The sequence below is a fragment of the Caretta caretta genome, chromosome 1 (genome assembly GCF_965140235.1).
Source record: "Caretta caretta isolate rCarCar2 chromosome 1, rCarCar1.hap1, whole genome shotgun sequence".
NCBI lineage: Eukaryota > Metazoa > Chordata > Testudines > Cheloniidae > Caretta > Caretta caretta.
In genome coordinates this window covers 25,258,609-25,546,966 of record NC_134206.1, presented here as the reverse complement: position 1 = coordinate 25,546,966, position 288,358 = coordinate 25,258,609, and the positions used below count along the sequence as shown (strand labels likewise).

General features: G+C 43.1%; 4 protein-coding genes across 8 annotated transcripts; 2 read left to right on the top strand and 2 right to left on the bottom strand.

Annotated features, from left to right (window-relative positions):
• Positions 1-75,132: 75,132 nt before the first annotated feature.
• CHORDC1 (cysteine and histidine rich domain containing 1) lies at positions 75,133-101,211 on the top strand. The gene is made up of 11 exons (XM_048842043.2): positions 75,133-75,341; positions 82,030-82,079; positions 85,243-85,299; positions 86,594-86,754; positions 88,651-88,751; positions 90,074-90,132; positions 91,674-91,744; positions 92,195-92,300; positions 95,027-95,146; positions 95,824-95,886; positions 96,666-101,211. The coding sequence occupies exons 1-11, from the start codon at positions 75,278-75,280 to the stop codon at positions 96,816-96,818; spliced, it is 1,005 nt and encodes a 334-aa protein (XP_048698000.1). The 5' UTR covers positions 75,133-75,277; the 3' UTR covers positions 96,819-101,211.
• Positions 101,212-113,794: 12,583 nt separating this feature from the next.
• Positions 113,795-163,989, bottom strand: NAALAD2 (N-acetylated alpha-linked acidic dipeptidase 2). 3 transcript variants are annotated; one of them, XR_007355455.2, is made up of 20 exons: positions 163,757-163,989; positions 161,634-161,745; positions 158,060-158,246; positions 155,236-155,337; positions 154,220-154,345; positions 152,793-152,979; positions 152,032-152,125; positions 151,402-151,500; positions 145,364-145,449; positions 144,429-144,548; positions 143,856-143,938; positions 140,859-140,922; positions 137,910-137,977; positions 130,237-130,328; positions 127,746-127,836; positions 125,051-125,315; positions 118,708-118,789; positions 117,419-117,511; positions 115,211-115,923; positions 113,795-114,226 (listed from the first exon to the last, which is right to left on the bottom strand). XR_007355455.2 is itself a non-coding variant. In XM_048842017.2 (19 exons), the coding sequence occupies exons 1-19, from the start codon at positions 163,836-163,838 to the stop codon at positions 115,734-115,736; spliced, it is 2,223 nt and encodes a 740-aa protein (XP_048697974.2). In that variant the 5' UTR covers positions 163,839-163,989; the 3' UTR covers positions 113,795-115,733. The 3 variants fall into 3 exon arrangements, 2 of the variants coding, with proteins under 2 accessions (XP_048697974.2, XP_048697988.2); XM_048842017.2 differs by having other exon boundaries at positions 113,795-115,923; XM_048842031.2 differs by lacking the exon at positions 151,402-151,500 and having other exon boundaries at positions 113,795-115,923.
• Positions 163,990-166,819: 2,830 nt separating this feature from the next.
• Positions 166,820-226,676, bottom strand: LOC125632972 (glutamate carboxypeptidase 2-like). Of its 3 annotated transcripts, none has more exons than XM_048841989.2 (19): positions 226,573-226,676; positions 223,504-223,612; positions 219,320-219,506; positions 217,684-217,785; positions 205,237-205,362; positions 203,000-203,186; positions 201,751-201,844; positions 198,533-198,631; positions 197,211-197,296; positions 195,720-195,839; positions 193,725-193,807; positions 191,383-191,446; positions 190,733-190,800; positions 184,539-184,630; positions 182,846-182,936; positions 182,005-182,269; positions 180,422-180,503; positions 178,544-178,636; positions 166,820-171,463 (listed from the first exon to the last, which is right to left on the bottom strand). In XM_048841989.2, the coding sequence occupies exons 2-19, from the start codon at positions 223,542-223,544 to the stop codon at positions 171,274-171,276; spliced, it is 2,070 nt and encodes a 689-aa protein (XP_048697946.2). In that variant the 5' UTR covers positions 223,545-223,612; positions 226,573-226,676; the 3' UTR covers positions 166,820-171,273. The 3 variants fall into 3 exon arrangements, 2 of the variants coding, with proteins under 2 accessions (XP_048697946.2, XP_048697955.2); XM_048841998.2 differs by lacking the exon at positions 226,573-226,676 and adding an exon at positions 225,632-226,110; XR_007355454.2 differs by lacking the exon at positions 226,573-226,676 and adding an exon at positions 225,632-226,110 and having other exon boundaries at positions 171,445-171,463; positions 182,159-182,269.
• A 53,982-nt stretch (positions 226,677-280,658) lies between these two features.
• On the top strand, positions 280,659-282,483 carry LOC142070692 (uncharacterized). The gene is made up of 2 exons (XM_075124645.1): positions 280,659-281,553; positions 281,942-282,483. Exons 1-2 carry the CDS (start codon positions 280,974-280,976, stop codon positions 282,481-282,483), a joined length of 1,122 nt encoding a protein of 373 aa, XP_074980746.1. The 5' UTR covers positions 280,659-280,973.
• The last annotated feature ends 5,875 nt before the right edge of the window (positions 282,484-288,358 follow it).

Genomic DNA, 288,358 nt, shown 5'->3' with positions numbered 1-288,358 from the left:
GCATAGCCCCTTTGGAAGATGTCTCAAAAAGAGATACCCCTGCCCTTAGAAACAGTTATGCGATGCTGCTAGGAATACTGAAATAAATTAGAGCTTCCAATGCACTAATCCATGCTGGAGTAGTATTTCAATACATGTAAAATATGGATTTATTTAAACATTATGCTATTCAAAATGTGCATCATTTCCCCTTAATGCTACAAGGTGCTCTTCAGAGAGGTTATCATTTTGGATAGAATTAATAACACTGGTTTCATTAAAAACAACGAGGAGTCTTTGTGGCACCTTAGAGACTAACAAATTTATTTGGGCTTAAGCTTTCAAGGGCTAGAACCCACTTCATCAGATGCATGGAGTGGAAAATACAGGAGAAGGTATAAATACATGAAGAGATGGGAGTTGCCTTACCAAGTGTGAGGTCAGTCTAACGAGACAATTCAATTGACAGCAGGATACCAAGGGAGGAAAAATAACTTTTGAAGTGGTAATGAGAGTGGCCCATTTCAGACAGTTGACAAGAAGGTGTGAGTAACAGTAGGGGGAAATTAGCATGGGGGAAATTAGGTTTAGGTTTTGTAATGACCCAACCACTCCCAGTCTTTATTCAGGCCTAATCTGATGGTGTGCAGTTTGCAAATTAATTCCAGTTCTGCAGTTTCACAAGAGGTCCACTTCCTAGACACTACAGTGCTAATAAGCAATGGTCACATAAACACCATCCTATACCGGAAACCTACTGACCGCTATTCCTACCTACATGCCTTCAGCTTTCATCCAGACCACATCACACGATCCATTGTCTACAGCCAAGCTCTAAGATAGAACCGCATTGTCTCCGATCCCTCAGACAGAGACAAACAACTACAGGATCTCTATCAAGCATTCTTAAAACTGTATTTTCCACTCCATGCATCTGATGAAGTGGGTTCTAGCCCATGAAAGCTTATGCTGAAATAAATTTGTTAGTCTCTAAGGTGCCACAAAGACTCCTCGTTGTTTTTGCTGGTACAGACTAACATGGCTACCACTCTGAAACTGGTTTCATTGTCCACCTATTTTTCAAAAGTTGTTTCACCCCTAAAGGCCTGATCTTGCAACCAGTATTTCAATGAGCAATACCACTGGCTCCACTGGGGCTACTTTGTGAGTAAGGGAGGCAGGAACTGGCCCTAAATCTGCATTGTCATTGCCTCCACTGAGTGCAATGAGAGGGAACTGTTGTACATCCATGACTGGTCTAGCTAGCGTAGGAGAAGTGAAGATGTACCATCACTGAAGAGAAGGTTAGAAACAGTAGCATTCTCCCAATATGGTGCAATCACTCTTTGTTTTAATTGAAACCGGGGTATTAAGACATTATCTATTACTGACTGCAGACTGATTTGTCTTGACAAAGGTGTTGAGTAAAGGCTGAGGTTAGCACACAAGTAGGATATGCTCAGGTCAACATTAACTGCAACCCATTGCAGGGTAGCCTATATGATGGGAGACAAAAATAACTATTTTGATTCAAAACTAGCCCCCTGCCCTACAGGTGCAATGGTCCCCACCAGAAGAAAAAAGGCCCAAATCCTCAGTAGTATTTAGGCACCTAACTCTCATTGATTTGAATTAGAATTAGGCAACAAAATATCTTTGGGGGTTTGGGTCCAAGTTCCTGTGAGCAGGTAGGCAAGAATCCAGGAGGGCTGCTCCAAGCAGGTACATCCAGGGCCTGGCGTGGACATCATGTGCACAGGCACGCCCTGTATGGCAGCATACTGTGAGCATATGGGATGGGACATGAGAGGGGTGGAGCCACCAAGTGATAAGCTGCTGTGCTGATCTTTATCCTTCCCTACAGGAAGAGCCACGTAAATGCCTATGGAAGCTACTTCAGCCTTGAGGTTTCAGCAGCTTCTGCCAAATGGCTCCACAGTTCGGTGGCATGCACATCTGTCTGGCAGCCAGCGTGGTGACCCAAACTTTGCCCTGAAGTGCCTGCAGTTCATTCACAGACAAAGCTCCTGCTTACCTCAATGGGAATTTTGTCTACTGAGGGACTGCAGGGCTGAGACCTAATTCAGTGGGTTTACCCTACCAGGGGTTTTAACTTTTCTTATGTATTTCTTTCCATTTTTAAATTACCCCAATACACCTACTTCTTACATTGTCTGCTTCCAGATCTCACACCTGCTCCACGTGCTGTGGCAGGAGATGAGTGGGTGTGGCTGGCAGGGAGATGTGGAGAACAGAGTAAAGTCTCAAGGACTAACTGTAAATGTGTGAAGAACTCTGACTTCCACATTGCTGTATGACTGATTATTATTTAGCATCTGCTGTTGTAAGCCAGTAAATATTAACCAGTCTTACTGATCATCTGTATTTTTCAAAAGAACGCTGACTTTCCTGTAGGCAAGTTCTTTGAACATCACAAATGGATGACTTTCTATGGTCTTTTGTAGCGGACAATTAACTTTTTTTTTTAAAGAAAGAACGAAAGAATCAGACTTGCTTTGTAATTCATGCACTGTGATTTTATTAAAAAAATTGTATAGTCCTCTAGGTCATGTAGTGTAGAACTGAACAAAACAGAAGTGTGACAATGTTCATTTAGTTTTGTGATTTTATTTGTACCAGTTTGTTATTTTTACACAGCCTGCTCCAGTGTAAATAATGTTGAACAAGAACTACAATTATTTTGTGTTTTTTCAAGACGGAAGCTCATTTACTCATAAATGACTAGTTAATTTCTCATTTATTTTACTGCCATGTTGAGTGTTCAATCTGAGATGCCTGAGATACTGACTTCCTTTGTAAAGCACTTTGAGATCTGCTGCTGAAAAGCAGTACCTAATAGCTAGGTATTACTTATTTTTATTAAATGGGCTTGATTTTCAGAAAGTGTGGAGCATCCATGTTCTGAAAATCAAGCCCATTTAAGGCAACTCAGCTTGAGTATCCAAAATCACTAGATGTGTTTGCAATTCTTGATCCTAACACTTGGACAACAGTTGCATAGTTCTTGCAACTTATTGTCACATATGATGCATCAGCATGACAGGCACAAGTAGATTGGCAGATACAAGGCAAAAGCCAACTTTTTAAACCAGTGCCAGAAGTATTAGTTCATAATTACAGTGGACATCATTGAAAAGTGAAACTTTGCCAACAAATACTACATAGTTACCACATTCTAAATATAACTGTGGAATCTTAGATAACTAGCAATTTCTGGTGAATGCTGATCACCACATGCTCCGCCAGCTAAAAGGGTCATTGCCCAGAAGAGGTAGGACCACTATTGAAAATGTTCTCACATGGTGGAGAGATCTGATCAGCTTTTAGCAGAAGCTCCAGAATTTCATTGCCGGAATCAACTGAAAGATTGAGCTTCAGATTCAAAGTATCCGCAGGTCTAAATGTTTGCAGCTCCATTAAAGTCATGGAGATGCACCAGATTACCCAAAAAGGGAATTTGGCTCTCAGTTCCTACAGCTATGGATGAGACACCTTAGTTAAAAATCGCTTACATTCCAGACACATCTCTGGCATTGATGTCAGTAGGTGATGCTGCTATGATGTATGTTTTGCATACACCAGGCCATGATGAAATTTCCAGTAATAATACCCCACAAATTGGACATCAGAATAAACTCTGGGCTACATCAGAACCTCTGATCTCTGGAGCTAAACGATTCGCTGATCAGCAGCACTGCCCCAAGAAGTTCCATCGGTGTGTGGAAGAGGCTGTCTTGTTTCAAGAGTGTGCTTTTCAGAAACCATGGAAACACTGAGAGGAAACGGCCTGTGAAGAAAGCACTAAATCAGCAAAAATTCGGAAGAGGAGAAGGGAGTTACCCAGGGAAACCTTTTGGCCCAGCTGTTGATGGATTAAACATGGATATTTCCATAGGTTATGCAATGCAATGTCTGTGCTTAAGCCATGAAAATTTAGCAATAGAGGTGGTGAACTTGGTAATGCTATGTAAAGCACTCGAGGCCCCAACAGTGTCTTAAACAAAATTACTAAACTGAAGGATACCCACTTAGTGCATTATATTGACTGACTGATCTGCATAAAAAGTTACAGAACTCTTAAGGGAAAAGACTAGTTGTAAGAAATCTAAAAGGATTAAGTGAATGGTGAAGGAACAAATGTGACATAAAATACAATAAAACTTGGTACCTTTCAATAAAAATATCTATTTAAAAGGTCTTTGTGACTATCTGTGTTTCTGTTACAAGGTCTGTGTGGTCCTTAAATAAGATGGAAGTTTTGATGGAGCATTTTGCTTTGTTTTCAAGGACTATACGTCTTTTAAATAAAAATAATTTGTGAGATCTCAGCTATTGTGTATGTAAGAAAAGAGACCTATTTGCAGCAAAAAGCTGAAATGCATATAGTAGATTCCAGGGGAAAATAAAATCCCCATGTGTTAAAAATAAAGCAAAAAGCTCCTATAGTTTGTATAAAACATGAATGTGTGAGCCGTGCTTGAGAACAATAGTGCTATCTCAACCTCTTTGAACTATATTGGTTTAACCACAACCTATTGAAAAAGTGGGGTTGTGTGGAACTATTGTCTTCAGAAATAATCAAACGCCCAGGTTTCCTTAATAGGGTTAAAGATATTATGCCCTGTTGGGAATTGGAAAAATTATCAGTCATTAGGTTTGCTGGGCATTCACACACAGAAGTGGGGTAGGCAAGCCCTGATGAATATTAAATTAAATTAAACCTTAGGCATTGTAGAACGCTGTTGATCAGTTTAAGTAAAACCTCAGGAGTCTGTAGACGCTGTGGGTTAGTCTTTATATCATATTCTTATTTTATAACTATGATGGAGGTTTGTGAACCCTTGCACCATTTCAGTTTTGGGTTAGACCAATGTTTATTTTTGAAAAGATGTTATTTTAAAACTTTTAATGACTTTGCGTTGTGATAAGGCATAATCAAATATTTAAAAGCTGGGGGTATTTGTGGGGTGTTTATTATGGTTGTGCAACATCCATTTTTATTTAAAAACAAACTAGAACTTTAAGCACAAAAGAAACATTATTAAAATGAAAAAAATTAAGACATACATTTGACGTCTGCAAGGTCCTCAGTCAGGAGAGGGTACAGCAACACTAAGGATAGTTTCTTAGGGTGATTTACTATATAGTATTGTAAGAAGGCTCTGTAGTGCTCTATTTTTAATTGAAGCGGAAAAAATGTATTTTAACTAAAAATTAGCCAAAAGCAGCCCTGTTGTGTAGACAATTTAATTCTCACCCACAGATCACAAAAGAGAATGTTTGGGGCGGGGTTCATATTTCCATACATGTCTATAAAGAACTGTTGTGATCAAATCAATGTGCTAACTACAGACATGGAAGTTTGTTTTGTTTTGTTTTTTTGAAAAAAAGAGGTAGTTTGGTATCAAAAACCTGAGCATTTTTGGAGACTGTCTGTTTAGAAGAGAAACCATTTTGAACAGAATGGCCGCTACTGGACTCCAAGCCAAGGCATGTTGCTTGTTTTATAACTCTAAAAATATATATTATATATTCTTACTCTTTGTACACGTTGTCCTTCCTAATAATTATACATGTGTTTATTGCAGTGTGATCTGTTTAGTATGGAAACAGCAACTTCAAGCTGTATTTCACCAGGACAGGTAAAACCCCATTTTAACTATAGTTGTGTTTAACACTGGGTTGTTTTTTTTTCAAAACCTCCTATTAAACAGGTTGTATGGGGGTTTTGTGCATTTGTGGACTAATACTAACTAAAATGTTGCTTGTTCTTTAGGCAAAAGGCCCAAATACATGTAAGGGGAAACAGAATAACCATGTGCCTTCCTGTTACGGAAGGAAAATTTTGGAAACTTGTTTTTAAATGTGTTTTTTAAATGGAGTGGGTTCAGTTTTTTTAAAGTTAGTTTTGATACTTAAATTGTTGTTTGTGATTTAGGGGCATATGCCATGTCTATTTTTTTTCTATGGGAAAATGTATGTGAATTTAGGAAAGGAGGGTACAATGTAAGGCTTTCAAAAGTATTTTGTTGCAAACTGTTTGGTTTTAGTGCTTAAAATTCTGGGGTTTTTACTCTGTGCAAAATGTGCTCTGTGTGTGTGTGTTTAAATGGTTTTTTTAAATTGGTTTTAAAGTTTAAATTGGTTGTGATTTAGAGGCACATGCAAGAGCTGAGCATGTGGGGGGGGTTAAAGTATTTTGTTTTGGGGTGCATGGGGGAAATGTGGTTGTATTAAAAATGCATGTCCATGTTTTGGAGAAACACTAAAGGCAGAAAAAAAACAAAACCTATGGGAGTAGTGTTGTGTGAGGGTGTTTGTTTTACAACCTGAAATGGCTTTTATAAGGCAATGACTTTTATATGACTTTTAAATAGAAGAAAAACACCTTAATTAGTATTTTATTTTTAAATTTTACAAGACTGCTTCATGTGTGTTGTAATAAGTCCTCCCCCCCTCCGCTACCCCCTACAAAACAGTCAGAACAAGAGAGACCTTTCAAACGTGGTGTAAACAAGCTCAAAAGAAAAAGAAAGACAGCTGAAAAGGAAAAATCTCGAGTGTCAACAGATGACAGACGGTTGAACCGTAGTAAATATATTTTGCCCATTTGATTGTTTAAATGGTTTTTAAGCAAGTACATACATATGAATGGGTTTTGGTGAGAAAAAGAGATTATAGAGTTAAGGTTTTGTGTGTGTGTGTGTGTGTGAATTTGGTAAAATGTTTATTTGATGCTGAATTGGAACATCTCTGTTTTCCTAATCAGGCCTGTGCAACTCTCCTGATGATGCCATAGTCAAAGCTACAGAGACACTGCCAACGGAACCAACAAAGAATCTGCTCTGAAACCTTTGACAACAATCCTAACATAAAATAGCAGAAGAGCACAGACAAAGCATCAGGAAAGTCCAAAGCTCAGATACATCAAGGCAAAAGACAAAAGAAAAGACTCTGGTGAAAAGCAACAATGCAAATGCACCTCCAGTTCCTCAGAGGTCGACATTACACCAAGCCCTGAGAAATCTGCCAGTGAAAACACAAAGATTTACAAACCTGAAGCATGTGCTTTAGAGATTGTGAATAAAAAACCCAGGACTGAAAGCTCATGCGATCCAGGGGTATCTCTTGTGAAGTATCTGAAAATTGTTATGAACTATTCTCTTACCTCAGGAAGCTAAGCACAGTGCTTCAGTATTCTAAAATGAATTGGGAAACACGTGACACTTTATTCAGAAAACTAATGGCCAGTGTATCCTCAGGGGTTCTAAAAGAAAAGATGACTACAAACTACATCAAAAATGCAAAAGCTCTTGTGCATGACTTTGAAAGATACTTCAGTTTTCCAGACTGTGGTTCTGGTTTTCAGCAGGCATGACTAGAGGTGGAAAGGGGCCTGGGTAAAAGAACCATTCTTAAAGGTACACATCAGCTGAGGGGTAAACAAACTGGGGGTCAGTGTTTGTATCTACAGGGTTTGGGGAACAACCAGACAGTTGCCAAAAAGTTAAGGGCCAGGGTCATTGTAAAATATTTTTAAAAATCTAAAGAGGTGATAAAGAGGAAAAACAAAAACAAAGAGATGCCCCCTAGTGGAGGCTCTCAAATTGTCATGTCTGAGAATGAGGGGGATGCATCTGGCCGTGGGCTGTGAGGGGGCAGTGGTAACTCTCACAGAGTCTGATTTAGAAGATTCCCCAGAAGGCTCTGTGTAGAAGTTCCCATCTACTCCTGACGATCCTTACAGTGGCCCCTTGGAGGCTGACTCTCAGATAGTGTCTGATATAGGGCTGTCAAGCGATGAAAAAAAAAATTAATTGAGATTAATTGCACTGTTAAACAATAGTAGAATACCATTTATTTAAATATTTCAAATGTTTTCTATATTTTGAAATATATTGATTTCAATTACAAGACAGAATACAAAATGTACAGTGCTCACTTTGTATTTATTTTTATTACAAATATGTGTACTGTAAAAAACTAAAGAAATCGTATTTTTCAATTCATCTAATACAAGTACTGTAGTGCAATCTCTTTATCATGAAAGTTGAACTTACAAATGGACAATTATATTTAAAAAAAACCTGCATTCAAGAATAAAACAATGTAAAACTTTAGAGCCTACAAGTCCACTCAGTCCTACTTCTGCTTCAGCCAATCGCTTAGACAAACAAGTTTGTTTACATTTGCAGGAGATAATGCTGCCTGCTTCTTGTTCACAATGTCACCTGAAAGTGAGAACAGGCATTCACATGGCACTGTTGACCCAGTGTCACAAGATATTTACATGCCAGATGCGATAAAGATTCATATGTCCCTTCATGCTTCATCCACCATTCCAGAGGACATGTGTCCATGCTGATGACTGGTTCTGCTCAATAACAATCCAAAGCAGTGTGGACTGATGCATGTTCATTTCCATAATCTGAGTCAGATGCCACCAGCAGCAGGTTGATTTTCTTTTTTGGTGGTTCGGCTTCTGTAGTTTCTGCATCAGAGTGTTGCTCTTTTAAGACTTCTGAAAGCATGCTCCACACCTCGTCCCTCTCAGATTTTGGAAAGCACTTCAGATTCTTAAGCCTTGGGTCGAGTGCTATAGCTAGCTTTAGAAATCTCACATTGGTACCTTCTTTGCGTTTTGTCAAATCTGCAGTGAAAGTATTCTTAAAATGAACGTGTGCTAAGTCATCATCTGAGACTGCTATAACATGAAATATATGGCAGAATGCGGGTAAAACAGAGCTGGAGACATACAGTTCTCCCCCAAGGAGTTCAGTCACAAATTTAATTAACACATTTTTTTAACAAGCGTCATCAGCATGGAAGCATGTCCTCTGGAATGGTGGCTGAAGCATGAAGGGGCATACAAATGCTTAGCTATCTGGCACATAAATACCTTGCAATGCCAGCTACAAAAATCCCATGTGAACGCCTGTTCTCACTTTCTGGTGACATTGTAAATAAGAAGTGGGCAGCATTATCTCTCGTAAATGTAAACAAACTTTTTTGTCTGAGCAATTGGCTGAATAAGAAGTAAGACTGAGTGGACTGGTAGGCTCTAAAGTTTTACATTGTTTTGTCTTTGAGTGCAGTTATGTAACAAAAATCTATATTTGTAAGTTACACTGTCACAATAAAGAGATTGCACTGCAGTACTTGTATGAGGTGAATTGAAAAATACTATTTCTTTTGTTTATTTTTTTACAGTGAAAATATTTGTAATAAAAATAATAATATAAAGTGAGCACTGCACACTTTGTATTCGGTGTTGTAACTGAAATCAATATATTTGAAAATGTAGAAGAACATCCAAAAATATTTAATAAATATCCATTGGTATTCTATTGTTTAACAGTGCGACTAAAACTGTGATTAATCATGATTAATCATTTGAGTTAGTTAACTGTGATTAATTGACAGTCCTAGTCTGATGTAGAAGACACACCTGATGGTTCTGTAGAGGAGCCCCCAAACATCCAGGAAATGCAGATGCAGACCCCCAAACAGATGTGCATATGGAGCAAGTGAGAAGCTGGCAATGGGAATTACCTGGATTTAGGGCTACGGTGTATTATGAGGAATTTTGTTTTCTCAATCTTGAATGAATACATTCAAACCGACAGGTTGTGGAAGCCATACACAGGGGAATACAGCTAGTTCTTGATTATGTTAATAGTAGGTTAGCCTAAGATAATTTTGTTCAGTTTCCATTAGAGAGCCGTAATTTAAACAATTCTTTGTTTTCAATCAGTAGAACTAGGGATGACCTGTCTGCTGAAGATTTCTTAAATGAGCCTGCTAAACAGCTACAGAGTAATAGAGAATATAGAGTAATGTTGATGGGATATTAGGCCTCGTTTTGACAGCTGTAAAAAACAAGAGTAGGGGTAGCTGTATAGTTTTAAATCCTATCCTCAATTGTCTAATCATTGATAAAAAGAGACAGTGTTTACTGACCTACTAAACTGGTACCAATCTGTGTTTTGCGGGAGGCTTCTTGGCCACCATGTCCGACAGTAAACCTACAGCTGCAGAACTGTTAGATGGGGTGAGTTAGCTGCTTGAGAAATTGGAATGGTCAGATGAAAACAAGATTATGCTTAATGACCGTAGCAGTGTGTGAACAGCATTTACAAGTCAACATACAGGTGGTACTTTATGCAGAGACGGGGTTTAAAAAAAAATACAGGGGATCCTTTGTATTGTATCCTATGACTTATTTCAGCCTGCCTCAAAATGAGCATTAGTATGGGGTTCTAGAGATGAAAACATTATTTGGTGTGAGAAATTATTGTGAGATTTGTCACACACTGTACAGTCACCTTCAATCTTGCAGGTATCAGTTCTGCCTCTGCTTGAGCGTGCAGACAGTATGGGCATTCAGCTGAGATGCCCTAGCAGTAGACTGTATTGCAGGTCCACAGGGTGATTAGACAGACACATAGACTTGGCATCAAAAAACCAAGTCAAATGTCTGCGCAAAACCTAATGTACAAGTGTCATTCTTGTGTGGATGAGGGCCAAAAATGCAAAGGGAGGTGCTGTAAGCAATGTCAGGGTGTCATCTCTGGTGATGTAGACAGTCACCTGTGTTTTATGGACAACATTAGAAAGACTGAATCATCAGAAAAATATACTTTTTTATGATTTTGAATTGATGCAGAGACACGATTGCATGTGCCTAATTACAATTTTTCTATGACCTTAAAGCCAGAAAAATCCTGTGAATTTAAGGGTGATGAGTGTCTTTCTACCTTTGTAAAGACCTTTACTGGCAAAAAGTTCCAGGACTACACATTCATAATGCACAATTCCAAAGTTTATGAGGTATATTTCATTGTTAGACAATTAGAGAAGGAAAAGACATGGATAAAACTGATAATTCAGGGTAGTAAACTAATGTATGTGAAAGTTAAGGCCTTGGACATTCGTTTTGCATAGTCTTTAAACTTCTTGCCTATGAAGCTTAGCAAGCTCCCACAGGCAATGGGGTTTGAAGGTTGTAAAGGGTATTTCCAACTTTTTTTTAACACTTTAAAAAGCCAAATTATGTGGGGCCTATGCATGGGTAGAGCATTATGGCATTGACAGCCTGAAGCCTGGGAAGAAAGCAGAATGTTGAGACTGGTATTGGGGCAACCAATATAAGCCATTTGAATTGCAGAAAAAGCTTGCCTACTGTTGTCAGCAGGATGTCAAAATTCGAGAAGGCCTGTATTCTGTAAAGAGAAAAAATCATAGAATCATAGAATATTAGGGTTGGAAGAGACCTCAGGAGGTCATCTAGTCCAACCCCCTGCTCAAAGCAGGACCAACACCAACCAAATTATCCCAGACAAGGCTTTGTCAAGCCGGGCCATAGAAACCTCTAAGGATGGAGATTCCATCATGTTTAAAAGGCCCCAGGATAAATTACAAATTGCTATGCTTGCTTGGCAAATGTATTCCAGAAAGGCACAATTCTTTCCAGAGGCTTTTGAGGACATTACCAAAAGAACTTATGGGTACCTGGTGGTGGGTTTAAATGCTTCCACACCAGAGGTATATAGAATAAGAACCAGGCCTTTCCCTCCAGACTGGCCAGTGGTTTATTCTTTGAAAAGAACAATAGCTGGGTATAAAAAGAGATGAATTATCGGCAGACCCTTTTTTAAAATGGAAGCGACTGACCAAAACAATCTCCAGCTGTGTGAAAAGAAACCTGGCCCTTTCAGAATTACATAGCAAATCACCCCAGCAGCAAAGAAAAACTATACTGTGTTCAGTGTCTGATGATTTAGTAGTGGCCATCTCAGAAATAGCACTCAGTACCTTAAAATGAAATGTATCTTTGACACAGAATCAAGTGCGTGTGCTGAAAAAGAGATGCAAATGTATAAAAACTCTGTGTAATGAAAGGGTCTCAGTTAAAAGAAAGAAGCAGCTGGTAAAGCAGTCCAGGGGGTTTATCAGGTCTCTGTTAAGTTTTGCTATCCCTCTGATAAAGGGGCTTTACTCTATACCACTGTGCTTCAAAGATACCTGATGTACATGAGGCACAGCAATGCAGATAAAGGGAAAATAAGTCTGTTTCTACCAGAACAGGAATGAAGTGTGACTGCCAAACTCCCAGGAACACCAAAGAATTCTGATTTTGTTGCTCAGGAGGTTTTGGATAACGTGAATAGCCATTATAAGAAAAATGCAGTGGTATTGCTAAATAAGTTGGTCCAGAATAAAAACTTTTCTTCATGGAAGAACGAAGTGGCTTTATGTACAAAGGCTCGGTTGTCAGTGATTCTAGGGCTGTCACCCACACACATTCCATTCTTGACAGATGCACACCTAAAGGTTGGGACGTGTTAATGAATGCCATGGCAGAGCTGAATGTACCATCTTCTGTCATGGGCAACACAGCCAACAGAGATCTTTTGGGATGCCTGAAGGCCTCAACCACAGACACCAGGGCTGATCATGAAACATCAGTACTACGCCCTTTTTTTTTTTGCCTCCTGAAAAGTGTGTTGTCCAGGAGCGTCTTTGTAAAACAGGCTGATGAAAAACTGTGTGGCAAGGGTTTGTTGCTGCAATTGAGCACCATCTCTATAAAGGCCCTGTAAGGATAACAGTTGTTGCTTTGGCCAATGTAACAGCCAACTGACTGAAAATAGAGGCCATGGGGTAATTCATCAGGCTCACCTTGGCTCCCCTTGAGTGCGGGTCTGTCTTCTTTTAAAATTTTGCAACAAAGTAACATCTTGTTTAAATCATAGAATCATAGAATATCAGGGTTGGAAGGGACCTCAGGAGGTCATCTAGTCCAACCCCCTGCTCAAAAGCAGGACCAAACCCCAATTAAATCATCCCAGCCAGGGTTTTGTCAAGCCTGACCTTAAAAACTTCTAAGGAAGGAGATTCCACCACCTCCCTAGGCAACGCATTCCAGTGTTTCACCACCCTCCTAGTGAAAAAGTTTTTCCTAATATCCAACCTAAACCTCCCCCACTGCAACTTGAGACCATTACTCCTTGTCTTGTCCTCTTCCACCACTGAGAATAGTCTAGAACCATCCTCTCTGGAACCACCTCTCAGGTAGTTGAAAGCAGCTATCAAATCCCCCCTCATTCTTCTCTTCTGCAGACTAAACAATCCCAGTTCCCTCAGCCTCTCCTCATAAGTCATGTGTTCCAGACCCCTAATCATTTTTGTTGCCCTTCGCTGGACTCTTTCCAATTTATCCACATCCTTCTTGTAGTGTGGGGCCCAAAACTGGACACAGTACTCCAGATGAGGCCTCACCAATGTCGAATAGAGGGGGACGATCACATCCCTCGATCTGCTCGCTATGCCCCTACTTATACATCCCAAAATACCATTGGCCTTCTTGGCAACAAGGGCACACTGCTGACTCATATCCAGCTTCTCATCCACTGTCACCCCTAGGTCCTTTTCCGCAGACCTGCTGCCTAGCCATTCGGTCCCTAGTCTGTAGCTGTGCATTGGGTTCTTCTGTCCTAAGTGCAGGACCCTGCACTTATCCTTATTGAACCTCATCAGATTTCTTTTGGCCCAATCCTCCAATTTGCCTAGGTCCCTCTGTATCCTATCCCTGCCCTCCAGCGTATCTACCACTCCTCCCAGTTTAGTATCATCCGCAAATTTGCTGAGAGTGCAATCCACTCCATCCTCCAGATCATTTATGAAGATATTGAACAAAACCGGCCCCAGGACCGACCCCTGGGGCACTCCACTTGACACCAGCTGCCAACTAGACATGGAGCCATTGATCACTACCCGTTGAGCCCGACAATCTAGCCAACTTTCTAACCACCTCATAGTGCATTCATCCAGCCCATACTTCTTTAAGTTGCTGACAAGAATACTGTGGGAGACCGTGTCAAAAGCTTTGCTAAAGTCAAGAAACAATACATCCACTGCTTTCCCTTCATCCACAGAACCAGTAATCTCATCATAGAAGGCGATTAGATTAGTCAGGCATGACCTTCCCTTGGTGAATCCATGCTGACTGTTCCTGATCACTTTCCTCTCATGTAAGTGCTTCAGGATTGATTCTTTGAGGACCTGCTCCATGATTTTTCCGGGGACTGAAGTGAGGCTGACTGGCCTGTAGTTCCCAGGATCCTCCTTCTTCCCTTTTTTAAAGATTGGCACTACATTAGCCTTTTTCCAGTCATCCGGGACTTCCCCCGTTCACCACGAGTTTTCAAAGATAATGACCAATGGCTCTGCAATCACAGCCACCAGTTCCTTTAGCACTCTTGGATGCAACTCGTCCGGCCCCACGGACTTGTGCACGTCCAGCTTTTCTAAATAGTCCCTAACCACCTCTTTCTCCACAGAGGGCTGGCCATCTATTCCCCATGTTGTGATGCCCAGCGCAACCATATAACCTAAGCCAGTGATGGGCAATCTGCAGCATGCGCCCCACCAGGGTAATCTGATTGTGGGCTGCGAGTCATTTTGCTGATGTTGACCGTCTGCAGGCATGGCCCCCTGCAGCTCCCAGTGGCCGGGGTTTGCCATCCCCAGCCAATGGGAGTTTTGGGAAGCATGGGGGCCGTGCCTACGGATGGTCAACGTCAACAAAATGTCTCACGGCCCACAATCAGATTACCCTGATGGGCCGCGTGCAGCTGTGGGCCCACCACTGATCTATGCCATTCCCTGCTATATAAAAATCAAGGGAGGCAGCCTCCGTAATGGCCGATAGAGGCAACGCCTCAATGTAGAAGCTTTTCTCAGTGCTGAACTACATAGGGGCTCTTTGGAAAATGTCTACTTTGGATTTGGTGCACTCTTCAGACCCGCAGTGAACAAAAGCCATGCTGATTAAAATCTCTCTCTTTTAACAGGTGGAGAGCACCTCTTCTTTTTCCCAGACTTCCTTTTAGTCTTTTCCTTGTGGCTGACCCTGCATACCAAAGCCCTTCTTGTAAAAAGGTTTTGAGGGACCCATGTGTTGAAGGTATGATGCATTTCTCTTTCTTAGGTCTGCTTACATCAGTCCTGACCCATCCTGCATAGCTGTATTACCCACCTTCTCCAGAACAGCTTGGGAGACAGGGCCTACAATGTCTCTTGCTATGTTTTGAGTGGCTGTTTTTATGTGGGGTTTATTAATCTCTAGCTCCCTCTTCAAAGTGGTATGACTTTTCAAAAAAGACTATGGAATGTTCTACCTATCCCACTGCTGGAAAAGGCTGCAGTCACTCCCTGGGAAGAGGAAGGGAGTGTTTGGAGGCTGCAGAGACAAGTTACTCAAGTTACTCCCTGGAAGGAAGGAGGGAAGAGACTGGCAAACTCACTGAGGGTCCGCAGATTATGTCTAAGGGGCCTGCAATAGCTTGTTGTTACCATAGAACAGTGATTTTCAACCTGTGGTTAGGTGTATTGTAAAATTCGAGCTAGTGTTTTGGGGGAAAACCCCAGAGTTGGCATTGCTGGGCAAAGTGAGATAAAAGCCGCCGACATTCATTTTTTCTCTCTTTGCAGGAGTAATTGTTTTCTTTCACGTCCTAAGTGGAGTACTTTGCATTGGTCCTTACTGAATTACATCTTATTTACTTCAGACCATTTCTCCAGTTTGTCCAGATCATTTTGATTTTTAATCCTATCTTCCAAAGCACATGCAATCCCTTCCAGCTTGGTATCATCTGCAGACTTTATCCGTGTACTCTCTATGCCAACTGTTTTAGGTCTATTGATTTCAATCGAGAACTGTTTTTTCATCAACTAATGATCTAGCCCGTCTTTTACAGCATTTCTAATTTTGGTTATTTTGATAGTCCCCATTAGGATTTTTGACTGTCCAATTACTTTTATCACTGCCCATGAAAAAAAACCTGCTAACTATACCAAATTAATTATCCAGAGGACAAATAATAAGTCCATTGATACCCTGAAAAATATTAGATTTGAGAGATACTCTTAGTCTTCAGCTATGACATGTGAGCCACTGCATGTCTCAGGCTATCTAACAACTCTGGCCCTCTTTGATTTTTCTAAGGTCTTATCACCAACATATTTAATTGCCAGACTCACTGCCTGAACAGAGGAACTCAGATGGATGCTTTAGAAAGAGCTCGAGATAACTGGGTGGGACTTCCCATGTTAAAGTAAAATATAACTAAAGAGATGGCAATACAGATAGTTTAAAAATTCTTCAGAGCTCTTGGCAAGCTAAAAAAAATCTCTTTCATCTACATTAAAATACCCTGTGAAAAGAGACTGACAGGAGGTCATGCTTGTAACATAATCTACAGTCTGTCTAAAGCTCTCTGGAAAAAAATATTTTAAAGATAGTTTGATTGGATATTTCAAGAAATGTCAGCAAGTTAATCTAAGCAAATGGTCTTGTATTCTCTGTCCAGAATTATGGAATTGTTATTCATGCAACATTATGTGACTCCATTCTTCTTTTGCTCCTGCTTTTGTTTACATATCATTATAATTCCTCCTTAGAAATTGAAAAAAGCTTATTCCAACTGTGAAGGCTGTGCTCCATTGGGATACATGTTAGTTTTTCTTGATCTGTCAGTGAGTTTATGGTTCAGTCCCTCTTCTTATGCATTTGCTTCACTTCAACATATTGAATGTTTGTGAAAACACATTGTACATATTTTTACATGTATGGGAAGCTTTCAACTCCCCATTCTTTGTGTTTGTTAGACATTCTGAAAACTGCCTCTGCCACATAAAAATAAATAAATAAAGAGATCAACAGCTACCCTGTGGCTCCCTGTGTACTTAAGATACCTGACTGGAATTTAAGCACATCTGGTTGGATTGAGAAATTAACCAGAGTCAGGACCGGCCTACAACATTTTGGTACCTGAGGCGGGGAGCTCAAATGATGCCCCCATGTCTCCTTGCTTGGGCCAAAACTTTGAAAGGTCTCAATTCTGCCTTCTTCCTGTTCTACTCATCTCATGGTACTGCTCTGCTACCTACCCCAATAAAGGAGAACTAACAACTTAAAATGTCTTGTTCAAAAATTTTAAGAGTAACACTTAACTTTAAAACTCCTGAACAGCAAATGTAACTTTTGTTGTCTGCATAGTAAACACTGGCATTTTTATCTGTTTGAATAATCAAAGTGGTGCTTTCCGTGTCTTCTTGGTTGCAAAGATTTGAACTGCTTCCTGCTGAAGGTCCACAGTCTGAGCCAGCTCATGCTTTATTGAGGTGGTTGCAAGGCCGACCAGCCTCTCCTGTGTCATTGTGGAGCGTAGATGTGTTTTTATTAACTTCAGCTTGAAGAAGCTGCGTTCTCCACTGGCAAATGTTACAGGAAGTGTTAGAAGTATACGCAGAGCAACAAAAGCATTTGGAAAGAGGGTGGTCATCTTATTAGTGCACATATATTCCAGAACAGCTGTTGGAGTTGATCCTGCTGAAATGTATCTTGAAAGGGCTTTCAGTTAATCACCTAAATATTGCGCATGTCATCATGTGTCAACACTGTCTCTAGTGCCCTGCATTGCTGGTACAGGTCTTCTTCAGGTATAGTGAGAAGTTTTGGAATATCATACAACATCCCAAATATACTCCTGTGTTCCTTGAGCTGCATGAAACATTCTTCAACTGACTGTATTGCACAATCTGGTTAAAGAATTCAACTTTGAATTGTTGTTTGGGGTCTCTTATGGGATTATCCCGTGCCTCGTAATCAAAAAGTCTTCTTCTTTGGTGACTCTTGTATTCTTGAATGGGTGGGAAAATAGCTTCAGTGTGAAGTTCCTCTGCCAACTTCTGTGCACTCTTCAGAACGTTTTGAAATCCCTCATCTGATCGGTAAGACTGTAGGTATGACTTTGCTTTGTCCAGTTGTTCCATTGCTCCAGATGTATCAAGGTTAACACCTTGGAGTCTCTTGCTTACAACATTTATTTCAAACAGTATGTCATGCCACAATACTAAGCCACACAGAAATTTGAAGTTATGTATGTTTCTGGTGATTCCATTTCCCTCTGCCACTGTTCTCCCAAGAACAGTTCCTGTCATAGCATTATCCTCCATAATGGCAACTATGGCATCATCTATCTTCCCAATTTGGTGTTTGATAGGCTTTATCGCCTCCACTCGACTTTCCCATCATGTGGCACTCAGTGGTTTCAGTGTCAGAGAGGATGCTCCCAGATGTTTCAAAATTTGCCATTGATGAGTTGATGCAGAGAAAAATACATAGATGCTTTGAATTACATTAAAAAATTCAGCATCCTCACTAGAAGCTGATGTTGAATCACTGACCACCAAGTTCAATGAATGAGAACTGCATGGGACAAAAATAGCTCAGGGGTTTAACTCTCAGATCTGTGACTCTACTCCTCTGTTCTTTCCTCTCATGTTGGCTACCATTATCGTAGCCCTGACCTCTCATGTCAGCTATCGCAATTCCCGTATCTTCCAGCTTTTTAAGAAGCACATTTGTCATACCAGCTCCTGTAGTATCATCAATGTCAATCAATTCTAGAAAATGCTCTTTGACAGTCACCATTGCAGGGACATTTTCACTAGGGTTCTGTTGTTATTACAAAACGCACTGTTAAAGTCATTTGTTCCGTATGGCTGGTGTCAGGTGTGCAGTCCAGAATAACAGAGTAATATCTTGCTGACTTCAGATCTGCCGCAATCTTCTCTTTGACTTTTGTTGCCAGTAACTGCATGATCTCATTTTGAATTGTTTTTCCAAGGTAGGGGTGTGCGTACATTTTTTGGCTGGTGACTCTTCTTAGATGATCCTGGAGTACAGCATCAAACTCAGCTACCAGCTCCACAATTTTAAGGAAGTTTCCGTTGTTTGGCACATACAGCTGATCTGAAATGCCATGCAGTGATAGGTTTCGGATAGCAAGCATTTTCACAATGGCAATGAGCCTTTTCAGAGCATTTTGCGAGTAAAGAGACTCTGATGCAATCTTCTCTTGATGCTGATCATCTATGGTGGCCTTTAACCTGAGTCTCATCTCAAGCTCTTTCCACCTATGGAATGCTCTCTGGTGATTTGCTGCCTTCTCATGGCATGCCAGATTTCTAGCCAGATTTTTCCAGTCCTTTGTTCCTGTAGAACCCAATGTGGCTGGAACATTAGACTGGAAGAGTTTGCAACAAAAACAGTATGCAGCATTCTGGGTTTTTGAGTACATAAGCCATGGCCTCTCCACTTTGTCATCATTGGGGATTTCATGCTAGTAATGTGTCGGATGGACACTTCTATTTTCATTGTTTTGGGGACATGATGTTTTTCACTTGCTGTGGCCCATGCAGTACAAGGAAGTCCCTCAGGCTACTGCTCAAGTGGGTCCACAGTCCTGGATCATCCAGACTTAAGGAACTAAACTCAGCAGCAGCTGTTTCTTGCGCCTCCACCACACTCTTCTCTGATCTACACTTTTCTTCAGGAATGTGCCTGGTTACATCCATTTGAGATGGAGATATGGATGCTGCAGTAGCTGCCAGGTCACCTGCACTCTGACTAACTGGAAGATCAGGCATCTCCTCACCACTCACATGCTCACTGGGGCCGGGCGGCTCACCATGAACATTTGTGTCTACGTATCTCAGGAGAGCTCCTTCCTGCTTAGATAGAAAAGCTTCCTTTGCTTGCTTTCTTTTTCTGAATGCTGCCCCAGAGGGGCATTTTCTTCTTTCACTCATGACTGCTGTTCTGTGCCAGCTATAATGGCTCTCAACACTCAATTGAAGGGGACAAATAGGCAAGCTGGTAGCAGGGCCTGAGTGAGGGAAGATATCAGCGTCTTAAGGGCCTAACTGGCTCCTACTACTTCAGTTGACTGCCTGTTCTCCTCATTTGGGTTCAGGGAAGCAGCAGGAAACAGGAAACTCCCTGAGAAGCTGGTGTTAATCAGTCCAGGCTCCTGGGGGTGCTAGAGAGGTACCTAAGGGGCTCCTCCTCCTCTCTCTCCCTGCAGCTCCTGCTGCTTTCTGTTATTCCCTCTCACCTTTTCTCCTGCCTGCCTGTTATGTCTCTTGTGCCCTCCTTCCTCCAGCACAGCTGTCCGCCATCTCTGTGCATCTAGAGCAGAGAAAATACATATGCATCAGCAGCAGACACAATTTTCTACACTCTAGGTCCTAGTGGCAGTCCTCCCCCGCATTCCCCCCCCCCCCCCCGCCACCCCCAGTCTGGCACCTGAGGCAACCGCCTCAGTTCACCTCATGATAAGGCCAACCCTGACCAGAGTGCATTGAAGATCGATGTGCAACTCAAAATATAGCTCCTCCACTCAGCTTCCTACTGAGAATGGAAAAATAGTGTGGACACCCTTGCCCTGTGAAGCTAACATGCTGCATAGGACGGCTAACATTCTGCTCTTTGAGATCTGGAAGTACTCTAGTCTGTCTACTAACTGAACAGAACATTGTTTACTTAATATAATTTCAAGCTTACCCTGGATATATCAACATCCTTTTTTTGTTTCACTTCATAATGGAGTAAAGTTAAATTAAACTTCCCTAGTAAAGCAACATTTTGAATTACCTCACATGGGTCTGTTCCTGTAATATCCAGTGCTATGATGGTCTCAGATTTCACATGCCATATAGTCCTGCTAAAGAGTATCTGCATCAGTAAGTGCCTTGTGACACAAGTAACTGTCCCAAATTCAGGCCCTATAGATTTTAAGATTGCCATAGAACCCTATAAATTCTAAGTTTAAATGTTATAGAACCCTATCTGTGTCATCTGTATTAAGTTCTAAAGGACTTTTCCATAAGGGACACCATACTGCTATCCTTCGGATGAGCCAAAACATTGACTCCAATTGACTTTCAATGGGATTAGGCACCTAACCTGCTTAAGCAAATCTGTAAATCCCACTAGATGCCTATATGCATGTTTAGGCACCTAAATCCCTTTGTAAATCTGGCCCTTAGGCCCTGAACTTGTGATCAGTGATCATAATACTTTTCATAACAGTAATGTTATTGCATTACACTTCTGTAGGGAAAAACTCATGTATTATTGTTTTTTGTTCTAAAAGGATCTACACATTTAAGAATGTGATAGAGACTATGGAGAAGATCCTCAGCTGGTGTAGACTGGCATAGCTCCACTAATGTCAATAGAGTTTTGTCCCTTTGCACTAGCTGAGGATCTCCCTCACACACATGATCATGGCTCCATAGTTAAAGTTGTGACAGGCAGGGGCACATTAGGGCTTTGTGGGGCCCTGGGCCAGAGCAAGTGGGGGCCCCTCCCCAACCCCTTCCACTTGCAGTCTCCTGCTCCCCCTGCGCTCCAGCCAGGAAGCGGGGTCATGATGCGGGGGCTTGTCCGGCTCCGCCCCCCGGTGCTCCTGCCGGGCGGGCGGGTGGAACAAGCACCCGCACTCTAACCCCGCTTGCTGGCTGGAGCACTAAGCGGGCGGAGCAGGGCAAGCCCCCGTGCACTGACCCCTCTCCCTGGCAGGAGCACCAGGGAGAGGCAGAGTGGGGCATGGGAGTGCCCATTTTTTCAGGGGCCCCCAATTAGCCGGAGCTCCTGGGCATGGGTCCCATTGGCCCAGTAGCTAATCTGCCACTGGCAACAGTAGTATGTTATAAGGCTTACCTGTAGCCTCCCTATGCCATTGGCTTGGTCTGTGAATTGCCCGACTGGCTTATTTGAATTATGCCTCTTTATTCCATGCAGAACATAGGGTCTTCACTACTGCCTTCCATCTCTGGTGATCTCTTGCTGTAGTATTAGCTTCTTCCCATATCATTTTGATGACTTTCCGGTCTGCTTCCATTGTACATTTCCAGGTTGTCCCTGGTCCACCTACTCCCCTCTTGCCCTGAATATTCCAGTCCAGTGCATTTTATGTTGCTTGGTTCTTTCCTCCATGTGGGTCCTAGACATCTCCATTTTTGTTCCATAATATCCTGTCCTATCAGTTTCTGTGTCATCTACCTCCAGAGCTCTTCATGTGTGATTTTTTTTCTAGCCACCTGATATTAAAGATTTGTCTAAAGCAGCTATTTTATAAAAATGTGGAGTTTAGATAGTAGGGTCTTTAGAAGTCTCAGAGATTAGATTGCCAAAGCTAGTCCTCAGTCCTGCAATAAGATCTGCATAGGCAGCCCTTGATGCCTGGGGAGAGTCCTGTTGACATGAGTGGGCCCCAAATATAAGGGTGGACCTGTGCAGATCCTGTTGCAGGACCGTGGCCTTTCTCTGTAGGCAAAGGAGAGCAAATCTGCACCATCTGAAGAAAACTGGTCAAACCAATTTCAGATACAAGTCATTTTAAAAACCCACCAAACTATTTTGATTTGAAGCATTGGCAGCTGTATAACATTTCTGTAGTTATTGCCTGCTTAAAAATGACTTCACTATAATTTTAGATATAAAATATCATCGGGGTGGTGGTGGAGACATCTACAACACCACATTTTGTCTAATGTAGTCAAACAGCCCAATATGACCCTAGCAGGGCTAAATACAGTGGCATTCTGATGGTCTCTTGAGTGTCATAGGTGACTTTATATTGCCCTACTAAAAATATAGTTGGAATTGGTATGTAGCATTGGTCCCCACAGTCAGAGAAAGATATAGGCAACTAAAATGAAAGGATTAATACGAATAGAGAAGCTAGGAGCTTAATGTATACAGTCAGAAAAAATGAGCTTGAGGCAAGATGATAAAACAGTTTAAATAACTTGGAGGAAATAATACCACGGAAGGAAGGAAATTATCCACATTATGTAACAGTGCTAAAGTAGGAAGTATTTATTATGGCTTAAAGATAAAAGCATGCAAACCATTCAGTCAAGGCATTATGAATATTCTTATGAGAACAACTAGACATTGGACTCGCCTCGGGTATAGCTGGGGTTCCATCAGTGGTGACATTGAGGACTAGATCAATCATTAAGAGGAAAAGAAATGCCCTGTACAAAAATACCCACAGATGATCCAAGAGGTCTTTTTTGACCTCAACATCTATGATGAGTAGCCATCTCTGAATACAGACACTTCATTAGTGATAATGACTCTTTATAAGCTACAACCCATCATGATAATATCGAAGCTGCTATTGTGACTAAAAGTCATGCTAAGCATTGTCTTTGCTGTGCCCTTCTATATACCTGCTGCGAGAGGATGCAACCGTGTTGTATCAGCTGTGTTACAGCAAAGCTTCCTTTTCCGTAGATTTATAAACAATTTTCTGCATTACATAAACAATATAGCCACATAAAGGATAAACTCTGCTTCCGTAGTCAAGCCTCCCCTACAGCAGTGTTCTGTGAATCACAGTCTGTCGATTGGTGGGCTAACACAAATAGGCACAATTCCTGGCACAAATGACAAAAGGCATATCAAAATACCTAACAAAAGATGCTATGGGAGTCCTTTTTTTAGTATAAGCAACTCTTTCCAAAAGCTCAGTTCCATGATTCTTTGTTTCTAATGTCAATAATTTTCAACAAAAAAGATAAGGGGTTGCCAAGTTTCTGTGGTATATAGGTAAGATTGGGTCTAAAATGGGTGATGTCCCTTAAACTGAAGTACACATGAAAGGTATGTTCTTGGAAGAGGCAATGACATTATAAGTGGTAGGCAGTCATTTTCTCAAGCTCTTATAGTCAATAGTTGTGTGTAGTGTTATTGTAGCTGTGTTGGTCCCAGGATATTAGACAGACAAGGTGGCTGAGGTAATATCTTTTATTGGACCAGCTTCTGTTGCTGAAAGAGACAAGCTTTTGAGCTTCCACAGAGCTCTTCTTCAGGCCTGGGAAATGTACACAGAGTGTCATAGCTGAATATAAGGTAAAACAGAGTGTTTAGCATAAGCAGTTCACTTGGAATCGTCCCTTGAAATATGAGTTAAGTAGCCAGTTAACACCCCTCCAGGCATAGGGAGGAAAGGAAGGGGGAACGCAGCTGAGGAGTGGTGTGTTGTTAGTGGGTTTATAGACTATTGTAATAAGCCATAAATTCAGTGTGTCTATTCAGTCTATGATTTTTAGTGTCTAGCAAAGTTATGAATTTAAGCTCCAGGCTCATCCTTTGAAAGTGTTGTGCAAGTATTCTTTGAGGATGAGGACCGAAAGGTCAGATATAAAGTTATTGCTTTGTGAAAAGTGTTCACCCATGAGTCATATGGTGTTTTTGTCTTTTATCATTTTCCTGTGTGAGTTCATTTGAGAGCACAGTGATTTTCTAGTTTCACCCACAATAGTTGCTACTGGGCATTTAGTGCACTGGATGAGGTACACCACGTGCTGTGACTGGCATGGATACCGAAAGGTGTGTTGTGGGGGCTGTTGATCATTGTAGCAGTGGAGAGATGTCTGCAGGTTTAGCATCTGTTGTTTCTTGCAGTTGTCTGATGCCGCTTTGAGTTGGTGGGTCCTGGTCTGTGGGAAGCTTGCTTCTGATGATGAGCTTGGAGAGGCTGGGGGTTGTTTGAAGGCCAGAAGTAGGGGTTTAGAAAAGATTTATTTCAGGATAGGGTCCCCATGGAGTATGGGTTGGAGTTGTTTGATAATATTTCCAGTGTGGGGCAGCAGGTGATAAGTAGGGGTGAAACAGGTTCTCTCAGGGTATTTGGGTAGCCCAATCCATTATATGATCTACTTCTCTAGTGGAATGTCCTTGTTTGTGAAGGTGATTTTGAGTGCGTTAACATGTATATCCCAGACTTTCTCCTCGGAGCACATTCTGTGGTATTTGAGTGCCTGGCTGTCTATAACAGATTTCTTGCTGTGTTTGGGGTGGTTACTGGATCTATGAAGGGAGATGTGGTGATCCATTGGCAGGTTCTTGCATATAGTTGTCTGTAGGGTTCCATTATGCCCTCAATATGCTAACCCCTTCATGGTCCACCTAAGAAGAATTTCTGGACAATCCACTATGAAACCAATGATGTACCAATGGTATTTTCATCTGCTGGACAGATGACTTAAACTCCCTCATAGATTTCCACCACAACTTCAACAACCACCACCTGTCCATTACACTCTCTCTGGAACACACCCACACCAGCATCAACTTCCTGGGCACCACGACCAGCTTCAGTAATGTGATTACTCTTTATCTGACCTATCAGTCCTCATCCTCACAGGAAACCTGCACAACGCTTTCAAAAGATGAGCTTGGGAGCTTAAATTCATAACTTCTCTAGACACTAAAAATCATGGACTGAAGAGAGACACTGGATTTATGACTTATTACAACAAGCTATAAACTACCAACAACTCCCCCCCTCAGGTGCTTTTCTCCACCCACCTTCCTTTCTTCTCTTAGGGCTTGTCTACACTTTTGGCTAAATCGGCACTGCTGCAATTGATGCAGAGGTGTTGATTTAGCAGGTCTGTTGAAGACAAGCTAAGTCGATGGCAGAGTGCTCTCCTGTCGACGTCTGTACTCCGCCTCCCTGAGAGGCAGAAGGTAAGTCAGCAGGAGAGTATCTCCAGTTGACATAGCACACTGTAGACACCGCTGTAAGTCAACCTAAGTTATGTCGACGTCGGTTATGTAACTGAACTAGCGTAACATAGGTCAACTTAGAGTGTTAGCGTAGACCAGCCCTAAAACTGGAGGGTGTTAACTGGCCTCATCACCTTGAATGGTCCCTTGAATAACTACTTACACTAAGCAATCTGCTCCACCTTGTATTTTGCTGTGACACTCTAGCTTGGTCTACACTACAAACTTATGTCAGATAACTATGTTGCTCAGGGGTGTGAAAATCCAAACCCCTGAGCAACACAGTTATACCAATCTAACCCCGAAAATGCTATGTTGATGGGAGGGCTTCTCCCTTCAACACAGCTACCGCCTCTCGGGGAGGTGGAGTACCTATGCCAACTGGAGACGCTCTCCCTTCAGCGTACGTAACGGCTTCGATAAGTGCTACACTGGCACAGTCTCTGCAGTGTTTTAAGTATAGACAAGCCCTCTGTGTTTCTTGTCTCTTTCACCAACAGAAGTTGGTCCAATAAAAGATGTTACCTTACCCGCCTTGTCTCTGTCAATAGTGTCAGGGGAGGTCTACACTTAAAATGCTGCTTCCGCGCAGCTGCAACCGTGCAGATGCACTGCTGTAGTGCTTAAGTGAAGACACTCCTGCGCCGACTAGATTGCTTTTCCTGTTGGTGTAGTTAAGCCACCTCCACGAGCGGCGGTCGCTCTGTCGACGGGAGAAACTCTCCTGCCAACATAGCACTGTTTACACCATGGGTAAGGTTGGTACAACTTCACTGCTCAGGGGTGTGGACTTTTCACGCCCCCTGAGAGACACAGTTATACCGATATAAGTCTGTTGTGTAGACAAGGCATCCGTGTTGGTTGTGGAGTCTTAAAGGGCAGTAAAAGTGAGGTTAACGAGCAATCGTCACTTCCAAGGAGAGTGTCATTAACATAACCATGAGAATAGGAAAGTCTCTCTGCTCTTACTGATCAGAATGTTTTTCAAATGCAGAATTATAAACTCAAATTATGAGACCGTTGTAAGGAAGCTACCCACCTCATCACCAGAAAATAGCCTGAAGTGTCTAGATAAGCATTTTAATCAATGCCACGATTTTACATTTGAATGCTGCAGAACTGACAGTTACATACAGGATCAAACAGCAGCTTCCAGAAAAGACAATAGCAGAAATCTGCCATCGGGTGTGGAGACTAGCACTGGGGCACTGTCTCACACAGAAAAATTTTAAAAATATAAAATTAAGCTACATTTCTCCCAATCCGATGTGCTAATCTCATTTTTTAATCTAATGTATCAGCTTTCCTAGATAAAAGATCTGTTCCAGGGCAGCTGCTCTTCTATGCATGTCGCTTCAGAGATCTTCAAAGCAGCGGGACCTCACTGAACGGTCTATCAGCCACCAGAGCCATTGTTCCAAATTAGCACCTGATCCTATGAGGTGCTGAGCTACTCCTGAAGGGTACTGGGCACCCTGACTGCAGTGGTAGAAGACCATTATTCAGGACTAGACGCTTACTGAACACATATAGAATTAGGGTAAATTATAGTGTCACACTTCAAAATTAACATGGAGTTGCCAGGGGCCATCTTATCACTTTTCCTCCAGCTGGTAGACTGGGAGAGTTGGCCATTTTCCAGGCTGCTCTCAGTGCTTTTCTGCAGATCAATAAACAAGACACAGGCGAATAGTGCAAAACATTAAGGCAATATTCCAGTTCAAGCAACTACAAACCTTAACCTTTTCAGTGCACCCAGTTTCCCCAAGACTGCTGGTTAAACCAACAGACTACCTCCTCCTTGTTGTGGATGAAGATCAAACCTCAATGCTAATTATTGCTAGCTGTCTGGCTTTTTCGCACCATGAATTGTGAAGTTTTGCTGTTTTACCTGCAGGACCTGGCAGAAGTCAATGGACTCTCCTTGAGATGTTTGTGAGCTTTCCTTTTCAGGAGACCCTAGAGAATGATGATGAGCAGCTATTCTTCTTACCTGAGGACCTTTACCTGTGAAATCCTACAGGGCTAAATCCTGTCACTCCTCTTGTTCAACAGCTATATGAGGTTTCTACGGTAGATAGGATGCTATGAGTTACAATATGCAACAGATATCCTCACTTATCATAGATAGTGCAGGTTCACCCTCAACTAAAGTCCTCTCTCTTCCACTTCTGAAGGAGGTGCACAGCATTGCTCTCTGTTCCTGGACTCCCAGATAGCAGTGGTGTCAAAAAGGGGTTGTTTGGGGGGTTTTCCAGGTGCCCTAGAGACACTTATACGAGGACCCAGCCACACTGATCCAAGCTTTTTTCACCATCAGTCTGAAAATGTTACTTGCAAAGTTTCCATGGCTGCCATTGATTGGTTCCCCACTCACCACGGGTACTCCTCTGTGGCACGTGAAGGCTGTGGAGATGGAAAACTGCCATCTTACAGTAGAAGATGCCACACAATAGAGCTATTGCCCATCCCCTATTCTCCTCCTTAGCTGACCACAAGTATAGCTTGCATATTTGGTCATAAAAAGCTGAGGGATACTACTACATAACTTCTTTCCCCTCTGCCTCCTCCTCCATCCACCTTTCCCTCTGTGTCATGCATTGAAGGGGAACATGTATCCTATGTAAAATATAGATTAAAAAATAGCTGTTGGGTCATCTAGTTCATCCCTTGGGCATTGTATGATTGTGTCCTATGGCATATTTGCTAGTGCTGTATCCCTTCCAGCTTTGACTGTGATGGGGCTTCCCTTACTTTCCTCATAAGATATAGCTTCTTGTACCTTCAACAATAATTTACTCATCAGTACTCCCATAACGTAAGCATTAGCCTCCCAAGTGCTTATTCTTACTCTCCTGTTGGTCTTGCCTTAACCAAGGTTATAAGCTGCTTGCAGCAAGAGATTTAGGCCAAGATTCTCAAAAGTTACTAGGCTCATTTCAGATATCCCAATTTTTGGGTGCCCAATTTGAGACGTCTTAAAGGGGCCTGGCTCATTTTTTTAAGAGAATGGGCAGCCCGCACTTCCTGAAAACCAGACCCCTTTTAAGGCATCTCAAGGTGGGGGCCATGGAGCTAATTCAACAAATCACTTAAGCATGCGCTCAGCTTTAAGCATCTGAATAGTTCCACTTAGGTTAATGGAACTATACTTAAAGTTAAGCATGTGCTTAAGGGATTTGCTGAATCAAGACCCAAAATCACAGGGCATTTTTTTGAAAACTTGGCCTCTATCTGTGCTGTAAAGAACCATAAACATGGTTCTGCATTTGTTATAAGTAATAACAATTCAATCTAATGGTTTTCACTGTTAGCCATTTCCCCCCAATAGTCAACCTTGATTAAATCTGTACATCTCATTATTTTGTTTTACCAGATTAAGCAAACCCTCTCCCTTTTTGGAGTTTACACCTTTCAAATATTGCTAGACAGCACATAGGAAATCTATTATTATTATTATTTCACTGTATACAATTTGTTTCATTAGCATCCAATTGAGTTTGGGACCTCAGTGTGCTGGATGCTCTACAAACACAGAATGAGACAGTCCAGACAGATAGATAGGTTCTACCTTTTGTTGTCTTTTAACCAATCTATAGGTATTTAATTCTTTACTTTAACTGAATCACTTCTTGGGCTTTAAATCAACAGCTCCAATCCCTTCATTATTTTTCCCTCTTCTCTCCATACTGCCATAAAGCATGTGATACTTGCTCTGTGGAGAAGGGGGGAAAAAACCCACAACAAAATAATACTCCGTTGCTGTAACCTTGGGTGAATGTCAGAACATCAGCAGGAGAAAAATATGAAAGCAGCAGACATTGAGCTGTAAGAAGCTGTCAGTTTCAAAATTATAACACTGGCGGACCTTTCTTTTAGGCTGTTCCTTTCTGTTTTGCCTCCCTCTGCAGCTCTGGCAGCCTTGGTCTGCTTGCCTTATGATTTGGATAGAGAGACTGGCCCCCTGGTATTGCCATTTCAATTTAGGGAGAAATAGACAACATGGAGCAATATTTTTCCTTTCTCTGTTCATTTTATCATTTTGCTCCTTCCTCATGACACATTAAAACTCTTCCCCCATCCCAAAACTATCCACTAAATAAAGAAACATTACATAGTTACCATAGAAACTACTATCACTGAGATACAGAACAATTTCTTGAAGAAGACACAGTAGTACAGTGCACCATCAGAAGTTTGATGCAATGCTTTCAGGAGGAAATGAGGGCCAGCTGTGCTCAGGAGTCTGAATCTCCCACAATTTTCATTCTGCACCATGGAATCTTACTGCTGACAGAAGAACAGATCTTTGCAGTCACTTATTGTGTCTCTCACCATTATCAGGAGGTGCAGTACATAATAATAAATTAGAATAATTAATACTTAGCCCTTGACATCTTCAGAGTATTGTACAAACATTTGTTAATCACGATAGCTTTGTGCAGCTGGGCTTTGCAACAGCCCAAATCCACACAAGTTTCTGGCTATATGTGTTTACTGTGTGCACACACACATGGATGCATGTGAAAAAGAGCCCCAGAAAACGAAATAATGCAATATCTGATCTCGTGGCATCTCCATGCTCCAAAGGCTGATATGCCATGAGCAAAACAAATCTTTTATTACTTCAGTCCCATCAATGACTCCTCTTTGGCATTAAAAAAAAAATGTGAAAAAAATAATCGCAGACACAAGCAAATAACAGAACCCACACACATTCCCAGTACACATCTTAGGGGCAATTGCAGGCACTTTGCTACTAAATGAGGCTGCCAAAGGGGGGAGAAAAAAAATCAATGGTCTTTGTCCTGGCTAGTATGAAGTGCTGTTCTCTAAAGAAGTAATTCCACCACACTTAATATGTCTGCTACGACTGCTGTTTGACGAGAACTCTGCTGCCACCTTCTGGTTGACAGAGGCATTTATAATTTATTTCAGTGGTTCTCAACCTTTCGAGATAACTGTATCCCTTTCAGGAGTCTAATTTGTCTTGTATACCCCAAGTTTCATCTCACTTAAAAATTACTTGCTTACAAAATCAGACATGAAAATACAGAAGTTTCATAGCACACTGTTACTGGAAAATTGCTTACTTTCTCATTTTGTCTGTTTGAAATTTTAGTTTCTACTGACTTTGCTAGTGCTTTTTATGTTGCCTGTTGTAAAAATAGGCAAATATCAAGATGAGTTAATGTACCCCCTGGAAGACATCTGTGTACCCCAGGGGAACATGTACCCCTGGTTGAGAACCACTGATTTATTTTACCCACTGTCCTCATTAATCTTGTATCCTATGCTTTAAAGTTTATTTGCTTCTTTTTTTTTTTTAAATGTGCACTATCTATATAGTTCATTTTTCAATAAATTATGCAATACTCACTTTCCTGGGTGTAGATGTAATTTTTTCCTGCATTGCACACAGGAGTTCTAGATCTTCCTATCATTAGTCATGAGAATAATCCCACTGAAGGTAATTACCCACTTAAGCCCCAATTCTACAAAGACTGTACATGTTTAACTTTCCACTGTGTGTATTATTCCCACTGACTTCATGGTAGCAAGAACAAACATGATAGTTGTTGGGGTGTTGTGGGGGGGGGAGGGAGTGTAATTCAATGGGACTGCTCACAGTGCATAAAGTTAAAAAAGTCCACTGCTGACTCAGGGACTAGACAGTGTTGCAAACTCTCTTGTTTATATGGAATATTTAGGAGGTTTCTTAAAGCCCCAGTTCCTGGAGTCATGCGATTACATGAAAGTCTCAGATTTGTTTTGTTTTTTGTAATAAATTTCTAGCCTTAATGGTTGAGGAGAAAAGCCTGAAGATCTGAGGATTCCTAAAAGGCTCAGAAATCAGAAAGCAAAACAGAAGTTAACCCCATATTTATTATTTTTTAAAACACATGATTTGAAAGTCAATCTTATGATTTTGGGGGGCCTGACTCATGATTTTTAAATACTTGGTGTTGAGGAATATTCACGTGACTGAAGGGTTGCAGGATTAGGCCCCAGAGAGGTATTTTCCATTTCCAATGTCTATGATCTGATCCTGATTTCTATTACCGCATGGATTCCTACCACTCAATGGCTTCATCTGAAAATGGCTTTGGGTCACAATGTGGATATTTTGTGTCTGTTTAAATATTTTTTAGTCATGTGTTATTTTCTCTTGTGTAGGGGGGGTTATACTTCTTTAAATTCCATCTTGGCGTACATGTCTGTATTTATTCCCAGATACCATTACACTTCACCAGTGTTTTGGCTGGGGAACAGACAGAAGAGACTGTTATAGCTTATGCATGTCTGCAAGTATATTACAAGGTATTCATTTGCATATTTTTTAAAATTACAGTTACAGCTTTGCAGCTAAAGGTTTCAGTCTCTTGTTCCGTTTCTGTCCAGTTCTGTGAAAGCAAGAGAGACTTATAAAGGGTTTGCATGGCAGCACCTTCTTAGCTTCCTTCTTACTAAACAAGAAGTTCAACTATTTGTACTTCTTAATGAAAAGTGTCAGATCCTATGGTCAAAAACTATAGTCATTTGATCTTAGGGGGCAGATCCCCAGCCAGTGTAAAGTGTCAATGGAGATATGATGATTTACACCAAATGGGGATCTGCCCATAGGCAACTAATCTGGACATCTAGCCCTGCCCATCCTTGTAGTATGTTGTATGCCTATTACAGAGTATGTCTATACTGCAATCATGGGATGAGAGTTCAGCTCATGTAGACAGACTCGAGTTAGCTATAATCTAGTGCAAACATCAGTACTCAGGTCCTGGTAGCAGTGAAGCTGTGGCAGCATGCACTTCAGCACAGGTTTTACAAGCCTGACTGAAATCCTGGATAATATTTGCATGACTAGGTGACAGTGATGTCACAGTTTCACTTTCTGGGACCCAGACTAGCTACGTTAAAGCTAGTTTGGGTATGTCTACACAAGCTGCAGTCACAGCCAATGACTGAAGTGTAGACCACACTAAAGATTTTATCCTCAAAATACCCCTATGAAGTAAGGAAGTATTATTATACTTCACGGTGGTGCACAAAGGTGGATTAGCCACGGGGCCAACGGGGCCCGTGCCGAGGGGCCCCAGCCAATTGGGGGGGCCCTGGAAAAATGGGTGCCCATGTGCCCCAACCCACTCCATCTGCCCGGCGCTTCTGCCGGGGAGTGGGGTCAGGAGCATGGGGGCTTGCCCCACTCTGACAGCCTGTCAATGCTGCCGGGGAGTGGGGCAAGCCCCTGTGTCCTGACCCTGCTCCATGGCAGGAGCGCGGGAGGGTGAGGGGGACTATAGGTGGAAGGGGTGTGAAGGGGCCCCCATTTGCTCTGGCCCAGGGCCCCACAAACTCCTAATCCACCTCTGCACAGATGCACAAAGAGATTAGGGGTGACTTTTTCAAAAGTGCCTAAGTGACCTAGGAGGTTAAATCCCATTTTCAAAAGTGATTTAGGGACATGGGTCTTCATTTTTAAAGGTATCGAGGTGACTAACTCTCATTGACATGCCTAAGCCACTGTTGAAAATAGGACATAAGCTCCTAGGCTGTTTTGAAAGTTTTACTCTAAGTGACTTTCTGAAGATCACACAAGACTCGTGGGGCAACGCCAAGAACTAACCCACCACTTTCCTGAGTCACAGAGCAGTTCCTTAACCCCAGCCGCAACCTTCCTGCTCAAAACTAACCTTTGTTTTAGCATCAGGCATTCAGATGGGTCATCTGAAGCAAGGGCTCTTTACCCTCCCCCTCAGAAAAGTTGGCATTTTAGAAAATGGCAACAATCAATAACAAAAAGCCCACGGTCTCTTGAAATGCCAGTTGTTCTGCAAAGATCTGCTTCTCCCTGAGCTGTGACAGCTTCAATCGTTCTGCCTGTCAAGTCTGACCACATTCAGTTGAGCTGGACAATTTCTCACAATCTCTACAGGCTTTAGACTCTCTTATCTTTTCAAGAATTTGTATTTACATTTAAAACCTCTGGTAAATATAAGCGGACACATATGCAGAAGGAGAGATTGTTTTCTTAACATTGTAGAAAATGCTAAATAAAATATTTATCGAGCTTAGGTACTTATATGGCCCCCAATTACCTTATTATCTGAGCAGCTCCTCTCAATCTTTAGTGTGTTTATCCTCACAACATGCCAGTGATGAAGAAAACACTCTTATTCCCAGATGGGGAACTAAAGCACAGAGAGACAAAGGCCCAGATCCACAAAAGGACTTAGGCACCCAAGTTCACCAATTAGGTGCCACTGAGATCCTGCTCAGTTGTCAGTGCTGCCAATTCCTAGGTGTCTAAGTTTACACCATTAAAGTCCCTGGGCACCTATGTTTTCTGCCTGTGACACGTGCACAGCCAGCCGAAGTGTGAGCTTGCTTAGCAGCTCTGCACCTATCTCATGCGCATGGCAGAAACCACAAGGCCTGGGATTGGTAGCAGAAGCCCGCGTGCCAGGCCACAATGCACTCAGATTGGCTCTGGCCATCCCTTCATCATGCCAGCAGGGGGGGCTCTGCCTTTAAACCACCCAGCTGTAGTGTCTGCCTCTCCACTGGTGGAGGGGTGCCCTGCACTTGCCCACTACTGGGTGGAGGGCCTGGCCAGAACCTGACAGAACCTCAGCTCCCAAACGATCAGCCAGTTGGGAGGCAGTAATTGGAGCTGGGTGGTATGGAGCAGAGTCGAAGCTTGCGCTGCCGGGGCAGTGGAGCCAGGGGAACAATATGAGATGGTAGCAGCTTTACTAAAAGACTGTGCCCCTCAATGACCCAGCTCGGTTACCCGCATTTTGGTGACATTGTATTAGTATTCAAAAAACCTCACATTACAGCTTTGCCAGGTTGAGATCTCTGGTCTTGGCATGATCCTCAAACTAGGCATTTCCCAGTCTATTTGGCACATGGGGCTCGATCCAGTAGATATTCTCAGACCACACCTAACACCTACTACCTGCCAGCCCCCACAGCAGCGGGGCCAGATGCTGGACACAAATAGGTGCAGGGGCTGCACAACCCATGCATAAAAGACACATAGGGGCCACAGGCATAGGACAAGCATGAGAGAGGTATTGCGTGTGAGCAAGAGACAGAGAAAGCAGGTAGAGCTAGACATAGGTCAGGGATGGAGAACCAATTAGAGGAGCAGGGGGTTAGTTAGTGTGGCACTTAGAGGGGCAGAGAGTGGAGGTCAGGGACAGCTGGGGTAGTCAGATAGGGTAGGGAAGGAGGGCCTGGAGAGGTCTAAGGCAGTGGTCTACATAGTGGGGTGAGCACACCCCAGGGGGTGTGCCAGAGGATCCCAGTGGGTGCGCGGCAGGAGGAGCGCTGCCAGACGGCACTCCACCATTTTTTTTCTTCGGCGGCAGCTCTGCCCGCCTGTGGCAGGTCTTCCCGTCTTCTTTCTTCGGCAGCAAGCCTGCGGCAGGTCTTCCCATCTTCTTTCTTTGGTGGCACCGTGGGGGTGTGCGATCCAAAAACTTTGGAGACCACTGGTCTAAGGAGCAAAGAGGGACACCTGGGGTGGGGGAAGGGAAGGGAGAGACTTGAAAGTAGCAGGAAACACTAACCATGATCAACAACAGTATCTTCATGCTCCAGCACCGATAGCAGGAGGAGGACCACAGAAACTATGGCAAATTTATGGACTTTATTAATGGCATCCCTCAGGACAAGAGACAACAGTTTAAATCTCCGATCTCCGAAGGACAGATGATCACACATACGTCTCTACAGGCCTCCCTGGACGCAGCTGACACTGCAGCCAGATCCACTGCTACAGCCATTGTCATGCGATGAGCCTTGTAGTTTAACTCCTCAACATTTCCACGGGAGATACAGAATACAGTTGAAGATCTTTCCCTTTTGACGGAGAAAAATTGTTCGCAGCCAAAACCAATGAGGTGCTGCAAACAGTGAAAGATTTGTGGGCCACGAATCCCTTGGCATCCATACACACCTGCCACAAGGAGACAATACAGGTATCAACCATTTCAGCGGCCTAGATACCTGACATACACACAACACCACCAGAGGCCTTACGAACAACAGCAACAACAACAGAGACCACAACGACGACGCCCTCCATCATCAGCAGTGTCTCAACCTACTTCCTCTAGTAAGCAAATCTGAAGGCTTGGTTAACGGTCTGGAAGACCTCTCCCATGTACAATGCATACACCATCCACCCAGCTATCTGGAGATCATTTGCTTCTACTCTACCTGACCTGGGTGACTATCACCACAGCCAAATGGGCCCTGGAAGTCATCCGATTGGGCTATACCTTTCCTTTCCTCTCTATACCCCACACCTACTACCCCTCCCCGTCTCTCTTCAGGGACCCCTCTCACGAACACTTGTTATGCCAAGAGGTAGATCATCTCCTCCAACTGGGGGCAGTGGAGGCTGTTCATGTACAAGACAGGGGGAAGGGGTTTTATTCCCACTATTTTTTAACACAAAAGAAAAATGGAGGGTGACAACCCATATTCGATCTCAGGCGACTGAACAAGTTCACGAAAAAACAAAGGTTCAAGATGGTCACCTTACCAACAATAGTGCCAGCGTTGGAGCAGGGGGACTGGTTTTCAGCCCTTGACCTGCAGGATGCTTATTTTTGTGTCATGGTACATCTTGCACATAGGCGTTTCCTCAGATTTACTTTGGATACAGACCACTGTCAGTACAAAGCACTACCTTTTTGCCTGTCGACAGCACCTCATGTTTTCTCCAAGATCCTCACCATGGTAATGGTGTACCTGAGAAAACTGGGAGTAATAATATTTCCTGACTTGGATGACTGTCTCTGGAAGTCACACACCCATCCAGATGCCATCTGGTCTACCCAGACTATGATGGATTGTTTCCAGAGTCTTGGTCTACAATTAAACATTAAAAAAATCAACAATACAACCAATTCAACAGATAGAATTCATCGGCGCTTACCTCGATTCCATTGCAGTAAAGGTGTCACTTCTGCGAGACAGGTTTGACACCATGAATGTATTTATATACACACTATACAACAGTCCACAAGCCACAGCCCACAAATGCCTACAACTATTAGGCCACATAGCAGCATGCACATTTGTGGTCAAACACACACGCTTACACTGCATTGCCTGCAAGGATGGCTAGTAACTGTATACAGTAACTGTATACAGACCAAACAAACTCAGAATAAACATAAGATTAACAATGCCCCCCAAGGTCAAGGACTTACTAACCTGATGGATTCACCTACACAACTTGTGCTCCGGGATCCCGTTCACACAAGACCCTCCATCACAGGTGATCACAACAGATGCCTCCCTCAATGGATGGGGAGCACACATGCAACATCGCATAATTCAGGGACTATGGTCCACAACCGAGACAAGCCTATATATAAACCTGCTGGAACTTCGTACCATCCGCAATGCCTGCCGTTCATAAGAAACCAGAACATAAGAATAATGATTGACAACTTCACTTGCATGTTCTACATAAACAGGCAAGGGGAGCCCGATCACGCTCGCTATGCGCCAAGGCTATCAGACTCTGGAATTGGTCTATCCAACACAATATCCATATCTCAGCTTCATACATACTTGGATGCCAGAACACCACAACAGACAAACTCAGCAGATATTTTCCCCACAACCACGAATGGGAATTGAACGATGTGATACTGCAAGGCATAGTCCGAAAGTGGGGTCAACCACGGATAGATCTATTCACGACTGCCCACAACACCAACTGTCCAAAATTCTGCTCCAGAGCAGGTCTGGGAAAGCAATCCGTGGGAGATGCATTCCTAATCAGTTAGAACACAGACCTTTTCTATGTGTTCCCACCAATACCACTGCTATCCAGAGTGTTACAGAAAATAAGGACTGACAAAGCCAGAGTCATCCTAACAGCCCCAACATGGCCAAGACAACCACGGTATCTGTACATAACATGGATGTTGGCATGTGCATCAATCACACTCCCTCTCCAGAAAGACCTACTGACACAACGGGATGGTCAAATGCAACATTTGAACATAAAGATGCTACATCTCAAGGCATGGCTTCTCTATGGCTCTCTAATGATGAACTAACTTGTTCTGACTAGGTCCAGAGGGTGCTACTCCACAGTAGAAAATATTCTACAGGTAGCACTTACTTATATAAGTGGAAGAGATTTACAGCAGGGTGCACTGCCAGACAAACTAATGCAACATGCTAAACTTTTCGACATATTGATTAATCTCCTAAAGTCTGTTTGTGGAAGAATTCTGACCCCTACAGCACTAACTGATGTTCTGACTACTCTCATTCTGACTACTCTCACTTAGATCTATCACCTTACTTGGGCTTCAGTTTTGAAAACTCAGTCAATGAGTCCAGGCTGTCACCAGAAGACATAGATGTGCTCAGGAAAAAAAGCATTGCCTTTATTGTCCAGCTCAGCAAAGAACTTCAGCACCGGCTTCCACTGAACATGAAAACACTGCAAATGACGTCAATAGTGAGCTCTGAAGAAGCACTTAAGACAAATAAAGGCATGCAGAAAATGAGCTAGCCCAGCTCTTTGGATTCAATTTTGAGACCATTGACAGAATTGTGACCCAGTGGAGAAATACACACTTTACCGGGTGGGAAAACACATCTCAGACCATTGCTTTCTGGGCCAAAGTCAATACATTTTGTGATGCAGGAAACATAAATCCCTTTGCTGACCTTGCTCACTGGCAAGAGCAGTACTTTCACTGCCTCAGTCTAACGCTGAAGCTGAATGTCTGTTTAGTCGCACGAACATTGTCATGTGCAAACTGCATAACCATCTGGGCATAAACACAGTGAATGCTGTCCTAAACGTAAGAACTGGACTGAAACTGTTCGGACAATCATGCTGCACTTACAACCTTCCTGACTCTGTTACAAGACTAATAGGAACAACTGCAGCCTACTCTTTTAAAGCAAAACAGCCATCTAGCCGCAGTCAGGAACCTGAGCCATGTCCCAGTAATCAAGAGCCATCTACATCCAAAGAAGGGGAATGGGACTGGGATGAGGATACTTTGGAGATTTAGGTATGCCCAGTGCTTAATTTGCGATGAAAGAGGTTCCGGGGGCGGGGGGGTTCAGTCTGGCAAGCCCACACACAAATTAAGCACTACCCAGAGGTGCCAGGGCTATGACCTGTCATATGTGTCTGATTGGTATGAAGGACCCTCTGCTTTGAGGCTAGTGAATATTCCCCCTTTAATTTGAGTTTCGTTTATAAGTGACGCTACGTTATTGCAACTGTGGGGTTATTTTGTTTTGCTTTGCTTTTAATTACAATGATTTGATCCAGAGGGGAGGTGGAGGAGGATTTACAAACGTCAGCTGTAGGAACTTTGCTGTTTGCCACATTGAGAGTCCAATTTTCACCTGTTTAAGGGGGCCTGGCTGTGATGGCAGAACGTCTCCTGGCCCTGATTAAATGCTCTTCTGCTCTCTGAGGCTGTTCAGCAGAACCAATTCTCCTCCAATGATTCAGAAAGCTCAGTTCTCTTTCACTTGCAGCCACTACATCATGGTGTGGAACTTGGTTTTGTAGATTTCTAAACTAAAGAGAAGGAATATCAAGGGGAGCTTGGAAAAGGGGGAGAGAGACTTAGGTCTGGTCTACACTACACAGTTTTGTCAACAAAAGTCAGGTTTTGTCAACAAGGACGAAAAGGAAAAGGAGCAGATTTTGGGTCATTTTTTTGGCAATTTCTTTGAAGACAATGCCTGCTGTAAATGGTAATTTGGCTTTTGCTAAACTGTAGGCAAGGCAAAGATCATTCTGTGTATCTTTTACATCCCAGTTAGGAAAGTCGGTCATTGACTTTACCTGGCTTCCTCTTTTTGCTTTGGCCTCCTCGGTGAGTTTGTCCTTCTCTACACTCGACATGTTTGAAGTCTTGGACATTTTTTGCACCACTTCTCCGCATGGTTGCGAGCTATAGTTGACTTGAGCTGTATCATTTGTGACAGGGTTGGGCCAGATGGCTACAGGAGAGTAACAGAAGCAGATATATTAGCCCCAGGCTAAGTAGGTCCCTTTTCCCTGGGTAAGGTAACAGGGAAGGTTTTTTTTTTTTTTTTTTTTTTTTTTTTTTTTATTGAAACAGAAAAGAAATTTATTTGTAACAGTTACAGAAAGTACAAAAGGATAAAGAAAAACTTAGCAACAAAACAACGCAATCAAAAGGTATAACACAACAGCTTTCAGGAGGGAGAGGTGTTCAGGTTAGCCCAGGCCCAGAGCGGGGGGGCTTCCTCGACACTCGTGGTCTTCCACCCTCCTGAGTTACCTGGTGGCCTAGAGCGGGGGGGCTTCCTCGACACTCGTGGTCTTCCACCCTCTCGAGTTACCTAGTGCCACGCCCAGGGTCACCGACCCTCCCTCTCCTGAGAGTGCCCGACAAGATGGGCACGGCTGCGGGGTGGGTGGTTGGGAGGGAGGGGGGTACACCCATGTATTATAGGACCCCTCCTAGAAGACAGTAATGATGGTATTCACAGCAACTAACGGCTGTGGCTGGCGGCTCTCGCTCTTTCCCTCAATCAGAGGGTCAGACGGAGGGAACCGGACGGGGTCACCGAGCAGAGAACCCCGGACAGCGCCCACCGCTCCTCAAAGGTGTCAAGGGAGTCGGTGGACGCTGCCCAGAGGAACTCCGCCCGGATACGTGAATGTACTGAGAGTCGGAAAACGGCCTCACAATCGCAGGACGCCTCATGAGCCAACCTCCGCTCTCTGGTCTTATAAATGGCTGTTTTAGCCAAAGCTAGGAGGAGGTTAACCAGGAGATCCCGCGACTTGGTGGGGCCACGGATGGGGAGTGTATAGATAAAGAGGTGGGGGGAGAAATGAAGCCAAAAGCGCAAAAGAATATTTGTGAGGAGCCGAAAAAGAGGCTGCAGTCTGGCACACTCTAAATAGACGTGCGCCAGGGTTTCCCTCACGTTGCAAAAAGGGCAAGTCTCCGGAAGGGAGGTAAAACGTGTCAAAAACACGCCCGTGCTCACAGCCCCGTGAAGGAGCCGCCAACTGATGTCCCCGACGGGCCTCGGGACCAAGGTGGAGTACAGGCTGGCCCACCGAGGTTGCTCACCCTCCAAAGGTGGTAAGAGATCTCGCCACTTTGTATCGGGGCGGGACACCAGGGTGCGGGCATAAAGGGTATGAAGCGTGAGTGTATATAAATATTGCCGTGATGCAACTTGAAAACCGACCGGTTGCAGTTCATGCAGCCGGCTTGCAGTGAAAGGATGAGGGGTGTGTTGGGATCGGCAGGGTAGGGGCCCGATGAAAAGGTCCGGCGGGCCTGGGGTAAGGGATGGGCGGGGTGCGCCCTCGCGCAAGGCTCGGCTAACATAAGCCCGAGCGGCGGGGGTCAGAGCGGCCTCCACCTCCTGAAGCACGCGCCGGGGGGTGCGAAGGCTGGAGAGCCCCATGCGTCGAGCGAGCGTCAGGGGATCCAGCCAGTCCCCCCGGTCGTAGTCCAGGAGGTCCCCGACCCTCGTAACTCCCGCCAGGACCAACCTCTGGCGCACCGTGCGGGACTCCGCTGCCTGCACACAAAGTTGGGGGTTGTGTAGCAGGGGCTCCGTGAGGAGATCTGCCCCCACGATGGCCGCCACGGACCTGGTCGTTGAAAACAGTTTCCAGGCCCGGAGGAGGTCCTGGTAGAAATCCGGCAGCCCGGAGAGGTCTCGCGGAAAACCTCTCGGACAAAGATAAAAGAGCTGTCGGTCATATCGGAGCCCATGGAAGCGGCGTAAAAAGGCATGCGCCAATATGCTCCACGTCGAACTACCTGCACTATAAAGGAGCCTCTGCAGGGCCTGGAGGCGGAAAACGCGGACCTGAGTGTACAGACACTTCAGGCCCTGCCCTCCTTCCTTCAGGGGCAAGTGGAGAACTCCAACAGGGGCCCAGTGCAATCCTGACCAAAAGAACTCCAGAATCAATCTCCGGAGGTGGGACAGGAAACCCGGGGCCGGGGCTAGGGTGTTGAGCCGGTACCAGAGCGTGGACAGGACTAGTTGGTTAAGCACCAGTGCTCTCCCCCGAAGGGAGAGACATCGGAGTAGCCTCGTCCATTTCCTGATCCGCTCAATCACGCCGCCTTCCAAATTTTGCCAGTTCTCCGGCGGAGAAGGGTGCGTGGCAGAAAGGTAAACGCCGAGATAGAGCAGAGGGCCGGCACTCCACCGGATGGTCTGAAGCGCGGGTGGGAGGGAGCTTACCTGCCGCCAGCCCCCTACCGCCAAGCCAGAGCTCTTGACCCAGTTGACTCGGGCGGAGGAGGCTGCCGAAAAGATGGTTTGGCATGCCTCCACTCGCACCAAGTCGCCCGGGTCCTGGACCACGAGGAGGACGTCATCGGCGTACGCCGACAGGACCAGCCGTAGCTCCGGCTCCCGCAGCACCAACCCCGTCAACCTCCTGCGGAGGAGACAGAGGAAAGGCTCGATCGCCAGAGCATACAGCTGGCCTGAGAGGGGGCACCCCTGCCGCACCCCTCGCCCGAAGCTGACCGGTTCGGTCAGGGTCCAGTTGAGCCTAACCAGACACTCCGCGGAGGCGTACAGCACCCGGAGAAAACTCACAAACTGAGGTCCGAATCCAAACGCTCGCAGGGTGCTCAGGAGGTACCCATGATCTACCCTATCGAACGCCTTCTCCTGATCGAGAGACAGGAGGGCGAACGACAGACCGTCTCTCCGCCCGAGTTCCAAAAGGTCTCGGACGAAAAAGAGGTTGTCGAAAATGCTGCGACCCGGGACAGTATAGGTCTGGTCTGGGTGAATCACGTCCGCCATCACGGACCCCAGCCGCAGCGAGATTGCTTTCGCTACGATTTTGTAATCCGTGCTGAGGAGTGAGAGGGGACGCCAGTTTCGTAAGTCGCGGAGGTCCCCCTTCTTCGGCAGCAAGGCGAGCACCGCTCGTCTGCACGAGAGAGGGAGGACCCCGCCCTGCAAGGACTCAGCCCAGACAGCGACTAGGTCTGGGCCAAGGATGTCCCAGAACGCGCGGTAAAACTCCACGGTCAGCCCGTCCATGCCCGGAGATTTATTGGTGGGCATGCGACGGAGGGCTTCCGAGAACTCGGCCAGGGTGAGAGGCAGCTCTAGCCGGTCTCGGTCGCCCACGCTGACCGTGGGGAGTTCCTCCCAGAGCACCCCGCAAGCGCCAGGATCGGTCGGATCCGGGGAGAAAAGGTTTGCGTAGAAGTCACGGGCCCTCCCACACATCTCCTCCGGATCCGTGAGGGGGGTGCCGTCTTCCGCTAGAAGGCAGGTGACGTGTTTTTTGGCCCCCCTCGTTTTCTCCAGGGCGTAGAAGAAGCGGGAGCCGCGATCCATCTCCCGAAGGAGGCGGATGCGGGACCGGACAAAGGCACCTCGGGCCCGGTGGTCCTCGAGGGCTCGAAGTTCCTCCCGCTTCTCCCGGCACGCTCCGCAGAGGGACGGGTCCCCGGGGCTGGCGGCCAGGCGCCTCTCCAGCTCTAAGACCTCCCGTTCCAACTGCTCTATCGCCGCATTTCTCCGTCGGCTGGTGCCCCGAGTGTAGTTGCGGCAGAAGAGCTTGGCACGTACCTTCCCTAAATCCCACCAGCGCCGCACCGAGGGAAAGGCACGCCACTGCTCCCGCCAGGCCAGCCAAAACGCCCGGAAGAAACATCACAAAGCTCTCGTCCTCCAACAGGCTGTTATTAAAATGCCAGTAAGCCGGCCCCGGTCCCTCTGCGCGGAGGGAGACCGTGACGGCAACCAAATGATGGTCGGAAAAAGGGGCCGGCCGAATGGTGGAGGAGTGGGCCTGTGAAAGATGGAGACGGGATAAATAAATACGGTCTAACCGAGAGCGGTGTGACCGACGGGCCTCCACCCGAACGAAGGTAAACGTGGAAGTATCATCTGGGTGATGGTCACGCCAGACGTCCACTAGGGAGTGATAATCAACTATGTCTCGGAGAATGGTCGCAGCGGCCGGGCTCGGCTCGGCCCCCGAGCGGTCCCGTTCCTCGAGGGTGGTGTTAAAGTCCCCTCCCAGGATTAGGCACTCGTGTGAATCTAGGGTGTCGAGAAATTCGGACACCTGCTGGTAAAATTGTGGCCGCTGTGAACTCACTTGCGGGGCATAAATATTAACAAAATTGACCACGAGCCCCTCCAGACGAACTCGGAGGTGCAACAAGTGGCCCGGCACGGCCTCAGTGACTCCTAGCACCTCGGGCCGCAGGGTGGGGGAGAACAGGGTCGCCACTCCAGCTTGCCAAGCCGTGCAGTGGCTGAAGTATACCCCGTCCCCCCACTCCAGCCGCCACCTATCCTCGGCGGTCGGGTCCGTGTGGGTCTCCTGCAGGAAAACCACAGAGTACCCCCCCTCCCGGAGGTAGGAGAGCACCTGGGACCTGCGGAGAGCCATCCTACAGCCCCTGGTGTTCAGGGTTACAATGATGAGAGGTGTCATGCGGAGGGCTGGGGGGGTGGGGAGTTCTCATTGGTGGGGGTACACGAGGCCCCCGGCGGGTCGCGTAGCAACCCGTGTCCCATCCCGTGAGTAAGTAAATCTTTCCGGAAGCTGCGGGCCCGCTCGTAGGCCGCGGCACCGCCCTTCCCTTGCCCTCTACCCTCCCTCATAAGGGCTCTCGCGGCCCGAAGGAGTCGATCAAAGTCCCCCCACTGCTGGAGAGCCAGCTGTGCCCTATCGCGGGCACCGCGGCATTGTTTTAAGAACTCCCGTAGTGCATGCTGCAGCTCATGGGGGGGTAGGGTTACAATTCCCAGAGCAGTCCCTGGTGCGGCTTTTAATACAACCTCGTGGTCCGCTAAGGCGGGTAGGCAGGGTGCGGACCGCCGACGGGGTGTCTGACAGGCTGGGGTTGTTAACTCCATCTCGTGCCTTGGGGCGGACGGGGATGGCAGGGGGAAAGGTGCAACTCCTGGGGAGTCGCAATTAGAAAACGTAAAGACTGCTCCCTGGGGGGAAACTGCAAAAGGCGGAAAAGAAATAACCCCAGGGGCGGCGGTAGCCTTGCAGGAGGAGGGAAACGGAACCGGAATAGGGGTGGGGGCAGGGGCAGAGGTAAGGCCCTGGGCTTCAGGAGGCGAGCAACAAAAAGAAGGTGCCTCCCGAGCAGGGTCGGGGGTTAAGGGGCAAGGGAGGGGGCTCCGAGGAATGCTAGGTACTGGCTCCGGGGTGGTCGTGGCAGCCATGGCCTCAGGTGGTAAACCACTTTCCATGGGGTGCTCACCTGGAAAGGCGGTCAGGGGGAAAGAACATGGGGAGAGGGGGCCTGGGGTGAGATTGCCCAAATCGAGGCCGGCCGTCAATAAATCATCCCCTCCCTGGGTGACCGGGGTCAAATCAAGGGCTTCAATCTCTGCGTACACAGAGGAGAGGCCAACTCCCACCACCCCAGGGGCCTCTCCGCTAGGGCCCGCCTCGACGGTCACGTCGGGGTTCGCTGGGAGTTCAGGTGGTATCCGGTTAGAAGGGGCTTCCTCCGGGGCTTCAGAGGGGAGGGTCCCCCGCGGAGGGGGGATTCCACCCTCCAATGCTGGTCTATCTTCACCTCCCGACACCAGCGAATGGATCTCACTCGTGGCCGAGGCGGGAGGCTCAAGGTCGGTACCTCCCTTCCTGGTCTTCCGGGGGGCTTCCGCGTCAGATGAATGCAGCGGAGCTCGAGCCCTCCGCTTGCCTCGCTTCCCCTGGACTACAGTCCAGCCCTCCATGGCGTCGTCCGGGGGTTGAATAGCAGGGGACGGAGCGGGGCGCGGAGGCAGAGGTTCAGGGGTTTGGGGGGGTAGCGGTAAGGCAGCATTAGGGGCGGGGGGTTCTCCGTGGGGCGAGCCCTCTCCTGCACCCGGCAAAAGCTTTGCCACACCCCCCTCCATGGACTCTGCCGAGGTGGTTACGGCAAGAGTGGGACTCCCGTGGTCGCCCGGGCGTTGTTGGAGGGGCGCCTCTTGGGCCCGGACGGGGGCAGCGGTGGATCGGGTGGGAGGGGGGGTGGTGTCGGGTGCCGGGTGGTCGGGGGTGTCGGCAACAACAGGGCCGATATCCCGCCGGGTCTCGGGGGTCTCAGGAGCCCCTCTCCCCCGGGCCAAAGGGCAGTCCCTGCGGACATGCCCTGCCGAGCGGCAGAGGTAGCACCGGGCCTCTCCGGTGGAATAAAAGACCCTATAGCGGGCTCCCTGGTAGGGAACTTGGAAGGATCCCTCGAGCGCCTCTCCGTCACGCACCCCCGCCGGCAGTGAAATCTGCACTTGCCGGCGGAACGAAAGGACGTGACGGAGGGCGGGGTCCTTACAGCCTAACGGGAGAGGGCTAATAACAGAGACAAGCTTCCCCAGGGCGGAAAGAGCAGGTAACAGGGCAACATTAGGCAAAAAGGGAGGAACGGAGGTGAGGACGAAGCGAACGCCCAGATCTTCTAGCGGTTCTAGGGGGAGAAACACCCCCCCCACCACTAGGCCCTTCTCCACCGCCTCCTGGGCGGCAGTCTCCGAGGCCAGAAAAAAAACGACCTTCCCATACATCTTGGAGGCCGCCACAATGGCCATGGGTCCTACCACTTTCGCCAACGCCTGCACGTATGCCTCCACGTGGGGCGAGGCGGGCACTAGGAGGCAACGGACACCGTGCTTCCTGGTCAGGGCGGGAAAAGGGCCTCGATTGCTAGTGATGGCAGCGGAGGCAGTGGGTGGGCGAGATGAGGAGGCGGCAGGTGAGGGGGGGCCTGTCGCCACCCGGGCATACGTCCTGGGGGCCGGGGGAGGGATGGTCGCAGAGCTGGTGGAGGGAACAGCTGGGAGGGGTGCCGCGATCGATGACGAGGCCACTGTGGTGGGGGCGGCCTCTGCCACGGAGGGTCCAGCGGCATTAGCGGGGCCCTTCCCTTTTGGCCCGCTTCGATTTTTCCGTCTAACCGGGGGGGGGTTCCTAGAATCTAATGGGGCAGAAACCAGAGCAGCAGTAGTAAGCGCCCCGGTGCCTCCTACTGCCGATGCCCCAGCGGGGGCGGTGGCAGGGGTTCTAACAATGGAGGCGGTGGGGAAATCTTGAGGGGTGGGCAGGAGGGTAGATGGGGAGGGGGCAACCAATTTCGGTGGGGGGGCCTTGCGTCCCTCCTTCTCTGCCATTGTAAGCAGGGAGAGACAGGGAGATACTGGGAGGGGGAGGGGGGGCAAAAATCGGGGTCCGGTAGTAGGGGTAGGCTATGGGGTAAACAATCCGGGGGGGGGGGGTGGAGGGAGGACAACCCACCACAAGTGTCCAAAGAGTCTCGCTTGGTTGGTTATTATGCCGGTCCAAAAGGCAAAGTCCAAAGCAAACAGCTGGATCCGAAGGCAGATGGCAGATTGCCAGCAGGGACGAAGCAGCGGGGGCCGTGATAGTCGTAGTAGTGGTGGGGGGGTTGGGGGCACCGATGGATCTGGGGGTAGCTCCCTGCTACACCCTGTGCCGCCACAGACGCAGCTGAAATGCAGTCAACTCCCCCCCCCCGAGGGTAGAATTCAAAAGAAATCCCTCAGTCTTACGGCCTCTCTCCACGGTGATTTATAGCTGCCCGGGTGAAATTCTCCGGCCTCTGGCGTCTGCTACAGCTGTTGGCTCTGTCCCAAGGCTCTCGGAAAAAGTCCAGGCAAAAAACAAAACAGCTGGATCTGGGGGGGGTCCACTCCCCTCTCCGGACAGCAGGTCGGCAGTCCTCCCCCCCTCCTCCGGGGGTTTCAAATAAGCAAAGAGCAAAGTCCAAAAGCAGGCATCGGGGGGGGGGGGTGGTGCTGGCAACCGGCCAGCACACTGACGCAGCTCAAAAAAACAGGAAAAAACGAAACCAAAAAAACAAAGCGTCCGGCCCAAACGCGGGGGGTGAAACTAAGCAAAAGGAAAAGTGTGAAAAAATCCGGGCCGGGGGGCTTTAGGAAAGAAAGGAAAGCAGATAGCTCAGGAGCGAGTGAAGAACGATTCCGTCTCCTTAACAGGGAAGGTTCCAGAGCAATCAGGAACCTTCTGGAGGCAATTAAGACAGGCTGATTAGAACACCTGAAGCCAATCAAGAAGCTGCTCGAATCAATTAAGGCAGGCTAATCAGGGCACCTGGGTTTTAAAAAGGATCTCACTTCAGTTTATGGCGTGCGTGTGAGGAGCTGAGCGTGAGAACGGGGACTGTTGGAGGGCTGAGGTGTACAAGCATTATCAGACACCAGGAGGAAGGTCCTATGGTGAGGATAAAGAAGGTGTTGGGAGGAGGTCACGGGGAAGTAGCCAAGGGAGTTGTAGCTGTCACACAGCTGATCCTGGAGACACTCTAGACAGCTGCATTCCACAGGGCCCTGGGCTGGAACCCGGAGTAGAGGGTGGGCCCGGGTTCCCCCCAAATCCTCCCAACTCCTGGTCAGACACAGAAGGAGTCGACCTGGACTGTGGGTTCAGAAAAACGGCCAAGCTGAGGGCTGCCGTGAAGCTCCAAGGCGAGCAAATCCGCCAATAAGCGCAAGTCCCACCAAGGTAGAGCAGGAACTTTGTCACACATTATTTGACCACATCTTGTGCATGCCATAAAATAATTTGTGGGTCTTTTGAACATAAAATATTCTCTCTCAAGGTGGAGTGAATGATCTTTTCTTCGAATTCACCACCATGTTGTGCACATTTTTCCCCCCACTGGAATGAGGGGGGAAATGCACACAACATTGAACGTAGCTAATGCTTTATCTGACTGGATAACAAAGCCTCTTAAGTGTCATCAAGATTCTACAGTAACCATAGTAACTGTAGAATCTTGGCTTCACTGTCACTTTATCGAGAGCAGTAGATGCCAGATCTGGTCCATTTACATTGTAATTGTAAGATGTACATAGATAAATCATGTACTTTTTTTCAACAGAGCTTGTAATATGAATGTTTCTTAAAAAATTATCATGGACCTCATAATTTTTACCACAGACACATTACCAACCCATGCTCCTTATTCCTCCTTGTTCACCTCCTTATCTGATGGAGGCGCTCAACCGGTGTGTAGGAGCTGGCCCTCAATGGCACATCTGCAGAAGCAAAAGAAACAATACACAGAATCAGTATTGTGTGTGCACTCACAGTCTTGAATCATAAAAGTCACACACCTCTTTCTCACTTTCCCTTGGCAAGCACATATCATGGTGAGAGCAGTAAACACGGTGAATTTGACCCGGGTTGGGAAGGTGCAAGATGGGACAACGGGTTTGTGTGGTTTCAGAAGGGGATCACTACAAGTGCCTAGGGACACTATTATGAATATTGGCACTGTTTTCCACAGGAGGAGATGATCGAAGCTGAAATCACACTACCAAGGGAAACCAAAGAGGCAAGGGTGCATTTTCTGAACACCCAGATAAATGGATCCTGACTCACCATCGGGTGTAATTTGTTTGAATCTTGGGAGTGGTGAGCATAATAGATTTGCTTGGCATATGTATTCTCTGTGTGTTACTAATAAATAGATGTTCAGAGCACAGCTGTGTAAGGCTCTTTCACTGGGAAAAGGTCCCGCAGATCCATAGAGCTCTGAGCCCTGTGGGTAAGGACGGGTACTTAAATTGACCAGGTTTCTCCCTGAGCCCCATGGGTAAGGCTAGGTGCGTTATGCCTTGAGCCCTCAGAAGGGAAAGGATGGGGGTGCCTAAATTAACCAGGTCACGCCTTGAGCCCTTGGTAGGGTATAGGCAGAGTGCCCCAGATTGTGCAGGCAACAAAACCAGTGACAAACAGTTGAACCATTAGGACACATACACAGCTCCAGATAAAACTAAAATAGAAAATCCTGCCCAACAATATGTTACTAGTGATGAGACAACCTCAAAAGCTTTGGTTGTTTAAGCAGCCAAACAGATGATTATCTAAACCTTATCCATCCTTCTTAAATTTTCAAAACAGGGGTGAAAATCTCATAATAGGCTTTTGGCTTCCTATCAGGCTTGGAAATGGCATATTTGATTCTATAAAGTTTTAAATGAGATAATTATCGGCTACCTACTGGTTTGCAGCATGTCCTACTAGTTCTTTATGTGTGCAGAATACATGTAGTTTCAAAAAGCCATAAATAATAACTCATTTTTTGGTTTGCTTGTACTGTGTTCCAAAAAAAACCCAAAACCCCACCTCCACTCCACTGGAAGAAAGGCATAGCTCTGAAAAGTAACCTTCAGAGAAGGGATTAGCTGTGGGATAAGATTCATGACTAACAGAGCTTTTAAATTGCTTTTTCGTTTACTTTAATGTGATATCCTATAGTAGATTCAGCTATGAAACAAAGACATATTTGACAGATCTGTGTCTGGGGGATCTAAGGGCACATTTACATGTCAGGCATTGAAAAATAAGGTATGGAATGGTGTTTTAGAAAATTCCAAAGGTTCTGAGGATTCACCCTCAGCTGCAAGCTCTGTTTGCAACTGGTTAAATCAAATATAGTCACTAAGTTTAGAGACATGCTATTAGATTTCTAATCAGATAAATATCATGCTGGCTAAATAAAGCAAAGCATTTTCAATGGGGTTGTCAATTAATCACAGTTAACTCACATGATTAACTCAACAAAATTAATTGTGATTAAAAAATTAATTGTGATTAATCAGTTTTAATTGCACTGTTAAATAATAGAATACCAATTGAAATTTAGTAAATATTTTTGGATGTTTTTCTACATCCAATGTTTACAGAACGGTGGTAGTGTCAGGACCCTTTTGGATGCTTAGATTAGTAATTAGTCTGAAGAATAAAGCTTTAATTAAACAGAAATTAATAGTAATTTAAAGGTAGAAAATCCAGTAATGGCGGCTATAGGCTATGTAGTGAAAGACTTCATAGGAATACATGGAAGCCTGTAAGAATGTATCAGGATGATGCAATCAGGAGACGATATTGCATCATTTCCTGTGGGGACTGACTCAGCAAAATCCCATAGAAATACACTGTAGCACGTAGAAATATATGGGATCTTTAAATAGGACGTAGCTAGGGGTCATCTACAGGTCACCTGAAATAGCTAGGGTTCATCCAAAGATCAGCTGAAAAACTCCATAGGGATCTATTGAGCCCATAGAAGTCTATGGGAGGAGGAGCTCTTGGTACATGTGACTAATTAGTATATAATTAACACATGCTAATCTCTGGAAGCTGATTGGCTGAACTTGAGTGTCACATGTCGGTAAACATGACAAATTAGCCTATGCTAATCCCTGAAAGCTGATTGGCCGAATTACAACAATAAATTATAGCTAATGAGCTGCAAATTGTATACAAAGGCAACAGCCAGCGGGCTAAAACTCTGTAGTGGATCAGGGACCATGAAGAGAGAAGACACTGCAGGACCCAGGGAAGAGAAGAAAACGCCTACGGAACAATGGCAACAGCATCAATGGAAACCTGCTGGGTAAGAAAGCTCACCAAAAGCAGCTATTACCTTCCAGCAACAGAACAGCTAGGTAGCCCACAAGTGCAAGCATCAGATAGCACTCGCTACCATCAGACAGCGCTCACAAACCCCTGAGAAGAAGCCATCTAAGCAGCAGCACCTATGGTCACCACTGCTATGCTCTTGTGAGTAGCCCAGCTGGCAGAACTTTTACCCCAGCAGCTACAAGCAGTAGCTATCGTAGCAGCAGTCCACCCAGGGTTCCAAGGTTGCCTTGAAAACGGCCGCTCCAGCTACCTAGCCAGCAGGAGGCAACTGCAGCAGCAGCTACCCCAGCAGTCAAGCAGGCTTCCGTATCTCTCACCAGAGGGCAGCGTTCGCTTCCAGCTTTTATCTCAGCAGTAGCCATTGACAGCAGACAGGATCTGACAGCGGACGGCACTCGCTAAGCCTTCAGTTGTGACAAATAAGAAGGATCTTTTTGAGACGACTCAGAGGGAATTTTCAAGGAGCTGCATAAGTCCAATCTTCTTCTAGTTTAACAACCCAGAGCATGTGGGTTTCAATTGTAAATAAAGCTGAGTACCTGAGGTTTGAGTGAGATCTTTCCTATGCCCATCTAGTAGCTGCTTGGCCAGTGCTTACTGGATGTTTAGTGTTACAGATTTGGTATTTAATGTTTAATTGATACATTGTTATATGCTTTTGTGTCATATTGTTATCTGTCAAATCTGCAGTGAAAGTGTTCTTTAAATGAACAACATGTGCTGGGTCGTCATCCGAGACTGCTATAACATGAAATACATGGCAGAATGTGGATAAAATAGAGGAGGAGACATACTATTCTCCCGAAGGAGTTCAGTCAAAATTTAATGAACACATTATTTTTTTAACTAGCGTCATCAGAATGGAAGCATCTCCTCTGGAATGGTGGCCAAAGCATGAAGGGGCATATGAATGTTTAGCATATGTGGAATGTAAATACCTTGCAATGCTGGCTACAAAAGTGCCATGCGAATGTCTGTTCTCACTTTCAGGTGACATTGTAAATAAGAAACCAGCAGCATTATCTCCCGTAAATGTAAACAAAAGTGTTTCTCTCAGTGATTGGCTGAATAAGAAGTAGGACTGAATGGCTTTGTAGGCTCTAAAGTTTTACATTGTTTTGTTTTTGAGTGCAGTTATATAACAAAAAAATCTACTTTTGCAAGTTGTACTTTCATGGTAAAGAGATTGCACTACAGTACTTGTATGAGTGAATTGAAAAATACTAAAGGAGTACTTGTGGCACCTTAGAGACTAAAAAATTTATCTGAGCAGAAGCTTTCGTGAGCTACAGCTCACTTCATCTATTTCTTTTGTTTAGCATTTTTACAGTGCAAATATTTGTAATAAAAATAATAATATAAAGTGAGCACTGTACTCTTGGTATTTTGTGTTGTAATTGAAATCAATATATTTGAAAATGTAGAAAAACATCCAAAAATATTTAATAAATTTCAATTGGGATTCCATTGTTTAACAGTGTGATTAAAACTGCAATTACTCATGATTAATTTTTTTGAGTTAATCGCATGAGTTAACTGTGATTGACAGCCCTAGTTTCGATACTTTTAGCTTTCACCCAAGAACTGCGCTACTAAAAGGGATTCGTGTTTAGGTACTTGCGTCAGGGAGGATTATTTACGCTAAATAAAAGATACTTTGTTTTGGAAAAAATACTGCCTGTGTGTCAACCAATTTTATTGGAAGGCTGTATCCACGTCCTCCCAGGGGTACCTGATCTAAACTATTCTGTGAACTTTCTAGAAGGGAAGCCCTAGCAAACCCAAGTAGTACCTCTAAGACAGTCCCCCTTTTACCTTGCAAGAACAGATTAATAAATCAATAGGCTTAAAGGAAATCTCTGGGAAAACCCAGAAGGAGGCAACAGACAAGCTATGCTGGAGGTACCCTAAATCTGTTCTTGGGGTGACAACCCAGCCAGGTGTTAAAAGACTATCACTTGCTTAAGTGGCCATTTTCTAGCAGGGGGAAGGTGTGAATAAGAAATTTACATTTCATCACAGGGATGGTTCAAACCTCATGATCACAAAAGACTGCTTGTTGCCCGCACCCCAGGTGGTGGTAATTCTCAAAGAGGGGAGAGGAGTAAGAATGAGAGACATTGGCCTCCAAATCCCCTCTCTCTCCCTCCATCTCTACTCATGGCAGCTACAGTGCTTGAAACACAAAGGAAACACCATTGAACTTGGTCCTGGCCTGGAAGCTATCCAGCCAGACTGCTGTAAGCTATGGTGAGACAAACCTTTTTGCTTTTAAATTCACTTAGCTTGTTAATTAGGTATTAGCTTGTGTTATTATCTTTTTATTTTCTTCTTAACCAATTTTCACTTTTATGCCTCATTACCTGCAATCACTTAACATCTATCTTTCTGTAGTTAATAAATGTATTTATTGTTTTATCTTAACCAGTGTATTTGGATGAAAGGGTGTGGGGAAATTCCATTTGGGATAATAAGGCTGGTGCATTATCATTTTCCTTTGATGAAATGACGGACATTCTATGAGCTCATATTGTAGGGTACTGAGCAGTTCAAGATGCACATTTCTGGGGAACAAGCCTGGGACTAGGCATTTGCAGGTGTTGCCCTGCATGTAATTCCTGAGTGACTGGTCAGAGCATTCATGTAATATAGCTTGGTGTGATTTTGCATGCTGAAGGCTGTGTGAACGGGCCTGGAATGGATGTTCTGACAGCAAAGCAATGTAAAAGGCACTTCCGGCTAGAGAATAAAGGGAACACAGCTGTTCATTGGTCCAGATTGTACAGTGGGTAATATCACAGCATTCTAGGATCACATTAGCTCTTTTGGTGACAGCATCACACTGGGACCTCATGTTCAGCTGATTACGCACCATGACCCCCAAATCTTTTTTTCACTGCTTCCCAAGAAAGCGTCCCCCATCCTTTAAGTATGGGCTACATTATTTGTTCCCAGATGTATGCATTTACAGTTTGTTACACTAAACCACATATTTTTGCTTACATCCAGTTTATCAAATGATCTAGATTGCTCTGAATCAGTGACCTGTCCTTTTCATTATTTACCACTCTCCCAAATTTTGTGTCATCTGCAAACTTTATCAGTACCAATTTTAAGTTTTCTTCAAAACCATTAATAAAAATGTTAACTAGCATAGGACAAAGAACTGATCCCAGCATATCCCCTCTGGAAACAGATCTGCTTGAAGACAACTCCCCCACTTACAGTTACATTTTAAGATCTATCAGTTAGCCAGTTGTTAATCTATTTAATGTGTTCCATATTAATTTTATATCATTAATCAAAATGTTCTGCGGCACCAAGTCAAAGGCCTTACAGCAGTCTAAGGATATTATGTTAACATTCATAACTTTATCTACCAAACTAGAAATCTCATTAAAAAAAAAGATATCAAATTAGATTGACAGGATCTGTTTTCCATAAACCCATGTTGATTTGCATTAATTACATTACCTCCTTTAGAACATTATTAATCAAATTCCATATCAGCAGTTCTGTTACAAGAGATTTTTACTTGCTTTGATCCTGTATAAAGATTGCAGCACCCAGGACAGAGAGGCATATAGAGACACTGACAGTCAGAAGCGGGAGTGAGAAACATCATGAACAATTCACCTTTCCCAATTAGTATAACAAAGGTAGTGACAGCATCAGAATGTTTTAGTTTGAAGAGAACAGTAATTAGCTTTAGATTCGATACTTTAGATCAGTGTTTCCCAAAGTGTGGTATGTGTACCCCTGGTGGTACGTGAAAGGGTTTCAAGGGATACGTGGCAGATTTTTTTATTTTACTTTATCATCTTTTCTTTTCAGCAGAAAACAATTCACTAAAATTTAATATATAAGAATGGTGTACACTTGTACAGTAGAAATGCACACAGGTTTACATTGTAACTAATATGATAATTTGTTCAGTAACATCTAATAGCACAGCAGAACTGACGCAAACCACTCATGCACGTTACTGCGACTTGGGCAATACACTTGCCTTTGTGGCAAGCGCAGAAGTCATACTGACAGATAAAAGATAAAAGTGAATAACTACTCATAGTAATCTAAAGATCGTAGCAAGTACATACTTCGTGTGTATTAATATACAAAATTTCTCTTTTTGTTTTTGTTAAACCCATTTACAATGGATCGCTGGCTAAAAATGGGAAGTTTGAAATGTATAAAAGAAAATTATGAAGGAAATACGAATGTTAGTGATAATTATGCCGAAAAATGCAGTGATATGGCTACATCAGACAATTGTTATGACAAAATTAGTGAACTGTGTGAACCATCTGTAAGTTTATTGAACGTATCAGCTGCAAAGAAAATGAAGAAAGCCTGCACATATGTTGAAGAATATCTTAAACTGGGATTTTCGTGGACTGGTGATGAGGTGGAGCCTGTTCCACTATGTGTGATTTGTTATGAGACTCTCATAAATTAAAGTATGAAACCATCCAACCTAAAATGCCATTTCGATACCAAACATAAAGAATAAGAGGGAAAACCTGTAGAATTCTTTGACAGTAGGCGCAAAGATCTCCAAAAGTCCCAGAAAACAATTCGTAACGTGATGAAAATATGAAAGCTTTGGAAGCTTCATATAGTGTGGTGTACTTAATTGCAAAGTCCGGAGCTGCTGAAGTGATTGGCGAGACATTAGTAAAACCTGCAGCCAAAGTAAGAGTGCAAGTGATGACTGGAGACAAGTTTAGCAAAGCTATAGATTGTGTCCCCATCTCAAATAACACTGTTCATCATAGAATCACAGATATGGCCGAAAATGTAAAGCAGGAATTATTGTCAAGAGTACAAAGAGTCGCTACTATGCACTGCAAGCGGATGAATCCACTGACATTGTGAATTTTGTTGTTTGTCAGATATGAGCTGAATCTTTTGTTGTTTGTCAGATACAAGCTGAATAATGAAGCCCACGATGATATTTTGTTCTGCCAACCTATGCCAACACATACAACTGGAGAAGCTATTTTTAAAGTTATTGATGACTTTATCAAAAACAATTACTTGGACTGGAGTCGTTGTGTTGGAATAAGCACAGGTGGTGCCAGAGCCATGACTGGTTCGAAGAAAGGAATTGTTGCACGTATTCAAGCTGTTGCACCAGAAGCAAAATCGACACATTGTTCCATTCACAGGGAAGCACTCACCACCCAGAACATGCAGGCAGATCTAAAGCAAGTACTGGATGAAGCTGTGAAAATAATCAATTTTGTGAAATGCCGCCCTCTGAACACCCGGCTGTTTTCTCAGCTTTGTGATGAGATGGGCAGTGACTACATACAACTCCCATTTCACACTGAAGTGCGTTGGCTTTCTGGTGGAAAAGTTCTGAATTGCCTGTTTGAGCTGCGAGAAGAACTGTAAGGTTTTTTAGATGAAACCTTTAACCTGCGAGACCGTATACATGACTGGAAATGGCTATGCAAACTAGCATATATTGCAGATATCTTTGCTCATTTAAACAACCTTAATCTATCCTTGCAAGTGAAACTCATATCCATATTCCATGTTCAAGACAAAGTGAGCACCATGGTCGCAAAATTGAAACTGTGGCATAAATGTCTTAGTCGTCATGAACTGGATTCCTTTCCATCTCTTCATGACTTAGTAATAAACTCGACTAATGAACTTGATAGTGATGTGTTGCAAACCATGAAGCAGCATTTGAAAACCTTGCAGAAAGATCTTCGTAAGTATTTTCCTGAACCGGACAGCACCTTTGAATGGATAAGGAACCCTCTTATCATCAATGTTCAAACATTGCCAAATAACCTCTGTGCTTCAGAAGAAGAAGAGCTCTTGGAGCTGGCTTCAGATAGCTTCCTGAAAACAAAATTTGAGCAAAATACACTGACATCATTTTGGTTGGGGGTTACCTCTGAATATCTAGCTCTATTGGACAAAGCTGTCAAGTATCTTCTGCCTTTTCCCACCTCGTATTTGTGCGAGATCGGATTCTCTGCACTGGTTGGCATCAAAACAAAAAAACAAAATTGTCTTATTGATGTGGAGCCCCATCTTCGTCTTAAGATCACAAACATCGAGCCAGATATCCCCGCGATAGTGTCTGGTCAAAAGCAATTCCATCCCACGCACTGAATAGTTTGGTTTGTACTGAAAATTTTCCAATACGGAAATAGTTAGTATTAAAACTAGTGCTTTCTTCACTAACCTAACCAAACCAGCGTATTTTAATTTCAGAATGATACGAATTCAACATATATTTACTTACTTACTATTTCTGTATTGGAAAATTTTCAGTACAACTGCTCAGCAAGCTCCCACAGGCAATGGGGTTTGAAGGTTGTAAAGGGTATCTCCAACTTTTTTTAACACTTTAAAAAGCCAAATTATGTGACAGATAAAGGGCTTGAAGCTGATTGGTGGGTTTGTGGTGAGAGATTTTTGCCTCAGTTGCCTGAAATGCCTTGTAATACTTTAAATTGAAGGTTTGCAGAAAAACCTCAGGAAGGGGTTTAAATCTGTGGAAATAATAACTTGCTTAATTGTACATAAAGAGAGTGGTGATTGGTTTAGGACCCCTTGGGATGCTTAGAGCAGTGATTAATTTTAAAAATAAAGCCTTAATTAAAGAGAAATTAATAGTTTAAATGAGAAAATTCAGTAATGGTGGCCATAGGGTGATGTAATTCCACTTCCTCTGGAAAATGACTTAGCAAAATGTCACAGGAATACATTATAGCTCATAGGAATACATGGGGATCTCAGACAGAAAGTAGCTGGGGTCATCTACAGTTCAGCTACGAAAAACCCCATAGGAATACATAAGAGCCCATAGGCATGTACAGAGATGATGCAATCAGGAGGTAGGATTGCACCACTTCTAGGTGATGCAATGAAGGCATGGTGTTGCATCATTTCCAGTGGGGAATGACTCAGTAAAGTCCCAAAGAGATACATTGTAGCCCCATAAAAGTCTATGAAGGGGGAGGAGCTACCTGTCAGGGGTGGAGCCAGCTGAAAGTTGGAAGCTGACTGGCTGATCTTGGGAGAGCAAATCATATATAAAGGCAACCACTAGCAGGATAAACCCTGTAGTGAGACTGGGGACCTGGAAGAGAGAAGATATAAGGCACCTGCAAGGAAGAAGATGCTTGCGTGGAAGAAGCCACCTGAGAAGCATCAGCAGAACCCTACAAAGCAGAAAGCTGCTTGAAAAGCAGCCATTACAGCAGCAGCAGCAGCCCAACCAGAGTTCCAATGTTGCCCTGGGCAATGGCCATTTCTGCTGTTCAGCCAGCAGGAGGTCACCACAGCAGCTACCCAGCAGGCTTCTGTCTCTCCCACCTGAGGAGCTGCTTTTACCTCAGGAGCAGGCAGCCGCACCACACCGCAGCCAGCAGCAGCCACGATCATTGAGGACAATGGTTCCAACCATATTTGACAAAGCAGAAGGACCTTTAGACGGTCTCAGAGGGAATTAAAAGGAAGCTTTTTGTAAGTTTAGTCTTCCTTTTTCCCTTTTATTTCTAGAATATATGGGTTTTGTCTGTAAATAAAGATGGATGGCTGTGGCGTGAGTGAGGTCTTCCCAGTAACTGCCCAGCCAGCGCTTATTGGATGTTTAGCTTTAAGTATTTTGTATTTTCCTGATATATTGTTATATGTTATGTTATAGAATATTAAGTGAATAATTATACTGTTATATCCTAATAGGGTTAACTAAAATTGTTATTTTATTGATGTATCTTTCATTTGTTGTGTGACTTCATTTTCTTTTTACTGTAACCCTTATTATTTCTATCAGAGAAGCAATTAAGGACTGTTTGTAGATCCTCCTTTGAGTGTGCAACTACAGCACAATCATCTGCGTACTGGAGTTGGGTTATTGTTGTCGATATTACTTTAATTCTAGCACAGAGATGAGGAAGGTTGAATGGCTGGCTGTCAATCCGATATTGGATGCCAATGCCCTGTGGTAGACGGTCTTGGGTTAGTGTCTCTGGATTAAGTTTAGAAGTGTGTGCAACAAGAGTGATGTAGTGGTGGGAGTCTGCTATAGACCACCGGACCAGGGGGATGAGGTAGATGAGGCTTTCTTCCGGCAGCTCACGGAAGCTACTGGATCGCATGCCCTGATTCTCATGGGTGACTTTAATTTTCCTGATATCTGCTGGGAGAGCAATACAGCGGTGCATAGACAATCCAGGAAGTTTTTGGAAAGCGTAGGGGACAATTTCCTAGCGCAAGTGCTAGAGGAGCCAACTAGGGGGGGCGCTTTTCTTGACCTGCTGCTCACAAACCGGGTAGAATTAGTGGGGGAAGCAAAAGTGGATGGGAATCTGGGAGGCAGTGACCATGAGTTGGTTGAGTTCAGGATCCTGACACAGGGAAGAAAGGTAAGCAGCACGATACGGACCCTGGACTTCAGGAAAGCAGACTTCGACTCCCTCAGGGAACGGATGGCCAGGATCCCCTGGGGGACTAACTTGAAGGGGAAAGGAGTCCAGGAGAGCTGGAGAGAGATTTCAAGGAATCCCTGTTGAGGTTACAGGGACAAACCATCCCGATGAGTCGAAAGAATAGTAAATATGGCAGGCGACCAGCTTGGCTTAATGGTGAAATCTTAGCGGATCTTAAACATAAAAAAGAAGCTTACAAGAAGTGGAAGGTTGGACATATGACCAGGGAAGAGTATAAAAATATTGCTCGGGCATGTAGGAATGTTATCAGGAGGGCCAAATCGCACCTGGAGCTGCAGCTAGCCAGAGATGTCAAGAGTAACAAGAAGGGTTTCTTCAGGTATGTTGGCAACAAGAAGAAAGCCAAGGAATGTATGGGCCCCTTACTGAATGAGGGAGGCAAACTAGTGACAGAGGATGTGGAAAAAGCTAATGTACTCAATGCTTTTTTTGTCTCTGTTTTCACTAACAAGGTCAGCTCCCAGACTGCTAAGCTGGGCATCACAAAATGGGGAAGAGATGGACAGCCCTCTGTGGAGATAGAGGTGGTTAGGGACTATTTAGAAAAGCTGGACGTGCACAAGTCCATGGGGCCGGACGAGTTGCATCCGAGAGTGCTGAAGGAACTGGCGGCTGTGATTGCAGAGCCATTGGCCATTATCTTTGAAAACTCATGGCGAACCGGGGAAGTCCCGGATGACTGGAAAAAGGCTAATGTAGTGCCAATCTTTAAAAAAGGGAAGAAGGAGGATCCTGGGAACTACAGGCCAGTCAGCCTCACTTCAGTCCCTGGAAAAATCATGGAGCAGGTCCTCAAAGAATCAATCCTGAAGCACTTGCATGAGAGGAAAGTGATCAGGAGCAGTCAGCATGGATTCACCAAGGGAAGGTCATGTCTGACTAATCTAGTCGCCTTCTATGATGAGATTACTGGTTCTGTGGATGAGGGGAAAGCAGTGGATGTATTGTTTCTTGACTTTAGCAAAGCTTTTGACACTGTCTCCCACAGTATTCTTGTCAGCAAGTTAAGGAAGTATGGGCTGGATGAATGCACTACAAGGTGGGTAGAAAGCGGGCTAGATTGTCGGGCTCAACGGGTAGTTATCAATGGCTCCATGTCTAGTTGGCAGCCGGTATCAAGTGGAGTGCCCCAAGGGTCGGTCCTGGGGCCGGTTTTGTTCAATATCTTCATAAATGATCTGGAGGATGGTGTGGATTGCACTCTCAGCAAATTTGCGGATGATACTAAACTGGGAGGAGTGGTAGATACGCTGGAGGGGAGGGATAGGATACAGAAGGACCTAGACAAATTGGAGGATTGGGCCAAAAGAAATCGGATGAGGTTCAATAAGGATAAGTGCAGGGTCCTGCACTTAGGACGGAAGAACCCAATGCACAGCTACAGACTAGGGACCGAATGGCTAGGCAGCAGTTCTGCGGAAAAGGACCTAGGGGTGACAGTGGACGAGAAGCTGGATATGACTCAGCAGTGTGCCCTTGTTGCCAAGAAGGCCAATGGCATTTTGGGATGTATAAGTAGGGGCATAGCGAGCAGATCGAGGGACGTGATCGTTCCCCTCTATTCGACATTGGTGAGGCCTCATCTGGAGTACTGTGTCCAGTTTTGGGCCCCACACTTCAAGAAGGATGTGGATAAATTGGAGAGAGTCCAGCGAAGGGCAACAAAAATGATTAGGGGTCTGGAACACATGAGTTATGAGGAGAGGCTGAGGGAGCTGGGATTGTTTAGCCTGCAGAAGAGAAGAATGAGGGGGGATTTGATAGCTGCTTTCAACTACCTGAAAGGGGGTTCCAAAGAGGATGGCTCTAGACTGTTCTCAATGGTATCAGATGACAGAACGAGGAGTAATGGTCTCAAGCTGCAGTGGGGGAGGTTTAGATTGGATATTAGGAAAAACTTTTTCACTAAGAGGGTGGTGAAACACTGGAATGCGTTACCTAGGGAGGTGGTAGAATCTCCTTCCTTAGAGGTTTTTAAGGTCAGGCTTGACAAAGCCCTGGCTGGGATGATTTAACTGGGAATTGGTCCTGCTTCGAGCAGGGGGTTGGACTAGATGACCTTCTGGGGTCCCTTCCAACCCTTATATTCTATGATTCTATGATTCTATGTTTTCACAGCTGCTAAGAAAATGGAGAAAAGGGTGGGTGCCAGTACACAGCTTTGTTTTATGCCTGTTCAGATGACAAAGGGCTCAGAGGTAGAGCCATTGCACAGGATGGAGGCAATCATCTGGTCATGGAGGAGTCTTACAACCCAACAAGGAAGACCTACATTGACAAAGAAGAACTGGAAAATGTAGAACACTTTGCCTATCTTGGCAGCCATCTTTCATAGAGAGCAGACATAGACAGTGAGATTCAGCACAGAATTTGCTGTGCCAGCCTTGCCTTTGGCAGCCTGTCTCGCCGGGTATTCAACAATCACAACACTAGAACACATACTAGACAAGAGGTGGGCAAACTGCGGCCCACCGGATGTTTTTATCCAGACCTCAAGCTCCGGCTGTGGAAGCGGGGCCAGGGGCTTGCTGCGCTCTGCCCAGCGCTCTGGCCTGGGGAGCAGGGCCAGGGACTTGCCACACTCCAGCCGGGGGACCGGGACTGGGGGCTTGCCGCGCTCTGCCCAGCACTCTGGCCGGGGGAGTGGGGCCGGGTGCTTGCCGCGCTCCAGCCAGGGGAGCAGGGCCAGGGGTTTGCTGCGCTCTGCCCAGCGCTCCCAGTCCCCGCCTCAGTGATGAGCAGTTCATTTTGAGCACCATCTTCCAGGAAGATTCTTCTGGCACGCAAAACGCTACATTGCACAGGTATGACTTCACCACCCCTATGCAGCAGTGTGCCAAATCCCCTCCCGGTTTCCTATGGCCCCACCGTAGAGAGTTTTGCATGGGGGGAAACCACCCAGGGGTCGCAGCTGCTCCCATCCTAGGTGCCTCTGCACGTGGCTCAGCTGGCTTGGTGTCACACTGCCAGCAGGGCCCCTAGGAGTCCCTGGTACCTCCCTGTGGAGCCCCTCCCACCATGCACCACACCTCATGAGTCCTCTTGCCACTTGCAGTAACATCCCTTACTATATACAGACTTTTAATGAACACAAAAGTGCAAACAGAACTCAAAGTACAACAGTAAGAACATTTTTGTGGGGAGGCATAAAGTTACAGGTGAGTTTACATCTGCCTCTTCTTCTCCACATGAGTCCTGGGATAGATAGAGTGCCATTGCTCAAAATTGTCAGGAGCACTGATGCCCAACAAATCCAGGCTAGAGCGAGGGCCCAGTTTTTTCACAGTGCATGCCATCTTGTAAACAGCAGTTTGAAATAAGGGCAACAGTTAGGATTTTCTTTTCCCTTCCAAAAATGAGTGCTGCAAAAAAAAAAAAAGAAAAGTGGACAGAGAGTGTTGGGTTTTCAACAAAGAATGGAATGCAAAATATTTTTTCACAAACATGAACTCGAAGGCTCTATGTCTGATTTGTCAGGAGAGCATTGCGGTGTTCAAGGAGTACAATTTGAATAGCCATTTTTCAATGAAACACCCTAATTATGGCAGCAATTTAACAACTGAGGAAAGGGCAAGAAAAGCTGAGAAAATCACCATGAACTTAAAAACTCAGCAAAATATTTATGTGCAACAAGCTGCAGTTCAGGCAGCCACTATAAAGGCAAGTTACGTTCTGGTGTTTAAAATCGCTAAACAAAATAAGCCTTTTGCTGAAGGGGAGTTTTTGAAAGAATGCATGGTTGATGTTTCTGGCATGCTGTGCCTGGAATACCAAAACAAATTTGAGAACATATAGTTTGCCACGAAGAACTGTTACTCGCTGTGTAGAAGTGATTGATGAACATTTGGCTTCTAAGTTGAACAAGAAAGTGCAGGGCTTTATATTGTTTTCATTAGCTCTCGATGACAGCACTAACATTAAGGACACAGCACAGTCACTGTTCCCTCTAAGCTGTGAGCATGTGCGCGCACACACAGATCCTAAACCCCACGCACACGGCGAAACACCACGTGCACAAAAAATCGGAGCCAGGCCGAAATATCATTTACGGGCGACTTTTGACATTGTTCGCCCGCCATCTATCAACACAGCCAGATTCTACTAGCTGGCAAGTGGGGGAAAGAGAAAGGAGGGCAATGAATTGTACCCCTCCTCGCCAGCATTTCAAACGTGGAACGTTGATCACATCGGGATGGTCCAGACCCACACGTCTCTATTTTCCCGTGTTTTTTTGCAGCAGATGCATAGACATGATCAGAGCTATGCACAAACTTCCAGTATCCTGATCTGAATGATCTCCCATTTGCCCTTTTGTCGAGTCATGCTGTTAAGTGCATTGAAATAATAGCCATATAATAAAAGTATTAATTTTAAATAAACCAGTCTGGTAAAAAATCAATCCCAAAATGTCACTGTCTAGAGGTTTAACGCGTAAAAGAACAGCAACTTCATTTAAATCTGGATGGCTGGATGAGACTATAGAGATGGTTACACCAAAGTCACATAGTGTAATACTTGTTAAACTTCGTGAAATATTCACATATGATGAGGACAACGGAGTGGTTTGTGTATATTGTCGAGATGCCAGACCTTTGGGAGAATTTTCAACAGGAAGAATGTGGAACAATGTATGGAAATTGGATTTCTTAAAGCGTCATCTGTCAAATCCCTATGTTCAAAATACAAGGATTTTCTTGCTGAAGAGATTGTTATAGTCAGTACAATGACTTCAAGTTTGCAGTAGCCGAAAGAATCAAAAGCCAATTGGTTTTAAGTTTCCCGGATATGGTGACATTTTCTCACCAGAACGAACAGTTTCAGGATCTTGCAAAGTTGATGGATATCGGAGGAACATTCCTAGCATCAAGTGCAGACTGTGAGCATGGCTTTAGCTTAATGAACACTCTAAAAAAAAACTACGGAATCGTTTACAAGTAGATCATTTGGACATGCTGATATGTATTAAGAGTTACCAGCCGGATGGAGGACTGATAGATCTGGACAGAGTTTATATTGAATGGGCAAATGAAAAAGATCGCGGGGAAAAACAGTAAGGTTAGTTTAGCAGCCTTTGACATTTTGACCAATAAGGAAATTAAAATGCATTTGTAATTACATATCTTATTCTTGGCTGATAATCATTTATTGATTTTTTTAGGAAAATTTTAAATTTAAAACACAAACTCTTGTTTTTCTTTTTTTACTTATGATGTCTCTGTCTGAAAACCCATATAAATTGACATAATGGCATACTTATTAAATTGTCTTTATTATATGTTTATCCAAATCTTTTCGGACATGTGTATAGAATGAAAGGTGAAAGTGGACACCAAAGGGCAGAAGTCTATGGACTGATAATGACCATGATTAATATGTGCTTGATATATGCTCGTGATTGTCTATAAAAAATCATAAAGCATAATACTTAAAACTAACTTCTGCTTCATGAAGAAAGGTTAAATTTCCTTTTTCTAAGTATTTAAAAATGATATTTAAAAATTATTATTCTCACAAATTGCAAATTAAAACTTTTTAAATGTATAAGCATTTTACTCGCTTGTGCGCATTTGCCTCATGGCGCACAAATTTGAACTGCTTCAAAAATTTACACAAAAGAAATTTTTTTTACACACACGGCCTGTCAAAAATTAGAGGGAACATTGCTTATGATATTCAAATGTGGGCCCCTCCTGATACGAGAGATTTTTCTACTACTCTATTCTGTGTCAGGAATACAGAATTAAGAATATTAAGATCATAACACAATAATTAGGGGTCACCAAATGAAATTAATAGGCAGCAGGTTTAAAACGAACAAAAGGAAGTATTTCTTCACACAATGCACAGTCAACCTGTGGAACTGCTTGCCAGAGGATGTTGTGAAGTCCAAGACACTAACAGAGTTCAAAAAAGAACTAGGTAAGTTCATGGAGGATAGGTCCATCAATGGCTATTAGCCAGGATGGGCAGGGATGAGGTCCCTAGCCTTTGTTTGCCAAAAGCTGGGAATGGGTGACTGGGGATGAATCACTTAATGATTACCTGTTCTATTAATTCCCTCTGAAGCACCTGGCATTGGTCACTGTCAGAAGATAGGATACTGGGCTAGATGGACCACTGGTCTGACCCAGTATGGCTGTTCTTATGTTTTTATATGCTGCCACCACTAGCTGAAGCAAGGGAAAGATCAAAGTTAAACTTATTCAAATTAGTAAAAATGGAGTTGTGACAGTGAATCATAATGTTAAGATGCATATAAGCGTGTAATTGTTTATAGTTTATAGTTATAAAGTTTAATAATTAATAAAGATAGTTTTGAGCAGTTACAGCCAGGAATAACAAGGTGGCAATCACAGGCAATCACAGCCAAAGAAACTAAAATGATGGTTTTGGAGTAATTCAGCCAATAGCAAATAGGCAGGCTGAGGTTAGGTAAAGGTCACTCCAAAATCTGAAGGGTGAGGTCAGTCAAGCATAGCAGTTTTTCAGTCAGGTCCAGCTTCGATTGACAGAGAAGTTCAGCAGCTGTGATTGGGTCTGTTCTTATGAACCAATCAGGGAAGGGAGCAGAAAGTTATACATCCAGGAAGAAGTTGGCACTTGAGACTAGCAAATGTCATTAACCCAGATTTTTAAGCCCTTCCATTTAGACAGTCCTTGATCCCATGATTCTGCCCCATGATTCATGTGGCCCTGGTGAAATATTGAGGATAGGGCATTGCAGGCCTCTGACGTCCAAAAAGATATTCACCCTCTTAAGAGGAAACCTGACAAGGTGGCCATAATAGCCCCTCCGAGTAACACTCTCAGGGAAGGCCACAGAGGAAGAGAAAGAGGAGACAGACCTTATAAGGGTCAGGGCAGGATCCTTGACCCACAATGTGGGGAGATTTGGAAATGGTTCTTAAAATATGAGTCAAAGGAAAAGCTAGACAAACTGCCTACCCCGAACTCCTAGGGAAGGTGGCAGAACATGAACTGGCCAAGCATAAAGGAAAAAGCCCTAATGTGCCACCGGTTGTCATCCTGTAGGGAGGCTGGATGCCCCGAGTCTCCCCAATTGTGGCATGATTGAACTCCGATGGGTGGAGGACAGTTTATGTGGAGTTTGCAGGAGGGGCACTCGAACAACAGTTATTGGTAGATTCAGGTGCCACCTAATTCCTTAATCAGTACCCAAAACTAGAACCTGTTTGGACCTCTGGCTGGAATTAAAACCTTATAGCGGTTTAATGAGGCAGAAAGCATTGTTCTCTTCTGAAGGAAAATCCCATATAGTGTGGGGACAAAGAAAACTAATGGACAATTTGCTTGATGGATTTGGGGTGGGGGGAGGAATCCTAGGAACAGATGTTTTGAGGAAACTGAGAGTATTAGTTGATTTTGCTAATAGTATTCTGTGGGAAATGCCTCCTGACACACCCTGGGAGCCTATGGAAATTTCAGCAAACTATTGAATAGCAGCCCTTAAGGCAGTGGTGGGCAACCTGTAGCCTGTGGGCCGCATGTGGCCCATCAGGGTTCTATGTGTGACCCGCGAGACAAGTGACATCCAATCAATGTGCTGCTATGGTTCAATCGGCACACCCCGCAAATTCTAGGCATGCAAGTGCAGTTTGCAAAACTACCCTATCCTGAGAGACCGTATTGGTTACAACACCGGTGGTCTTGTGAGGTTGCACTTTTTTATGTTACTTTTCCCGGTAATTTAATTTGTCCCTAATTATATAATGGATCATTTTGTGTTGAAAAGGCATGATAAAAAAGGAGAATTAAGTGCAAAATCAAAAAGTACAGAGGAAGAAGTAGCAGCCAAAAAGAAGAAAATCGGTGACGAGGGCAGAATGGTAAAAGAGAATTGGGAGCTGGATTATTTTGTTATTGAACAGAAAGAGAGGCCATTTTGCTTAATTTGCAACGAAGTGATATCAGTTCTAAAAAAATACTATGTTAGGAGACATTATGAAACATGCCATTCCTCTCACATAGCAAAATTTCTGGTAGGTTCTGCCCGACATGCTCGACAGCTTTCAAATCTGAAGGAAGCCGGGGAAATGCAAAAGCAGGTACTTAGACGAGCATTAAATGAAAGTGATGCAGTGACCTTGGCTAGCTTTCGTATTGCTTGGTTATTTGAAAAAAATGGAAAGCCATTCTCAGATGGTGAATTAGTGAAACAATGCATCATCGAATCCTCAGATGGTTTATTTGATGGGTTTAAAAACCAAGCAGAAATTATTAAACATGTTAAATGTCTGCAACTCAGCAGGCGTGCTGTGAGTCGCAAAGTGCAAGATATAGCTGCCGTTCTGTCAGAGCAGCTTTTCAGAACTGTACGTTCAAATATGGCTATCAGTGTAGCGCTGGATGAACGCAAAGATTTTAACGACATTGCTCAGCTCTACATACGTGTTTGTTGTGTTTACAGTGATTTGAACGTGACAGAAGAATTTTTAGATCTCATGGGAATACACGGCCGAGCACAGGGCTCAGTATTTTTTGAGGCATTTACTGATTTTTTCAAAGAGCACAAGTTACCTTTGGAAAAAATTGTATCAGTTACAACAGGTGGGTGCCCCTCTATGAATCACAGAATCATAGACTTTAAGGTCAGAAGGGACCATTATGATCGTCTAGTCTGACCTCCTGCACAACGCAGGCCACAGAATCTCACCCACCCACTCCTGTAACAAACCTCTAACCTATGTCTGAGCTATTGAAGACCTCAAATCGTGGTTTAAAGACTTCGAGGTGCAGAGAATCCTCCAGCAAGTGACCCGTGTCCCACGCTGCAGAGGAAGGTGAAAAACCCCCAGGGCCTCTGCCAATCTGCCTTGGAGGAAAATTCCTTCCCAACCCCAAATATGGAGATCAGCTAAACCCTGAAAATGTGGGCAAGACTCACCAGCCAGACACCCAGGAAAGAATTCTCTGTAGTAACTCAGATCCCACCCCATCTAACATCCCATCACAGGCCATTGGGTATATCTACCGCTAATAGTTGAAGATCAATTGATTGCCAAAATTAGGCTATCCCATTAGGGATGACAGGAACACACCATGGATTTGTGGCTTTGTTTAAAGCTTGTGTACCTGACGTATTTGGTGTGCATTGCATAATACATCAAGAAGTGCTCTGTGCTAAACTTGACAAGGGAGACAGACTGAAAGCTGTAATGGACAAAGTGGTACAGATTGTTAACTTCATACGTGCTCGCCCCCTGCATCATCGTCAGTTTATTTTGTTATTGAACAGAAAGAGAGGCCATTTTGCTTAATTTGCAACGAAGTGATATCAGTTCTAAAAAAATACCAAATTGAAACAGAATATGGAAACCTCAACATGCACATTGAAGTACGCTGGTTAAGACGGGGTAAATTACTGGACCACTTTCTGGCACTTCTACCAGAAATCAAGCAGTTTCTTATTCAGGAATCTCAAGTGTACCCAGAGTTAGATGAAAACTGGATTTTGGATGTGGCATTTCTTGTTGACATCACTGATCACCTGAACATGTTGAACGAGTCGTTGCAGGGGAAAAATCACCTCTTGCCCACACTAATTGCTAATGTCAGAAAATTCATGCTACACATGCTGTTAATGTCAACTCAGTTATCCTCATGTGACTACACTCACTTCCCACATTTAAAAAAAATGCTAGACAAACACTCTGATCAAGGAAATGAATATGATCCATCAGTTCACCTACAAGCGCTGTCTACGCTGGCAGAGCATTTCGAGAACGGCTTTTCTTCTCTGAGAGATCTGAAGCCCTTCCTCTTGTTGCTCTCAGATCCATTTGAATTTGATCTGAGCAAATGTGGAGTAGTATGTCAAAGGCTTGGGGTTAATAAAAGGAAGTTTGAGCAGGAATTAATTCATGTTCATGTCCTGGATGAAGACGAAATTAACCAGCTAAAGAGGAAAGGTATATGAGAACTTTGGTTGAATACCCCTGGTTTAGTTCTCTGGCATTGCATTGCAAAGCTGATGTGAATCTTTGGATCAACACACAAGCGAGCAGACTTTTTCTGCTATAGGACACATCAAATGCAAGAAGCACAGCAGACTAATGGATGGAAACCTCAGTGCTGAATTCCGAAGCATCTGCGCATCCCTTACTCCTAATCTAAGAAAGCTTGTGGAGGACTGATCCAACCAGAAGTCGCACTGAGTATGATGTAGGCAAGTGTAAATATTTCCTTTTTTTTTTTTTTGCTATTTGAAGTTGGTGACAGTTCTATTAATAAATGAATAACTAAGCATTTCTATAACTTGTTATGAAATATTCAGCATGTATTAAATGTATTTAATCTTATTCATGGGGTCATGGTTAGTGCACATGCCCGATTTCAATCTTGCAGCCCACTGAGATGAAGGAGGCCATTCATGCGGCCTTTCACTAGCCTATGTTGCCCATCACTGCCTTAAAGCATCTGAAGAACTGGAATGTCCCACTTGGACCCCAGAAGTTTTAGCAATTGCAGAAATACACCGGGAGGTGTGGGCCAAAAATTAAATAGAATGTCCTAAAATTGATGCAACAACCCTAGTCACAGGCCCTGATCCCCCCCATCAGAAACAGTACAGGTATCCCCAGGAAGCAGAAACTAGTCTAAAAGAAACAATTGACAGATTTTTAAGTCAAGGAGTTTTAGTGACACAGACAAGCCCCAATAACACTGCTCTATGGCTGGTCCTTAAGCGTGACAACAAGACCTGGAGACTCGTGGTAGACTTTCAACCCCTTAACTTGGTTACCCTGCCAACAGCCCCTCTGGTGCTGGAGTATCAGGTGGTGATGGCTTCCACTGTAGGAATGGCCCAGTGTTTTTGGTATTAGATTTGACCAACACTTTCTTTGCTACCCCTTTACACCGGGACAGCAACTATAAATTTGTTTTCACCTTTCAGGATAAAGGTAAGTAGTAATGGCCCACAGTAATGCCCCAATTATTTGCCATGCTCGTATAATCAAGATGTGGGAGGGGATGCCTGTGATTTCTTATGTGGATGATATCCTGGTCTGCACTCAGACCAGAATAAGAGAATTTGGAGGTACTGGACAAAGCGTTGCAAAAGGTTTAGGATCTGGGTTTAAGGTAAGCCCAAAGAAGGTCCAGTTGTGCTCCCAGCAGGTAAATTTCCTTGGCATAACTCTAGGACAAGAAGGGCACTCCCCCGACCAACAGAGGGTTGAGCCGATACTTAAACTCCCAGCCCACACAGACATAGCTGCTGTTATATGCTTGCTTTATAACCCGTCTCTCCAGGAGGAAGTGGGGGAAAACAGTTTATGTCTGTTTTGTGGCTTGATAACCCTGTCGGCAATGTGGTCCTGTGGGTGGTCCTACTCATGTCTGTTGCTGTCTGGGGTCTTGCAAGTCTATTCTTCTGGCATAGGTGTGCCAGATGCTGTTGAAATCAAGACCTGGGAGAAATGCATGGAAGACTGTAAAGTGAACGATATCCTCGATATTGCTCCATATGCCAGCTTTATTTTTGGAGAAAGGCTCACTCTTTTAGGCCTGTTGCCGGCACCCAGTGCCAGAGGCGAACAACAGCAGGGGGTTCATTACCCGGTGTGCATCATTCAATAATCACAACGGGGTGGAGAAGCAGAAAAGTTTATTTGCAGCTGCAAACAAGGTACAGGGAGAATAGAATCTCAAAGCCTGCACACCAGAGCAGGTCATTACACACACTTTTATATTCCTTAATGCTACTGCACTACACATTAGCCAATCAAAACTTTACACAAATACTCTGCCTTCCTTATTTGGGTTACAACAATATTTATTTCCTGCAACCTCTAACAAGCATTCCTAGCAACTTAAACAACCAGCACATTCTGTCTGGCCTTGTAGCTGTCTCTCCTGTTATCTTTAACTTGGCGTCAGCAAACCTTACACTATAAGGCATTAACTGCGGCTGCAACATTGTTTTAAGAGCAAAAGAGCTTACTCAAACCAGCCAGGCCTGAATTCTATTAAGGGGGGTTGAGAAGAAGCCCTTAGGCCTTCAGCAGGGAGACCTCCTCGACCCTTATGGCCTTCCATCCCCTCAACTTAACTAGTGGCCATGCCCTGGGGTCTCCAACAGGCCCTTTGAATGGATATTACCCCACTTGAGTTTAAAAGGCCTGGATAGAATAAACATCAAAGTGGGACCTCAAAGTGCATAGAATTTGGACTGTGAATGATAATGTACTGTGGCAGCTACAGAATCCTAGAATGATGGGCAGAAACATCACCATCCTCATGCATTCACAGATACCCCCTAGACTTGGGAGAGATTTGGTGGTGGGGTAATTGAGGTTTATCCATGGAGCCCAAATAGGAGACTAGGTTGTCGCTGGGTGGGAACAGACTGGCTGTTATACAATTGCAGCCAGACTAAGCCAAAATGTGCTCAGTTGTGGACTGACCTGCCTGAGAAAGCAGCCCCTGGAAACAAAACAGTCCAATTTAAATTAGAATATGCCACCACCGTAATTGACAAGCAGACAAATTTGGAAAAGATAGAACTGCAAATAGTCACACCAGGAGCGGAATGGCAGATCCTCTTGCCCTGTTCCATCAAGACCTAGTGGCCTCCTTCAGAGGACTTTCCACAGTGCAGGGAGTGGCCTGGTGTGCTCATAAGGATGTTATTAACATGCAGCCTAACTTGATGGGGAAATGGCTTCTACAGGGGCCCCATAGGGTAAAAAGTTGCAACTTTTGGGTCATGGAGTCCCCAGTCACCAACTTAATTGGGATCTATGTTGTCCGAACCAACATCAAAAAACAATTGGTAATCAACCCCACCCACTCCCTCAAAAAAGGTCAATCTAGACCTGAGCTTAACAACTATCTCAGTAAGAAAACCACTGGTTTGAGCAATTTGTCCCACCCTAATTTTAAGGTTGGAAAAACTGAGTGGAATTTACATTATATCCCAAAACTGAAAATCTCGGGTGGGGGATGTAGGAAGGTAAAGGGGAACCAATGAGAAGCACTTGGAATGGGAGGAGCAGTCCTTAACAGTATTGATGAGGAAGTGCTGGCAAATGCATTGGGAGCTCATATAAAAGATTTAGCTACTATACTTACCAAGGTATCATTCGACCAATTAAGCTCTCTGTGCTACCAGGTGGCACGTATTCTAGAAGAGTGGGAGCAATCCCAAGAAAAAGATCACTGTCACCCTTTAAATTAATGTTTCTTTGACATGTATGCAAATGCACGTGTGGATAATTGATGTGGCAAAATATATGATCCATGATGGGACGAGTGGGGTATTATTATTATTATAAGCATTATTTGGTAAAATTCTACCCAAACTGAAAGGGAGTTACAGTCCTGATGGAAAAAAGGTAAATTTCACTGATAGCAAGGAGTCAGAAGAAATCACAGTCTTTGTTATGCTCATGTCGGGGGAGAAATAACATGGTTTCCCCCATTACAGCTTTTGGCCTCAATATTAATCAGACTGTGATGGAGCCCGTAAATCATAGAGTGTGGGTAGCAAAAGATAATCAAAAATGGAAAACAGTGGAATTAGAATTGTTTAGAGGGAACTGGATATGAATGTAACTGAAATTCCCTCCAGCCATAGGATGTGTGTTTTTTTGAAACAATGAAAGGGAAATGCCATGATCTATTAACCCATTTGCAAATAATGACTCTATGCTTGTGTATATAGTCGATCACTGCATGTGTCTTAAAAGCTGGTGTCCTACGCTTCTTGTGAACTACATGAAAAAGTAGCCAGTGATCCTCTTGAGAATGTTTTTGTTCTGTTGTAGCAATTCAAAGATGTAACTTTGAATTTCAAATGCATGAACTTAAACATAACCAGTTAAGTGACACAGACTTTGTACTCTGCTTTAAAACCTGTACCCCTTGGAATGGATTTAACTGTTCTACAAATGCTGCTTTGTAGATTTGCAGAATTTTTTAAATTTTGGCAGGCAGCAACTGGTTGCAACAGGGCCACGGGATCTTTAAAAGCCTAGAGGAAAAGCCTAATGGGCAGGGCTCTACTTTATTACAGAATCTGGCCCTCTGGGTACAGCCATCTATGAGTTAGGTCTGTCTCTATTATGAGCTGGCTCCTCCTACAGTACTTAAGTCTTGTTTTAGAATCATAGAATCATAGAATATCAGGGTTGGAAGGGACCCCAGAAGGTCATCTAGTCCAACCCCCTGCTCAAAGCAGGACCAATTCCCAGTTAAATCATCCCAGCCAGGGCTTTGTCAAGCCTGACCTTAAAAACCTCTAAGGAAGGAGATTCTACCACCTCCCTAGGTAACGCATTCCAGTGTTTCACCACCCTCTTAGTGAAAAAGTTTTTCCTAATATCCAATCTAAACCTCCCCCACTGCAACTTGAGACCATTACTCCTCGTTCTGTCATCTGCTACCATTGAGAACAGTCTAGAGCCATCCTCTTTGGAACCCCCTTTCAGGTAGTTGAAAGCAGCTATCAAATCCCCCCTCATTCTTCTCTTCTGCAGGCTAAACAATCCCAGCTCCCTCAGCCTCTCCTCATAACTCATGTGTTCCAGTCCCCTAATCATTTTTGTTGCCCTTCGCTGGACTCTCTCCAATTTATCCACATCCTTCTTGAAGTGTGGGGCCCAAAACTGGACACAGTACTCCAGATGAGGCCTCACCAATGTCGAATAGAGGGGAACGATCACGTCCCTCGATCTGCTCGCTATGCCCCTACTTATACATCCCAAAATGCCATTGGCCTTCTTGGCAACAAGGGCACACTGCTGACTCATATCCAGCTTCTCGTCCACTGTCACCCCTAGGTCCTTTTCCGCAGAACTGCTGCCTAGCCATTCGGTCCCTAGTCTGTAGCTGTGCATTGGGTTCTTCCGTCCTAAGTGCAGGACCCTGCACTTATCCTTATTGAACCTCATCAGATTTCTTTTGGCCCAATCCTCCAATTTGTCTAGGTCCCTCTGTATCCTATCCCTCCCCTCCAGCGTATCTACCACTCCTCCCAGTTTAGTATCATCCGTTTAGTATCATCATTTTGAGCTGATGGCCATTTGAAACCTTTCATAGGCTCTGCCCCCAGCTTTCCTTCTCCCCCTCTGCTACTCCCCTTCTCCCCTTGACTTCCTCCGCTGCCTGTCCCGCCAGCCGGGTGAGCCGGCCAGGGAGTGGGGGGGCAAGGCTACTTTCCCAAGCCAGGGAGAGCAGCTGCCCGGGGCTGTTAGCAGGACAGGGGGCTGTATTCAGCGCCCCCTCAATGTCTTAATTACCCCCCTCCTCTCCTGCCCGCCCCCGCCACCGTGTTGCAGTCTCCTAGAAATCTTCCTTCCGACCCCCTTTGAAACGCTCCTCCCCGCCCTAGCCAGTGTTCTCATTGCGCATGCGCTCTTTGTCCCGTCCTGTCTAGCTCGTTCTCCTCCTTTCTCTTCCAGTTCTAGCCCCTCCCTTTAGAATGCCCCGTCGAAGCCTTTCGAAGCTCCGCCTCCTTCCTTCGGGAAACCGTACCCACTTCATTCCCTCCGCTGCTACACGTCGCGCCTGCGCACTTGTCCTCGCCGGTAACTCCTCCCCTCTTCCTAGCCCCTCCCTCTGGCCACTCTTCTCTGCCCCACCCCTTAACTTCTATATAATACACCTGCTGCGCCTGCGCTCCCCTCCCGGAGCCCACCCTTCGCCCCGTCCCCGAGCTACTACGCGTGCGCGAAACTCCAGGGGCTTCTCGTTTTGTCCCGAAATTTCGCGAAGGTTCCCGAAGGTTCCGCTCGGCTCTTTCCGGAGAGACTCGAGAGCGAGGCGGAGGCTTCGTCTGCTGCGCTGCCGCTTCCTGTCTCCCGGCTCGTTGCTGTTGCCGGCTCCGGGGCTGCGGGTACCGGCTCTGCAGCTCCCCGCGCCATGTCCCAGCTCTGCTACAACCGGGGCTGCGGCCAGCGCTTCGACCCCAGCACCAACGCGGAGGGTACGAGCCGGGGCCGGGGGCGGCTGCGCACCTGGGGGCGCCTGGCTTGAGGTCTTAAAGGGGGGTGGCCGGGTCCTGTTGGGTTCCGGGAGGCGGGCTGCGCTGAAGGGGGGGCTGGCTGGGGGAACGGGCTGCGCTGAAGGGGGGGCTGGCTGGGGGAACGGGCTGCGCTGTTTGGGGGGGGAGGGAAGCGGGGGCTGCGCTGTTTGCGGGGGGAACCTGCGGGGGGGGAGGGAAGCGGGGGCTGCGCTGTTTGCGGGGGGAACCTGCGGGGGGGGAGGGAAGCGGGGGCTGCGCTGTTTGGGGGGGAACCTGCGGGGGGGGGGAAGCGGGGGCTGCGCTGTTTGGGGGGGGGGAATCTGCGGGGGGGGAGGGAAGCGGGGGCTGCGCTATTTGGGGGGGAACCTGCGGGGGGGGGAGGGAAGCGGGGGCTGCGCTGTTTGGGGGGGAACCTGCGGGGGGGGAGGGAAGCGGGGGCTGCGCTGTTTGGGGGGGAACCTGCGGGGGGGGAGGGAAGCGGGGGCTGCGCTGTTTGGGGGGGAACCTGCGGGGGGGGAGGGAAGCGGGGGCTGCGCTGTTTGGGGGGGAACCTGCGGGGGGGGAGGGAAGCGGGGGCTGCGCTGTTTGGGGGGGAACCTGCGGGGGGGGAGGGAAGCGGGGGCTGCGCTGTTTGGGGGGGAACCTGCGGGGGGGGAGGGAAGCGGGGGCTGCGCTGTTTGGGGGGGAACCTGCGGGGGGGGAGGGAAGCGGGGGCTGCGCTGTTTGGGGGGGAACCTGCGGGGGGGGAGGGAAGCGGGGGCTGCGCTGTTTGGGGGGGGAACCTGCGGGGGGGGAGGGAAGCGGGGGCTGCGCTGTTTGGGGGGGGAACCTGCGGGGGGGGAGGGAAGCGGGGGCTGCGCTGTTTGGGGGGGGAACCTGCGGGGGGGGAGGGAAGCGGGGGCTGCGCTGTTTGGGGGGGGAACCTGCGGGGGGGGGAGGGAAGCGGGGGCTGCGCTGTTTGGGGGGGGAACCTGCGGGGGGGGGAGGGAAGCGGGGGCTGCGCTGTTTGGGGGGGAACCTGCGGGGGGGGGAGGGAAGCGGGGGCTGTGCTGTTTGGGGGGGGACCTGCGGGGGGGGAGGGAAGCGGGGGCTGTGCTGGTTTGGGGGAGGGTGGTCAGGGTGAGCCTGTTAAGGGGGGTGCTGTTTATTAGGGGAGCCTGGTAAGCAGGGGGACCTGCATTGATTGGGGGGAGCCTGGTAAGCAAGGGGGAGGGATGTGCTGATATTGGGAAGGGGGAGCTGGGGCGGGGGAGGGAAGACCAATAACACAAGTCTGTAGGGACAAAGTTAAAAAGGCCAAGGCACAGAACAAGGTTAAACTAGTTAGTGACATAAAGGATAACAAGAAAACATTTGACAGATACATTAGGAGGAAGACCAAAGACAGGGTAGGTCCATTACTTAATAACCAGGGGGAAAGCAATAACAGAACATGTGGAAATGACAGAAGTTCTAAATGATCTTTTTGTTTCAGTTTTCACCAAAAGGGTCTAATAGCGATTGAACGTCTAACATAGTGAATTCCAGTGGAAATGAGGTAGAATCAGAGGCTAAAATAGGGAAAGAACAAGTTAAAAATTACTTAGGGCTTGTCTACACTTACATTTTATAGTGCTCTAACTTGCTGGCTCGGGGTGGGGGGGAGGGCTTTAAACTGCTCATGTGGACAGTGCAGCTGTGCCAATGTAGCGCTGTGGTGTAGACTTGCCGTTAGTTAATGGCATAGTAAGTACACTTATAAAGTTTGTGGATGATACCAAGCGGGAGGATACTTTGGAGGATAGGATTATAATTCAAAATGATGGACAAACTGGCAAAATGGTCTGAAGAAAGTAGGACGAAATTCAGTGAGGACAAATGCAAAGTACTCCACTTAGGAAGGAACAGGCAGTTACACATGTACAAAATGGGAAATGACTACCTAGGAAAGAGTACTGTGGAAAGGGATCTGGGGGTCATAGTGGATCACAAGCTAAGTATCAGTGAAGAGCTTAACACTTGGGGTTTTGTTTTTGTTTTTTGCAACAAATGCCATTCTAGGATGTATTAGCAGGAGTGGTGTAAGCAAGACACAAGAAGTAATTCTTTCGCTCTACTCCATGCTGATTCGGCCTCAACTGGAGTATTGTCCAGGTCTGGGCTATACATTTCAGGAACAATGTGGACGAATTGGAGAAAGTCCAGGGGAGAGCAGCAAAAATGATTAAAGGTCTAGAAAAGATTGAAAAATGAGGAAAGATTGAAAAAATTGGGTTTGTTTAGTCTGGAGAAGAGAAGACTGTGAAGGCAGAGAAGGCAGGTTTAGGTTGGACATTAGGAACAACTTCTTAACTGTCAGGGTGGTTAAGCACTGGAATAAATTGCCCAGGGAGGTTGTATAATCTCTGTCATGGGAGATTTTTAAGAGCAGGTTAGACAAGCACCTGTCAGGGATGGTAGATAATACTTAGTCCTGTCATGAGTGCAGGGGACTGGACGAGATGACTTCTCAAGGTCCCTTCCAGTCGTATAATTCTAAGGCAGGGGCTCACCCACCTTGTTTCTCTAATATAACTAGGACCAACTGGGCTACAACAGTGTATAATTGCAGTGTAGACATACCCACAGGTAACAAGTGGTAAGCCGGTTCTACACATGGCCTGATCATATCCTTGTGTTTCTTTAATCAGTGATGTCCTGAGCTGGAACAAAGCGAAGGATACATGCTGACTCTAGCTAGTTCATGGGATATGAACACTTTGGCTTCAAGGACACAGACTTGGAACTGGTTCTGTTTGTCCATTTTCACATTTGTCCAGTGAGGGAAACAGATGCTTTATGTTTTGATTAAGGTTAAGATTTTGTCTGTTATTTTTAGAAAAAGTCATGGACAGTTGCAGGCAATAAACAGAAATTCATGGAAGCTCTGACTTTTACTAAAAATAATGGGGGCTGACTGCTGGGCAGGACTAACAGCTAGAACCCTGCCGCGGGGTGGGACAGGGGAATCCAGCCCCCAGCAGCTGACCGCTCTGGGGGCCCTGGGCACCCAGCTGAAGAAGTCACTGAGGAGTCACAGAATCCATGACAAAATCATATCCTTAGTTATGAATTAAGGGGCTGCCAGCAGTACTGGAGGTCAGTGGTGCTCAACCTTTCCAGACTACTGTAGCCCTTTTAGGAGTAGCCCTTTTAGGAGTCTGATTTGTCTTGCATATCCCAAGTGTCACCTCACTTAAATACTTGCTTACAAAATCGGATATGAAAATACAAAAGTGTCACAGCACACTATTAGTGAAAAATTACTTACGTCATAAATATAAAGGGAAGGGTAAACCCCTTTGAAATCCCTCCTGGCCAGGGGAAAGCTCCTCTCACCTGTAAAGGGTTAAGAAGCTAAAGGTAACCTCGCTGGCACCTGACCAAAATGACCAATGAGGAGACAAGATACTTTCAAAAGCTGGGAGGAGGGAGAGAAACAAAGGGTCTGTGTGTCTGTCTTTGCCCGGGATAGACCAGGAATGGAGTCTTAGAACTTTTAGTAAGTAATCTAGCTAGGTATGTGTTAGATTATGATTTCTTTAAATGGCTGAGAAAAGAATTGTGCTGAATAGAATAACTATTTCTGTCTGTGTCTCTTTTTTGTAACTTAAGGTTTTGCCTAGAGGGGTTCTCTGTGTTTTTTAATCTAATTACCCTGTAAGATATCTACCATCCTGATTTTACAGGGGGGATTTCTTCATTTCTATTTACTTCTATTTTTATTAAAAGTCTTCTTGTAAGGAACTGAATGCTTTTTCATTGTTCTCACATCCAAGGGTTTGGGTCTGTGGTCACCTATGCAAATTGGTGAGGCTTTTTATCCAACATTTCCCAGGAAAGGGGGGGTGCAAGTGTTGGGAGGATTGTTCATTGTTCTTAAGATCCAAGGGTCTGGGTCTGTAGTCACCTAGGCAAATTGGTGAGGCTTTTTACCAAACCTTGTCCAGGAAGTGGGGTGCAAGGTTTTGGGAAGTATTTTGGGGGGAAGGACGCGTCCAAACAGCTCTTCCCCAGTAACCAGTATTAGTTTGGTGGTGGTAGCGGCCAGTCCAAGGACAACGGGTGGAATATTTTGTACCTTGGGGAAGTTTTGACCTAAGCTGGTAAAGATAAGCTTAGGAGGTTTTTCATGCAGGTCCCCACATCTGTACCCTAGAGTTCAGAGTGGGTGAGGAACCTTGACAACTTACTTTCTCATTTTTACCGTATAATTATAAAATAAATCAATTGGAATATAAATATTGTACTTACATTTCAATGTGATACTTGAGCCTGTTTTTCACTTGTGAACTTTGTCTGAAGCCTGAGGCCCAGGTCACGTGGCGGAAGCATGTAAGTTAGCTTCATGGGGTCCCCTGTGGTGTGGCACCCTGGGCAGATGCCCTACTTGCCATCCCCCCAATGCCAGCCCTGCACTTGCAATCCCCCATAACCCATCCCGTGACTCCCTCTGGGGGCTGCAAATCCCAGGTTCAGAAATGCTGATCTAGATGAGTTGAGTACCCCCAGAAGATATCTGCGTACGTATACCCCAGTTGAAAACCACTGCTGGAGGAGATGGGTGTGCCCCACCAAATGGAGAAAGCCTGGAAAATCCATGGATACTGAATCACCCAGTGAACACTAACATGGTCAAAGCACTATAGTAGAGCAGTGTAAGGTTAGAGTGGTCTGCTACTGCCTAATAAACTGTGATCCAAACTATTGGGCATTTACCTTTACAGGTGTAAGTCTGAGGCCTTGAACCTGCAGGAAATTATTTCCCTTTTTTTGTAAGGGTATATGAGTATATTACAGATTCTTAAAAATATTGCCAGATATTGTATCGTGTGTGTGTACATGAAACAAGTAATTAAATCTGTTGCATTAGGCATGCAGCAGAATGCTTTGCAAATTGGAGCTCTTGGATTGCATTTTTTCCTTATCTTAGGAATACAATATTGGGTGAAATATACTTGATGTAAATTGAGCACACTATCATTTCAGTTTCAGTAGCTTCCCAATGATTCTGCCAGCTTAAAGAGCTTTCTATTATCAAATATCTCTTCCCTACCTGAGTACTTACAGATTGTGATCATGCCACCTCTTAACTTTCTCTTTGTTAAGCTAAACAGATGGAGTTCATTGAGTCTTTGGCTATATGGCATGCTTTGCAATCTTCTTTAATCAAGTTTGTGAACACCAGATAATTAAGGCAGTGTAGAACCTTAGGTGCCTTTGGCTTAGGAGGCTTGAATCCATCTCTCAAACAACTGTAAATAGTTGTGTTGGGTGTTACTCAACTCCATTTTGTATCAGTACCCTTCAAATGGACCAGGCTGACATTTGTCTGTGTTTCTACTGGGATACCAGTTAAGGTTAGCTCTATATGATGCTGATCATGGTCCCCAAAAGATCCCATGGTAAATGTAGTAAGGGTAATTTTATTTGTGTGCTTCTATTGTACACTGTGGTGTATATGGCCAAAAAAAAAAAGTTTCTACCTTAAAAAACTTAGTTTAATAAATAGGCTGTATGTGGCTCCATATATACTCTGAGTGCTTGCTCTTCAAAGAGTGATGGGAAAGGGGTGGAAGGTTGAGCTCATGTGCAATGTGAGATTCAAATGTGTGGAGCTCTGGCTGTAATTCTGTTTAGATTAATAGTTGCAGGGGTTTGGGGTTCATTTAATTACATTTTCATTTAGTACTGCTGTCAAGGTTCCTCCCCCACTCTGAACTCTAGGGTACAAATGTGGGGACCTGCATGAAAAACCTCCTAAGCTTATCTTTACCAGCTTAGGTCAAAACTTCCCCAAGGTACAAAATATTCCACCCGTTGCCTTGGATTGGCCACTACCACCACCAAACTAATACTGGTTACTGGGGAAGAGCTGTTTGGACGCGTCTTTCCCCCCAAAATACTTCCCAAAACCTTGCACCCCACTTCCTGGACAAGGTTTGGTAAAAAGCCTCACCAATTTGCCTAGGTGACTACAGACCCAGACCCTTGGATCTTAAGAACAATGAACAATCCTCCCAACACTTGCACCCCCCCCCTTTCCTGGGAAATGTTGGATAAAAAGCCTCACCAATTTGCATAGGTGACCACAGACCCAAACCCTTGGATGTGAGAACAATGAAAAAGCATTCAGTTTTCTTACAAGAAGACTTTTAATAAAAATAGAAGTAAATAGAAATAAAGAAATCCCCCCTGTAAAATCAGGATGGTAGATATCTTACAGGGTAATTTAGATTCAAAAACATAGAGAACCCCTCTAGGCAAAACCTTAAGTTACAAAAAAGATACACAGACAGAATTAGTTATTCTATTCAGCACAGTTCTTTTCTCAGCCATTTAAAGAAATCATAATCTAACACATACCTAGCTAGATTACTTACTAAAAGTTCTAAGACTCCATTCCTGGTCTATCCCGGGCAAAGACAGACACACAGACCCTTTGTTTCTCTCCCTCCTCCCAGCTTTTGAAAGTATCTTGTCTCCTCATTGGTCATTTTGGTCAGGTGCCAGCGAGGTTACTTCTTAACCCTTTACAGGTGAGAGGAGCTTTCCCCTGGCCAGGAGGGATTTCAAAGGGGTTTACCCTTCCCTTTATATTTATGACAACTGCATTTTTCTTTTCTTTCAGATTCATGCACATATCATCCAGGTGTACCAGTCTTTCATGATGCTCTAAAGGTGGGTATGCCAGGATATAGATAGTGAAAGATTCTTTAAATCCTTAGGTAGTGTGTCTTTGTATCAGTAATGCTGTGCGCCAACTCAGTCAATGATGTAGCAAATGTCCTATCTGTGGAATTCAACCAAAACCCACCCAGGTACATTGTTTGGCCACTCACTGCAGCAGGTGATTATTATTTTTCTATTTTTCTTCTCAAACTGAGCATGTTGTTTAAGCATTACATATCCTATATCGTTTTGTGAAAAAGTATTGCCTTACCACAGCCAGGTAAAAAGCACGGCATGTAGAACTGTTTTCGATTATAGACATTTTAGAATTTCAGTACACATAATTTAAAGTTTGTTATTCTTTGTATTCTTTTTGCATTTTTAAAGAAAGTTATGTTGCTCAAAAACTGACTAATAGGCTTTGGAAAGGTTAGACCTTTTTCTCAGTAGTCTCTTGTTTATACCAGCAGTTCTTAACTGTGATCTGTGGATCATTGGTGGTCCAGCAAGCATTTGTTGATGGCCTGCAAGAACCAGGCTGGTCACATGGTGTTGATTCTCCTCAATTTTGGAAGTTAAATTTCATTAAGACAGCCAAAATATATTAAATGTTTTTATTTGCCCAGGTAAGCTATTAGTGTTGTTGCCATGGAGATACTATGTGGAAAAATCTGAGAATTCTTGGCTTATATAAAGGACAAGGTCTTCATTAAGGAATTCTGCCTGTCTGACTCTAAACGAAGTTAATGTGAAGTTTGAAAGTGGCAAAATGATAGTTAAAATATTGACAGGTTTCAGAGTAGCAGCCATGTTAGTCTGTATTCGCAAAAAGAAAAGGAGTACTTGTGGCACCTTAGAGACTAACCAATTTATTTAAGCATAAGCTTTCGTGAGCTACAGCTCACTTCACTTCAAGGAATGCCCCTCTGCCATGTACATTGGTCAAACTGGACAGTCTCTACGTAAAAGAATAAATGGACACAAATCAGATGTCAAGAATTATAACATAAACCAGTCGGAGAACATTTCAGTCTCTCTGGTCACGTGATTACAGACATGAAAGTTGCGATATTACAACAGAAAAACTTCAAAACCAGACTCCAGGGAGAGACTGCTGAATTGGAATTCATTTGCAAATTGGATACAATTAACTTAGGCTTGAATAGAGACTGGGAGTGGCTAAGTCATTATGCACAGTAACCTATTTCCCCTTGTTTTTTCCAACCTCCCCCTCCCCCAGTTCCTCAGACGTTCTTGTTAAACCCTGGATTTGTGCTGGAAGTGGCCCACCTTGATTATCATACACACTGTAAGGAGAGTGATCACTTTAGATAAGCTAATACCAGCAGGAGAGTGGGGTGGGGGGAGAGAAAACCTTTTGAAGTGATAAACACCCATTTTTTCATGATCTGTGTGTATAAAAACATCCTCACTGCATTTTCCACTTTTATGCACCCGATGAAGTGAGCTGTAGCTCACGAAAGGTTATGCTCAAATAAATTGGTTAGTCTCTAAGGTGCCACAAGTACTCCTTTTAGTTAAAATATTGATTGCAAGAAATAAGGAATGAAAAAAGTCATAATAAGAACATCTCAAACCTGTAAGGTTCATGAATTTGTGAATGATTATACAGTGTGAGAGAGGATTTGAAAAGAGACTGTCTGGCATCAGCTTGCTATAAGGAAGAGGTGAGAAGCAGTAGTTCTCCAGTGAGGAGAAGCCAGAAGGTGGAGGAGTGTAATTTCCTCAAAACCTTCCTCTTTTCCAATTTTGTGCTGAGGCATCATAAGAAATGGCTGTGATTGAGAGGATAGACATGCCCAAGATAACACTTCCTTGGTAATGATAGGAGTGAGCAGCACAGCTTATTAGCTGGCTGTGAATAGCTGTTGAAAAATAGATTGGCAGAAGCTGAATACCAGAATTTTAGACAGAAATAATATCCAGAGTATTTACTAAGAGACAACCTATCCTAAATTCTCAATTAGTGAGGGTCAACCTACACTCATTAATATATTTGCTTTCCACAAGCTACGAGTGATGTACCCGAATGTTTGGATGCTAATATTTTAACTGTATTGTTAAATTTATTAACCTCAATTTGGGATATTGCAGATTATGTATTATATGTATTTTATTATTTTTAAACCAAACTTTATACTTTTGTATAATTTAAGCATTATAGATGTATAGACACTTTTTTCTTTAACCTGTGTATTAAATAATTTTAACATTAGCTTTAATAAAAAAAAAATTAAGTCAGCACTTGTTACAAAAAACCATATTCTACCTCCCTTTTTTCTCCTCCCTTCATTTATAGTGAGTCCCATTAGGTATAACTTTCCTTCTAATATGTGTCCCAAATAAGCTAACCAATAAATACTGTCTTACTGTTCACAATATATTGGCTGTGTAAGGGATGAATGTTGAGAGGAAACACTGCAAAATAATGCTCCCTATTTCAAAGAAAGAAAGCGTTTCCCATCATCATCTTTTAATCTGCTGCAGAAATACATTGTTAGTCAAAATATCTTTTTTAATACCAAATTAAAGGTTCTTTGAGTTTCCAGATAAGTTGTTTTGTGTGGTGCAGTAAGATCTGTTTCTCTAGCATCAGGACTGTTTCATTTGATATAATAAATGTTGGTTTTGAGTTGACCTAATTTGAGCAGATGACTGCCTAAGGCAAAGATGACACTGGACAATGGGGAATGAATGAGACTAACATAAAATAGATTTATGACTCTCCAAAGATAAGGAAGAAATTTCTGACCATGCTATATTGCTCTTGAAAATAGAGACTGTGTCCATAACATTAGCAGGTGAACTCAACCTCAGAGAGATTTATTTTAGTTAAATTATTTTATCAACTGTGTTTGTTTGCCTGTTTTTTCATATTGAATCAGAACCTTGCACAGAATAGGAGTATTGTTTCAGTAAGTTTTGATGGTGCTTTATGATGACATCAGCAAATGTTGACTAGTAATAGCAGCTGTAGAAATCTTTACATTTTCAAAAATACAGAGATGATCAGTAATGTCCAAGGGAGAGGAGAGTGTTAAGACTATAAAGTAGCATGTGCTGGAAAGAATTATCACTAACCTTTTGCTTCTAATAAGATTACTGAGTGGGGTGTTTGCATCTGTCTCATTATTTTATTCCAAATTTATAGGGCTGGTCATGTTGTAAGAGAAGAACAACAGACTTCTCTGACTTCTTAAGCATTGCGGTATGTATTGGTGATTTTTTTAAATCTGTTACAGTATCAAAAAATCATAGAATTAGATGTTACATTAAGCAAATTTTAAATGGATACATCTTGTTAAACCAAAATCATTTTGAATCAGAGTGCCTTGCTTCACTATTTCTCCTTGTAGACTACTTAGATGTTAAGTTTCAATTTCTAAACTTCAGCAATTTAATTGGTTCTGTCAAAATGTGCTTATAATATTGTAAAACTATGAGGCCACGAAAAGAAAGGAGGTGTTTTTACACTCATTTGTCTAAATCAGAGGTTTTTAAACTGTGGTCCACAGACCACCAGTGGTCCGCGAGCTCCATTCAGGTGGTCCATGGATAGTTCCCTCCAAGGTGCGCACCTGGGTGGCTACACACAAGAGAATGAAGGGCCACCCACCTGAATTAGGGGAGCCGCGCAAGCGTGGCTCCACTAATTAGGTGCCTGGACCCTGGAGAAGGCGCACAGGTGCAGTGGTGGCCATAGGGCGCAGGTTGGAGGGGGCAGTGGGATGAGAAGATGGGGTGGGGTGAATATGGGACATGCAGGGCTGCGGCGGCCAGAGAAAGAGGTTACTTTCCCCAGCTCCAGGGCTGTGGCGGCCAGGGAGAGACAGCCCTCCTTCCCAGCCCTAGCTCAAGGGGCTGCCGCAGCAGGGGAGAGAGGGAGAAACCCCTCTCCTTCCCAGCCCTAGCTCCGGGGCTGCTATGACCTGGGAGAGAGGGCACATCCATCACATTAGAAAGGTAAGACTACTGATATTAAAATATGAGTTGTGTGCTTTTATTTTTAGAACAAAAAAAAGTTGTTTGTTTTTTTTACTATAGCGCTTTTATCCAAAACGCTTTACAATAGTTAGCTAATGGTACAAACAACATTTGGAAAGATCATTAAGCGGTTCGCCTAGACCCTCAGCAATTTTCAAGTGGTCTGTGGGGGGAAAAAAAAGTTTGAGAACCACTGGTCTAAATCATAAACAACTAAAGAGATTTTGCTCAAACTTTAAAAAAAAAAAAAAAAAAAGCCTCTTAACAAGCATAGAACACTTCATTTAAGTGTTCCAGAAAGTTTGTTTGTCTATATATCTGAAAACCAAGAGACACGGATGTCATTTTTCAACTTCAGTTATAGCATTTGTTGCAAATCAGTCACTAGAACTGAGCAAAGGATGCGGGTGAAGAATCAAAATGCATTAATTCATTAAACTTGGATAATAGTTTGGTTTTGGATTTTGCACATGAAGTGTTTTGTTTTTCCACATATGTTTCTATGTCATCTACAACAGGGCTGTACAAAGGGTCTCCATAATAGTGAGAAACCCCCTGAGCCTGTGAAACCTGAAATCAAAACTACCTCTGAGCGAAAGGAGCTAGCTGAACTGAAACCTAAATTTCAGGAGCATATAATTCGGGCACCAAAGCCAGTGGAAACCATTAATAGGCCAAGGTACGTTATATTGAACTGGCATTTGTGCCAAATTTGTTTTCAGTGGTTAACTTAGAACTTGTTTTGGTTATTGCTATTGATTTTATTTGGAAGGTACTATGATGATGATGATGAAGTAGCATTAGATCTTAAAATAGATATTCTGACTCTTCATTATATATTACATAATTTTCAAGTGGACATTAATTTATTAAGTCAGACATTTTTTTCAAACCTAGCAATGACCATATTTAAATTACAGCTTTTGTTTTTATATGGCATCTCTTATGTGAATTAATTCAAAGTATTTAGTTACATGCTGTGGAAGCATAGGCAAATCGAATGACCATTGTGTACTTGAGAATAGCTTGTACGCTGTTTTAGATGTCTTGATAGGATAATTGGCAACAATATTGAAGTTATTTCTAATTTTGATCTGGACTTGCCTGAAATATGGACATAAAGGGACCTTGGGTAGCATCTTCCCTGAAGAACAGAAACATAGTACAGAACCCCTCAGTGTTGTCATTGTATAGGAATCAAAGTTCTAGTGTGGAACTTTGTGGTCAAGAGTACTGATAACAGAGCTATATTGATGTATTGTGGTATTCTTACTGGAATATACAATTTTTATTTATTTCTTAACTTTAATCAGCCCTGAAAACACACAATGATAAATTAAACACATACGTTATTAAAATTTGTCAATTTAGCATTGTGCCACAAGAGGTAAAGCCACTCTGCCAAATCAGATAATGTGACTTTTATTTAAATCACTCTTAACTTTCACCACAGGTTCCTTAATGCCTGTGATTAAAATATGGGCTGTGTCTACTCTTGGGTTTCAACTGTTCTGTTTTAAGATGCTTCCTTGTAGATAAGGTGACAGATAATACAAATAATAATAAATGTTATCATAGTGCCTAGGAGCCATAGAGAAGGAACAAAACCCCATTGTGCTAGGCACTGTACAACACAGAACAAAAAGACAGACCGTGCGCCAAAGATCTTATAATCTAAGTGTAAGACAAGACAATATAGGAATACAGCCAGATAGGGAAGTACAAGGAAACCGTGAGCTAATGTGTTAGCATAAGCAGTGGTCTCAGCACACTAGTGGTTTAACTGTTACGTTTTTGTAGGCATTATGGCAAAGGAGAGTTTTAAGGAGTCTAATGAAGTAGCCCTGCAGATGTTTACAGGGAATTCCTCAAGCATGAGGGACAGCATGGGAGAAAGCATGAAGGTTTTGTCTGAAAATTTTCAGTCTGCTAATGGAGGATGGCCTCATGCACCTATTGGAGGGAGGAGTCAGCATCTCATTATTGAATGAGAGAGTGGGCAGAGGTCATGCAGGGCCTTGAAAATGAAGACATGCAGCTTTTGTTAGATGCGATAGAGAAGGGGGAGCCAGTGGAGAGATTCAAAGAGGGAGTGACATGGCCAAAGCGATGGCCTGGGTAAATTATCTTTGTAGCAGTGTTCTGAAAACGTCTTTTAGGGTACAGCTGCTGTGTGATCTTCTGAGTGTAGCCCTGGCTCTTAAAAAACGCCAAGATCGGGAATCTGAGTCACATGTAGCAGATGAAGTCCCTCAACCTAGAGTACAGATATTGCCTTGCCAACTCTTCTACTTGATTTTCCCAACCCACTAACATCTTGACTGAATTAAGACTCAGCCAGGTTGCCATCATCAATTGTACAATTTCATAAGACTTCATTCTCTTCCCTGGAATTATTTTGTGGGAAAGGTATTTTGTAGTGGCTGAATGAGGTGGCTTTTTTTCTCCCCTGTTATGTCAGAATGATGGTGACGCGTATTCTAATCTTGTCACAGCAGAGGTTTGAAAGGTATCTTTTGTCTTACTACATAATTTATTTTGACCAAGATAACGTGAATGCATTTAAATATTTTAGCCCAGATGAGCCAATGACAAGCTTACAGCTGAAAGTATCCGCTTCCCTGAAACAAGCACTAGATAAACTGAAACTATCAGAGAATGAAGAAGAAAAAAAAGGTAGGAATCTGTAACAAAACAGAACGAGATGCCAAAGATGCAGTTGTTGCGATATCCTTAAATAAATGGTAGAATGTCTCACACGCCAGTGTTTCAGAATTAATGACTTTACAAATGTATTCAAGAACCACATATTCCAGCAAATTAGTTCCACAGAAGGCAGCAATTAAATTGAAACTGACACCAGGAGAGAAACATGTTTCCTTAAGCAGTTTATTCAAACCGTCAATGGTGTATATTGTATACTACTTACTTCAGGAAGTTAGGTATGTTGTCCCTGGCTTATTTTTCCAAACAGTTTCAATGGAAAAACTGTTTTCACTTGGAACAATAGACATTCCAAGTAATTGAAAATAGATAGACCCAGATAATCAAGATTGGATTTCTTTTTAAATGATAGTTTCTAGGAGTTGTTTTGGGGCAGTTCTATGGCCTGTTATACAGGAGTTCAGATTAGATGGTCACTATGCTCCCTTCTGGCCTTAGAATCTAGGAATTAAAATTGTATGGTCTCTTTGTGGATGTTCCCATATTGTTTACTCCAGAACTAAAGCCCTCTTTCCAAGGGAAATGGCCTTGCCCTTCTAAAAAAAAAATATTCATAGACGTTCTAGTTGTCGAGATAATGTCTCCTAGAACTGCTGTCTCGGCTGTTTTAAAAATCTATTGTGATTAAATCATTGCATAATGACTCCAAAATGGATGTATGTGATATATAATGTAAAGAAGAAAGTCCTTTAATTTATCAACAGAAACTATTAATTTAAATACTGGAGAGTTTTAAACTCTGGGATAGCCCTGTATCAAGTAATTATTTCTAATATGGTAGCACACTATACAACATAGTCACAGTTTTCAGAAAGAGGAGTTCATATTAAGGCACCTGTGTGTGTGTTTTTCCTAAAGTGCTGAGCAGTCATCAACTCCCAATAACCTCCAGAACTGCTTGTGTTCTTCCTCCCTGAACATTCCAGCATGCAAGGCGAGTGCACCCTCTGCTGTGCTCCCTTATGTGGTGCTCAATGCTTCCCTCAGCACACCAGCTCAGTGTGCAGATACAAAAGTGTATTGGGGTCATGGTCCTATCTGATCTCTGCTCACATTAGGGAATATATAGGAAGTAATTTCTGTATGCATTTCTGACAGGCCTTTGTGTAGGGTGCAGAAAATGAGGGATGCTCCTTGTACTCTTTCACCTCCCACCTATGGACATATGGAAGGGTCTGTCAGAATCTAGACTTTATCTTTAAGTAAACTAAATATTTGATATTTATAAAGTGGCATTTTTATATTAAAGATATCTATATGCCTTCATTTTACAGAAGAGGACAGTGATGAGATCAAAATTGGGACGTCGTGTAAAAATGGAGGCTGTTTGAAGGTAAATAGCTGTTTTATTACTTCTGTTTACAGTGTAACTATAAAATCCTAAGAACATGAACAAGTCAATATTTTAAAACACATTATAAAGTAATTCAGAGTCCACACAGGGTCCACAAGTCTGAATAAATAGATATACTTTTCAACTTATTCAAAAGGTCAAAATGTAGATTCTTTTGGACCAGTGAGTTAGTAATCTCAAGAGTTGAGGCCCATCACTAAGGTTTCTGGGCCCCAAATTAAAAAAAGTAGGGGTTTGTCAGTGTCAGCATCTCTGATACTTTACTCCAGCAGTTAAAAATTAGGCAGAGTTAGGTGGTACCAAACTGAAGGGCTTTATTGATAAATACTTGGAATTGCTCCTGGCAACTAGTGAAGTTCTGCTGCAGTCTATGCCGTACCTACTAGTCTGTTAGACTTTAAGGTGCCACTGGACTCGTTGTTTCTACTAATCAAACACTCTTTGAAGAACGCTGAGTAAGGAAGCAACCACAGTTTACATTTTCAACCATGAAACCATTCTTCCAGTCCTACCCAAATTGTCTCAGGACACATCTACACTGCAATTAAAAACCTGTGGCTGGCCTATACCAACTGACTTGGGTTCGGGCTTAGGGGCTGTTTAATTGCAGTGTAGACATTTGGGCTGGAATCCGGCCTCTAGGATTCCGTGAGGTGGGAGGGTCCCAGAGTTTAGGGTGCAGTCTGAGAAAATGTCTACACCGCAATTAAACAGCCCCTTAGCCTGAACCCTGTGAGCCCAATTTAGCTGGTGTGGGCCAACCACAGGTGTCTTTAATTGCAGGGTAGACATACCTCACTTTTTTCCCCTGACAACCTTCCACTGAACAGGAGGGATGCAAACTAAAAATTTGTAGCAACCACAAGGTCTGAAGGATCCTTTGTTCTTTATCATTGAGAGTCACCTGGTGAGGGTGGTGGTTGCACAAGAGTTTGTGATCCTCTCCACTGGATTGCAGTAGTCCTGTCAATTGGATTACGAGGGACTGGTATTTCAGTTAATAGATCCTTGTGTTGCTAAGCACCTCGTAGTACATTGGGCTGCTTCCTTTTATGGTGCTTCATTTTGGTGACTTTTTCATTGGTGAATGACCTCATTTTAAGCTTGCGGTTTTTTAATAATGCGCCAGATATATTACTTCATTACCTGTGTGTGTACATGAGCACACTTGGTTCATTTGTGAAAACAGAGTTGAATAGTTCTGGATTTCTCTGTAAGAAGAGGTTAAACTAGCCTTTGAGTACTAATAGCGATAGTATCCTGATATCCCACAGAGTCAATATAAAGGATACTTTTAAGGTGGATGTGGGGAGGCACTTTTGATGAAGATGGAATGAATGTGTCTGAGTTTATTTTGCAGCACAGAGGAAGAAAGCCCATTTTTGGTTTGTTTAAAATGCATTAATACATATTGGTCAGTGTTCGCAAACTGTTTTGCTAATTGTTTTGTTTTAATAGTTTATTTTTTACTTCCTAAAAAGAGAGAGATCATTTTTTAAAAAAGTTTTGTATTTCACCAGACATTTGAAGGACCACAGAGCACAGAGGAAATATGTATATACCATTCTGGAGTACCTATATTCCACGAAGGGTTAGTATTATGTAATTAATAGGATTTCCTTCCATAAATTCTCTATAATCATTTTTTATAAATACTTATGCAGTTGGTTATTTTCAAAAGGTAAGACGTTTACACTGTTAAAACTGTGGATTGTGATAAATGTTTCTAAATATTTGACTTGTGTATGTATTATGGCTAAGGTTATTTTAGTGAAAGTCATGGACACGTCACAGGCAATAAACAAAAATTCATGGAATCCCGTGACCTGTCCCTGACTTTTTTTACTTTAAAAAAAATGACAAAATGGGGAGCTCTGAGGTCCACCTGCTGTCTGCGAGCTCCGTGGTGACTGGGAGCTGAAGCAGAAAATGTCCGAGGTCTCTGGAAATCATATATTCTGTAACTTCCATGACCTTTCTGACACAATTTTCGCCTCAATTATGGCTTGTTAAATTATTTTCTTTTGAAATTCCTTCAAAGGATGAAGTATTGGAGCTGTTGTAAGAGAAAAACTTCTGATTTTAATACATTTTTGTCTCAAGAAGGCTGTACGACGGGAACACACGTGTGGACTAAAAAGGATGCTGTAAGTAGTACTAACTTTGCCATTGGTAGTTGGTTACTTAAACTTCCCAGTCATTAAGAAAGTATAGTGGTTTGAATTGCAGCTTTATTTAAACAAAGAATAATAATTCCCCTACCTCCACCATTATACAATTTCTCTAATATGTGTTGATGAGTGTTGGGAGCAGTTTGAGATTAATAATGGATCTTAAAACTAATCTGAGTGAAACACTGTACTTGTCTGTATACAACCACACCTTTTATTGAACCATAAATTGTGAAATAAAATAAAATAAACCCACTGTTTGTACGCATTTCTAAACAATTCTGTAAGGCTTTTTTAGGTGATAGACTTTCCAACCCAGCACTTATAAATGTTATGCATACGCTAACGAAGAGCCCCAAAAAAATTTGAGAAACATCTTCCTAAAACTAGGAACAGAATACATTTAAATAGACTAAAATAATCTTGCTTTCCAAAATCTCATTCACACAGAAATAGTGAGTGTTCTAGGGCTGGGACTGGTGGGAATATTACTTTTCTATCTTTTCCAAACGCCATTCTTACAGTGGGTTTTTCTTTGCTCTAAAGCATAGTGCATTGCTTGGTTTGATTATTTTTATGTTAGGACACAGAATGTGCTTTTTGCTTATAGCTGTTCCGTAGCAGAGCTCCGAATAAACCAGACAGGTTAGTTTGGACTTGTAAAACAAAGGAAAATACTTATGGTAATAGTTAAAGAGGTTGTGTGAGGATGTTGCAAGACTAGAGTGTTACATTGAAACAATGTAGCTGAGCACTTCCAAATCTAGAAATAATACTATCCAGTCATGTTCTGCTCTTAGATGTGTATATACAACTCCATTGTCAATATCGTCTCCGCTTCTGACCTACAAAATAAGATCAATACAGCAAATGTAGCATTGTTAAAAGGAAGAAAAGAGGTATAGCTAGGTGCTCTCTCTTCCCTTAGTCATTTCCCTCCCACCCCCCACCCCCCACCCCCCCAAGCCCATTTAATCTCTTGGGAACACAGAATCTTTGTCAGTTCTGTCACTTCCTGATAGTAACTGTATTGCTCAGTTTTTCTAGAAAAATGAGGGTAGAAGGACTTGAGTGTGTATGCAGGGGGTGGAAAAGGAAAAAGTTTTAAAACCTCAATTTTAGTTGTAGCAACTTACTAAAATAGCTGGCTCGTAGCCCAGTGGGGCTAGTAGCAAAATCATGTGTTGCAGGGCAGTCTGTATTCCCAGCCGGCTGGTCTCTGCTGTGGGGAGGTGGCTGAAATGCCGTCCCTAATGCTTTCATACAGCCTAGCAACTGCCTCACTGGGCCAACCACAGTATATTAGCTGTACTAGATGCTCTAGTTCAAGGTAGCCATGTTGCAGTCCACTGGTCTGCAGTGCTGTGCTCAAACTTCTTTCCTCTTTCTTCCAGCAAAGTGTAAGTCTAGCATCCTCTTTCTCTTCTTTAACTTCATCCTCCCACAAAACAGGAAAGATGGGCCCCTGGGAAAACCTTGGTTTGTTTCCCACCTGCTACCTCTTTCCACATTCCATCTCTCCCTGGGTAACTGGTTTTTTTTCTTTAGCAAAGGAGTTGGGAGTCTGGTTTCCTTTCCTTCTGTCTAGAACTGAAAGTACCAGGTTCAGGGAGCCAAGAGATTTTTTGTTTGTTTGTTCTGCGATGCCACTGAATGGATTTAATCTTTCCTCCTTCCTGGACACTCCTTTTTTTAATGTGTGGCTTTCCTCCTTCCTTCCCTTGTCCCGTTCTCTGTACTGTTCCCACCAGAGGCCACTGCGGAGTGTTCTGTGACCTGTTTGTTGCAGCAGTAATATGAAGCCCTCTCTCCAGTGCCCTTTTACTACCTGTTTCAAGTTTAGACAACAAGCTGTCCAGTCAATTACTGTGAGATTTTTCTCATTCCCACTAATACTTCCTTCAAGCATTAGAAAGGGTATGAATCTGAGCATCTCACCTTGCACAATGGGTACTTCATAGATAGTATAAAAAATTCCTCTTCAGCTGGCCGCTATACATTCCCGATCTAGGAGATATGCCAATAGTGTAGCTTGAACTGGTGGAGCTTTCTAGTAGTAGTCTCCATTGGAATGCTCTTGCACCTCTTTCCCCTGACTGTGTGACTCTGAACTTCTAGAGAGTGGGGCTATAAAAGGGATGGGGGTCTTAATCTATTAGAAAAGTTTTAGTTCATGTCACTTCTATTTTGCTGGATGGGATGCCTCCCTAATGCTATAGGATGGAGATATTTGACAATGCAAAACTATATACGAGATAGTTTTTCTTCACCTGTCATACTTTCCTCCCCTGTTTCTATAATCCTTGCTTTTTTTTATATACATCTTATCTCTAATATTAAAGTTTCGAGTCTGCTTGTCAAATGACAGAGCTAAGAAGTGGCTCCTTGCTAAAGAAAGAGATTTCTCCACTGAAATTTTTTTATTTTGCCTAGAAGGTAGAGCTATAATCCTTTCTGAATGGAATCTTGATTTGTAGGATGGGAGAGGGCTCTCAAACACTTACCGTTATGTAGTTTTTCCTTAACATTAGTAGGGTTCCTGCGCACACATCTAAATGCAGAATTTAGTCCTGTTCTAGTTATATTTATTCTCATTAAAATGTTGTCCTATATGACAATTTTCAGAGCAGTTTTTTTTAAAATGTATCCTGAATGTAGAGTTCCAATACTGTATTTTTCCAAAATACACCTTTGTTTTGTAGGGGAAAAAAGTAGTTCCATGTAGGCATGATTGGCATCAAACTGGAGGTGAAGTGACTATTTCAATATATGCGAAAAATTCACTTCCTGAACTTAGCCATGTAGAAGCAAATAGCACAATGGTGAGTATCTGTTTTATTTTAAATAGATTTGATTTTTTTAAAACTTGATGTTTAAGTATAGCATAATATAAGTTGCTTGGATGTACTCTTGTGCATAAATATTAAAACAGTCTCTTTGCTCTTTTAAGAAAACAAAAGTAAAATGCTGTAACAATCTTCTCCTGTGAGACATAATTCTTCTTGACCTTTTCAGTCTTAGTAGACTTGCAGGTTCCTAAGCATTTTGTGCCTTTTTGTTCCTTTAGTCAAACTTCTTAAATTTAAATCTTTACAAAACTTAAAATTGTGTAAACTTCTTTTAACTACCAAAATATTTTCTACATTTTTATTCTATCTTTTTAAAAGCAAGCAGACTCTTTTAGGATGTGTAGCTTCACAGAAACTGCGCTATTGCACAGATTTTACAATTGAAATATTCTAATTTGTGATTCCGTAAACACACTTTGGAAAATTGTATTGCCCAATACCGGCATTTTCATTGATACCTTCTTCTACAGGTACAACATGTTGCCACACTTGGCCCTGATCCTGCATCAGGATCCATTTGCACAGGCCTCTGTTTGTGTAGAGTCCTAGTGACTTCAGTGATGTAGAATTAGGGTGTTAATGTCATACTTTTATTTTAAACTTAATCAATTGACATTAATAAATCTCTTCTGTATTTTTTTCTCATTTAGCTAAATATCCATATTATATTTGAAGGAGATAAAGAATTTGATCGCAATGTGATATTGTGGGGAGTAAGTATAATAAACTCAAATGTTTTGTTAAGCCTTACTCAGTTTCACCCTCAGCCATAGCTTTTTCAGAATAGAATAGTTTTTTTCCCCCCCTAAAACCACCACACTTCTATAGGTCTGGATTATCAAGAGAAGTTCATTTTATGCAGGATTTACCAGTCTAAGCATAATTACGATATGAGTATTGCCAAAAATTTCTAGGGCCAGACCTTTCCAATTATAGCTGCATGTAATTTCATATGCCAAACTTGTGCATGCATACAGTTGTATTCTGCATACATATGCATGCCAATTTCTCTCTTCATAGCTTAGAGGAAGGATACTTAATAGGTGGACCACAAGTCAAATCTGGACTTCCAGATGCTTTTGAATGGCTTAATTACAAAAATAATAACAATAATTATTATATTTTTCTCTGGAGTTTGGACCTTGGCTATAGCTTGATCAAGAAATTTGGACCTAGACAAAAAATAATTGATTAGAGTGTAGGAAAGGGCTGATGCTGCACAACTTTCCCCAGAACCCAGAGGAAACTGCACTTTAAAAGCTGATCTCTCCCTCTGGGGCAACTATGTTTTACAGATTTACTCCTTTTTTTAATTTTGCAGATACTTGGGGATGGAACTGTCCTAGGTAAATTCCATTCTATACTGTTGCCAGACCCAAACGTTTGGAGATTGCAAAATTCCCATAATGCGTGCTGAGCATATAGTAATTGTTTACATATTTCCAACAATCTTATTCCTAAATTTAAGTGAAACGTACTTGTTCTGTTCTAGGTAATTGATGTGAAGAGGAGTTATGTAAACATGACAGCTACGAAGATTGAGCTCACTATGAGGAAAGCAGAGCCCATGTTATGGGCAAACCTTGAACTACCAATACCTAAAACGCAGCTAAAACAAAATGAAGATATTACAGATCAAGAATGAAATCCTAAAGATATGCAGACTGTTTTCTATCGTGAAAGTGGTGACTTGCTATTGTAATGCATTTCCTTTTAAGATGTTATTTTATATAAGATCACTTTTTTACAATACATCTTGCATTGCAGATCGGGATAAGCACTCCATTATGTAAAAACCTGATGCTTGCCCTGATCTGGAATGCAAGATTTATTGTAAATTTATTGAAGCTCAGACCACACGGTGCATTAACGTTTCAAGCATCCTGTTCGGACTGGAGCTACCAGAGTAATTGATGTTAGACTACATACGGTTTGCTATATATCTTATTGTAAAAAGGACACAAGATATAAGTCTGTGGAATGGTCAACATGATTCCAGTGGTCTAGAATAAATAAATTTGGTCTTCGACATCAGTAATAAATCCAGAAAGAATGTAGGTGCTACTCAGATTCTTTCCTTTTCCCGTGTGAAAGTGTCAGGAATGGTTGCATATTCCACTTGTGCACTGATGAGGTCATTAGTTTTTGAAGGGCTCAGGTAGTTACTGGCTTTTTCAGCATCTTGTTTGGATCTGCTCTGAGCAGTTTTAGATTACACTTGGTAAAAGCACAGGTGCACTAGCACCATTACCAGTAAAAATGCAACAGCAGAAGACTTGCCAAAAAATTCTATTGTAACTGGAGCCAAGGAGTGGAGGAGTTTGTGAAAATTTCCCCCCACTATCCCCTCCATTTTGATTTCTGAATTTTAAATAATCGTAGAACAAAAGGAAATGGAGCAAGGTAGTGGTTTGATAGCTTAGCCTTCCAGCTCTGGAAACCTACACATTAGAGACCATCTCAAAACCACTAAGCCAGTTAATGTAAGGGATTTTGCAAGGTCTCTAATATTTGTTAGCTACCACCCCAAAATGCTCAGAGTTGTTAGTCCGTCTCTAAGACGGTAAATATTGAAGCAGGAGATGCTAGTGTAGATGGTATTTGATATGTTGGCTAAGCTATGTGAGGAAGATTAATGTTTCCATGCAGTATGCTTAAGTCTAGCTGTTGAGGGCTAGTTGTCTTTCTCTGAGTATTAAATTCACTAAAGGAAAAGTTAAAAAAAAAAAAACACCCTTTTTAAAGATGCTTATTTAAATGTTTTTATTTTTAATTCTTTTGGTTAGTACTTCCAGAAGAAAACTTCACTGCATATTTTTGTTTTCAGTTCAAGGGTAGAGGCTTTGCTGCCAAAAACCTGGGATATTGTGAAAATATGTGACTGAGCTCTAGGCCATAGCTGATGTAGTAATGCTTCTCTCCCTGCCTGAAATTGCATCTATAAAAGTAAGTTTGGGGCTGCAATTAAAAAAACAAAAAACAACTCTATACAATGCAGGTCACTATTCATATCACAGTATGTGTAGGTCAATTTCTATCTAATTAAAACTTATCATAGAAAACTTTAAAGCCCCAATCCACTTTAGACTCAGGCTATACACTGGAGTTGGAAGGTGTAATGTGCTAAGGGTCTGAGACAGGATCGTACTTGGTGTGGCTAGCCTCTCCTGCTGCCACAGCTACACTTCACGTGGGTATGTCCGCTCAAGCTAGAAACTACACCTTCCAGCACCAGGATAGACATACCCTCTCTCATGCAGGGACGTAAGCAATTCATTGGGAGTGATACCACAAATTCTTATGATACCTTGATGCATAGTCATTTTTTCCATCCTGACAGAGCTAGAAGGGGGGCTGAAATAATTTTTACAGTTGGCAAGATGGGAGTGTGTAGTGGTTTTATGTATATAATAATGAAAACCTCTTCAAAAGCTTAAAAATAAAGGTAGTTTAACTAATCTTTAAGGTTTTTTCAGCTGGGCTTAATTTTTTTACCAGTGTAGACTTGAGTTCAGGGTTCCATCTACAGCAATACTTAAAGACATAACTAATGCTGAAAAACGGGTAGGAAATATAGAATAATGCATATATATTTACAGAGAAACTGCCTTCGTGTTTGAGGCCGGGACTTTTAAAGGGGCTGAGAAAGTGAGTTGCTCAACTCTCATTGATTTAATGGGAATGTGATGACTGAATCCTTAGGCCCCTTTGAAAACCCCAGCTCTAGGTGCTGCACACAACTATACAGTTAACTTCTTTTATCTATGCCTTGTTTTAACGTAATACCATGTAAAATGCCTTAAAGTAGTAGTGTCCAGGCTTTCAAAAGTATATACATGAAAATAAATCTGTACTCTTTGCATGTGGAAACTTGTAGGAGCTCATCAGGCATTGTGTGTACACACAAGTGCATGCTTTTCTAAGTCAATATATTGTGGCATTACTTACTTCACTGGGGGGAGTATTCCAGAAACCTCAAGAGTAGAGGCAAATATACAAGCTATGCTAGCCATTCCTCTGCAACTCTACCGTCTTCATTGCTTTATGTGTTAGGAATAGCAGTTGTTGCAAGACCTAAGCGGAACTCTGAACTTGGATACAACAGGGACAAGCACTGTATAACTACCGAAATATAATTCTGGTTTTGGGGGGCAAGTCAATGTGCATATATCTGTAATAGTCTTACACACATTCTTTTAAATTTCTATATCTTTAACTGAATACCTGGGATTTTTTTAAAATCTTTGCAGTTCACTGCAGTATTAGTTGAAGCATCATGTAAAATTCATTTTAGGGAGTTTGTGTTAGCGAATATAAGACAGAACTGAGCCAAATTCCCACTGATTGGAGTGCAGAATTTGGGTCTAAACAATTATCCTCTTCACCCCAACCATGTTTATACTATGTTCTGGTAATACGCAGAATAAGTTGATGATAGCATTTCCCTCAAGCCATTAGCTAGTAAATATTCCACCTCTGCTCCCCTTTTGCACTCAGCTGGATAATTAGACTCTGAAACACAACTAAGAGGAAAGTCAGGAGTTATTTCTTGTGTTCCATGTCTTTATCGAGCTTTAAAGTATCCACAATTTTCTATTAATGACAAAAATCAAAACTTTCCCATCAATATAATAGAAATTAGGGTTTTTTTAAATATTTCTGTTTAAGGAAGTTCAAACAGTTTCTTTTCTTAAAATTATCTGAAGCTATAGCTTTTTTTCTACTCTTCTGCATGTTCACCCAGCAGCATACTATTGAGCTATATCCTCTTTGATTGAGAATTAGAAGGTTTTGAACAAACCTTGCCAGTGCCCAGAAACTATCTTTACAACACTGCAGGTAGGTTGTGTCTTAGAAAAATAAAAAGATTTTGATCTGGTGGTTGCCTTTTTTTAGTGGAACTCTTAGTATGACTCTGAACTCTGTCAGCAAATAGGAGGAAGGGAAGATGAATTGAGATTATAATTACTACACTAAACGATTAGCTAACACTTCAGAAAGCTGTATTTAGAGGGGAAAAAAAACCACAAAGTTTGTAAGAGAGGTTGAAGCAGATTTATTTTCTAACAAATAGATTTTTTTAATTATTAAATTATAATGAAATTGTAAATATCTGCCTAATGTAAACCAAAATCAGCTTGGTCTGAATGATTCCTGGCAGTCAAGATTGTCATAGCTTCATTGTGCTACCTTTAACAGGTTGGTTTGCCTGCTGCAATCTGGAAATTAGTTTTATATTTTTATAATACACAGAACTCTTACAAAACTATACCGTATTTATTGTATATTTGTCATAGACTTGGCTATACGGTTGCTTGTAAAGCTGTTCACCTCAAAATTCTTAAAGTATGAAAATACCACTATAGTATAGACTTACCGTTTCTCAAGTGAGATTTACATTTTTCCCTACTTTTTTGCCTGCCTAATGTTACATATGATTTCTGTAGTCTGTCAGATTTCAGAACTATTCTTTTCAAGATCTGATTACTGTTTTGAGCACCGGACCATTCAGTTACCATAACTTTTTGATTCTACAGAATATTAGTGTAATTTTATAAAAAGTACCCATCCATGGATGAGGGGGGTTTTGTTTTTTTAACATTTATATTATCAAATCATTATTTCAGCAGTTTAGTAGTTTTTACTAGAAACGTTTTGCCTTGAAAAGACATTCACTTATTTTGTGTAATGATGTAATTCTTTGCTTGTATTCTTAAACATGGCATGAGGATTGATAAATACTGTAGCTGTTAAATTCATTGTTTATTTTCCATATTCCTACCACAAATTGCACTTATCCACATTCAGAAAAATGACCTTGTACATTAATGAAGTACTCTAGGTGTCTGGAACACTGTTTTAGGATGTTAAATATTTTGGAATTACGAAAACCATGTGCATTACTGTTTTGTCCATGTTTTCTTCTGCATGGGTGTCTGATTTGTCCTATTCATGTAACTTGGTTACATGAACTTTTTCTTAGTATGCTCATGTCTTCATGCTCTAGTTTTGAATAAATTCTTACTACATGCCGGTTATACTTGTCTGTTTCTGGTTACTTCTGTATTGAGGGAGAACTTTCTTTGGCTTTGCTGTACAGTGACAATACAGCATTTCTTAGGTACTCAAGTTCTGTTTCTACAGTGTATTTCAGTATGAAGACTAGAACTCCTGTGTTGGAGTTTTTTTCTCTCTGATTTTTTTTTTAAAACCACCAAAAGTAAGCAGTATTTTTCAAATTAAGACTGCTGCTACCAGTTTTTCAGTATGGGGAGTTTAGATGGGACTTGAGGCAGGTGGTGTCTCAAGGAATTTCAGCTCAGCACCAACTTTTTGGAGTTGCAAACAATGAGGAATCAATATATAGGCTCTTCCCGAGGATACTGGAAGTACCCTTGCTATGATGCCAGGTCTGACTGGAACACTATCAATACAAGGTTCTGCCATTTGGCTATTTGACAGCATCACAGGTGTTTTTCCAAAATGCTCACTGTAGTGGCAGCACATCTCTGCAAACGGAATCACAATTTTTCCCTATGTGGACAGTTGCCTGTTAAAAACACCCAGCCAGGCAGATGTCATGGATACTACACACACAATCACCCTCTTCTCACGATTGCAACTACAGCTCAAAGTACAAAAATCAACACTGACATCCATGCAGAAACTGGACTTCATCAGAGTGCATCTCGATGTTCTAGAGGCCAAAGCATCACTACCACCAACCAGATTCCTCACCATAGTCAGTCTGACCTCCACTGTACTGAACAGCCCACAGATTTCAGCACGGACCTGCCTTCAACTATTAGGCCACTAGGCAGCAACCACATTTGTGGTGCAACACGTGCATCTTCACATGCGTGGCCTTCAGGGCTGGGTTAAGAACAGTCTACATACCACACAAACACAGCCTAAACAGACACCTTGTAATGCTGCTTAAAGTCCAAAGACTTGCTGTGCTGGTTGACGCAACCCAACAATGTGTTCGTGGGAGTCCCTTTCACACTGACTCCACTTTCAATGATTTGCACAACCGATGCCGCCTCGATAGGCTGGAGGGCTATTATCACACAATTCAGGGCCGGAGGTCTCCCACCGACATGGTTACACACATCTCCTGGAACTGCATGCAGTTAACAACGCGTGCTTGCACTTTCTGCCATTGATCAGGAACAAGACTATACTGGTAATGACAGACAACATTGCCTGCATGCTTTATATAAACCGACAGGGAGGGACAAGGTCGCACTTCCTATGCACCGAAGCCATGAAACTATGGAACTGGTGTATCCGGCACAATGTCAGCATCTCAGCTTTGTACCTTCCAGGATGTCAAAATACCACAGTGGATATGGTGAGCAGGGAATTCTTCCAGGACCACAAGTGGGAGCTAAACAACACAGTCCTACACAACATATTTGAGCACTGGGGTCACCCATGCATAGACTTCTTCACAACCTCCCAGAATTGCAAATGCCCGTAGTTCTGCTCAAGACCAGAATTGGGTTCCCGTTCCTTGGGTGATGCCTTTCTCCTCAAATGGGATGTGCCTCTGCTATACGCATTCCCACCTATCCCCCTGTTAGTAAGGGTGATACATAAAATAAGAGCCAACAAGGCCAAAGTCATCCTGACAGCCCCACATGGCTCAGACAGACTTGGTGCTCATTCCTGTTGAGGATGGTGGTAGGTGCAGAGTGTACTCTTCCACTCTTGCCGAATCTTCTCTCACAAGATGCCAGAGAGGTTTACCATCCAAACCAAGAGAGGCTTCACCTGAGAGCATGGTTTCTAAATGCCTCCAGCAGGACAAACTGAGCTTCTTTGAACAGATGAAAAGACATATTAGTAAACAGTAGGAGGACAAGCACATGAAATACTTACCTGCATAAATGGAAGAAATTCACAATCTGGTGCCGAAACAAACGAGCCTGACCTGTTGTTGCCCCCTTATCAATAGAATACATGCTGGAACTAAAGAACTCCAGCCTATCCCTTAGCTCACTTAGAGTACACCTCACTACTGTTACTGCTTTTCACCACAAGGTGGATGGTATATTGATATTTGCCCATCCTGCCACCAAACGCTTTCTTAGGAAGATCAGAAATGTCTACCAAACAATGGGACAGGCTGATAAAGAGAAGGACAAAGGTCAAACCACTGATAAGATGCTGCCGGTACAAGCAGTACCATAGGCACTGTCAACAGTGAGCACCCAACCTTGGAGTCCTTGGTATGGCCAAGATCCCCTCTGTGTCAACCCACCGACTATCACCATCATGACACCGGTTCAGTTGGTACTGCAGGAATTCAAACATTCAAGAGAACTTATGGTATGTGTCATACCAGTCTCCCTTGGTCTCCCCTTACCAAGTCTCCTTCAGAAACAGGAATCTTTACAGGCACTGTGTCACACACCTCCATTCTCCAGTGGTGAATCAGAAAGTGAGCTGGAGCAGGTCACCTCTCACCACTTTTCCCACGCTCCTTATGGTGGCCACTGTCAACTTGCGACCCTTCAGTCATACCCTCCATCTGTTCCTCAACTACCATGGTACGCCCAACCATGGGCGCTGCCATTGGCACCTATCCCACCACCTTGTATGCCATCCTTGGATGGCATACAGATTTCCCGCTTCCCGAGCATCCAGCAAGACCCACCATGAGCCCTTGAGGCATTCTCCCTCAGCCATAGCATCTACAGCCTCCAAACCCCAGAGGAAATCATGAAGGAATAGAAGGGCAGATTTGAAGAGGAAGTCACAACAAAGACCATCTTTTCCTCCTGTCCAGACGAGGCAGTGTGATCCCTTCCCACCATAAGCTCTTGGACACCTTGCCTTCCTCTTCCTGCAGAATAGCCCTCCCCATCAAGGAGGTTCTTCTGGACCCAGCCAAGCTTATGTGGCAAACCTTGGCATTAGTCATGCCTACCTGCAAACGGGCTGATGAAAAATATTACATCCCAGACAGGGATATGGGATTTTTTCCCCCTCCCCCCTCCTAATTCTATTGTTGTGGATGCCATAAACTCCCATGCCAATACCAAATGAGATCCATTCCCTATGAGAGATATTGGAAAATCTTCGACCTACTCAGGAGAAAGGCCTCTTCCTCTGCCACGCTGCAATTCGGAATTGCAAACTATAATGCTCTAACAGCAAAGTATAACTACATCAAGTACCCCAAGCTTAATTCTTTTATTGATCAGCTCCCAGAGTCCTGTGAACGGTTTCAGGCCATTGTTAATGAGGGACAACTATTGGCCAAGACAGTACTCCAATCAGCACTTGATGTAGCCAACATAGCAGCCCAGTTCATCTCCACAGTGGTGGTTGTGCGGTGAGCATCCTAGTTCCACCTACCTGGTTTCCATAAGGAAGTGCAGACGACTGTAGAAGACCTTCCCTTCAGAGGCACCGAATTGTTTGCCAGGAAGACTTGAGGCATCCCTCCATATGCTTAAACACTCCAGGGCTGCTCTCCACTCATTAGGGATTTATACTCCTGGACAAAAAAGAAAATTTAGTCCACAACCTCAGCATAAATCCCACACTCCGCATTTTCCAACTCAACACTACTCTGAGCCTCAGAGGAAAAAATCTAGATTACCTAAACATTAAACAATGAGGCCTCCAGTCTTTGCTGTCACAACCATCCACCTCAAAACATCAGTTTTTCCATATTGGTTGAGGCACTGACAGACCACTCCCCTCAATACCAACTGCAGCTGACGAACCCGTCACACCTATTTAGGTACCCCCTTGCTTCGTTCCTCAAAAACTAGGAACAAATAATATCCAACCAATGGGTCCAGGAAATCGTCCGCAATGGATACGGTAATGGGTTCAGTCACAGAGACCCCCCCTTGGGACTGTCGCCTGATGTGCTGAAATTACCTCTGAGCCTTGCTAGCTTGGGACTTCCAGAACCCTGTCTTGTTGAGCCAGACATGCTAGCCTGCAGCAACACAGACCCAGGGTCTGGTCCACGTCCCCAAGCTGCAGACTTAACTTGCTGAGCTGTTTTCAGTTACCTGTTTCCACAACCCAGACACCCAGTTCCCAATGGGATCCAAACCCCAAATTAATCCATTTTACCCTGTATAAGCTTTATACAGAGTAAAATGGATTAATTTGGGGTTTGGATCCCATTGGGAACTGGGTGTCTGGGTTGTGGAAACAGGTAACTGAAAACAGCTCAGCAAGTTAAGTCTGCAGCTTGGGGACGTGGACCAGACCCTGGGTCTGTGTTGCTGCAGGCTAGCATGTCTGGCTCAACAAGACAGGGTTCTGGAAGTCCCAAGCTAGCAAGGCTCAGAGGTAAACGCATAAATTTATCCACCCTCTATAACACTGATAGAGAGATATGCACAGCTGTTTGCTCCCCACATATTAATCACTTACTCTGGGTTTATTAAACAAAAGTGATTTTATTAAGTATAAAAAGTAGGATTTAAGTGGTTTCAAGAAATAACAGAACAAAGTAAGTCACAAAGCAAAATAAAACAAAACACGCAAGTCTAAGTCTAATAAATTAAGAAACTGATTACAGGTAATATATCACCCTTAGAATCATAGAATATCAGGGTTGGAAGGGACCCCTGAAGGTCATCTAGTCCAACCCCCTGCTCGAAGCAGGACCAATTCCCAGTTAAATCATCCCAGCCAGGGTTTTGTCAAGCCTGACCTTAAAAACCTCTAAGGAAGGAGATTCTACCACCTCCCTAGGTAACGCATTCCAGTGTTTCACCACCCTCTTAGTGAAAAAGTTTTTCCTAATATCCAATCTAAACCTCCCCCACTGCAACTTGAGACCATTACTCCTCGTTCTGTCATCTGCTACCATTGAGAACAGTCTAGAGCCATCCTCTTTGGAACCCCCTTTCAGGTAGTTGAAAGCAGCTATCAAATCCCCCCTCATTCTTCTCTTCTGCAGGCTAAACAATCCCAGCTCCCTCAGCCTCTCCTCATAACTCATGTGTTCTAGACCCCTAATCATTTTTGTTGCCCTTCGCTGGACTCTCTCCAATTTATCCACATCCTTCTTGAAGTGTGGGGCCCAAAACTGGACACAGTACTCCAGATGAGGCCTCACCAATGTCGAATAGAGGGGAACGATCACGTCCCTCGATCTGCTCGCTATGCCCCTACTTATACATCCCAAAATGCCATTGGCCTTCTTGGCAACAAGGGCACACTGCTGACTCATATCCAGCTTCTCGTCCACTGTCACCCCTAGGTCCTTTTCCGCAGAACTGCTGCCTAGCCATTCGGTCCCTAGTCTGTAGCTGTGCATTGGGTTCTTCCGTCCTAAGTGCAGGACCCTGCACTTATCCTTATTGAACCTCATCAGATTTCTTTTGGCCCAATCCTCCAATTTGTCTAGGTCCTTCTGTATCCTATCCCTCCCCTCCAGCGTATCTACCACTCCTCCCAGTTTAGTATCATCCGCAAATTTGCTGAGAGTGCAATCCACACCATCCTCCAGATCATTTATGAAGATATTGAACAAAACCGGCCCCAGGAGATGTTCCAGTACACTTCTTTCACAGACTAGATTCCCTCCTAGTCTGGGCCCAATCCTTTCCTCTGGTACAGCCTTTGTTAGAGCCAGCAGACATCTCAGGTGGTAAGTAGGGGTTTTCTCATGATTGGCAGCCTCTTTTGTCCTGCTCTCCCCACCCCCTTTTATAGCTGTGGCACAAGGAGGGAATCTTTTGTCTGTGCTTGTCCCCACCCCCCGCCTCATCAATGGAAAAGTACAAGGATTAAGATGGATTCCAGTATCATGTAACATGGTCATGTCACCTTAAGACCCCTAGTCTCCATTCTTTCTGGGTTGGCCCACACGTACACAGGAAGGCGTGCAGGTAAATAAACCATTTACAACCAATTGTCCTAGTCAATGGGAGCCATCAAGATTCCAAACCACCATGAATGGTCCAGACTTTGCATAATTACAAAAGGACTTCAGAGTTATACTTCATATTTCTAGTTTCAGATACAAGAATGATACAGGCATACAAATAAGAGGAATATATTCAGTAGGTTATAACCTTTGTTTTGATACCTTACAAGAGACCTTTTGCATAAAGCATATTCCAGTTACATCATATTCACACTCAAGCATATTTCCATAAAACATATGGAGTGCAACATCACACCTCCCCCTTATGAAGGGGAAAAGACCTATTTACTCTCACAGACAACACAGCGGCAATGTTCTATCTCAACAAACAAGGTGGCACCTGCTCATTTCTGCTCTGCCAAGAATCAGTTCACCTAGGGGATTTTTGCATTGCCAACTCTATCGCTCTCAAAGCTTCTTACCCTCCTGGAGTGCAGAACAAGCTGGCAGATCACCTAAGAAAGTTATTTACGAGTCAACCATGAGGGGTCCCTTCATCTGAATGTAGCCAGTCCATTTTCTAGTCCTGGGGACTCCCCAGGTAGCTCTGTTTGCAGTGAGATAGGGAACAAAACTGCTGGCATTTTGTGTTGTATGTGGTTCCAGTCTGTTCCCTAATGGATGCTTTCCTGATACAGGAAGTTGCTCTCCCAGGGTACGCTTCCCCAATTTGACTCCTTCACTACTAAAAATTAGACTGGATCATGCCTGTGTCATTCTAACTGTCCTAGTATGGCTGAGACAGCACTGTCCCTTTTGGTGAAAGAGCTGATAACTGCTTCCATTGGACGGACATCTAATTTCTCAAGACCATGGTTGCCTGCTCTGTATAAACCTGCAAGCAATCCATCTAATGACATGGATGCTCCATAGTTAGATCCTGTGGAGGAATCGTGTTCAAAAGAGGTTCAAGATCTGCTGCTGAATAGTAGAAAGCTATCTACTAGATCTTCTTACCTTTCCAAGTGGAAGTGTTTCTCTATTTGATCTGTCTGGAGTTTGAAAAATGCAATGGCAAATCTAGCATATTTTGGACTATCTTTTGTACCTAAAACAGCAAGATTTGGCAGTTTAGTTCCATCAAGGTCACCTAGCAGTTATCTTGGCCTTCCACCCTCAGGTGGATAACTGCTCTGTCTTTTCTAATAGAATGTCAATAAGATTTTTGAAAGGTTTGGAAAAATTGTATCCTTAGGTATAAGATCCTAAATTTGGTATTGTCAAAGCATACGAGTCCTGCTTTTGAGACTTTTGCTCTTTACTGTACATTTCAATGAAGGTAGCATTTTTGATGGTCATCACTTGTGCTAGTAGGTTAGGTGAGCTGCAGGCCATGATGTCTGGCCCTTTTAATGCTGCTTTCTTTAAAGACAAAGTTTACCTGCATTCTCACCTGAAATTTTGTCTCAAAAGTGGTGGTTAGATTCAATATCAACCAAGCAGTTTACCTACCTTCATTCTTTCCCAAACCACGCTTGAATAAAAATGAGGAAAGGCTACACTGTGGATGTCAAGAGAATGTTGGCGTTCTACCACAACAGGTCCAACTAGTTCCTTCCTAGCTCTTTGTAGCAATCACAGAAAGGATGAAGGGGCTCCCAGTTTCTGCTCAGTGGATATCATCTTGGATAGCCTCATGTATTCACCTGTGCTACAATTTGGCTAATGTTATCCTGCCACGCAGAGAGACCGCATATCAGCAAGATTGCAAGTGGCTTCTTCAGCCTTCCTGGCTAAGGCTCCTATCCTAGACACTTGTAAGGCGGCAGCTTGGTCTTCGGTGCACACGTGCTTCCATTATGCCATCACTTGGCAAGCTAGAGATTATGCCAGATTTGGGCAAGTTGTCCATCAGTTTTTGTTTAGATAGGCTCTGATCCCACCACCTGTTTGCATGGTTTGTAAGTCACCAAGAGTGGAATGCACGTGTGTAATCACTCAAAAGAACAACAGTTGTTAACCTGTTCAGTAACTGTTGTTTGAGATGTTGCACATGTCCATTCTACGACCTGGCCTATCCCCTCTGCATCAGAGTTTTTCCAGCAAGAAGGAATTGGGGGGGGGGGGGGGGGGGGGAGATCAGGTGGGCTCCACCCTTCATGTCTGCACACAGTGGCACTTGGCAGCAGAGGATGCTTGATCTTCATCGACGGGTATCCTGAGGGAAAAATTTCCAACAGCTGTGTTTAGGGCATGCACACACCCAGAGGAGAAAGGGACATGTGCAACACATCTCAAAGAACAACAGTTACTGAACAGGTTAGTAACGGTTTTTGACTGGAAAAGTAAAGACATCCCATTAACTTACGGGTATATGAAACATTTTAAAATTAACATTTTCTACTTGGCTGCTCAGTATGTGTGACCATTCTGCATGATGATTCCCTCCACTGCATGAATGCAGAGACACCAGTGGAACCAGGAAGATGGCAGGAGACATACTTCCAGTTTGCTGGGGGGGTGTCGGGAGCTGGCCAGAAAGAGGAAGATTGCTAAATAGCCGTATGTTGCAGGTAGAAGAAGGTACCATGTCCTCCTCACAAACTACTTAACATCTATATTTGAAAAATTATTCCATGGTTAAATATCAAAATTACAGCCATTGTTGTTCAAAGCTGAATCTCAGCATAGCCGTACCTTTTACTTAATTAAAATATTTTTAGCCTAAAGTTATGTATTTTAGGACAGCTTTGGCTTTGATAAACACATTATAAATCATCAAATCTATGGTGACTTTACTGCAAATATCATTTTGGTATAAAATGTTCCATAACCTAACAGCCAAAAATATGATCTATATGGTTTTTTTCTAGAGAAACTGTAGTCATGTATTTGTTCAGAAACAAAATAAGCCTTTCTGCTTTCAAGAGTTTCCTGTGTAGAGACTTTTTTATAGCATCTAATGCTTTTTAAATAAATGGAATTGTTTTTAATCAAATGATATTGTGCTTAATGGAGAAAACATTTTAACCAAAACTCTACATGTCCTTCATTAAATTTCCTTTATGCCCACTTTTGTGACAGTAATTAACATTAAGGGCACCCACTAATGAAAACTACCTATAGTAAAAGCATTGGTTCAGAATTATTCTTTAATGATGATGGCACAAATTAAGAGGATGTCAGCACTTCCATGATGAGCTGCTGGCTTCAAAGGGTTTATAAATTGCAAAGAAACACTCATTCCAGCGTGATATCTGCAGTATTAACCATTTAGGGAGGAGTGATATTAAAATGCTGCGCAAATAAAATAGCTATAACCATTGGCATAATTTACCCAGAGTTGTGGTGGATTCTGCATCACTGACCATTTTAAAATCAAGATTGAATGGCTTTCTAACAGCTATGCTGTAGGAATTATTTTGGGGAAGTTCTGTGGTCTGTGTGAAGAGGTTGGACTAGATGATCACAAGGGTCCCTTCTGGCCTTGGAATCTATGGATCTATTTCCAAACTTTACGTGGCAAGGATTTTCAAACATAATTACAGAAAGATACAATGGAGTCTGAGATAATGTGCCAATGTTCAAGGTTAATACAGTAGAATGTAACTGCTCCAGAAGGGAATAGTCTTCAGTTAAAAACAAAAAGAAACAAAAAAAACCCCTTCAATTGTGTATTGTCATGTTTATAAAACTAAAACTCTTCCCTATCTTGCTTTGTGTATCTGTACAGCACTGCTACACTTAGATGCATTGCACATGCATCTTTTAATGTATGACATAGGAGCACTGAAGTGGGGATGGAAAGGAGTCTGACATCCCCCTCAAAGCAAGGAAATCCTGTCCAAACGTAAGCCTGCTCCATTGTGCTTAGGTATAAGGTATTGCAAATATCTCCAGACAGTGTAAAAAAAAACAAAAAAAAAAAAACCGGCCTACCTTAAATTTAGACACCGTGAATGAGTGACCACATAATTGATGTCCTTTCCTTTGTTATCATTTCCTCCTCTTTTAGTCTTGTTATATTTTAGATTGTCTTTTTTTATAATATTAAGACTCACTCTCTTCCTCTCCTCACAGTGAAAAGCATATTAGTAAACCAAGTTAATTAGAGTGGGTTTTAATATCAAGAATGAATGGGACAAATTCATAAGTGTTGTAATCCACTGAAGTCAATGGAATTACACCAGAATCAATTTGCTCTATTATTGTTTCCCCCAAAGCCACTCAAAATCATTGACTGACGTCCATACATCACTGCATTAGAAATATGCCAGTTTTGACTGTCTCCAGCTCTCAGATGACACATAGGCTTCAACGTCAGACTTTTTTCTTTGGGGCACTAGTAGATGGTAGCAATTCTTTCCTACCCTGACGATCTGCTGCCTACAGATTAAGGAAAGGGGAGTACTATCAGTATCCACAGTTCAAGGGCTGTGGCTCAGGTTTCACTCTAAAAATATGGCCTAGTTTAGAAATGATGAAAATGGCTGCATAAATAACACAGCAGTATGCCACTGTAACTGGGTGTGACTTTACATGCCTATAGGGCAGAAAGAGCTGGTGCAAGCAAGAAAAGCATTTCTCAGTAGGATATCAGATAAAAAAAAAAAAGGGAGCTGACAGCCTCCTGTGAGCTGCTTTTCCAACTACTCTCTCTCTTTCTGAGCTGTGTTTATTTAGAAGTATATAACTCCTCTCCGAAACACCTCACAATAGATTTAGAAATAATCAGCCAAACCCTGCAAGTGAAATAATGGACTATCTAATAATGAATTAGCTTCCTTCATTAAAGTGTCCAGAAAACCTATAGTTTTCAACCCTCACCAAGGAAATAGATGAGCCTTAGAGCGTGGCCTGATGGTCAATGAATTCAGTCTCTCACCGCTCACAGGAAACATTTTAATGTAGAGAATACATCCTGGGAAAAATCCCCTGCCAACAACCCCCCCTTTTTTTTAAACCAGAGGATTAATAGGTCAGCAACCTACCTACGTGGATCAGCCCTGGCAGCAGCATGTACAGACACAGGCTGTGTGGTATGTAGGTACAGAACCATTTAGGGCATGTAAGTTTCGCCTGCTTAAAGGGACTTACTGATGTAACTCACATTGCCTTGTACCTGGCTTCGAGCCTGATCTCTTACTAGATTTACTGCTGTGTTGTTCCTTTACTTTGATGGAGCTACTTTTTATTCTCACCTGTGAGAGTTGGGAATGGTTTCAGGGCTAAGATGCAGCGGACTAAATTAATCACTGGTGAAATTCCTTGAGGCTTCTGTGAAGTTGATCCAAGAATAAATTATTGCCCAATGGCTGTATGTCTTACTACTTACTAGCTGTTGCTCTGTGGGAGACAGAAGTCACTTTGATAAGGCTGAAAAGATGCAAAAGTACTAGCGCCAAAGAGTTCAATAATGAAATGCTCCTACAAAAGCATCTCACAAAACTGGGTGACTGGGCAACAAAATGGCAGATTAAATTCAATGTTGATAAATGAAAAGTAATGCACATTGGAAAACAATCCCAACTATACTTATAAAATGATGGAGTCTAAATTACCACTCAAGAAAGAGATCTTGGAGTTTTTGTGGACAGTTCTCTGAAAACATCCATTCAGTGTGCAATGGCAGTCAAAAAAGTGAACAGAATCTTGGGAATCATTAAGAAAGGGATAGATAATAAGAGAAAATATCATATTGCCTCTATATAACCATGGTACACCCACAGCTTGAATACTGTGTGCAGATGTGGTCGCCCCATCTCAAAAAAGATATATTGGAATTGGAAAAGGTTCAGAAAAGGTTAACAAAAATGATTAGTGGTATGGAACGGCTGCTATATGAGGAGAGATTAATAAGACTGGGACTTTTCAGGTTGGAAAAGAGATGACTGAGGAGGGATATGATTGAGGTCTATAAAATCATGACTGGTGTGGAGAAGTAAATAAGGAAGTGTTATTTACTCCTCCTCATAACACAAGAACTAGGGGTCACCAAATGAAATTAATAAGCAGCAGGTTTAAAACAAACAAAAGGAAGTGTTTTTTCACACAATGCACAGTCAACCTGTGGAACTCCTTGACAGAGGATGTTGTGAAGGCCAAGACTATAACAAGGTTAAAAAAAAAACTAAAGTTCATGGATAGGTCCATCAATGGCTATTAGCCAGGATGGGCAGGGATGGTGTTCCTACCCTCTGTTTGCCAGCAGCTGGGAATGGGCGATAGGAGATGGATCACTTGATGATTACCTGTTCTGTTTATTCCCTCTGGGGCACCTGGCATTGGCCACTGTTGGAAGACAAGATACTGGGCTAGATGGACCTTAGATCTGACCCAGTATGGCTGTTCTTATGTTCGTAACTGCATTAAACCCTTGTTTGAACACATTCATTCAAGATAGCTCAGTCTCTAACGTGCTTCAAACTATGGTCTCTCTTGTAAGGCTGAGAATACAGATGGTAATTAAAAGTTAGTTTTGATAGAATTTTTTCTTATGTTGACACCTGTCCTCTAGGATCTGGACAAAAGCCACTAAAATAGCCACTCAATGGTTGATCGCTGTCAACCTGGGTTGGATTTGAACCTGCCTTTTAGCATCTCCACCCACCCCGTTCATAGTAAGGCTTTTTTCCTCCTGGTTTCCAGTGAAAATGAATTAAAACCTGACTGGCCATTTTAAATGGCAGAGCTAAACTATTTGGCAGTGTTTCCCTGAAGTTATTTTTCTGAGTTACATCTAGCAAACCAAACATCAAGTTTCATCCAAATTTAATTTTGTCAAACTGCTTTATTGTCCCATGCTAGGCTTTAAATGCTGAGGACTGGATGCTGTTCAGCTACATGACCCACAGATTGCTTCAGACAGGTTGAATAAATGAATCAAAACATGGGCACTGTGTAAATGGAGTTGTGGAGGGCAGTGTAAGTGATATTTAATATTATCCATTTATATGGACAGCCTGAACGACCTCATAACCCTTATATGCAGCCAGAGCCACAGAAATGCAGCCACTTCTGGAACTGAAGGTAGCAGTAAGCTGCCGTATTGCACACCCAGGGGAAGAGAGGGAATGTTGGCCAAGTCACTGAGGAAAATCCCCACTCTTACAACATTTTCTTCTTTTTATATCCGGCGTATGGTTTCTGAAAAGCGTTTCAGTTCCCTTTTTGTGTGGTCATTTTACTTTCTTCCTTCATCCCTGTAATTTAAAATAACTGTAAGTTTCACATTAAAATTTTTACTGGTAACATTAGAAGACAAAAATTGTGTGTCGCTTAGTCCTGTAGAAGTTGAAGGAGAAATGCTGAGCATTCCATCCCTTCTGCTCAGAACAGTAATTAATAGCATTCTGGGAAAACATTTTCCATCTCTGTCATCAGACATCAGGTAGTGGGTGAGAGCATGGTATAAAATAGCTTTCCCAATTAAAGAGGGCATGAAGAATAACAGCTGATGAGAGGAAAGTGATAGCTTGTTACACAGGGAGCAGATAGCTCATCACAGGAGGGATGGTGATTCTCTACTGGCCCTTTTTCCTCTTAAAAATACCTGGGTAGTGATACTGCGTAAGTCTGGGATTTTCAAAAGGAAAATTTCAAAAAGGGATTTTGATGCCTAACTCCCCCCATCCCCTTTGTAAATCTCAGCCTGAGGGTTTTCAAAACTTCTGCATAGAAATAGATTTTTTTTTAGTACTTCATTTGATTAATAAAAATGGCATAAAAAGCATCTGGACCTACATTGTCAACTGTTCACTGATTATAGGTGTGCAGCATGGGACACCTAGAGCTGGAGTTTTCAGAGGAGGAGGAGAACACCTAATAACATTGAAGTAAGTTGGGATTGTGGGTGCTCACCATCTTTTATAATCACACCCACAATCAAAGACTATGGGTAGGGAGATAAAGCCTGATAATTCAGGGTATAAATCAATCTCTATGAGGGGATGACTGTGAGTTTCTTGTACCTTTCTCAGAAGCATGTGGTGCTGACCACTGTCAGAGACATGATACTGGACTAGATGAACCATGGGTCTGATTCAGTACTGCAATTCCTATGCCCTAAATCATTGTCCACACTGGGGAAAATTAGGTCATAGGCATGGCCATAGTGGATCAGACCCAATGCACAAGCTGCCTCAGTGATGGAAGCTCTCGTGTGGACAGAGTTCAGGCATTCTTACCATGTTGTTTAATCCTGCTCAGAACACCATTAAGACATGGTGTTAAACCCTTGAGTCCTATCTGCATTATGGCTTCCACGTGTTACCACTAACAAAGCTGCACCAGTAGCAGGGTCTAGTTTCTCTAGTGCAGATGTAGCTTAGGAGACTGATTTTCAGAAGTGCCAGGAACCCAAAAACTGAGGTCCCCAAAATTAGTGGATCCTTTGGAAAATGTAAGCGTTCTAACTGACATTTTTGAAAAAAAAAAGGCCAAGTAATTTTTTTTTTACTAGAGTTTTGTTTTGTTTTTTTTAAACACAGCAGTTATGCCAGTCTCAGAGAACCAACACTGGTTCCTTAACCATCAGTCCCATAATGCCAACAGCTCTCACTGACTCCCATGGGACTTCTGTATGGAAAAGGCTGGTTATATTGCAACCCTAGTAAATACTGTGCACAAAGTGGAAATGGCATCACTCGAGTACATTCACTGTCGTTTTTAAGAGTTAGCCATGTGTTCAAGCCTGCTGGTGCCTTGTTCCTATGCTACATCCTTCAGCGTCCCTGCTGCAGCCTGCACAGTGAAGGCTGCAATGGAGATCTGCCTCTTTACTTCTTCCCAGGCTTTGCACTGATCTGCTTTGTTTTCAATATCAAACATGGCATCGTAGATCCCTGGGAATGACTCTCCAGCGTACTTGTTGTGGCTGCTCGGAGCAAAAACAATGTGTCTGTGGGGAAAGAGAAAAAAGCCTTAGACAGGAGGGAGGGATACAAGGGAGAAAAGGGGAGCTACTGAGACACAGCTGGGGGGGAATCCCTGAGAGAAAGAGCAAAAATTGTGCTGGAACTAGAGCTGTTTAAAAAAAAAGTTAATTTTCAGTAAATTTAATATCATTTGAAGTTTCAGTGAATTTTTATTTCATTTTTTGGCCAAAATGAAAAACTTTTGGCTCCTCCCTTTCATGGGAAAATGAAAAATGTTTGCCCAAAGTTGAATTTTTCTGCATAGATGAAAGAGCAGTACACTTTGAATGATGCAAAAACCTGAGCTGTCCAAAAACTGTCACTATGTGGAAAAAAAAATTTGAGCAGCTCGAGCTGAAACCCTTGCAAGCACGGGAAAGGATTTAGTAGTGGGAGGGTGAACAGTTGCTTCCTGGAAGGCTGTTGCATCTGAGGAGGCCTGAACACTATTTAGCTTATAAAGAGCTAAAGATTGTCTTTGGATTTCTGTGTGCCCTGGGATTGGAGGACTTTTGACTTGGCCAGAGGGCCACATCACTGGCACCCCTTCTCTCAGATAACTGGGCACTTCAATGAAACTGAGGCATTGGGGCAAAATGAGGTATAGCCATATGCTTGACACCAAAGAGGGAAACTGCTCTATCACCAAAGCCTTATAACTATAAATCTTACAACATACTCTCCTTGTAAGACAGAATAGCATTACTACGCTCAAGTGAAAATCCTCCTCGGAGATAAGCAAACCTTACTAGCTGACAAGAAGGATGGTCCAGTGGTTAGTACAGGAGTTGGGAAGACCTGGGTTCAATCCCTGCTTCACCATGAGTCCTGTGTGACCTTGGACAAGTCACTTAGCCTCTTTGTGTCTCAGTTTCCCAGCTGTAAAAACTGGGCAATAACTGCCCTTCCCTACTTCACAGGATAAATGCGTTAAATGTGAGGATAAATGTGTTAAAGATTGTGAAATGCTTTGAAATCTAAGAGCAAAATTCAGAGACATTTAATACTACTAAAAATACAGTCCTATGCCCAACAGGAGAAGCTCAATAAAGGATGTAGATCACAACCTCGGCGTCTTTCCTTCTCCCAAATCTGCTCCACCATCAGGAGGGATGGAATCAGCAGAGGGAAGTCCTCACACTGCTGTAACCAGCACAGTTATTTTCATCTTATCTTTTTAGCACTGTCCTAGTTACTGTTCCGTGTAACCAAGCACTCTCACTGCCACAGCGAAGGTGCAGGAGGTGTTCACAAGAGGATCTCTATTTTAGGAAGCTGTTCACAATATGAAAAAGTTCAAGAGCCATTAGGGTGAGCAGATGTCCCAATTTTATAGGGACAGTCCCGATATTTGGTGCTTTTGCTTATATAGACATCCTGTCCCAATTTTTCACATTTGCTGTCTGGTCACCCTAAGAGCCATAGGGCTATGCCTTGCAATCAGTGCTTTTTAGTAGTCTGCATAACCTGTTGCCTTACCTGTAAAATTTCCTGCCTGGTAAACCAAGAGGATCGATAAAAGCTCTTTCCACAAACATCAGCTGATCATTCATGATTCGCACAGCAATTGGACTGTGGGGGACGAAGATAGAAGCATTTCACACAACAACAATGCATGAAAATGTATGAACTACATGGTTTTCTAATAGAGCTGGTTGGGAATTTTTCAACATTGTCTTTTAGTCAGAAAAGCTGATTAGGTGAAACCAAAACTGCTCCTGGGAACATACTGGCTTTGATGAAACTTTCACGAAGAATGGTTTCTCAGGAGAAGTTTTGGTCAAAACCAGAGCGATACCTCCAAACCCCAGAATAGGCAACAGCCTTGTGGTTAGGGCATTCGCCTGGGATGTAGGAGACCTGGAGTCAAGTTCCTGCTCCAAATTAGGCAGAGCAGTGACTTGAACCCAGTTCTTCCACAGCCCAGGTGAATGCCCTAACTACCACGCTATTGCCTTTTCATTGAAAAACTTCAGAAGTCTCAGTTTCATTCTGATACACAACAATAAAAATTTCCAAACTCTCAAAAATATTTCTGGGATAGGAAAGCCATTGCCAGCCCCGTTCTAGTTTACAAAGCATTAAACAAATATTAGCTAGTTACTCCTTCCTGTGCACCTGATTAGGCTGACAAGTATCATGACATAAATGGGGAAAGTGACACACAGGCGTTACATGTGTTGCCCAGCGCTACAGAAGACGATGGACTCTAAACTGTGATTAGAATTCAAGAGTTCCTGCTCATCATCATGTGCTCCATTAGATCACATCGTCTTTCAAATTAGGACTGCTGATTCCAGAAGATGCTGCTTCAGACCGATTATCCTTCACACAAACTTGAAGGATAAAATCTGCATGTTAGACTGGGGGAACTTCTCATTATATAAACAACAAAAGGGGAGGCACCCTTTTCAGAACAACGGAAACCTGTGTTTTATTAAACAGTACTAGAAAGAGCCCACCAAAGAAAGAAGACACTAGCTTTTCATTGATAGCTGCTGCTTTACATGAAAAATATGTTCATTACATTATATAAGATATTCACTAAAATTATCACTAAGCTCATACAATTCACTAGTGAGTGCGCCCAAGAAACAGAATGTGTTGAGGTTCAAATTCTGTAGTCCTCACTCAGGCAAAACTCCTATTGATTTCAAAGTGAGTTTTCGCTGACCAAGGCCTGATTCAGGATTGCAGGACTTGGCCCACAGCAAACAAAGTTGAGGAGCCTGGAGGCGAAATTGTCAAGACTGGGCTTTTTAACTTACTTATTCACATCCACCTCTTTAAGTCTTCTGTGAAAATCGGCAGCAGCTTCAGTGAAATTCGTCACAGCAGAAAAAAGGGGACCTAGAAATAGAAAGTCCTTTTTTACTTCAGCATCACACATAGAGTCTTGAACAATAAACAGTTCACTTATTGAGGAAAACCACGTATTTATTTTATTTAGTGACTTGACAAGGAATCCTTGGCTTCCCCATTTCTTCTGGGTCTGACTTTTAAAGGGCTGCAGTGCCCCCTCGTAACATGCAAAACCTATTTTAACGATGGCCGCAGTGCAGAGGAAGAATGTCTAATAAAACTTCTACAAAGCAGCATTAAAATAATATTTCGTTGAAATAGGCTGAGAATGATTCTTGGGGAACCTCTGGCAAAGAGAAAGTTCTGAGATTGGGGTGGATGGGGAGGAGGAAAACCCTGGATCTGCAATTTTAAGTTTACTGCAGACTTTACATGAAGAAGCTTGAGATGTAGCAACATTTCCAGCACTTCTGCCTGCCTGTGCAAGGACTGCACCGTTTTCACCTGAGGAGATTTCCACCCCGCTCTCTGCTTGTTTATGTGAGCTCTTTCCCCAGCCATACCAAGACAGACTTGGAGTAGCAAGATCCCAAGGGGGAGGAATCCTCCCGGCCAAGGCAAGGATGATGATAGAGCCATTCTACCGCTGCTACTCAATACCTGGATTGTCTCCCATTATGTGGGAGCGCAGGCCCAGTGGATCATTGAAGTTGCAGAACACACACACCCCCAAGCTCATCCCCACTCTTTCCCTGGCAACACACTCAAGCCTTCTTAGCAGCTACTGGCAAAAGTCCCCATGGAACTGAGCTCTGTGGCATACAGGGCAGCCACGGCCCTGGGGGCAGGCCCTCCCTACACAGCCGCAGACCTGTACTGGTTTCATTGCAGCCAGGGTGGACAGGACTTCCATAATGGTGTCTATTTCATTCCTACAGCTAATTTTCCTACCTCCCTTTCCGCTGCCAAAAAAAAAAAAAAAGAAAATTGGTTCCGGTTCATTGAGCAACAGGAGCTAACTTGCAAAAAAAGGGAAACTTTAGAACCTTGCCAAAAATACAAGTTTTATAGGCAAAAGGGAAGCTTCAGAGTATTTCAAATTTAACCATGAGTTTCAGAAAATCCTGGCTAATCTAAAGTAGCTCCCTCCCTATAAAGCCATCTCCCCTCTGACTGTTTATATCAAGAGAGTTGAATTACCCCCCCCAAGGTCAAGTTTCTGTGTTTGGCTGCCTCTGTTCACTGAATCGGAGTTATGTGCAGTGGTTAGCTGGAGCCGGTTGTTAAATTTAGAAGCCCTTTTAGAACCCGTTGTTCTGTGAGGGACAACCGGTTCTAAAAGGGCTTCTAAATTTAACCGGCCAAAAGTGGCGCCTTAGGCGCTGACTCCATGGGTGCTCCAGCCCTGGAGCACCCAAGAGGAAAATTTGGTGGGTGCAGAGCACCCACTGGCAGCTCCCTGCCCTGCCCCCAGCCCCAGCTCACCTCTGTTCCGCCTCCACCTCCTCCCCTGAACGCGCCGCCCCGCTCTGCTTCTCCGCCCCCCCCCAGGCTTCCCGCGAATCAGCTGTTTGCGCGGGAAGCCGGGGTGGGCTGAGAAGCAAGCGGCGGCTTCCCGCTCAGGCCCAGGGAGCGGAGGTGAGCTGGGTCGGGGGGGAAGGGAGGGCGCGAGGAGGGCCGCCCACACCGCAGCAGGTAATCCTGGTGGGGGGAGGTGCGCAGGGGAACTGCTCCCCGCCCCAGTTCACCTCCGCCACCCTCGGCCTGAGCGGGAAGCCACCGCCTGCTTCTCAGCCCTCCCCGGCTTCCTGCTGAACAGCTGATTCGCGGGAAGCCAGGGGAGGGGGCAGAGAAGCAGAGTGGGGCAGCATGTTCAGGGGCGGAGGGGGAGCGGAGGTGAGGTGAGCTGGGGCCGGGCGCAGGGCGGGGAGCTCTGCTCCAGCCCCGGAGCACCCAGGGAGTCGGCACCTAAGGCACCACTTTTGATGTGATGAGTGGGGGAGCAGCTGCTCCCCCTGCTCCCCCCCAGCTACACTCCCCCGCCCCTAGGAGCCAGAGCGACCTGCCAGATGCTTCCTGGGAGCTGCCCCAGGTAAGTGCCTCCGGGACTCCCCACCTCGCCCCCTGGCAGCTGCCTCTGGCTCTTAGGGTGGTGTGGGCACCCACTACGGTGGCCCACGAGACCCTCCTGCCCAGTTCTGGGGGCAGTCAGGGGACAGAGGTGGATGGGGCAGGGGTCCTGGGGGGGGGGCGTCAAGGAATGCGGGGGGGTTGGATGGGGCAGGAGTTGTGGGGGGTAGGGGTGGGTAACGACCCCCTCGTGGGGTGAGGAGGGAACCAGTTGTTAAGATTTTGGCAGCTCATCACTGGTTGTGTGTATGTGCAAGGACAGTGTTTAGCCATTGTTGATATTATAGCCACAGTTTAGCAACAGCTCATGTTTCACAAGCAGAAGGAGAGGGCTGACCAGGGAAAAGGTCTCCTGAAAACATACATGTGTACTTATCACAAACAATACCAGTGTTGTTCACTCTACTTCTTTTTTTAAAATCACAATATTTACAATATTTCTGTTTCTTTAAGCTCCACTTTCTGGAATTATGTAATTATGAGAGAAATTTGTATTAAAAAACAAAAAGTTTCTAGCCCTTATTGTTGCAGAGGAAAACTTGAAAACCTGAACCCAAAAGGCAAATAAGCTCAATTTATTTATTTATTTTCAATAATGATTTTAAGCCAATCCCATGAGTTCACTGGGCCTGAGTTATGATCTTTGAATGTTTGGCATTGGCAACATCACAATGCTATGACAAAGGCTAGCAAAGTCATGTAAATGCATCATCCCAGAATACTATTGTGAGGCTGAGCCAATGCGGGTTAAGCAACACAGCATCCGATGAAGTGATCTGTAGCTCACGAAAGCTCATGCTCAAATAAATTGGTTAGTCTCTAAGGTGCCACAAGTACTCCTTTTCTTTTTACAGTAGGCTGAGTGACTTAAAAGCAACCCTTAAGGACATATTAGAAGAGTACTGAAATGGTAAACAGGGTCATTCCTTGTAGATAGACCCTTGATGTGTAGGCTTGTACTGTTAGAGAATCAAGAATAGATACTACAGTAGAACCTCAGAGTTACAAACACCTCAAGAATGGAGGTTGTTTGTAACTCTGAACAAAATTTTATGGTTGCTCTTTCAAAAGTTTACAGCTTTGACTTAATACACCTTGAAACTTTACTATGCAGAAGAAAAATTCTGCTTTTAACAATCTTAATTTAAATTAAACAAACACTGAAGCAGTTTCTTTACCTTGTAAATCTTTTTTAAAATTTTCCCTTTATTTTTAGTAGTTTACATTTAATGCAGTACTGTACTGTATTTACTTTTTTTTTTTTTTTTGGTCTCTGCTGATGCCTGATTGCATACTTCTGGTTCCAAATGAGGTGTGTGGTTGATCAGTCAGTTCATAACTCTGGTGTTCGTTACTCTGGTGTTCATAACTTTTGAGGTTTTACTGTCATATTTGTCTGTGTTTATCTATACCTTGTTAGAAGTTTAACAATGTGATCTAATTAGCTTGTAGATGCTAAAATTTTGTTCCTGTCTCTAATGATTTCATTAATGTAGTCTATTGATTCAGAGATCAAAAGGGAATATTATCAGTTAGATGGAATTTGTAGTGTAATAATATTATTGTCCTCATTTCTCTTTGAAACTTGTAAATTCCACATAGTAAACTTCCTGTGAACTATTTGAATGATTAATTGACTCATGCTAATGAATGTAACTAGTTATGGGTATATGCCTAGGAAACAGAGATTAGCTTCAAAGCAACAGGATGCACTACTTATTGTTCAGCCAAGGAAGGCATGTTGTGACCACAACTGGTTTCAAGCTATAAAGCAGGGATCCACAACCTTTGGCACCCAGCCCGTCAGGAAATCTGCTGGCGGGCCGGGACGGTTTGTTTACCTGCAACGTCTGCAGGTTTGGCCGATCACAGCTCCCACTGGCTGCAGTTTGCCGTTCCAGGCCACTGGGGATTGCGGGAAGCGGCGTTGGCCGACGAATGTGCTGGCTGCCACTTCCCGCATCCCCCATTCGCCTGGAATGTCAAACTGTGGCCAGTGGGAGCTGTGATCAGCCAACCTGTGAAGGCTGCAGGTAAACAAACCATCCCAGCCCGCCAGCGGATTTTCCTTATGGGCTTTATGCCAAAGGTTACCGATCCCTACTATAAAGAAAGTGTGGGGCCTGATCCTTGCTATCTCAGATCTGCTTAAACTTTGACAGGGAAAGTCTAAGCCTGCAAGACTGAGGTCTCCAGGTCTACGCTGAATTAACTCTGCAAATTCTCGTGGAAGAATTTGAATAAACACTGCACATGGACTGCCTTTTAAATTGACTCCAGAAGGATTTTTACAAATCAGCAGCCTCACCATCTCTGCCATGAAACTGACTTGAGAACTTTATTCATATCTGTATGTATAATGATCTTTAACTGTAGCAACTCTCTTTCTTTTCTTTTTATTAATAAATCTTAGATGTATAGTTAATAAGAACTGGCTGTAAGCATGTATTTAGATAAGATCTGAAATATTCATTGACCTGCTGGGCAATGTGTCCAGTCTTTTGGGATTGGTAGAACTTTATATATGGTGAATAAGGTCTTAGTAACCCTTGCTATATTAGACTTAGCTGTCTGGATGGGAGCCAAAGGCTGGATTGCTTAAAGGGAACTGTATTTTGGCTTCTTGATAATGAGTAAGATATTACAGAAGCTGTTTGGTTACTGGTTTGGTGAAAATAAACCACCAGCTTTGGGGATCATCTCCCCTGTTCTTTGCAGTTTGCTCTGATTGAGCAATCTCAGCATGGCCCCTTCAGCAACCACGGTCAAAATTGTGGATGAATTTTATTGCATAATATTGTGAAAGCTATCTATAAATTAGGACTGTTGGATACTTTAGTATGATAGAGTAAAACAAAAGGAACAATAAATAACCTTCAGTAGATTGCTAAAGCTGATCACAAAATTTTTTTGCTGCAGGTTCATAGAATAATCAAAGAATCACAAGAATGATTAAAGGACTGGAAAACCTGTCTCACAGTAACAGATTCAAAGAACTCCATCTGTTTAGCTTATCAAAAAGAAGGGTACGGGATGACTTGATTTATAAGCGTCAACACTGGGAACAGAAATTTGGTAGTAGAAGGCTCTTCAGTCTAGCAAACAAAAATAAAAAAAGATGCAATGACTCGAAGCTAAAGCTGGACAGGTTTACACTCTAAAGAAGGCACACATTTTAAACAATGAGAGTAATTAACCACTGAAACAGGGCTGTGGTGGATTTTCCATCACTGGAAACTTGTAAATTGAGACTGGATGTTTTTCTAATAGATATGCTCCAGTTCAAACAGGAATTCATTGAGGAAAGTGCCTTTTACAACATATTTTAGAAACTTTATTTTTTATAATAAATGTTTTAGAGTAACTTTTGAAATAAAAATTTAAATAAGCAAACTGGCTCCATTTTTTATTTTTCAGCTACCTGAAGATATTTGCATATGCACTCATTCACGAGCTAAGACCCAGTTCCTGCCCCTCATCTTTGGACACCTAGGGTCTCAAAGGCATAAGACCAGTAGTGACAGACTACAAGGCCACTGGTGCTTTGTGGCCTGTGAGGAGGATTCCTTCTTCTGTAATCCTCCAGAGAACTCCTGCCCAAGCTTGTGCTTTAATTTTTTTATCTAAGGTATTACCAGAGTAGCTGAGCATCATGTATTTATCCTCATGAGATAGGAAGTACTATTTCCCCATTTTACTGATGGACAGAGAGGCCAATGCCCAGATTTTTAAAGGTATTTAGGCACCTTAGCACAGATCCTCAGAGGTATTTAGATGTCTAAATTCCATTGATTTCAGCAGAAGTTACGCACCAAAATACCTTTAAAAAATCTGACCCTAAGTGACTTGTCCAAGGTCAAACACAGCAGAGTAGGGATTTGAACCCATGTTTCAAGCTCTAGGCTAGCATCCCAACCTTTAGAGAGTCTGCCCTAAGTAAAGAATGAGGCAATATATAGTGTTATAAGAGACATTTTGACAGTAATTTTTTAAACCTTTATTATATTGAGAAACTTCTTAGGGAGATCTTAAAATCAGTTGTTTTATTCCGCTACAAGGCACACTGAAACTCAAAGTCCAGTTTCATAGATACAACAACCATATTTCTTCCCTTTGTGTACTTCTAATTGATGCACTCAGGACAAATAAACATTTAATGTCTGCATGGTCATTACTCACCAAATGATACTCCATAAGTCTCTACCTGTTCTTCATGTTTCTTGGCCAAATTATAGATTCTATTTGTGTATTTTCTTAAGTCTTCTCCATAATCTTGGCAGTTGAAAGGAATGACCTGGGAGTCTGCCAGTTCATACACCAGTCCTCCTCGTAACTGGGCAATGGTAAGCTGTTTTGTGAATGTGGGGTCATAAAATTGTTCTACTAACTCAAAGGTCTCATAGACGGTGTGGTAAACTGGGTAATTGCTGAACTTGTCTGCTCTCTGAAAGAGAATAAACCACATCTCAGATGTTCTAACTAAGCCAGTTTGAGGGATGAAATTGGTCAGAAATGGCCAACAATAGATCACTACAACTTCCGTATCATGATAGCTCTTTTCCAGACACAGATGAATTACAGTCCTTACTGCTCAAACCACTGAGCTTACTGCTGTTTGTGTGAGGCTCCTATGAGGCAAAAAGCAATCCAAATTCGTGGGGTACTATGGCAGAACAAAAGTGTGTAGCAATCCTTACTTTCTGTCTATGGTAGCCTCTTTCTGGCCCCATCCTGAGCTCTAATACCCACTGACTCACTGCAAAAAAAAACAAAAAAAAAAACAATCTGGTAGAGTAGCACAAGTGCAAAACAGTAGTCCCATTGGATCTTGTGCAATTCAGTCACCACCTACATCTCTTCTCTCATTTCCTCCTCCTCATCTTGCACCAGACTATAATCTTTCCATTCTCTATTCTTGTCTTCTGTCCTTGTACACTCCACTGTGTGCTTTCTTTCATCCAGCCTTCTACCGTTAGAATTACCTTCCATTTCTCATGGGCCAAGTTTCCTTCCTCCTTGAAATGCATGCTTCCTCCCCCTAAAAAACAGCCTCCAGTGTTGACCTCTTTCTAACTTTGATCTCTTTATGGACAGTGCTTCTTCCCAACTGCTCTTGAACTAACAGAATATTTCAAAACCATAGATTAGCTCCTCAGGGCAGAGAGCTAAGGCCTGATTGTCCACTCCATCCTGTGTAACCACTTACACTTGTGCTAAGTGGGTATTAAAAAAAACCCTACAGCTCTGATTTGGAAGTACTTCATGCCCATCTTACACATTTTAAAATGGCTATGGATACTGACTGGTAAAGAATCAGGCCCCGAGTCTTCTGTGTTCTGTAAAGCATCATGCAAACACATGGAGCCTGACAAATAATGATCCTAGAATCTTTAAAAGACCTTAATTAGGATTTTTAGATATATATCTTCTGCATCTCAGCTTGATTTTTCTCCTCCAAAAAGGTCCAGTTTTACTAAATGTCTTCAGCCTGGCCTATACTTAAATATTTTTACTGACTTAACTATGTCCGTAAGGAGTGTGATATTTTGCTGACGCAGTTATGCTACTATATACCAGTATCTGTTTGGATCATTTTGCTTTATTGAATCAGGATAAGCTATACAGATATAAACCCTTTTATGTCAGTGTAATTGTGCTTATACCTGGAGGGGAGAGCAAGAGAGAGTTGCAGCTTTCAGTATGCCCGTATGGGTAAAATGACAAAACTTTTAGACATAGCCTCAGTCTTAAGTTCCAGTTGTCCCTGACTTTGGAGGGGAGGGATAGCTCAGTGGTTTGAGCATTGGCCTGCTAAACCTAGGGTTGTGAGTTCAATCCTTGAGGGGGCCATTTAGGGATCGGGGCAAATATTCGGGATTGGTCCTGCTTTGAGCAGGGGGTTAAACTAGATGATCTCCTGAGGTCCCTTCCCAACCCTGATATTCTATGATTGTAGGACCTTGACCGTTAGTGCTAATGACACTTGTAAACTGGTTTAAACATAAAACTGTAGTCTAAAAGAAAAACTGAACAATCCTTTACTGCAGTGGGTTACAAGTGTGGTTTTTCACTTATGAGACAATGTGTCAATAGAACGAAAGAAAATACTACATGTAAGGGGACAATGTGATATGACAGCTGCGACCAGAAGCTGACTTGATCTAACCTTCTTTACCGAGGGCCCTCTTTGTGTAAATAGAGGGCTTAGAATGTACACATCACCATCATGGGTGAATTGTCCTTCCAGAGTTTGTTTCTTCACAAATTCAAAAATTGCCTTTCTGTGCACACAGGACCTACACCAGGGGTGGCCAGCCTGAGCCTGAGAAGGAGCCAGAATTTACCAATGTACTTTGCCAAAGAGCCACAGTAATACGTCAGCAGCCCCCCATCAGCTCCCGCCCCTCCCCCCTGCTCCCAGTGCCTCCCACCCACCGACAGCCCCACCGATCAGCACCTCCCCCTCCCTCCCCACACCTCCTGATCAGCTGTTTTGTGGCATGCAGGAGGCTCTGCGGGAGACTGCAGAGGAGCGAGGGCATGGCACACTCAGGGGAGGGGGCGGGAAGGGGTGGAGTCGGGGCAGGGCCTGTGGCAAAGCCAGGGGTTGAGTAGTGAGCACCCCCTGGCACACTGGAAAGTTGGCGCCTGCAGCTCCAGCCCCAGAGTTAGTGCCTATACAAGGAGCCGCATATTAACTTCTGAAGAGCCGCATGTGGCTCCGGAGCCACAGGTTGGCCACCCTGGACCTACACTATGAAACAGGGTTTTTTAAACAAAAAATATTGTTGAATATCCCAATTGTACAGTAACTGTTCTCAAAATAAAGCCAAACCTTGGTATCAGTTGTTTTCAGGAAATCTGGATGCCTTACCCTGTTCTTTGTATAACGGGCTCTGCCTGATGTGATTCCCAGCCGCTGAAAATAAGCTTCAAAATCACTGCCTGATCCCAGTTTGTTTATTCTACATGCAGGAAAGAAAAGGTATCAAAATGAGGCTACCATTAGACCTAGTATGAATGATTATGCAAGGTGTTGCTAGCAGAGTTTCCAAAGCATTGTGGACAAGGCTTCTGACAAGCAAGGTCATAACGGTGTGTGTGTAAGGAGCCTGATGTGAGAGTGCTGTAGAATGGCACCTGGGGCATCTTGGTGATCTCAAACATTAATAATCTACTGTTCACTGAAATCAATTGGGAGACTATATAAAGATGTGTTTATAGGTGGCAGACGACTGTATAATCAAAACCTTGCAAATAGTTTCCATTGCAGAAGAGGCTGTTGCTGGCATTAATTTCAAGTGGATAATGCCATCTGCTGGGCAGATGCGGCAACACAGAGGAAAGGAAAATGAGAACAACACACACAAGTATAAAGAAAAGGAGTACTTGTGGCACCTTAGAGACTAACCAATTTATTTGAGCATAAGCTTTCGTGAGCTACAGCTCACTTCCATTCCCAGTCTCTATTCAAGCCTAAGTTAATTGTATCCAATTTGCAAATTAATTCCAATTCAGCAGTCTCTCGTTGGAGTCTGTTTTTGAAGTTTTTTTGTTGAAGGATAGTCACTTTGAGATCAGAAATCGAGTGACCAGAGAGATTGAAGTGTTCTCCGACTGGTTTTTGAATGTTATAATTCTTGACATCTGATTTGTGTCCATTTATTCTTTTACGTAGAGACTGTCCAGTTTGGCCAATGTACATTGCAGAGGGGCATTGCTGGCACATGATGGGCTACATCGCATTGGTGGATGTGCAGGTGAATGAGCCTTTGATAGTGTGGCTGATGTTATTAGGCCCTGTGATGGTGTCCCCTGAGTAGATATGTGGGCACAGTTGGCAACGGGCTTTGTTGCAAGGATAGGTTCCTGAATTAGTGGTTCTGTTGTGTGGTATGTGGTTGCTGGCGAGTATTCGCCTCAGGTTGGGGGGCTGTCTGTAGGCAAGGACTGGCCTGTCTCCCAAGATCTGTGAGAGTGATGGGTCATTCTTCAGGATAGGTTGTAGATCCTTGATAATGCGTTGGAGGGGTTTTAGTTGGGGGCTGAAGGTGATGGCTAGTGGCGTTCTGTTCTTTTCTTTGTTAGGCCTGTCCTGTAATGGCCCACCTTGATTATCATACACATTGTAAGCAGAGGTTTCAGAGTAACAGCCATATTAGTCTGTATTCGCAAAAAGAAAAGGAGTACTTGTGGCACCTTAGAGACTAACCAATTTATTTGAGCATAAGCTTTCGTGAGCTACAGCTCACTTCATTGGATGTAAGGAGAGTGATCACTTTAGATAAGCTATTATCAGCAGGAGAGTGGGGTGGGGGGAGAGAAAACCTTTTGTAGTGATAAACACCCATTTTTTCATGGTTTGTGTGTATAAAAACATCTTCTGTATTTTCCACAGTATGCATCCGATGAAGTGAGCTGTAGCTCACGAAAGCTTATGCTCAAATAAATTGGTTAGTCTCTAAGGTGCCACAAGTCCTCCTTTTCTTTTTTTAAATTTCAGACTAACACGGCTGTTACTCTGAAACAAACAAGTATATGGAGGAGGGGAAAAGCATGGCATTCTGGATTGGATTTGTTTATTTGTACATGTACATGCTTCTAGGAAATTAAATCTAATAAAGGCCAGCTCCTCAAATGGTTGTAGCTCCATTGAAGCCAATAAAACCATATGTATCAGCCAAGGATCTGCTCAGGAAGTCTGATCCTAGTGCTTACTTAGGTGAGAAACCTCACTGAATTCATGTGAGCAGGGGCTACAGGATTGGGGCAACAGACTTGGGAAACTTGAATCAAGTAACATTAGGGGCTAAATTCCATTTACCTTACTGACATAATTAGTCCCATCTTGTGAGTAAGGATTTAGCCTTGGCAGGCAGGAGCATATAAACAACTGTATAGTTTCCACGGGGATGTTTTAATTTAGATAGCAACATTTACTGTAGATCACCTTGCATATTTAAAGGCATTTAAGTACACATTTGTATATATATAGTAGGTCATGGCCTTTTATAGTCAACTGCATCAAAAAAGAAAGAACAACCCTCCTTCTTAACTACTGTGGTAGTTTCTTTTAACAAAACATTTGTTTATCCTAACAAGAATACAGCACTAGATTGTTTTCCGAAGTGTTATTAACAGGACATTTAAACTTTTGTTTACCAATTGGCATAGGTACCGCCAATGTGGGTTTGTAAAAACATTTCCTAAAGTCATCGATACTGCTAGCTACTCACCTGCTACGAGGCACTTTTGTATGATCACTATCAATGGCAACGATGCTTTTAAAAACAACACAGAGTGATGCATTTGAAACACTGACTTGAGGAAAGGGGAAAAAAACCCATACAGTTTCATAAACTTGCCTGGGATGACTTTTACTTTCTGTTGAGGGGTCCTTTTCAAGCCAACTGTCATAGAGAGACTTGCCTTCGTAACCCTCATCAGGGCTTGCAATCTGGGGAGGCAAAGCACATGCTCGTAATGGAAGTGTTTCCGCTTCCAGTTGAACTTTATCAGAAGAAGATGCATACTGTTAATCTGCATTATTCTTGATCTCAAACGTTAACAAATATGTGGCTTTACGCATGTCATTTACAATCTATGGGTCCCGATCCTGAGCTGCGTACATCCCGCACTTGGAACAACTTGAAGGAGCAGGGCTTCCTGACACCAGCCATATGCTGGGGCTGGCCAGAGCACAGTCTAGTCACTGGTGTAAATTAGAGCAGTGCTGAGGGTTGCTCTGACTTATGCCCATTGGACTATGGCCTTTAGGGATGCTCTGAGTGGCAGCCTGGGATGCCCCAACCACACTCCTTTCCCCTTGGGAATGCCCTCTCTGCTAGGAGCGGGGAGACAACAGCCCTAGCCCACTGAAGGTTCTCCCTAGCCAGGGACGATATTCTCCCCACACAGGTTGAGCCTGCATTACAGGTGCTTTGTGGTACTGGAGGAGTGAAAAGCAGATGCACTGGAAAGCAGGATCTGGACCATAATAATAATAATTTATATAAGGGAAGTGCCTTGAAGTCTTGACTGAGATCAGGGCTCCATTGTGCATAGTAAGAGATAGTCCCTACCTCAGAGTATCTGGAATCTAAATAGACAAGACTGGCAAAGTCTGCGTTATTATCCCCATCATACAGAGGGGGAACTGAGAGATTTTATTCAATGACTTGCCCAAGGTCAAACAGGGTATGCGTGGCAGAGCTGCGACTTGAACCCAGGTCCCCAACCATCAGACTGTCCTTCAAGAGGGAGGACTGAAGATAATCTTGTCCATTTCAATACCTTTCCAAAACCAAAGAGATTTGACAAGCAAAGCTTGCAAAAGCAGCCTGAACTCATTTCCCTGGAAAGCTGGAGATTTCACAAACACAAGAACTACAAAGCTGTGAGTGAACTGTTTCAGAATACTGGAGGGGGTCACTTTCTGCACTGAATAGCTATAGCTATAAAGATATACACTCCAAATTGAAAATCTTTAGGGTTCTGACCTCTGAGATTATGTCTGAAGCTAGCAGAAAAACAAGCTTGTGAAATAACTGCCTGGCTGCTATCACTACCCAAGCACTTTGGTCAGGTTTGGGGGCTAAACTCAAAATGAGACCTCAGCAGGAGCAAGCTGAACTCTACGGTGAAGTGCCCCGTGCTCCAGTACAGACTTTATCCTGACATTATCGGCCAAATCATTACCAGGTAACGTAAAAACCATTTTTTCGTCTTTTCCATAGCACAGGAATAGCTTAATATAACCTAGTGCTTGCAGTGGCTTAAATCCAATCCTAGGCACTCTCATACCTTCAGGGTTGATTTTACATAGTGCAGATGCCGAGTTTGGCAGATATAAACACAGGATAAAAAGTGACGAACAGGACAAGGGAACCCAATCCTGTATTAATGCAAGTGTTGCCAGTGGCTATTAAATTATTCCTGCCTTGCAGTAGGGCCAAAGAGAGAGGAGTAGCTAAGGATCTCAGTTCCATGCTGAGGATCATGCTTAAGCCCATCCCTCCTCAGAAATCTCTACCTCATGCACCACACTCCTCCTTATAACTTGCTCTCTTGAGTGTAAGGGAGATGGGGTAAAGGGGCCTTAAGACTGATTTCAGCCCAGAGTAAAGGATTATGCCGAGTGCATCACCTTGCTTTTACCCATAGCCTCCACTCACAGCTGCACTAAAGTGCAACAACCTACCATACCCTGCTGTGCTTGGGGCTGGGGGGGAAGGATGGAGGGAAATTCAACCCTACACAGAGGGCCAGCACCAGACATAGGTTCCACTTCAACCCTTGTTTTGAAGGATTAGTGGAGACTGCAGAGGTGCAAAGGTTTTGTGCTGTCCCCCTGCATAGGACAGTATTTCAATCCAGGCAAGGACTTGTTGAATCAGGGCCTTGTGGTACATTTTCTTGCTTCTCAATTATTTCCTCAAAGCAATGACATTTTAATTAGCATTTCAACACTAATGAACCTAGTCCTATGCATCCCAATGGTCTATACTTTTGTGGAAAGCTTTCATTGAGTCAATTTTCCAATCACTACTGAAGTTGCTCCTTTATAGCTCAAAGGGAGCTACATGCACTATTATCGAAAGGACAGAAGATCTCTTAGTCTCTCATTGAAATAAATGAGGTCACTATTTGAGATAAATTAAGATAACAAAAATAAAAGATTGGTATTTAAAAAAAGTATAAATTGAGCAGCTTTTTGCAATCTTTAATTTCTAAGGATAACTAGGAGGTAGGTTGTCTGTGCTTGTTCTCTGAATTTCATAGAATCATAAAAATGTAGGGCTGGAAGGGACCTCAAGAAATCAGCAAATCCAGCCCCCTGAGCTGATGCAGGGCCAAGTAAACCTAGCCCATCCCCAACGGGTCTTTGTCCAACCTGTTCATAAAAACCTCCAATGAACAGCATTCCATATTCTCCCTTGGAAGCCTATTCCAAAGTTTAATTAACCTGATAGATCGAAAGTCATTCCTACTATGTAACCTAAATCTCCCTTGCTGAAGATTAAGCCCATTACTTCTTGTCCTACTTTCACTGGACATGGAGGACAACTGAAGAACATATCTCAAGACTGTTATCAGATCTCCCCACTCAGTCTTCTTTTCTCAAGACTAGGCATACTCAGTATTTTTAATCTTTTCTGACAGGTCAGCCTTTCTAAATCTCATCACTTTTGTGCTCTCCTCTGGATTGTCTCCAATTTGTCCACATCTTCCCTAAAGCGTGACACAAGGACTGCAGAGCCTGCCCAAAAGTGGGCCCCTCCCTGCTCCTCCTCTTCCTCCCAAGCCCCACCCTCAACCAAGCCAGAAGCTAGAGCAGGCTGGGAGCTGTGGACCCAGGGCAGGAGGGTCTCCGGATCCCCACAACTGCCTGCGCGCCATGCACGACTCTTACCTGGACCCGGCTCTGTCTGGGGGACCACAGCCTGGCCATGGCAAGAGCCACAATGGCAGCTGTGGGAAGCCACGCCATGGATCCTCCACTTGCCCGGGGTGAGGAGGTCAAGAGCAGCCCCCGGCCCCTGTCCATATTCATCCCCCTCCCCCTGCCCAGGGCAGAAAGGTCTACGGCGCAGCTCCCCACCTCTACCCATGAGGCTCTTACCATGTCCAGGCTGCTGTGGGGATCCATGGATCCTCCTGCCCTGGGGTTGGAGGGTGAAAGGGAGGGCAGGGACATGGGCTGGTGGCTGCTCTCAACCCTCCCACCCCAGTCTGGTGGAGGGTCCATGGCGTAGCGCCCCACCACTGTCCGGGCTCCATGGCTGGGCTCCAGCTGCCGGCCTGACTGGGAGGGGCAAGGCACATGCTGAAAAGTGGGAAGGCCGTGGCCTCTGGTCGCCCCTATTCCATTGCCCTGGGTGTGACGCCTGGAATTGGACACAGTACTCCATCTGAGGCCTCACCGGTGCTGAGCAGAGTGGGACAATTACATCCTGTGTCGTACATATGTCATGCCTGTTAAAACTCCCCAGAGTAATATTAACCTTTTTCACAACTGCATCATACTGTTGGCTTATATTCAATTTGTGATTCATTATAACCCCCCCAGATATTTTTCAGCAGTACTACTGCCTAGCCAGTTATTCCACCCCATTCTTGCTGCCTCCATGCCCTACTGCCTTAAGAGCTCTTCAGGACGGAGATGCTGAGCCCTTAACTGTGACTGTAATGCTAGCAAAGGAATGCAGAGCTCAAAATTACCAGTGAACTGAAAAATCCATTATTCACACAGCTTTACTCGTGGCCACTGGTGGACATTAATGAGCCTCCACCACTTTAAATGAAGATCTTAAAATACATCTGGAAGAAGAGGAGAAGTCCTAAATGAGCATGTAGGCGAAGTGCCTCTGTGCATCTGGTTATAGGACTGTCTATGGCTCTTTGACCTTTGTAAAGATGTAATGGGCTCAAGCCTCGTCGTTTGTTGATTTTCACCAGTCCTGCAGTTAGAAGAATGAAGAAGTGAAAATGTGGCTCTCCACAAGCTACACAAGTTTTTGGCCAGTCCCTCCCTAAGGAATTTAGGAAGGTGAATAACTGCATTAGAAAAAAAAACAGTCACTTCCAGGACATAAAAAGACAACTGCTTTCCTTAGGGTCCGATGAACAGCTTTATTTGCACTGGAGGAATAAATACATCAAGCATCATAATCTTCCGTATCCTCGAGAAGGGTGAGGACATTCTCCAGTTTACTTCGACAAAGCAATCAGAAACAGAGAGAAATAGGAGATGAGCCATTAGATTACCTCGGGGATGGAGACAGCAGAACAGAACAAAAACTGGGGAAACTGCTCTTTGAATGAAGACAAAAAGCAGAGAGAGGAAAAGAATCAGAATAAAGTTCTGTCTTTTATCTACAAACTAATACAAAAAAGAAACCCAGATCATTCCAGGACTGACTTCAAACATGTCAGAGAATAGACAGGGCTTTTCAACGACAATAAATGCATCCCCATGATAAATGAAGTAGTGGAAAACATGAATGAATATAACGTAGTACTGGGAATTCCTTGATACCGAGAGAGCATTCAATTACTGAGTGCTCCTGAGGCCCTTCCTTGTTCTATGCTACACTTATCATAGAATCATAGAATCATAGAATATAAGGGTTGGAAGGGACCCCAGAAGGTCATCTAGTCCAACCCCCTGCTCAAAGCAGGACCAATTCCCAGTTAAATCATCCCAGCCAGGACTTTGTCAAGCCTGACCTTAAAAACCTCTAAGGAAGGAGATTCTACCACCTCCCTAGGTAACGCATTCCAGTGTTTCACCACCCTCATAGTGAAAAAGTTTTTCCTAATATCCAATCTAAACCTCCCCCACTGCAGCTTGAGACCATTACTCCTCGTTCTGTCATCTGATACCATTGAGAACAGTCTAGAGCCATCCTCTTTGGAACCCCCTTTCAGGTAGTTGAAAACAGCTATCAAATCCCCCCTCATTCTTCTCTTCTGCAGGCTAAACAATCCCAGCTCCCTCAGCCTCTCCTCATAACTCATGTGTTCCAGACCCCTAATCATTTTTGTTGCCCTTCGCTGGACTCTCTCCAATTTATCCACATCCTTCTTGAAGTGTGGGGCCCAAAACTGGACACAGTACTCCAGATGAGGCCTCACCAATGTTGAATAGAGGGGAACGATCACGTCCCTCGATCTGCTCGCTATGCCCCTACTTATACATCCCAAAATGCCATTGGCCTTCTTGGCAACAAGGGCACACTGCTGACTCATATCCAGCTTCTCGTCCACTGTCACCCCTAGGTCCTTTTCCGCAGAACTGCTGCCTAGCCATTCGGTCCCTAGTCTGTAGCTGTGCATTGGGTTCTTCCGTCCTAAGTGCAGGACCCTGCACTTATCCTTATTGAACCTCATCCGATTTCTTTTGGCCCAATCCTCCAATTTGTCTAGGTCCTTCTGTATCCTATCCCTCCCCTCCAGCGTATCTACCACTCCTCCCAGTTTAGTATCATCCGCAAATTTGCTGAGAGTGCAATCCACACCATCCTCCAGATCATTTATGAAGATATTGAACAAAACCGGCCCCAGGACCGACCCTTGGGGCACTCCACTTGATACCGGCTGCCAACTAGACATGGAGCCATTGATCACTACCCGTTGAGCCCGACAATCTAGCCAGCTTTCTACCCACCTTGTAGTGCATTCATCCAGCCCATACTTCCTTAACTTGCTGACAAGAATACTGTGGGAGACCGTGTCAAAAGCTTTGCTAAAGTCAAGAAACAATACATCCACTGCTTTCCCTTCATCCACAGAACCAGTAATCTCATCATAGAAGGCGATTAGATTAGTCAGGCATGACCTTCCCTTGGTGAATCCATGCTGGCTGTTCCTGATCACTTTCCTCTCATGCAAGTGCTTCAGGATTGATTCTTTGAGGACCTGCTCCATGATTTTTCCAGGGACTGAAGTGAGGCTGACTGGCCTGTAGTTCCCAGGATCCTCCTTCCCTTTTTTAAAGATTGGCACTACATTAGCCTTTTTCCAGTCATCCGGGACTTCCCCGGGACTTCCCCGGTTCCTCTTATGTATTATTCAAACTCTTAACAGAGGGGCTTTTTCCAAAAAAGGCATGCTCAGGCCTCTCAACCATCTGATGGTATTTAGTTGGAAGTTACCCGGCTAAACACAGATGCCTAACTTAAGGTGTGACGTAAAATGGTGGAGGCATCACTAACAATGTTTTTCACTCAAAGCATTTTTGGTCTGTTTCTCTTCACAGATGGCTCCCTGGGTGAATGAGGAAAGGGAGGAATCCTAATCTGTTTCTTTCAGCAGTAGGAGTGTTTGCAAGTGAAACAGCCTTTCCTTCATTGTGTGAAGTGTTACTGCTGTGCTGATAATCTCACAAACATTTCCCTTTCCTCCTCAAAAGAGAGAGAGGAAAAAAAACCAGGAAGAGGTGAAAAGGGAGGGGAACGCACAAGAAGGAAACACAAAGTTGAAACAGTTGAAGATGAAGAAGCACATAGTCTAGAAACCTTGTGCACTATTTTGTGCATAAAGGAGTATGATTTACGCTTGAGAACAACCCAGACTAGGAAGAGTCTTTCATAGCAGGGGACACTAGATATCTCAGTGGGGGTCAACTTTTTGTGTCTGTGCCAATAGTTGACATCCACTGCAGGGACCAATGAGTGGGTGATCTCAGTCCAGTTCCCAGTGAACAGATGTCGAGCAGAAATGTCAACGACTGGAGATGGAAAGTGAATTAACCTATCTGTCTCTGGAGGTGGTTCAAGATGAGGCACTTTGGTGATAAACTCCACTATTCACAAGCCCAGAATTCATACAAAAGACACTTGTATGGCAAGATGAAGCTTGCTCTATATATTTGAAAACTGTCAGTTCTCATTCTTAAATGAGTAGAATGAATTCTCCTGAAGAGCCACATTTTATATGCATTCAAGGAGAAGCAGCATCCTTTAATGTGCCTGCCATCTACAGTAACAGAAGATCTAATGAGCATTACTAAGAAAGAAAGAGAAAACGATAGCGATCTGGGACATCATTTGTACAAATTGGGTATATCTGACCCATTGGAAGAACAATTTAATCCTTTGATAAATACTGAGGTATTTTGGAGGGGGAGTGAGAAGAGAGTTAGGGGGATAAGATGAAGAGTAAGGAGGGCACCAAGCCAATTTCTTTTAAATCTTTTCCATTTTCAGGATTTCTTTTTAAATACCATTTTTAATTCCTTCCAGCTTCCTGTCCACTTGTCCAATAACTTAGCTTTTAGTGGGTTGACTATCTTATTCTTGGTGTTTTAAAAATATACACTGTAATATAGTTTTGTTTGCTTCAGTAATATTCTTGATCCTTCATAGACCACTGAAGAGCAACTGTGGGCCTGGATCATCTCTTAATGAATGGAAGATTTGCCATTGACGTCAAGGGGAGCAGGATCAGTGCCTCTGCAGGCTACAAACTAATCTGCAGTAAGTTTGTGACTTCAGTTATCAGAAAGTCATATGTAGCAAACACTTCGCTTTTGTACCTCTTCTGTCAGATTATACACCAATTTGTAGAGAAGGGGGCTGCAGTCAACTCTTAAAGTGTAGTTGCCTGAAAACCAAACACAGACAGGGAAATCTTTTTATACATGGCTTTGACTCCCTGCTAATGGACCAAACCCTGCTGTTCTCACCTGGGCAAAGCTCTCATTGACTCCAAGAGGAGTTTTAGCTAAGTAAGGACTGCAGGTCTTGGCGCAAAGCAATTACAAATACAGATTGTTTAGTTAGATTTACAATACATAAAGCACTTCTCCTAAACTCATCTTTGTCACAGATTCCAAATACAATCATAAAAATTAGACCTGGCATTGAGCCTCAAGCTCAACCCACCTCCCCCCCCAAAAAATTACGCCCTCACCACATATACCAACCCCATTCGGTTCTTTCCCTAAAGCCTGTGTGAACAGATGCACCCTGCAATGTGCCCTGAAAATCAGCAGATCTGTGCTATTTTGGATTGGGAGGAGGGAAAGCAAGTTCCAGTGTGGAAGTCTCCTCACAGAAGAAATCCTGCCAACAGCTGCTTTTCTCCTATAATGAGGGATTTAGCTTCTGTCTTATAATGAATGCCTTTGCTGACCGCAACTATAGCAGTGAGATATTAGGAGAGAGACCAGCTCTCAAGTAAGCGATCCCCAGACCTTTTAGAGCTTTATATGTAAAAATTAAGACCCTAAACTTCATCCAGAAAACAGCAGTGCTCTGCAATCTGCATTGGCTGCTTGTCGTGTGCTCGCCACAAAATGTACTGCCTAACAAGCAGGTGTCTGCTCCCATATTCTGCACCACTGTTAGTTTGCAAGTTGATTTAAGTGAAGATAGAACATACTACAGCAAGCCAGTATTCAGGTGACAAAGGCATAGATTATGGCAGCAAGGTCCACAGCCAAAAGAAACTGTCACTATCTTCTAACCAGACAAAAGCGCAAAACGGCCTTCCTAGAAAATGTTAGATGATCATCTAACATCAGCTGAGAGAATCCAATCATACCCACAGACAGTAAACTCTAGCAACAAATGGTGGGTACATAGGGCTATATAACAACTCTGCTGTATCTGATAGTTTATGTTTTGTTAGAACTGTTAGCAGATTTTGGTAATATTTTAGAGCAGTTTATTGTTTCTGGCTGAACAGACAAATGAGATTCACATTAAAACTAGTCAGACAACTACAATAATGTAATAATGGAAAAGAACCCGGGGTTACATTAGCTAGCATAGCCAAGGAGTTTGTGTATCTAGCCATTGGAAATTAGATGCAAGGCAACGTTCGCAAAGGACACCAACCATTTTCTGTGTGAAAGGACAATGAATAAGATAAATGTGCTGTACTGAACTTGGCATAGTGCAGAACGTACCGTGATGTACTAACTGATTCCTCCGAGGAATATAGATGCTATCATACCATGGGGGATTCAAATGCCTGGTGTCAGGGGAAAGAGGGCTAATGTACTTAAAACAGTGCACTGAAGCTTGGCACCAGTTTTGTTTATTATAGGTTTCACAATGCTTTACTTTCATATTTCGCTTTGATATGTAAACAAAGGCACTACTGCATAATCAAGACTTGGAAGCAAATTGGCACTGCAACAGCATGCTGGCTTCAAATCATCTCCAATAGATGTGTTACAATACACACTGTGAATATGAAGTAGCTGATAAAGCTATTATTTCAGCAGCAAGATCTTCTGTAGGCGTGAAATATAGGCTAAAAGTCTGCTCTACTTTTACACAGCATGTAGGCTGTGTAATTGAAGGAACAGCTCTGATTTCCGCCCCCATCCCCAATTCTTACTGAGCATTTAGAAAGCAGATTTTGTTTTTGTTTCCAGTCATTGTGTGGTGAAGAGAATTCTCTGCTGACCCAAACAAAACTGAGCTATTAAACATTCATGGTGAAACCTACTTCACTCATGCAAAGAAACCAGAGTAATTGGGGTTTACATGGACAAAGTTTAGATAGAATGTGGCACCCTCTAACAAAATGAGGCCACGGTGCAGCACAGCACCCACTCTCCCCTGGCTGCTACCCCGGGGATGGAATGGTAGCTGCAGCCCCAACAATAATCACTGGTGTCACTGAACACTGGGATGTGATGGGGTACTGACGTCATCACCCTGACTTAGATCACGTGGCGGGAAATAAAGTCCAGTTTCTTACCAGCATTCCTGTGCCAGAATCTTAATATGTCATCTGCAGCACTTGAGTGGTGAGGTAGGGGCAGCTGAACCATGCAGCTGTGGATCACTCCCCCTCTGGGCCACTCTCAACCTCCCCTTGTTGCTGGCATGGAGAGCCCACCCCAGTGCACACAGCCTATGCAAGGGCTCTCCTGGCACATCTCTGCACAGACAGAACACGTGGCATAGCTCATGGCAGGGGTCTGTGGCCACAGGGTGAACTCCATCCCCAGTGAACTCAAAGCTTAAAGCGATAACATGAGTTGTCTTGTGATACTACAGTACTGTACCATGAGACATTATACCATAACTCCATTGAGTAAAAGGAGTCAGTCTGGTACAGTGAACATTGTCTTCCATAAACTACATAGCAAACTGGATATCAAACCAAACGTAGTGATGAAATAGATTAAAACCAAGTTAAACTGCTGAACTCATTATAATATCAATATTAAGCCCTGACCTTTTCAGGAGACATATTTAAGGTATATTTCTATAATCACCTGCCTTTGGCGTAAAGATCTCTCCCCGAGTACATAGCTCATGATGGTGCTATTTGCTGTGGGAAACTAGTATGAGAACCAAGTTGGATTCTCTCTCCACTCTCCTCTAAACTTGCCTCTGCCCTGTGCATTCTCAATATCCTGTTATGTACCTTGCATCACAAATCCTTGATGCAGTAATAAATATGCAACAAAATGTTAACCTACATCTAGGAAGCCAATAGACAAAAAAATTATTAGACACACCTTCTATAGAAGAATCTGTGTTGATGTAAGCAACGGCTCGTTCCTGAAGAACTTTAGCATTCTCCTGTAGTTGTGAAAAGGGAAACATGTTTACTTTACTGATAATATGTGATCATGTAATGTTGCAACATTAATACTATAAAAAACAAAGGGGTTCTGGACCAGTCCAGGTGAGAGGTACTATATAAATGCCTAACTATAGTAATGAATAAGATTGGCCAGTGGTCAGGGAGTGTGAAATTCAGCTGTGCTAGCTGTGGTGTTTTTAAAGTTGATCTTCAAACCATTCATGAAATATTAGAGGTGCCAGCTGCACCTCCATCAGAAAGAAGATGCGGGGCTGAGGCTATTGGTGGTATTATTATAATTGCATGGTGTCACCACAGGACAGAATTAAGCCAGTATGGGTGCCTTAATTGTGCATTTCCATCGCTTGACTTGTCTGGATTTCTTTCAAGATTAAGATTAATTCTGAATTTTGTGGGTTTGCAACACTTGGTTTTGGGATAATTACAATATCCCTCTCCTGTGTCTTACCCTGAATTACTGATATGAGCTCTCAGCCTTAACTCCATTTTAACTAGAGCTGCTGAAATTTAGAATTTCCGTTCCACAGGAAACTCTTACATTAAAAAAAAAAAAAACCACACACACAATCTGAATTGGAATGAAAAGACAAAAGGTTGAAGTTTCACAAAAAAAAAAATTTGTTTCAAGTAAATCAAAATGTTTCATTCTCATTTTGACTATTTAAATGTCGCTATTTTTATTTTACTAATTGGTTTTGAAATTGGTATTCTGATTGTAAGTGGTGATTTGGTACTCAGTATTCTACTTGGTTTTATAATTGGTACTTGGCTTTGTCAATTGATATTCTATCTTTTTTTCTTTTGGTAATCATTCTATTTGGTAATTTTCTACTGAAAAGTAGTATAGTATACAAATGATATAAGAATCAAATGTAAAAATAAATATATTATAAAATAAATGATCTGATGGAGGATTTCCCCAATGGTGTGTGTGTGTGTGTCTGAGAGAGAGACAAAGTGTCTGTATAAAAAGAGAAAGAAAGGGAAGGCCTGAGCATGTATATATATTCACTAGCCACTTGATTTGAATGAATCATTTCATTTATGAACAGATGTTTCCATAACTAGGGGGTACTGATACATTTTTGGATATTGTGTTCACAACCCTCACCTAATGAGCAAAGGGTTAGTTTTCCTCAAGACTCAGTGGATGAAAGATTGTCCAGGTAAATAACTGCAGAGGATCTTTAATGTGAGCATTGACTAGCATATCTAGACTCAGAGTCTAATCCAGGATTCAGAGGGAGAGAATGGATGGCACCAAAATGAAACTAAAAGGCAATGAACTAGAGACACTGGGGCTAAAGTCTGAGAGGTTGTTAGGGTCCAGAGATTCAGTATGACTCTGCCATTGGGTGAACAATGGATAACTGGGTATTAAATTATCAAACCAAAAGTACCTTAGCACAATGATTCACAAAAAGAAATTCTATTATATGCCTGCAGAAACAGACGTGCTTGATGAGAATTGGTGTTTTTTAAATGTTTTACATTCACTGGAGCTCAGTCCTGTTAGCCATGAGTTTTTATGCTTCTTACTGCTGGAGTTTAGTTGGGATGAATATTTACTCCCCAGAGTTTAGTTTTCCTCGAGTCAATTGGTGTTACACTTAAATTTTGGTTTTCTTGTTAGTGACAAAACTTCCTCTGCATTAAGCAGAGTGGGCAGGCGAGTCGATTTCAGTTGAATATTGGAAAATGTACTTGTGAAAGAAGTTCAAGGGCAGTGGGAGCCTCAAATTTGCCATCAAACAGGAAAACAGGATTCCTTTGGACATTAGGAATAAACATTGTCCATTGTCATTTGTCACAGTATTCTATGGTTTTTGGTTTTGTTCCAATGGCAGCGCAGGGGGATGGGCTAGATAACCTCTGGAGGTCCCTGCTAGCTGTACATTTCTGATTCTATGAATGTAGGCACATGAATTTAAATGTTATACAGCAGCATAAAATAGAATATAGTTTTTTAAATGAAAAGTTATTTTGAAACAAAAAAAATATCAAAATGTCTCTAAATAAATTGTTTCAAAATGAAATTTCATCAAAATCAAAATTTTCCCTGCCCACCATTTTTTATTTCAACAAACCAACATTTTCCAATGGAGAAAATTTTCCACTCTAATTTTAACCTCGGGTTTGTCAGTGAGTTAAGATAAATTTTGATTAAGTCCTATATTTCTTAGTAGGACTGACCAATCCACTTGCAGCATAAGAACTGAGGGCCAGATTGCCTCGCTCATGGTGAACCCCTATGAAGAGTGAAGTGGGAGGAAAACCCCACAGATTCCCCTCTCTCTGCTGGAGAGATGTGGGGAAACTCAGAGTCAGGCAGTCTGGGCTCCCACAACTGAATTAGCCCTGGGACTAGCACCCAAATCTCTGGGACCCACAGGAGGCAAAAGCCATCCACAAAAAGATGTCTGGCCCCTTTCCTTTGCAAAGGAAAGTTGAATTCTACAGGCAGAGGGCTCTGTGGATGTCTGTGGATCACCAGGGCATGATCTAACTTTCAATTTGTAGAGGCCATTTTGTTTGCTGAAGAAACAGATTTTCAAGCAGGACAGCAATTTACCATACTCTTCCTTGGTGTATTTGATTCAAAGCTGACAGTCCTGTGGTTTTTAAATCTTAAGAGGAGCTAGTGCACGCAGACCATTGTTATTAGTTAGTTAGCATTTATATTAGGGTAGTGTCCAGGAGCCCCAGTTAGGACCCTGCTGTGCTACAAACAACTGCGCCCTGATCCTACAATGGGCTCTGTATAGACAGACCCCCCTGAATCTGCATGGAGCTCCATTAATTTAAATGGGGTCTGTCCACATAGACTCCATTGCAGGATTAGGCAATATAGGCAGACATAGGCCTGGACATGTTCATCCGTCATGCTTTTGTACTATTCTTTATTTACCTCAGCCCACTCTGTGGAACCTAATAGTCCAAATTCTTCTGCATCCCAGCTAGCAAAAATAATAGTTCTTTTAGGTCTCCAACCTGTAATACATAGTAGAATTTGACTTAAAAGAGAAAAATTGTAATAGAGACTGCCACAGTTGACTGAGTCACTTAAATAAAAATTAGTACATCATGGAAAATGATGTATAATATGTACCAGTGAAATTTTTTCACCCCAAATTCCGCAGATTAGCACATCCACTGCAATATTTTTATTGTAAAGACAAAACTCTCAGAGCACATAACATTACACAGGCAAGGACAGCAGAAATTCAAGCAACTCACATCATATGTGATGTTAAGCTCATTGCAGATATATATGTTTAGGAGCTCCCCCAGTTCCTCACTCACATGCACGTGCACACACATATAAGAAGTTGCAATGCCTATTATGTGAAATTCAACCCTATGCATAGGGCAAACATAAAGTCTATGCATCTGCTTACTGGTAAATTCCACGCTATTTATCAAAATAGTGTTTTTCATAGCACTTGTGTTTCGTCTTCTCCATTTATAACGAATAAGTTACCTTCCATTGCCATTTTGCCGAAACTCCGAGCAACTTCTTGAAGAACAGCTGTGCCAGTGGTTGGATCAATCCCACCAAATACCCAGGAGTCTCTATGTCCTCCCAGAATAATATATCTGTCTGGAAACAAAGATACAGAATCAGTCTTTAATTCGGAATACATTTGGGGTACCTATAATTCAGTCTTTCCCTTTAACCTCATTTCCCACCTTCCGAAACCACAATGAAAACTAATTTCAGTGTTTTAAAAAGCCCAGCCTATTAGCCCTGCTGACCTTGTTGCAGTTTACAATCTGACACAAAAATGCTTTTTTATTTTTTTTTCCGGTTTACAACCTTTGTACCTACATAGACTTGTTTTAAGAATCTTTTCATCCCTTATCTTGGAACCACTGTTAGAATAAAATTACCCGGATCTGTTTGCTCAATGACGATTTGAGCAATTTTAGACTCTGTGCTTTTGAGATGGAACCCAGATGTAGAATTCAAATCAGAACACAGAATTAAATACCAACTACCCCAAAGTTTGTATCCAGGGTTTCAATTTAGGCCACTATAAAGACACAAGCAGCTGAGAAATGTGGATCTAGACCTTGGTTCATATCCTGAATCTCCAAAGTTCAGGATGTTGTGGGATCCAGCACTTTGTTCAGCTCATCACTTTGTGTTGCACTAGAATATGCTGGTGTAAGACTGTATGAATGATGTGTTAGAGACCCTATAGAAAATGAGATATCTTGTGCAAGGCTGTCCCAGTGAGCTGTTTATTGTAGCATTCTTATGTACCACTTATAGATCTCTTTGCGGGAACACTGTGATGGGAGGGACAAGATGACCTAGTAAGTCTTTTCCAGTTTCAAATTCTATCTGATTATCTCTGAAAAGCTAAACCTCATGCCACCTAAGAACATCTTCACCAAATGCAAAAAGCTCACCTGGTTCCTCTGCTCCACTGATAGTGCCGATAACATTGTAAATTCGTGTTACTTTGTTGTGAGTGTGGACATGCATTCTGACCTTTCTGAAACAAAAGCAAAATGAAGTCGTGATCCATGACTTGAGGAGGCATTTGCTAGGGTTGGAACTGTGATAGATGAACCAATTTTCAACATGTTTTACAAACACAGTTAGAACAAGCTCTTGTACATTTACAATAGCCATTTAAACACCATAGTGGAATGAGGCTGGATTAGCATCCACAAAAGGGTTGGGTTGTAGCCTATCTCCATGTAGAGGGGATGAATTGTATTTCAATCACCCATTTAGTTCCCCAAAATAAATGGAGTTTTTGCAGCGAGGAATGAATTAGGCCAAGGTAAGAAAAAATATGTTTCGATATTTATGATTCTCTTAATGGCGAAATTAATGAGAGGACTAGTTACCATTGTCAAACTCTCAAGAAAACACCAATTGAAACTTAAAATATAAAAGTTGAGAACACAGTCTATGTGTACAATTTTATCGTTAAAGCTTTAAGATTATAATCCAGCAACACTGGTCAACCAATTCGCAGCTACTTGCTATGTGACCTTGGCAAACATCTCAACTTCTGTATAATAGGAATAATGAAACCTTATCTCTGTAATAAACTGTTTTGCAATCTATGAATGAAATTACTTATACATGGCCAATGTGCTAAACATGATTATCAGTTTACAGGATCTATACCAGGGCTGTACAAGTTCCTTATTTTTATTTGAAACTGAAGGATGACAAGAAAAATTCCACCAAACACACCAATTCCTAAACTTTCAAAGTTCTTTATGAAATTTGTCACAATGGTTTCAAAGAGAGTCATGCCAATAATATCTCCTTGCAATACTTTTAAGACAGGGTAGATTAACAGCAGGCCCACAGATCATGCTAAAAACAAAAAGTAGTATCTGAAAGTATATTAAATTTTAGCCCAAATGATTGGACAATATTTAATTATGGGAATCTGTTTTTAAAAATTTCATAAGAACATGCTGCTTTTCTTTATAGAAATATGATGAGTAAGTTTAATTATATGGTAACTGGAGAAACAGTCATTAAAATTGCATGAAACAACTGAACGGTGAAAACATTTGAATAAATTGAGTATTTCTCCAAGAACATTACAACAGCCGATCAAAGTGATCAAGCTTTGCCAGACCATTAAAAAATCATTCATTTATTAGAAACTCTGTAAAAGACAGGGAATATTCAGTCCTCTCTCTCTTTGTGAAACAAAACACACATTTGTCTGCCCTGGGCAAAAATCCAACAGGGTCTCATTTGAAGTTATTTTCTCAATGGCAAAGCTCTCTAGCTGTCAAAACCAATACCTTCTTCAGCACAACTAATCAATTTTTGCCCAGAAGAGAAGCTAAGCCCAAGGCCTTGAGCCTGCAAAGAGTTGGTGCACAAGTGCTTGCAGGATCAGTGCCCGGAGCTTGTAGTACAGTGAAACCATGGGAGCTTAGAATCATAGAATATCAGGGTTGGAAGGGACCTCAGGAGGTCATCTAGTCCAACCCCCCGCTCAAAGCAGGACCAATCCCCAATTAAATCATCCCAGCCAGGGCTTTGTCAAGCCTGACCTTAAAAACTTCTAAGGAAGGAGATTCTACCACCTCTGAGTAACCACCACTGGGTAACGCATTCCAGTGTTTCACCACCCTCCTAGTGAAAAAGCTTTTCCTAATATCCAACCTAAACCTCCCCCACTGCAACTTGAGACCATTACTCCTTGTCCTGTCCTCTTCTACACTGAGAATAGTCTAGAACCATCCTCTCTGGAACCACCTCTCAGGTAGTTGAAAGCAGCTATCAAATCCCCCCTCATTCTTCTCTTCTGCAGACTAAACAATCCCAGTTCCCTCAGCCTCTCCTCATAAGTCATGTGTTCCAGACCCCTAATCATTTTTGTTGCCCTTCGCTGGACTCTCTCCAATTTATCCACATCCTTCTTGTAGTGTGGGGCCCAAAACTGGACACAGTACTCCAGATGAGGCCTCACCAATGTCGAATAGAGGGGGACGATCACGTCCCTCGATCTGCTCGCTATGCCCCTACTTATACATCCCAAAATGCCATTGGCCTTCTTGGCAACAAGGGCACACTGCTGGCTCATATCCAACTTCTTGTCCACTGTCACCCCTAGGTCCTTTTCCGCAGAACTGCTGCCTAGCCATTCGGTTCCTAGTGTGTAGCTGTGCATTGGGTTCTTCCGTCCTAAGTGCAGGACCCTGCACTTATCCTTATTGAACCTCATCAGATTTCTTTTGGCCCAATCCTCCAATTTGTCTAGGTCCCTCTGTATCCTATCCCTGCCCTCCAGCGTATCTACCACTCCTCCCAGTTTAGTATCATCTGCAAATTTGCTGAGAGTGCAATCCACACCATCCTCCAGATCATTTATGAAGATATTGAACAGAACCGGCCCCAGGATCGACCCCTGGGGCACTCCACTTGACACCGGCTGCCAACTAGACATGGAGACAGTCTCCAAGAACTGACTTAAAAGGACACTGTCAAGTAGGTTAGGGTGTCAAAAATCCCATGAATAAGTATGTCCTCAAGAAATGTGATTAGCAACTTAATACAAGTTTTGTTCATTTTCATATTGTTTTACCTCTCATTATACAGTTTATTGCTCTCCAGTGTGCTCAAAACATTTTGGATCAGATCCTCAAAGGCATTTAGGTGCCTAACTCCCACTGATTTCAATGGGAGATAAAAACCTAAGTATCTTATGGATCTAGGCTTTTGTCCCTCTGGAAGGGGTACTACCCCCTTAAGGAATAGTCTGGCGCTTATAGCTGAAGCAAGTCTGGGTACTTTCAAGGATCCCTCTGCCGTAACCTGGCCTATTTAAACAGGAGGAGGAAACTAGAAGGCATGCAGCTTCAGAGAGCAGAAATGATATACTTAATGAAATATTACTGTTAACTGATTTGAAACAGTTGGGTGTAAGCATAGTAATAGCATGGACTCAGTGCATGTAGGGATATTGGCCACTGAGCTGGCAGACAAAGTGGCAAAAAATGCTGTCAAACACCAGTAAGCTGATTTAGCGATCCCTTTAAGAAAACTGGAATTTAAAAATCTAATTAAAAATGAGTTTAAGAGAGGAATGGAAGGAAATATGGGAAAAGAAACGGATGGAAAAATATTCCGTGAAATATTCCCTAGAGTTGAAAATGCTGATATACTCCACAGCCCTGAGAGAAAGAACGAAGTGGCTCTATTTAGAATTTTAACTGGCCATTGTGGCTTAGATAGTAATTTGTTACTAACAAACATAAAGATAGATAATGTGGGACATGCAAGATCCAGGAAACAATTGATTATCTCCTTTGGGAGTGTGAAGAATGTATCATCAAAAGGGGGTATTTATATGAAAAACTTTAAGGCCTCTAAGTATCAAAATTCTCACTGCAGTGCCTATTAAGAGCATCAGGAAAATGAGGCCCTATTAAAAAATACAGCAATATTGCAACTCTTTAAAGAATATTGGAAAAGGTGAAAGACTGATTCACAAGTGAGTCTGCTTTGTCATAAACATCAGATGAAGAAGAAGGAGGAGGAGGCATGCAGATTGCAATGGGTCTTGGTCTTTCTCTTAGGGTCTCGGGGACTAGCGTGACCAGGCCCAGAGACTTTATTTGCTGACTCTCAGTTCAGGAGCTCTGAACCAGGGCGCCACAGTAAGGGCCTTATGAACTTTGTTAAGATTGCTCCTTCCCTGAGACCTTCTTAAAGGGGGCATCTGTTTTATTAGTTTGTTTTGGCTTCCCCTTGCTTGGATCCTTTACAGTCCCCTTTATCGCAAGTGTCAAATTTGTTCTGTTGACATTTTTGTTTGTATGCTTTCTAAATCTTCAGTAAGTTTTAACATACACCCGAAAAAAAATTCAATTAATACTTCAATTTTTAAAATTTAAACATGTCCTTGCAGTGTTGGAAAAAACACATCATTATACCCTCCTGTTCATGATCTTTCAAACCACCTCCTGTCCCACTGGCAACGGAATACTGTCCCTTTGTCAGTCAATGACAGCCACATGGCACATTACCATAGTAATGCATTTTTTAGCTTCATTTAATGCAGTTTAGTGGCTGGAAGCTAGGAAAAGGAAGCATCACCATGTGACCAGATAGGTCTCTGCAGACTATCAGCTCCATGGCCCATGGTTTGTGACCCTCTCTGATAGTGCCAGAGAGCCAGAAAATGAAACTGACCAGTTTTGTTTCACTACACAAGCTGAGTGAAGTATTAAGAGCAAATGTAACCCATGCACCCTCTTGGTGTGGTGTTCTGTCCCATCCAAGACCACTTAGAGAGAGTTAAAAAAATGAGTCTGCTCTACAGCCTTAGCTAAAAGCTACTTGACTTTTAGCTCATGCAGTAAAGGCTCATGCACTAAGCTCCAGAGATCACCGGTTCAATCCCACGCACCGATGACTGAGGTCTGTTGGCATTACACAAATACAGTACTGCAAACCCCAAGCATTCAAAAATCATAGGTCACAGCCCCAAAAATATGAGTAGATTTTTTTAAATTAGTATATTTTGGGTTCTTTTTATTTGTCTTCTTAGGTTCACATTTCCAAGCTTTCCTTTGAAACTAGGAAGGCTAGAAACTTTGGAGAACAGCTGATCTGTGGGCCCCAGTCACGCCCATACTCCATAGCTCTAACTCCAAGGGATTCTCATAGAAGGCTTCCATGGGACTCGGGAAAAGGTGAAGGCAAGTGAGCCACTGCAGAAGTTGTGCTCCCTTCAGAAACAGAAGGGAAGAAAAGGGCCCAGAAACAGAAAGGGTTTAAAACATTTGCTTTTCACTTGACAGTGGAAAAACAGTTAATAAAAAGGCTAGTTACAGTCGATCAGAGTTAAATTTTGAAAGTGTCAAGAAAGTGTAATAAAAGACCTGAGAAAGGAGATATGCATGGCCTCATTCAATGACTGTTGATGTCAATGGCAGTGTTCTCATAGTCACCGAGCAGGCCCATTGTTTTAACATTTTATCTTTAAATCCTAAAGATTCTCATCCAAACATACTGCTCATTTCAGAGGGAAGTTAGTTTCCCCTCTGTCATAAATATAAAGGGAAGGGTAAACCCCTTTAAAATCCCTCCTGGCCAGAGGAAAACTCCTCTCACCTGTAAAGGGTTAAGAAGCTAAAGGTAACCTTGCTGGCACCTGACCAAAATGACCAATGAGGAGACAAGATACTTTCAAAAGCTGGGAGGAGGGAGAGAAACAAAGGGTCTCTGTCTGTCTATATGCTGTTTTTGTTGGGGATAGACCAGGAATGGAGTCTTAGAACTTTTAGTAAGTAATCTAGCTAGGTATGCGTTAGATTATGATTTCTTTAAATGGCTGAGAAAAGAATTGTGCTGAATAGAATAACTATTTCTGTCTGTGTATCTTTTTTGTAACTTAAGGTTTTGCCTAGAGGGATTCTCTATGTTTCGAATCTAATTACCCTATAAGGTATCTACCATCCTGATTTTACAGAGGGGATTTCTTTACTTCTATTTACTCCTATTTCTATTAAAAGTCTTCTTGTAAGAAAACTGAATGCTTTTACATTGTTCTCAGATCCAAGGGTTTGGGTCTGTGGTCACCTATGCAAAATGGTGAGGCTTTTTACCAAACCTTGTCCAGGAAGTGGGGTGCAAGGTTTTGGGAAGTATTTGGGGGGAAAGATGTTTCCAAACAGCTCTTCCCCAGTAACCAGTATTTGTTTGGTGGTGGTAGCGGCCAATCCAAGGACAAAGGGTGGAATATTTTGTACCTTGGGGAAGTTTTGACCTAAGCTGGTAAAGATAAGCTTAGGAGGTTTTCATGCAGGTCCCCACATCTGTACCCTAGCGTTCAGAGTGGGGGAGGAACCTTGACACCCTCTAAGGTCCGAGATGTAATATTCCTCAGAATCCTACTCTGAAAGGTTTGGTTTGGTTTTTCAGTGATCAATAAATAGGCAAAAGGGCTCAAACAGACCTTATAGAATAGCTGCCTGCAAATCCAGGCCCAATGTTGTAAGACACATTGAGGTTTCCCCTCCAGCTATTGTCTGGTGCTGCAGGTCCTCCCAGGATGCTGTTAAGTGAAAACCAAGACAAACACAGTTGGCCAATTTGCTAAAAGTAGAAGTCTCCCCAGTGGAACAGCACACCTGAAAATGAGGTGTGAGGAAGGATTACAAAGCTCTAAAAGATTGTGTTGCACAAACTGTATGTGCAACCATTTACTGTTTGTTAAGAGGGCCTGTAAATTAGCATAAACCCTATTAAAAATGCTTAGAAATTTCGTAAGCTAAAATGAGTGTAGCGTTAAAGCAGAGAGACTAATAAAATAAACTCCCGGTCTTGTATCCCTTCCGTGGCAAATCTACAGAATACACTTGTGCTCCAATTTGTCTTTCAGTAAAAGACTCACAGCCAACAGTGGTTTGTAATTCTGTAGCGTATGTTGCTACTATTATATCTCTGCGTGTGTGTGTGTGTGTGTGCGTGCTACACAAAAGCAATAAAAAGGGCATCAATTTTACTATCTTTTAATGTAAAAAAGGCTTTTTGCAGTGTGCACACGAATACTGAAGCTAAATACAAAGGATTGAAGTTTACCTACCGTAATAATATTTCTGCATCATGATATCCAATGGGATGAACTGGGATTTTGGGAATTCCCACTCCCTCATCAACTTCAGACCTGAAGATGTATTCTGAGAAACCAAGAATATTCTGGAATATCAAATTTTGCTGTCCTCAGCACCTTGCCTTTTAATTGGAGTTGTTTGTGTAATAATTAAGAGTCCCACAGTCACATCTAGGATCAACGTATACTGGTCCCTCCAGTCATCCAGCATCTTGTCACACATCAGGGATTAGTCCCACTGACTCCAGTGGCTACTGCTAGTTTTAATGCAGAAATTTCACTCCATATAAACAGAAGTTTGCAGTGTTTTTCTACCTGGCATTTATGATCAGCAAAGAAATATACATCCAAGCAAGGTTATTACTCCTCTTTGATGGTAGGCAATAATCCAGTTTCAACTAGTCCTCTTGAGAAACATAGTTCCTTGCAAATCTCAATAAATCCTAATTCATTTCTACCACATGGCCTATCCACATCTTGATTTACAAGTGCTGTAAAGCTTGGATCATATGCAGAGAGATACTGGCTGGAAACTATTTTTGCTTGAGGAAGGCCAGTTGGAATGATATGCAGGTAGAACCTATTCCACACTAGGAAAATAAACTCTTGCTGGAAATTCTCTTAAACAGCAAGTCTTTTTGCATGGATACGAAAAACAGTTTAATTGCTAGTGACGAGACCCTTTTCAATACCAGAAGGTGTCAGATGTTTAGAGCTACAAATCTGTCACTCACCTTTTGCTGGATAACCTGGTGTGAGAGGATCCCCTGCTCCATTCAGATTTAACACATTCCCACGCTGGACTCCCCCTCCAGGAAGGTTCCAGCCACTTGGATAAGGATCTACTCCAGGGGCGCAGTAGTCAGCAGGGTCTGAATACAGTATAATCCCTTTGGCTCCAGCTAATATGGCATTTTTAACCTGCAAAATGACTTGTTTTAAGAAATGTCAAAATGTTTGTATTTGGCTAAGACATTCCCAGGCTCTGCAACACGCCACCAATTGGGAGACTCTTCAGAACGCTCACATGGCAGAGCTGGAATCACTGACCCAAGGGAAGCATACGTCAAAGTGCAGCATGATCTCAAACAATGGGCATAAGACTGAATAAGGAGAACCAGGTGTTGTTCCCAGCATAACCAGTTTGCTGTATGACCTTAGACAAGTCATTTAACCTCTGTAACTCAGGTTTCAGAGGAACAGCCGTGTTAGTCTGTATTCGCAAAAAGAAAAGGAGTACTTGTGGCACCTTAGAGACTAACCAATTTATTTGAGCATGAGCTTTCGTGAAGTGAGCTGTAGCTCACGAAAGCTCATGCTCAAATAAATTGGTTAGTCTCTAAGATGCCACAAGTACTCCTTTTCTCTCTGTAACTCAGTTTCTCCAGCTGTCAAAATGGGATAATGACGCTTACCTCTTGAAAATGCTTTGAGATCTATGACTGAAAGAGGCAGGAGTGTTTACTGGTTGTATGGGCTATTAAATTCTGGGCCGGTTTGTTTACCTGCCTTGTCCTCAGGTTCGGCCGATCGCGGCTCCCAGTGGCCGCGATTCACTGCTCCAGGCCAATGGGAGCTGCTGGAAGCGGTGGCCAGTCCTTCCCTTGGCCTGCGCTGCTTCCAGAAGCTCCCATTGGCCTGGAGCAGCGAACTGCAGCCACTAGGAGCCGCGATTGGCCGAACCTGCAGATGCGGCAGGTAAACACACCGGCCCGGCCCGGCCCGCGGGGGGCTTTCCCTGCACAAACGGCGGAACAAGTTTGGGAACCACTGCCCTAAACTAATCTCTTGCAAGCCCTTTCTGAGAAGTTTGCATTCATCTCAGTCAACGTTTCAGTACTCCAATACAGTCATCTCACTTTACTGTTTTGCCAGTCCCTGTTAATACACATGATAAGCATATACTGCAGGCCTGGTTTTTGGATCAGAGCTGGCTCCCGTCACTCACATGTTCTGGTTTACAGTAAAATAAGGAAAAATCTCTATTTGGAAGGAACTTCTGGCTTCTGAAGCAGGGAGTTAATGCTTAATCTGGCTCCCACTAACATCAATAACAACACTTCTATTGACAGCAATGTAAGGAGCCTCAGACCTTTAATTTACTAATCTAATTCTGATTTGAGATAGAGAAACAAAACAAAAAAAACCCCACAACACTCACTTTGTTTCCTCTGAAGATTTTCCCATATCTGGCAATGACAATCTTTCCAGTACAATTAATTCCCATCTCTCGCTCTAGCTTGAAAAAATCTTCTGTGCGGCCATAGTTCACATACACCAGATCTGCCTATCCAAGGAAGAAAGAAGGCCAGAAACTAGAAATTATACTGTCATAACCATTTGAAAGGATCTCTTTTTAGAATCATGCAACTTTATTTATTGAACATCTGTTATATAGTACTCAATATTTGCAGTTCTACAGTCTTGATCCGGCTCCCAGTGAAATTAATGGCAAAACTCTCCCAAATTATTTTTTAGAAAGGCTTGTTTCATTGATGAATTCTCTACATAATCCCATATTTAGAAGCATCCTCATTATCTGATGTTAAAAACTACAACACTAGATTGTTCTTCTGGCAAAGCATGTGCAAGCTGTTGATGGCATGAGTAAAGAAAAGAGCGCTATTCCTAACATGCTGTTGCACGATAGGTAGACTTCCTATTTTACTTATTTCTGCCCACTCACGTGATGTGACATGTGTGGTGACTGTTGTCTGGGATTATCCATCATAGAAGAATCAATCAGATTAACTTTAGAGAGTGTGATCTTTCAGAACATGAGTGTGCTTCAGATTTATAACAAACAAGAGGGTTTACTCTTAATGAATAAAGCAGATAAAATCCAGACTACTTCCCCCGACCCCATCTCTTAGGTTTCCCCATTAGAAGGAACCATATAAGCCGTAACCTCACCCGGAAGTATCTTTCTAACTAGAAATAGCAATTTCTGATCTGAACAATTTTAGAGCATTTTTATTAAATGGGTAACTTCTAGACTTTACTCTGTCCAGTACATACTGTTGCTGTCCCTTAGGCTATAGCATAATGAAATTCAGTATTGTCACCTAACTGAGATCACTGTAAAAATATTTTAAGAAGTCAGAACAATATACCAACGGTAACTCTTTCCCAAAATATGATTTCAACCATCAGGACTCATAAGAATTGTTTTCTTACCTCTGGCACTCCTTGTGCTGAAAAAGCATTATATGGTGGCAGCACACCGGAAATGTTTTCATATCCCTGAGGGGGCAGCTCAAAGAAAGATGTATTGAAAATCTACCAAAAGAGCCAAGAAGAACAAACAATTACTTTAGAAAAAGCTCTGGGTCAGATTCTTCCTCTGGGCAAGCTCAGTGAAGTCTTGGCACAATTTTGTGCACTAAATTTAGTTATTAAGAACAGTGTGCCATTTTATATAAAAAATATTATCAGAAAAAGAAATCATGTATAACTTAAAATGAGAGAGGGATACATTGTTAGAACTTCATAACTGAACAAGAGTAGGAAGATAGACAGATAGGAAGATAGATGGATATTTTTGTGGGTGTAAGGTTTTATGAATCACTGCCTGAATCAAAACAGAAGAATAACTGAAGAGTGCTGAAAAGGGGTGATAATTAGAGACACCTAGTTTGTCCCTATTATTATAGAGACTTTTTGTAATTTAGTGGTTACACCCACTTAGACTATTGCTCCTTTCCTACTACTTCAGTAGCTGATCTCTCTGATTAGGTACAGTACCTTTTGTTACTACCCAAAATCGTCCCATATCTTTAGAGCCCATTCAACTCTTACTCACCCAGTAAGATACTACTCAATGTGTAGTGGTGGCAGGATAGGCTTTTACTTTGGATCCGATCATTATTATGTAAAAGAAAATCAACAAACGCTTACAAATAATAACTAATATTACAAGGGGTTCTGCAAAGACGTTATTTATTTATTTGTTTGTTTATTTATGTATTTATTTAAACAAAAAAAAGTCCAGGAATTTTTCAGGATGGATTTTTTTGGGACTGGTTGTCCACTTGGCAGAACAGTGGGGTGCGCGTGTGCACACACTAAGGTCACAGCGTCAAGCACTGAAAAGTTAGGAAATACTAGATAACATGATCATGTAATTAAAGTCTGTATCATAATACATATGCATCATGGGAGTGAATTAAGGATTCTGGCATTTCCTAACTTTTCAGTGCTTGACTCTGCAACCACAATAATGTTCTTTGTGTGTGTGTGTGTAATTTCATAGCTTGGAGGGGATAGTGCTCCAGTGGGCACACACTGTCCTGCCAATTCACCCTAAACTTCACCCCTTTGGCCCCTCACCCTTCAGCCTATACCTGTCCTAGTCCTGCCTCTTCCCCACCCAAGTTCCTCATTCCAGTCCCATTCTCCTCACATAGCCAGTCCCAGTTTCTGCTCCATAAGTTTCTCATTTCAATCCCCATTTCCATGCCAGCCACTTCTAGTCTCCTCCGTTTAGACTTTCCATCCCAGTCTCCCTACACTCACGGTCTTCCCTTCCCTTCCTTAATTATCCCAGTCTCCTTGCCAATGCTTCTCCCACACCCTGGTTCCTTGTTAATGCTGACTTCCCCTCCACCTCACTTGTGGCCAGTCCCAATCTTCCTCATCACCAGCTCCTCATCTCAGTCACCCCCCACCTTAGCTCTCAGTTCCAGTTTTCTCCACCCCACAGGCTCCTTTTCCCAATCTCCTCTCCCTGTCTCTGCCCTCGTCTGGCTCCTGTCCACTCTGCATTCCATTCAAGTGGCTTTCCTTTTTCCACTGTTGGGATGTCAGCAGAGGGAGCCCAGTGAGCACAGAGGAGACAGCTGCCCTACTCTCAGTCCTGGTGCCCAGCTTGCAGCAGCCCAGAGTCCTGGAAACTCCTGCTCAGCCCTAGGCTGGAGTATGCTCAATACGTACAGAATCTTCCGGGAATTTAGCTGTGAAGCTCTACCAAGTAGCTACTGATCATGTGCAAACCCCAATTCTTCAGAGGTTTATAACTTGACCAAATTTGGATAGATTTTTCAGAGGGAGAACAAAAGGCACATCCCTGTCACAAAGGCAACCTCCCTGCCAAATTCCAAGTCTCTGCTCCAAAGCATGGGGACTACAGAGCTTCTTAGATAAAAGGTCATCAGAATTTAACGTGGGCAAAACAATATATTTTCCCCTAACCTCATTCTCAGAAACAGCTGTACTTGTTTGGCTGAAATTAAAAAAATAAAAAAATAAAATTCAGCATGAGGCAGACATGCAGCATGGCAAATTTCAGATGGTTACAGTTTGGTAATGGTGTAAGTTACTGAAAAGAGGATCCTAGAATGGGAAGTGTTGGGCAACCTAAATAATGGCAGTGCTATCTGCCCCTCCTATAACAAATAAATTGGATAAACTAAGTTTTCACTTCATTTGCATGGTTACTCGATATTCCATATTCTTTCCAAAATCTTAATTCTAGATGACTCATGTAGCCCCTGCATTGTATTATTGCATTCTGCAGAGAAGGTAGGCATGTAATGCATTCATGCATCATTACGTCTACTTCAGTGCACTAGGCACTTTGAGGAAGGAAGCCAGAAGAAAAAACCCCCCAAACATATGGAGTTGTCAAAACTGTACCTGAAAAGCAGTGAAATATTGGTATTCGATCTTGGGGTGGGGATGGCTTCGCCATACACAAAACCTGCCTTGTGCTTGGTTTGCTGCACAGCAAAACAAGGAGGGCGCAATAAGGCAGTGGATTCCTTTTTTGTGTTTGCAAGATGTAAGCAATCCCCACTGATCTGTCCTGGCAGAAACCATTTCTAAACATTAGTCCAAGAGATTGGGTGACATAACCCAGCAGCACTGGATTTCCCTTTCTAATAAAGAGGCTTTTCATCAGATTATAAAACACAATGAAGATGCACAGGTGTGAGTGGGGGCAGAACCTGACCCCATTTCTTGAAAGAGCTATTCTACATACAGTTGACTAAAATAAGATCACCTCATTCCCTTGATCATCAATAATTGAGACATAGTTGGGCTGAGTTTCATTCGGGTAGGAAAGGAGGACATCATAATGAACCAGCTCTGCTGAATCCAATCCAAATTCCTTCCACTGGGCTTGAATTTGTTTAGCAAGGTGAAGGTTCTGTTCTGTTCCTGCCAGGTGAGGAAACTTTGTAAACGAACTAAAATAAAACAGAGTCATGGGTAAGCAGAGAGTTCAGAAAAGCATTTGACAGAGGAGTCCAAGTAGGCTAATCTTCATAACACATGCAAGAAGTAAGTTGTTATGGTTAAGTCCCTTAGATGAAACTGTGAGCGGTACAACATAGTTACCAGAGCCTGGGGCAGGATAATGTGCAAAGAGATCTTTCCTGCTGTGCTAAGACAAATCAGCTCAGCTTTTCACTCTGAGTAACAGGGGTTAGAGCACTCTCCTGAGAAGAGGGAGACCGCCTGCTCAAATCCTTTCTCCCCGTTTGGCAGAGAGGGGGGAATTGAACCTGGGTCTCCCATATCCCAGGTGAGTGTTCTAATCACTGGGAGAAAAGATATAAAGTGGGTCACACCTCCACCTGCCAGATTTTCAATGGGGTTCCATTTGGGAGGCAGCCACTAATCACACCAACCAGATTGGGCTCTGCATGAAAATTAGGTGGACGAATGCATGTGTTCCCCCATTTGTGACTTGCTCTAAGGCTTAGGTGGGAGACAGTTGGCTGAACGCCTAGAGGGAGGCAGCAGCATGCATACCTAGAGGCAGAAACTTAGGTGCAAAGTGAATTTAGATGCCTACAGGTTTAGGTAGCAGTTTTGTGGATCATTGTGGAGACAAAACTGGGATTTAGGCACCTGAATCCAACATATAGGTGCCTAAATCTGGGGTTTAGGTGCCTAAATACCTTTATGGATCTGGGGTTATAATTCCCAAACAAAAAACACATTACATTAAGTTACATATAAATAATTTAGGGTTATCCTCCCAGTTAGGAGAATGTGAAGTAAATAGGGTAGAGACTAAATAATAATAATTTTGCTTTTGGCCTTGCTTTTGATTTGAAGAGGCTAAATAAGCAAGTAAGAGAATATAAGTGAAAGCACAAGACTGTACCCCTCCTCCCCACGCACCGAGCTGGTAGCCTTGAAGATAAGGGGCTAATCAAGCAAGAGGTTGCAATGGTTACCAAGTAGCTGGAGGGGAGGGTGTAAGGAGGAAATGCAGAGTCTGCAAGAGAGTAACCATGACCAAAAGAAACACCGCTCCTTACCTCTCCCACCAGGTACAAAAGAGGTGGTCCTGTCGACCCCAGACTCAGGACCCCCAGAACGGAACATGACCATATATTGGAAGGGGTGATACCAGGGGAGTGTCACTACAAGTATAATTAAGTTTGCCAAGAAGAGGGGGGGAGAAGAGGGAGCTCCACCGGCGTGCGAAGCAAAGGGTTAGGAGAAGAAGGGGGTTCTAGCACTGTAGTTGGGGAAGGGAAAAAGGAAAACTCTACCGGCATATAAAGCTAGTCCAGCTGGTGTGAAGGGTTTCAGAATATGCTTGTTTATTTAGCCCCAATAAACCCACTGAATTGCCTGCAAACTGGACTCTGAACTGTTATTTTCCGGCAAACTGTGTTTGGGAACTGAGAGGGAGGAGGGAGCTGGACCCCTGCCAACACTTCACCCCCCCCCCCAATAAAGCCAGAAACTTCAAAGTTAAATTTAAATGTAAAAGAAATCCACATGTTAAGGTATAGAAATGCACATAAACAGCCTTAACTTTGCCCCCTAATGGCTCCACTCAATAACCATACAATTATGGTTGTTGCATATTAACGCTTTTGGTCCCATATTAAAGTGATTTTTAAAGATACATTAGGGTTCACTTCATATGTTTTTTCTTGTGGTCTCACTCTCCTCCTTAGAGCAGTGATCAAATGGGTGCACAGTTAAGGTTATGTGATGTGGGAGGTATTACTTGTACCTCTGCATTTCCTGATTTTCTGATGTTGAAGTTTTGCTTCTCCTACCCTGTGAGAATAGATTGAATAGCTTGAGGGAACGAGAGTGTGATGTGGAAGCCTTAATTTTGTATTTCTTTTACAACACCTTTAACATAGTCTTTGGATAGTGAATTAATGTAAAAATTTCTGCAGTTCCTGCTTTAAAGTGTACAGAAGGTGTTCTGGCATCATGAAAACAAGCAGACTAGATATGGATAATTCCCTGTGGCCCAGAGACTTCAGCATAATTACTGAGAAATTTCACACTGTTTTCAGTGTGTACCTTTCCTAGACTTTTGTATGCTCTCTCTCTCTCAACTCTCTAATTTACTGTGAGCAACAAAAAACAAGACAGGGTCTATGTAGTTTTTGCTCTCTAATTCATGTTAGAAGTGAAAGCACTTAGGTTTAAAATAAATAAAATAATATAGAAATCAAATTAGTCATGAGTTGTACGGTGTCCTAGAGGCATCCTCACACTGTCAAATGCTGAATATCAACATATGTTACTAACCAACGCTGATTTATATTGGCTTTTGGGGATATTTTTGATTACATTATCCAAAAGTAAACGTGTGCAAGAGTCATTGTTTTCATTTCCAGTGACATACATGACAGAAGTAAAGGCTACTGATGTGTCTTTTGCTCTTCATACATAGGGTTACCATACGTCCGTATTTTCCCAGACATGTCCAGCTTTTTGGTTCTTAAATCGCCATACGTGAGGAATTTTTAAATATCTAAAAATGTAACATTAATATATTTCTACAAGATAAATTGCTTTCTACTTTACCCCAGCTAATTGAGTCACTAGGTGCTGAGACACAGAGATTAATGAATCACTAGCTATATTATTTATCATGTAATAGCTGTCCATCTGCAACACATAAAACATTTTCCTTTTCTAAGGTATCTGTTCGAGACTAAAGCAAAGTTCTTTATTGATCTTAGGACTTAAATAATGTAAGATGCAGGGGGGAAATGTTAAACTAGCTGGAGTTCAGATAATGGAAAGGCTTTTGTATAAAAAAACAGAGAACTTACAGAACTGCATAGATAACCTTAATAAAAGCAACATAACTAACAGCATGAATTTTTCAATGAGAAAATCATATTGTTCAAACCATAGATTTTTCAATGGTCTGCATGTAGATAAGTTTTGTCTGCACAGTCTTGCAACACTATGTATTCCTTTAACATCTACATTTATATAGCAAATATACAAAAAAAAACTTGTGTAAATAGAAATATTATATATATCTATCTATCTATCTATCTATATATATATATATATATATATATCACATCCTCTACTTTTCAAGCTTTATCAGTCTATTTGGAGAAAAGAACACTTTGGAGTACAATAATTTCTAAAAATTATTATTGGAAAAAACCATTAAAATGAGAGCATGTTTTATTTCTTTTCTCAACATTGTGCACAAACCAAGTAATCCCAAAACATAAAAGATATCATAACAGCACAGCCAACAAATGCTCTGCCATGGGGCTAATGTTACAACTTATGGCTTTTGTGGTTGATATAATTATTTGAAAACCAAAAAGGATAAAGCTTACCCAAGAAACTGCTTGATGTTTTCTGCTTTCATTTCAGCCACAAGTTTCTGTCTCACATTTTGATAGGCATCTGCTGAGCTAGTTGTTTTTTTAGTAGGTTTCATTAACCAGCCTGAAAAATATCATTAAAGTCTGATACTTACCAAGCCCTACAATGCTCAAGTATTTGTGAACATGCTTAACTTTAAACACAAGTAATCCCATTAAAGTCAATGGAACTATTCACATGCTGACATTTTAGCAGATCCCTAAGTGTTTGCTGGACTGTGGCCTAAAATATAAAAGGAATTACAAAGTAAAATGTTTATTGTTACTGGATCATGATGAAGTGACAGGTCACTCCTGTATTTATATGAGCACACATGATAAATATAGAATATCGTTTAACCAGATTCTTCTGTCAGCAGTTTTAGACCTGTAACTTGAATGGAGTACTACCAGTTCACAATGAGAGGAGAATCGGACCCATCATATTCACAGTGAACCTTTGCTGAACAGTGAGAGGGACTGACCCCTACCTGAATGAATTTGCTCAGGTATTTAACTTAAAGCATGTGCATGAGCATTTTCAGGACCAAAGCCTAGGATTCCATGACCTCCCGCCAGCTCCATAATAGTTATTTGGTGTTCAGGGGAGGAGGGGGAAAGTTAAAAGTATTTTCAAATACTGCATTGTCAAATACTGTCATTCATTGCAAATGTTTGTGGTGTTGCTCCTCTGTAGCAGAAAACCCACATAAACATGGAAAATGACTTCAATGAAACTGACAATCCACAACAGTGATGTCAAGTGCACAATGGAAAACTGAAAGAGACTCTTTGTCGCTAGGATCTTTCAGTAATAGTCATCTTAAGTGTGTTCTGTAAAAAAGTTTCTTTTGAAAAAGGGCAGAAGTATTGGGTTGGTTTGTTTGTTTGAGATTGACCAGATCCTTTTAATGTTTAGCCTGATCAGTTTTAAGCATTTCAGGCCCTATATTGCAAGTGACTGTACAGTCAGACCTCTGTGCCCATGCAAAGACCCACTGGAGTAAATGGGGATCCCATAGGAGTGCAGTAACCCACCTGTGAGTTGTCAGTTGACAGTCCCTTATTTCAAAACCCAAAGGTTCAGAGTTACTCAGACCTTAAACTCTATGATGGCAGCAAATGGAAGCCGCATCCCCACCTTTTACAATAAAACAAGGAGGAAAAGCACAACCCTCTGTAATTTCCAAACTGTATTTCTTGAATCAGATAATCAGACTCCTTGTTAAGAAGCTACCAGTTCACTCCGCCAATTTAGCAGTAAACATGGACACACACACACACACATATAAACCCTCACCCCAGTCATGCAGGTGGCTGGGAATGGAAGGAAAGGACAGCCTTTTTTTGAAACCCTCTAAAGAAGGTGAATATTTTGGAAGTCGCTGACAAGCAGTAAAATCCCTCTGGGTGCTATTCTTAACCTTCACACATACACAGGGTAGGTTTCAGACAGTGTGTATGGTAACACCCATTGTTTCATGTTCTCTGTGTATATAAAATCTCCCCACTGTATTTTCCGCTGCATGCATCTGATAAAGCGAGCTGTAGCTCACGAAAGTTTATGCTCAGATAAATTGGTTAGTCTCTAAGGTGCCAGAAGTACTCCTTTTCTCTTTACACAGGGTAGGGAAGTTTAAAGTGCAGATCTGGTAAATGTTTGGGAGATGGAAATAATAAAGGGGACTGTATGGTGGAGGATGGTGTGTGGAAGTGGTGGTATGTCTATAGAATAGTACCCGGGGAGTTGGGTGTGGAGGGCTGAGTGCCTAGGAGGTTATGTGCCTGTGGGGGGAAAGCGGTTGCACATATTTGAAGAGGGAGAGGAGAAGGAGACTATGTACTGGGGTGGGGAAGGAGCAGTGGGAGGGATGGGGTGTGTGTGTGTGGTGTATGGGGAGGAGATGAGGGGGGAGTGTGTGGGGGAGGAGGAGATGGGGGAATGTGTGTGTGTTATGGGGAGGAGATGAGGGGTGTGTGTGTGTATGGGGAGGAGATGGGCTGTGTGTGTGTGAACAGTCTGTAAATCCCCGGTTCAATCCCTGGCTGAGCTCTGGGCCCCCAGCTGGTCTCCGCGCGGGGCGCTCCATACTCACCTCCCAGGAAGCCCAGCAGGAAGAGGGCCAGCAGCAGGGCGCAGCCCAGCCCGGTGCGCAGGGCGCCCTGCCTCCCGCCCATGGCTCCAGCCCCCAGGCACAGCGCGGGGCCAGGGCCCCTCTCCGCCCCCGCCGGGTCTCCCTGCTCCCCGCGAGTGGCGCCCTGGCCGAGCGAAGCACGAGCCCATGTGTGATGTGTCACGCTGGGAGCCGCGGCCCGCTCGGCCCGTCCCCTTTGGCAGGGAGCGGAGCTGCCAAGCGAGGCCGAGCGGCAGGGCAGCTGCTCCACCAAGGGAGGCGCTAGGAGGAAAATCTTGTGCTTGCGTTGCGGGCTGTTTCTGTTATAAGGCTTAGCATCAGCGTCTTTTATCCGAGACCCTCAATCTGCTCCCCACCAGCGGGGACGTCATCACCCCCATTTTACAGGTGGGGAAACTGAGGCACAGCGAGATTTAAATGATGCCCAAGGTTAGGCTGTTGTCAGTGGCAGCAGCAGGGATGCAACCTGGATCCCCTAAATCTGTGGCCCTGGTCCCTTGTAAGACTTTGAGGCAAATTTTATCCCTGTAAGGACATTTTAAGATAAAACAAGTGTTTTTCTTTTACACCCACAGACCAGAAAATAGTAGCAAGAAAATATCTATATCTAAAATGGACCCAGAGCAACACAAAGGAGAGCAGTTGTTCTGAAGGACAATTTGTGACAATTCTCTCCCCTGCTTTTATTTAAAAGTTACTCTTTCTATATTCATTTCCCATTTGTTATGGTAGAATGGGCTACAGTAGGAGATTAGGTTGATGCCTTGGAAGGGAAGAAAAGGCTGGAGAAGCACAAAGGGCTGTTGCTGATTCTTTATTGTTATTTATTGTCAAGTTGATAACAGGCTCCGTGATGAATAGTTGGACCAGCTCTAAATACAACTGACTTCCACTGTCTCTGGGATTATTTACAAAACTCATCCAATTAAGCTGATGCTGAAACCAAAAGTTGCAAAATTGTTGCCCATAATCAGCAGCTTTGTATAGCTTATGTGATTGGTTCCAAAGGCTCTTACAGGCAAATCTTGCAGTTCTTACTTAGCCAAATCTCCCATAGAACTTCTTCCCATGGATTTGTACTGCTAAGTACAGCATGCTGTGAGACAGGCCCACGTGTAAGGGGACTGTTGCCCCCTTACTAACATTCAGTGGGGGTGTTTTAGTTGGCTAGCTCCCAGTACTAAAAAGGGGGAAGGGTCAATGGGGAATCAGGATCCTGAGACTGACAGCCCCCAGGAACAATGGGGAGAGGCCAATGCCCCAGGTCAGCCTGAATGACAGGGTGGGCAGGCTAATCAGGGAGTCAGGAGGCCAGGGAGGTCCCATCCGCCCTGTGAGCTGGAATTGCCTGGGTCAGACAGAGTGGGGCCGAGCTAAGGAGAAAGCAGGGGCCCAGGCTGAGCTGGGGAGCAGAGCTGTGCCAGATCCAGAGGGACCAGAAAAGCAGCCCAGAGAGAGCAGACCCTGTTCTGGGAGCAGAGCTGCAGCCCCAAAGCCAGAGGCACAGCCCAGAGAGAGCAGACTTGCCCTGGGAGCAGAGCTGCAGCAACCAGAGCCAGAGGGGCCAGAGAAGCAGCCCAGGGAGCTGGCGGCAGAGCAGCAGAGACAGAGTGGTGGAGCTGGGGCTGGAGCAGTCTGGAGCTGGGTGCGGTGAGCAGCTGGGGAGAGCAAGGGGGACCCTGGGCAGCAGGCCCAGCACAGGGAAACGCCTCAGCCAAGAGGTTTTGCAGGCCAGGCTTGGATCGTAACCCCGACAGGGCAGGGGCGACACTGGGAAGAAGGGTCCTACCACTTAGAGCCTGAGAGCGTGTGGCCACACCAGAGCAAGTGTCCAACCCACAGCATCCCTGCAGCTCAGCCAGGGCCTGAGAAGAAGGCCTGGGACTCACAAGGAACAGACTGTGAACTGCCCTGACATTCCAGAGACACTGTTTGTGATGTTCCCTGCCACAGAGCGGGTTGATGTGTTTCCTTTAACCTTTCCCATTTTTCCTTATTCTTTTTAAAATTAATTGTTGATTAAATAACTTGCATTTGCTTTAACTTGTATATAATGGTCAGTGGGTCAGAGAAGTGCCCAGTGCAGAGAGAGTACCCTGGAGTGGGGACACCCTAGCCCCTGTCCTAGGTGACCACAGCAGGGTTGGGGGTTGAGCCCCCCAGGAATCCTGGGCCCAGGCTTGTTGGGGTTACGAGGACTCTCCAGACAGGAGAGTGGAAGGGGAGTCCTCAAGGGAAGGGAGGCCACTGGGTAAAGGAAGTGGGAGCGAGGACTCAGATCCTTTCGCTAGCCCACTTCACTGGGGTAGTGCAGAAGCCAGGAAAGTTCCCCCACTTACACAAGGATTCAGACATCTTATCTAAGATAAGTGGAAAGTTGCTAGTCAATTGCACATTTTCCTTTTAAAGTCTATTAGGACCCTGATCCTGAAGGTGGAATCTTACTTCCGTGCAGAGCCTCACTGAAGTCAAGGGGCACAAAGACCTATCCACACTGGATCCAATTATAAGATCAGATTATAGGTTAAGGTTGAAGGTGTGAAAGCTTCCTGGGGACCCCTGGACATGACCTCAGCTCTCGTTTCACCACCACACAGAAAGGATGAGCCCAGCAAGGAATGCTAAAAGAAATGACTGTGCTCTGCATAAAACTCCTTCCTCAAATACAGGCAGCTGAGCTGAAGCCATTCAAAAACAGGTGGAAGATCTGGTTAATGTTTAGATCACTTCCTAGGAACTTGGCAGTGGCTTTTCAGAACAGACACTGATAACACAATTATATCACTTGGGGATTCTGCTCTCACTCACATCTATGGCTTTAGCACCTTAGTCAGATTGTGCCTGTTTTCTTGGACAAGTGAGAAGCATGTCCAGTTTTGTGATTACTATTATTGTTTTTAACTACTTGATGACAGCTTGCAAAGCTCTCACTAGAATTCAGAACAGAGAAACCTTCCACTCCAGTAGCTCATTTGAGATGCCAGATGGAATTCCACCTACGGAAACGACAGCTGGGAACACATGGTGTATTATTAGCGTTTATTTAGCACCGCAGGTGCATGTGTGGCATTTAACAGACAGCAAACTGACAGATTTCTGCTTTTAGGCATTAACAGATGAAGTTAGACATAATACTGCATGTGATGATGAACAGGGGAGTGGGAGAGGAGGATGAGAATGAGACGAGCACCAGTTAGAAAGTATGATGTGATTTTATTGCTATGTATGGGTCCATTCAGTGTCACAACCAGTACTAGGGGTCAACAGTGGGGACTAACCCTAGGACCTTCAAGTGTAAAAGTAGTTCTGCCACTTCAGCTACAGCCTTAATTCCTCTAGCTGAGAGCTATAGTAGACTCTTATCTGTGGACCAGCCACTAGAAGGCCACATGCACTTTAGCCATTTATTAGTGTAATATGTTAAAATATTGTCCTGTGTCTAGAATAAAAGGGTGGGGTGGAGGTCTGTATAAGGAGAGTCACACACCAAGCACGTATCTTTCTTCTTCCCAGTGGATCATTCTAGAACATCTTCATGTACACACACACACACAAATTGTCTATGAATGCCACTGAGGAACCTTGTGTTGAAACATTAAGTCGTTATCCCACATAGCTGCCTCGTGGGAAAACAACAGAATCAACATATACAGGCCTCAGGAAAACCCATTCTCCCAGGGACAAAGAGAAATTTTAGCTTGGTGAGAGGGGCTGGAGATGCTTCTATTTCTCTGGAAGGGAGGAGGGAGAACAGCCAACAAAAAACCATCATTTCTTTAACCAGACAGGAGCAGGGCAGTGGGAGCTGCAACATGTTTTTCCCAAGGCGGGGGGAATAGGTCGAGCTTTCCCTGCTCCTAAACTGGGGAGAAGGTGCTCCTCCCTTGTTCTGTCCCTCCGTATCACACAGCTCCTCTCTCTCAGTCCGTCTCTTTCTCATTCTTTCCCCTCATTTCTCTCCCTCTCGTATTTTCTCCCCTACAAATATGCTGCTCCCTTCTCAGAAACAGAGTTTCTCTTCCGCTGGATGTTGGAGGCCTGTGTCATTTTATTGATCTCATGCATGGTTGTGTTCCCTGTCTGCTTTAAGACGGTGCATATGCAAGATGGATAGTCTTCTGGGGAGACAGGAGTTCTTGGTAACACTTGACAGCATCCCATCTCTTGATCATATTTTGTAAATTAATATTCAGTAAACACTGTTGTTTTTCTAAGTCACCACCACATTCTTTAATACCATTGCTCAAAACAAAGGAAGCACTGAACAATGTTAGTTAAAGTTTCCTCATAACTGGTTAAATTTATACTTGGGTTCCTTCTGCCTTTTGGCAGGTGCTTTTAAAAACACTAACTACAATCAAAATAATCTGTTGGTAACTGTGGGTGTACAAATCAATGCCTGGATTAACAAGCTTGGTGAGTTTGTCTTTGGGGATTTTGAGAAGAGCAAATGTGCAATACTCAGCGATCATAACATGTAAATTCCTTTGTGGATCCTGGCCATAGGCAACTTTTCTATTCAGAGTTTTAGAGCCCTTTTAATGATTAAGAAATTGGTTTAATTCGTGATTTAACTCAGCTGCCCATCTTTGTTAATCTGAGATGATGAATTTCTGCACTTTGACAACCAAAACTGTTACTCTGGTAAATAGAGCCTGACAATGTCTGAGAGTGAAATTCCTCAGTGCAGAATCCCAACAAAAGGCCTTTAGGTTGTTTAAGTGAAAGGTAATTAGTACATAAGACTTGCACTGGACCCCTGTACCACAGTGAATTTCACCCTTGGGCCTACGTTCTGCAAATGGATCCATGTGGGTGCATTCCTGTGTCCACACAGATCCATTTTCAGGAAGCATCCCTTAGTAAACTGCCAGGAAAATCCATTTAGGCAGGGCTCCCCACCTGGGTAATAAATCTCCTCGTTTGGCTTTCAGTTTTTATAATCAAGGGACCATAAACGTTACCACTAATGTAAAGAAACTCACAAATATTAACAGACAAGTTTTGGTAAGTGCATGCTAATTATTTGCATCCCAGGCATAGCCTAACTAGATGGCGCCATTAACTGGTATAAGTCAAACATTAAGCCTTGCCACACTTTCTCTTGGTTTATAAAGGTCAAATGTTATCCTCATTCTTTCCCTTTAGACAGCAGTGCTGGAAAAGGAGGCACACTATAGAAAGTTACTCAGTGCACTCAGCACTCATTCCTCTACTTTCCCGGTTGTTCCTAAGCATACATCACCACCACAGCAGCATGTGTAAAGGAGCTGCCAAACAAAGGGTGATTAAGACAACTAAGCACAAGCTGGCTGTGAAGGGAAGAGGAGCTATGGCTCTGCCCTTGTGTCCAATAATGCCACTGCTCACACTAGTCTGGAGCTATCACTTATGGAAAGCAAGGACTGTGCTGTTGTTGTCTGGACTTTGTACAGTGATGCAAGCAAGAGGCGGTTTAGAGAAGGGGGACAGCTCTTTGTATACTCCCCCCCATATTTCCCTGGGAAACTTTGCAGGACTGGCCATAATCTGACCCTTTACTTTAAAAAAAAATTATTCAAGAACATCAGACTGATTAAGGAGTGTCATTTTCTGGTGCTAGCACGGCTGAGAGCATTATAGAGAGCTGGGGGGAAACAGAGAAAAAGAATGCTCAATAAATCAAAGCTTTAGATAAAAATCAGATGTAGAAAAATCTGAAAACCAACTGGATGATGTAATGTGCCAGACCACTTCCATTATTTTTTTTTAGCTGCAGTATCTGAGGGACTGATTTATGAGGAAAGAGGAAGAGCTAAATATGCACAGCTGGGCCAAATGATGACTATAGGGCAGTAATGGGCAACCTGCGGCCCGTCAGGGTAATCCGCTGGTGGGCCGCGAGACAGTTTGTTTACGTTGACCGTCCGCAGGCACGGCCACCCATAGCTCCCAGTGGCTGCCGTTCGCTGTCCCTGGCCAATGGGAGCTGTGGGAGGCAGCGGCCAGCACGTTTGTCACAACAAACTGTCTCGCGACCTGCCAGTGGATTACCCTGACAGGCTGCAGGTTGCCCACCACTGCTATAGGGGATAATAACCATGTAACTGAAGGATGCAAACATGAAGGAAGGAGAGGAATAGTTTATGGTGCAACAAAACGTTTGGCGGGGGTGGGGGATGTCATCATGACAGTGAGAACCACGAGAACATGGAGGAATCTTCCAAGAAAACTGCTGGAAGCCTCATTTCTTGGGTCATTTAAAATTGGCAGGACAAAGCACAAGGAACTACACCATCAGGAAAAATCCGAGAGGCAGGGATTGGAGAGCTGACCTAACTTTGAAAGTCTTTTCTCTCTCTGATTTGAGTTGGCTTGTGTGCTCAGTGGAGCCAGCCACTGCTGATCATATGAGTAAACCGCATGCCAGACTCATACATGTTTAAATTTGTACTTTGTCCCACTTTTTTCTTTCTCTACAAATTTTACAGATGGCAGGTGTACTGTACTTATAGCAAAACTTGAACGGAGCGTCTAAGGAAGACAGTAATAGTTTGGCTCTTTCAAAGTCATCAGTGTCTCCTTTGCTTCTAATTGCTTGTGCATTAGAAATACCTTGAAAACAGACAAACAAATAGATTTAGTTAGGAATACCTTTGGCACAGATAAATAGATCTTCATCCTCAGGCGGAAAGCCTATTTGTGCGAGGCCATTTCATGGGTGACATTTATTGTTCCCATCCACCTTTTTATTAATAGTGACCGAGAGGTTTCTTGTTGTTTTTAAATGGCGTCAAGATGCTAAGAGAAAAGTAACATAGATGAGTCACCTGAGCTCTCAGCCCAGAACTCTCCATGATCACTACCTTTCCCCCATGCCATCTGTGACACCATTTTAAGGAGATATTCCCATCTCATTGTGTGACTCCTTGTGCAATAGGGGAGTTGTAAGGGCATCACCTAGAGTATATTTATGCAACCCTGTAGAAAATACTAGAAAGTTAACTAATATGTTAGAAAGTGTTGGAAATAAGGATGACTGTTCTGTTTTACTGATAAAAGTAGTACAAGATAATCATCAAAACAATCAGGCTAATATATTAGATTAATTACATTGCACAACTGTGAAACTACAAAAATTGTGATTTCTGCAATTTAGCATGTTAAGTGGAAAGGAAACCAGGGTTTTTTTCTGTGCGCGTGGGGGGGGGGGTGTTGTTTTTAAATATGAGGTGGCTATTTGAAATGAACGTCTTTTAATTTAGTATCTCACTTGAACAATGATCTCAACTCCACTCTCTCCTAATAGAGTTTCAGAGGGATCATACCTTAATGTTGTTAAATGTAATGGAAGTGAGGGAGGGAGACTGACAGGACTGGACTGTTTGCAAAGAACAAGGTTTTTAAATAATCCTCCTCCTGTCTGTAAATGCTCTGTTTTTGAGGGCTCCACAGCTGTCAACTCCAGTCTTTCCCTTCTGAGTATGTTGCTTATATGTTTACGTGAGGTCCTTCAGCGTCCCTGCTGCAGCCTGCACAGTGAAGGCTGCAATGGAGATCTGCCTCTTTACTTCTTCCCAGGCTTTGCGCTGATCTGCTTTGTTTCCAATATCAAACATGGCATCGTAGATCCCTGGAAATGACTCTCCAGCATACTTGTTGTGGCTGCTTGGAGCAAAAATAATGTGTCTGTGGGGAAAGAGAAAAAAATACTGCACATTATGACAATAGAACAAATGTTTATTTTCTGAATAAATCCTCATCCAATGAATATATCAGCTGTCAAAGCGAATCCTTAGTATCAGGAATGCACATAAATAGGGTTCTTTTAGCAATGACACTATACTATATAAAGCAAAAAACCAAACAACTAAAATTCCCATTTCTCCCCCAGATATCTTCTAAGCACACCTACGAACATGCTAAATTAGTCCATGTGAATGCCAGTGTCCTGGAGGAGTGGCGACATGGATTATAAACGTTTTTTTCTTTCCCAATGTTTTTGATTAAAGGAAAAAAACAACCAACCATGGTTTCTGGCCCTGAAGAGTACTTTGAGTTAGGAAGGCTGACGCTTAAAGCGTCAGTAAACTGGTGTCATAAATATAAAGGGAAGGGTAAACCCCTTTGAAATCCCTCCTGGCCAGGGGAAAGCTCCTCTCACCTGTAAAGGGTTAAGAAGCTAAAGGTAACCTCGCTGGCACCTGACCAAAATGACCAATGAGGAGACAAGATACTTTCAAAAGCTGGGAGGAGGGAGAGAAACAAAGGGTCTGTGTCTCTCTGTATGCTGCTCTTGCCAGGGACAGAACAGGAATGGAGTCTTAGAACTTTTAGTAAGTAATCTAGCTAGGTATGTGTTAGATTATGATTTCTTTAAATGGCTGAGAAAAGAATTGTGCTGAATAGAATAACTATTTCTGTCTGTGTATCTTTTTTGTAACTTAAGGTTTTGCCTAGAGGGGTTCTCTATGTTTTTGAATCTAATTACCCTGTAAGATATCTACATCCTGATTTTACAGGGGGGATTTCTTTATTTCTATTTACTTCTATTTTTTATTAAAAGTCTTCTTGTAAAAACTGAATGCTTTTTCATTGTTCTCAGATCCAAGGGTTTGGGTCTGTGGTCACCTATGCAAATTGGTGAGGCTTTTTACCAAACCTTGTCCAGGAAGTGGGGTGCAAGGTTTTGGGAAGTATTTTGGGGGGAAAGACGCGTCCAAACAGCTCTTCCCCAGTAACCAGTATTAGTTTGGTGGTGGTAGCGGCCATTCCAAGGATAACGGGTGTAATATTTTGTACCTTGGGGAAGTTTTGACCTAAGCTGGTAAAGATAAGCTTAGGAGGTTTTTCATGCAGGTCCCCACATCTGTACCCTAGAGTTCAGAGTGGGGGAGGAACCTTGACATGGTGGCACAGTGGTGGGATTAACCTGAAATCATTTGAGATCCAGTTGAGATTTTTTGAACTAGAAATACAGATTTTAAAAAGGAAATTTTTTTTTCTTTGGAAAGAAAGTCCAGAAAGCAGCTTTGAAACTGAAAGCAGCTTGGTTTCTCTCTGCTTTGTGGCCAAGCAGAGACAAAAGGGGATTATCTTGTGAATTGCAGGTTTTCTTTGCCTGGAGGCAGGGTACTTAACTCCTGCAGGGAAATTCACAGTCTTCCAACCCAGAGGTTTTTTTTTTTCTTTTCTTCCTAAAAGTAAATAGGGGGGGTGTGCTCTACCCATTTGCCTGGAGACAAAAGTGGCAGGTTTTTTTTTTAGGATTTTGATTTTTTTTTGTTTTTGTTTTACAAGGAGCACAGGTTTGAAAAGAATTTTTTTTTTCCTTTGGGCTGGGTAAGCAGGTTTCCAAGTAGTTGGAGGTTTTTTGCTTTAATTTGGGCCCAGAGCAGAGACAAGGGAATTGTCTTTTTCTGTAGGCTGACAATCACTATCAGAGAATAGGTATTCTATTCCAGCACAGCAAAATTTTACAGCCAAGTTTTGTTTGTTTATTTCTAAACCTCGGGTGTAAAGTTAGTAAAAACAGAGAGGTTAGAATGGCAAAATCCGCGGCTTGACTACAGCTCGAATTAGCCAAATTTCAGGCTGAGGAAAGACAAAGGGAACATGAAAGACAGATAGAACTCATGCAGCTGAAGAAGGAACAAGAAAGGGAGGCAGAACAACACCAAGAGGCTGCCCACAAGAGGGAAATGGAGGCAAGGAAGCATGTGGAGGAGGAGAGGGAAAAAGAGAGGAAGCATGTGGAGGAGGAGAAGGAAAAAGAGAGGAAGCATGTGGAGGAGGTAGAGAGGATAAAGGCCCAGCAGAATATACCAACAAACCCTAGCAATCCTTCTCCAGGTACCACTTCCCATCCCAGAAAGTTCCCCACCTACAAGGCAGGTGATGATACTGAGGCCTTCTTAGAAAACTTCGAAAGGGCCTGCCTTGGGTACAACATCTCTACTGACCAATACATGGTAGAGCTGAGGCCGCAGCTCAGTGGACCCTTAGCTGAGGTGGCAGCTGAAATGCCTAAAGAACACATGAACAAGTATGAACTGTTTAAATCCAAGGCGAGAGTCGGAATGGGGATAACACCCGAGCAGTCTCGTTGGAGGTTCAGAGCCCTAAGGTGGAAACCAGACATGTCATTTACCCGACATGCCTACCACATTGTGAAACATTGGGATGCCTGGATATCAGGAGCAAGTGTTGAATCTCCAGTAAATTTGCCCTTCCTAATGCAAATGGAACAATTCTTAGAGGGTGTTCCTGAGGAAATAGAAAGATACATCCTAGATGGGAAACCCAAAACTGTAATTGAGGCAGGAGAGATTGGAGCCAGATGGGTGGAGGTGGCAGAGAAGAAGAAAACTGGTCGCAGTTGGAGCGGAGACCAGAAGGGACCACCCCAGACCACACCCTATTACCGGGGGCCGCCCAAAGCCCCACCTACCTCCCAAAGAACCCTCCAGACCCCTTATCGTCCCACCACCCCGTTCTCCAGCAACCCTCCTCGCCCCAGTGACCCGTCAGCTGGACGATGTTTTAAGTGTAACGAGCTGGGGCATGTAAAGGCCAACTGCCCCAAGAACCCCAACAGATTACAGTTCATTGCACCGGAATCACACCAGAGGTCCACAGGCCCAGATACCTCCCAGATACCCTTGGAGCGGAGGGAAACTGTGAGTGTGGGCGGGAAGAAGGTCACCGCGTGGAGGGACACCGGAGCACAAGTGTCAGCTATCCATGCTTCCTTAGTGGACCCCAATTTAATCAACCCAGAGATCCAAGTGACGATTCAACCCTTCAAGTCCAACTCTTTCAATTTGCCTACAGCCAAGTTGCCTGTCCAGTACAAGGGCTGGTCAGGAATGTGGACTTTTGCAGTCTATGATGATTATCCCATCCCCATGCTGTTGGGGGAAGACTTGGCCAATCATGTGAAGCAGGCCAAGAGGGTGGGAACGGTCACCCGCAGCCAGGCTAAACAAGCCGTGAGGCCTAGCTCTGTTCCGGAAACTTCTATCAGGACCCAGTCAGAGGTGATGGACCCGGACCCCAGGCCAATGTCTGCAACAGCAGTAGTGGATCCAGTCCCAGAGACCCAGACGGAACCAGTCCCAGAACCGGAACCAGCCGAACAACCAACACCAGACCCTGTGTCAGCACTGAATCCAGTACTTGCAACCTCAACAACAGAGGGCCCCACCGAACCTGAACTGGCAGCAGCCGATAACCCGACCCAAGAGGCTCAGCCGGAGCCTGAATCCCAACATAGTGCACCAGCGGAGAGCGGTTCACAGTCAACAGAAACAGCTCCATCCCCTATATCGCTTCCAGAGGGACCAAGCCTAGGTCCACAATCCCATGAGGAACTGATGTCTCCAGCATCAAGGGAACAGTTCCAGACCGAACAGGAAGCAGATGAAAGCCTCCAAAGAGCTTGGACGGCGGCACGGAGCAACCCACCGCCTCTCAGCTCTTCTAATCGATCCAGAGAATTAAAGGTTTGTCAGTTTACAGCCCAGGGAGGAGACGACGCTGAGTGGCCTGAAGGTGTTTACTACGAAGGGAAATGTGCTGGTGGTGTGGAAGAGGTGAACCTCTCCATGACCCTTGGGCGTATGCAGCGACAGCAGATCCAGGAGCTGTGCACTAGCTACGCGCCAACGTTCTCAGCCACCCCAGGACTGACTGAACGGGCATACCACTCCATTGACACAGGTAATGCTCACCCAATTAGGGTCCAACCTTACCGGGTGTCTCCTCAAGCTAAAACTGCTATAGAACGGGAGATCCAGGATATGTTACAGATGGGGGTAATCCGCCCCTCTGAAAGTGCATGGGCATCTCCAGTGGTTCTAGTTCCCAAACCAGATGGGGAAATACGTTTTTGCGTGGACTACCGTAAGCTAAATGCTGTAACTCGCCCAGACAACTATCCAATGCCACGCACAGATGAACTATTAGAGAAACTGGGACGGGCCCAGTTCATCTCTACCTTGGACTTAACCAAGGGGTACTGGCAGGTACCGCTAGATGAATCTGCCAAGGAAAGGTCAGCCTTCATCACACATCTCGGGCTGTATGAATTTAATGTACTCCCTTTCGGGCTGCGAAATGCACCCGCCACTTTCCAAAGACTTGTAGATGGTCTCCTAGCGGGATTAGGAGAATATGCAGTCGCCTACCTTGACGATGTGGCCATATTTTCGGATTCCTGGGCAGACCACCTGGAACATCTACAAAAAGTCCTTGAGCGCATAAGGGAGGCAGGACTAACTGTTAAGGCTAAGAAGTGTCAAATAGGCCTAAACAGAGTGACTTACCTTGGCCACCAGGTGGGTCAAGGAACTATCAGCCCCCTACAGGCCAAAGTGGATGCTATCCAAAAGTGGCCTGTCCCAAAGTCAAAGAAACAGGTTCAAGCCTTCTTAGGCTTGGCTGGTTATTACAGACGATTTGTACCGCACTACAGCCAAATCGCTGCCCCACTGACAGACCTAACCAAAAAGAAACAGCCAAATGCTGTTCAGTGGACCGGAAAGTGTCAGAAGGCCTTTAACAAGCTTAAAGCGACACTCATGTCTGACCCTGTACTAAGGGCCCCAGACTTTGACAAACCGTTCCTTGTAACCACAGATGCGTCCGAGCGTGGTGTGGGAGCAGTTTTAATGCAGAAAGGACCTGATCAAGAATTCCACCCTGTAGTGTTTCTCAGCAAAAAACTGTCTGAGAGGGAAAGCAACTGGTCAGTCACTGAAAAAGAATGTTACGCCATTGTCTGTGCTCTGGAAAAGCTACGCCCATATGTTTGGGGACGGCGTTTCCACCTGCAAACCGACCATGCTGCACTGAAGTGGCTTCACACCGTCAAGGAAACTAACAAAAAACTTCTTCGGTGGAGTTTAGCTCTCCAAGATTTTGATTTCGACGTCCAACACATCTCAGGAGCCTCTAACAAAGTGGCTGATGCACTCTCCCGTGAAAGTTTCCCAGAATCAACTGGTTAAAATCGTCCTTGAGATGTGGAAAATATTGTTAGTCTTTATGTACTTGGTAGTATATTTAGAGATGCATGTGTCTTATTAACTCTGTTTTTCCTAGGGCTCCAGGAAGAAATCCCAGCCAGTGTTTCACCCTAGCTGAGATTTGGGGGGCGTGTCATAAATATAAAGGGAAGGGTAAACCCCTTTGAAATCCCTCCTGGCCAGGGGAAAGCTCCTCTCACCTGTAAAGGGTTAAGAAGCTAAAGGTAACCTCGCTGGCACCTGACCAAAATGACCAATGAGGAGACAAGATACTTTCAAAAGCTGGGAGGAGGGAGAGAAACAAAGGGTCTGTGTCTCTCTGTATGCTGCTCTTGCCAGGGACAGAACAGGAATGGAGTCTTAGAACTTTTAGTAAGTAATCTAGCTAGGTATGTGTTAGATTATGATTTCTTTAAATGGCTGAGAAAAGAATTGTGCTGAATAGAATAACTATTTCTGTCTGTGTATCTTTTTTGTAACTTAAGGTTTTGCCTAGAGGGGTTCTCTATGTTTTTGAATCTAATTACCCTGTAAGATATCTACATCCTGATTTTACAGGGGGGATTTCTTTATTTCTATTTACTTCTATTTTTTATTAAAAGTCTTCTTGTAAAAACTGAATGCTTTTTCATTGTTCTCAGATCCAAGGGTTTGGGTCTGTGGTCACCTATGCAAATTGGTGAGGCTTTTTATCCAACATTTCCCAGGAAAGGGGGGGTGCAAGTGTTGGGAGGATTGTTCATTGTTCTTAAGATCCAAGGGTCTGGGTCTGTAGTCACCTAGCCAAATTGGTGAGGCTTTTTACCAAACCTTGTCCAGGAAGTGGGGTGCAAGGTTTTGGGAAGTATTTTTGGGGGAAAGACGCGTCCAAACAGCTCTTCCCCAGTAACCAGTATTAGTTTGGTGGTGGTAGCGGCCATTCCAAGGATAACGGGTGTAATATTTTGTACCTTGGGGAAGTTTTGACCTAAGCTGGTAAAGATAAGCTTAGGAGGATTTTCATGCAGGTCCCCACATCTGTACCCTAGAGTTCAGAGTGGGGGAGGAACCTTGACAACTGGCCTTGACAGATATTTATTCAGGAGTTGTTAAAAGTACAACGATTGTCAATATTAATGTCTGTTTTCTCTTGCTAGGCTGCTTTTTTCAGGAAAGGTGAATGTTCTGCACTATGCTGGAGTGAGAGAAGGATACAGAAGGTTCAACTAGTCTGCCCACAAAACAAGATTCAATGGTTTGGTTAAAATGTTAGAGACCAGCAAATCTATTTTCCTACTACTGCAGTGATGGTCTTTCACTATATTTTGTACCACTATGATCAGTCTAAGGTTAACTGTTCCATGTGTTAGGGCACCCCCCCTCTTTTTTTTAGGAGAATGTTAGGGCTTGATTCTACATTGCTTTGAGGTTTTGGATTGGACTTTAATGGGAACAGGATCAAATGCTCACGACCTGATCCAAAGCCCACTGAAATCAGTGAAAATACTCCTGTTAACTTTAATGGCCTTTGGATCAGGTCCTTATACAATATCACTGAATTTTATCCTAATATTCAGACTAATTTTTCCCTTTCTTTTTCTTACCCTATTATTCTTAGTTATGCCCCCTTTTCCCGTGCTAAATAATACTTTTCCATTCTTGTTCACACTCTGCAGATACCTGTAAATCATAAATGGTTGACATTTCTTAGAGTTATTAGGCAAAAAACAAGTAAAGTTTGTTTTAGATAACCTTTTCCTACCTGTAGAATGGCCTGCCAGGTAAACCAAGAGGATCAATAAAAGCCCTTTCTAAAAACATGAGCTGATCATTCGACGATCTTACAGCGATTGGGCTGAAAAGAAAGCAACAGAGGACTATCTTAGCCTCAGAGTACTTTGAACATGTGCATCCTGTATTAAAACTTTCACAGCTTCAGATTTACAATACATATCTAAACACAGCTTGTAGAATTTAATGAGTCTAACACCTGTGAAGCCAATCACAGAAGTCAACGGACCTATATCAATCTACCCTGAGGATCTGGCACATAATGCAAAGGTTCTGTAAGGCTGTTCTTAGGTGCTAAGGAATGTGCTGTAAGAAGGAATGGATAATTAAATACTTTCTCCCAAGCTGCCCCTTATATCTGAAACTCTCTCCCAGTGTCATGTTCAAGACAACCACTCCCTCGCCATACAATTTTTTTTTAATACTCATTTCTTCCATGAAGCCTGTCAAAGTCAAGCAACTTCAGTAAAAATGCAGGTATTTTTATATGTAAAAAACCTCTGCATTTTTTAAAAAAGGAACTTTGCAATGTTAGAATAATTTTTGGGCTGGTCCTTGAATTGTGTTGCCTGAATTGTTCTGTGTGCTTGTTTAAATGTAAGTTTCTAGGAGCAGAGATTATGTGTACCTGTGTGTTTTGTACAGCGCCAAGCACTCTACTGATGCGTGACAAATAATAAATAATGTATTTACCAATGGGACTGGAAACCCGTGTACAGTATGACATACTGCTGAGCTTTGCAGCAGAATCACTAGGGCAAAATCTCAGCTCCATTAGTGTAAATCTGGAGTAACTCCACCGTCATCAGTTCCAAATTCACACCAGTATAAACAAAAGCAGAATTTGGTCATGGCTTAAGTTCAACTAAAATTCTGTTAATGTAATTGCTCTGGAACTGAGGTATCCCATTTGATATTGTGTTGGAACATTCAACAACACATAGAAAACTATTTGCCATATGGAATGATTCATAATGATAATAATTAGCGTTCTGATCTTAAAAAAAGACACCAAGCATTTTTTTTAAAAATGCTGAAACAAAGTTTAGGTAGAGTTCATTGGTTTGTACTGATGTATTTCAGTGATTCAGAAAAAAAACAAAAACCAACCAACCAGCTAAATAAAAACAATCCAGCCATTTGCAAAGGGTGAATCTTAAAGTGTAAGCCTTATGACTGATAACTAACAGAAATTCATGTTCCTAGGGTTAGGGAGAGGTGCTACAAAAATCAAAATAAGAAAGAAAAGAGAGAACTAAGAAAGCCGCAACATTTTTATGTGCAAATGGGATGTAAAAGAAACAGCTGACCAATTACACCCAGCTTTAATATTGGGCCCAGATCCTCAGCGGGCATACATCAGCATGCTACGTTGAAATCAGCAGCCTTTTAGAGTTAGTATCTTGCATCTTTAGCCCTGTGAGCAGTCCTGGTACTAAAGAGATGATCATCACACAAATTCGTATAAATAAGTCAAATGCTGTAATTTATTTAAATTCAGAACAGCCACCATTAAAAGGCCAACAACTATCTATTCTGGATCTGCTTCTCATTTGCAGTAAGGCCCCGTTTCACCACTCTGGCTGTGGGTCAGAAAATGAGACCATGAGTGGCAGAAAGGGACATTAGTGTAAACGAGAATCTGGCACTATAAGTGTAACAGAAGACTTTAACGGTGACCTGATTATTATAACCCTTAAAGGGACATAATTGGTACAACCCTCACGCCCATTAGTGGGCACTTGTTAATGAGATAGTTTATATAAGTGCTCATAGCATGAGTGAAGGCTGCCCCATTAGGCCTGACAAATTTAACTATTTGGATGGCTAAGGAACCTGTAGAACTTACTTATTGATGTCTACTTGCTGCAGTCTCCTGTGAAAGTCAATGGCAGCTTCTGTAAAATTCTTTGCAGCAGAAAAGAGAGAGTCTGCAGAGATGGGGAAGAAAGAGCTTAACCTTGAGTTCTGTTTAGCTTTTGGCAATGAACCAACATGATCATGTTAATTCTCATAGCACAAATGGCAAACTGAAGTGTGTGTATGTGTGTACAGTTCAGACACTCAAACAGCAAAAATGTCCTCACTATCACATGATTGCACATGCCCGCTGACAGAGCTCACATGAAGATGTGGGAGAGGTTTTGTTTTTGTGTTGGGTTATCTGAAGAATTATTTACCAAAATAAATAAGGCCTAGTCCACACACGGATTTTGTACCAGTATAATTATACCAGAACCAGTCCAAGTGTGAACACAGTTATAAAGGTGCCTTATGCCAGTATAGAGTATTTCCCTTCTCGTACAGGTGAGTCATTTTGGCACTACAAATGTATTCCTTGCATTTTATCAGCAAGAGTTTAATTGGTGCAAAGCACTGCAGTCGCTCCTATTACCTGCACTAATTTGGCTTTATGGGCTGCATTGCAGCTTGGGTAGCGTATATTTGTATCTCCAAACATTGCAACCAGGAGGGGCATTGGGGTATGGAAACTGCCTGCCCAGGTGGTGACTCCTTTTCCATCCCACAGAAATGCCTATCTATGAGTCTGCAGGGTGAAATCCTGGCTCCACTGAAGATAGGCAAAGGGCAATGCAGGACAGGATTTAAGATTCCTTGGGCATGGTGCTTAATTTAAGCAGGAGACGGCTGCTGGCAGTGGGGTTTTTTTCCTGTGAGGGACCCTCAGTATTTCCAACCCCAAGAGTTCAAAAATCTTGAGTCAGCCCCCACAATCATGAGATTTTAAAACCAATCATGAGGGTTGGGTTTTTTTGAGCAATCAATCTTGTAATCACTTTGTTTTCTGGTGTTCGAGCTTTTAGGAGTAGCTTTTTCAAGATTTCTCAGCAACCATCAGGGCTAGAGACTTACTTTTTATTTCAAATGAAAGTTGAGATTTCCCCCATTGTCATGTGATGACAGCAAATGGAGCTTTGAGAAAAACACCAAATATAATGAGACCCGTGATAAAAACCACAAGAGTTGGCCACTCAACTTTGTAATTCATTCCCCCTGATTTGTTGAGATTAGCGTACAATTGTTGACCTTCAGGGCCACAGTGCAAAGCCCACTTATTTCTCTGGATGTCTGGCTATGGGTAGTGACCTGTAGAGAATGGGGGTTTGTTTATTCATTTGCTCTGATTGTATGGTTGCATTTCATAATGGGGGCTGGGCCTTTTGTATTATTAGAGGTTTATTTTAACTGATATTCAAAAGAGTCTAGTGCAATTAGGCACATGGTTGCTTTTTAAAAAAATCAAAATAAAATCATTATTTTAATTAGATTGTAATCTTCTTGGGGGCAGGGACTAGTTTTGTTCTGTTTGTACAGCACCTAGCATAATGGTTCATGACTGGGGATCCTACATGCTATCACGATACAGATAATAATAATAAGAGGAAGGGTCTGGTGGAGGGTGGTACATACCAAACGACACACTGTATGTCATCAGTTCCATTTGATGATTCTTTGACAAATTATAGATGACTTGAGCATAGTTTCTTAAAGCCTCTGCATAATCTCTGCAGTCAAAGGGAAGGACCACGGAGTCGGCCAGTTCAAATACCAGCCCACCTCGTACCTGTGCCACTGTCAGGTGATTCTTAAAAGTCGGATCATAAAATCTCTCCACAATCTCATAGGTCTCATAGACACTGTGGTAAACTGGGTAGCCACTGTATTTTTCCACTCTCTGAAAAAAAAAAAAAAAAGAATGAAAAAATGTGTTACTTATAATGCTGGTTTGGACAGCTTAACTATGCTGCAAAACATTCCCTTTTGTGTGCCTGGGTCACAGCAATCCTCTTTGTTCATATTTTCAATACTCCTCTTCATAGGGGAAGACCTTGCTTAATAGACTGTGACTTGTTATCTTATTGTAATTGCGCATGTCTCTCAATGTGGACACAGAAAGAATCAAAGCCATCATGATTGTAAAAAAAATCACTTCAGCATTCAAAGCTTTCTTAGAGCAACTGGCCATAAACAATTCTGTGCCATTACCCTGTCATTTACTTTGAACTAAATGCCTTTATGTTTCCGTTGGTTCATGCCAAGTTCACAGTTATTATTATCACTATGTATGAATTATTGCGGTAACATCCAGGCACCCCAGTCCTGAAGCAGGATCCCATTGTGCTAGGCTCTGTACAAACAGAGAACAAAAAGGCAGTCCCAGACCCAAAGAGCTTATAATTGTTGAATCCCAGCTGATGGAATTCAGTGGGTTATGAGGGACAGTGATGAGACAGTGTGATGACAGACTTACCCAGTTTTTGCTGTAACGTGCTCTGCCTGAAGCAATGCCAAGCCGCTGAAAAAAGACTTCAAAGTCATTGCCAGAACCCAGCTTATTTATTCTTTTGACAAGAAAAGGGAACAAATCTTGAGTAAAGTATCTAAGTACAATTTTTAGTACGTTTCAAAGCATCCTATTAATAAACTCCCCACTCCTGTCTCTTGCCTATTTCACCCCATTCCAGGGCATTCCCCACCACACTCTTCCTCCAAACATCTCCTTAACATAATCTCTGTCATTCCTGAGTCGCCTATCACCCACCATGTGCATCTCCTAGCAACTCTGCTGTTCACAGTGGGCCAGATTCATCACATGGAACTCAGTGGAGTTACTGCAAGGAAGAATTTGGCTCCAAATCCAATTCCTTATTCTCACTCACTTAGGAGCCTCTCTGACATGGAGTCTCTACTGAACCCTGGTCAATCCCTGCCTCTCATCTGACAGGTCTAGGGGAATAGACCCATCACCCAGCACCTTTTAGTCATGACTTAACAGGATCAACATTATATGTTATGAGGGGCAATCCCTGTAGATCTGAAGGGGGATATTGCTACAAAAAGCAGCCCTGACCCATTCTCACCCAGACAAAGTGTCTTCTTTAGGCTACAGAATCTAAGGCTTTCCATGTGGTTGGCAGTAAAGGGTAGGGGATGATGCTGTATTGGCCCAATCCACCTCCCTCTAACTTCTGGGCTTTTTCCATTTGAGAAAAGATTTCTATCTCTACCCAGCTAGCTGCAGAGACCTTTACCGAGAAGATTATGGGGGGCTCTAGGGCTTGAGCCTTGCCTTTCAGAGAGGCACAAAGAAAGGATGAAGTGAGAAAGATGAAAAATTGTTGATGTGACCAGACTGAAGAAAACCATACAAAACAAAACACCAGCTCCAAAAAATTCTGGCTAGTTTTACTTCCTCCAGGCACTGAATAAAATGCAGAGTCCAAGGACTGCTAAACCTATAACAATAAGGATCACTGTTTCTTTTCAGGTTTCAGAGTAACAGCCGTGTTAGTCTGTATTCGCAAAAAGAAAAGGAGTACTTGTGGCACCTTAGAGACTAACCAATTTATTTGAGCATAAGCTTTCGTGAGCTACAGCTCATACCCACGGTATGCATCCGATGAAGTGAGCTGTAGCTCAAATAAATTGGTTAGTCTCTAAGGTGCCACAAGTACTCCTTTTCTTTTTGTTTCTTTTCACACACTAGTTATGCTTTCTCGGAAAAAAGGCTAAAATGACAATAAAATGCTGCTTCCTACTTCTAAACATAGAACAATTACACTTAGCTCTGACTTCAACCCCAGATGGGCTATGTTGTAATTGACACCATACCCACAAATGTTTTGGAAGCAGATAATCCCATTTTAGCTGTGGTTTCCTTGGGAGTTAGACGCATCCTGGAACCTATGAGGAATCGTGTGGCTAAAGCCCTGCTATACTGACAATTTACTCTGTCATATGTAATTCCTCCAATTCTGAGTATGGGGACAGAGTCACAGCTGGTGTAAATTATCGCAAGTCCATGGATCTTTGACAATTACACCGGTTCTGAGGATCTGCCCCACTATTTCTTTTAAGAGTTCAGCTTTCCATGTGGCTAAAAATACAAAAAAACCCTATTTTGCAACCTACACTAACTTCTGCACATACCCTTTGTCACTTACCTGGGGACATCTTTATATTCTGTTGACGGGTTTTTTTCATACCAGCTCTCATAAAGCGATTTGCCTTTAAACCCCTCATCTGGGCTTGGTATCTAGAAAAATACATTTAAAAAAAAAAGACAGAGAGATACAAGTTTAAGTCTTATTGAGCAACAAATTCACAACCAGATATGACATAAAGTCGACTAGTTAGAACAATGACTAAGCCACTGACTCAGGTACCATGAGCAAATCACTCAGCCTTTCTGTGCTACTTTCTACTAATTTGAAAAAAAGGTGTAATAATAGTTACCTATCTGACAACAGTGCAGTGAGTCTTACTTATTGTTTGTGCTGTGGTTTGTGGTGCTCAGATGACAGGTGCTATAGACACACAAATATTAATAATAATTAAGCTGATGTCATGCCTCTATTTTTAGTTTGTCCTCTGATTTACTCAGCAGTTTCAACAGCTATAGGTATTTTTTTCCCTCAAGGATTGCTACATTTTTATTTCTTTGTTTAAGGAATTACTCAACAATAATAACCCAGCACCGAAAAGGTATTTGCATTTACCTCTTTAGGTCAAGATCAAGATTCTTCATGAAGTAATGTTGTGAAAGCATTTTGTCACGTATTGGCCCAGGATAGGGGTGGTGTAAGTCTAGTATTGCTCAGACATTAGCAACCAATAGGTTGTGGTATCACTAGGCCTAATCCTGTGTACTTTGCTACTGGTACTCAGTTTGAGTATGGGTTATGGAATCAGGTTCATTGTTAGGTATTGGGCCAACAGATTCAAAAGTGTTCTGGGTGCTCAATCTGAGATGCCTTTGGTCTGATTGGTAGAAGTGCTGAACACATACAGTTTCCACTGGCTTTAGTGGAAGCTGTGGGCGATCCACATCAATGAAATTTAGACCAGAACTATCTCAAGTTGGGCACCCGAAAACTGTGGCACCCACTGTAAGTAGGCTCTTTTGAAAATCTGGGCCACTGTCTTTCAGTTGTCAGCAATGACTATGTTGATTTGTGTGATGACATAGACAAACCCCACACTGGCCTGGAAAGGGTTAATGAACTGCTGTGGGCTCAGTCAGCCCTGCCCCGCTACACCTTGGAGGGAGAGGCTCAAAGGGGAGAACCCAACCTATGTGGGAACTGGATGGGAGGGAGAGCGGACTTCCTGCTCCCACTCTGTGAGAGAGGCCTGGCTGGGGCCAGGGACTGACCAGAGACTGTGCCTAGGACCAGGGACCGACCAGAGACTGTGCCTGGGACCAGGGACTGACCAGAGACTGTGCCTGGGACCAGGGACCGACCAGAGACTGTGCCAGTATGAGGGCAGGTAGCTCTGATGTGGGACTATTATTCTGATTTACTACCAGTGACTTGCTGAGTAAGATTGCTGCAGGGGGTGTCCTTCATGAGGGGACTGACAGCCAAATAAAACCCTTTATCTTTGCACCCAACTGGAGACATAGCCGTAGGTTGTTGCGAGACCAGGAGCAACCTGGTCACAAGCTGATTTTCCCCTTGCGCTACCTGCCAAGATGTGGCATATTAAATGAGAGATTCTTGGTCTAAAAGGGCAGATGGACATTCTACATGTAGAAGTCCAACCAAGTATTCCTAAATGGACATCTTGAGTTACAGATGAATAGAAAATACCAGATTAAAAAATCAATGTGGACCAGACTGGAATATCCTCACTTGTGATGAGTAGCACCTTACAGCACAAGTCATTGGGACTATTTAGGGAATAAAGTCACCGTTCTTATTTTTGTACAAATCTAAATAAGTATATGAAAGAACATAAACATAAGAACGACCACACTGGATCAGACCAAGGATCCCTCTAGCCTAGTATCCTGCCTCCTGACAGCAGCTAGTGCCAGATGCTTCAGAGGGAATGAACAGAACAGGGCAATTTTTGAGTGATCCATCTCGTTGTCCAGTCCCAGCTTCTGCAAGTAAGAGGTTTAGGGACACCTGGAGCATTGGGTTGCATCCCTGACCATCTTGGCTACTAGCCATTGATGGACCCAACCTCCATAAACTTACCTAATTCTTTTTTGAACCCAGTTATACTTTTGGCCTTCACAATATCCCCAGGCAATGAATTCTACAAGATGACTCTGTGATGTACGAAGAAATACTTCCTTTTGTTTGTTTTAACCCTGCTGCCTAATAATTTCATTGGGTGACCCCTGCTTCTTGTGTTATGTGAAGGGATAAATAACACTTCCTTATTCATAGAATCATAGAATATCAGGGTTGGAAGGGACCTCAGGTGGTCATCTAGTCCAACCCCCTGCTCAAAGCAGGACCAATCCCCAACTAAACCATCCCAGCCAGGGCTTTGTCAAGCCTGACCTTAAAAACTTCTAAGGAAGGAGATTCCACCACCTCCCTAGGTAACACATTCCAGTGTTTCACCACCCTCCTAGTGAAAAAGTTTTTCCTAATATACAACCTAAACCTCCCCCACTGCAACTTGAGACCGTTACTCCTTGTTCTGTCATCAGCTACCAATGAAAACAGTTTAGATCCATCCTCTTTGGAACCCCCTTTCAGGTAGTTGAAAGCAGCTATCAAATCCCCCCTCATTCTTCTCTTCTGCAGACTAAACAATCCCAGTTCCCTCAGCCTCTTCTCATAAGTCATGTGTTCCAGTCCCCTAATTATTTTTGTTGCCCTCCGCTGGACTCTTTCCAATTTTTCCACATCCTTCTTGTAGTGTGGGGCCCAAAACTGGACACAGTATTCCAGATGAGGCCTCACCAGTGTCGAATAGAGGGGAATGATCATGTCCCTCGATCTGCTGGCAGTATTCACTTTCTTCACACTATTCATGATTTTATAGACCTCTATCATATACCCCCTTAGTTGCCTCTTTTCCAAGCTGAATAGTGCCACTCATTTTAATCTCTCCTTGTACAGAAGTTATTCCATACCCTTGATAATTTCTGTTGTCCTTTCTATATCTTTTCCAATTCTACTATATCTTTTTTGAGGTGTGGCAACAGAACTGTACACAGTATTCAAGGTGTGGGCGTACCATGGACTAATATAGTGGCATTATGATATTTTCTGTTTTATTATCTATCCCTTTCCTAATGGTTCCTAACACTCGTGTTAGCCTTTTTGACTTCTGCTGCACAAAGAGAGATGCTTTCAGAAAAGTATCCACAATGACTCCTAGATCTCTTTCTTGAGGGGTAATAGTTAATTTAGACCCCATCACTGAATACGTATAGTTGGGATTATTTTTTCCCATGTGTATTACTTTGCACTTATCAACATTGGATTTTATCTACCATTTTGTTGCTCCTTCACCCAATTTAGTGAGATCTCTTTATAACTCTTTGCAGTCTGCTTTGGACTTAACTATCTTGAGTACTCTGTATCATCTGCAACTTTGCCCACTCACTGTTCACCCCCTTTTCCAGATCATTTATGAATATGCTGTACAGCACTAGTCCCTATACAGATCCTTTTTTGCGCGGGGGGTGGAGAGGCATTATTTATGTCTCTCCATTGTGAAAATTGACAATTTGCTCCTACCCTTTGTTTCCTATCTTTTAACCAGTTACTGATCCATGAGAAGACCTTCCCTTTTATCCCATGACTGCTGAATTTTCTTAAGAGCCTTTGGTGAGGAATCTTATCAAAGGCTTTCTGAAAGTTCAAATAAACTATATCCACTGGATCACCCTTGTCAACATGCTTGTTGACACACTCACAAAATTCTAATAGATTAGTGAGGCATGATTTCTCTAAAAAGCCATGCTGAATTTTCCCCAACATATTCTGTTTATCTATGTGTCTAATAATTCTGTTCTTTATTATAGTTTCATCCAATTTTCCTGGTACTGAAGTTAGGCTTACCACCCTGTAATTGCCAGGATCGCCTGTGGAGTCTTTTTTAAAAAATTGGCATTACATTAGCTAACTCTCTTCAGGTACAGAGGCTGATTTAAATGATAGGTTAAATGATAGGTTACTAGTTAGTAGTTCCGCAATTTTATATTTGAATTTCTTCAGAACTCTTGGGAGAATACCACTTGGTCCTGATGAATTATTACTGTTTAACTTATCAATTTGTTCTAAAACTTCCTCTACTGAGACCTCAATCTGAGACAGAATAAGAGGATCACAGTCTGGCCCTATGAATATATGCTAGGTGAAATTAAAATTGGACATGTTAGAATCATAGAAGTGTAGGACTGGAAGGGACCTCAATAGGTCATCTAGTCCAGTCCCTTGCACTCAAGACAGGACCACATAATAACTACAGCATTCCTGACAGGTGTTTGTTTAAACTGTCTTCAAAACCTCCAATGATGGAGATTCCACAGCCTCCCTAGGCAATTTGTTCCAGTACTTAACTACCTTGACAGTTAGACTTTTTTTTTTGACTGTCCACCTTAAACCTCCCTAGTGGCAATTTAAGCCCATTGCTTCTTGTCCTATCCTCAGAGGTTAATGAGAACAATTTTTCACCCTCCTCCTCGTAACAATCTTTTATGTATTTGAAAACTGTTGTTATGTCCCCTCTCAGTCTTCTCTTCTCCAGACAAAACAAACCTAATTTTTTCAACCTCATAAATCTTGTTTTCGACATTTGGCTTTAATGTTGGCCATATCTGTCACACTGCGTTTAATGCAGCAGGCTGGAATGCCTTGAATGCCTTGAAAAGTCTTAGTGCTTAGGAAAAGTACCAGAATAGACAGATTTCACAGCACGCATGGCTGTAAAATAATTGCTGCAACTTATCTGGCATGGCTATTTGCGGGGAAGAGGGGAACGTTTAATATATATATTGATCAAAGGTGTATATAAAATCTTTATTTACTCATTAGAAACTGAAATGTCATTATACTGTAGCATGCCACTGAAATTTTGAAGTTAAGCAGAATTACTTCGCAGAAGGGAAAACCTGTTCACATTAGCTGTTACTGCTGTAAATCATTCTTATAACTAGATAAATCATGATCTACAGATTGAAACTCTTCTAATAACGTTTCACACAAAATATTGTTAACTTGGAATAAAGGTTGCACAAGTGCATTTTTGTTTAATACAGTCATTAAAAATCAAGGAAATCCCCAGTTCAACCAACCCTAACATCCGTACCAAGCTCTGTTCAAAGGCTTTACCTGCCAAACATTGTAACAGTCAAACACAGGCATCTCCACAACAAACTCCCTTTCACTTTCAACAAATGACCACCCAATTAGTACACATCCAATTCCTCACCAGTCACACTCAAGCTGCATTCAGCCAGTAAACTGTGGGACTTGAATCATATTGTGATAGTGTCTTCCAGGTGGCCTAGTGGCTAGATTGCTGGCCTTTTGGTCTGTAAGGCTGTGGGGTAGGGGGACCCAGACCCGCCCTCTCTACCAGGCCCCAGTTCAGGACCCTGTGCAGATCAACCCCTAAACAGGGGAGATGGGGTCTCCCTCCCAGCGGGAAGTCAAGACCCATTTCCCCGGGCTACTTCATCCAAGTCTCTTCAATTTGGGGCGTGGCCCCGCTAGTCCAGTTGCCCCAAGTGCTGGGGCTTATTTGCAGCCTCTCCTTGGCAGGGGAGCCCTTACTTGGCACAAGTGGCTGCGCTGGCTGGCAGGTCACTAATCCATCCCTTTGGGCAGGCAGGCAGACAGAGCACTCCTGCTCCTAGCCAGTCAGCCTCCAGTTGAGCCAGGCTCCCTTCTTTTCTCCCCCTCCAGGCAAGCCTTGGCTGTAGGTCTAGTGGGGTGGGGCTAGCTGAACCCAAAGGTTTTATTTAACCCCTGCTGTGCCGAACACCAGTTTCTCTGCTCCCTCACACACATTTTAAGGGAAAAACTCAACATAACCTTAACTATGGAGTCACTACTGACCCCTCCATAGTACCAGTATATAAGAAATGTGAATGGGTGACATTATTAAACTGAACTCTTGATGGCCAAATACTACTCTCATGACATCTGGTCAACCACACTGGTGGCACTGAGGTAAATGAGAGTGGAATATGACCATTGAGGCCTAACTATCTGATGATGCCCATAACAGATTTTACTACTATCAACAGAAGCCCTGACAACTGTGCAGAATTTTGGCCTAAGTCTGTTTGTAATGAGAACAGTTTCACATCCAGTACAATAACCAGCTCCTAAGGGTAGTTACTGTTGCTACATCAGTTGATATTTTAGTGTATCTTTACCTCTTTCGTCAAGCTGTACACCAGGCTGTACATCAGCGGAGTACAATCAATTCTCAGAGTGTAGTTTCCTGAAAGACAGGGTCAGCGTTTAAAATAGAAAACCAAGTCTGCTCTGTGTTTTTGTGGAGGGAGGAGACATGTCTGTAATAAGAGGAGACACCAGGAGGAAAAGCAGGATCTCCAAAGTAGATCGGGCTGCCAGCTGTAGGCTGCTCAGTGCATTCACACTGGCTTAGGATTTGGGCTAAATTGTGCTTCAGCTAGCACAATAGCTCAGGGGTCCTGCCTTACACCCCGTGCTCACTACCCATATCACGGATAGCCACACGGGAGGGGAAGCTGACTCTACAGAGCTACTGGGAGGGATGTATAACAGGTAGGTCCTTGGTTCTACCCCCATCTCTCCTTCCTCCCCCCAACACCATGTGTCAGATACTGTAGTTATATGCCCAGCATAATATACTCCCTCCCCGAAGCAAGAGGGTAATTGTAACTCTGGGTCACCATCTCCCTCCCAAGCTGCTCACGGGCCAACACAACAATGCACTTTTCTCAGGGCCCATGGCAAAGCCAGCACTGAGCCTCAAGTGAAGTTGTCTCAATTTCATCTACCTCCCACCTGCCACTGCCATAGAAACACAAGTATACACCTTCAACTGAGGAATCGGCATTGATATACGCCACCCCACGGGCTTGTAATAGTTTGGCATTTTCCTGTGGTGGGGGGAAAAAAAAACAAGTTGATTAACTTTTCCCCTCAAAATAACACTGTAAATTTTGCGATGTAGAATCTTGCAGCATTCCAAACTACCACAATCCAGTCCATACGGTACTTTTGGACTCACACATTAGTCTTGACTCCCAGAGCACATGAATCAGTTTCTTTCAGAGCAAGGAGAACTGCACACAAGAGTTTTTGGATAAGTATTTAAAGGTGAGATTTGGGGCCCATTCCAACCAAACACAAGGTTTTGTTTAGTTAAATGGAGCAGATGCTCTGAACTACTATAGATGGCACCTCATGCCTTCTTTACGGTTAGGAACATAGGAATGGCCGTACTGGATCAAACCACCTAGTTCAATATTCATCATCTACACTGGCCATTAACAACTGCTTCAGGGAAAGTGCAAGAAATACTGCCATACACAGTTACGGGATAATCTGTCACCAAGGGAAATATCCTCCTAATCCCATTAGTCAGACGTTTGCTTATGCCATAAATCTTGCAGTTATTTATATGCCTTCCAAAATTCTTTGCTGCTTTAATATTTACTATTACAGCTCTGCATCTGAATCTGCTAAACTTCTGGAGTCAACAGCTTCATGTCGGAATGAGTTCCACAGGCTAACTGTGTGCGATATGAAAATAAGTCATTCTATCAGTTTTGAATTTCCCACCTTTCAGTTACATTGAATGTCCCTTTGTTCTGGTGTTATGAGAAAGGGAGAACAGAAGTTCCCAATCTACCTTTTCTAGATCATTCATTATTTTGTGAACTTTTCTGACTTATAATTACCATGCCATCCAAGAGAAAACAAGGAGATTTTGCAGTAAGGAAAATTGTGGATGATAAAACAGCAAGCCAGTCATACTTCACATGCTGAAAAGAAGCTTCAATGCAAGATTTATGGGCCTTCTTTGGAATGATTTGAGTTAGAATAACCTTTAGCTTGACCTTGTGGGTGCTTTTAAAGTCAATGAACTAGTGTCTTCCTCTAAGTGGTTGTACAGAGACCTGGTACCCTTGATTCTGAATATTATTAATGCAGATGGATTTATGACACGGGTATTCACAATCTCAGTACGAATCAGAAAGTACCTAGGGCAGCAACCAAAACAACAGATCTGATTCTGATCTCGTTTACTTCAGTGTAAATCTCAAGCAGCTCCATGGAAATCAATGGAATGACACCCATTTAAAATTGGTTTGAGAGGAGAATCAAGCCCAATATCTCCAACTTGCTGGGTCACTACTTGCAAGTATAGGTTGGTATATTCTCAGACACACTTTGTTTTGGGATGTAGCATTGTTACTTTGGTCATACTGTGGGTAGCACAAGTGGCCTCTTCAGATGAAATTCACATTAAGGTTGCTCATTGCTAAAGCCAAGAATAATTTACTGTATTCCTGGGGAAGGGTTATTACTAGGGCCCTACCAAATTCACGGTCATGAGAAAAGTGTCACGGACCGTGAAATCTGATTCCCCCACCCCCACCCCATGAAATCTGGTCTTTTGTGTGCTTTTACCCTATACTATACAGATTTCATGGGGGAGACCAGCATTTCTCAAGTCAGGGGTCCTGACCCAGAAGGGAGTTGCAGGGGGGGCTGCAAGTTTATTTTAGGGTGGTCATGGTATTGCCATCCTTACTTCCATGCTGCCTTCAGAGCTGGGTGGCAGAAGAGCAGTAGCTGTTGGCCAGGCATCCAGCTCTGATGGCAGCACCCCGCCAGCAGCAACAGAGATGCAAGGGTGACAATATGATACCAGGCCATCCTTACTTCTGCGCTGCTGCTGCTGGCCGCAGCTCTGCCTTCAGAGCTGGGGTCCCGGCCAGCAGCCACCGCTCTCCAGCTGCCCAGCTCCGCAGGCAGCGCTGCTGCCAGCAGCCGCGCAGAAGTAACGGTAGCAATACCACAACCTCCCCCTATAACCACCTTGTGACAACCCCACAACTCCTTTTTGGGTCAGGACCCCTACAATTACAACACCTTGAAATTTCAGATTTAAATAGCTGAAATCATGACGTTTACAATTTTTAAAATCCTATGACCATGACATTGACCAAAACGGACCCTGAATTTGGTAGGGCCCTAGTTATTACTTGAATGTTGCGGGACTGTTTTTTGGTATTTAGCAATACAACCTTGGACACTCTCTCATGTGTTTGTGTGTATATGAACATGCCTCACTGCAGCAGGTTCCAAAAGTGGGGGAAAGATCTACCATTGTGCAGAACTCTCTTGGATCACTTATTCTTGATTTACCTCAGCCCACTCTGTAGATCCCAGCAAGCCAAATTCCTCCGCATCCCAGCTTGCAAAGATCATTGTTCTTCGGGGCCTCCATCCTACAATAATAAAAGATTTAAAGCAACAGGAGAATTACTCCAGAGAAATACACTGTGAGTGTACATCAAACTGAGAATAAATCATACCATGAGTAACAACAGTTTGGGTCTCAGCTGCAAGAATGATGTGTGGTGTAAAAGGCACACTTGGGGACTCTACCCCAAAATCTTTTGTAATTTTACTCACAGTTTGCAGTATTATGCCTGATACAGACTTTTGTCTTTGCTCAGTACCTGAGGTGATTGACATTTTCCTAAATTCAACATTTTGGTAAATAACCGGGGAAGAACTTTTGCAAAAGTGTTTTGATTTTTTACAACCAGCTCCGTTCAGTACAGACACTAAATTACTGTCCTCTTTCAATTAAATATACATCTTAGTACTTGTTCCACGTCTAGGGTCATAAAGGCTTTCCCTGACCCCCCTTCTTCCCAAACGCCAACTCTCAAATACCGAGAAATCCCCTGTGTGGTTTTGATAGATCCACCTCTAAACAATGATCTTTTGCTCTAAAAAGCTTTGCATGTGACTTGAAGCCATGATAATCTGGAGCGGGGTATATTGCAATGTGTTTTTATCTGTGTCTACTTTATCCAAGCTCTCCTTCATGCCACTGCTATTACTCTCGTTCCTGGTTGGCTTCACTAAACATTGTTTCCTATTACGTTCGGTAACTAGGCAGTGAAGGAAACAAAATTAACCTCTAACAGGTTTTAAATGCTGTGGTTGGGCAAAGAAAGCTACTGGAGCACAGTGTTCCGGTTATGTCAGGACCTCTGTCTCCAGGATTTCCGACTCAATAAAAGAAGACTCCACTTGTTCTGGCAGTTGACTTTTAATGGTGTTGACATTCCTCACCACCCTTAAGTATAATTAGGAACCTTGTATTTTTAAACTTGTTCTCCTATTAATTTTTCACTGTGTATCCTGTACGTATTCCGGGTCCCATTCACACTGGTTTAACACTTAACTGATCTGGAAGCTATAAATGTTGTCTTCTCAGATTCTTGCTTACTCTCTTATGGCACAGTTCCATAGATTTTTAAGGCCAGGTGGTGCTACTACATGATCTAGTCTGACCTCTTCTGTGTCACAGACTGTAGAATTTTAACCAGTTACCCCATACGTCATATTTACTTCCCAATCTTCCACACGCTGCCTGATTTTCTTCCCCAGATGAAACCTTCCATACCCATCACCATCTTGGAAACCAAGGGTGTCATAACATCAATAATTTGATTAACTCATTATAGTTAAGATAACAGTGATTAGCAGCTGCAAAGCACTGTAAAGATGAAAACTGCTATACAAGAGTTCAGTAATTTCTATAATTACATACTGTAAATCCTTGCCAAAGCAAATTTACCACGCTATGAATGAAAGAGGCACGTAGGCCAAGATCCACGAACGGACTTAGGAATCGCAACGTAGAGCACGTCTGTCGGCTCAGACTCCTGCACGCAACTTAGGCTGCTGAATGCCTAACACCCCTGGTTTGTGAATTGTTCTGGGGCTTAGGCGGGAGATACAGATTCGGGCACCTAAAATGAGGCTGCAGTGTGCATGCTCACAAGCAAAAATGTAGGCCCTGAGCAAATTTAGGCACCTACATGGTTAGGCGGAAGCCAAGCCGCATTTTGTGGATTGCAATGATGCCTAAAAATGGGACTTAGATGCCTATATATCTTCATGGATCACACCTTTGGATACCATCATTATAGGGACTTTGAAATATCTACAATAGATAACTGAAGAGTTGACAGCAAATTCCAAATATGAAGGACTGTGGCCTTGATTTAGCAGAGCACTTAAGCCTGTATTTAACTTAAATCAACTGGGAGCAGAAATTTGACCCTTAGTTTAAGAAAAATCTTTAAATGGTTCTGTTTGCTTTATTCTTTAGTCACATACCTTCCTTCTTCAATTTCCCATAACTTCTCACAATCTCATGAACCACAGCTGCCCCGCTCTGAGGATCAATTCCACCAAAGACCCAGGAGTCACGGTGGCCTCCCAGGATGACGTATCTGTCTGGAGAAATTAATCAGAGGGGTTTATTTGGAGGATCTCTTTCCTGCAGTAATAGTGTCAATGGAGAGTAGCGATGTAGTCTATGTAGGTTTGCAGGCAACAAATACATCACTTTAATAGTTTACTTCACATGTGGCAGAATGGCAGGAGCCACTGTAAATCTCTTTAGAAAAAAATTACAGGCAAGTTTGTTGCTGAACTGCAGCTGGTTTGTGGCTTATTTATATTAGCATCTGTAGAAGTTCTAAACTTAGTAGCACTTTAACTCCAAAAGATGTTTATAACAGACACCATAACAATAATTAGTTCCAACTGTAGTCTACATTTTTAAAGTTGTTGCGATTATTAACCCCTTTTTTCTGACATGCATCATTTTCCAAAATATTCATCATTTGGGCTTTTGATTTTCTATGCTGTCTTTGCCTGAAGTTTAATCAAGTCACATGAACAAGCAAACAAAAACTGTACAAACCACCAACTCTAAAATAAAACTGCACACATTTAAAAACTGTATCAAAACCAATAACCTTCTGGGTTTCTATTTATCCTCATTATTCTGTTTCAAATCCCTCCTTAAAACTTTCCTTTGCTATGACAGACACTCCATCATACACCTTATTATGGTGCATTTGATGGTCAAAACTGGCCCAGTATTTACATTTTTACATCCTGAGTGCTCTTAACTCAACAAGTTTTAAAGACACTGAAGTAGTATTTTCTTGCCCTAGGTGATAGGTACATTACAATGAGGGTTAACCAAGTCACAATGGAAGATGCAGTTGACATGATATGGCACTGAAGAAAGAATAAATCCTACTGTCTTGCTTGATGTTGTTACAATTGTGATTCAGTCCAGAAATGGCTGTATTGTGGTTGCGGATGAAGTGATCTTACTATCCTATAAATATCTGAAAACCAGCTTGGGGCTTTCAGATCACATTGGATAAAAGATGCCATAATATAGTACACATAAGCCATTAAGGGGTGAAGCAATTTCATTGGCAAGAACATGAATGTCTTTTCAAACTCGTAAAGATCTAAACTTCCATTTATTATTAAATTCCCACAACTCTCTTATTAAAAAAAATCCATTAGAGAATGTACTTGCAATATTGCTTGCCTGGACGCAAATGTTTATGTCTAGGTTACGTTCCCCTTGGAAAACCAGTTTTTACAGTGAAAGTGCTGACATAACCTAAACTGTGTGAGTGCTCCTGCAATAAATCCCCAATGTGTACAAACAGACGTGCTCACCAAGTAGAATATAGAGAAAACCCTCTTCCACGTCCTCTCTTTTTAATTACTATGCTTAATTAGGTGTATCTGCAGTTCCCTGCACCCACAGATAATTTATAAGACAAATGGCTTTACCTGGTTCTGTTGCTCCTCTGATGGTACCGATCACGTTGTAAATTCTTGTCACTTTATTGCTACTGTGAATGTGCATTTTGACCTTCCTAATGCATTGGAAAGCAAATTTAAAGAGAGAACTCATCAGATCACTTATTAAAACATTATATGCTTTAAAAATGCATAAGGTATATATTGTTTATAGTAAGAGATTAAGGGCAGAATTTTGCTCTCACTTAAACAAATGTAAATCTGGGAAAAGTCCACTGAAGTTGCTCCAGCTTTATATTATTGAAATTGAGGACACAATTTGGCACTGGAAAGTTACCTAATCACATTGTTGGTGCATGACTTATATTGATTGCTGCTATGATTTATACTGGCAACAGACTAAAAGCTCTGACCTTAAAATGATGTTCTGTTAGCAGCTGATTTTTAAAGTTGGGAGGGAGAAAGGAAAACTAACATATTTTATAAATATTTTGTTAAAAATCTAGAGGTTGGTTCCTCTGTCATTTAGCCAGTGTAACTCCGGGGTAACACCACTGCAGAGAATGGAATCACAGGGGCGGGAGTCAGTGGGGCATCAGGCCCACCCAGAACATCAGGACACATTCTAAGTTGTATCACAAACATGTCTTTTGTTCACTTATGTACCAGCCAACCTAAGGGGCAGCATCTGACTCTCAGTGCAGTCCTGTATTTTTTTAATCTCATTTTCCTGATGATTTGACTATAGGAGGAAGAGGAGCTCAAGTGGTTCATCTGAGGTCATTACAATAGTTCAGCCTGACTAGTTCAACATGTGGCTTCTAGCCATTGGCTGTAATTCAGTAGATCATGTGGCCTCAGTCATAGCCACCTGAAGCAAAAATGAGGCTTTGTAATGTAAAGAATAACACATTACATTAGAATTTTCAGAACAATGTACATTTGAGATTAATATCTTCCTTATTTTATATGATGCAACAAATAGTCCCAAAGCTAAAGACAGCTTAGCTCAAAATAGACGTGAGTGGAACTTTTATTGTGAGGCCTTCAACTTAGTCCTGATTGATCAGAGAGTTTGCTAAGATCTGGAAACCTTGCAAATGAATTCGAGCCCTGGATTGCTTGAAACTTGAACAATGTATGAATTTGCATCAAAACCAGGAGAAACTCAGCTGATGTTTTGCTTTGAGTTCACTTTAGCCCAGAAACAATGCCATATGCCCTGACACCAAGGAAAAACTGGCAATGACCCCCAAATGTCAAAACTTGCAGAGCTCTAGTTCAAAGATTTCACCAACTGTTGTTATATTTCCCTATCTATTAAAACTTGCTTTATGTAATGCAAAACTGACCTTGTAGAGTAACTGCTCACAAAACCAGGCCCAATGTTGTAAGACACATTCAGGCTTCCTTTCCAGCTGCTGTCTGGTGGGGCAGGTCCTCCCATGTTACTGTTATAAAAAAAATCTGTTTTTTAGTATTTGTTATTTGTGTAAGTGTTGTGCCAGTCATGGACAAAGCCTCTACTGTGCTAAGCACCGTACAAACACTGAACAAAAACCCACACACACTTACCTCAAAAAGCTTACCATCTAAGCTTTAAAACAAAAAATGTATTGAATAGGCTTCTAAAATGGAGGGGAATTCGATTGGATGATTCAAGTGATCTTTTCTTGCACCACTGGCTATGGGCTAGATCCTGGTCTCAGTTACACCCTTGTAAATCCAAAGTAACTCCAAGTATTTGCACCAGTGGAATGCCATCAGAATTGGATATACTAACTGATGCTTTGGCTATTCAATTGAAATTACATTTCAGTGATACACATGGACTTGTGATGAATGTAGTTTCTTTAGCTTCAAAACGTCCTAGGGTCTTGAAAAATCCAGACAAAGACCAGTCCTTATTCTAAATAGTGAACAATCTAAATCCCCAAACTAAGTCACTAAAAATCAGGGCCTGCTTAGCTGCCTGTGTGAGTAGATGCCTTTGCAGCATCCAAGCCTCTTTTTTAAAATATTTATATATTTTGCTAAGTGCTTATAAGAATTGGGGTAAGCTTCAGGGACTATGAATGTCAGAAGGTGGCCCTGATTCTGGCCCCAAATCAGCACAACACTTAAGCGTGCCCTTTATTTTAAGCATCTGTATAAATTCATCCACATTCAGCAAAGCTATTAAGCATATGCTTTATGCCCACGATGAGATTATCTATGGAAAATGCATTTGTTTTATAAATAGGAAGAACTAGGCATTCTGATCTTTCAAGGTTTACATGAAAATAAGAACCAAATGTCTATTGAGGATATATATTTCATTTATGTTTTTAAAACCAACTCTCTAGATATTTACAACTCAATTAAAGGCAAATTACTAGTTGTGCTACACTGCCAACTATTGACTGGCTCATCGATCATAAAAAGCAAGTTTCAAACTCACATCGCTTTTTTATGAACTAAGCATAAAGCTTTGTGGGAAAGTGATTTGGGAATATAGTATTCCTTAGCAGGTTGGCCTGAAATATGTGCTTATACTAGGACCAGTTCAGTGAAAGCTAGGCACAGACTGATTTTTAAACTTCATCCAAAGAGGGCCTATTGTGCCATTTTATGCAGGTAGACAGCTCCTATTTGCTCAGGGAAAGACATGCACACACAGCTGGGGGAATAATTCAGTGCAGAAAGAATGCCTAAAATAAATGCAAAGACCAGTTATATGCAAGTTCTATGTAAACCCGAGATGGGCAATATCATGCACATTGTCTGAAATTGCCAGAAGTTTTGGATTTGTGTAGCTTTTAACATTGTATCTCAGGTGGCTTAAACAGATGTAAAATCAAATATGTTGGCGTTTTCCTGTCAGAAGCTAGGAATTGTATTATGTGTTACTAGAGAAAAGAAACTATTGTATCAACAGATTAATGCCCAACTGATGTACAAAGTAGAAAAGCAAAAAGATAAATGTGTGGGATTTTCAAAAGCAGTTATGTGACTTTGGAGCCTATGTCCCATTGAAAGTCCACGGACACTAAAGTCACTTAGACACTTCTGAAATTATTTTCGAAAGAGAAGGAAGTAAAAAAAGAAGTTTATGTCGCTGATTCAAAAAAAAATTTTTTTAAATGTCTTTTCATGCTTCCATTATGACAAACCAAATACCCAAGAGTTACAACTGGATGCGGGGGAAAGGGGAGGGGAAAGGGAGCACACAACTTTACAGTAGCTCCAGGGCTCCAGAATTTTCATGTCAGCCTTGCCCATATGACCCTAATGTTCTAATTGTTCAAATACTCTTGCCAAGGTATTTGTGAATGTGATCTTTGACCTTTTTGTTCTCAACACTGAACACTAGCTTATTTCTGGCTCAAATAAAGATTTCTGCAAGAGGGGAGGAGGGAGGCGAGAGAGAGAGAGAAAAAAACTTTTGTAGAGCAGGGAAATAGAAGAAAAAAACTGAAGAACTTGTACCAGCACACAGTGTCCCCTTCGCCACTGCTCACTAGAACGATCTCTGATGCACAACCAAGTTAGAAACTATTGTTTTAAGTTTACTGAAGCTCAGATTTCACAGATTAATTATCATAAAGCTTGTAAGACAGACAGGTCCACAGACTTTTTATACATACATTGTTCACCTTTATTGCCCTGACCCTAAATGTGCTTACCCACATGAGTCACGTTATGTGAGTAGATCCATTGAGTTCAACAGGGTTATTTATGTACATAAAGTTACTGTGTGTGTTTGCAGGATTGGGGCTTGTTAGTACAATACACAGTACCATCAGACACTGAGCACTATCATCAATATTAAATAATGTAATATTAAATAGTAATAATAATTCCGCACATCCTACCAAAATCTAAAAGCAAAAACTGATCGTTAAACTCACCCCTGCACCTGGTCTCAGGGCGAATGAATGAACATCCTGGAGAATTATTTGACTAAACAAAGAACCTGATGGTCACTAGCTTTGACTGTGTAACTGCACACAGAGTACGACTAACCTGATAGGTTTAGTCTGGGAGCTGGCAACAAATGAGCCTTGCCTTACAAGAAGGTGAGAATTTTGCTGAATGAATGAGAAATGCTAGATGAACACTGGGTCCAAGTTTTAGCTTGTTGGCATCATTTCACATTCAGCTGATTTAATACACTGTGAGAGATTGCCAGCATCTAACAATGTGGGGATGGCACACAGGTCCTTACCCATCCTCCAGACATGAGAGAAAAATGTTTCACAGGGTGAATGGTTGACTCATTTAGGGGTACCACCTCCCAAAAGTAGGCGACTTGACAGCCCTGCTAATTATTACACTTGGATTACTTATTCAAATTAAGGTACATTTTATAGCTTCAGTAAAACATTTATTTATTTTGATTTATTTAAAATGCTCTGGGCACTTACCCAACATATGTTTTTTCCCTTGAGGTCCCCATAACAGCAAACAAGCTACTTTAGTAAATGTGCCAGAGGAACAGTATGAATTATTTTCTCTCCTTCTTTCAAATACCTCCATGGATTTCACAAGACATTCTTATGAAGCTTCCCCTTGTCTTCCATTTACTTACCGTAATAACTTTTCAGCATCATTGTAACCAATGGGATGGACTGGAAGTTTTGGAAGACCTACAGCCCTTGCTTCCTCATATCGATAGGTGTACTCTGGAGGTAGAAGGTTGGTGTTTATTTTATCTGACTTTTGAGAGCGATTCATACAACACGTAACACAGCTCTACATAGATGTCAGGAATAATTACTCTGCTGTGCTAAAAATGAGGCCGAGATTTCTACAAGAACGCTGCTGTCTACACGACATAAATACAGTTTCAGAGAGGCCTCAACACACTCCTTGGGCGTCCACAACCCTGCAACCCCTGGTTGGTGTGTGCAAAATTCCAGTCTGGTGTGTGTGCAAAATTCCACATTTGGAAACCATCTCTGAATACGGTTCCTTTGCAGAATGTCTGAGAGAAGGATTTCCTTAACATGGGAGTAGGAAGGACCCTGGCTGGGGGAAAAGGGCAGACGGGACTTTTTTGCAGAGAATATCATTGGATCTAGCGCAGGGATGGTGGCTGATCTCCTACTTTCTCACCACTATCTTTTCCTGCTGCACTGAGAGGCACAACAGTAAGGATAGGAGGAGAGATGGCCACAAACAGCTTTATAGGGAAATGCGGAACAATCGAAGGGCCAAGTGGCTGAAAGGGAAACAGACCCAGCCTTGTAGAGCCGCGGAGCTAACGATATCCCCCCTTCATTGGGGATTATGCAAGTGGGCTTGGGTCACCCCTAGTGTGCAGAAATGAAGGGGAAGAGACAGAAGGTTTAATACATATATCTGTATAAACACACATACATATATATAACATAACAAAACATATGCATGTTGCCCTTTGACAGCTGTCCCCAGTGAGCTAGGAGTTGTACCAGCAAGAGGGTGTCCCCTCCCAGACCAGTATTTGGGCTGTTGAATGTTAAGAGTCGCAACCTCAGTGTTATTCCCTCATGCAGACTGTTCTCTCGAAGTGAGAATACTTTGAGCTTCAATAGCACAATGCTGCCCGCTCTGAATCCGCTGACAGCATCCTGCTTCCTCTTGTGGGTCCCATGCAGCAGCACTCTTAGCAGGAGGAGCCCAAAGCTGCCTCCTCCATGCAATGGCAAGAACAGGTGGGTTTACATACATCTGCTCCAAAGGAATGAGGAACGTCCTGTCACCCTCTCCCACTCTTTCTGAGACCAGACCCCTTTGGGACCACCTGGCTCTCATCAGAGCTTGGGCCATGGCAATGGCTTCTTCTCAACACCACTCACCTTTTGCTGGATAACCTGGCGTGAGAGGATCCCCTGCCCCATTCAGATTTAACACATTCCCGCGCTGGGCTCCACCTCCAGGAAGGTTCCAGCCATTTGGAAAGGGATCTACTCCAGGGGCGCAGTAGTCAGCAGGGTCTGAATACAGAATAACTCCCTTGGCACCAACCAGCTCAGCATTCTTCACCTAAAAAGCATATCCCGTTTCCTTATTCAGTCCTTGACAGCTTGACACCTGTGCATGAATTCTCCAGGCCATGGTCCCAAGAGGAGGGCACCTGGCATTTCACGGAATAGACTTTGATTCTTTGCATTGAGGGAACTGGTTAAAGCAGCATCCCCTTTTAGATTCCTCAACGAAGGGCTGAAAATGAGGACAAGTCCTAGAACCCAAATCTCATTTATTACCATTCTGGCATTGTAAAGGGCTATAAATTACATTAACACCCACTTTAAGGCCACTTGACACTACCCGAGTGGCTTAAAGGGATTTTAGTGTAAATAAGAAATTGGCCCATAATTATTCTCATGTCATGCAATTTCCTGGCAGCCAATAGGTTTGGTATCCTGCTGAGAAACCTGATATAGCATGTGCATAAGGGACTTGGTGCTACTTAGAATCCTAGGCAGGAGATATGTGCAATAACATGGAAACACCACTCACAGGGTACTACTGTACCAAGTAATTCTAGTTTGTTTCCTGTCACTCTAACAAAAACAAGCAGCTGATTACTGAAATATTCAGGGCACAATATAAAAGTCTGACAAGTTTAAATACAACCTGAAATCTTAGTTGTTAAGTGAGAGATTTACACGCAATATCTCCGGGGGGGGGGGGGGGGGGGGAAGAGGAGGGGTTCAGAATCGTAAACCATACGAGACAGAAAAATGTATTACTCCAGGACTTGAATCTGCCATTTGTTTGAACATGTACATAAAGCCAAAGAGTAACTGTTTATCTTTAGGCTTACCGGGGCATCAGATCAGCTCTGTGCTGTTTTAACAAAGGGAAGGGTTTTCATATCTGTGTTTCTGGCAAACAAAATCAGTGTTTAACTCTGGCCCACAGATAGTGCTTTGAGGTGCTACAGATCTCATTTTTCCTTCCTAATCTATTTTGCTGCAGGTAACACAGATCAATATAGTAACGGAGTGACAAATAATCTTCAACTGAGATTGTAAGATCCAGATATTTTAGTCAAAACTTATCATAGCCATGCCCAGGACATACAATATTTCCCTTCATCCTATCCTGTGGGACTGTAGAAGCAAACTTAATATAATCAACCAATGGAATTCACTGGACAAGATATATATTGTCTAATTTGTCAGTAGGAATGCAGCATTTCCAATAAGTACAACAAGAATGAATTTGTGTTGCTCCTTTTAGTGACAATAAGTCCACATCACTCTCGAGCCTTAGGAGTGCTGCATGCCACAGAAGAATGCTACAAAACATGGGAATCCTCTCTCTCATTTTCATGAGCCTTTCCCATCCAGCTGGATTCTTGACCACTTAGTGTTCTAGAAACAATTCAGCACTATAGAGTATTACATATATTATCTTTCACTTATGAAAATGACATGAGCCAGTTGTCCCTTCAATGGGCACAAAATATTCCTCAAGAGAATATCACCAATCTAGGCATCCCTTTTAAAAGCTTCAGCATTAGGATTGTTGGGTTAACTGAAAACTGTGTAAAATGACATGTAAGGTCTAATCCTATTCAAATTGAAGTCAATTGGATTTTTAAGAGAAATATGATCACAGACATATCCAGGCTAGGGGCCTGATTGAGGAAAGCATCCCTAGTCAAGAAAGCTTTTAAACATGTGCTTAATATTAAGCATATGCTTATGAACTTTCCTGAATCAGGGCCTAAAGTATTTGAGGAAATCCAGAGGTGTTTGTTTTTTTTAAACTAAAAAACCCTGTGTTGGGCTAATCCCTGCCCAGTTTGGGGAAATCTTTAAATAGAAACATGTTAGATACATTTTAAAGAACAGCTGAATCTGTCAAAAAGCGTAATTTTAAACAAATGTATTTATTTATTTATACTGTCGTAGATATGCTTGTATATATCTCCTACTCAAGAAGCATCTTTGAGCATAGTCTGATAAACAACTCTATTACACTAAGATCACCAAGAGATTCTAAATATGGCCATCAGTTACGGAGAAGGCATATCTTAAGCACAGACTGAGAATATATATCAATTATAGAGTAGATACGTTACCTTATTTCCTCTAAAGATTTTCCCATATCTGGCAATGACAATCTTTCCAGTACAATTAATTCCCATCTCTCTCTCCAGTTTGAAAAAGTCTTCAGTACGGCCATAGTTGACGTACACCAACTCACCCTAGTAGATGAGAGGCACCAAGAACAGGGATATCAGTGAACATAAGAAAGGAGATGTGCTCTAATAAGGGGCAATCTGGGAGCAAGGAACTCAAGTTATAACCGTGGGTCTGATGTGGTTTCCCTCTGTGGCCACAGGCAAGTGAAGATGCCTTTAACCTGTGAGGTTCTGACCACCTTCAACTCACATTCAACCAATGGGAGATAAAGGTGCTCAAGCAGCTTGAAGACTCAGGCTCTTTATCTTCCTGATCCTGTGCCCAATGAAGTCAATAGCAAAGCTTCCATTAACTGCAGTGGTACAGGACGAAGCCTGAAACCCCATCAGTTTCCCCATCTGTAAAATGAGGACAGTAATACCTAGCTACTTCACAGAGATGTTGGGAGTCTTAATTAATTAATACTTGAAGATTAAAAGTACCCCATAAGCGTTTCTAGGTATTATTTTTACTAAGGTAATGCTTTTGGCTTTGCTTTAGTAATTAAAGCACACTCTCACAAAGACATTAGTTCTGTGGGTGGGTTGATAAAATGCTTGAAATCTTTGTCCCAAAGCTATTGCACCAACTCCTTCTTTTCAATGAACTCAAGAATAACAGAGTCATAGCAGATTCATGTTAACAGTGGATCCATAGTATTCTTGTGCTTACAGAAAATGAGGAGTTGGTGCAATTCTCCAGTAGCTTTGAGGCCATTTGTAAGTGGGTTTATGGCAAAATGGATACAGTATATGTATTCTGGGTGTGCTATAAATCTTTATGTTGTCATTTGGGCTTCGTTTACACTGAAAAGTTATATAGGCATAACTGCATTGGTCAGGGGTGTGAAAAAAACCTACCCCTGTAACTGATGTAGTTATGCCGACAAAACCCACAGTATAGCAGTCTTTAAGTCTTTACGGTGCCACCGGACTCCTCGTTTTTGTGGATACAGACTAACACGGCTACCCCTCTGATATTTATTATTTGAACTCAACTCAAACAAAACTATTCCCCAGTCCTCCTCCAGGCTGTCTGCCTGGGAGTCCCCTGCTCCAGGAGCTAATCTGTTTCTTGGAGATCTCTTCTTCATTTGAGCTTTCAATCCCTTCTACAAGGCCCAATCACCTATTCTTAAAGGGGCTCACAGGGCTAGTTGGCTGGCCCCACGCCTTCTGGCCCTTTGAGTGGCAGATCATCCTGTTACAAATACATTTGGGCTTGTGTTACATCAGTTAGCACATTCCACAAGTACGTTTTACACAATTTTACCGCTCCGTGACTTCAGCACTGCTCCATACAAAGAGTGGACTCTACTTAAGCCAGACACAATGGGCCAGATCTTCAGCTGGTGTAAACCAGTGATGCTCTGTTGAAGTCAGTGGAGCTGATTTACACCTGCTCGAGATTGTGGCCTGGTTTGTTCAGACCAAACCGTATGTCCAAACTAAGATGATTTTCTGTAACAGCTTTCTGAAACCCTGCCATGGGCTTGAGTTTCCACGTGCTTTCACCAGTGCAAATCATCAGGAATTCCAATGAAGTCAACAGAGGAACACTGGAGTCAAACCACTGTAAGTGAGAGGAGAATCTGGCCCATTCTCTCATCATTATTTCTATAGAATGTCGAGTACAGAATCCCCAATTTTATACGTCTCCATATTTGTCAGCCAACACAAAAATGCTGTTTGTGTGCATCATAACTGGAGTGCTGTAATTATACCAATTAGCAGCCTGCTGGGTTTCCACAATCAGGGAAATTGTTTTACAGTGAAAGGATAAGCCAAGTCACCATATGAGTTAAAATTTATTGTTAAAACCTTTTCATACTATTCTATAGCTTTTCATTTTTATGAATTCTTTGATTAAGCAAAGGTATTCACTGCAACATCCCACTTTTTAAGAAATACAATCAGGAAAATTAAGTACAATAAAAAGAGTCACTTATTTGAATGCTCAGGCATCTCTGACACATTACTTAAAAATACATTTTAGGATGGGATTTCTTTATGAAAAATCCCAGCTTTACCTTTCAGTAACCCCACTGGGAGTCACAAAGTGAGCTGTAGCTCACAAAAGCTTATGCTCAAATAAATTTGTTAGTCTCTAAGGTGCCACAAGTACTCCTTTTCTTTTTACAGCTACTGTAGATCCCCACAGAACACTGATAATTTACACCGGAGCCTGCTAGTAATAAAATGAAATTGCCAGTGTTTATAGCGATGTCACTTCAAAAATGCACAACATTATGCAAATGGTAAGAATTCAGTGTGGACTCTGTTGTAAAATCCTGCAAGACTCTTTCAATTTAATTGCAGGGCTCATTTGGCAAAAGGCCTCTACGGTACCTGCTTCCCTATTCAGTGTCTGATTCTGCCTGCCTTTCCTGACTGGGACTACTTGTGTAGTAAAATCTTACTCCAGGTGAGTAAAGGCGGCAGAACTGGACCACCAGTGATGCTGATGGAGGTATTCCAGATTTACACCAGTGTACATAAGTGCAGAATTTGGCCCAACGTGTCCTCACATCATTGCTTTGCCTGTTTTTCATTAAAGATTTCTATTTGATATCCAAAAAATTTAGAACACCCTTTTTATTTAGTAAGAACACAGATGGATACCATAATAACAAAAATGAAGCAGGTCTTCCATAGGTCCTGATATCTGTTCTTAAAATCAAGGAGAGCAGGGCAGGATTAAGGCATAGGTATAATTGGCAGCTCCTGGAGTTATATGATGATGTCAGAATCTCAGTTTTCATTTTTAAATGAAATAAGGTCCCAGTATCAGCAAATTAAATTACATGCCTCCACTGAAAACAGAGAGATTTACCCCCAGCTGCACATCTGGTCTTATGTTTCTATTCCTCTTGATTACAAAGATTTTTTGAAAATGTGAGCCCAGAACAGCCAACGCAGTGGTGTCCACCTGAGTCTGCAGAGAGCATGAAACAATAGCTCAAAGAATTGTAAATTATTTTATTCATTTTAATGAGTTCTAAACTCTGAAACCTGCTGCTCTTGGAGCACTCCCTCCTGTACTATCCTCACAGAGGACTCTAGGTGTGTTTAGGCCCTCACTGCTGTCATTCCATCATAGTACTTGGGCAGGGACAGCGGGCGGGGGTTGTTTGCAAGTGCCCCACATGCAGAATCCCCTGCGTGGGTGGGTGGGAGCTGTGTTCAATGGGTTTTAGATTAGGTCTTTCAATTCTAATTTTCTCTGTGTGCTTTCAGCCAGGCTACAGTGGAGCCTTTATTATGTTTCCTGCTGGTCAGCATCTGCACTGTTAGAGGTTTTAATATTTTTCTCTTATCCTTCCTACTGGGATTCAGTTAAATACACCAAGTAAAAAGTAAACAGGCTAATTTTCAGTACTGTTTACATCTGGGATTATGCAAATTTCAGGGACAAACTCTGCTTTCTGATGTAAATCTGGAGCTACTTCATTTAAATCAATGGACATACACTGGTGTAAATAAATATGTATTTTGGACCTATAGCCTTGAATTCATGTAAATGGCTGATTTCTCTCTTCCCCGCTTCTTTTTTTTTAAAGTTTCGGCTGTGAAGTGCATTAGGATTTCTTGGCGGGGGGAAGGTTTGTAATGGTCTCTGTTGAATTTATGATGCCACATGCTGTAACGAACATTCCCCCACATTCCTAATGATGCTTAACTGTGGATTTGAAGCAAGCACTTTTTACAGAAACAAAGAAAATCACTTTGGAACATTATACAGTCAAACAGTTTGCTGGTGATAACCAGGAGTCGAGTCGAGTCTAACTGTGGTATGCTGCTTCCTGGTCATATGAGTGGAGGACTCAAATTGTTATGGGTGCAGCATATTTTTCAAATGGTTTGTGCTTTTTGAAAACATCCCACTGCTCTTGTCCAACAGGAGTCTTGTTAAATACAGTTCTCATGTTAGACGTTTGGGAGCACGCAGGGTGAAAAGAAAAAAATCCATATGCGATTATACCCTAGTAAGACCGGTGCCTACTTGGACTCCTGGCTCCTTCAAAAGATAGTTATCTTTTCTATAAAATGAACTTCCATATGTAACAAAACTAGGGCTTTCAGTAATACCACTGGGAATTGCACAGCGAGTGTAGATCCCTTCAGAATACTGTGATAATTTACACTGGAATTTGCTTGTAATACTTTGAAATCATCAGTGTTTATAGAGATGGCCCTTCAAAAAACGTGCAAAATTATGCAAATAGTGAGAGTTAATTGTGGACTCAGTTCTAAAGTCTTGCAAGGCTCTTTAAATTTAATGGCAGAGCTCATGGGTTTGGCAGGTACCCTCTACCCTACCTGTTTGCAAATTCAGTGTTTGATTCTGCCAGCCTTTCCTGACTGGATTTCTTTTGTCTGAATAACTACAACTACATTAGGGCTTTTGCCAGCATAGCTATTTCTGTAAGAGGTGCAATCCCTTTCCACCTCTGCCCCCACTCCTAACTGACATAGCTATGCTGGAAAAACTTTTAAGCATAGACCAGGCCTAGCAGTGAATACTCAGGTAAGCCCAATTCTGCTATCCTACTGAGGTAGGACACTACCTTTCTTTTGCCACCTGACTCCTTTGCTGTTGGTAATTAGAGCTGAGTGAATAATTGATCTGGTTTGATTTGAACCAAAATGAATTTTTTTGAAAATTTTCATTGAATTGAAACATTTTGAAAAGAAAAAAAAATAAAAATGAAATGTTTTAAAATATTGAAAATATTTCATTTCTATTTTTTAGAATTTTTTTCCGAGAAGCTATTTGTTGAATTAAACCCAAAATCACTAAGAATTTCAGACTCCAAAATGGATTTTTCAGCAAAATTTCTATTTCTCCAAAATCTTCACCCGATCTTATTGGCCACCCTGTTAACACCACTCAGAACCTCACGCAGACAAAGACAGTCACGTAAAATGTAACTAGTTATGGTGTTAAATGATACTTAAAAATGTAACACACTTTAAAACGCTACTCATTTTCCAAGAACAGATAACAGCAATTCTCACCCCTTCCTTATGCCCATTGTATATACTTCATTATTTTCTTTTCTTTTTGTTTTCTTGTCTTTTATAGTACTTCCTCTCTTCAGATCTCATAAGATGTAGGATACTGTTACTGAAGACAAGTCTACACTACAAAATTAAAAAGAAAAGGAGTACTTGTGGCACCTTAGAGACTAACCAATTTATTTGACCATAAGCTTTCGTGAGCTACAGCTCACTTCTGCTCAGATAAATTGGTTAGTCTCTAAGGTGCCACAAGTACTCCTTTTCTTTTTGCGAATACAGACTAACACGGCTGCTACTCTGAAACTACAAAATTAAGTCGACCTAAATGATGTTGATGTGCAGACACTGCAGTAAAATTGATTCAACTATATGTCCACACTACACTCCTTGTGTCAGCAGTGCACCTCCTCACCAGGGTGTTTGCACCAATTTAACTGCCAGCGTGGAGCACTGTGAGATGGTTTCTGAAAGTCGATGTAAGCAATACAGTGCCTACACTGACACTGTGTTGACCTAACTGCATCGACTTAACCGCTACACCTCTCGCAGAGGTGGAGTTATTAAGTCGGTGTAGAGGGCGAGTTACATCAGTGGGAGCTACATTTTAGTGTAGACACTTACAGACTTAGATTGATGTAAGATGCCTTACGTCGACTTAACGCTGTAGTGTAGACCAGGGCTCAGAAGAGGCCCTTTCTAAGAGGTGGGTCTTGCATCTAGCCCTCAACATGGTCAGAAAAACTAAGAAGACGTTAGGCTGCATAAAGAATAGAATGATGAATAACATGGAGAATACTATAATGTCTTTATATAAATCAATGGTGTGGCCTCATCTGGAATACTGTATCCAGTACTGATCATCTACATGGAAAAAGGGTATTGCAGAACTGGAGGGGGTTCAGGGATGAGTGATAAGAATGATCAAAGGTCTGGAAAAACTTTCCTGTGAAGACAGGGAACAGATTGCAATTATTTACCTTAGAAAGGAGACAAATACGAGGGAATCATGATAAAAGTAAATAAAATAAAGAATGGCCTGGAGAAGGGAGATTGGGAACTTCTGTCCCCGTCTTGGAACACAAGAACAAGGGGACATTCAATTAAATGAAAAGGTGGGAACCGCAAGAAATTATTTTACACAAAATGTGTGTAAACTGTAGAAAGCATTGCCACAGGAAGTCATTGAGAAAAAGCATTTAACAAGATTTAAAAGGGGAATTGGATATTTATATGGATACCAAGAATACCCAGAGTTATGATTAATAACAAACATTTTGGAAAGACTATTAAACCTCATGTTTTGGAGTTTAAGCCAATCTCTAACTATTCAAAAGCAGGATGAGCTTTACATGGGGGCAGATTACTCCACATCTGCCTACTAAAGGGTTCTTGCACCTTCCTCTGAAGGATCTAGCACTGGATACTGTCAGAGACAGGACACTGGAATAGACAGACTTAAATCTGATCCCATATGGCAATCCTATGATCTCCTCTGTTCCATAGCTGCGGTCTCGATACTGAACTGCGCTTTGTCTGCACACAAGAGCCTTCTGGTGAGCCAATCTGGTTGTAATGTTCCTGAAAAGCACAATTATTTTAGAGGTCATGAATGGTGGTCTTTGAAGCAGCTTGCACTCATCCTTTAAAGTGCCTTGTGGCCCAGGATCTTAGTCACTCCCGCAACAGGGAGGCTGGCAGCGGAGCTCTCAGCACAGTGCTATGATTAGGGCCCTACCAAATTCACGGCCATGAAAAACGTGTCACGGGCTGTTAAATCTGGTGTCCCCCTGTGAAATCTGGTCTTTTGTGTGCTTTTATCCTATACAGATTTCACGGGGGAGACCGGCATTTCTCAAACCGGGGGTCCTGACCCAAAAGGGAGTTGCGGGGGGGGCTGCAAATTTATTTTAGGGCGGTCATGGTATTGCCATCCTTACTTCCATGCTGCCTTCAGAGCTGGGCGGCGGGAGAGCAGCAGCTGTTGGCCAGACGCCCAGCTCTGAAGGCAGCGCTGCCACCAGCAGCAGCGCAGAAGTCAGGGTAGTAGAACCTCAACCCCCCTTACAATAACCTTGCGACCCACCCAAAAAACTCCTTTTTGGGTCGAGACCCCTAGACTGTGACATTTCAGATTTAAATAGCTGAAATCATGAAATTTATGATTTTTAAAACCCTATGGCCGTGAAATTGACCAAAATGGACCATGAATTTGGTAGGGCTCTAGCTATGATGTGTTCTTGCCTGCGTTTGTTGATTAGGGGGAGTGCTGCTCCAAGCTGCATGAGCTTCTGCTTCCTGGCGAAGGTCCCATTTATACCCACAAAGAGCAAGTTGCCATCTTCTTCTTCTGCTGCGTGCATGGGGCCAAATTCACAAGTAGCATAAATTTCCTCATCAACAATATTTTTATGTACTGTAGGTATGCATCAGCCCTGATGGGGGTGGTCGTAGTGTACCCAAAGAAGGGAGAATTCTATCAGAAACAAGGCAGTCACCCCAAGTTTTCCTTCAGTTCAATAATATGATCTGAATACGCTCCCAAGAGCATGTCAGGGAAGTACAGCAAGCAGGATTTGGCCCATACATATGATGAGCTGATAATGGAGTGGTCATCCCTGGCTAAAACATAACTCACAAGTGAAAAGGGGCTCTGTATCTTGTGCAGTTGTACCAATCATATCTTACATTGCCCCTCCTAAAGGAGCCCACATAGAATCATAGAATATCAGGGTTGGAAGGGACCTCAGGAGGTCATCTAGTCCAACGCCCTGCTCAAAGCAGGACCAATCCCCAATTAAATCATCCCAGCCAGGGCTTTGTCAAGCCTGACCTTAAAAACTTCGAAGGAAGGAGATTCTACCACCTCCCTAGGTAATGCATTCCAGTGTTTCACCACCCTCCTAGTGAAAAAGTTTTTCCTAATATCCAACCTAAACCTCCCCCACTGCAACTTGAGACCATTACTCCTTGTCCTGTCCTCTTCTACCACTGAGAATAGTCTAGAACCATCCTCTCTGGAACCACCTCTCAGGTAGTTGAAAGCAGCTATCAAATCCCCCCTCATTCTTCTCTTCTGCAGACTAAACAATCCCAGTTCCCTCAGCCTCTCCTCATAAGTCATGTGTTCCAGACCCCTAATCATTTTTGTTGCCCTTCGCTGGATTCTCTCCAATTTATCTACATCCTTCTTGTAGTGTGGGGCCCAAAACTGGACACAGTACTCCAGATGAGGCCTCACCAATGTCGAATAGAGAGGGACGATCACATCCCTCGATCTGCTCGCTATGCCCCTACTTATACATCCCAAAATGCCATTGGCCTTCTTGGCAACAAGGGCACACTGCTGACTCATATCCAGCTTCTCGTCCACTGTCACCCCTAGGTCCTTTTCCGCAGAACTGCTGCCTAGCCATTCGGTCCCTAGTCTGTAGCTGTGCATTGGGTTCTTCCGTCCTAAGTGCAGGACCCTGCACTTATCCTTATCGAACCTCATCAGATTTCTTTTGGCCCAATCCTCCAATTTGTCTAGGTCCCTCTGTATCCTATCCCTGCCCTCCAGCGTATCTACCACTCCCCCCAGTTTAGTATCATCTGCAAATTTGCTGAGAGTGCAATCCACACCATCCTCCAGATCATTTATGAAGATATTGAACAAAACCGGCCCCAGGACCGACCCCTGGGGCACTCTGCTTGACACCGGCTGCCAACTAGACATGGAGCCATTGATCACTACCCGTTGAGCCCGACAATCTAGCCAACTTTCTACCCACCTTATAGTGCATTCATCCAGCCCGTACTTCTTTAACTTGCTGACAAGAATACTGTGGGAGACCGTGTCAAAAGCTTTGCTAAAGTCAAGAAACAATACATCCACTGCTTTCCCTTCATCCACAGAACCAGTAATCTCATCATAGAAGGCGATTAGATTAGTCAGGCATGACCTTCCCTTGGTGAATCCATGCTGACTGTTCCTGATCACTTTCCTCTGATGTAAGTGCTTCAGGATTGATTCTTTGAGGACCTGCTCCATAATGTTCCATGACTGATACAGAAACTATTAGTGATAGTATTCAGACTAATGGGAAGGCCACTGTGCCTAGGCAAGGATGGTCTTGTGGTTGGGACACTGGACTGGGACTCACCAAACCTGTTAATTCTTGACAGTCACAGACTTCCTGGTTGCCCTCAGGCAAGTCACTCCCCTCTGTGTATCAGTTCCCCACCTGTGAATGAGGATAATTCTTTCTTTCTGCCACCCTCTGTTTGCCTTGTTTGCTTAGATTGTAAGGTCGTTGGGACTGGAACTGTCTCTTACTATGTGCCTGGCACAACAGAGCCCTGATAGTGTTTGGGGCCCCTACGTCATACGATTATACTAATAATAAACAACAGGGTGGGGCAGTTGGCACTGATGTAGACCGTACTGTATCTGTTGTATGGAGAAACTAAAGACTTCAAGCTTCCAGGTCTGCTGACTTGGGACTTCTCACAAGCACTAAACTAACTGTATGGAGGGGAGGGTAAAAGCGTATAGTTAGTATAAAAAGAAAACCCATCATCTGGAAGTTTCTGATATGTAATGGAGCAGCCCATTGGAATAGTTTATTGTTGATAGCACTAGCTAGAAGTATGAAGATTTTGCCAACACTGTGATCACGAGTAAGGAACAATTAGCATCCGATTCTTTGAAGAGACAGTCTGGTGTCTCTCAGGCATCATTCTTTTCTCTCAGATAACATTCATTATTTAATTTTAATTAGTTTTTCGAAAAGGAGGCTTCAGCCTTTCAGATCTATTTGTATTGTTCCCCTACTTCCTATCACTTATTGTGGCTCACCAGAGACCAAATAGAATGACACAGTCATAGTGTTTTTCTCAGGATACTATTTTATGACAGGAGGTCATAATCCATGCATGTGCCCATACACCATGCTCCAAATGTCCTGCTGCAGTTCTACAAAATCTCATTAACTGAAAATTCCCTGGTGAATAGAGATTATCTGGTCTGATTTTCCAGCTACCTCTGAATATTAAACCAAACTGTGAGCAGGATACCTTTAATTTTCTGGACTTGAGCAGCCTATAACTAAACTGCAAAAAAATAGTAATTAACAGCCTGAATTAAACAGTCAAGAAAGGTATTGTGCACGAATAAATCTTTTCTAATCTTACAAATTGCTGACTAAACCCGCTAATGAGCGGTAAGGACATAACACAGGAAAGCTCCTGCTCTACAGACCAGTTTTACACGGAACCCTCTGTCCTTTGGAACCCTCTGCAAAACAGGAGGTACCAAAATTAATACGCCACGGAATGTTCTAAAGTGCAAACGTCCGTTAACACAGAAGCACTGGGATTTAACAAGAGCCAGATTGTGCCCGATGCGTGCCCATGTGTGCAGGAGGGGGAAAAGACACAAAAAGCTTTCCCTAGCTCCTCTTCTGCAGGGCAGGACAACTGACTGGACGCAGAGGGCAGCATGACACACTATCCTAAGAGGTGGTGCTGTATGCACATTTCCCTCATACACAATGACTTCCAGATCCATTTGGTATGGTCAGTGCCTTCAAGGAACCACTCACCCTAAGACAAGGATAGCTTACCTAGAATTTTTTGTAACCAAAACTTCCCACACCACAGGGGGGTCTGATCCTACATTCCTTATACTCCAGCCACTGTCAATGGGAGTTCTGGGTGCATAAGAAATGAAGGATCTTGCCCATGATGAGTGCCAAATGATTTTTCATCATTCCTGGAAATGTGGAGCTTTCTAAGAATGACACGGCAGTGACAGTGGCACAAGATATTGCCGGGTTAGCACTGTGGCAGCATTCACAGAAACGTCGGTACTTTCAGAAGCAGCACAGCAATAAGGCACCTGGCATTACTCCATAGATTGTAAAAAGAACAGGAGGACTTGTGGCACTTTAGAGACTAACAAATTTATTTGAGCATAAGCTTTCGTGAGCTACAGCTCACTTCATCGGATGCAGTGGAAAATACAGTGGGGAGATTTTATATACACAGAGAACATGAAACAACGGGTGTTACCATACACACTGTAACAAGAGTGATCAGGTAAGGTGAGCTAACATGGCTGCTACTCTGAAACTGGTTCATAGATTGTGTGGCTGATTAAAGTATAACCACACAGATACCCATGAGTACCAAGCATTTCATCACCAGCTAATGTTTCATACAAGTGTATTTTGAAGGACTTGGGGTACCAGTTAAATACTCGTTGCTCATAATAGAGCATGTCTACTGGTAAAATGCATCATGTTAGAAAAGTTATTAAACTCATATTGTTTAGTTAACATGATGGTAAAAAAAAAATTTGCCCTGAGAGGCCGTGGGGTAGATTTTTAGAGGCATAAAGGACACTTAAGCACTTATCTCTTATTGAATTTCAATGGCAGTTAAGCACCTATGTGCCACTTGACCTTCTGAATATCTACCTCCATGTCTACCTTAGGAAAAATATGTATCTTAACATGTGCTAGCTAGCACATGGTATTTTAATACATATTAGTCACCTGTGCTTGCTGGTTAAGCTAACTCGTTTTGAAATATGGCTGTCCTTGTCTACACTAAGGACAAAGTAGCGTTTAACACTGTGCTAATTAAAACATGTCAGTTAACACAATTTCTAACATGACATGTTTTCCCAAAATAGACAAGCCCATAAGTTACAAAGTTTCTCCTTGGACGAAATCCTGTCCCCACTGAAGTCAATGGCAAATTCCCATTGACTTCAATGGGGCCAGGATCCCTTATATTTATATGGCAAGTTTATATGACCATCTTCTGAGATACTGAAGCTCAGAATTTCTATTGATGTCAATAGAAGCTGTGGGTACACAACACCTTTGAAAAAAAGTGTTATTTATTTAGATACTTAAATATGGATTTAGGATCCTGACTAGTTACCCAAGATTGAAAACATTAAACTAAGTTTACAGTGATCACTGGGGTGGAATATAGCAGCCAACAACACTAAACATCTTTTTTTTAGGAAGAGAGTCAAAGAAACATCTCCAGCTGAAGCTAGAGGGCAAAATTTAAGCAGGAAAATATAATTTCCTAATTCAAAATTTTCCCAATACACAAGGGCTAACACTTTTTAGGGATGATGTGGTCTCATGGTATAAGTGTAGGGTAGGGTTGCCAACCCTCCAGCATTGTCCAGGAGTCTTCAGGAATTAAAGATTAAACTTTTAAGATTATGTCATGTGATGAAACCTCCAGGAATATGTCCAACCAAAACTGGCAACCCAAGTGTATGGCTGGGAGCCTGGAATTTCAGAGTTCTAAACTCTTTACCTCTGGTACCCCTTGGGCTGAGAAGGCACTGTATGGTGGCACAACATCTGTAACAGTCTCATATCCTGGAGGGGGAGGCTCAAATAATGATGTATTGAAGATCTAGTGTGAAAGAAGAAAAAGAAGACATAATATTAGAAAGAGGCACAGTCCAAACGGGCATATTTCTCAGATGGTTATGGTTTAGATTAATCTAGTTCTGCTATCTAACCCAGGGTTCCTCCTGCCCAGCTACTGGGCATGCGCTTCAGGTTGCAGGCTTAAGCCCCGATCTTGCAAAGAGAACTAAATCGGTAGACCCTGCACGAGCATGGAGCCTCAATAAAATATGCACAGGCCCAGTGGCCCACCCATGGGGCTTTCTTTGCACAACATGCAACCCAGGGTTAGACAACACAGTGGTAAAAAGGGCTAAGGTTTGTATACATCACAGCTTCCACCAGCAAAGGAGCTGCACTGGTGGTGAACTACACATCCAGTTTTTGCTTGTGTAGATACAGCCTTAGGTCCATGCTCTAGCCCTAGACACACACTGCCACCCTTAGAACTACAAAGTTTGAACACAGCACAATTACCTCCACTGTAAGTATGTGAATAATGAAGCAGAACACAATTTTTTAAAAAAAAAGAACAGGAGCACTTGTGGCACCTTAGAGACTAACAAATTTATTTGAGCGTAAGCTTCCGTGAGCTACAGCTCACTTCATCGGATGCACAGAATGGAACATATAGCAAGAAGATATATATATACATACAGAGAAGGTGGAAGTTGCCATACAAACGGTAAGAGGCTAATTAATTAAGATGAGCTATTACACGCAGGATAATAATTCCACCTTCTCTGCATGTATATATATATATCTTCTTACTATATGTTCCACTCTATGCATCTGATGAAGTGGGCTGTAGCCAAGATAGCTTATGCTCTAACAAATTTGTTAGTCTCTAAGATGCCACAAGTACTCCTGTTCTTTTTGCAGATACAGACTAACACGGCTGCTACTCTGAAACCTGTCACAATTTCTTTTCTCCTTGTATTTGGCATGTTTAAAATAAAACAGTAATAAGCAGCATTTATGTAATACTTCTTCCATCCATAGATCTCAATACATTCTACAAATATGGGCAAGCATTATCATCCCCAATATACAGTAGGGGAAATTAAGGTACAAAAAGATTAAGGTCTCAGTCTTGGTCCAAAGCCTGGTGAAGTCAGTGACAGTCTCTTACCACTGACTTCAATGATTTTTGGATTGGGCCCAACATGATTTTCATACAGTAAAACACTGGCAGAGTGGAGGATAGAATTTCCCCTCCCCAAACCCACAGTTTCTTATCCCAAGGTATATGAAAGTGAGTTTTTCCTCTTAGGGTTTGTCTACATGGGGAGCTAATCCTGATTAATTATCTATGTGGACACTCTTATTCTGAATTATCTTAATCTTATCTTAATCCACTTAATCCTTCAATGGACTAAGATAATTCAAAAGAAATCACTCCCAATCCAGAAAAAGAGCATCCACAGAGTGAGTTAATAAGGATTAACTATTCCACTTTAAATTCACATCCTACTCTGATCTAAACTAACTTCCCTGTGTAGACAAATATGAGTTGCAAAACCTGATGTCTTCTTTACCTCATTTCCATGCTCATCAATAATTGAGATGTAGTTGGGATTCGTTTTATTAGGGTAGGACAACAGGACATCATAGTGAGCCAGCTCAACCGAATCCAACCCAAATTCCTTCCACTGGCCTTGGATTTGCTGTGCAAGGCGCAGGTTCTCATCTGTGCCTGCGAGATGAGGACGCTGTGTAAAATTACTGGGGAAAAGAAATGGGCATTTATTAGCAGTCAATACTAGGAACTGGACTTTGTAATTAGAAGCAACCTTGATTTAACTGGAAACAAGTACATTTTAAAACATATAAAAAGCCATCAGAACTACCCAGAATAAACCAGCTACTCTGTCATCCCTGTACCTATGGTTTTAAGTTAGTTTTATAAACATAGACATCAAAGACTTCAATTTCCTCTCAACTACTACTACTGCCCCCTGCTGTGTTGCCTAGTGAATAGATCACTGCATTGAAATTCAGGAGACCTGGGTTCTATTCCCAGCTCTACCATTGGCCTGCTGGATGAGGCCTTCACCACTCTGTGACTCAGTTTCACCATCTCTCTAAAACAGCGATAATGATATTGACCTCCTTTGTAAAGCACTTGGAGATCTACTGATAAGAACTAGATATTATTATTATTCCCCTGTACTACAGCCAAACACTGAAGAAACACTGATTTACTAATTTATTGAAAATCTGATCTCTATATTTGATTTGCTACTGTTCACGGGGCCATATGATATGCAATATTCATGATGTTCTTCCCAAGTCTTAATGAATTTTGGCACAAATGATTATTTGTCCAAAAAAAATTTACCCTGTAAGTTGATTATTGCTATTTGCCTCTTTAAAAAGATTCAGTCATCCAATCAGAGATAAAAAAAACAGTACCTTGTGACCTAGCTGACCCATTGCATATCATGAATAATGAACAGCGAATAGACAGAATGAACAGTCTGAAAAAAGGTTGTGAACAACCATAGTTCTGAAATATTATTTATGGAGACTATTGAGGAAGGATGGCTTTGTGGTTAGGGCACTGGAAAGAGACATTAGCTCTGCTACAGACTTCCTATATGAGCTTGGGCAAGTCACTTAACCTCAGTTTTCTATCTGTATAATGGGAAAAACACTTCCATAGCTCACAGTGGGGCTGTGGGTACAAACTCATCTACTGTTTGTGAGGCACTCCGATACTATGGTGAGGGGGGTGATACAAGTATCCAGATATTTGTTTGGCCAGTATTTATAACAAATCCATTTGAAGAAATCACTATCAGCTTGATAGTGATTCACAAACAGTTCCATTTTCAAATGACTGAGGCCAAAATATTGAAGGTCTTTAGGCACCTAAAGATGCACATACATGCCTAGTGGGATTTTTCAAAAGCACCTAGATGTCTACCTCCCACTGATTTCACTGGAATTAGGTGCCTAGGCACTTTTGAAAATCCTGTCTGGACTTTTAGGGGCTTAAATACCTTTAAAAATCTGGTCCTTAGGAGCCTAACTCCAATTAACTTTCAGTGACAGTTAGGAACCTAAGTCATTTTTCAAAATGGGACTTTAAGTTCTAAGAGACTTAGGCACTTCAGACATTTTTACCCTAAGTAACCAGTTCAAACAGTTCTGCTCTCCTCACTGCCTTTGAAGATAGTGTCATGCTGCCTGCCTTAAGCTTTTTTTTGGATGCAGACAAAGGACATGAGACCTCAGATCAGTCCACTAAACTGAAAGGACTGTAGCTTTTCCTCCTGTCTTGCAAATGTTAAATGTTACCGATGTAACATCTGAATTAAATGTAGTGTTTATTTAACCTTTACAAAAATATGGTAGTCTGGGAGGCTGCCTACCAATGTGCGTATGTATCTAGTGCTTCCTTTGTTTTACATCACTTAATTAAATACTTACGTTTTTCATTACACTGATATTGCTTTTTGAAAATACTAGATTATGTATGTGTAAGTACATTCCATCTGCCACATTTAGGGCACCCTTGTGTACAGTGGCATCTGAGCCCTAACCTGGGGAGAATTCCTGATACTCTAGCACTCTGGTGAAGATCAGGCAATGCAACTTTTACAAAGAGCAGTTACTAGCCAAGCCCTAGAGTCACTATATGACTCAGTCATGCAATATTATGTGAACTACAGAGGTATGATTGAGAACAACTTTGACCCTTGCTTCTTAGATCAATGAGAACAGAGCTGGCAAAGTGAGCACTCTGGAAGACCTGTGTTCCTCTACTTTTACAAAGAATGTCTGTGGATAACCCAATATTCCCTGAGTTAATATTAAGCCCATGTCCTAACATGGTGTTGGGGAGACTGTTCTGGTGGAGGTGACATGCATAACTGAGGCTCGGACCATTTGTGGTCATTAAAGAGAGAGTGGCATTTTTCATTAGAGTTGGGAACGTTTAACTCCCAGGATCCTCCTGGCTATGATCCATTTCAAACACAGTAATTGAATTCTCCATCCTTATATTCCCTTTGCTGTTTTTATTGGATGTTGGGTTCATTTCCTGCACCAATCTGCTGTTCAGTATTACTGTTGTGTTCCTGCCATAGCCGACCTCAGAGCTGCCTGTGTTTCAAAAGCTGAGGCAGCAATGTTAGGCATAGAGACAGGGAGTTCTGATGGCATAAAGCAATCCCACCGCAAGAATGTTTAGCAACCATGTTACTTTGGTAATAACCAAATCCTGGGTTAAAATTTTATTTCCGATACAATCCTGGGCCTTTAGCCTGAGCTTATTTAGTCCAGGGTAATTTAATAATTGCAATGGTTTGTGGCAAATGCATTTAACATTAAATCAGTGGATTTGCCATGATCTCATCCAGTGAGATTGTTTTTCTAAGAACATTTCCACCCAGGCACAACCATGTGTTTTTTAAAAGGTTGGGAGTTATATGTAAGGCAGAATCCCTAAATCACTGATACTTTTTTACACTGAAAGTTAATTACTAGCAATAAACAGAGGTCTCTGGTCTGTTCCTGACTGGAATTAATAGTAGCTTCTAACAAATGCTGGACTCCATTAAGAGACTACTAATAAATTTACCCAACCACATCATATACATTACTAAATGTGTCTCAACTTTTCCCTAATTAAAGTTTCTAGAATAAATTATGGAAATTAAGGACTATTATGTTTTTTTTTTAAATCTATGCTCCCCCCACCCCCTTGTATCATTGTCTGAATTTTCAGGAAATGCTAACAGCCTTCCAGCTGGGCTTTAAAACAAGGACAAGATTATTTAAAACATTATGGACCAGATCCTCAAATCTGAAATCAGTGGGAGCTAAGTGCCTAAATACCACAGACGATCTGAGCCTACCCTCCTAGTTAACATGCTTTGGGATGGGTGAGTGGAATAAGCCTTTTGGATTAAATGTATCCTTAAGAAGGAACTTGAAGGCGTGAGAACCACAGATATATTTTGCGGTAATTGGTCAGATTTTAAATTGACCAGCTGGTATCTACCCCATCTCCAGATTCCCATATAAATTATTCGCATCACAAAGGAGTAGATCTTAAAGGCATGTCAGAAAGGAGATTCCAGACATAGGGTCCACATGGAAGGCGTCGCCAGAGTAAGAGTGGCAGACGAAAATAAAAAGGACATGTGATTGGACATAGCAAATGTGAGTAGGAGACAAGAGCAGACAGGTAGGAGGGGCTAACCTGCAAATAGTCTGGAAGGCAAGGACCTGCTGCCTGGTTCTCCTCCCACTTACACTGGTGTAACTCCGCTAATTTCAGTGGAGTCACTCCTGATTTAGGTCCCCGATCCACTTGTATATCTCCCTTTGAAGTCAGAGCATTGCCTGAAAATTGATGCACGGTAAACACTCCCCTGCAAATGGAACCTGGCTGCAGTGGGGAAGGCTGGGCTGTGATGGGGTGACAGCCTTGACCTCTGAGTCCTCTTAAATTGATTACCACACCAGAGAAGCACAGAGTGAGGGTCTGACCACTCTGAAATCATTGGTCCTTGCTCTCTATAAAGGGACCACTGTTTTCCACAGAAGTTAAGAAGCAACAGGAGGACCTGTGATGGGCTCCACTGTCAAATATGACTCACATGGGTATTTTAGACACAGGCTATAACCCAAAGTCTGTTCACAAACCTAGTCATTGTACTAGTTGATCACAGATGAATGTTGTGGATAGGTAAGTACAGACTTCACTTACTATAGAAACTGCTTGATGTTTTCAGCTTTCATTTCAGCCATAAATGCCTTCTTCACCTTTTCATGAGAATTAGTGGCTGTTACTTCATCAGTAGGTTTTGTAAACCAGCCTGCAAAACACAATGATAAGAGCACTAAGAAAACATTATTTCTATGGCCCATGACAATATCCTTCAGTATCACATCAAGGTTTTATCATGCCTTTTATTGTTGATTTTATTACACTAGTGTTTAGAGGACCCAACCAAGATCAAAGTCTGATGTGCGAGACATTGAGCCAACACAAAGTAAGAGCTTATAGCCTGGATAGATAAGACAGCCGGAATGCAACCCTACTTGACTGTGGATTTTGAAGAGTTCCATCTACTGTCCAATAAGCACCAGGCCACCAAATGACTAATCACCTTAGTGCATGTTGGTTCAATTCATCTCAGCAGAAAGACAACATCTTTAGAAAGACAGACAGAAGCAAAGGATGTGGGTTGCAAATTCATGGAGTGACATGTAAATCTCTGTGACTTTGGTCTCTGCATACTCCAAACGTCTGTCCTATGAAACATCTGTTATTATAATGTCTCCTTAAACAAAAGTTAACTGTTGTAATGATTGTTTTGCTTCTGATATTTCTGAAAATAATTCAGCTAAGGCTTTCTAGGGACACAAACCATGAATAAACAACAAAGACACTCCCCCAAGATTAAAGGTAGGGCTTTTGGGGCCTTTTCTTATACCTTTTTCCATTACTGCTCCCTTTTAACCTGTGGAACTGGGGGGAAATGGAAGTTTCCGATGGAAAATGCTCAGTTCAGTGGTGGGGAAGATGAGGATTTAAAAGAAAAACCTCCCTCCAAGGGAAAAAGCGAGTGCTCTCTCTCAGCCAGTCTGTGGCTATTCATCTGGGGCTCTTTGTTTCAGTGTGTGTCTCTCATTCTTTCAGTGTGTGTCTCTCTTCTGTCTTTTGTTCTGGCCCTGTCTCTGCTATTCCTCTCCCCAGTAAATGTGTAAAACAATCACACCTAAAACTCTCCGGTTAAACACCAATTCCCTCCCCCCCCAAGTGCTTGCTTGTGAGCTCAGTTGCTGCGAATCAGGGGCTGATCCGGCTGCCGCGGTCCAGGGTGTTGTACAGGGCGCTTTACCCCCACAGTGAGCGATAGCAAAGTGGAGCAGGCTTGCTCTCCTAGAGCAGTGGTTTTCAAACTGCGGGTCGCAACCCAGTACTGGGTCGTGGAATGTAAGGCATTGGGTCGCAGAGGCTCTGGTCAGCACCACTGACTGAGCCGTTAGAAGTCCCGATGATGGTGCTGCCCAGCTAAGGCAGGCTAGTCCCTACCTGTTCTGACACCGCGCTGTGCCACAGAAGTGGCCAGCAGCAGGTCCGGCTCCTGGGCAGGAGGGCCATGAGGCTCTGCGCACTATCCCTGCCCTGAGCACTGGCTCCACACTCCCAATGGCCAGGAATCGGTCAATGGCAGCTGGGGGGACGGTGCCTGTTGGGGGAGAACCGTGCAGGGCCACTTGTGTACCTCCACCTAGGAGCCGGACCTGCTGCTGGCCGCTTCCGGGACGCAGCACAGTCCGCGGTGCCAGGACAGGTGGGAAGCCTGCCTCTGCACCCAGGCTGCACCGCTGACCAGGAGCCACCAGAGGTAAGCCCATGTCCCAACCCCACTGCTCCAGCCATGAGCCCCCCCTCAAGCCCGAAGCCCCTTCCTGCACCCCAAACTCCTCATCCCCGGCCCCACCCGAGAGCCTGCACCCCCAGCCCAGAGCCCTGACCCCCTCCCGTACCCCAACCCCCTGCCCCAGCCCTGAGCCCCCTCTCACACCCTGAACCCTCATTCCCAGCCCCACCCCGCAGCCCTCACCCCCCGCACCCCAAACCCCTCATGCCCAGCGGGGCATCAACCATTTTCTTCAACTGGGTCGCCAGAAAAAAAAGTTTGAAAACCACTGGCCTAGAGAAGCGCAAACAAACCTCACCCGATCTAAAGGGGCTCACTCCCTGAGTGGGCCCCCACCCCTTTATCCCAGCCAGAGCCCTCCTCCCCACCGCCTGGCCCCGAGCTCGCCCCGGGCCGGGAAAGCAGAGCCGCCCAGGCTGGCGAGCCCGCTGCTTAGCACAGTACCGATGAGGAAGCCGAGCAGGAGCAGCGCGGCCGCCACCCCCAGGCTCAGGGCCCAGACGCGACCCCGGCTGCCCCGCGGCGAGGTCCGCTCGGCGCCGCTCCGGAGCGCGGCCCACATGCTGGCCCGGTCTGGCCGCTCTGCGCCGCCCGGCGATCCGGCCCTGGGCGGGGCGCGGCCGCTGGCCCCCAGCCCGCGCCGCGCCGGGGCGAAGTCCGGTTCGCTCCCGCAGGCAGGGAAGGGGGATTCCGAGCTACGGCGCCTCCCTGGAGGCAGCCCCGCAAGTCTCCGGCCTCTTAGGGGGAGCAGGAATTTGCAACGTGTTTCAGTTAGAGACGGGCTCAGATCAGCCCCACCCCGATTCAAAGGCCCTTGGCACGATCCGGATCCTGAGCCAGACTTTGCAGCTTCTGCCTCTTGCGAATTGAAAAGAAGCCGGGAGACCGACATGCGGGAGAGGGAGAAGATGATCTGAATAGGGTTTGGGGGTGTCACTGTGCGAAGCTAGCGTGGCTGAGCGGCTCTTTCTACAGATCCCTCGTTTTACATACCCCACTTCCCCTCCTTTTACCTGTTTGCTCACATCCCACTTGTTTATGTCTGTGCGTCCACACAGACAGGCTTCATTTCTGCCTCTAGATAAATTCCTGGAGGATAGGTGGTCCATCAATGGTTATTAGCCAGGATGGGCAGGGATGGTGTCTGGGTACAGAAATTATATGGTGGGCCATGAATGCTCACGAAATTGGGGACTGGGGGGTTGAGGGCTCAGGCTGGGGGTGCAGGCTCTGGGGTGGGGCTGGGGATGAGGGATTTGGAGTGGAGGAGGGTGCTCTGGGCTGGGACCGAGGGGTTCAGAGGGCAGGAGGGGGATCAGGGCTGTGGCAGGGGCTTGGGGCATGGGGAGGGGGAATTAGGGGTGCAGGCTCTGGTTGGTGCTTACCTCAAGCAGCTCCCAGAAGCAGCGGCATGTCCTCCCTTGGCTCCTTTGTGGAGGCGTGGCCAGACGCTCCTGCAGCTCTCTGAAGCAGCAGCATGCCCCACTCCGGCTCCTGCGTGGATGTGTAGGGGCTGCCAGAGGGCTCCGCACACTGCCCCCACCCCAAGAGCCACCCCCCGCAGCTCCCCTTGGCCAGCAACCGCAGCCAATGGGAGCTGCAGGGAGCGGCGCTTGGGGCGAGGGCAATGTGCGTAGCCCTCTGGCTGACCCTATGCATAGGAGCTGGAGCGGGGACATACTGCTGCTTCCGGGAGCCATGTGGAAAGCCACCGACACCGCTCCCCGGCTGGAGCTCGAGGGCTGGATTAAAACTTCTGATGTGTTGGACGCAGCCCACGGGCTGTAGTTTGCCCACCCTGACCTAGCCTCTGTTTGCCAGAAGCTGGGAATGGGCGACAGAGGATGGATCACTTTTTGATTGCCTGTCCTGTTCATTGCCTCTGGAGCTCCCAGCACTGGGCACTGTTGGAAGACAGGATACTGGGCTAGACAGACTTTTGGTCTGACCCAGTATGGCCGTTCTTTTGTTCTTATGTTCTCTTTATTTTCTCATTATCGTAAATTTACTTGCAGTATATTAATGGGCTGTTACGTGCAGAGCCGTCCCTTGGGTATGGCGAATCGGGGCGACCGTCCCAGGCACTGCGCTTTGCGGGGCCCTGCGCTTCGATAAAATTGTGAGGAGGCGGGTGGGGAGGCTAGCGGCAGGTGGGTGGGGGGGCAAAGAGGAGCCTCCCTACCAGAATCTCCCCCTCCCCCCAGCGCCTCCTGCCTGCTGGCGGGCCCCGCTGATTAGTGCCTCCCCCCCCCAGCGCCTATCGCCTGCTGCGGATCAGCTGTTTCGCGGTGTCAGGAGGCTCTGCGGGGAAGGGGAGAGGAGCGAGAGCCCAGCATGCTTGGGGAGGGGTGAAACGAGGCGGGGCAGGGGCAGAACGAGGCGGGGCAGGAAGAGGCGCGAAGGGGGTGGGGCCACGGGGGAAGGAGTGGAGTGGGGGTGAGGTCTGGGTGGACCTTGGGGGAGAAGCACCCCCGGCAGATTAGAAACTAAGGGCCTACATCCCGGGTCCCACACCCCCTAGGGTTATATGTCTCTGTGTACGGTATGGAGTTCCATAAAGGGTATAGTCCCTGGTAAACAAAGGGGAATAAGCTGGGACTCAAGCTGTGTGGAAATCTGGGTAGTTGCAGCTGTGTTCCTCACTCAACACCTCATGTTTGGGGACTGTGATTTCAGATATCATAACATTCTCACCCTCATAGCTCCATTCTCTTTTAGAAGTATCCTCCACTGTCTGATTTACTGAGCTCCAACCCTCTAGAAGAAGAAAGCTGTTTTACACTGGAACAGCTGCAGACCAGTGGACCGAGGACAGACCTGAGAGACAGCACTGCTGTGTTCTCATCACAGCTCTTAAGATCCATTAATTGTTTTGAAATCTTACGCATTCCGTTCCACCAGTTTGAGACATGTGGACACAGCCAATCCCTGGCAAAGGGGATCTTGCAGCCAATGGTTTGGGAAATTTCCGGGAGGAACAGTTGTAGGGCTGTCACCTGTCCCAGCACTCTGAGAAAACTAGCACAAAGCAGTAAAGCTTCACTTGCTGTGATATTGCAAGGTTCTCAGGAGCACTGTATAAATCTCCCCACTGTAGTCAGGTTTGGGTCCTGTTCCCAGTGAACTCAGTGGGATCAGGCTCTCACTACACAAAAGCCACAAGGATGCAAGTGCATTAAATATTCCCCTTATGCAGACCAGGGTGTTTCAATGGTCTAGACAAACACTCCCAGATCATGTAAAGTGGTGTAATCTGATGGAGGAGAAGCTGGATTCTGGATGTTGCCTGGGGTTGTCAGATCTGTGTGTTTTCTCAAATGATCTACAGGCCTGTTTGTGGGCCCTGTGCTAATATTGCATTGAAGCTGTTTTATATCAAATTTTGTAATGCGTCTCGAGCCATAGACAGGTGCAGTGACCAAGTCTGAATAAACAAAATAAGTAGAACGCAGAGGCATTATGAGCTTAATTCAATAATATTTGTCTTGCACTTTGAGGCTCGTAAGCAGAAGGTGTTATGTAAGTACAAAAGTGTGATATATTACACTCAGGATAATAGAGTTCACATGTGAAACCATACAGATAGTTTGGATAGGTGGAACTGGCACAAGAATGAGGGAATTTAATATTTCTTCTCCACCTGCGATCTAAGAGGAGTCTCTACCAGCTATTCTAATTTGTTAGTGAAACATGGAGGTGGAGGCAGAATGACTTTTTTTCCCTTTATTTTTTCCAACTTGAGTACTTTGAAGGGCAAAAAACCCTGCTGTCTGTTAAGATGCAGGACACAGATAATCTCTTAGCTGGGATCATTCAGTCTGGTGTCATTGGCATGATGCAGTTTTCCCTAGTACAAATAAAACCACTTCTGGTTAATTCTATTATTTGTTTATTTGTATTACAGTAGTATCTAGGAGCCTAGTCATAGACTAGGACCCCCATTGCACTAGGTGCTCCTCAGACAGATAATATAACATATATAGGGAATTAATTAACTAATTAAAAGTCTGCAATTTTCCTTTGCAGTGGCTGCAGAGTTTCTAGTTTAATCTCTGGTAGAGGTTGTGGCTATGAGCATGTTATTGCATTGATTTACTCTGAATAAAGTTCACAAATCTTTGCTCTATGGGGGCTCTCTGATGGAGTGTACCACCCACTGGAGTTCCAGAGCTAAACTGGTGATGGTGACGAATGCAAGACGCTCTAGAATTCCTCCACAGAAAGGCCAAGGTTAATAGAAAAGCCTAGGGTTCGCCCGCCTGCAGCCCATTTAAGGAAGAGTAAACATATGTCTACCCTGCATTTAAATAGCCCCTAAATTGAGCCCTGCAAGCCCGAGTCAGCTGGCACAGGCCAGTCCAGGGTGTCTAATTGCAGTGTAGACATACCCTCTATCAGCTGCCGGGTGTGGAGACAAGAGGTTGTTTTGGGAGCCTGGAAAGGTTAATTCTGCCCTCACAAACAAGTCAGCTGAAGAGGCTGTGAGTTTGTTTTTGTTGTCTATGTCTGAATTGTAGTTTCTGAAGTAGTTCCATTTACTTCTGTGGGCAATTTATGAAGTAATGTACTACCATTAACCTGCAGTCAGGATCAGCAGCTAGCCCTGTATCCCTGTGTATAAAAAGGCAAGTATTTTCCCATCTCCCAGGAGTGTTGTGAAGATTAAATTTACTTTGTAAATGTAAAGCACTGTAAGTGCCAAGTATTATCCTAAAGAGCCCATTAATTAAACCTGACAATTCTTCTGGGAGATAGGTTATTGTTACATGCTTTGTGGATGAGTTAACGGAGGTGTATAGAGATTGTGTCAATAGGACAGCAGGAAATGAAACGTAGGGGACGCATACTCCTACCCTTCCTCAACCAACTTTGAGCCACCCACCTCCCATTTTGTACCTGTCCAACAGAAGGCACTGAAGCAACTGGTGACTTTTTTTTTTTACTTGCAAGTTTTTTCACTCCATATCCCTTTCCTGATGTATTTACAACCTAGGTTGTAAGCTCCTGGGGGGGGGACGGGGGATGGGACCTCAGTCTGTCCATAGGATGTAGACTCATCATTGCAACACCTAGTGCTTAGGTGCCCTGCTGCCTAGTGGAATCCACAGCCCCAAGGAAGATGCCCAGGCTCCCACAGGAGAATTAGGTGCCTAAGACTGGGATTCTCTGAAGACAGCAAGCTGAGCTAGCCAACAGGAAATGCCAAAAGGAATGCCTAAGCCCCACCCTTCAAAGGTAGTCGGTGCCTAACTCTGGGGTGAAGGGAGGCACGTCTCTCCACTTGGGGTTCACAGCTATGAACCCTCTCCTGGAATTAGGAGACTAAGTCAGGTCAGTCCTTTCTCCCCAGCTCCACCCCCTCGAAAAAAGAGAGAGGCCCCACACCATTATAGTCAGGACACTCAACTGGGATGTAGGATACCTGTTTTCAAATCCAAGCTCTGCCTGATTTGGAGGAAGGACTTGAAGCTAGGTCTTCCCATCCCAGGGGCTGTACAGACATTCTCTCTCTGCCCTAATGAATAGTGAATTATTTATATGGAGTGGAGCAGCTTCAACAGGAAAGAGTGAGAGAGACCCAGGCCAGAATACCCAAGGTGCTTGCCTGGACTGTGGGAGACCCAGGTCTGAATCCTTGCTGAGTCTGATTTGGAGCAGGGGCTTGATCCTGGGTCTCTCAGAGGAGTGCCCTGGCTATTGGATATAAACACAGCCACACATCTTTTGTGTGGCTTGTGTGTGAAATAGGTGGGGAAATGCCTAGCTTGTGAATCTAGGCATGAGCTAGGGTGCCAAACAGCTTGACAGTTTTGTGCATGCCTCCTGACAGAAACATTAGCACCTACAGGACTTTACCAGTGGAAACAAGTGCCTATGGAATTTAGGTACCTATGTGGATAAGCGGCAGCTGAGTATGGGTTTGGGGGATCTCACTGGCTCCTAAATGTTGGACTTCAGTGCCTAATGACCACTTTAGTGCCTAAGACTCTTTGTGGATTAGTACTTAGTGATTTAGGAGCATAGTTCCCACTGGCTGCTGTCAGGGCTGATTCCCCACTCTGGCACTTCGAGTGCAGAAGGTGGGAGCCTGCATGGATTCTAAAAATTAAAATTGGCCACTCCAGGCTTGTATTAAACTCCCAAAGTACAGCTTTTCTCTGACCTTGGATGGGTAGATGCTGCCACCACCCAAGTGCAAAAAAACCACCCCCGGGACCCAGGAAGGCGCACTTGGAAATTCCTTCCTGTAGGGTACTCTCAAGCCCTTTCACTCCCCTCCGGGGAAGAGCTGAGAAAGAAAAACAAAGGAAATCAGCTGTTGCCACCAGCTAATTAAACAACACGTGCACAAACCTCCTAGGACACCAAAAATCCAATCCTGTTCTTAAAAAAGGTAAATTTTATTAAAAACAAAAAGGAAGAAAATACATCTGAATCTTAGGCTTTTGCTAGATTTAAAAATCCCACTTACAAAAATTAAACATCAAGAATAACCTTCTTGAGGTCCAGCTTAAAGGTCACAAGCAAAACAAAAGCATTTGGGTTAGCACAGAGGAGTCCACTAGCCATAAGAAATAAACAGAATTAAACCTAATCACATCTTTCTAAACATTCCTGATCCGCTTACACATCTGGGGGTTTCAAATAAGTAGTTCTAGGCATAATCTGATGATTTTTCATTCCTGGTTTAAAGCTTCTCATAGCATAATTGCTGCCCTGTCCCCCTCTTCCCCGGAGAACTCACCAACAGACAAAGGAAAAGGAGGACTTGTGGCACCTTAGAGACTAACCAATTTATTTGAGCATAAGCTTTCGTGAGCTACAGCTCACTTCATCGGTTGCATTCAGTGGAAAATACAGTGGGGAGATTTATATACACAGAGAACATGAAACAATGGGTGTTACCATACAGACTGTAATGAGAGTGATCAGGTAAGGTGAGCTATTACCAGCAGTAGAGCTGGGGGGGGGGAACCTTTTGTGGTGATAATCAAGGTGGGCCATTTCCAGCAGTTGACAAGAACGTCTGAGGAACCCCTTTCTCCCCCCAACCCCCCACCCCTGCTGTTCCTCAGACGTTCTTGTCAACTGCTGGAAATGGCCCACCTTGATTATCACTACAAAAGGTCCCCCCCCCCCCCACCAGCTCTCCTGCTGGTAATAGCTCACCTTACCTGATCACTCTCGTTACAGTGTGTATGGTAACACCCATTGTTTCATGTTCTTTGTGTATATTAATCTCCCCACTGTATTTTCCACTGAATGCAACCGATGAAGTGAGCTGTAGCTCACGAAAGCTTATGCTCAAATAAATTGGTTAGTCTCTAAGGTGCCACAAGTCCTCCTTTTCTTTTTGCGGATACAGACTAACACGGCTGCTACTCTGAAACAGACAAAGGGGGAGTCTTGTTTCAATTTTTAAAAGTTTTAGCCGTCCCATTGGCTCTTTTGGTCAGGTGCCGACTCCCTGTCTTTTACCTAGCCAGGGAGACTTTTTAACGCTTTACAGGTAAAGCAAGGAGAGAACAACTACCAAGAGGGACTTTATAGCTAATTGGCTGGCTGGGCATCCATAAAAGGGAGCTACCCTCCCCTCATTTCATTTATCACAGCTACCAATGAGACTTAGGTGCCCAAGTCGCTTAAGCACATCTGAAAATGTTGCCCCATTTCTGTATTCTCTCTGTAAAGTGCCATGCACACCTCTGGCACTACAAACAAACGTTAAATTGTATTAGTACATTTCTTCCAACAGAGCCTCTCTCAACCTGCCGAAGCAGGAATGCTGCTGATTTGGCCTGTGGTGCTTTAAGGGGAGCTTTGTGTAATAATAAAAATCAACCTGGTCAATAACTTCCTGATTTTAATTTCACTCCTAGGTTTTTCAGAAGTCATATTTATTTGCCTTCCTCTACCCTTCATGGTGTGTGCTTGGGAGAGTGTGAATACTTTCATTGCAATGATAAAGTCTCAGCCACAGAGATTTTACGTATATAAAATAAAGAAGATATGACAGGTTTCAGAGGAACAGCCGTGTTAGTCTGTATTCACAAAAAGAAAAGGAGTACTTGTGGCACCTTAGAGACTAACCAATTTATTTGAGCATGAGCTGAGCTGTAGCTCACGAAAGCTCATGCTCAAATAAATTGGTTAGTCTCTAAGGTGCCACAAGTACTCCTTTTCTTTTTAAAGAAGATATGATCACTTCTGCTGATCAGTTTTATGGTAGCTACTACTCACTCATCTTCCTTCCAGTTGCTTTTCTCCTTTGGACTATTTTTCCTTTAACAGGTTCTTTCACGGCGTTCTCTATCACTTTTTAAACACCACATGTACTAGACCCAGTACTTCTCTCAGTGAAGTCAATGGGAAGCTTGCAGGTGATTCCAATGACAGCCACAATGAACTGGCCCCATAGATGTGTTCTTGCAAATAGCTTCAAAGGCCCTTTCAACAGCTTCGGACCCCCAGCTCCTCTCCTTTTTAACTCTTATTTGCATTTGGTATCGCTACCCCCTATTTAAAAAAGTGATGTTCAAGTTAGGGTGATCCCCTGAATTAGGGTTTGCTAGGTAGAGTTGTGCTGCCCTTTACTCATACAATAAGGATAAGAATATTTCATTACTCTTGCATTCAATACATTTAAAACTTTTATTAAAACTAATGTTTTTAAAAGTCATATGATACATATAGTACATAATCAGCAATAACCCATATTCAGTTGAATAAATTTAAGAATATAGTTTAGAAATTAGCATCCAAGTATTTGGGTACATCACCCATGAAAAGTTGTACAGAGATTTGGTTGTGGAAAGCAAAATATATCAATGAGTGAAGGTTGTCCCTCAGTAATTGAGAATTTAGGGTAGGTTGTCCATTTAGAAAATACAATTCATGAGGAAAGTATTTCAGTTACTTTCCTGACTGCGCTTCTCATATTAAAATGAGTTTTAACCCAAAACAGCCAAAATTGATCACTTTGTCAATGCAGGACTATCTGCTGATCTCCAAGCAGAGTAAGTGTGTCTATGAAAATACTGTACAGTCAGCTCCTGAGGTCTTTCCCCCCAGTTCATCACTAGATGTTGGGGAGAGCTCATTCAGACCCTGCTTACATATATGTTAGCTAGGATGCTACCTGTCTGATTAGTACCTTCATATGTATTTGAACAAGTTCATCTGATAGCAAACATTTACCCACTTAAATCTTCCACTCAGAGTAGCCACATCTTGAGCAGCTTTGCTGCATTAACTCAGAAGCACAGATCCATTTCTGTTGTATGGGAGAACAAGGCATCGTGACCTTAAAATTGAAAACAAGTTAAAAATGTATGAAACTTTAAATTTTCATTTTATTTTGCTGTGTGATTGCAATGCAATGTGAAATGGAATTTTTTTAATCACACCTTCTTTAATATTTCAAAGCAAAGATGACACATCTCAGTGGAATTATATATGGTCAGCATGGTAAACATGTTCAGAATGAATATTTGTTCCTTCAGTCTCACTCGTCCCTGAATTCAGGAACAGACTATAGATTGAGATTCTTAGTGTGGTTGTAGTCTGAAAAGTGACTATATGTAATTAGATTCAGCTCTTACTGTAGCACTCTTCAACCATCTATCTTGAAACAATATATCAAGGAGGGCAACTCTCTTATTCTTTATTGAGTCTGAGGCATGGAGTTAGAGTGAATTGTCAAAGGTCTCAGAGAAAGCCATTGGAAGAGATAGGACTAGAACCCAGGTTTCTGATTTCCAGGCCTGTGTCTGGTCCACAGGATCACAGTGACTCCTTCCTTGGTCTAGCAGTCTGCTCCCCATGTTTGCTAAATTGACTGAGAAACTAGTATTATGACTGTTGTTATAGAGACAGGACAGCTCTGGAAAAGTGAGCTGAGTTCTGCTTGTCCTCACGCACTGACAACAATATTGCCAACAAAGTTCCAACTGCTGGATCTCCGTTTCTGGAAGAGAGAGGCAACAGGGACAAAGCTCAACTTTCAGGTCTTAGGATGAGTTTGCAGTAGTAGGAGTTACAGGAAGAAAACATTCTTTTCCCTGAAAACTGAACACATTCGATAAGTAGCTGAGGAAGAACAAGCCCCCTGATGTTACTGCATAGTTAGGTCTCAGACCACCACAAGCTTCAAATGATATAGGTACATAATGGCACCTAACTAGCGGCCCAATCCCACACACGTTGAAACAGGTGACAAATTTACATGGACTTAAGACCAAATAGTACTGGGTCCATATGTTTGTTAAGGATGGGTCCAGAATGGGAGATCCAAATCATCCTCCCAAATTTGGAGAAGTTCCAGTCTGGATCCAAACTTCATGATTCAGAAACCTGTCTAGAATGGACTGAACCTTCAGCAGGAATCTGAATGCTTCAGGGAAATTCATTTCCAGATCTGTACACTGGGGCCTGATCCACTGCTACACTACTCCAATTTTATTCTGGTGTAACTCCACTCAAATCAAGGGAGTTGCAGAGGTATGAAACTGGAGCAATGCAATGGTGAATCAGGCTCTGGGACTTTGTGCCTTTATGTAATAAGTGTGCTAGGTACAACCAGACAAACTTGCAGCCTCCTGGGTTAAAAAAAAAATGCAACTGAGAGACTGATCAAAGAAAATATAAAGGTAGAGCAGAATAAAAGAGGATCAAGTGCAGTTAAGAAGGAAAACAAAGGGAAGGAAAGGGTTAAATTTAAATCCTTTTAAAATAACTGTCACAAAACTTATGTGGTAGAAAAAAAACAACTTGCTCCTCCTGCCTTTGGGGAAGGCTAGGAGTTGGAGCCAGGGGTACCTCCTGGACAGTATCTGAAAGGCGAGCTCTGTAAATATCTGACAATAGTGCTGCTACACAGGTAGAATCAGTGTATTAGACAAGAGGGAACCGAAATCCTCGGCTGCACAATCACCTGTTTCAATGGGTGTGGGATCGGGCCGCTAGTTAGGTACACAGGCTGCTCTGTCCAGGAGTGGAAGGAAATACTCTCTACTGATCCTTGAAAGGCACATCGCTAAACCTACAGCAGAGGTGAATCGAGCAATAAAACAGATTAATTGAAATGAGGCTCTGGGAGTTTGCAGGGTGACTGGAAATCAGTTCTTCTTCTGGGTCCACTTCTTTCCTTAATCATTGCCAGATCAATCACTTCAGATGTAGATAGTTCCCTCCCTCTTCCTGCTAGAGAGGAGGCTCTTCACAGAAGAGAAGGGGGGGGTGGGGAGGTATGTTTTCAGCTCTCCTGTGGTTCAGTAAGACAGCTGAAGTTGCTGCTATACACCTCTTTGCTTCCAGGTGAAGGTCAATGCAAACTAGTGACTATGCAGAGAGTCAAACTTTCCTGCTTTCCTTCTGTGATTTTTTTTTTTCTTTGAGAGGTTTAATGATGAAACAAAAGCCAGCCACTGTTTACAGATGATGACTCCGGTGACCGCCCTTTCTGTGAGTGTTCTCAGAGGGGATGGGGGTGACATCCTCAATGCGTCCAATCTTCATTCCAGAATGAGCTAGAGCTTTGAGGGCTGACTGGGCACCAGGTCCAGGAGTCTTGGTCCTATTTCCACTTGTAGCTCACAGCTTGATGTGAAGGGCAGTAATGCCCAGCTTCTTGCACCTCCGGGCAACATCCTGGGCTGCCAATGTAGCAGCATAGGGTGAAGACTCATCTTTGTCGGCCTTCACCTTCATATCACCAGTCACTCGACAGATGATTTCCTTGATATGCAAGGCAGGTACAATGGCTCAGAGCTACTATCCTATTTCACTTTCAAGTAGGAAATCACTGCCAAAAGGAGTCCTTACCAGGTGCTGCTGTTGCTATGCAAGAGACATAAGGCTTGATCCAGCTCCCATTGAAGTCAAATGGCCGAACTGATGCTATGTTCAATGATTGAACCCAGGTGACAAGCATACACGGACAGCAGAAGGGGACTCAGTGGGAATGGACACATTTAGGGATCATTAGAATGAAACAATTAGGAAGCTCTTTAGAGAAACAAAATGACTAATGGCAACCTGAGAAACGGACATGGCGTCTAGATAAGTCTCTCAAAAAAGACCATGCAGGCTCCTCTGAAACAGCCATGTCCTAGCTGGAGGGGTGCAGAAGAGTCTGACTAATATAGCGACTGAAACAAACTTCAGTAGCTGGTTTGCGTGCTTGGAAGAGTACCCCAGTATTGGCCTTTCTACATATCCCACCCAAAAAACAATAAAGCATTTCTCAGCATCTCCAAAGGCAAAAGTAAATCCAGTCTGTGGTTTGAAGGAATTTCTTCTTGTGACAGTTCCAAGATAAACCATTTTAAGGTATTAGAGTTTTCTTTGTTGCTATTGTTTAAAGGTGGCCATCCACATTTTATCAAGGATTATACCTGTTTTAGAATTTATAGAGAATTGCATATTGTCTATACCATCTACATCCTCTTGCCTATTATTAATTTGTATTACAATAATGCCCTAGAGGCCCCAACTGAGTTTAAGACCCTGTTGTCCTTGGTGCTGTAAAACCATATAGTAAGCGTCCCTGCCCCAAGGTTCTTACTGTTCAGCCATGAAGAGAAGTCATTTAACATACTAGAATCTACTCCACATAGTGCATGTGATGAGACACCACCCAGATGCCTTTTGAAGGGTCCATTAGAACAATTTGCCTAGAGGTGTGTTCAATGCTCCATTGCTGACAGTCCAAGTCAGGACTGGACATGTGTTTCACAAAGATGCTCTAGCTCAAACAGAAGTTATGAGCTTGATACAGAAAATACTGGATTAGGTTCTTTCACTTCTACTCTGCAGGGATAGGGGGTTAGATTAGATGAGCATAATTGTCCCTTCTGGGATTAAAATCTATAAGGATTAACAATGCTTAGTAAAGTAGTAACTGATTTTTATGCATGAAGTTATGAAAACTTCTTAAAGGGCTCCACCTAGCCTGGGTAAAGAAGTGTGTTGGAAAAGACCAATAATCTTTGATAGGCCCACATACCAATTAGGGCGAAAATGAAAAACTTGTATATTGAGACTTGAAATAATGACTGTAAATTAAACAGTTTATAACTACCCCTCTAAAAAACTCTTAGACTTTAATAGCAAATGATAGCTTTTGTAGTATTTTCCAACACAACACTACTTAGTGCCCCAAGCTCCAGGCCTCTCTACCCAAAGTCAAACAGTACTCCTGGCCCATAGTAAAGTGGCTGGTGGTATGTGAATTATAGGATGAGTGTTGTGGCAAAAAAGGGGTCACTGGTGGAGTGGGTTGAGAACAACTGTAGAAGTGATAATGTTTTCTGGGAGCAACTGAAGGCAAAAAATGAGAAAACATGAAATTCACTATTTACGATAAAAAGATTTGTAAATAAGATATTTCTCTTATTTGTCTGTAGTACTTAGATTTAACCACCAGATGGCATCAGAAGACTATCAACTAAACTGATCCCATTTATCTCCTATTTAACTAATTTGACCTGAGAGGAGAAACAGAGCTTCTTGTCCTTCAAGGATCTATACAAAGAAAAATGCTACCGTAAAATGAGTAGAGTGGGCCAGATTCTACCCTCATTTACACTGTATCTACACTAGAGCTACTCCACAGCCTGAGCAGGATCAGGCCCACGGGACCCTTGTCAGCGTAAAGCAATGTTAATGTAACAACCTTAAATCCAAAAGAGTAAAGACACTCAGTGTCAAGGTTGTGGTTGCATTCTTTGCACACCCTTTTTTGGACCTTTTAGGGGACAGATCCTCAGCCAGTGCAAACTGACATAGCTCTGCATTCACTGAAGCTGGACTGACTTAATACAACCAAGAATCAGGGGCTAGCTTTACAGGAGTCTGTAATCACTGTGAGCTGTATTATATGCACCAACACAATTGGGTGTGTTGACAGTGGAAACCTCAATTTTTAATTTCTCTAATTTTGTGAGTTAATTGTTTTATTTCTGGAAAGCCAAGAGACCCCAACAGAGATTGGGTCTCGTTGTGCTAGACATCCTACAAACTCACCGGTCCCTGCCATGAAGAGCTTACAGTTCAAACAGACAAGGTAGACTAACGGTGTGTGAAGGAAAACAGAAGCACGGAGCAGGGAAGCAACTTGCCCAAGGTCACATGGTAGGTCAGTGGCAGAATCAGGAATAGTGCACTAGACTAGAGATTCTAGTTCTATCTTCTAGGCTGCACTGCCTTAGTTGAACTTGGACCTTTAACATTTTATTAAACAAAGAACATTTAGTCCCATTATTTTCCTAAGATCTGAAAATATGCTGTAACTTCCCTGCAGCCAGATATTAATATAGAAATTACTTGGCCGGGCAACCGCAACCACAAGAATAACAAAGCCAGGGAGCAGAGTTTCCCCATGAGTCTGCAGATGTGTGATTTCTGCTTGGGTTTTGTTCTGCCTGTCTGCTCTGTTCTTCTGAGCAGGCAGGATGTTTGGAGCATACAGAAAAAAATGAGATTTTAATCCCCTACCTGCTCCAAAGGATGGCAGTGTGGGAAAGCAATGCATCACAGACACAGATGAAAATTCAAATGAGGCCAAATTACACAAGTGTAAAATGAGAGCAACTCCATTTGTGTTAATAGAATGACTGGATTTACACTGGGGGAAATGTAAATCCAATTGGACTCTGATCAGCCTCAGCAGTGGCAATCTGAGAACAGTTTTATTTCTTAAATATAAAAAAGCTTTCAATGAAAGTCTGAGGCACTTCTCTCTCTGGGCCTCATCCTAATTGACTTCATTGGGCTTTCAGTCTGGCCCATAGCCTGGGTTTTCTTCATCAGTGAATCATAGAGTATCAGGGTTGGAAGGGACCTCAGGAGGTCATCTAGTCCAACCCCCTGCTCAAAGCAGGACCAATCACCAACTAAATCATCCCAGCCAGGGCTTGTCAAGCCTGACCTTAAAAATATCTAAGGAAGGATTCAGAGTAACAGCCTTGTTAGTCTGTATTCACAAAAAGAAAAGGAGTACTTGTGGCACCTTAGAGACTAACCAATTTATTTGAGCATAAGTTTTCGTGAGCTACAGCTCACTTCATCGGATGGAGATTCCACCATCTTCCTAGGTAACGCATTCCAGTGTTTCACCACCCTCCTAGTCAAAAAGTTTTTCCTAATATCCAACCTAAACCTCCCCCACTGCAACTTGAGACCATTACTCCTCGTTCTGCTACCACAGAGAACAGTCTAGATCCATCCTCTTTGGAACCCCCTTTCAGGTAGTTGAAAGCAGCTATCAAATCCCCCCTCATTCTTCTCTTCCGCAGACTAAACAATCCCAGCTCCCTCAGCCTCTCCTCATAAGTCAAGTGTTGCAGTCCCCTAATCATTTTTGTTGCCCTCTGCTGGATGTTCTCCAATTTTTCCACATCCTTCTTGTAGTGTGGGGCCCAAAACTGGACACAGTACTCCAGATGAGGCCTCACCAATGTCGAACAGAAGGGAACCTGCTGGCAATGCCCCTACTTATACATCCCAAAATGCCATTGGCCTTCTTGGCAACAAGGGCACACTGTTGACTCATATCCAGCTTCTCGTCCACTGTAACCCTTAGGTCCTTTTCTGCAGAACTGCTGCCTAGCCATTCGGTCCCTAGTCTTTAGCAGTGCATGGGATTCTTCCGTCCTAAGTGCGGGACTCTGCACTTGTCCTTGTTGAACCTCATCAGATTTCTTTTTTCCAATCCTCCAATTTGTCTAGGGTCCCTCTGTATCCTATCCCTACCCTCCAGCACATCTACCTCTCCTCCCAGTTTAGTGTCATCTGCAAACTTGCTGAAGGTGCAATCCACGCCATCCTCCAGATCATTAATGAAGATATTGAACAAAACCGGCCTGAGGACTGACCCTTGGAACACTCCCCTTGATACCGGCTGCCAACTAGACACGGAGCCATTGATCACTACCCATTGAACCCGACAATCTAGCCAGCTTTCTATCCACCTTATAGTCCATTCATCCAGCCCATACTTCTTTAACTTACTGGCAAGAATATTGTGGGAGACCATGTAAAAAGCTTTGCTAAAGTCAAGGAACAACACGTCCACTGCTTTCCCCTTATCCACAGAGCCAGTTATCTCATCATAGAAGGCAATTAGATTAGTCAGGCATGACTTGCCCTTGGTGAATCCATGCTAACTGTTCCTGATCACTTTCCTCTCCTCTAAGTGCTTCAGAATTGATTCCTTGAGGACTTGCTCCATGATTTTTCCAGGGATTGAGGTGAGGCTGACTGACCTGTAGTTTCCAGAATCCTCCTTCTTCCCTTTTTTAAAGATGGGCACTACGAATAAACACACTAGTTTAGTTACAGGCTCATCCTGGAATTCTGGGAATGTGGACATGGTGACTATGGACTGCTGGGGTATTGGATGTGGTGGACATGGAAGGGTGGGAAGCTGTAAGTGTGGGCAGTGAAAATTGTGAGTAGTGCATGACCACATTCTTCTTCAGGCCCTGCTCATTATTGGCTGAGCAAAGCAAACCTCAGCTAGATGGCATTTTTCTTCTTGTCTGTATGTCACGCAGTAAGTTTCAAAAACAGCATTCAATCAATTAGTGCACTAGTGGGATCTGTTGACACTCTAATTCTCCACCCTCTCCCCTGTTTTACACAGCTAACGCAATTGAAATCAATGGTTACACCACTGTAAACATGAAGTAACAGAATAGAGAAACAGGACCTATGTGTCATGTACATTGTGTTGCTTATGAAAAGCTGTTCATAAGCTTTCCTTTAATGTGACACTTTATAACCTTTATTGGTGGATTTTTAATTTTTATATATTTAAACACACATACATCACTAAGTAGAGCAGGTTGAAAAGCAAAAATAAATTTTTCACGAAAATGGCAAAATTTTCAATTCAAAGTGTTTGAAATAGATCTGTTTTTACTGGGGGACTTAAAACACTTTTTGACACTTAAGGTTTTTTGACATTTTTACCAATATCAAAAATATTTGTTAATGGAAAGCCCAGTTTTCCCATAAATGAGAAGTGTCCAATCTTCAAAATGGTGGTTTTTCAAATTTGTAGGGGTGGGGAGGGAAAGGACACGGCACTCTTTGCAAAATATTAGACTTTGACAATTTTTCACAAAATATTTTATTTCCGGGAAAAAGACTGTCTTTTACCCACAAAACCTTCTTATTTAAATATGTGATCTCGTTCTTACCTGAATTCACTGGTTCCGAATATGGAAAACAATCTTGGTAATTCTGGGATAGCATCTTCTACCCTTACGCTGAGAAGTGTCCTACTCCATGAGTTGTTTCACAGAAATCAATGGTGTTCCTCAACTTTGATGTTCCAAACTAGGGCCATTTTTTCAGTTGTCAGAGCTTTTAAAAAAGTGCATCAGCCTGTAACTTCTTGCTGTTTTACTTTGTCTCTTTAATTGTTACTCTGTTTATTTGAGTTCTGATAGGTCTTCGGGTCCACAATCATGGATATTGTAGTAGGCTCTATACAAACACATAATGAACCCTGCCCCCAAGAGCCTATACTCAAAGTGAGTTTAGTTCTGTTGGAAGGTGCCACATTGACAACCATGAAGACTGCAGTTCTCTAGTCTATGGAACAGGTTCAGCAGGAGTAATAGAGGTGCGAACTTCTGCAGCGAGCCCCACCCCCAGCGTTCTAACCCGAAAGGGCCATTGATAAGGAATGGAATACATTGACAGACATCAGTAATGGGGATAAATGTGGTATAAAGGCCTAGAACAAATTATTTTCCTTTTAATTTTTTTTTAAATTGGGCAGAATTTGGGATCCCTCTCTGAAATGTCGCATGCCCAATTTTATCCAAGAGAAAATGAATTTTCTCAAATGAATACAGGTATGTTTTTGTATATGTTGCAGTGGCAATCCTGAGTGAGGACTATGAGAAACTAAGGTTTAAGAGAATACTAAACAAGCTGCATGTATTAGCAACTATCAAATACATTTGGATTAAATGATATCAGGAGCCTCTACGTCTTCATGGCAGCTCTGGTGGATATGGTGGGCACAACAAAATCAATGGATAAAATATTACCTTGTTTTAAGAACACCTTCCCTCTGAGAATAAGTGGATTAACAAAATGCAGTAAGACACCACACAGGACATTTGGGGCCACCCCTTGCCTGGTATGGATCAGTGCCGTCACATTGACATCGAGAGCTAATTTACACCAACTCAGGCTTTGTTTAAAATGCTTCTATTAGGATGGAGATGTGAAATTTTCTGCTGATTGGTTTGAGAGCAATGGATGTCTCACTGTTTTATATCTCACTTTAAGTGGTAGCAATAGGATTTAACCAATCTAGCCCAGCAGAGAATTTGTCCCTGTTTCTATGGCCTGCATGGTATGGTTTCATTACAGATGGATAATAAACGATTGGATGTGAAAACCTATGCATGTCTAATGCTTGGGAATGTGTGTTGCCTAATGTACATGGGAGGGTTATATCATGTAGTAGCAAGAGCTGGTTGTAAAAAGCTGAAATTTGTCTCTGTCTTTTCAACCAGCTCTAATAATGACAGGCCACTCATGAGAGAATGTGTCCTGTAGTGGGCAGAGAGAATAAGGTGTTCCTGCTAGTTCTAGCTAAGGCCCCTGTCCTACAACTCATTCCCCCGGTGTCTACATGGAGCTCTGACTCTGCACCCCAATGGATCATGTTCTGAGCTACAGGGTCAATCAGCATTCTCACCCCAGGTCATTACTATTTAGTAACTGTACCGGTTCTCTACAGCCCGTGGATTTATAGCATAGAATATAGAGTGCAGAATGGAGCTGTGCTTGGCCAGATTCATGCTGGACCCTGGTGACGAGGGAAAAGCAGCAGCCTGGAAAGGGTTAAATCCCTGCCTACCACATGGCTGGGGTGGGTACACAAGGAAGAGGAAGCTAGCCCTTTTACAGCGACTTGATACAGATATCTAAAATCATGCCAAATCTTGGCCCTCACTCCTTGTTCTTTCTCCAGCTCTGACACTGACTTACTGTGTGAACTGGGTTGTCACTTGACTTATTTTGTTAACACTTCTGGAATATGGGTATAATATCTAATTATCTCAGAGGGTGAATGAGCATTTGTAAAACAATTTGAGCATGAATCTTCAGCTCACAATATAATGGAAATAATTAAATGGGCCTGATTCTCCATTACACTAGAGTAACATAGTTGATTTTAACCACGATAAAAGCATGGGGTTCTAGGAAAAGGATCTCCTCTTGGCCCCTGGCTGAGTGAGGCAGGGAAGCTTCTATGGATTGCAACCAGCACTGTCAATTGAGTTGTTTATTGTTTATAACACGGGGCACAAGCAAGACAACAATAAAATTCCCTGAGGAAAGAGCCTTGACAAGGATGTGGGTGTGGAGTTTGCTTCTCTCTTCTGCCTGGAGGACCATCCTACACGCCTGAAATGCTTTACATGGGAAGTCATATATCAGCCTGCTGTTCATTTTGCTATTGGTTTCCAAAACCCTTCTGGAAGACTACTTCCTGCACTGTTGTTACTCCACATACATGGGTCTAGAAGGATTAATAGCCTGTGAGCAGCAGTAGTCCCCATTTCCACGCTGCAACAAACAGCTGATGATTATTTTTATTTCAAGTGTAGCCAGTCAAGAGGGGTGGAAAGAAAGTAACGCTGCCTGAGTCCCAGTGTAATGTGCATTTGTAATCCACTGTTCAGTATTGTGGCCCTTCCCCTGTTCTGCATGTAACCCAAAGAAGATATGTCTGCTGCAGCTCTTGCATCTGTGATTTAGGCCCTGATTTTGCAATGAGATACATGCAGGTGAATCTTTGCATCTGCACAATGCTCCACTGACTTCAGTGGGCTCTATATGGGCAAAGGGTAATCCCTGCACTGCAGGGTCTAGGCCTAGAGGTCTGACGTTCAATCTCGGATGACCAAGTTAATGGCCATTGCCCATATACACACTGTCAAGGGCAACATGGAATTAGAGGCTGAACCTTGGCTATGAAAACCATTACAGTGCCAGGGATTATCAATTAGTAACTGTCTAAGATTTTCTGCATTTCCAGAAAACGGAAAAATGTAAATGTATAAAATGTGGAGGGGTAAAATCCACCCCCATGCTTTGAAATAACATTAGTATTCATAACATAAAACTGTGATTCTAGAGAAGACAGTATCACACTGGAGAAGTGGTGGAAAAGAGTATATATGTGTGAAATATATATGTTAATCTGCTGCCACATATAGATGTATGCATGAATATATCTTTTCTTTGATTTCTAGCTCTGTAATGGCAGTTCCATTACAGACTTCTTTTACTGGCATTAGTCAGATATGCAGGACAGGAGCTGAGCATGTTATGCTGCTATTACTACAGAGGAACTGAAATTATACAGCACACCAGGAACACTAAATCATTTCCCTAAGTGATCACTCCTCCTTGCTTATTCATGGCTGCTTGCAAAGCCAAAGCTGAAAAGAAGATTACCCTATGATGCTACAGTACATGCTCCTTCTATACATAGGCAATGTCCTCTCCGTTGCTTAAGTGTGTTTTGCCATTGTACATCATTAAACTTTTGGGAAAAAAAATCACTCCTGTGATAGTTTTTGTAGCTGCCTGGCTGCTGAGATATTATATAGTCCTAAAAGGACACAGGATATGTTGGTGAGGGATGATCTACAGCTGTTAGCAGTAGTGCTCAGGCAGAAAATTGCTTCAATTAGGTGCAGAGCTCCTGAAGGACCATTTGAACTTTGTCCGTCTGATATTTTGGGGCCTGATCCTGCCACCCTGGCTCATATGAGCAGCCCTGTGTGCTTCTGTGGGATACTCATGTGACTAAAGTTTGCAGGATTGGATCCTTGTGTGTGGTGTGGTGGGAGACTGCTGGGTTGTGGGAACATCGGACCCTGCAATAGAGGAGCTCAAGTGGTTATATTTACCAGATGTTAGATGGAATTTCTTTGTATTATATTCTTGCATATTGGTGGTTTGTTTTTTGTAATAATATGAGGTTACGCTGTTTCTGTTGGAGAAGATTTCTGTTTATCTTCCAGATGAGTAACATGTTAGTGCTATCATTGGGATCACACGTTAAAATGGCTCAGCAGTAATAGAATTTCTACATTATTTGCTGCTACGTATTACATACATAATTCTCAGCTGTTATGTCAGCATCTGGGAGGGAGCATTGTTACTGGATAGCGCTGCATCAGAGTCATTGGTCCACAATAGCCAAAGTAACTAGTGATTTGGGTGCACTATCTGAGACACTGCAAAAGGGCTTGATTTGCAGACAGTGCTGAGTATTTTCCCTCTGAAAATCTGGCCCTTTTACAGCGTCTTGAGACAGATATCTAAAATCATGCCAAATCTTGGCCCTCACTCCTTGGTCTTTCTCCAGCTCTGACACGGACTTGCTGGAGGTTGTCACTTGTCTTATTTTGTTAACACTTCTGGAGTATGGGTATAGTATCTAATTATCTCAGAGGGTGAATGAGCATTTGTAAAACAATTTGAGCATGAATCTTCAGCTCACAATATAATGGAAACAATTGAATGGGCCTGATTCTCCATTACACTGGAGTAACATCGTTGATTTTAACCATGATAAAAGCCTCGTATCTTCAAAGAAAGCGACGATGAGAAAGATCACATGCACTCTAGATGGTTCTAGAAGAATCTATTGCTTCCCATGAAGTTCTCTTACGAAATCCCATACAATTAACTATTTAGTTTTCTCCAGTTGTAAACTGGACCTGTCAAGCAGCCCTTATATACATTTACAATCAATAACATCAGCTAAACCAATAATAAATACAACACAGCAACCCCATGTCAACAAAAATAAATAAGAAACCAGCCCCGTTCTGTAGAGACTGGCTGAATAAGCAATCACTGCCGTGTACCTTGAAGCTTGGGCTTTGTCAGACCCAAGGAGAAGTCTGAGCGAAGGACCCTTTGCTGAGGGGCTTGATTCTAGCAGCAAGCCAAGCCGCACTGAGTCATGTCATGAGGTCTTTGCAGACACGCCAACTCTCGCAAATTTATCACGAGAGACGCGATTTCTATATAAAGTTAAGCCTGACTCATGTTCTGACTGTAGACTTCTCAGATCTCGGGGTTTTGGTTTTTTCCTCCTGGTGTGATTTGCATGAAGGTTCTCATTGGGGTGCCTCCAGAGGCAACACCTCTAGTTTGCACCAGGGACTCTCATGCTTCCTTTGGCACTTTGTGCCCGCTCCCAGCAGCACCGCGTGCTCCATCATGTGACGAGCGCCGGCCCTTTGCTCCCAGCGCTGAGGGGAGCTGCCATCTCATTTTAGGTCACTATTTTTCAGCTGGAACTATTTGCCAAATCCAACCTCCATTGGCAAATAGATTCAGTGCCCCCACCCCCACAAAATGCATGTTTTGGTGAATTTACTGTTTGCCTAATAATAATGATGAATAATTAATAGTAATATTAATTCATCCAGCTCTAATTGGAATAGCTTCCAATGCTTTGTATTTTCAGTTTCTTTTGTTTTTCGCAGTATAGACGTACCCTCTGTGACCTGGATAGGCAAGGGTTAACTAAGCAACATCGCTGTAGTGGGAGCCAGGCGTGCTTTCATTAATAGATCCCTAGAGTAGCTGCCTGGCCAGAGCAGGGTTAATATAAAAGCATCCATACTGCGGGAGCATCTAGTTTAGTTGGCCAGTCGAAGTGTCCAAAACCGTATGTTTGCCTCGGGTCCAGAGATGGGTTACAATGCAGCCCTGTCCACAGCATGAGGTGGGGTTCACATGCTGGGATCATCTAGGTTTATCTCACCAAAACAATTCCTGTCATTGCAGAGGCTTCAGACATTGAGGTCACCTTGGTCTTTCCTGTTCTCTGCCCCAGGTATGCAATAGTTTAGTCTCTTGAGGAAAGAAATGCTTTGGTCGTAAGTCTTTGGACTTAATACAGAGGTACCTGGGTGACATTTAACAGTGTGCAATGTACAGGAGGCACATTCCATGTAAAATCAATAGCTTGCATGGAGTCTCTGGAACAGCTTCCCATTTGGGGTCCAAACTCTGCTTGGCAGAGGTTATTTACATGTTTAAAAATTAATTTTCTCTCTTTTTGGAGAGGGAAGGGTGTCAGCCGATAGGGGTCTAGGGAAGCAGGAGATGGTGACAGTGTTGTGAGTCATTCTTATGGTGGAAAGGCTTTTTAGAAGGTTTTGCAGTGTTCCCTAAAGACAGTCAGACTCGGGATTTGCCTGATCTCTGGATTTCTTCTCTCTCCAGTTTTTTTCCCCCTCATTTGCACCTGGAGAGTCACAATGGAACAGCTGATTTTTATAGCCTTCATGCAACCATTCAAGGTAACTTCTACTCAAAATTAAAGGGCTGAGCGACTGTCTGAGATTCATGATGCTGATTGAAACACTCTCTCACTCATGGTGTAGGGTTTCTTTCTCTGTAATAAAAACCTTGTCAACTCTTGCTTTATATATGGATTTTCCTCACTCCTGCTCTATACTAGATAGCTGGGTTTTTAAAAAGCCTTCAGCTTATTGCTTACTGTACTCTTTACATCCCTATTTAACCACAGTGGTCTCTTTTACCCTTTTCTCTGGTTAAAATTAAGCGAAGTACATTTGGGTGTCTGTCTCTCTATTACTAGTAAGTCAGTGAATGGACATGGTTTCGATCGTTAGAAATCTGGTTTAGTTCCCAGGTTTAAATGAGGTTGGGTCTTTTTATAGTAATGGCTATCTACACAGGACATAGTCAACTCTACTGCCAATATTTACATATTGAACTATGTGATCTAATGGTTAGGGCAGGAGACTGGGAATCAGGAACTCCTAGAGCCTGACTATCCTTCCTATGTGTTCCAAAACAGGAAAATATGAAATCCATCTTGTCATCCCACCAAATCCAGTAATAACTAGGGACGGTGGCTTTGATGAAGGTTTGTGTTCCACATTTAACAATGTTTACCAACATGCTGCAAAAGCACCATCCTTTGCCACTCCTGGACAACCAGCACTTATTGCATATTCTCTAACCATCACAGAGATATCTATTGTGCATAGTACAGGCGAAGTGGCAGCTGATAGCATCAGCAGAAGCAGGTAAACACACAGTACAGGGGTGAAAGCAAAGTAGGCAATGGAAATGCAAATCAGAACCAGGAGAAAAACCTATAACAAACTGAAACACATCAGAGGTATAGAAGAAATGCCCATCTGACCTGGATGTCAATGTATACAGACAATGCTGTGTATCATGTCTTATAGTGCTGCACCCAGAGTACAATATCTGCCTATCTGCAGTGTCTTTCTAATTGATACACATGTTGTTAGTAATGAAGCACATGGCTGCCTTAGTAAGAAATTGGCAACATGGTAAAATGAACAGGTATGGTATCTGTAATGGATGTATGACCCGTGTAGAAGTGAACCTGAGCTATGCAAACAGTTGCCCCACATTAAGTCCCTGATACACCTAAACACACAGCCACATCTAAAAGTATACAGATTCCATTATGAAATATGTTACATTAAAACAATGTGACATCCATTGGGCAAGCCTTATATTACATCATGTGGGATTGTACATGTAAGGTGGCAAAGGTGCAAGTGAAAAATGCTTCCAGAAGGTCTAACATGCTCCTGTTATTACACTGTTCCTGGAAAGGATAATATTGATTCAGAGATTTGTCCCTGGCAACACTTTTGGTTTGGAAGGCCAACCCCACTCTTTCTTCAGTGTACCCAAAAACTGAGCATGCCATCGCTATCACATTATGCCCTTCCGACTAAGTTCCCACCCCTGCTCTCTGAGGTTATGTGTAGTTTCTGGTGTGATTTATCAAATTTTTTTGGTAAGTGGATTAGATGTAATTTGTTGTATTCTTTTTGTTGAATGTGCTGCCGTGCCCCATATCTATCAATATTGGAGCCTTCAGTATAATTCCTGGCTCTATCAGTGACTCACCGTATGGCCTTGGGAACGTCAGTTAACTTCTCTGTGCCTCCTTTCCTAATGAGCCTCGGTTCAAACTCAACCAGCTAAGACTTGCTAAAGTACAACTTGTCTACTCCCGAGTTTTAGAATGTATTAGTTAGCTAACATGTGCTAACCCCTTCTAACAAAAGCCTTTCCCTTAGTCAAGACAAATCCTCAGAACAATTGACAATGGTCACAAAAGCATGTTCTCTTTCTTTACTCTCTTCAGCTCTAGCAAAAACACTCTTCACTGGATACATTGCATTGCATCTAATAATAAAATCCTTGGAGGAACTGTTCTGAAGTTGTTTTTTAGGGCTCTAATTCAGGAAGGTGCTTAAGCAGGTGCCTAAATTTAAGCACAAATGGCCCAATGGAGCTACTCATGCTTGAAACTGGGCATGTGCTTAGGTCCCAGTTTATCAGATACTTTAAGTGAGTTTTTTTGCAAATATTGTTTATTCCCTTTCTGTCATTTTTGCTGGTAAAAGAATGATACCCGCATCCTTCCAAAAGAATGCAGTAGTACACAAATAAGTCACATTATAATTACATCGCCTTTTTTAAAGTCCTGAAATCAGGCTCAGCTTATACAATTTGCAAACAGAGAAATAGCTAATTTTGTCGGATAATTTATTTTCAATGAATAATTTGACCCATTCTAGTAGTTAGCATTATTTCGAGTGGAATTAACACACCACAATATTCTTATGGTGCACTATTTATACACCAGTCAATACTTGCCTGAACAAGGACTGCAGGATTGGGCCCCATGTGAAGTAGTAGTAGGCAGGAAAATTCACCAGAATAGGCTTTCTCATTAATGTTTAGATTCTTCTGGTTCCAGCTGAGCTGGAAAGATCCCAACTCAGCCTCTTGCATGATATTTTTGTCATATGCATTTCTTGTCCTTCTGGTGCTTTCAAATGTGAGTTGTGGATGAAGATTTGTGTCTCTTTAAATCTGAAGTGATTCACCCACTTGAGCCAAAACCCTCTTGTTTGTGCATCAGCCTCATCCACACTGAAAGTATGGCTTTGGGAATAGTGATCTTAAGCTGGCTACTCTTTCTAAAGTAGTAGGACTTTGTACTGTCACCAGGGTGAAACACAGACAGGTGACAGAGGAATTTTCAAAAATGACTAAGCAATACCTATGCTGTTTCAGGGCTGTTGAAAATCCCACTAGACACTTAGCTGCATATTTAGGTACCTACATACCTTTGAAAATCTGGTCCTAAGAGACTTGCCCAAGGTCCATCAGGAAGTCTGTGGCAGAGTAAGGAGTTGCGCCCATGTTTACCAAGTCCTTGGCTAGTGACTGAACCACTGGACCACCCTTTCTCTCGTTTACCTATGTAGATTCATCCAAACTTTCATGAGGGCGAACAGTGACTCCAAAGTGGGGCTTGAAGATTAGACAAAATTGTAAGGCTCTGTCTAAATGATACAATCCAGCCCTTATTGAATGATGACAGTGATTTGTATTGTACAAAATAGGATGTGGTCCTTGCCAAAGGAAATTGCAACCTAAGCCCTGAAATAATATAGACCCAACAAAAACAATGCACCAGGTAACCAGACCTGGATTTATCAGAAAGGTAGTTTAAATAAAATGGATAGTCTATAATACTAAATAAACAAGACTTCTAACAGTCTTAAGGTGGATCAAATTTAGTATCTAAACCTTTGACAAGAGTCCTTAGTAAGTGTATAAAATCAAACATCAAGAAAACTTTTTTTTTGGTTCAGTTGTTTGACCACATATGAAAATGAAAAGCTTGTTCATTAGGATATTTTTGTGCAGGCAAATTTTCCAGTGCCCAGTGCAATTACTTGTTCTTGCCAGCCTGTCACTTGTACAGTACAAAGATATATGTTCTTGGGGTCCTTGACCTGATGATGGCAATACCATTGCAGGTTGTATTTCTTCATGGCTATCTGCAAAATAGACGCTGTCATCTTTCCGTGTTAGTCAGGCATTGAGGTATTTCTGGTCATTATATGTTTTAAACCCATATTGGACAGGTTGTTAACTTCACCACTCATTGATCAAGCAATAATACAATATATTGTATCATCCCGCTGGCTACCTTACCCTGGAAAATCAACCATTAGCTGTCTAAATTGGTACTTTTTCAAAGGAAAGACTTACAGTAGGCCTTAAATGGCTTGCTTTCCCCTCTTGGTTGGACATTGTTATTAGGTTGTTAGGTATCAGTTCTGAATTCACTGCTCAGTTTAAAAAATCATCCATGTTGGCTAGCTTCGCTGGCTTCCGAACTGGAGGGACATGTGGTGTTTTTGTGGGTTATGTTCCTCCACTGTACCTGGTTATGATCCTCCTGACCGGGAGCAGAGGGCTGCAGATGAACCTGTTTCCTGGGTTGCCTCTCCATATTTTCTGTGAAGGCATCATTCCTCTGCACCGCTGCAAAGAGGCAGTTGGGTGTAAATTGATAGAGTCAGAAACTAATCATAATTTGCCGTTGTCATCCAAGGGTCTCGAGCCACTTCTAAACACTAATTAGGGCAGACACAAAACACTATGGTGAAGCAGGTACGCATGGTCAGATGTTTGGCTGCCTGTGTGCATTCTCTTTGCTTGCTGCACTGGCTCTGGCCAGATAGCCCGTATGGCAGGCTCCAGTCGAACTACCCAATAACCACAGACCTGTTCAGTCGCGAAGGAACTCGGTCGGGTTTATTGCCAATGAAGCACGGGGCTAATGCCCCGGCTCAGTGGTTACAGGTACACTAACACACATACGCCCTTGACAATGGACCAGCTCAGTCACTGGTGGGACTTTCCACGGCCCCTAGGCCAGACGAAGGGTTAAAGCGAGATATCTCAGCATTTATAGACGGAGACAAACAGTCCGGGATAAACAACTTACGTATCACCTCACGAGTTTCATGACTTTTGTTACCTTCCCTTGTACTTTTCTCCTGATGTTTCAGACAAACTATACCTATTCCTCACTTTTGTCAGAGCATTTTATCGTGTGCTAGGGCGGGGTGTGCTTGTGCTGGCCTGCCCGAATGTGGTCACACATATTCAGGGTGTTTTAGCAATGCTAGCAATGGTGGTGCCGGATCCGTGTACTGGACCCTGACTTACAGGCAAGCAGCTGCTTTTGGGAGGGCCTGACTCTTGCTCAGAGCATAACATTTGCTGACTTTGGTTCAGGCCTCAGGCCTTGCACCAGGCCCATGCTTCAGGCTCTCTCTTTCTACTACATGAAATATAAATACTAGAGCAGATTTACATTTCCTATAACAAATTCTAATTCAGGTGAAATTTGGCAGTTTGGGATTTAGATGAGAAATTACAAATTCATTATTTGTATTCCCCATAGAGCCTAGGAGCACTAACCATGCACCATGACCCCTTTGTGCCAGGCACTGTACGAAAAGAACAAATGATGGGCCCTGCCCCAAGGAGCTTAGATATCAAAGTGTAAGATGAAACAAAACTTGATGAGATAAACAGCTGGGAGAGTACAAGGAAACCATGAGACAATATGGGTCTGCATGATGAGGTCATCTCAGCATATCTGTGGACTAACCACTGTCAGGCTTTTTGTAGGCATGATGGCAAAGGAGAGTTTTTAGGAGGATAATGAGGTCGCTTTGCAGATGTTTATGAGGGGTTTCTCCCAAGCGTGAGGGCAGCATGAGAGAAAGCACAATGGTGCTCATTTGAAAATGTAACAAATAAACAATGGAGGCTGGTGTCATTGGCCAGTCAGAGAAGTCAACATCTCTGTAGTGAATGAGAGATGATAGCTAGAGTGGGAATTGCAAGATAATTGCTTCTGTAGCTGGAAAGCATGTATTATTCTGTCAAAGACATACAGTTGGGATATATTTTAAAGTCTGATATACCCAGAATTTAGGCAGGGAAGATTGGCATGGAGGTAAAATGGGTGAAAGGAAAATCTAAGGCCTAAATAAAAACTGTACTGCTTAACTATGCTGGTATAGTTTAAGTGGTACACTCCCCTTCAGTGGGGATGCAGGTATACGGGTATAAAGGTGCTTTCTACTGGTACAACTTATTTTTGTATGGGAAGGGGAAGAAGCTATACATTTATATATACCGTATAAATACATTGATTATCTGCATAATTGCTTCCATCCAAGGGGTTGTGTTGGTATGACCATTTGGTAGAAAAAAATCACCTCCCCCCCCCGCAACCAACATATCTATACCAGTACACAAACTGGGTGTGGACCAGTCTTACTCTTGTGAATGACATTCTGCTCAGTTGGTCATCACCAATAATTATCCATGAATGTACAGGGAAAGTGAGGCACAGAGAAGTTAAATGGCTTTGGGTCACACAGCTAGTTAGTGGCAGAATTAGGAATGAAACCCAGTCCCATGTTCTACAGATAAGGCTCCCTCTCCAAATGCCCTGGAATGCCCAATCTGATAGTAACAAAAAACTATTTCTGAGGGTGCCCATTAGAGTGAGAAGGCCTCCAGGGGCTGAAAAGACTACGCATTGATTATGGTAGATATTAGTGCAGTATATTTTTCCTGACTTAGTAACATTCTGCACATGTGATTCTCCATGCACTCCTAGCAGAGGTGGCCACAGGGAACGGTTGTGGCTCCTGAACTTAGGAACTGTTTAGGACCAATCCAAAGTATGGACCTTACACTAGTGGACGATCAGGCATAGCAAAGCTCTGCTCCACCATAACCCTGCCACATCCCTCTCCATTCCCTTATGCCATTGGAGAGGTAGCTGGTGTGGAATGTGGCAGAACTGCACAGGAGGAATCCTCCCCTGACCTTCTCCAGCCACCGTGTCCTATGTTTGCAGCACAAAGTAGCTTTCGTGGATGGAAGAATCCATCCCATTGTCAGGATAGATAACATCTGCTGGTGAGAGTGTTATGTATGATTACTAGAAATATGAGGATAAGGCTTGTGTTCCAAGTTCTGGGACTAAAACTACAAACAAATAGTTTTTTTCGAGTTAAGATAAGTATCAGAATGAGTAGGATGTACAGCACTGAGTGTCTTAAGAGTTTCCTGCTTCATGCTTCCAGCATCTGAGTACATCTCTGTTCCAGTCTACTCAAAACTGCCCTGCTTTGTACATGGAGTAATGGTTTTTCAGGCACTAGCTGCTGCTAGATATACCACTGTATAACAAAAGCACTTGTCATGACTCCGTGACAAGGCCATGTTGAGTTTTTTCATATATAAGTGTACGTATATGAACCTGCAAGCCAAATGGGATGTCCAGAAGAAAATTATGTCATGAACTGGTAAGACAGCAGCTGCATTCACCAGCTGAAACATGATTTGGTGATTGAAAATCTACAAATTAATGATCAAACTATGGATCTTCAGCTCTTACGGATGTGAAAGCTGGAAATCCACCGAAAGGTACAGACAGATATCAAAATGTCTTTGAAAGCAAATGCCTTAAAAATACTAGTTATTAAATGGAATGAATTCATAACAAACGCTGAGGTTCAGCAGATAATTCCACAACCTCTTATCTCTAAAATTATTCAGAAAAGAAGATGGGAATAGCTGGGACATGCTAAGAATGAAGTCGGACCATCTGCCATTGCAGCTGGAGGAACAGGCCATAGGGGCCAACGGAAAGAATCCTCCTGTCAAACGGTGCTTAGAGAGAGAAAGCTTATAGGACTTCAGAACACGAAAGACAAGCAAAGAATGGCTTAGGATAGATGGGGATGGTGGAACCTTGTTCATGCCCTAAGTGGCATCAGACAGTGCAGGAAGGATTCAGATTCATGTGTACGTAAAGTTGAAATGCATGCACAATCATTGACTGCACTCCATCAGTCCAGCTAGCTGTCGTGCTGAGGTTCACCCAAGCAGAGATGGCCCATAAGGCTGTCAATCACTGTCAGACAACTGCATCAGTCTATGACTGGATTTTAAATATGAGGCTCTGGCCCACTGTGATCTTGAATTCTAAATTATTGGGGCCAGATTCTGCCCTGACTTCACCACATGGCATCCCACTGACTTCAGTAGAGTTACGTGGGATGTAAGTTAAAACAGAGTTTGGTCCTTAGATGTGGAAGATATAAACTAAGGTCTGGACAGGTGCAATTGGCTGTCATTCAGATTGAAAAGACCGTTAGTCAGCTGGGATGCTGTGCCGTAAGCTTGACTGTGATAGGCAGGATGATTGATAACTTATTTGTGAATTAATTAAAACCAAAATGATTGTGATTTACTATCCACAGTAGTGTTACTGCAGAACCTCTTGCTGTTAGCAATGATTCAGAATTCCCTCTAGCATAAACAATATATGTGTCTTGTGGGCAGTGTTATACCAGATTTATCCTCTGTGCCTGGGGGAAAATAAGTTTCATAACCCACAAGAGGGCTTAATTTCTTATGAGTCATGGCTCCCTCCCTTCCTGAGGTAAAACTGATACTGCACATTTACATACAGGAGATTGTACCATTTATTTTACAGGGGGAAATCTTTTTAAAGTTGCTTTACTCTTTGGGGGTGGGGATTTATTGCTTGTATGGAAAAAACAGCTAACATGAGTCCAACAGTGCAGGGTTCAGGGGAGATAAAGTTGTCTAATACATTTGAGAAACATGTGTATGTAAGGTGATGGGAAAAGATTGCATGATGCAATATTGCATTTGAGAATTAATTCATTAACCATGTTTATTATGGGAGTGCTTAAGGGCCAGCCAAGAATGAGGCTCCATTGTGCTAGGCACTGTACCAACACAGAGTAGTAAACGGTCCCAGCTCCCAAAGAATTTACAATCTACATTGACAAGACAGGCAAAGGGTGGGAGAATGGGTCTAATACACAAGCAGAGGAAGCACAGTGATGGTGGAAAACATTATGTTAGTTGCAGGGTATTTTTGGTGGTAAGGTGGGTTTGGTTAGGAGGGGATTATCTTCTTCTTTTGTATGGCAAGAGAGGTGATTAGCAATATTCAGACAAATTTCACATTGCTAATTATATCGCGAGATCGACAAATCGATGTCCGGCAGCCTTTAGAGGACATTAGTTGTGTTAATCAATCACATGAAACAGGAGCACCATGTGAAATCAGCTAAATGAAAAGAAAAGGGAAAGGAGGGGAAAGGGGTGGAGGCAGGTGCAGGTGTAGAGTGAGACTGTGAGGGAGGGGAAAGGAGCATCAGCCACCCAGCAGAGGGCAGATCAAGACCAGTCACAACTGCAACAAGTGCTCTGAATATCTAGATGTCCCTGCTTTGTCTGCTTCTGCTCCTCTACCGACTAGCATCTCTCGCTGGCTTCTTTCCGCAGTTTTCTTCCAAGGCCACATGGCAATGGGAAGGAGGGGAGATACCACCTGGGTTCTAGTGCTTTTAGAGTGGAGGGGTTCTGCAGGGCCGGATTTAGGGGCAGGAGACCCAGGAGACTGCCTGGGGTGCCAGGCGTTCGGGGCGCTGGGCTTGGGGTGCTGTTTTTGTTGTTAGCGACAAAAGGGAAATAGAATGTTTGAAGTAACATGTTCCAGGTATTCCGTATGTGGATTCATTTTTCACTAACCTCCTAGAATGTTCTGGACCTTTGTAGAATCTCGCGAAACTGTCCACACTTTCTGAGAACTACATTTTCTTCAAACTTCCAAGAATGTTGTCAGCTATGCCCTCACAAGGGACGGGGCATTGCCAATCAGTCAGTGAGATAGAAGAACGAAGTGAAGTGAGAGCCAAGCTGCGATATTGTGAACCTTGTTTTATTGTGTAATTGTGAAAGTGTACTTGTGTTTTAAGACTTGAAGAGTGTTAGTAGCAACTAATAAAGGACATATTTAATGAGACACCAGAGACACCTTTAATAGGAAAACAGCCTGAGACATAAGCTCTTGTATTAGAGGCCTGATATGAGGCAGGACCTGCTCACAGAATCTGGCAAGAACAGGGCTGATATTGCAGAAATACACATTCCTAAGAAGTGCTAGTCACAAAGTACTCACGCAAACACATCCCAATATTAAGTGGTACCAGAACATCCCAATATCAAGGATGGTACAAAAACATTCCCCAAGGATAACAGGAACACACTGACCCCTCTTAAAAGATAAGGTCAGGATGACAATATGTAACTTGTTTGCATCAGGGTATAAAGATGTATCTTAGAGGGAGTATCTTTAGCCAGCCTAAGGAGCAGTGGAAAGTCCCACCACTGACTGAGCTGTGTCCATTGTTATGGGCATACGTATTTTAGTATCCTCTTAGAGTCTGCCAGGTGCTATTACCATGCTTCATCGACAGTAAACCTGGCTGGGTGCCTTCTCTGAAAACCGAGTCTGTGGATTTTTTGGGCAGTTTAATTGAGGTCTGGTATCTCCTCTATCTGAGCAGAGCTGGGATAGCACACTGAATGAACACACACACAGCCAACATCTGACCACAATACCTATCAAACCCCTATCTATGCAACAACATAAAAGAAATACTGTTACTTCTTTTGCCATGCTTAACACATAATGTTTGATGACTTTCTAAGACTGCAGAACATAAACTTTTGCTCTCCCTAATACGGTCTGTTTCCCCTTAGAGAAAATAAAAGATGCCCCATGAAGAAGCCTTCAGGAGCTCAGTATAGGATGCAAAAAGCTCAACTGCAATCTAGTTTGCAACAAGGGGCAAATTTGATGGAAAAATATCTGAAACAGAACAACATATACAGGCTTTAGGCAGTAGCGATTGTCCCAGTGCAGAAGAAATTGAGGAGCGAAATATAAACTATGTAAGTCCTACTATGAAGAAACTAGCCACTTTATCTGAAGATAAGGAATGGAAATGTAAGGAAAATGGTGGAAAATTGTCCAGTTTTCCTGGTGTATTTTCTGTAAAGGAAAGTTATGACAAAGAAAAATCTGGTTTACATGAAAAGGAGAGAAACGATAAAGAAGAATCAGATGACAGAAACAGCAGTGAGAAAAATTGCACACCACAAATCAATTATCATATCCTGCTTTATGGCCGGTGAGCCTAAACATGCAATTTTGAATGGGTTGGGCTAAATGGAAGATATGATGTTTCCAGTAAATGAGCAGAAGTGACACTTCCCAAAGTCACACTGCAAAAGAGTGCTCAAGAATGGTGAGAAACTGAATCGGCGTTGGCTAGTTTACTCAAAATCAACTGACAAAGTGTTCTGGTTTTGTTGCAAAATATTTGAAAAGAATGCCAAGTCATTGCTTGCACTTTTGAGGTACAATTACTGGCATAACTTAGCTGATGCTCTGAATCAACATGAATCAGCATAAAAAGTCACCTGGCCATTTTACGGCCTACTCCAAATTGATGGAAATTGAGTCCCAGCTCAAAGAGAATATTACTCTCTTCCTTGCAAAGAATAATTTGGCTTTCCAGGGGTTGTCTGATAAGTTGTTTACTGAACATAACGGTAATTTCCTCGGTTTGGTAGAGCTCCTGGGGAAATACGACAATGTCATGCGTGCTCCCCTTTGTCGAGTAATTCATAAAGAAGCTATGAGCCATTACTGCAGCAACACAATTCAAAACGAATTGATTGACCCTATGGCAAGGAGGTACTCAATAGCATATTGATGCGGCTCGGCAAAGCAAAGTACTATGCCGTAATAACGGACTGCATTTTTAACATTAGTCTCAGTGAAAAGATATCATTTACAGTAAGATTTGTTCATGACAAAGATGGTTATATCCAAGTAAAGGAGCACTTTATCTGTTTCTGGTCTGTGGACAACTCTTCTGGAAAAGGCCTAACAGAACCGTTTATGAATGTTTTGAATGACAATAAAATAAAGCTTCAGGAATGCTGCGGCCAAGGCTACAACAATGGCATGAACATGAAGGGAAGGAACAGTAGCGTCCAGGCAAGGATTCTTGTGCTGAATCCAAAAGCTTTCTTCGTGCCTTATGGCTGCCATTCCCTCAACCTGGTTGAGTCAGATGCAGCGTCATCTTCTTTAGATTCAGCATCTCTGATCTCAATTGTGGTTTGGAATGATATCCTGTTTCAACTAAATGTTGTAAGCAAGGCATTACAAACTCAGAGGATGGACCTTGTGGCTGCTACTACTTTGATGAAAAGCTTCCTCGATTTCGTTGTGGCCTACAAAGTTAATGGACTCAAAGGTGCCACCACTGCAGCCAAAGAAATGGTGGAAAACTTAGGAGTTGAGCCTGTCTTCACGGAAACTTGTATTCATTGGAAGAAGCAGCAGTTTGGTTACAAGGGCAGAGATGAGGTGAGGGAAGCTCGGAAGACAAATTTAAGAGGGAGATTTTTGCTCACTCATTGAGACTGCTCAAGTATCCATTGAAGAAGGGTTCAGACAAATGAAGCACCATAAAAAGACCAGGGGGAGGGAGGGGAGATTTTGTATGACCTTAATAAGATGCTAGCAGAAAGGAAAATACTCTTGAACAATTGTATGGACCTTCACCAGACACTGACACATGGGGAATGTTTGGACGTCAAAGATAAACACCTCCACGTTGAACTGGACAACATCCCTCACATTTTGCCACATGGGAAGCGCTCTCCGCTCATTTATGATGAGTTCTCTAATTCATTCATGATGCAGAGGTGAAGGACACTTTTCCTAATGTGTGGATAGCTTTGAGGATTCAGCTCATGCTGCTGGTCACAGCCTTGAGTGGCGAGCGCAGGTTTCCAAAGTTCAGGCTCATTAAAACATACCTTTGATAGACAATGGCTGAGGAGAGACTGACATCGCTTGCTATTTTATCACTTGAAAATGTCATTGGCCAGTTTTTGGATCTTTCTGATGCAGTGCTTCAGTTTGCGAGGGCAAAGGCGAAAAAAGCAACCTTTTGAACTAAAGGACTAGGGTTAACATTCTAAGGCTGTCACCTACTGTAATCCTGGTCTACCCAATGTTGGTGCACAGTTCAATTTCTTCATGTTAGTACATTTCAGTTATTCTTAAAATTAAAAAGTTTCTCTACGCTTACAGGAAACAATTTTTTATTTGCTTATATATGGCATGAATAAACACAGATTTACAGACCCTAGCGTGCAACTTTATTGTCTTAAAAGACAGGGATAAATCATGCATGCAAATCGTACATCAAATTCATGAACTGAGTGAGATTCTGTGGCCTGCATTGTGCAGGAGGTCAGACTAGATGATCATAATGGTCCCTTCTGACCTTGATATCTATGATATCTATGAAATGCAGTACAAATGCAACAAAAAATAAGGTATTCAAAGCTTTAAGAAATGGTCTGGGGCCAGCATTGGGGTTCTAGATCTAAGGGGGTGGTATGGAGAGGGGTGGCTCTGGCTAGGACCCATTCCCCCACCACTCTTCCAGTGTAGCAGTCCCTGCTTTGGCTTCTTCTGGTTGTGAAGCAGTATGTGATCATATGTTTGAAGATTCTTGAAATGTATCTCTACAAGGGAGCAGAGGTAAAATTGTGTGTGTGTAAACTGTAGCATGGCTGGATTTGAATGTCTGACCATTTACACACTTAATTGTATATTTCTATATATATGCACACACTGTTCTTTATTACGTGTGCATATGAAACTTTATTCGTATGCCCATAGGCAACTAGACTTCACTTTACATAGTCATATATTTGGCTTCTCTAGCAAATAATTACCTCCTAAAAATATGATGGAACATTTATACCTTTAATACCAGAGCGACAGTATTGCCCGAGGCCTGCTTTAATATAGATGTTTCTTGACTGCTGTTTGTAAAGCTTTGATTGCCATTAGATCACTGTGTTTTCTGCTTTATTTCTTTTAGCTCAGTTAGAGGACTTGCTGACGTTATTTATGTGGAATTGGTTCACAATAATTACCCCTCAGCTCAAAGAATCTTTCTACTTCCTTCTTTCAAGACACTAGGAAGGATTATCTTTTTATTGTGTTAATTGGTCTTGGTTAATCTTTGTCTGCTCCTACTCCAGTTACCTACTATAGTTTCCCTTAATTCCAGTGAAAACCTATCAGCATTCACAGTCAGTCCTGTAACATTCTGTTAGAAAGTGTGTTGATGACATTTGGCTGATGAATTCCCAGCACCAGCTGTTCTTTCCAGCTGCTGCTGGATGAATGAGAACCATATACAAATACGTTGCACAGTGATCATCATGAACCAGCAACATCTGGTTCATTTGCAGGTCCCCCTATGCTGCCTCCATGTATCATATTAAACTTAAACTTTCTGCCCTAAATGACAAGGTAATTGAGGCATGCATTTTGTATCAGACTCAGGAAAAAATAGTTGAAATCAGTGCTCCCATTATTAGATGAAGGGAGGTGACTGAAAATAAATGAGCTTATTTTGCTATTGTTTCAGCTGCAAATTTGAGATAATTGGGGTCTGGCCAATTGGAGCTTACCTCTCTCTGGTTTTGTGCAAAGGAAAGTGTTTTGCTTTGGCAAGTGATGTACCTTTGAATGCCTTGATTTGATGACTACTGGCATTGCAGTCACAACTGACAGTCTCCTACTGTAAATTTGTGGAAACTTTTAGACTTGCCAAAACTCGTTCTGTCTCTGAATACTAGAGGCCAGGCTTAACCATTGCAAACTTGGAATAATGCCATTGATATCCCTGGATCTACACTGGTATATTGGAGAAAAGAATTTGGCCCTGTATACGTGATATACTCTTGATGAAAAGGTTAAGGACTGGTTATTCTGTTTGACAGGAATACAATGAAATCCAGTTCTTACTTGTTTCTTCTGGAGGATTTGGTCTGCATAACTTTATCCGTCAGTTAATGGTGTTCTAATCTGGGTGGTAATACCAACAGACAAGTTGCTTGTTACAGATGGGATAGGACACTATAGTGAGCTTACTCTGGGGCAGATTATAACGCCCTTACTCATGTTGAATAGTATCTTGCCCCATGAGTCATGGCATTCAAATCGATGGGGCAACTTGTACAGTAAGGTACTACACACTGTGCGTTAGGAGCTCACAGTCTAGCCCCCTGCAAACTGCAGAGGCCCAAGTCTGCTCTTGGTTACATGGATACAGTTCCTATTGACTGTAGTGGGAGTTGCATCCATGTATTTCAGAGTGGAATTGAGGAGTTCCTGGCTCTGAATATTGCATGGAAACATAGGGCATATTCTCCTTTTATATTGGCATAAATCCAGCATAAATATGAGCATAATTTGGCCAACAAGTTCATCAACCATTTGCCCAATGATGTCCTTGCTGATGTACTGCGTATAATGGAAGAAATGCTCTATCTAGCCACATCAGAGCAACTCTGGATGGTGACTATTATTCAGTTCAAGCATACCTAACCAGTCAAGTATGGGTAAGATTCTATGGCAATCTATCGGCTCTGCAGTGAGCAGTCGGACTGCAGAACAATATTTAACATTGCTAACTCTTGTGCTGAGCCATAGTTTACAGCTACGGCTCTGTGATAGCCTCCTCCTTTTTAAAAGGCTTTCTCAGGTCAGGGATCATGATACTCCTTCATGATGGTTAATTTAAAATTTGTTGCTGCTCTTGTTATTTTAAAGCCCTCACAGACACATGCTATGTACCATGATGCACTTACTGATTTGTGGTACAAGGGGTCTTTCAATTTGACCAAGTTATTTGTATCAGTCCCACTTCGCTTTTCATTTAAAGATTTTGTGCTACTGCCTTTTTTATTTATTCTAAGTGTTTTTGTGTTGGCTGTTTCCTTAAGTAAGTACAAATATTTCTAGATGTTCATTTTCCTGTATTGTGTCTGTCTCAGTTTCACAACAAATGATGCTCAGAAGTTTACTTTCCACCCCTCCTGACTCCTACATAATTATTTGTATCCTTTCTTTGCATTCACTTATGCTTGTCATTATACTAATTGCATAGCCTTATTCCATACATTCATTCTTTCTGGGGACATCTTTGTTTTACTGCCATTTGTAACTAAAATCTGGGTATAATACTTCAGGGCTCTCCGTTGATATTCATACCCTCTCTTTCCTGAGAGAGTCCATACAATTCTGCTGGCATTTGGATTTCTTGGCTGTAAATAACTGTTGGCGATTTAGATCAGGGAGGCATCTTTCAAGTTTAAATCAAGCAAGCAAACAGACGCAAGCTACCCTTCAAGCTCTGGCTGTGCCAGAGAGGAAGCCTGGGGTTAATGCAAAGTAAAAGGGTAATAGGTGACTCATGATGGTATAGACAATCTCTGCATTTGGTGAAGGCATAAGAGTTTGCTTTTCAGGTGTGTTACAGTTCTGGGCTGTCAGCCTCTGGTGAAACAAACAGGCAGCTCCTTACACAATGTGAGGTGAGGGTTGGTTGCTACCATGGCACATGCGGCAGCTGTAGATATCTCCCACTTCCCTTATAGTGCCTCTTCTGATGCTACGTCTTTGGACAAGTCTGTGATGCAGACCTACAGGAATGTTCAGACTTACTTTTGACTTAAGACCCATCTTTCCTGCCTCTCTGTTCTGGGTTTGAACGGATGGCGTAGCGATGAAAGGTTCTGGGTCCTATTAACAGTCTCTGAAGTGAAAAGAAAATGTCGTATCTAGTACCCGAAGGCAACTTTTCAAGAGTAGCCTCTAGTTTTGGGGTGCTTCTGTTTATGGGATGCTCCAAGCACTTTAGACTGATTTCAAGAGGTGCTGAGCTCTCACAGCTTCTGTTGACTTCAAGGAGAGTTACCAACCCTCATCAACTCTGAAAAGCAGGCACTCAAAATTACACACTGCTCTGGGTAATTTTGGCCTTGGATTCTAAGATCCTGATCTTGCAAACACTAATGTGGCATTCACATTTACTACAGTGTTACTGCTCATAAGTAATTTTAAACACACGCATAAGTGTTTGAGGGATCAAAGCATAATGGCCCAAGCTTGCTCCCACTGAACACAGTAAAAGAAGCTCATGCTCAAATAAATTGGTTAGTCTCTAAGGTGCCACAAGTACTCCTTTTCTTTTTGCGAATACAGACTAACACGGCTGTTACTCTGAAACCCATCATTTTCAATAACAGCAGACCCTCATGTATAGTAAACACTTGCTTCAAAAAGTATGTCCTCCTTTTTATTCAGCAATAATATTTTGTTTCAATGTACTTGACGCATGAAGACCTAGACCAGGAAAATATGTACGTGTGAATTACCAGAGGGTTTCTGCAGTTTAGCACTAGGGAAACATTCTCTTATGTTTGCTTGTTTCCAAATTATTTCTGGATAATTAAGCAATTAATGAAGCAAAAGTTCTAGACAGTTTTTACCTAATTACCTTTGTAATGTCTCTATTTGCAAATTGCATTGAGAATGTTTCATCTTTTCCTGTCAGCAAAACCAAAATCTTCCTGCTTTTATACCCCACGCATGCACGGGCACTGAATTGTTTTCTTCCTTTATGTTTATCATTATCCTGGCAAATCCCAGAGGCACGTGGCCTCCTTGCAGTTCGAGCGCCACCGGGATCGATCCCTCGCTAGGTCATTAAGGTGGTCTGGCTGGATATTCAATTTCTCTCAATCACTGGCAAGCCTGTTCTGCTCCTGAAGCTTTTGGCGTCCACATGATTGCTGGCCATGCAGAGGCCTTCCTTGGTTCACATGCTTCAGAATTCATTGGTCTTACATTCTAATGGTATGGCTATATCAAGAAAGCCACCAAAACCAAACCAGTGCTAATGGCAATGATTGCTTGGTGTTAAGGTACCAATTTCCTCATCTTGGTAGGGAAGACAGCTTTAGCTGTTCCAGATAATTGTTAAAATGTGCTAGGCACCAATTTTACATTTGCCACCAACACACAGGAATGGCCCTTTCACAAGGTTTCATTGGTCATTTTTGCCTCAGTGGCAGAGGAGTTTTTGATCATTTCAGCTACCAGGACAATTGACCAGACTGTTATAGGCAGTCAGCTTCAATATAAATACCCTCATGATATGAACATACTGACCCTGGAGGGGTCCATTATGTTTCTGCAGGCAGAGAAATAAAATATAAAATACCACTTGTAAATCAAGGAGGCATGCAACAAACTGAAAGCAAAAGCTCAAGACAATGAATTGCAGACTTACAGAATCTTTCAAATTCATAATTAATATAATGATCCATAAGGCACTGGGTTACACATTTTTATACCATGTAATCATCCTATAAGAATCTTAATATTTAGAATGTAAACTCTGTAAAGTGGTTAAATGTATGATATTCCATGTCTCTTTTGACCATGGGATGCACTTTTATTGATGACTGAACTATTTTAATCAGTTTTTTTTCATAATTAAAAATGTTAATTTCTTTTATACAGCACTTTTCATCCATAGATCCTGGACCACTTTGTAAAAGTGTCATTTTATAGGTGATAAAATGGACGCCCAGAGGGGATGAGTGACTTGCACAAGCTCATGCCAGAGGCTAGTGTCGGAGCTGCAATTGGAAACAAGATCTCCTAGCTCCATGCCGCCTCCCTTTATAAGATCATGCCCATACACCTTCCCCCTTGCCTGAATAACACACTGCTTTCACACAAGGGGCTTTCCATATGGCAGATGTTTTCAAACTGTGGACTGTTCGTCCTTAGGGGTGTGCCGAGGAATGCTTGGGGGTGGGGGGCAAGCGGCGACTCTGGGTGGGGATTCGGGGAGGGAGCACCACCTTCACCGCCAACCCACCGCAGCAGGCCATACAGCCTTGCATGTGTCTATTTTTGTCAGTGTTCAGGGCGGAGGGGGGCAACCAAAAATTGTAACTCAAAGTGGGGGCTCAGCTCAAAAAGTTTGAAAGCTGCTGCCATACAGAGTAATATCATATGCTTAACAGGAACTTCAATTGGAGACCCATAACTTTACCCAGTGAGTCTTAAGTCATGCATATATTCTTACTAGAACATGGTTTTCTTCATGTCACTCCTGCTCTGCTCCTGCTGTAGGGTGAGTGGTTGTCTTGTGGTTTAAAAGCATAGGAGTGAGAGGCAGAATACCAGGGCTCTAGCCCTGGCTCTTATGAAATTCATTTTATCTTTGTGCCCCCGTTTCAGCAACTTGCAGGATCCAGGTTTATGTGAAACCTGGCTTAGTGCTATGAGGTCAAAAAATGGAAGCAGCTGAAGAATGTAAGAATTGCACAGTGGTTAGAAGAAAAGGAGTACTTGTGGCACCTTAGAGACTAACCAATTTATTTGAGCATAAGCTTTTGTGAGCTACAGCTCACTTCATCGGAAAGCTTATGCTCAAATAAATTGGTTAGTCTCTAAGGTGCCACAAGTCCTCCTTTTCTTTTTGCGAATACAGACTAACACGGCTGTTACTCTGAAACAGTGGTTAGAGTGCTGGTCTGTGTCCTGAGCAGCCAGGATTTAATTCCTGCTCCACCAGACTTTCTGTGTGATCTTGGGCAACTCACTTAGTCTCTGTGCCTCTGTCAGCCGGGGATGATAATTACTTCCCTATCTCACAGGAGTGTTGTAAGGATACGTATATCAAACATTGTGGAATACTTTGTTTCTGTGGGAATGGAGGGCCATAGTTGTACCTAGATTGTATTTCCTGCTACAATGTTGCAAGCTCTCATGATTTTATCCTGAATTACATGGATATTTGGTGTTTTTCCTGAAGTCCCAACTCCTGGTGTCAAATGATTATGTGAAAATTAGAATCATAGAATATCAGGGCTGGAAGGGATCTCAGGAGGTCATCTAGTCCAACCTCCTGCTCAAAGCAGGACCAATCCCCAATTTTTGCCCCAGATCCCTAAATGTGAGGATTGAACTCACAACCCTAGGTTTAGCAGGCCAATGCTCAAACCACTGAGCTATCACTCCCACATCTTTGTTTCCGTTTTTAAAAGATGTTTCTAGCCCTTATGGTTGCAGAGGAAAGCTTGAAAACATGATGAGTGTGTGCCTTAGAAGCTCATAAAAACCCAGAAGGCAAACAAAAGGGGCTCCAGATTCATCATTTAATCAAAAATCTCATTATTGTTAAGACAATCTCATGAGATTTGGGGATCTAACTCATGATTTTTTAATTTTTGGAGTTTTCACTACTCTATTTATTGTAAAGAACCTAAAAATGTTTGTAAATTTTGTTTTAATGCAGCATAAATTCTTTAAGAAGTGAAATAAACAACTTAATAATACTTTTGCTAGAAAATAGCACACTGTGTAGCACTGTCATGTTAAAATTAAACTTTGCTACACACTATAGGAATAGCCAGATTTGGATCTGTATTCCTCAGAGGTCTTGGAGGAGTTTGGGTCCATTCTGCAATGTGCTCATGAGCTGACGACTGTGGAATTAGCCCTCTGGTGAAAAGCCATGTTTTCCTTCAATATGTGTTAAAAGGCGAGAGAATTAGTTTTCTTACTCTGATTGATCTTAAAAGTTCTGCAGTCTGATGAGATGCATCCCACTCAGGGGGAGGAGAACTTTCTGATTTGCAATAATTACTTATTAACTTGGTTGAATTAACAAGAAAAGCTGAGAAGCTGCTGAGTTTCCACCCCCCACGTGCAATAGAACAAGTGACAGTTTGATCCCTGAAGCTCAAACTGGGATGTGCTCTCCCCTGAGTCAGAGCGCATCTACCTGGAACTCATTTGTGAGCCACATGGAACCTGTGGGGCCTGAGTCTCCTCTCCCATCAGTGTAAGTTTGGGAGTCATTCAACTGAGCCCAATGGGGAAACCTTCACGGAAAACTGGTAAGAAGGGAGATCAGTAGAGTGACAAGGTAGAGAAGCTGCAGCCTGTAAAGGGTTAGGAAGTCCCAACTGGTCACGTGTTTGCTTAGGACAGAGTGTAAATGGAAGGGGAAACTGGGTCAAAGGGGCATAATGGGTAAGGTGTACCTTCTCCTCTCCAGGCTGGCTAAAGCAAGGAAAGCCTCTGGGGAATTATTGCCCTGTGAGGAAAGGGCCTTAAAAGGACTGAGGAATGGAACCTGTAGTGTATTGTAAACTGTGTTAACAATTACAAGCTTCAAATGTAAGGTGTTTCCTGGTCCTGCTAACAGGCTAGTGGACTCTGTAGAAAAGTGTTCAGTCTGAGTCAGGCTGCAAAGATCCAGCCTAGAACAAGATGGGTTGAGTCATGCCTCTCTGCTTTAAGGAGCAGCCTGCTTTGTCTCTGTTTGGTTTTGGTTCTTTGTGTGTTAAGGTTATGGATTTTAATAAAGTAGTGTTATCTTGCAACCTTTCAGAAAGAGTATTTAGGTTTTTCTTTAACATCTCTGTTTGTATGCTGTGAAAAATAACACAATCTTATTTCCATTCCCTGGCTGATTAAACCACCTACCAGTTTACATTAGGATTGTAAATTTTGTGGGGCAGGCACAGTGTTTTTGTTATGTAATTGTTAATATGATGGATCTTATCCAGCTCTGGGGACCATAGGGGCTACTGCATCATATTACAAAGATAAGAGAACTGGGCTGAATAAGGTGTTGTCTTTGACAGCCATGCACTCTCAAAAATGGAAATGTACAAGGGCTGGAACCTATCAAAATCAAAACCACATTCTTACATTGTGTGGCTGTATGAAAAACCACTCTGAGTGTATGTAACATGTCCTGGCAAAGGATAAAAACAACACTGCAACGAAATGAATTATTACTGCCTGTGTTTATGTGAAAGTGAAATAAATAAAAGAGTCATAATGAGAATGATATTACACTCTCTAGATATAAAGGATATATCATCACAAGGCCACTTGAGGTTTGGTCTCCCTTTCCACAGGTGCAACTTGAACCTGCATTCCTGCAAGTAACCCAGGCTTATACAGTGTGGTGCTCTGTCTCCCATGGATTCCTGGACTACGGGTAGGTGGGAAACAAGAATTTTGTTTTGCAACCCGCCCCTTAGATTTTCGAATCTGGTTTTCATTCTGCATCAGAATGAAAATGACTTTTTGAATTTTTTTGTGAACAAATGAAAGAGAGAGAGAGACCGACACTGACCTTCACCCCAGAAAAGCGAAGTGGTTGGGGCACTCACCTAGGCTGTGAAAGAGCAGAGGCTTGAACCTGGGTCTTCTACAGCACCCTACGGCTCAGGCTGTCGAGTCAGTCTCTCTGGACCAATGAATATTCACTTTATAAAAAAGTTGAACAGTTCAACATAAGAGATTGAGAGACTGGGGTTATAACAGGATTTAAAAGAAAACTAGATAAATTCATGGAGGAGAGGTCCACCAATGGCTATTAGCCAGGGTGGGCAGGGATGGTGTCCCTGTTTGCCTGAAGCTGGGAATGGGCAATAGGGGATGGATCACTTGATGGTTGCCTGCTTAGTTCATTCCCTCTGGGATAGCTGGCATAGAAGACAGGATACTGGGCTAGGTGGACCTTTGGTCTCACCGTGTCTGGCCGTTCTTATGTTCTTTTGTCTGACTCTATTGTTGAAGTTGCTGCTTCGCCTGATGTGGGGCTGGAAATTGAACTTGGGTCCCTCACTTCCCAGGTGAGTGATCTGGACTATTGAGGGCAGGGGGAGGCATGTGCCTGCTCACTCAATCTCTATCTCTCTCTCTCACCAGAAATTCCATCCTGTACCTACAAACCTTCACAATGAAAGGTTTGTCAGAATGACACGCTACAGCCAAAAGGTTCATTTTCAACAAAGAGGCATTTTCAGATGAAAATTTGTTGGGAAAAAATCCCAACGAGTGCCAGACTGGCCCATATAGAGGTTTAAATCTATACAGCCTTTGATCATAGAATCACAGAAGATTAGGGTTGGAAGAGACCTAAGGAGGTCAAGTCCAGCCCCCTGCTCAAAGCAGGACCAACCCCAACTAAATCATCCCAGCCAGGGCTTTGTCAAACCAGGCCTTAAAAACCTTCTAGCCATAGCTGTAACATAGATCTTGTAGCTTGGGCAGTAGAGGTTATGCTTTTTAGTTCAATCGCTGCTGCTGATAATTCCCCCTGGGGTATTTTGTTACGATGCACATACAAAAAAATGCGGATCCAAATCAGACAGTTTGCACCTCTACCTGATTTGTGGCCACAATCAGAAAGCCAATTTAGAATAAAGGTCTTGGAAAGATCTCATTGAATCAATATAAAATAAAATGGACTCCAGTCTATTTTTTTTAATCTAGGGTAACTAAATGCAAACTGTGTATATTATTTTTTGTCCAAACTGGAATGGAGAGAAGACACCACCAGCACTCATGATTGCCATAGTAAACTCTCATGGTGAAATTCACCTGCTACAGAGAGGCAACATAAAACCTATATTCTACTCACATCATGATAAACCCTATGGCACTGAACTGACACAATGGTCTCATTTACACTGATGTAAATCTAGAGTAACTCTATTGAGTTACATCATAGTAACTGAGAACAGAATTTGGCCATATAAATATTTTTCCTGCTTATACAGAACAGGTGTTTTATCTAGTGCTTCTGCATGATTACATTTGAAGACAATGAGAATTAATTAGACAGCTATGTGCTGAAGTTCATGGCTATTATGCAGAATGGCCCCCTGCTAACACACATTCACTCACTCTGTCTCTTTCCTTCACTCATGGGGAGTCTTGAAATCAAAGAGTCAAAACATTAAATTATACTTTGGGTGAAGCACTGTTGTTGCTGCCGGCTTGGTGCCAATTAAATCAAGCTGTGCATAAATAGCGCCAAGGAGGCTTTGTTGTTGTCGCTATAATTAATGTAATCTATGAACTGGAAGTCACAATATGGATAACAGTATAAATACTCCAATACTATGCTAGGCTTTTTTTTGTGAACCTCATATTTTTTTGTAAACCTCGATGACGTTCTCTAAGCCCACGTGTAGCCCACGTCTCTACTACATCTGCTTTCCATCCTACACGAAGAAGAGCTCTGTGTTAGCTCAAAAGTTTGTCTCTTTCACCAACAGAACTTGGTCCAATAAAAGCTATTACCTCACCCACCTTGTCACTCTAGTATCCTGGGACTCACACAGCTACAGCAGCATTACAAACTGCAATACTATGTTAGCTACAGTACACACTCTTGTTTTACCGTTATCAACCGTAAGAGACGGGATGTATAGAGGCTTACAAATATGACAGTTTGCTTCAGTGGAAATCTCTATTGAGCATTGTCTCTTACTTAAGCTATAGAGAAAGAAGACTACAGCGTTACAAATGTATAGGGAGTTTAAAGAGGACAACAGTACTTCACTGTGTGCCTGCAAAATGTTGAGCAGCATCACTGCCTTTCCTGAGAACAAGATTGCTTTCCTCTAGCTTGAGCTGCTCTCTATGCTCTTTCCTGCACCTACTATCTCCTCTCTTGCCTCACTTGCCGGTGCTAGCACAATGAGACTTGATTTCCAGTGGTGAGGGTGATGCTACTGGGAGAAAGAGAGAAGAGAGTAATGTTCCATTCCTTACTGTGTGGCACCAACCCATATCTGGCGAATGTGCTGTTAGGGAAATGAAACTCCCGGGACAAGTAAGCGTGCACAGTAAATGTACACACCAAGTATTAATAATGGTGGAAATGGTGCAGATGGGATCTGCACGTGTTTAGCACATCCCTACCTTGCCATTATAGAATGCACCTTCTTGTCACAACATAGCACAGAGATTTCAATAGAGTTACAGGGCAGAGATTTGGGTCTTGTTTGTGATATATACTGTGGATATTTCTGGTCCCCAATTATTGTGAATATATGTATTCTCTCTCTCTCTCTCTCTCTCTCTCTCTCATATGTCCCTACATACAGGAATTACAAGGTAAAATTCTGTGAAGGAAGCTGGACAATATGTATTATATTGATTCCTTCTGGCCGTGAAATCTAGAGTTGTAGGTAAGGAGGACTCTGTTATTTCTCATTGTGGGAGGGGGCAAAGAGGATTATTCTTGCTGGGCATCTGGCTGTCTTGGATAAAGGTTGGTTCAGATGAATCACAAGGTATCAATAAAAATCTTTTCACTTCAACATTTGACTCATGTTTCTACAGCTAAGGAAAATCTTGCCTCCTCAAATTATGCTCACATTCTAAAGGACATACATAGCAAAGCTTAGTCAAAATGAAAACAGAATGCAGCAGAACCTATCAGGGGGAGGGATAGCTCAGTGGTTTGAGCATTGGCCTGCTAAACCCAGGGTTATGAGTTAAGTTCTTCAGAGGGCCATTTAGTGATCTGGGACAAAAATTGGGGATTGGTCCTGCTTTGAGCAGGGGCTTGGACTAGATGATCTTCTGAGGCCCCTTCTGATTCTATGAACCTCAGAGTTATGAACACCTCAGGAATGGAGGTAACGTTTCACAACTCTGAAATATCATAACTCTGAACAAAATGTTATGGTTGTTCTTTCAAAAGTTTACACCTGAACATTGACTTAACAGAGTTTTTAAACTTGACGATGCAGAAGACAAATTCTGCTTTCCCTTAATTTTTTAGTAGTTTACATTTAATACAGCGCTGTACACTTACACTTACACTATACACTTACATAGCCCCGTTGATCTAAATATTTTGAAGCACTTTAGAGATATTAAATAATCCAGCCTCGGTTCCCCCAGTGAAAATGATATTGTACATTCTTTACAGAGAGGTGAACTGAGACTCAGTAGTTAAGTGACAGGTTTCAGAGTAGCAGCTGTGTTAGTCTGGATCCACAAAAAGAAAAGGAGTACTTGTGGCACCTTAGAGACTAACCAATTTATTTGAGCATAAGCTTTCGTGAGCTACAGCTCACTTCATCGGAATCTTTCTCTGTTTGCTGTAGAGGATGTTGATCAGGTGGGTCTGCAGTTTCTTTGAGAGCGTGTGGCACAAGCTATCAGCATAGTCTGTGTGGTATGTAGATTGTAAGGGATTTTTTACCTTCAGTCCGTTTGGTATGATGTCCATCTGTTTGCTTTTTTGTTAGTCTCTAAGGTGTCACAAGTACTCCTTTTCTTTTTGCGGACACAGACTAACACGGCTGCTACTCTGAAACCTGTCATTATGCAAGGCACTGAATTTAGCAGTATGGAGTGGAAATCTATCAACTTCATGAAAAAGCTCATATAGATACAGACAGACATCATCTTCCTTTCCAAATGCAAACAGATGGACATCATACCAAAAGGACTGAAGGTAAAAAATCCATTACAATCTACATACCACACAGACTATGCTGACAGCTTGTGCCACACGCTCTCAAAGAAACTGCAGAACCACCTGATCAACATCCTATACAGCAAACAGAAAGATTCCCATGAAGTGTGCTGTAGCTCACAAAAGCTTATGCTCAAATAAATTTGTTAGTCTCTAAGGTGCCACAAGTCCTCCTTTTCTTTTTAGAAGTTAAGTGACCTACTCAAGGCCACAGAGCCAGGAAGAGAGCCTATTAGTTCTGGTTCTCAAGCTTTGCTCAAATCACTCTTTCCCTGTCACTAAACAGCCTATCTAAAGACTAACAGCAGATGAAGAGCTGGCAAGATCTGCAGAGCTTGTGTTATCAGTCAGGCAAATGGGCTCTAAATGTCATGCAGACTAATGATATACTGCCCACTCGGGACTGCAGATTGCCCATTAAGGATAGCTAATCGGGTAATGATTTAAGATATGTGTTTATGGGCAGAGTGGAGCAGTGAAGTCAGTGATACCGGCAAGAGCCGTTCCCTTAATATCACGCATAATATTTTTTCTCAGCAAGAGCTCTGAGAACTGGCTGAGAAATACCAGCTGAAACCCCTCAGTCAGATCTGGACAGCTGTACACATGCCACTGCAGAGTCATCTGCGAGAACACACTTTGTATTAGCTGCTTTCTGTAGTGTGAATAGTGCAGGAGTTGCATTGAGAGGATGTAGCATCATTATCTTGATTTTCCACTTCCTTCATCACTTCTCATGCTTCTGCATTTTCTCCTTTATGCTATACAGTGCTACCGAATGTCAATGAGAGTATTTTGTTCAATGCCAGTTTGCCAATTTTAAGTAACTTGGTCATGGAACCAAATACTTATATCAAATTCTTTTAAACAGTGCGTGGTCCAAACCAACTCCCTCTATCCAGGCAGCCTTGAACCTTACAATTTAGATCAAGCCAGAACTTCATGGTTCTAGTCCATGTCTAGATTAGATTTTAGACAAAAGCTGTGGGAGGATGATATGTAGGGTTTGTAATGATATGGTAGGTAATGAATGTGTAAGCAGAGTCAGGATGAGCTCCACCCTGACATCTGGTGGTGAGTTGTGCCAAGTTGTGGAAAAGAACTTCAGGGGCTGATCTCATTTGCATAGGCACACCCACCCCACCCAGCATGAGCCCATAGCTGCCCAAATGGTCACTTTGGCTGCTGTGGGATCCCCAGTTTCTCTGTTATTGGGGCAGGAAGAATAAATGGTTATTATCTTGATTATGTGAATCAAGGACTGCGGAACTGTACTTGGCCTTTTGTTATGATGGAGGGACTCACCATCAACTAAATAGCACTCGCTAGGCTCCGAAACTCAGTGAATTGAGAGAGGCTGGGTATAGGTATTAATACCTGGTGGTATGGGCCCCATGGTGAGGGCTGAAATGCTAAGTGCACTTCCTCCTCTCTCCACTGTGGAATATCAGAGCTAATTTTGATTCCATTAGGAATCTAGTTACAGGCTGCTGAGCTGAATTCACTTTGGGCCAATGATGCACCAGCACTGAGGCTCCCCTACTACAAGCTGAAATCACAGAAGAGCTAAACTTACCAAGAGGTGAAATCACTGAGTGTTGTGTTAAGTAGTGGGGGAGCCTGAAGATATATTGCTGAGCAGTTTGTGGGACAGCTGGCAGAGCAGAGCGGCTCTTGGAGTAGAGTATTTTGCGGGACGGCTGGAGCAGCTCATGGGACGACTGTCAGAGTGGAGCGATTCGTGGAACGGCTGGTGGAGCGGAACAGAGTCCCATGGAGAGGTGGGGCAATGGGCTTTGGACCATGTAAGGTGCACCTTAACCTCCCCTCATCTCCACCCAGGCTGGGAGATAAAACTCTGCAGATAAACTTTTGAACTCTGGGGCTGCCCTGATCAGGGACAGAGACTTTTGGGGTGTTGGACTTTTGGGACTTTGGGTGATTTTGGGTTGCTGGACTCAAGAACCAAAGGGAAAGGACAAGCCCCAGTTTGCTTGGGGTGGGTTTTTTGCTCATGGGTTGTGTCATGAATCCTGTTGGTGGTGTTTCCCCAACATAATGCCGCATTGTTTCTCTCTGTTATTAAAAGGCTTTGCTACACTCAGACTCTGTGCTTGCGAGAGGGGAAGTATTGCCTCTTGGAGGCGCCCAGCGGGGATAGTATATATTTGTCCCAGGTCACTGGGTGGGAGCTCAAGCCGGTTTTGCATTGTGTTATTGGAATGGAACCCCTAGATACGGAACCTGGCCTTTGTTGCTGCCAACTCTGATGGGCAGAAGGGTTACAAATGCAACATATGGTTGACTTGAGTTCATTTACATCTTAAGCTCTTATTTTCAGTGATTAAAAACTTAGTCTGGCCATTTTGAGGAAAGCAGCAGTACATGCCATATAATGACCAAGCAATGAAAGATGCTCTCTAATTATACCATATATGGTTTTCTTGCATATTGAGTTAGATGTGCTTTGCAAACATTACTTTATTTATTATTACAGTAATGCCTAGAAGCCCCACTGAGATGAGGATCCTATTGGGCTAGGCACTATGCAAATGTGTAGTGAGAGATGATCCGTGCCCCAAAGAGCTTACTGTCTAAACATACAAGATAGACAAAGGGTAGAGAAAAGGGATGCATTAACAGGAGTGTTGTATGTAAGACACAGGAGGTAATTGTCCCACCCTACTTGGCAGTGGTGAAGCCTCAGCTGGATTATTGTGTCCAGTTCTGGGCCACTACACTTTAAGGCTGATGAGGACAAATTGGAGACAGTCCAGAGGAGAGCTACAAAAATGATAAAAGGTTTAGCAAACCTGATGTATGAGGAAAGGTTAAATAAACAGGGCATGTTTATTCTTGAGAAAAGGAGACTCAGAGGGGACCAGATAACAGTCTTTGAATATGTTGAGTAATGTTATAAAGAGAAAAGCGATCGATTGTTCTCTATGTCAGCTGAAGGTTGGACAAGAAGTAATGAGTTTAATTTGCAGTAAGGGAAATGTAGGTTAGACATTAGGAATAACTTTCTATTTATAAGGATAGCTAAGCTCTGGAATACGCTTCCAAGGGAGGTTGTGAAATCCTCATTGTTAGAGGTTTTTAAAAACAGGTTGGACAAACACCCATCAGGATGGTCTAGGTTTACTTGGTCCTGCCTCAGTGCACGGGGCTGGACTCGGTGATTTCTACCGTGAAACTTACCGTGCCCTGGCACAGGGGCCCCCAACAACAGGGGGGCCCCGGGCCATTCACTTGGGCAGCCTGCTCTGCAGGGGCAGAAGCTGTGGGGGGCAGGAGAGCAGGGAGGGAGGCTGACCTGCAGCCTCCGGGGAGCAGGTGGGAGGTACGGGTGGCGGTGAGTGCCGCAAACATGGGCCAGTGGATGCAGGAGGAGCACAGGGCAGCCACACAGTAAGGGGAAACAGCTGCTTCTCTCCAGCCGCCGGCTGTGTGGCTGCCCCCTGCTCCTCCTGAGTCCTCCAGTCTGCGTTCACGCCACTCGCCATGCGGGAGGCGGCCGGGGGATGGGGCTGGCCGCCGGAACTGGCACAGAGCCCGCGAGCGGGGTGGGCCAGCCAGGAGATGGGGCTGGCCGCCGGAACCGGTGTGAAAAAACACCCCGCTGAGTGCAGCAAGTTTCAGTGCTGTAAAGCACCAGTGTAGACAGAGCATCAGCACTGGGAGCCACGCCCCTCGTGGAGGTGGGCTTTTTAGAGCACTGGGAGAGCTCTCTCCCAGCCCTCTGCCGCGACTACACAAGCTGTGGTTTTGCTAGATACAACTGAAAGTGCCTCTTTACAAAATATTACTTATGATGACTTAATTGATGATTTTGTAAAGAAAAAGTATAGAAAAGCAACCTAAGTAAATATTTTTTTTCAAATTGAATAAGTTTCTTCAGAGGAAGTCAACTTTTATTTTTCCGTTCATACATCATCTATACTTTTTATTTTTACACATTTTTCACATTAGCGTAATGCAAATACGAGCTTTCATCTAGACCAGAAGTTCTCAAAATGTGGTCTGAGAACTCCATTTAGGTGGACCGAGGAAAGGTTATGATGTTTATTTTATAAAGCACTCTTATCGAAAGCACTTTACAATAGTCAGCTAACGGTACAAACAATATTTGAGAAGATCATTAAGTGGTTGGCCGAGACGCTCAGCACTTTTCAAGTGGTCTGTGAAAAAAAATTAGACTACAAAAACAATCAAGGTACCTCACTTTTCATTTACTTCCTATTACTTATAATATAGGAGGAGGATGAAGAAAAAAAGTATGAAAAACAAGGGGTTGGGGGAGATAAGAGAGAATGTTCTTTTTCTTGGCTGAGTCCCGTGGGGGGCCCTCAAAAATGAAGCTGAGCACAGGCCCCACTAACTCTAAATCCGCCACTGCTCAAGTCCCTTCTAGCCATTTGTGGTTCTATGGAAATACAAAGAGATGATTGTCAAATGTCACATTAGCTCCCCAAATATTTTAATATGCTTTGTTTTAAATAATGAATCCTCAAAATGCCCCTGTGAGGAAGTTAAGCAAGCACTACGATAGCCCTTCTCCAGACTGGAAAACGGAGGGATGGAAGTGAAATGATTTGCCCAAGTCAATAGGAAGTCAGAGTGTGTATTTTGAACTAGAATTGGGTGAAATGTTTCAGACAAATAGTTTATTCACTGAAGAATGCAGTTTTGGTCAATCCAAAACTATTCATGAATTTGGTACATGTATTTCTGACCATTCACAAAATGGTGATGCTGCTCTACCTCCCCCTCCCCCTGAATCATAGTCCTTAGCCCCAGGGGTAGGGCATGCATGGGGGCTGTGGCAGAGGCAGGTTTGAATCCCCGTTCTAGAGCTGACACAACAAGAACTTTTCTGATTCACCAAATATTTTTTAAAAATTCAATTGTGGTTCAGCCCAAACCAATTTTTTTTCCACATTTTTTGGAACTGCCACTCAACTAAAAAATTAATTATTCACCCAGCTCTAATTGGAACACAGGAGTTTCTGCCTCCCAGCCCTGTGCTGACGTCACTAAGAACAAGCCTTTCTGTTTGCATATCATCTTTTAAAAACGCAGTCCTTTTATTATTTTGTTTAAGATAATATCTGAACACGTGGGCTATTTTTTTTTAAAGTATAGGTATGTCTTCAACATGGGGCTTATTTATGATGTCAGCTTTTTTGAAAGGGAGGAGGACTGAGAAAATATGCAGTGAAGCTAGTGATAATATTCAGCCCAGAGATGCACCTGCTGGTCTTGCTCTACTACCAATGTTTCACTTTGGTAGTTTGCCTCCAGAAATCCCATCTCTGAGAACCAAACAGCTAAGATCTGCCACTTAGGCAAATCTTTCAGAAAATGGTTTGTTTTTTTCTTAAAATAAAGTCTACAGATGTCTGAGCAATGCTCTATTTTAATGTGACGCTTCAAGTTTCTTGATGGATGATGTGACAATAGGAATGGTCATTACATCATATGTTCTAAATACATTAGTGAAAGGACTGATTTGCCCCATATGCATAACAAGGCTCAGATTCCCTCCCTGGGGTTTGGTGATTTCATTATCAATCCAGGAGAGCAATATTCCAGTAGTGTAATGTTAGCAGAACCGCCAACATTTTACAGCCTGATTTTCAGAGCACCTGCAGCTTTCGTTGTCCTTGACTTCAACTGGAGTCGAGTGCTCAGCACATCTGCAAGTCCGGGCATTAGTGTATGCAGAGGTTTGGTGACTTTAATAATCTCTCTTCTATCATAGTGGAAAAGTTAACAAAATATTGCCCCTTACAAATCTGTGTTCGGGCTAAATTTTGCTCTTGCTTAATCCAGTGGGCAGTGAAATTACTCCACACAAAGTCAAAGGAGTCATTATGAATATGCATTGACATAAATGAGGGCAGAATATGGCCCATAGAATTACTAGTTCTTTTAAAGCATCTATTTTAAAATTACAACCCAACTCTCTTTTGAATGCTGCCAGAGGTGCTCAAATAATCTCAAATCCAAAATCAAAATCTCAAGCAGAACTGCCAAGTGTCCCTTGATTTAATGCAAAATCATAAATGAGCCCAGATGCACTCAGTATTGGACCCAGGTGCACTCAGAAAGTTGGGGAATTTTAATGAACTGTTTGACATACATCGTCTGAGATTTGACACAGGAATCTGAAAGCAGGTGCAATGAGGTTTGTCTGATTGTGAACACTTCTCCTAGATGTATTGCAAACCATCTGACTTTTCTGAATGCATTTGCCATGGATAAAACTTTCAAAAATGCCTATGTCCCTTTTTCAGAAGTGACCCAGGCACTTCAGACACACTAAGTCCCATTGACTTTCGGTGAGACTTAGCCCTGGTCTACACTAGGACTTTAGATCGAATTTAGCAGCGTTAAATCGATTTAAACCTGCACCCGTCCACACAATGAAGCCCTTTATTTCGACTTAAAGGGCTCTTAAAATCGATTTCCTTACTCCACCCCTGACAAGTGGATTAGCGCTTAAATCGACGTTGCCGGCTCGAATTTGGGGTACTGTGGACACAATTCGATGGTATTGGCCTCCGGGAGCTATCCCAGAGTGCTCCATTCTGACCGCTCTGGACAGCGCTCTCAACTCAGATGCACTGGCCAGGTAGACAGGAAAAGAACCGCGAACTTTTGAATCTCATTTCCTGTTTGGCCAGCGTGGCAAGCTGCAGGTGACCATGCAGAGCTCATCAGCAGAGGTGACCATGATGGAGTCCCAGAATCGCAAAAGAGCTCCAGCATGGACTGAACGGGAGGTACGGGATCTGATCGCTGTTTGGGGAGAGGAATCCGTGCTATCAGAACTCCGTTCCAGTTTTCGAAATGCCAAAACCTTTCTGAAAATCTCCCAGGGCATGAAGGACAGAGGCCATAACAGGGACCCGAAGCAGTGCCGCGTGAAACTGAAGGAGCTGAGGCAAGCCTACCAGAAAACCAGAGAGGCGAACGGCCGCTCTGGGTCAGAGCCCCAAACATGCCGCTTCTATGATGAGCTGCATGCCATTTTAGGGGGTTCAGCCACCACTACCCCAGCCGTGTTGTTTGACTCCTTCAATGGAGATGGAGGCAATACAGAAGTAGGTTTTGGGGACGAAGAAGATGATGAGGAGGAGGTTGTAGATAGCTCACAGCAAGCAAGCGGAGAAACCGGTTTTCCCGACAGCCAGGAACTGTTTCTCACCCTAGACCTGGAGCCAGTACCCCCCGAACCCACCCAAGGCTGCCTCCTGGACTCAGCAGGCGGAGAAGGGACCTCTGGTGAGTGTACCTTTTAAAATGCTATACATGGTTTAAAAGCAAGCATGTGAAAGGATTACTTTGCCCTGGCATTTGCGGTTCTGCCTTTGCAAAAGGTTTCTGGGGAGGGCAGCCTTATTTCGTCCTTCATGGTAGGACACTTTACCACTCCAGGCCAGCAACACGTACTGGGGAATCACTGTAGAACAAAGCATTGCAGTGTATGTTTGCTGGCATTCAACCAAAATCCGTTCACGCGGTGGGAGGAGGCAAAATGCGACCTTGTAACGAAAGCACATGTGCTATGTATGTAATGTTAACTTTCAAGGTTTACCCTGAAAGAGTGTAGCCACTGTTTTATAAAATGTGTCTTTTTAAATACCGCTGTCCCTTTTTTTTTCTCCACCAGCTGCATGTGTTTCAATGATCACAGGATCTTCTCCTTCCCAGAGGCTAGTGAAGCTTAGAAAGAAAAAAAAACGCACTCGCGATGAAATGTTCTCCGAGCTCATGCTGTCCTCCCACACTGACAGAGCACAGACGAATGCGTGGAGGCAAATAATGTCAGAGTGCAGGAAAGCACAAAATGACCGGGAGGAGAGGTGGAGGGCTGAAGAGAGTAAGTGGCGGGCTGAAGAGAGTAAGTGGCGGGCTGAAGACAGGGCTGAAGCTCAAAGGTGGCGGCAGCGTGATGAGAGGAGGCAGGATTCAATGCTGAGGCTGCTGCAGGACCAAACCAGTATGCTCCAGTGTATGGTTGAGCTGCAGCAAAGGCAGCTGGAGCACAGACTGCCACTGCAGCCCCTCTGTAACCAACCGCCCTCCTCCCCAAGTTCCATAGCCTCCACACCCAGACGCCCAAGAACACGGTGGGGAGGCCTCCGGCCAACCAGCCACTCCCCCACAGAGGATTGCCCAAAAAAAAGAAGGCTGTCATTCAATAAATTTTAAAGTTGTAAACTTTTAAAGTGCTGTGCTTAAAGTGCTGTGTGGCATTTTCCTTCCCTCCTCCACCACCCCTCCTGGGATACCTTGGTAGTCATCCCCCTATTTGTGTGATGAATGAATAACGAATGCATGACTGTGAAGCAGCAATGACTTTATTGGCTCTGCAAGCAATGATTAAAGGGAGGAGGGGAGGGTGGTTAGCTTACAGGGAAGTAGAGTGAACCAAGGGGCGGGGGGGTTCATCAAGGAGAAACAAACAGAACTTTTACACCGTAGCCTGGCCAGTCATGAAACTGTTTTTCAAAGCTTCTCTGATGCGTACCGCGCCCTCCTGTGCTCTTCTAACCGCCCTGGTGTCTGGCTGCGCGTAACCAGCAGCCAGGCGATTTGCCTCAACCTCCCACCCCGCCATAAACGTCTCCCCCTTACTCTCACAGATATTGTGGAGCACACAGCAAGCAGTAATAACAGTGGGAATATTGGTTTCGCTGAGGTCTAAGCGAGTCAATAAACTGCGCCAGCGCGCCTTTAAACGTCCAAATGCACATTCTACCACCATTCTGCACTTGCTCAGCCTGTAGTTGAACAGCTCCTGACCACTGTCCAGGCTGCCTGTGTACGGCTTCATGAGCCATGGCATTAAGGGGTAGGCTGGGTCCCCAAGGATACATATAGGCATTTCAACATCCCCAACAGTTATTTTCTGGTCTGGGAATAAAGTCCCTTCCTGCAGCTTTTGAAACAGACCAGAGTTCCTGAAGATGCGAGCATCATGCACCTTTCCCGGCCATCCCACGTTGATGTTGGTGAAACGTCCCTTGTGATCCACCAGAGCTTGCAGCACTATTGAAAAGTACCCCTTGCGGTTTATGTACTCGGCGGCTTGGTGCTCCGGTGCCAAGATAGGGATATGGGTTCCATCTATAGCCCCACCACAGTTAGGGAATCCCATTGCAGCAAAGCCATCCACTATGACCTGCACATTTCCCAGGGTCACTACCCTTGATATCAGCAGATCTTTGATTGCGTGGGCTACTTGCATCACAGCAGCCCCCACAGTAGATTTGCCCACTCCAAATTGATTCCCAACTGACCGGTAGCTGTCTGGCGTTGCAAGCTTCCACAGGGCTATCGCCACTCGCTTCTCAACTGTGAGGGCTGCTCTCATCTTGGTATTCATGCGCTTCAGGACAGGGGAAAGCAAGTCACAAAGTTCCATGAAAGTGCCCTTACGCATGCGAAAGTTTCGTAGCCACTGGGAATCGTCCCAGACCTGCAACACTATGCGGTCCCACCAGTCTGTGCTTGTTTCCCGAGCCCAGAATCGGCGTTCCACAGCATGAACCTGCCCCATTAGCACCATGATGCATGCATTGTCAGGGCCCATGCTTTCAGAGAAATCTGTGTCCATGTCCTGATCACTCACGGGACCGCGCTGACGTCGCCTCCTCGCCCGGTATCGCGTTGCCATGTTCTGGTGCTGCATATACTGCTGAATAATGCGTGTGGTGGTTAATGTGCTCCTAATTGCCAAAGTGAGCTGAGCGGGCTCCATGCTTGCCGTGGTATGGCGTCCGCACAGAAAAAAGGCGCGGAACGATTGTCTGCCGTTGCTCTGACGGAGGGAGGGGCGACTGACGACACGGCTTACAGGGTTGGCTTCAGGGAGCTAAAATCAACAAAGGGGGTGCCTGTACATCAAGGAGTATTTCAGGCAGGACTGCACGGAGGGTTCCAATAAGAAATGGTGCACCTAAGTTATCGTTGTTATTGGAACAAGGAGGTTAGCCTGGCCTCTGATTGATACATGGCTAGATTTACCTCGCTGCACCTTCTCTGTGAGTGACTGCAGTGTGACCTAGAGGAATGAGTCCCCTAGACAGGGGAGGAGGCAAATGAGTACAAAACAAATCTGGTCTATTTCTTGTTTTGACCCACTCCATCTATCTTTTACATCTTTGGCTGGCAGCAGACGGTGCAGAAGGACTGCATGCCATCCACATCTCATGGCTGCTTGGCAGAAGATGGTACAGTACGCCTGCTAGCCATCCCCATCTCTTGCCTGCCTGGCAGAAGATGGTGCAATACGACTGCTAGCAATCCTCATCTCTTGCCTGCCTGGCAGAAGATGGTACAGTACGACTGCTAGCAGTCCGTATCGCCTGCCTGCTCACCATAAGACGGTTCAATAGGACTGACTGCAGGACTAAAGAGAATGACCTGGTCAAGTCACTCCAAATTTAGTCCCTGCGCCCATGTCTGCCCAGGCGCTCCCAGCCGACGCGGCCAGGAGCACCTCGGACACGATGAGGACGACTACCAATCGTATTGCACCGTCTGCTGCCAGAAGGCAAGGGGTTGCTGCTACTGTGCAGCAAAGCCGTACCGCGTCTGCCAGCACCCAGGAGACATAGGGTGACGGTTACCTGAGCGGGCTCCATGCTTGCTGTGGTATGGCGTCTGCACAGGTAACTCAGGAAAAAAGGCGCGAAATGATTGTCTGCCCTTGCTTTCACGGGGGGAGGGAGGGAACGGGAGGCTGACGATATGTACCCAGAACCACCCGCGACAATGTTTTAGCCCCATCAGGCATTGGGATCTCAACCCAGAATTCCAATGGGCAGCGGAGACTGCGGGAACTGTGGGATAGCTACCCACAGTGCAACGCTCCGGAAGTCGACGCTTGCCTCGGTACTGTGGAAGCGCTCCGCCGAGTTAATGCACTTAATGCACTTAGAGCATTTACTGTGGGGACACACACACTCGAATTTATAAAACCGATTTCTAAAAAACCGACTTCTATAAATTCGACCTTATTCCGTAGTGTAGACATACCCTTAGGTTCCTACGTGATTACATCACTTCTGAAAATGGGATTTAGGATCCTGGATTACTTAGAGATTTGAGATTTGTACTTTATATCTAGTGCTAAGAGAACATAATGACTAAAATGGACTTCAAGATACTATTGGAAGAACTTGGAATACAAGGAAAAATGAAAGGAAAAAATGGCTACTGTGTGTATCTAGTTCTATGTAAACAGAGTGGAAGAAAGATTCCAATCCTTCTTACTGCTCGCTTTATTTGGCCAAAGGACAGTGGCCTTATTTCCCATTCTTTCTTGAATTATTTTTTCCACTATGTACTCTCTTGATCACACTGCATTCATGTAGTTTTCTGATTAGCACTCAGAACATAACTACAGCAGATAAGTGCATAGAGCCAGATCATCAGCTGTAGTAAATCAGCATGGCTTCATTAACCTCAGTGGTGTTATGCTGATTTATTCCATCTGAGAATCTAGCCCACAAACACTAGCTGCTAAAGAGCCTGTGAGAAGTTTCCATGATTAATGGCAATATTAGCAGTTACACTAATTTTAGTTTCTGTACTGACATCATCAGGTCTCCAATGGGAATTTTACCTCTGTTAGGTCTGCAGGGATTAGCCATTATTAGCACTGGTCAGATTTTCTTCATACCTTGCCTTCTACTCAGAAGACTGGAATTACTGGAGCTCCGAAATGATGGACCACACTGTGGAATGAAAAGGATAAACAATGTGAGAAAGAATTGCTGCACCAGAAACAAAGCCCCTATATCCATTTCATGAGAACCCAATTCCATTTCAAGGGCCACTAGTCAATTTTCAGTGGATTTGAGCAGGCCTGCTAAATTGGGGAAGGAATTGGTATTTGTTACCACTGGTTGAAGCTACTATGTTGTTTTCAAACCAGAGTTAATATCTGGTCTCTATCAATAATAAAATAGAAAGACACTTAATTTCTGAGTACGTATCACAGAAATTCAGGGTTGGAAGGGACCTCAGGAGGTCATCTAGTCTAGCTCCCTGCTCAAAGCAGGACCAATCCCCAATTTTTGCCCCAGATCCCTAAATGGCCCCCTCAAGGATTGAACGCACAAATGTGGGTTTAGCAGGCCAATGCTCAAACCACTGAGCTACCCCTCCCCCACAGTAGAGAGATTCATGATGGATTTAGTGGGATGCCAAATGCCTCCATTATTTTCTTGAGTTAGATAAACTGAAATTGAACTACAGACTCAAAGATGACAGGTCGGATCTCTGAAGGACACATGGCTTTTGGTCCTTCAGCTAGTCTGAGCATATTGAGGGTTGTTTTTTAATTGAGGTTTTTTGTTAATACCTTCTAATGTTTCTATTTTAAGATGAAGCATGGAATTATCTTTATAAGGTTACTTAAAGTGGTCTGTAATTTATCAAGCTTGAGTTTGAGACATACTTTAGTTTCCTTTGTTAGGGTTTTGTTTTTGTTTCTGATAATATTTAGAATCCCAATCTAAAAATAAAATAAATAAGGTTAAAAGGGGCAAAAATAGAAGCTTGCTCAAAGACTGGGAATAGGCAGGAAGAAGGCAAAGAGATTTGGAAAAAATTGAGTTTGTACTTTGTTTTATTATCTTATTCCAAATTTTGTTTTTTGTCTGTATGGTTCTTCTCAAAGGAAGAAAGAAATGTGAAGAAAATTACAAACTGTAAGAAAATGGTAGAAAGAAAAATATCACTTTCCTTTTTAATTTTTTAAATATCATGGGATGCTACCAATTGTGAACCCTAAAGAAGATCCCCAAAAAGGGATTCCCAGATGAATATACCAATGCCCTATGCATTATAGATTTAAAAATTTGATTCCACTATATTTATAACATCAGTTCCTGGATTTCAATGAAGGATCAAGATGTCGATTACAGCTGGTTGGAAAAATGGGTTTTTCTTCAGTGGAAAATGTTGATTTTTTTTGTCTCAAAATCAAAAGTTTATTTTCAGAAATGCAGCTGCAGTGCCTCATGGGAGCTGAAGTTTGGGCACCTTATTCTCCTCTGTGGCCAGACTACATCTCCCATGATCCACCACTGTCTTGCTGAAACACCCAGATATATCATGAGAGTCTGTGGCCATGGTACTTCATGAGAGATGTAGTTCAGCTGGGGAACCGGGTCCAAAGAGGGGAATGTGGGCATGAGGCATCTGAATTATACCTCCCAGGAGGCACCATGCTGGCATTTCCAAATAAAATTTTTTCAGCTTTCGGCCAAAGCCTCCAAATGTTTGGGGTTTTTCACTTTTCAACAAAATGTTGAAACTTCCCATGGAAAGCAGACACATTTCACCAATAAAATAAAATAGTTTAGTTAAAACCCCAATTTTTCTGTCTAAATAATTTTGGTGGAAAATTTTCAACCAGCCCAAATGTAGATTCTTACAGTGCAACAACAGCCCAGAATAATTACTGGATAATCTCAAATGAACAAATAATAACGCTTTCTATGGGTGAAACCTCCCCTTTTGCAGAAGGTGCAGCACACAAAGGGAATTCAGTAGGGCATGCGCCTTGGTAGGTGTTTAGCAAAAGAATGATTTTTCCCCTGTAAGATACATTTAATGATAGACCAGTCCCAATCAACATCGCATTTTCCTTCAAAATCCTATTCAGTGTAATTGCACAATAACTGGTAGGTTGTATTGATAACTGGAGGCAGGAAGCTTTCTAAAATAAACTATGAATAGGAACATAGGAACTGACACACTTGATCAGACCCAAGGTCCCTCTAATCCAGTATCTGTCTCATAACAGCTAGCACCAGATGCTTCAGAGGAAGGTATAAGAAGCCTGCACTAGGCAGATAAGGGATAATCTGCTCCCACATTAGGTCTCATCCTGGTCTCTAATAATTAGAGAGTGAAGCACAAGGTTTAATATCCTATTGAAAAATTTTATAATTATAATAAATTGATCTTCTTGTTATTCATATAAATCTCCAATTCCTTTTTGAATGTTGCCAAGCTCTTGGCCTCAGCAACCTCCTGTGGCAATGAGTTCCACAGTATAATTACACAT

Coding starts and splice junctions, on each gene's coding strand:
- LOC125632972 (XM_048841998.2), bottom strand. CDS start 226,079: ATGTCGGTCTCCCGGCTTCTTTTCAATTCGCAAGAGGCAGAAGCTGCA. Junction 193,808..195,719: donor TGGGAAATTGAAGAAGGAAG/GTATGTGACTAA, acceptor TTATTATTGTAG/GATGGAGGCCCCGAAGAACA. Junction 190,801..191,382: donor TGCCGATTCCTCAGTTGAAG/GTGTATACTTGT, acceptor CCTGTCTTTCAG/GAAACTACACTCTGAGAATT.
- LOC142070692 (XM_075124645.1), top strand. CDS start 280,974: ATGCAGAGCTCATCAGCAGAGGTGACCATGATGGAGTCCCAGAATCGC. Junction 281,554..281,941: donor AGGCGGAGAAGGGACCTCTG/GTGAGTGTACCT, acceptor TTTCTCCACCAG/CTGCATGTGTTTCAATGATC.
- CHORDC1 (XM_048842043.2), top strand. CDS start 75,278: ATGTCCCAGCTCTGCTACAACCGGGGCTGCGGCCAGCGCTTCGACCCC. Junction 90,133..91,673: donor AAAATGGAGGCTGTTTGAAG/GTAAATAGCTGT, acceptor GTATTTCACCAG/ACATTTGAAGGACCACAGAG. Junction 95,887..96,665: donor GCAATGTGATATTGTGGGGA/GTAAGTATAATA, acceptor GTTCTGTTCTAG/GTAATTGATGTGAAGAGGAG.
- NAALAD2 (XM_048842017.2), bottom strand. CDS start 163,838: ATGGGCGGGAGGCAGGGCGCCCTGCGCACCGGGCTGGGCTGCGCCCTG. Junction 151,501..152,031: donor GATGCAGAAATATTATTACG/GTAGGTAAACTT, acceptor TTCACTTAACAG/CATCCTGGGAGGACCTGCAG. Junction 130,329..137,909: donor TGTATAATCTGACAGAAGAG/GTACAAAAGCGA, acceptor TTGCCTCCCCAG/ATTGCAAGCCCTGATGAGGG.